This window comes from Loxodonta africana, chromosome 18, assembly GCF_030014295.1.
Source record: "Loxodonta africana isolate mLoxAfr1 chromosome 18, mLoxAfr1.hap2, whole genome shotgun sequence".
NCBI lineage: Eukaryota > Metazoa > Chordata > Mammalia > Proboscidea > Elephantidae > Loxodonta > Loxodonta africana.
This window is the reverse complement of record NC_087359.1, coordinates 15,589,068-15,866,994: the sequence shown is the minus strand read 5'-3', so window position 1 is coordinate 15,866,994 and position 277,927 is coordinate 15,589,068. Positions and strand designations below refer to the sequence as shown.

General features: G+C 51.6%; 1 protein-coding gene and 1 long non-coding RNA gene across 5 annotated transcripts; one reads left to right on the top strand and one right to left on the bottom strand.

The window, feature by feature from the left end:
• Positions 1-63,566: 63,566 nt before the first annotated feature.
• On the top strand, positions 63,567-228,158 carry SEPTIN9 (septin 9). 4 transcript variants are annotated; one of them, XM_010596924.3, is made up of 11 exons: positions 63,567-64,329; positions 134,525-135,157; positions 211,065-211,256; positions 216,688-216,816; positions 217,734-217,815; positions 218,288-218,425; positions 219,037-219,154; positions 220,453-220,548; positions 220,862-220,958; positions 226,771-226,822; positions 227,876-228,158. In XM_010596924.3, the coding sequence occupies exons 1-11, from the start codon at positions 64,308-64,310 to the stop codon at positions 228,009-228,011; spliced, it is 1,695 nt and encodes a 564-aa protein (XP_010595226.2). In that variant the 5' UTR covers positions 63,567-64,307; the 3' UTR covers positions 228,012-228,158. The 4 variants fall into 4 exon arrangements, with proteins under 4 accessions (XP_010595226.2, XP_064126745.1, XP_064126748.1 ...); XM_064270675.1 differs by lacking the exon at positions 63,567-64,329 and adding an exon at positions 105,644-105,776; XM_064270678.1 differs by lacking the exons at positions 63,567-64,329; positions 134,525-135,157 and adding an exon at positions 196,638-196,870.
• On the bottom strand, positions 179,190-184,463 carry LOC135228066 (uncharacterized). Its single transcript, XR_010318279.1, has 3 exons — positions 184,257-184,463; positions 183,132-183,370; positions 179,190-182,942 (listed from the first exon to the last, which is right to left on the bottom strand). It is a non-coding gene; the product is annotated as an uncharacterized LOC135228066 (long non-coding RNA).
• Positions 228,159-277,927: the final 49,769 nt, after the last annotated feature.

Here is a 277,927-nt window from a genome sequence, read left to right as displayed (position 1 = left end):
TCTGTAAATGCCTTCTGCAGGCTGCTGAGGAAGGGGGCGGGGAGGGTGCAAGGCTGACTCGAGGCCATTCCTGTCACCCGCTTGGCCCTCGGTTCTTCTCCCAGAGGTGATCAGAACTGATCCGAATCTTCTGGGCTCACTGGGACTCCCACTTCTAGCTCAGCTGGGTTTTGTAAGAGACTGTCTCTCATGCTTTTCTTCTCGCCCCAGCCCAGGAAGTCTTAGAGGGAGGACTGCTGGCAGCGAGGAGACTGTGGGCCTGGCCACGCTGCCTGGGGCTGGACCTCATCCCAACAGCTGGTAGTCACTGCACCCCGGCACCCCAAGACAACCACCTGGGACCTTGCGGGGCTGAGTACCAAGGCCCCTCCTCCTCTCATCCGGGGTTCATGACATCGCATTTCTCCCCATCACCCTCCATGGGGCAGAGCTTACCTCCCCCGTCACCCTCCGTGGGGCACAGCTTCCCTTTCCTCCCTCCTCCACAGGCAGCCTGCCTCTCTCCACTCTGCCCTATGTAGCCTCACAGCATGTCCTCCTTGTCCTGCCAACCCCACTCAGCCAAGCCCAAGCCTGGAGGTCAGCCAAGTTGTGACCACCTCTGGATCCCCAGCAGGCCTGGGGTGGGGTGAGGTGGGTGAGGGTGAGTCTCACCTCATTCCATCACACAGTAGAAAAGGTGTAGAACCATCTGGTGACTAGACTGGCAGGGACGTTAGAGGTCCTTCCGTGTTAGCAAATGTAAACCCACTTCCCACCTGCCCAAAGCTTGCCTGAGACTGCTGATATTGAAAGGCAAGTTAATGGACACAAGAATTAAGTTGGATCGTGAATTAAGTTAGATCATGAAAGATCAAAGACAAAAAATAATCAAAGCCCCCAGCCCTATGTCTTAGGCATCTAGGGCTGCTATAACAGAAATACCACAAGTCGATGGCTTTGATAAAGAAATTTATTCTCTCACTGTCTAGGAGGCGAGAAGTCCGAATCAGGGTGCCAGCTCCAAGGGAAGGCTTTCTCTCTGTGTGGGCTCTGGGGGAAAGTCCTTGTCATCAGTCTTTCCCTGGACTAGGAGCTTCTCAGTGCAAGGACCCCAGGTCTAAAGGACGCACTCCTCTCCCAGGTTTTCGTTCTTGGTGGTATGAGGTCCTCCTATCTCTCTGCTCCCTTCTCTCTTTTACATCTCAAAAGAGATTGACTCAAGATACAACCTAGTCTTGTAGATTGAGTCCTGCTTTATTAACAGGACTGCCTCTAATCCTGCCTCATTAACATCATAGAGGTAGGATTTACAACACATAGGAAAATCACCTCGGATGACAAAATGGTGGACAGTTACGCAATGCTGGGAATCATGGCCTAACCAAGTTGACACACATTTTTGAGGGGCACAACTCAATCCGTAACACCCCATTGGATCAGCACGCCTTCCTGGGCCCCTGTTCCATCAGCATTTGCAAAGGGCCAACCCCAGAACCACTCACCTGGCAGCGCGTCTAGCCTTGGATCCAGCCCCTAGGCAGCCAGTGCGCCAACACTCTCCCACATAACTTCTGCCCCTGGGTATGGTTTCGGGCAGATGACTTGGGGACAGGTTGGTGTGCCTCCTTTTGTGGATGAAGACTGCAGTGTAGACCATGGTTGAGTCGCCTGGAAGCACCCAGGGACCAGCCAGTGCTGCGTTCACCACCATCCCTAGGAAGTTCACAACCAGTGGCTTCTCCTGGGAATGAAAGCTTGTCCATACTTCTCCTGAGGAGAAACAGAGACCTCCAGGCCTTTGGGAACTCTGTTAGCTATCGAGTGCTGCTAAAACATATACCACAGGTAGGTGGCTTTAAAAACAAATTTATCTGGAAGTCCAAATTCAGGGTGCTGGCTCTAGGGGAAGGCTTTCTCTCTCTGTTGGCTCTGCAGGAAGGTCCTTGTTCCTTGGCTTCTTGGTGACCTTCACATGGTATGGCATCTATCGTCCCCCATCTCTGCTCTCTTCTCTGTCCTAATCTGCTCTTTTTATATCTCAAAGATGATTGGCTTAAAACAATCCCACACTTAACAAGGAAAACCCATTCCCAAATGGAATTAGAACCACGTTTGTTGTTGTGTGTCCTCGGGTCAATTACAGCTCATAGCAACCCTACAGGATAGAGTAGAACTGCCCCATAGGGTTTCATCTTAATCAAAAGATTAAGGCTGTAATCTTTCAGTTAGTAATTGTGTTCTGAAATGTTCACGCTACCAGGGCTTCTTACCACAGGAGCAGGGACAGGGATTTACAACACACAATATTGGGAGACACAATTCAGTCCCTAACAGGAACTAACAATCAGTCGCCATCACATCGATTCTGACTCGTGGTGACCCCATGTGTGTCAGAGTAGAACTGGCTGCATAGGGTTTCCAACGACTGTGACCATTCAGAAGTAGATCGCCAGGCCTTCCCCCTGAGGTGCTTGTGAGTAGACTTGAACCATCAAACTTTTGGCTAGCATCTGAGTGTGTAACCATTTTTGTCACCCAGGGACTAATGGGGAGTGTCAATAAACTCCGGGTCCACAGAAATGTCTCGGGGAGAGCCTGTAGTGCACACCAGAAAATCTTCGCGAGACTGGAGGTGAGCTAGGGTGTGACTGAATCCCCTGGCAGGACCCGGGCCTGCTCCGTAGCATCATGGGATTTTAAGAACACCTTAGCCTTGGCCAGAAACCAACTCCACAGGCAGCCTGACCCTGCAACAGCTGAGTGAAGAGGTTAAGGTGGCCATCCTGTTCCAGCCAGGGTCTCAGGATGAAAGGCTGTTGCCCAGGGAGCTCATTGGACCCCACCAGGGGCCTCCATGTCCTTCCAGAACCTTCTGGCATGCTTGGAAGGCCTGGGCCAGCCCAGAAAAAGTGGCCACCGGGGTCTTCGGGGGCATCTGTACTCTGACAAGGACATGTCCCCCCGACACCCACATGGAGATGAAAGCAGAGCCACTTCCCTTATGTAACTGTGACAAACGTGTCTTTTCAAGGCCGAGGTCCTCCCATGTGACGTCTACACGACTTCTATTAAAAGTTCCAAAAGCTCTTAACTGTGAACAATCTCAAATACACTGGCAAGGACCGAGAGCAGCGGTGTGGACACCTTTCTATTTGCTGTCTGCATTTGACAGTCGCTCGCGTTTGGTATACTGGCTTCATCTGTTCCTTTTGCTGAACTATTTTAAAGTAAATTACAGTCTTCCATGACATTTCCACCTAAATAGTTGAGTAGCATATCTTTAAAAGAGGATACTTTCCTACTTAACTACAATGCCATTGACATGGCTAACAAAATTAATGATAGTTTCCTGATGTCATTTAATGCTAACTCTGTATTTAATTTACCTGGTTATCCCTTGTGTGGTGGTATTAGCTGCCACCGTGTTGGCTTTTAGGGACCCCATGCTCTTGTTTTCATACAAGTTACTTCTAAGATGATGGTTGCAATAGCATTTCCTTCTAGAAATTTCTAGTCTTTAATCAACAGTGCAGTATAGTAGAAACACTGCCCAGTCCCACACCATCTCCGTGATTGGTTACGGATGGGACCATTGTGACTCATTCACTGGCTGATTTTCAGAGGTAGGCTGCTGGCCTTTCCTCCTAGTCCATCTTAGTCTGGAAGCTCTGCTGAGATCTGCTCAGGATCACAGGAACACATAAGCTGTCTTGGTCATCTAGTGCTGCTGTAACAGAAATAACACAAGTGGATGTCTTTTAGGAAAGAGAAGTTTATTCTCTCACAGTCCAGTGGGCTACAAGTCCAAATTCAGGGTGCCAGCTCCAGGAGAAGGCTTTCTCTCTTTGTCGGCTCTGGAGGAAAGTCCTTGTCATCAGTCTTCCCTTGGTCTGGGAACAACTCAGCGCAGGAACCTCAGGTCCAAAGGACTCACTCTGCTCCCGGCACTGCTTTCTTGGTGGTGCGAGGTCCCCACGTCTCTCTGCTTGCTTCTCTCTTTTATATCTCAAAAGAGATTGCCTTAAGACACTAATCTTGTAGACTTCATCAATATAACTGCCCCTAATCCATTTTATTACATCACAGTGGTAGGATTTACAACACATGGGGAAATCACATCAGATGACAAAATCATAGACAATCATACACTACTGGAAATCACGACTTAGCCAAGTTGACAGGTATTTTGGGGGGACACAATTCAGTCCATGACATAAGCCCTCCACTGATAGACTGTGCATGAGGCGCCTTGGCCAGGAATTGAACCCAGGTCTCCCAGGTGGAAGGTGCGCAATCTACCACTGAACCACCCCATGTGTTCCCTGTGTAATGAAGAATTAACTTGGCCCAAAGAGAGGTCTAACCTTTGGCCTTAGCTACTGGGAGTTGACTTTGAGGACCCTGGAGTGTCCTGTCTGATAGCATCTTTGTTGGTCTGGGAGCTTTGACCACTAGACAGTCTAACAACGTGATTTATGATGGGGGCTTGGGGCCATGCAGTCAGAGACTAAAGTCAGACACATAGGCAGTGTGCAATTGAGCCCCAGTAACACTCTGGACACTTAAGTCTCAGTGAGCTTCCTGGGTTGGCAATACCCTTGCGTGTGGTCACTTGTTGATTCCAGGGGGTAACCTGTCCTAACAACATGAACACTTCACGTCTGGAACCCCCCTAGTCTCTGCCCCATGCATATCTTTCTTTGGCTGGTTCTACCATATTTTTATGCAAATAATGTGCACCTTCTATGTTTGTTTGCCCCCGGAACCCTCTTCATGTGAAGTATTTTCATAACACCTCTATGCCAATGTTTTTTACGTGTTGCTGAAAAAGAACTAGCATAGCGCACTTATGAAAATACCTCACATCTTTCCCCCATGGCGCAGCTGGTGGGTTCAAACTGTCGACCTTTTGGTTAGCAGCCGAGCACTTAACCACTGTGCCTCCAGGGCACCTTCTGTAAAGATTACAACCTTAAAGCAGTTCTACTCTGTCCTATAGGATGGCTATGAGTTGGAGTCAACTTGATGGCAACAGGTTTGGTTTTAGGAGAGCCCTGGTGGCACAGTGGTTATGGGCTCAGCTGCTAACCAAAAGGTCAGGGGTTAGAACCCACCAGCTGCTTTGCAGAAAAAAGATGTGGCAGTTTGCTTTTGTAAAGATTATAAACCCCTTGCCATCAGGTCGATTCTGACTCATCGTGACCCTTTAGGACAGAGTAGAACTGGTTTCCAAGGAGCACCTGGTAGGTTTGAACTGCCCACCGTTTAGTTAGCAGCCACGGCGCTTTACCACTACACCACCAGGTTTCCTTGTAAAGATTACAACCTTGGAAACCCTATGGGGCAGTTCTACTCTGTCCTATAAGGTCGCTAAGAGTTGGAGTTGACTCGACAGCAATGGGAATTGTGAAAGAGACGGGACAGGATACTCGCAGGGTCAGCACGTTACTGGTCAAAACTAAGTTCTTACTACACAACAGGCAAACGTAGGCCTGCACCTTGGCCCGGGGAAGGAAGCGCTTTCTCGTTATACTTCAGGTAAGGGACAGACGTTCCGAGGGAGGAATGTCCCCCGGGCCTCCGGCTAGAAATCATGGCCTGGGATGGCCTGACTAGACACCCTTGCCCTCTGCCTCAGATGTGCTGTCTCCTAGCCGCCCCTCCACGTTCTCCCTGAGCTTGGTATTGACTAACTCGAGGCTGACTCCTGACTTCCCCAAGTTCCCTTCCCACTCTGACATCATGGAGTCACTGTCTGCACCATAGTTGTCCTGTTTCAGGAGAGAATCGTCCCACAGGGATTTCAAGGCTGTGATCTTTCCAAAGTAGATCTTCAAGACTTTCTTCCGAGGCACCTGTGGGGGGATTTGAACTGCCAACCTTTCGGTTAGTAACTGGGTGCTTAACTTTGTGCCCGCCAGGGACTCCAGTTCATTCCAAAAGCTCTGGATACTTCCTGTCTCCTTTTGTCAGACCCCTCCTCTCTCTCTCCCTCCCTGTCCTCCTGCCAGTCCCAGCTCTGGTTCTTGTCACTCTGCACACAGACAACCACCTCCCCCAACACTGCCCCCCCAGCCCATCCTGCACTGCCTGATCCAGTTATATCAAAATCTCCCAAATCCCATATTCAAATCCAAGATAGGTCACAAAGGTTTGGAATTTAAGAATTCAAGTTTACAGAATATCATATACCATGTGGTGGGGGGGGAGGGCAGGGTCCTTCTATTAAGAAAATGGATTCAAACGCTAGAGAAGTATTTATCACTTAGTGGAGTGCCCCCCAGCCCGGATGCGGCTAATCTGAGCCTAACCAAACCTAGGTCAGATCTAACTTCCAATTCACATTGGAAGTTAATATTCCAGCAGCAAATTAAGACACACCCCCTCCCCATGAAACCAGTCGACACTGGCTGTGTGGCCAGGGCCCCAGGTCTGGCGAGAAGGGGATGCTGGGGTTTGCCTGGCATGAGGAGGGGAGGAGGGTCACGCCCCACACCCGGAATGAGAGGGTGCAGGACCTTGGTTGCCACAGGCATGGGGCGGGGCGGGGGAGTGGGGGACGGGGGCGACTGTGGGGGTGGGCAATGAGAATCTCACAAAGAACAATGCCCGTCCCTGGGCTGGCGATGGCGGAGGCCGAGGCTGTGATGTGTGTGTGTGGTTTGTGGAGGCCTCACTTCCAGCTGGAACCTCACTGCCCACCCGGCCCTCCACGGGGTTCTGCCCCTTCGCCCTGGGTGCCCGGCGCCCCAGCCGAGCCTGCTCATCCCAGAGGGGAGCGGCCTCGGTACGAGAGGCGACGGCGCCACCTGCTGGAGCCCGGCTGTCTGTGCGCCAGGAAGTCCTGGAAGCTCCCCGAGTCGTGGTGGATTCGCGAGTCCCCGGGGTTCCCAGAGTCCTGGGGGCTGCGCCCAGAGCCCTCTACATGCTGTAGCCCCGTCCGTCTGCCCCTCTGAGTCCCCTGCAGCCTCGAAGGCATCTCCACGCATATGGGACGGTTGACCTGGTAGGAGCGGGCACTGGGCGCTTTCTTCAGAGTGACATTTGGTCTCAAAGAAAGGACCACCCGCTGTTCTCTTCCGCAGACTGAGGCCCGAGGGCTTGGTGGCATCAAGAAGGGGTCTCCTTCGCCTCACCCCAGGGCTGATGGCTCCCACCTGTCTGTCTCCACCCGTTCATCCAGGACCTGGGGCCTCTTGGGAGACCCTTCTTCCATGCCCCCTGAGGAAGCAGACTCTTTGCCATGGCAGGGCTGGGGGGCTGCTACCCTGTCATGGGGGTTGGGGGGAGGCTGAGGCTCAGGGTGGGCCTCACACATGGGGGCAGCAGGCCAGGCCTCTGGACTCTCAACTCAGCGATGGTGACCAGCGACCGTCTTTCTGAGATGAATTCTTCTCTTCCACCTGGTGGGTCCGGCCTGCCCTGTGCCCCTTCCCCACCTCCTGCTGGGGCCTGCCCCACGCCCTCCCACCTTCCTGTCCCCTCCCAGCCCTGCTCTTCTTCCCTGTACTTGGCCCTCGTGGGCTGCTCTGTGCCCTGTGGGCTCTAAGTGCACGGATCCCACCTGCGAGAGGCGCCCACTGTCTCCATGGAAACCTATAACTGAGAGCTGAGTCACCGACAGTAGCTGCAGCCAGATCTGTGAGCCACCTGGGGCCTGACGAAGTGACCAGCCTGTGCCCTGAGGTCAGAACCCAGAGACCAGGCCCCAGGAGGTCTGTGTGTGAATAAGCCTCTGACTGCAGAGTGTAGGCGGAGGCTAGCCCCTCCCTTGAACACTCCCACCAGTGCTCAGGAGCTGCTGTGGCTCCCTATGATCCTGTGCCAGGGTGTCAAATGGGACGTTCCCTGTGCCTTGGAGGAACACCCAAAGCAGAGAAGGAAGGCATTGCGCCCACGTGTTGCCGAGAGGGTGCTGGGCATACCATGCAGGACTTGCCAAAAGAGAGCAAAACGGTCCAGCGGAGACAGACCCTGGAGGCACACTGCCAAGGACTGAGTTTAGACTTGGCCTCTGAGCAGCTGTGTGACCTTAAGCAGGTGATTTAACTTCTCTGTGCTTCTGTTTACTCCTCTGTAAGATGTGGAGTCTCCCGGTACTGCAACCGGTGAATGCACTTGGCTGCCAACCAAAAGGCTGGAGGTTGCAGCCCATCCAGAGGCACCTCAGAAGAAACGCCTGGAGACCTACTTTCAGAAAATCAGCCACTGGGAACCCTGTGGAGCACAGTTCTAGTCTGACACGTGTGGGGCTGCCACGAGTCAGAGTCGACTCGATGGTAATTGGTTTACGGACTAGGGAATGTTCCGCCTTGGAGGGATGTTAAGGGATTCGGCCCACCCCCCACGTTGCCCAAGCTGGTCTCCTCTGGGCCCCTCAGCCTCTGGCAGAATCCCATGTTTGTAGGGGCTGCTCAAGGGGCTATATCTGGAAGTAGGGGAAAGGAGGCACGGAATAAACTTGGGAGATGACCTCTTGCCGTCACAGCTGTTAAGTGGACATTTATGAAAAAGAAACCACCACGGAGAACAGCTGCTGCGACCTTTCCTCTTTCTATTCGGGAGTGCCCGTCACCTGTGAGGTGCTGATGGCCAAGCCGTCACTATGAAGTACCTGTCTAAGGACAAATCGAAGCGTATCCTTAGGGCATTGCGTCTGAAGAGTCAAGTCTCTCTTTGGTTTTGACAGAATGTCAGCTGTTCTCTTTTAGAACACCATTTTTGTGCCGTTTCTTCTCTTCTCCCAGAATTCCCGTTGGCCATAGTCTGAGCCTCTCAGTCCATGTCTCTTAATCCTAACTTCTTATTTTCATCCATTTGTTTCTGTGTCGCACGCTCAGGATGGGTTCCTCAATCATACTGACGACAGCAAATTCTCTCTTCAATGTGTCCAGCTAAGTAGAGTCTGCCTGTTGGGTTTTTTAAATTTCAATAAACATTTTTTTTTTCACTCCCAGGATTTCTAATTGGGACTTTTTCATGACCACCCATTTTTATTTCATTTAACCGAGTTTTGGTTTCATAACTTCTTATTTTCTTTGACATCCTAAACGTTTTTTTAAAATAGTTTTTATTGTGCTTTAAGTGAAAGTTTACAAATCAAGTCAGTCTGTCACATATAAGCTTATATACACCTTACTCCGTACTCCCACTTACTCTCCCCCAGTGAGTCAGCCCACTCCCTCCTTCCAGTCTCTCCTTTCGTGACAATTTTGCCAGTTTCTAACCCTCTCTACCCTCCTATCTCCCCTCCAGACAGGAGATGCCAACACAGTCTCAAATGTCCACCTGATACAAGTAGCTCACTCTTCGTCAACATCTCTCTCCAACCCATTGTCCAGTCCCTTCCATGTCTGATGAGTTGTCTTTGGGAATGGTTCCTGTCCTGGGCCAACAGAAGGTTTGGGGAACATGACCACCAGGATTCTTCTAGTCTCAGTCAGACCATTAAGTCTGGTCTTTTTATGAGAATTTGGGGTCTGCATCCCACTGATCTCCTGCTCCCTCAGGGGTTCTCTGTTGTGCTTCCTGTCAGGGCAGTCATCGGTTGTGGCGGGGCACCATCTAGTTCTTCTGGTCTCAGGATGATGTAAGTCTCTGGTTCATGTGGCCCGTTCTGTCTCTTGGGCTCATAGTTATCGTGTGACCTTGATGTTCTTCATTCTCCTTTGATCCAGGTGGGTTGAGACAAATTGATGCATCTTAGATGGCCGCTTGTTAGCATTTAAGACCCCAGATGCCACATTTCAAAGTGGGGACATCCTAAACATTTTTGTGTGAGAATCCTTTTCAGAGTCCTCTATTATTTCAGTTTCATCTGGAATGGTTTCATATACCCATGGCTGATTTTCTTTTGTTTTTTAATTGTGCTTTAGGTGAAAGTTTACAGAGCAAATTAATTTCTCATTTGGTTGATTTTCTTGATTGTCTTATTAGCGTTAGATTTTTCCAATGTAATTGAGCTCTAGGCTTTCAGGTACATCTTGAGTAGGCGTTTCTCTCTCTTATTTTCCAGTGGCCTCCACATGGCCTCCTGATGACCATAGTCCAGAATGAGGTCATATGCTGTTGGCTCAGTGCTCCTATCACCTGGAGAGGGTCTTGGCGATATTATCATTGGCTCTGTTCCTGAGTCCCTGGGTGGCATGGCCCTCTCAGGTACATAGTGGGGGGCTCTGTCCCAGCCCCTGTTCGCAGAGAGAGCTTGGATCCATCCCTTGCCTCCTTCAGTTATCTTTTTTTTTTTTAATTGTGGCTGTATCTTTTTAATTTTTCTCTTTTTATACTTTCTCTCTTTGCTCTATGGGGTGTCTCAAATCATGAACTTAATAGGCCATCTTTTTTTTAAACTTTAAATATTTCTTTTCATTGGAAGTCCATTAAAAATCGAAAACCAGGGTAAATTTTAAGTTTCCTGGATGTAATGGCTTTAAAGGTTAATTTCAAAAAATAAAACCTCTTCAAACTGACCCACATGTGAGCTCAGCGGAACATTTCTTTCCTCAGTGGTGGGCCCTGCCGGCTGCACACAGGTGACAGATAATAAGTCATCATTCCCATTCATTAAAGTGGGTGGTAATAAAAGTTCCTACTCTATTGGAAGACTTTGCTAATTGAAGTTAATTGTTAAGTTAAAAAAAAAAATACCATAGAGTCGATTCTCACTCCCAGTGACACTATAGGACAGAGTGGAGCTGCCCATAGGGTTTCCAAGACTGTAATCTTTATGGAAGCAGACCACCACCAGAGTGGCTGGTGGGTTCAAACTGCCAACCTTTCAGTTAGCAGCCGAGTGCTTCACCACTGTGCCACCACAGCATCTGTTGAATTTTTATAAACTATCGTATTGAATTATAACATTGACCCAAGAAAGGCGCACCAATTGTAAGTCTTCAATGAGGTTCCATGTATGGATACTCCAGTCGATGTCTTAGTCATCTAGCACTGCCATAACAGAGATACCACAAGTGGATGGTCATCTAGCGCTGCCATAACACAGATACCACAATTGGATGGTCATCTGGCACTCCTATAACAGAGATACCACCAGTGGATGGTCATCTAGCACTGCTACAACAGAGATATCACAAGTGGATGGTCATCTAGTCCTGCTATAACAGAGATACAACAAGTAGATGGTCAGCAAGTGCTGCTATAACAGAGATACCAAAAGTGGATGGTCATCTACTGCTCCTATAACAGAGATTCCAAAAGAGGATGGTCATCGAGTGCTGCTATAACAGACACACCACAAGTGGATGATCATCTAGCAGTGCTATAACAGAGATACCACAAGTGGATGGCCATCTAATGCTGCCGTAACAGAGATACTGCAAGTGGACGGTCATCTAGCGCTGCCATAACAGAGATAGAAGAAGTGGATGGTCATCCAGTGCTGCCATAACAGAGATACCACAAATGGATGGTCATCTAGCACTGCGATAACAGATATACCACAAGTAGATGGTCATCTAGCGCTGCGATAACAGAGATACAACAAGTGGATGGTCATCTACTGGTGTTATAACAGAGATACCACAAGTGGGTGGTCATCTGGCGCTAGTATAACAGAGATACCACAAGTGGATGCTCATCTAGCGCTTCTACAACAGAGATACCACAAGTGGATGGTCATCTAGCACTGCTATAAAACAGACACTACAAGTGGATGGTCATCTAGTGTGCTATGACAGAGATACCACAAGTGGATGGTCATCTAGGGCTGGTATAACAGAGATAACACAAGTGGATGGTCATCTAGCACTGTGATAACAGAGATACCACAGTGGATGGTCATCTACCACTGTGATAACAGAGATACCACAGTGGATGGTCATCTACCACTGTGATAACAGAGATACCACAGTGGATGGTCATCTAGCGCTGCTATAACAGAGATACCACAAGGGGATGGTCGTGTAGCGGTGCTATAACACAGCATGAGTTGGTGGTCATCTAGCGGTGCTGTAACAGAGATACCGTGAGTGGATTGTCATCTAGTGTTGCCATAACAGACGTAGAAGAAGTGGATGGTCATCTGGTGCTGCTATAACAGAGATACCACAGTGGATGGTCATCTACCACTGTGATAACAGAGATACCACAGTGAATGGTCATCTAGTGCTGCTATAACAGAGATACCACAAGGGGATGGTCATCTAGCGCTGCTATAACAGAGATAGTACAAGTGGAATGTCTTTAACAAAGAGAAATTTATTCTGTCACAGTCTAGTAGGTTAGAAGTCCAAATTCAAGGTGTCAGCTATGTCGGTTTTGGAGGAAGGTCCTTGTCATTCATCTTTCCTTGATCTGGGAGAATCTCATTGTGGGAATCTCAGTTGCAAAGGAAGCGCTCTGCTCCTGGCACTGCTTTCTTGTTGGCATGAGGCCCCCCAACTCTCTGCTTACTCCCTTTTCCCTTTATCTCATGAGAGATAAAAGGTGGTGCAGGCCACACCCCAGGGAAACTCCCTTTATATTGGATCAGGGAGTTGACCTGAGTAAGGGTGGTGTTACAATCCCACCCTAATCCTCTCAACATAAAATTACAATCACAAAATGGAGGACAACCACAGAATACTGGGAATCATGGCCTAACCAAAATCATACACACATTTTTGGGGGGGACATTTGGTGTAGCCTCTGCCCGATCATGCCACCTTGGGGGACCACCACTTGGTGTCGCATGCTGGTGAGCAGCCTGGGGAAACAAAGAGGTCGGGGGTGAAGGCAGAGACATGACAGGGAGGTCACAGGCTCCATCTGGGAGTAACTCTGAGAGCCTGATGCAGCTGGGGAGGCCCTGGGAAGTGCCAGATGGGAGCAGAGGAATAAATGATTGAGAAACAGTCAAGTCAGATGGACAAGGACATGTCGGGGAGCAGAGAGGAGCTGAGGCAGAGGTAGTCGGTGAGCCCAGGGCTGGGCCCCAGCCCTGCCTGTGGTGTGGGATTGCCCTTTTACCTCCGCAGGCTTTGGGACTTTGACTCATGGTGACTCCGTGTGTCAGGGTAGAACTGTGCTCCACAGGGTTTTCTGTTCTTTCTCTCTTTTTTTTTTTTTTTAAAAATATCTTACTGTGTGTTAGGTGAAAGCTTACATAGCGAATTAGTTTCCCATCAGATAGTTTGTACACACAGTACTCCATGACATTGGTTCCATCCACGGGGTTTTCAATGACTGATTTTCTAGAAGTAGATCATCAGGCTTTTCTTCCTAGACACCTCTGGGTAGACTCAAACCTCCAATCTTCTGGTTAGTAGCCGAGTCTGTTAAATGAAGTCCCTGGGATTTCATACACCAGTATTTTTTTGTGCTTTAGATGAAGGTTTACAGAGCAAATTAGTTTCTCATTAAACTATTAATACATATATTGTTTTGTGACATTGGTTGCCAACACCACATGTCAACACGCTCCCCCTCTCAACCTTGGATTTTCTCTTACCCACTTTCCTGTCCCCTCCCGCCTTCTCATCCTTGCCCCTGGGCTGTTGTGCCCATTTAGTCTTGTTTTGTTTTGTGGTCTGTCTAATCTTTGGCTGAAGGGTGAACCTCAGGAGTGGCTTCAGTATTGAGTTAAAAGGGTGTCCCGGGTCCATACTCTCAGGGTTTCTCCAGTCTCTGTCAGACCAACAAGTCTGGTGTTTTTTAGTGAGTTAGAATTTCGTTCTACATTTTTTCTCCAGCTCAGTCCGTGACCCTCTATTGTGATCCCTGTCAGAGCAGTCGGTGGTGGTAGCCAGGCACCATCTAGTTGTGTTGGACTCAGTCTGGTGGAGGCTGTGGTAGTTGTGGTCCACTAGTCCTTTGAACTAATCTTTCCCTTGTCTTTGGTTTTCTTCATTCTCCCTTGCTCCATACGGGGTGGGACCAGTATTTTTTTTTTTTTTTAATTGGAGGCTTTGAAATGGGATTGCTGACTTTTATTTGGCCAGAATGATATATTTCAAAAGACGCACTACTTGCTATTGCCATCACTTTATTTTTATAAGTACACTTTCACACACACACACAAGCATACACACACACAAGTAGAAACAGCAAACCTCAGAGTAAAGACCAGTCCTTTGGACACCTTCAGCTTTACAAAGAGCTCTTTGCATTGTCCTTGTTTACATCTGACGGGTGAGAACTTGTCCCAGGCTGGCCCTGGTCCTCAGCCTAGTGCTTGGGAACCCTGAATAGGGTAATTGTCAAATTTCCCTCCCAGCCCTAGTAGTTTAGGGCTGGGAGGCCAAGCCCATCGGGTTTCTGGATTTGACAAATCAAAGTACAGGGCCTCCAGTTAGATTTGAATTTCAGGCAAACAATGAATTTTTTTTTTTTTTAGCATAATTATGACCTAAATATTGCATGGGATGTACTTATGCCACAAAATTATGCTTGCTTCTCTGACGCTCATCTGTAACTGGGCACCCGGGTTTTCTCTGACCACCCTAGCTCAGGGGCCCTTTTAGAACAGACAGGGCTGAGCAGAGTGTATTGAGGAGGGCCAGAACCGATGCCCACAGCTGTGCCTGCAGCCCCCCGAGTGGGGCCTTGACCTCCAGTCTCCCGACTTGGCTGGTGACCCTCAGCTACCCGCACACAGCTGTGGCCTCAGAGAGCGGCGAGCCAGTTTCCCAGCACTCCCACCGGTGCTGTTTGGCAGGCCCTGTATTTATTTATGTTTTTCATGAAAGCAAATTAAGATTCGCTCACTCACCCTCGAGAGCTGTGCCGTGATTACTCTTGTGATAAGAGCGGACAGCTGGCTTAGTGTGCGGCCTCTCGGGACTCTTGTTAGAGAGGCCTGTGTGGGGCTCGGCCTCCACAGCCCGGTTCCCACAAGCTTCAATCCCTCGTCAGATCCTCACCAAGCGTCTGTGGAGCACCCAGGCTCTGAGGGAGGCCCCGGGGGGTTGGCAGCTCAAATAACCGCCTGTCTGCTGGCAAGGCAAGAGAGCAGCAGTAAGACAATAGCTAAGCAGACAATACGTATCCCGTCCCCAAGCCCCACAACAACCCAGAGACTAGGGGAAACTGAGGCACAGAGCAGTTAAGGCATGCCTAGGACATAGGGCTCATATGCAGCTGAAGTGGGATTTCATCTCAGATCTCTGTGGGCTGCCCCTGGACTCAGGGCTCCACGCATTAGAGTCACCTGGGCTCCACCCCCCAGAGATGCTGATTTAATAGGCCGGGCGTGGGACCTGGGGTGGGTATTTTTAAAAGCTCCCTGGAGAATTCCGAAGTAGTGGTTGAAACCAGATGCTGTTGACTCCGACTCATGGCGACCCCATGTGTGTTAGAGTAGAACTGCGCTCCGTACAGTTTTCAATGGCTGATTTTTCAAAAGTGGATCACCACGCCTTTCTTCTGAGGTGCCTCTGGGTGGACTTGAGCCTCCAATCTTTATGGTTAGCAGCTGAGCATGATCACCTTTTGTACCACCCAGGGCCTAGCTTCCCCCCTGCAATTAAGAAATGTGTCAAACAGGCCGTGCTTGCTCTGTTTGGAGGAGGCAAAGCTCCACAGAGGAGGGGCAGGAAAGAAGGGGCAGGGAGAGGGAATTGTCATCAGGTGCCGTCAAGTCGGTTCCGACTCACTGACCCCACGCACAACAGAATGAAACACTGCCTGGTCCTGCACCATGCTCAAAATCACTGCTATGTTCGAGCCCATTGTTGCAGCCACTGTGTCAATCCATCTCTCATTGAGGGTCTTCCTCTTTATTGCTGACCCTCTATGGAGAAAAGATTGAAGTTGTCAAGGGTTTCATTTTACTTGGCTCCACAATCAGCACCCATGGAAGCAGCAGTCAAGAAATTAAAAGATGTATTGCACTGGGCAACTCTGCTGCAAAGGACCTCTTTAAAGTGTTGAAGAGCAACCATGTCACCTTGAAGGCTAAGGTGCACCTAACCCAAGCCATGGTGTTTTCAATTGCATCATATGCATACGAAAGCTGGACAATGAATAAGGAAGACAGAAGAATTATTGACGCCTTTGAATTGTGGTGTTGTCGAAGAATATTGAATGTACAGTGGACTGCCAAAAGAATGAACAGATCTGTCTGAGAAGAAGTACAACCAGAATGCTCCTTAGAAGCAAGGATGGGGAGACTGCATCTTACATACTTTGGACGTGCTGTCAGGAGGTATTAGCCCCTGGAGAAGGACATCATGCTTGGCAAAGTACAGGGTCAGCGGAAAAGAGGAAGACTCTCAACAAGATGGATTGACACAGTGGCTGCAACAATGGGCTCAAGCACAGGAATGATTGTAAGGCTGGCACAGGACTGGGCAGTGTTTCGTTCTGTTGTGCATAGGGTCGCTATGAGTCGGAACCAACTCGATGGCACCTAACAACAGCAACAACAGTGCTACATGATGTCCTTCTCCAGGGACTGATCCCTCCTGATAACATGTCCAAAATATGTGATACATAGTCTCGCCATCCTTGCTTCTAAGGAGCATTCTGGTTGTACTGGAGAGGGAGGGGGGAGGGAAAGGGGCAGGAGGAGGAAGGAGTAGGGGAGGAGGAAGAGGGGAAGAAGGGGAATGTCAGCCAGCTCCAAAGAGTGGGTGGAGCTAGTAGGGAGGGCATCGGGGTGGAGGGGATGGCTGGATAAAGGCCAGGAGGTAGGAATGCCTGCACCATGCTTAGGGACGATGACAGACTGGTCCTGCAGGTCCATAGGGTTCAAGGAGGTGAGTAACAGAGAACAGGCTGAGATTAAGATAAACTTCCAGAGCGTGGGCTTTTCTACCCGTTTTTCCTCTGGGGATCCCGTTGAGAGGAAAAAACCAAAAAACCAAACCTGTTGCCATCAAGTCGATTCTGACTCATAGTAGTTAAGAGCTACAGCTGTTAACCATAAGAGTAGGCAGTCAAATCCACCAGCAGCTCCTTGGAAACCTGATGGAGCAGTTGTGCTCTGTCCTGTAGAGGTACCATGAGCTGGAATCAACTCAAGAGCAAAGGGTTGAGGGGAAGGCACTAGTGAATGTCAGTGAGGACAAGGACCCTGCTCCACCTCACTGCACACAGCTCCTGTCCTGGCTTTTCCTTCTGGAGGGAGGGAAGCAGGAGTAGACGACTAATCATTGAGGCCAGTAGGAGGGACGGGACAAAGGCTCAGAGAAGTCCAATCACAGTGTGTACCCTGCAGTGGCTGATAAATGCCCCGGGCTGACTGCCCCTGTATAAGCAGCGTTTACCAAAGGGTGCCCCACGGAACCCACAAGGTGCCTCGTGATAAACTATGTTTGGGAAATGCTGCCTACTATAACCCTTTTTGGAGCCTTGATGCACAGCGGTTAAGAGCTTGGCTGCTAACCAAAAGGTCGGCAGTTTGAATCCAACAGCCGCTCCTTGGAAACCCAGTGGGGCAGTTCTACTCCATCCTATAAGGTCTCTATGAGTTGGAATCGGCTCGACGGCAATGGGTTTGGTTACGGGTTGTATAATACTTTTTGGAGACCCACAGCACCTATGAGCATATTAAAGACTCTGAGAAGTCCTGCAATCAAAAGGCCTATCAACGTCCATTTATGTAAGCCTTGTCTCTTTGTGACCTCAGAGTCCTCTTTCTGCACAACACTGACACCTATGAACATCTGTGGAATATGCCCTGGGAACAAATGTAGCAACACAAGGGTTGTGACTGTAGAGACTCCCACTGAATGATTCCCTAAAGGAAGGGTTTGTGGTGCCCACCTAAATCTTCCAGATGATCCTCCTTGATGGGCTGCTGGTGGGGGAAGGATGGTAGGCCAGAGCTGACCGTGCAGCCTGGGCAACACTGGGGGCACATGAGGAGGAGGCTGGAGGTGGGGCCCCTGTCCCCCCTGCTTCACACCTTCTCTGGGGAAGCACTTCGCTGGAATCCAGGGTGAGTCTCTCTCCAGGGAGGCCCAGCGCTGGTGGAGCCTGATCTAGGAGAACAGAGAGCTGAGTTCTGAGTCTCAGCATCCAGGGGTTAGCCTGGCCAGGTGGCCTCGGCAGATCTCCATGGTCTCGGTTAACAACAGATCCAGACCCAACTGGGTGGGGAGGGAGGGCACCGTGTGTGCCAGCTGGTAAAGCTGAGACCCTGGCATACATTCTATAGGACTCAGCCTTACACTTGTTGTTGTTAGGTGCCGTCGAGTCGGTTCTGACTCATAGCGACCCTATGCACAACAGAACGAAACACTTCCGGGTCCTGCACCATCCTCACAATTGTTGTTCCGCTTGAGCCCGTGGTTGCAGCCGCTGTGTCAATCCACCTCGTTGATGGTTTTCCTCTTTTCCGCTGACCCTGTACTTTGCCAAGCATGATGTCCTTCTCCAGAGACTGATCCCTCCTGACAACATGTCCAAAGTATGTAAGATGCAGTCCCCCCATCCTTGCTTCTAAGGAGCATTCTGGTTGTACTTCTTCTGAGACAGATCTGTTCGTTCTTTTGGCAGTCCATGGTATATTCAATATTCATTGCCAACACCGCAATTCAAAGGCATCAATCCTTCTTCGATCTTCCTTATGCGATTGAAAATACCATGGCTTGGGTCAGGCGCACCTTAGTCTTCAAGGTGACATCTTTGCTCTTCAACACTTTGAAGAGGACCTTTGCAGCAGATTTACCCAATGCAATGCGTCTTTTGATTTCTTGACTGCTGCTTCCATGGCTGTTGATTGTGGATCCAAGTAAAATGAAATCTTTGACAACCTCAATCTTTTCTCTGTTTATCACAATGTTACTCATTGGTCCAGTTGTGAGGATTTTTGTTTTCTTTATGTTGAGGTGCAATCCATACTGAAGGCTGTGGTCTTTGATCTTCATCAGTAAGTGCTTCAAGTCCTCTTCACTTTCAGCAAGCAAGGTTGTGTCATCTGCGTAACACAGGTTGTTAATGAGTCTTCCTGCAATCCTGATGGCCCGTTCTTCTTCATATAGTCCAGCTTCTTGGATTATTTGCTCAGCATACATATTGAATAGATATGGTGAAAGAATACAACCCTGGCACACACATTTCCTGAATTTAAACCAATCAGTACCCCCTTGTTCTGTCCGAACAAATGCCTCTTGATCTATGTAAAGGCTCCTCATGAGCACAATTAAGTGTTCTGGAATTCCCATTCTTCACAGTGTTATCCATAATTTGTTAAGATCCACACAGTCGAATGCCTTTGCATAGTCAATAAAACACAGGTAAACATCCTTCTGGTATTCTCTGCTTTCAGCCAGGATCCATCTGACATCAGCAATGATATCCCTGGTTCCACGTCCTCTTCTGAAACCAGCCTGAATTTCTGGCAGTTCCCTGTCGAGATACTGCTGCAGCCGTTTTTGAATGATCTTCAGCAAAATTTTGCTTGCGTGTGATATTAATGATATTGTTCTATAATTTCCACATTCAGTTGGATCACCTTTCTTGGGAATAGGCATAAATATAGATCTCTTCCAGTCAGTTGGCCGGGAAGCTGTCTTCCATATTTCTTCGCATAGACGAGTGAGCACCTCCAGCGCTGCATCCATTTGTTTAAACATCTCAATTGATATTCCATCGATTCCTGGAGCCTTGTTTTTCGCCAATGCCTTCAGAGCAGCTTGGACGTCTTCTTTCAGTACCATCGGTTCCGGATCATATGCCACCTCTTGAAATGGTTGAATATTGACTAATTCCTTTTGGTATAATGACTGTGTGTATTCCTTCCATCTTCTTTTGATGCTTCCTGCGTCATTTAATATTTTCCCCATGGAGTCCTTCACTGTTGCAACTCGAGGCTTAAATTTTTTCTTCAGTTCTTTCAGCTTGAGAAACACCGAGCGTGTTCTTCCCTTTTGGTTTTCCATCTCCAGCTCTTTGCACATGTCATTATAATACTTTACTTTGTCTTCTCGAGCCGCCCTTTGAAATCTTCTGTTCAGTTCTTTTACTTCATCAATTCTTCCTTTTGCTTTAGCTGCTCGATGTTCAAGAGGAAGTTTCAGAGTCTCCTCTGACATCCATCTTGGTCTTTTCTTTATTTACTGTTTTTTTCAATGACCTCTTGCTTTCTTCATGTATTATGTCCTTGATGTCATTCCACAACTCGTCTGGTCTTCAGTCACCAGTGTTCAATGCAACAAGTCTATTCTTCAGATGGTCTCTAAATTCAGGTGGGATATACTCAAGGTCGTATTTTGGCTCTTGTGGACTTGCTCTGATTTTCTTCAGTTTCAGCTTGAACTTGCATATGAGCAATTGATGGTATGTTCCACAGTCGGCCCCTGGCCTTGTTCTGACTGATGATATTGAGCTTTTCCATTATCTCTTTCCCCAGATGTAGTCAATTTGATTTCTGTGTGCTCTATCTGGCAAGGTCCATGTGTACAGTTGCCGTTTATGTTGGTGAAAGAAGGTTTTTGCAATGAAGAAGTTGTTGGTCTTGCAAAATTCTATCATTTGATCTCCATCGTTGTTTCTATCACCAAGGCCATGTTTTCCAACTACCAATCCTTCTCCTTTGTTTCGAACTTTTGCATTAAGATCACCAGTAATTATCAATGCATCTAATTGCATGTTCGATCAATTTCAGACTGCAGCAGCTGATAAAAATCTTCTATTTCTTCATCTTTGGTCCTAGTGGTTGGTGCATATATTTGAATAATAGTTATATTAACTGGTCTTCCTTGTAGGGGTGTGGATATTATCCTATCACTGACAGCATTGTTATTTTTGATGATGAATGCAACACCATTCCTCTTCAAGTTGTCATTCCCAGCATAGTAGACTATATGATTATCCGATTCAAAATGGCCAATACCAGTCCATTTCAGCTCACTGATGCCTAGGATATTGATGTTTATGTGTTCCATTTCATTTTTGACGATTTCCAATTTTCCTAGTTTCATACTTCGTACATTCCAGATTTTGATTATTAATGGATGTTTGCAGCTGTTTCTTCTCATTTTGAGTCGTACCACATCAGCAGATGAAGGTCCCAAAAGCTTTACTCCATCCACATCATTAAGGTCGACTCTGAGGAGGCAGCTCTTCCCCAGTTGTCTTTTTTTTTTTTTTATTAACTTTTATTGAGCTTCAAGTGAATGTTTACAAATCAAGTCAGACTGTCACATATAAGTTTATATACACCTTACTCCGTACTCCCACTTGCTTTCCCCCTAATGAGTCAGCCCTTCCAGTCTCTCCTTTCGTGACAATTTTGCCAGCTTCCAACTCACTCTATCCTCCCATCCCCCCTCCAGACAGGAGATGCCAACGCAGTCTCAAGTGTCCACCTGATATAATTAGCTCACTCTTCATCAGCATCTCTCTCCTACCCACTGTCCAGTCCCTTTCATGTCTGATGAGTTGTTTTCAGGAATGGTTCCTGTCCTGTGTCAACAGAAGGTTTGGGGACCATGACCGCCGGGATTCCTCTAGTCTCAGTCAGACCATTAAGTATGGTCTTTTTATGAGAATTTGGGGTCTGCATCCCACTGATCTCCTGCTCCCTCAGGGGTTCTCTGTTGTGCTCCCTGTCAGGGCAGTCATCGATCCCAGTTGTCTTTTGAGTGCCTTCCAACCTGGGGTCTCATCTTCCAGCACTATATCAGTCAATGTTCTGCTGCTATTCATAAGGTTTTCACTGGCTAATGCTTTTCAGAAGTAGACTGCCGGGTCCTTCTTCCTAGTCTGTCTTAGTCTGGAAGCTCAGCTGAAACCTGTCCTCCATGGGGGACCCTGCTGGTATCTGAATACCGGTGGCATAGTTTCCAGCACCACAGCAACATGCAAGCCCCCATCGAATGACTAACTGACAGACACGTGGGGGCCTTACGTTACCTGTTTAAAATGAACAGCTAACGACTCCTTGAAAGTCTGCAGGCCAAACTGCCAAAACCTAGAAAAAAAGCTTGCATTTGGTCCAAATAGTGAATTTAATTGTAAAAGATTTCATTAATTTAAGAAGGTTTTAAAATTTACCAAGATTGACTTCAAAGAAGGGTATACTATTCATGGATTAAAGATAATACTATTCATTAATAGGTTCCTGTCCATCTGCAAATACACAGCATGGATATCTAATTGTTTTTCAGATTATGAATGATATTCATAATAAAATATTAAAAAACAGTAATTCATGATAAACTAATCTGTGTCAAAAAAGAGAAACATAAAACGACTTGGAAAACAAAAAAAAGCATAACAAAACAAAAAGTCGTTTATAAGCCCACAGTGTCATGCATTGAATCGTGTCCGCCAAAAATATCTGTCAACTTGGCTAGTATTCCCAGTATTCTGTGATTGTCTACCGTTTTGTCATCTGATGTCATTTCCCTGTATAGTAAATCCTATTGCTATGATGCTAATGAGATTGGATCAATGGCAGTTACACTGGCAAGATCTACAAGATTAGATTGTGTCTTAAACCAATCCCTTTTGAGATATAAAAGAGAGAAGCAAGTAGAGAGACAGGGAACCTTATACCACCAAGAAGGCAGCATCAGGAGCAGAGCGCGTCCTTTGGACCTGAGGTTCCTGCGCTGAGATGCTCCTAGACCACGGGCAGACTGCTGAGCAGGACCTTCCTCCAGAGCCAACAGAGACAGAAGCCTTCCCCTGAATTCGGACTTGTAGCCTACTGGACTGTGAGAGAACAAACTTCTCTTTGTTAAAGCCATCCATTTGTGGTATTTCTGTTATAGCAGCACGGAGAGCCACTGTGAGTATTCGGTGTATTGCATTCCTGTAAGGTTTATGCTTTTGTTTCCGTTTTCAACCCGAATGAAATCCTTATGTAGTTATAGCCCTTGTAGGCTTCCTGTTTTCCTTATCACAGTAGTGTGTACTCTTCCACCAGATAAAGGAACTATTATTTATTTAACGCTCGACCTATTATTTTCCTGGTATTGTAAATAATACTGCTTCAAACATCCTTGTCACACCTTTGGCAGGCTTGTCTGATGACTTCCTTGTGGCAGGGCCCTGGGCGATCTTGCCCCTCCCACAGCTCGGTTCCCACCTCTCCCCAGATGACTCAGGGGCTATATTTCCAGCTGAGACGTGGCCTCTGCTCTCAAGCTCATACAGCTCACCACCCACCTGACAGCTCGCCTTGGATATACGGGAGCCTCCTCAACACGACCTGCCCAAACCCAGCCATCCTCTGGCTCGCTTCCCTCTCTCTGCTGAGGGGACCGACCACCACCCTGCCCTTCCACCAGAATCCTGAGCCATCCTGCCACCTCCCTCCCTCTCACCCTCCAAATTCAATGGATTTTACTTCCTGAATTTCTCTTGAGTACGTCCACATCTCATCACCCCCATGTTGCTCCAGCCCACGTGGACCCTGCGTCACCTCTGTTGCTTCACAAGCTCCTTACAGCAATGTTTTCAAAATGCAGATCTAATCTCAGCAGCCCCACCCCTCCCCTCGCAGAAACTTCCCAGAATTCCTATGACTCTTCGGATAAAGATCCCAGGCTTCAACATGCCTGCCTGCAAGGCCCTCGGGGATCAGTTCCTCCACCCTGCTCCAGCCGCTTTGGGCTCCAGCATCCCGGGTCCTCCTTCAGTTCCTTGTGGGCTCATATCCCTCCTACCACAGGGTCTTTGCACGGCTGCTCTCTGCCTACAATCTCTTTTCCCTCTGTGTCTCCCAGTGAATCCTGGTGCCCACAGATCTCAGCCCAAGCTCCCTTCTGTAGGGTCGCCTCCCTCACCCCCAGTCTGGGTGAGAGGCTTTTGTTTTGACACTCATTGCTCCTTAACTTTCACCACTGTTGTCATTGTGTCTGTTTTATACAACCATTTGATCAACGTCAGAGGACAGAGACTTCTCCACATCCAGTGCCCATAACAGGTAATCAGAGAGGAGATGTTGAATCAGCGAATGGAAAGAACGTAATCAGCGGAGCATTTTGTAGCTCTTGGTATATATTGCCAAATTGCTTTCCGGAAAGGTGGTGGTAGTGGCCACTCCTACAATGCATAGGAGATGTAGTGTAGCCACTACCACGCCTGACTGTAAGCCTTACACACAGTCAGGACTAAATCATCTAACACGTTCAACTGCCCGGGAAAGCCTTATGGTCAGAGCACAGTCGGGGCAGAGATACTGAGCTCACCAGAGATGCGAAGGTGGCCACAGACCTGGTGGGTTGGGCCCCTCTCGGGCCAGAAGACAGGCACAATGCCCCAGGTTGGCCAGAGCCTGTCGAAGCCAAGCCCGCCCGTCCAGGGGCCTGGAAATCTGCAGGGATCAGCAGGGGAACAGACTAGAAAGGACCAGGAAGATGGTGGCAGAAGATAGAGGAGGGAAACGAGCAGGGTAGCTGACCTAGGAGTAGAGACAGAGGGTAGAGGCAGGGGCTGGACCTGGAAGACCCACTGGTGACCATGTGGGAAGGGACTGAACGGGACTTACACGTGTGCTCATGTTTACATTGGTGACGCCTGCTTCTAAGATGCTGTTGTCGTTAGTTGCTGTTGAGTTGGCTTCAAGTCATGGTGGCCTTCTGTAAGAGCACAACAAACGTTGTCTGGTCCTGTGTCATCTTCGTCATCACTGGTATGTTTGAGTCCACTGTTGTGGTTATTATGTCAGTCGATCTCATGGAGGGTGTCCCTCATTTTCAATGACCCTCTGCTTTACCAAACATGATGTACTTTTCTAGAAATTGGTCTTTCCTGGTGACGTGTCCAAAGTAAGTGAGCCAAAGTCTCACCATCCTTGCTTCTGAGGAGCATCCTGGCTATATTTTTTTAAAGACAGATTTGTTTGTTTTTCTGGCAGTCCATGGTATATTCAGTATTCTTCACCAACACCACAGTTTAAACACATCGATTCTTAAAATACCTCTTTAAAGTGTTCAAAAGCAAAGACGTCACTTTGAGGACTAAGATGCACCTGACCAAGCTGTGGTATTTTCAATCATATGCCTTCGAAAGCTGGACAATGAATAAGGAAGACCGAAGAACAAAGCCTTTGAATTGTGGTGTTGGTGAAGAATATTAAATATACCATGGACTGCTAGAAGAATGAACAAATCTGTCTTGGAAGAAGCACAGCCAGATGCTCCTTAGAAGCAAAAATGGCAAGACTTTGTCTCAGGTACTTTGGACATGTTATCAGGAGTGCTCAGTCCCTGGAGAAGGACATCGTGCTTGGTAAAGCAGAGGGTCATTGAAAATGAGGAAGACCGTCAATGAGATGGACTGACCCAGTGGCTGCAACAACGGGCTCAAGCATAACAATTGTGAGGATGGCTCAGGACCAGGCAGTGTTTCATTCTGTTGTACATATAATCACTGTGATTTGGAACAAACTTGATGGCACATAATAACAACAACAAGATTGCCCCTAATAATCACAGCCTTGAGTAATCCCCTCCCTTTAAGAAACTTGCTTCTAACCAACAGAACACCTCAGCATGACAAAATGTCACTTCCCTGATTATCTCACAGAAGGTTGTAATTTCTGTCTTCCTAGCTGACTGCCTCCTTGGTGGCTTTGATGGAGCAAGGTGCCATGTTGGAGAGTTCCACGTGGCCAGGAACTCAGTTCATACCTTTTGTCTAGCTGGCTAGAAACTGAGGCCCTCAGTCTAAGAGCACTTGAGGAATGGAATTCCATCAACAATCACGTCCTACCCCAGTCAAGCCTTCAGATGAGACACCATCCCTGGCCCACACCTTGACAGCAACCTCATGAGAAACCCTGAGCCAGAGGACCCAGCTAAGCCACACCCAGATTCCTGAGCCACAGAAATTGTGAGTGTTGTTTTAAGCCACTAAGTTTGTGGTGACTTGTTATGCAGCATAGATAACTAATACCTTCTTCATATGAATCTGGCTTCCTCACAAGATGACGGTTTCAGATTAGTCAGACTCTGACATGGCCACCGAAGGCTCCAGGTGTGAGGGTCCTAGCGAACAAGGGAGAAGGTTCACTACCTCTCCTTGCCTTGGAAATCACTTCTGCCTTGTTCTCTTGGTTATAAGCACTCAACAAGCCCTTCCAGGTTCAATGGGGGGACCACGGGCCTTCCCACAGGAGGAGTGTCAAGGCCACATGGTGGAAAAGCTGTGGAATGGGAGAGAGTGTTGTAGCCATTTTGGAAAATACACTGACCACAGTCCACCCTCTGGTCACACCCATTCGCATCTGTCCCATGCACTTAATATGCTTACTTCTTCCTCAAGACTTCTAGAGTTGCACCCATTATCGTATTGGGTATATAGGCATTTAAATCAGGTCCAGCCACAGATGAGATGCCTCAGGAGGGTATCTTCAAGTCCTACTCCCTGGGAGTTGGTCTCTGTGCCTCTTGGCCCTGTTCTCTGAGTCATACTTCCTTTTTCATAAGAACACTGAATTTGCAACTGAAGAGCCTTCTCAGCCTGCTTCCTTCCCCTAAGAGACTAAGCGTCAAAAATTTTCTTTTCCAGTAGAGGGTCCTGGATAGAGTGGGAAAGAAATGTAGAACAAAATTCAAATTCACAAAAAAGAAGAAAAAAAAGAAGACCAGACTTGCTGGACTGACAGAAATCCCAGGAGTATGGCCCCCAGATGCCCTTTTAACTGAGCACTAAAGTAACTCCTGAGGTTCACCCTTCAGCCGAAGATTAATCAGGTCTGTTATAGGGGCAAAAAAAAAAAAAATTTTTTTTTTATAGGGGCAATGACACATGTGAGGGACGTGCTTCGTAGTGCAATCATGTATGCGAGACTAATGGACACACCAGCCTGAAAGCAAAGACAAGAAGGCAGGAAGGGACAGGAAGATTGGATGAATGGAAACAGGGAACCCAGGATGGGGAAGGGGAGAGTGTTGACGTATCATGGGGTTGGCAACCAGTATCACAAAATAATCTGTGTATTAACCGTTTAATGAAAAACTAATTTGCTCTGTAAACTTTCACCTAAAGCACACACACACACACACAAACCCCCAAATCCCCAAAAAACCCCTCTTTCCATTTTGTACTGTATCTGTCCCTTTGAATCCAAGGATCTAATTCCTTTAAAAACTAAGGGGCTGCCTATGTATCAATTTGTAATCCACCCCAGTAGACAAAAACCTCACCCACAGAACTGTTTGAGATCAGCCCTCTCTATCTTAGTTTCTCTGTAAGGCTGGTGTGTAATAGGACCCTTAAAGATTTTAGGAGAACTACTGCTTAACAGGAATCCTGGGGTGGTGAAAACGGTTAAGCGTTTGGCTGCTAACTAAGAGGCCGGACATTTGAGTCCACCCAGAGGTACCTTGGAAGAAAGGCCTGGCAATCTACTTCCAAAAAAACAGCCATTGAAAACCCTATGGAGCACAGTTCTACCCTGACACACATGGGGTCACCGTGATTCGGAGTCCACTTTGAAGGCAACTGGTTTTTGGTTTTACTGATGAACAGGGGATCTGCAGCTCTTATGCTCCTTAGGAGGACTTTGGTCTGTTTGAAAGGGTTAATGAACTACCTTTCAAAATCTCTGTGAGGTCTTAATAAAGAATCTTACAGTCCCATCCTGGATTTGATTTTTGTCACGATGCCCTTTGTTTCTTTGAGAATCCTTTGCTAGCTGAAAAGACTGTATTGACATGGCCTCCAAATTCCATCTCTGTCCTTTTCCATTTCTTCATGGGCAAAAAAGCCAGAAAACATTTTGCCTGGAAAAGGCCTTAGCTAGATGATCAAGTTTGCCGGGTACATCTCAGAGCCTCACTTCTCATGGGTGCAAGTTTCCCACACTCAGACAGGAAGTGAACACGCTTCTTGGATCCTCAAAGAGGGTAAAGGACAGGAAGAAGGGAAGAGACTTCTTGGTGGTGGTGCACTGATTCCTGTATGCCATGGGGAGACATTACTGAGAATTTCTGTGCTTCCTGAAGGCCTCCCCAGGCCCCCTCTTCATCTGAGGCCTCCACTGGCAGAAGCTAAAGGGACTGCTGTGAGCCTGTGTCTCTCCTTGAGCTTCCTAGGCTCGGCGTCGCCCTCGCCCTCTTCTCTACCTGGAACAACTTGCCTCCCCATCACCTTGGCTACCTGGCAAATGCTACTGATTCTTTAAAACCGTGTTCTGATATCGGCTCAAAAAAATTCTGACACCACCTTCCACAGAGAATTAATCACTTTCTCTTCTCTACATTAAAAAAAAGTTTATTACGGAATAATTTCATAAGGATCCAAAAGCAGAGGGTTCTTCTGTACAATTTCTGTCCGGGGACGCATATCCTCAACACTGCCTCTAGTACGCTTTCCTGAGACACTGAGGTGCGCACAGGCCCTCGCACAGAGGAGATCCTCTCTGTTTCTGAGATGGAACAGGAATGATCAGCTAATCCATCTCACCCATTTTACAGATAAGGAAGCTGAGGCCCCAGCTCATCAGAAGCGTCAGTGCAATCTGCTCTTTACATTACTAGGAAAGTAGCGGGACAGGTACTGTCCTCGCCTGCCCTGCTGCCCTGAACCGGCCTCCCAGGTCCCCACCCGCGGGCCATGCCGGGTGCGCGTCTGCCCCTCGCGGAAGCCAGCGCGTGGCCACTCCCCTCACCCTCTTCCCACTCCCACCTGGCCGGCCCCGCTCCGCCCCGCCCGGAGTCCCCACTGGACAGCTGCCTCCGGGGACGAACCTTTTGCGCCAGGGGGGTGTGGCACATGGCGCGGAGCCACGCAGGCGGCCTCTACCCTGGAACAGGTCCCAGGCGTGGCGGCTGCGCAGAGGCCGCGGGGGCGCGCCAGGGCTGGGCAGGAGGACCGGCGTGGGAGCGCGCACCCTCCCCGCAGGTGTCCGCATGCGTCCACCCGCCCGCCCGCCGGGCTCCGCAAGGTGCAGCGCGGCCCAGGGGCGAGGGCTCGGCGCGCACCTTGCCGGGACCCAGCTGGGGCGGTGCTGGGGCGGGGCCGCCTCCTGCTTCCCGCCCTCATCCCGCCCACCCCCGACCAGGGATTAGCGACCTAGGAGCCGGCGCCCCGCGGCCTGGCCGCCACACTTTCCTGGAAGCGGCGGCCACGGCGGCACCATGAAGAAGTCGTACTCAGGTGGGCGCTGCGGCCGGCGTGGGGAGGGGCCGGTGTACCGGGACAAGTGCTTCTTACCTGAGCAAAGGCGACCGGGGTGGAGGGGTCGAGGCGCCCCGGGAGCGGATCGCACCCGGCCGCGGGGACCCGGCAGGCCGCTTGACTCCAGGCAGAGCTTGGCGCGCGGCGTGTTCGAGCCCTTCCAAGCTGACTCCCCACCCGCCCCCCGCGGTCGGGACCGAGACCTCCGGGCGGTGAGCTCCGACGAACTTGGCGTTCTCGTTCGCTCCAGGTCGCGGCTCCCGGACCGACAGTGCGCGGGAGCCCAGGCGCCTGGGCGGGCTGATACCGCGCGTGCCTGGGCCTCGCTCCGACCCTGGCTGAGGGTCCGGCCGCTGCCCGCCAGCCCTGTCTTGCCTTGGAGGGCACTGTCCTGAGTTCCAGGTGGCGGTCTCTTCTCTGCTCTGTCCTCTCCCCCAGGAGCACATGGGGTGCCCTTGCACCCTCCTGGAATCTTTGACTTTCCAGGCACCAAGGCCGGAGTGCTTTGGGTCCTGGTGCGTACATGGGTGTGTGTGTGTGTGTTGGGGTGGGGGGTCTGGGTGGAGGGGTTTCTTCGGGCTCAGCCCCCAGGGCTGGTGGTGGTCCAGAGCGCAGCGTCTTTCTTGAGATGAACTGTTATTCCGTCTACCTAATCTTGTGTGGAAACCCTGGTGGTGTAGTGGTTAAGTGCTACAGCTGCTAACCAAGAGGCTGGCAGTTCAAATCCGCCAGGCAATCCTTGGAAACTCTATGGGGCAATTCTACTCTGTCCTATAGGGTCGCTGAGTCGGAATCGACTCCACGGCAGTGGGTTTGGTTTCTTTGCTTTATCTTGTGTAGGAAGTTGGCCAAATGGGACCACCCAACAGAGCCGAGCTTGTCAACTGGCATCCTAACCCACTCTAGCAGGTCCCCCCTCTAGGCGGAGAAGGCCTGACCTGGCTCTCATGATGTGCTCAGGGTCCTTTATAAGCATTTTTCCCTGATATTCTGAAGGACCATTTCACAGGTGGGCAAACTGAGGTCCTGAGGCCAGGAGACTGCAGGGCAGATTAAGGGTGACCCAGATTTCCACCCCCTTTCTTTGTGGTTTTTCCTAAAGGGTCCTGGCAGGATCTTTTGTTGCCAGCCCCACAAACCTTTTGTGTTCCTCCACTTAGTCTATTTAGACATGATGTCTCCTGCCAAGGACCCATGAATTAATTTTTATTGGTAGGAGGACAGTATTGTGAAACTGAGTTGTAGCTGAACAGGCCATTTGGGGCATCCCCCTGTCTGTGGGCCGTTTTCAGTCTGCTCCCACCTTCCACCTTCAGAAATAAAGAACGTCTCAAAGAGGATTGCCTGGGAACCTCTCACACAGCACCTGCCCATCGGGGTCAGTGACCGAGAATTCCAACTTTCACCCCTTGATTGGAGATTGCAAACCACAGGGCACCCTGTGGTTTGGACACCCTGAACCTGGCTTTCTCCCAACATCTGGCTGAGTTGAGATGATGGTGGGGGGGAGGGGGCATCCAGGTGGCATAGGCTGAGTTTGGTGCTGGCCTTCCTCCCTCCCCAGCGTGCTCCAAATACTTGAGATGGTTGTGGGCATCCTGCCCACTGACCGCGGCTCTGCCCCTGGGAGCCCCAGCCTGTCTGGGGACTGCTGAGCGCGCATGTCCTTGGCTCCTTGTGCTTCGCCTCTCGCTAGTAGGTGTGGACAGCAGGCCGGTTGGGGTCCACCAGGTCATAGATCTCTGGCTTTTTGCTGGGGAGACTTTGGGACCCTCTGAAGCAGTTTGGGAGCCCTGGTGGCACAGGGGTTAAGCACTCGGCTGCTGACTGAAATGTCGGGGTTTCAAACCCAACCAGCAACTCCACGGGAGAAAGACCTGGTGATCTGCTTCTATAAAGGCTACAGCCTATAAACCCCTTTGGGGAAGTTCTGTTCTGTCCGGTAGGGTCACTTGAGTCAGAGTCGACTCGACGGCAACAGGTTTGAAACAGCCTGATGAGTTCAGAGGAAAGAAGACCATTGTCTGCCCTTTGCTCTCCTCCAGCTATTTTTTTTTTTTTTTAATGCAATGAAACTTGTTGCAGTTGGTGGAAGTGGAGTTTATGGGGTGAGTAGGCACCAGCTCTTATAAAAGCAGCCTCCCTGCTTCCTGGTGTTTACCTAAAGGGGCGGGGCGAAAGGAGGACTTGGACCAGTCCCCTTTGTTCCGCTCCTGGCCGTGGGCCAGGGCTCACTGGGTCACTCAGCTGCAGTTGTGTAGGGTCAGGCTGGGGGTGCTGAGCTGGGAGGGTGCTGAGCTGGGAGTTGTCCTTGACTTATCTGGGGGCCAGCCCTATCGGTGCCAGGAAGTTAGGAGAGCAGCAGGGATGCCAAACATCGTCCGCATGTCTGCAACCCCAGGATGACCAGAAAGGTTTTCATTTTTACCTGGATGCAGTGCAGGTGTTACTTCTGGATCTCTTTATAGGCTTGGAAATAAGTTGAGTGGTTATAATGCTGTTCCCAGTAGAGCTGGTCTGAGCGCTCCTGAGCCTCTGCAAAGAAGAAATTTTAAAATATATAAGTTTTGAGGAGATCCAGAGTGCCTTGGGTCTATATCCATTCATGGAAGGCACGTTATATTTTGGGCACGTAGAGGCACTTTGCTGGTGCAAACAGTTAACACACTCAAGGCTAACCAAAAATTTGGAGGTTCAAGTCCACTTGGAGGCACTTCGGAAGAAAGGCCTGGCCATCTACCCCTGAAAAATCAGCCATCGAAAACCCTGTGGAGCACTGTTCTACCCTGACACACATGGGGGCGCTGTTAGTCAGAGATGACTTGCTGGTAACTGGTGGTAGTGGTTTTTACATAGAACCGGGGCTGTGAAGGGTGAAAATATGACAAGGGATATATAGCAGCCCCCGCTTATCCACCGTTTTGCTTTCCAAGGCTTCAGTTACCTGCGGTCAGCTATGGTTTGAAAATGTTAAAAGAGTACATAGTGTGATGAAATCTCGCACCATTTCGCTCTGTCATTCACATGACATTTATTACAGTATATCGTTATACTTGTTCTATTGTATTATTAGCTATTGTTAATCTCTTATTGTGCCTAATTTATAAATTAAACTTTGTCCTAGGTGTGTATGTATAGGACAAATCATAGTATATATAGGGTTCGGTACTATCCACGGGTTCAGGCATGAGAGGTCTTGGAATGTATCCCCCAAGGATAAGGACGTGGAAACCCCTGGTGGCGTAGTGGTTAAGCCTCGGCTGCTTCCCAAAAGGTTAGCAGTTCAAATCTACTAGGCGCTCCTTGAAAACTAAGGGGCAGTTCTACTCTGTCCCATAGGGTCTCTATGAACTCGGAATTGACCTAACAGCAATGGGTTTGGTTTGTTTTTTTTTATACTGTACATAGTCCTTGTTTGCAGAGAACTTATACTCTAATAGGGGAGGCAGGGTATGGGTGAGACCCCAGCTTCATTAAAGCCCCTCCCTCCTGGTGGTACCAGTTCCCAAAGGCGGCAGAAATGCCCCTGGAGGAGGGAACGTGGGCCTGAGGGGTGGTTTCAGGGAGGAGGTGAGTTGGGACTGGGCCCTGGAGGGAAAAAGGACCAAGAGAACCCAGCACAGAGCAGAAGCAGTACCTGCAGGACTCTGGAGGTACTTGGGGACAGACCCTACCTGGCAGCTCCGGTGGAGCAGAGTTCACAGCAGTTTGCAGGCAGTGTGGGTCAGTGGTCAGAGTGTGGGCCAGGCCCCTGGAATTCAATCCCAGTCGGCCACTCCCTTGCTGTGGGGACAAGATACTTACTCTGTGTCTCAGTTGCCTTATTTGTTAATCAGAGACAATGCTGAGTTGTTACAAGGACTAAATGAGTCCATACACGGAAAGGTCTAGAAATACCTGTCGTGTAAAAAAAAAATAATAATTTTTTTTTTTTTTAATGTGCTAGTGGATGTCCTCTTCATTGTTATCATCAACGGGGGGCAGGATGCGGGCTGTGTTACTGCCATCGTTGAGATGCCCTGTGAGCTTCTGGTGACCTCTGCTCACCCCGGCTGGCTTGGAGGCTAGGAGCGTGGCCCAGGCTTTCTCCCCAGCCTCCGCGCCCCCCCGGCTGTCTAGTGTTCTGAGACTCTGCGTACTCGTTCACTAGGTCACGTGGACCTTACCTTTAAGTGTCCCTGGCTCTCCCGGGGCCCATGAGTCACAGAATAGGGGGTCAAACTGTGTCTGTGTGTGCACTGGGCAATTATTCCGGGGATTCCTTGTGGTTTTGGAAGATTCCCAAAGGATACCTGGCCTACCAAAGGTTAAAAACCACTAGGGCACAGTGAGTTCTCCAAAGGCCTGGGGAGGGAGGTAGGCGCCCACCCCCAAGGCAGCTTCAAATGTGATGAAGTGTGTGTCTTGCCTGTGGTGACACATGGGCTCCCCCACCCCCAGCTCCCGAGGAGCTGACTTATGGGAAGGGAGAGGAAATGCACCCAGAGACCACTTCCCCATGAGTGAACCCCGGGGCAGCTGGGCGAGCCATGGGGAATGGCCTGGATGCAGCTCTTCCTCTTCTTCACCCTGCCTCTTGTCTCCTCCTGTCCAAGCCTGTTTGCTCTGGCTCATGTGGGGGCTGGGCAGGAGCAGCAGAGCCACCGTGTGCAGTGGCTCTGTGGGACTCATGCCTCGGCTGTGGCCGTTTTGGCCCCCGAGGCCCCCAGTCGTGGGTGACAGCAGGCTGGGCCTGGGTGCTGGCTTCGGCCGCCTGCCGCCCGCCTTCCCCACCCTGCTCTGCCCTTGCCGCTTACCCCACACCACAGTCACCTGCTGTCAGCATCTTCCCACCTGCCCAGAGGGGACTGAGAGCCAAGTGCAGCGCACCTGGCAGCACTTCAGAGTTTGAGACAGCCTCACCTTTCTCCTGGAACCCCCTCCACCCATTCAAGCCAGGATAGGTGCAGAGGGGACATTGGGGCTTCACTCCGGAGCATAGCTGGGATTCATTGTCCTGGGGGACGGTGGGAGGGATGGCCATGTGCTTGGAGGCCCCAGGTGGGTACCTGCAGAGCACTCACCTGAGGTCTCACCGACCCAATAGCGGGAAGGAGTCCCCACCCAACCAGGCTCCTCCGGTTGCCCTCCATTGAGACCCTCCTCCACACAGGCCCTGCCGTCCCACATCAATGGGACCTTGAGTTGGGTGGGACCCTGCTTCCGCTTCAGGTGTTTGCCCCTGGGCAGCCTTGCGTGGGTCCTGTCGTTTGCTTAAGATGCCGTCGATAAGGCAGGTCAGCACACCCCAGTTCAGGGGCCCAGCTGCCGATGAGCTACCATTCCTGGGCTGGGCTTGTTGAGGGGGTTCCAGAAAGAGGCCCCAGGCCTCAGGGTATGGGCACTGGGGTGAGGAGGGCGGTAACATGCTGGGTTTCCTCTGTTTGTTGGAGCTGTTACCTTGGAGACATTGTGGCTCCTGGCCACACGGGATTTACAGGGATCAGTGGGTACAGTAGAACCCCCAGGGATTGTACGGGCACACAGATTTCAGCTGTCCTGTCCTGAGTGACTCGGTCTCCTGGAAGGACCTGGGCCAGAGGTCACTGCCATCTGGAATCGCTGACCACACGGGGTCTGGTAGGGGGCAGTGCCCTGGAGGTCAGACATGGGGCTATGGGGGTGCCCAAGCCTGTGGGGGCTCCAGGTGTCCCTGGAGAAGAGAGGTGCACCCCGTGCCAGGGGTGGCCCCCCTTTCCCTGTTGGGACAGCTGAGCAGCAGTCTGGGCCCTGGGAACTGTGCCAGGGCTTGGCGTCAGCAGGCCTTGCCGAGCTGCGGGGTGCCTGTGCCCTAGCGTTCCTGGATTCAGTCATTCCTTCCAGAAACGTTTCCTGAGCACTGCGGGTGCCAGGCTCCGTGCTGCCCACCCAGCAGCCTTCAGCAGCAGTGCTGGGAGGCAGCCTGGCCCTGGGGCCCGGGGTGCAGTGTGACACTCTGTGCCAAGAGCCCCGTACCCCTCCACCTCATCTCCCTGTGCCCCGGGGTGGGGCTCACGTGCAGCCCACCCTGAAGGGGCCCGCGTGCCTGCTGCTGGAGAGGTGCTGGCTCCCGGGTGGGCGCTGTGCCCGTAAGGCCTCTGGGAAGCCTACACAAGTGCTCTTTGTTCTGCCGAATCTGACCTGGTTCTGCCGAGCTAGAGAGTGAGCGAGCGACTGTTGCAGCCCAGGGTGCCAAGGACAGGAAAGGGAGCCACGGCGGGAGTGTAAGCAGAGCCCAGCACCAGGTCCCAGGGCGCCAGGGACCCCACTGTGTCCCTGTCCCCCGGAGGTTTCAGCCAGGCCTACAGCACCTGTATATCAGGGCGAGATGAACCTCAGAATGGCCACTTTGGTGGAATGTGTGGCCCATGTCCCCAGGCCCCCCCGTTGAAAGTGCTGGTGGAGGTGCCAAGGTGGGTTGGGATACCTGCCTGTGTACTGACCCCCACCTGGAACTTAGGAGCCAGGGGCTGCAGAGGAGGCGCTGAGACAGGAGGGGCCGAGGCAGGAGACGCCAGCCTTCCTGACGTGAATCGGGCTTAGATCGGCTTCCATTCCTGCCACTCTGGACTTCATTGCCCCCTTTCTGGCCCCTGGAGAGGCCTCACCTCCAGCCAGGCTGCCGCAGGGACGTGCTGTGACCGGAACCCTGAGTCTGCATCTGCAAACCAGCGGGAGACGTCCTGAGGGCTGTACGCAGCCAAGCAGTGCCCCAAGTTCCTAGCCCTTTGGCCCAGTGGCTGGGCGTGTTGGGGCAGCAGCTGAAATGGGAGCAGCAGTGATTGTCTGCCCGGTGAGTGTGGCTTCCAGGAAGGGCCGGGCAGAGGCAGCTGGCAGGCCACCTCCGGGCTGGTACGCCATCAATCCGATCCCTGCATCCGGGGCCTTCACCGCTTTCCCGTAAATTATGGCTCCTGTTTCCATCCAGGGCGGGTCACTGCAGGGGATAACGCTTGGGTAACCCAAGCCACTTGGAAGTGGGTTAAACCCAGCCCCATCCTCCTTCAGCCTCTGCAAACCAGAGCCAAGCAAACGCGTTGCTGTCGATTTTGACTCATAGTGACCCCACACATTACAGACTAGAACTCTCCGGAGGTTGTCTTGGTTCTAACCTTTACAACATGTGCAGTCAAGTAGGTTACGACTCAGTGATGGAGGATCCCTTGAGGGTGCAACGGTCACATGCTCGGCTGCTAACCGAAAGGTCGGCGGTTCGTACCTACCCAGCGCCTCTGTGGGAGAAAGAGCTGCTCCGGTGAAGATTACAGTCTAGGAAACCCTGTGAGGCAGCTCTACTCTGTCACCTGGGGTTGCTGTGAGTCGGAAGTGACTCAGTGGCACACGACAACAATAATCTTTATGGAAGTAAATCGCCAGGCCTTTCTTTCACAGCACTGTGGGTGTGTTTGAACCAACAACTTTTAGGTTAGCAGCTGATCGCAACCACTTGCGCCCCCCAGGGACCTCCAGACAGGCTTGGGGGATGGTTTGCAAAACCTGGTAATATATGTGTGACTTTGGCTCTGTAGCCACAAGCACCAAAGTGTGTGTGTGTGTGGGGGTGGGCGGTGGGGGAGAGGTGTTGGATTATTATTAGAGGTGAGCCCTAATCCATCGTAGACAGTGTGGGGGAACCAGGCAGGGGAACAGCAGCCACGACCGTTCCCCACATGAAGCCAGTGCTCGCGGCGGCAGCTGGTGTCAGGGGCTGGGGAGGAGGAGGCAGGCTCTGGCCAAGGCTGGCATCGCACTGCTGTCAGCGATAGGGCCCTAGGTGTGGCCAAACCGCAGCCATTGGAATGAGTCATTCTGGATGGCAGAGCCTTCCTGGTAGCTGGGGGCGTTAACACTTTAACTGCCAGGCCTTTGCATTAAAGGAAAGCTTTTTGTTTCTTTTAAAGGAAAACTTTCTAAAATATGGTGTATATCTATTCTTTCTTTTCTGCTTTTTTGTTTTGTTTTGTTTTTTGGTAGTGATGGTTCATTTTCTTTATGACTTATGGCCCAAACACCGTGAACAGGAAATTAAAAGGAAAAGCTCTTAGTCGCGTGGGTAGTAACATTTCTATGTTCCCTTCAGAGTTTGTTCCTACACGTATCAGACGCGGCGTTTGATTTCATTATCAAAGGGATGTATCATACTTGCACAGAGTAGCAGGCTCCCCATACAAGCCATTTTTAATTCTGCTCTTTCTACTTAAAATCATGTCTCTGTGCATGGATTTCACAATTATAACTTGAAAGGTTTTTCATGGGGGTGTTCCATCATTTATTTAATCATCTCTTACCTTCTTAAGGAGCTCTGGTGATGCACTGGTTAAGTGCTTGGCTGCCAACCAAAAGGTCAGTGGTTCGAACCCACCAGCCACTCCTCAGGAGAAAGATGTGACAGTCTGCCTCCATACAGATTTATAGCCTTGTAAACACTGTGGGGCAGCTCTACATGGTCGTGTGGGTTCACTGTGAGTCGGAATCGACTCGACAGCACACGACAACGATTAGCTTTTCTCTTTTTTTGTAATTCTGCTTTAGGTGCAAGTTTACAGCTCAAGTGAGTTTCCCAAACAAAAATTTATATACATTTTGTTATGTGATCCTAGTTCCTCTTAATATAACAGTACACTCCCCCTTTCCACCCCGGGTTTCCCGTGTCCATTCAACCAGCTCCCATCCCTTTCTGCCTTCTCACCCCGCCTCTGGACAGGAGCTGCCCACTTAGTTTCCTGTATCTACTTGAATTGAGAAGCACACTCTTCAGGAGTATCATTTTATGTTTTATAGTTAAGTCTAATCTTTGTCTGAAGAGTTGGCTTCGGGAATGGTTTTAGTTCTGAGTTAACAGAGAGCCTGGGGGCCACGTCTTCTGGGGCTCCTCTAGTCTCAGTCAGGCTATTAAGTCTGATCTTTTTACTAGAATTTGAGTTCTGCACCCCACTTTTCTCCTGCTCTGTCAGGGACTCTGTTGTGTTCCCTGTCAGGGCGGTCATTGGTGGTAGCCAGGCACCATCTAGTTCTTCTGGCCTCAGGCTGATGGAGTCCCTGGTTTATGCAGTCCTTTTGTCTCTTGGGCTAATATTTTTCTTGTGTCTTTGGTGTTCTTCATTCTTCTTTGCTCCAGGTGGGTTGGGACCAATTGATGCTTCTTAGATGGCTACTCGCAAGCTTTAAAGACTCCAGATGCCACGCACTAAAGTGGGATGCAGAACATTTTCTTAATAAAATTTGTTATGCCAGTTAACCTGATGTCCCCTGAAACCATGGTCCCCAGACCCTCTCCCATGATACTCTGTCCCTCAAAGTGTTTGGTTGTGTTCAGGAAACTTTTTAGCTTTTGGTTTAGTCCAGCTGTGCTGACTCCCCCTGGATTGTGTGTTGTCCTTGCCTTTACCTAAAATAATTCTTATATACGATCTACTTAGTGAATTTCCCTCTCCCTCCATCCCCACCCTTGTAACCACCAAAGAAGGTTTTCTTCTGTGTTTAAATCTTTTCTTGAGTTCTTACAATAGCAGTCTCATACAATATTTGTCCTTTTGCGACTAATTTCACTCAGCATAATGCCTTCCAGATTCATCCACGTCGCGAGATATTTCTTGGATTTGTCATTGTTCTCTATCATTGCATAGTATTCCATTGTGTGAATATACCATAATTTGTTTATCCATTCGTCCGTTGATGAGTACCTAGGTTGTTTCCATCTTTTTGCTGTTGTGAACAGTGCTGCATTGAACACAGATGTGCATATATCTATTCGTGTGATGGCTCTTATTTCTCTAGGATATGTTCCAAGGAGTGGGATTGCTGGATTGTATGGTACTTCTATTTCTAGGCTTTTAAGGAAGCACCAAATCAATTTCCCCAGTGGTTGTACCATTTTACATTCTCACCAGCAGTATATAAGTGTCCCAGTTTCTCCACAACCTCTCCAACATTTACTATTATGTGTTTTTTGGAGTAATGCCAGCCTTGTTAGGGTGAGATGGTATTTCATTGTAGTTTTGATTTGCGTTTCTGTAATGGCTAATGATCGCGAGCATTTCCTCATGTATCTGTTCACTGCTTGAATGTCTTCTTTGTGAAGTGCCTGTTCACAGCCTTTGCCCATTTTTTATTTGGCTTATTTGTCTTTTTGTTGTTGAGGTGTTGCAGTATCTTGTAGATTTTAGAGATTAGACCCTGATCGGATATGTTGTAGCCCCAATTTTTTTCCCAGTCTGTAGGTTGTGTCTTTATCCTTTCGGTGAAGTCTTTTGATGAGCCTAAGTGTTTGATTTTTAGGAGCTCCTAGAATCTAGTTTCTCTTCGGGTGTTTGTACATTGTTAGTTATGGTTTGTATTCTGTTTATGCCATGTATTAGGGCTCCTAGCATTGTCCCTATTTTTTCTTCCATGATCTTTATTGTTTTAGATTTTCTACTTAGGTTTTCGATCCGTTTTGAGTTAGTTTTCATGCATGGCGTGAGGTATGAGTCTTGTTTCTTTTTTTGCAGGTGGATATCTGGTTATGCCAGCACTATTTGTTAAACAGAGTGTCTTTTCCCCATTTAACAGACTTTGGGCCTTTGTCAAATATCAGCTACTCATTGGTGGATGAATTTATGTCTGGATTCTCAGTTCCGTTCCGTTGGCCTATATATCTGTTGTTATACTGATACCAGACTGTTTTGACTATGGTGGTGGTATAATAGGTTCTAAAATCAGGTAGTGTGAGGCCTGCCACTTTGTTCTTCTTCAGTAATGCTTTACTTATCCAGGGCCTCTTTCCTTTCCATATGACGTTTGTGATTTGTTTCTCTGTCTCATTAAAAATGTCATTGGAATTTGGATCAGGATTGCATTGTATCTGTAGATCACTTTGGGTAGAATTGACATTTTCACAATTTTGAGTCTTCCTATCCATGAGCAAGGAACGTATTTCCACTTAGGCAGGTCTCTACTGGTTTCTTGCAGTAGTGTCTTGTAGTTTTCTTTGTATAGGTCTCTTATGTCTCTGGTTAGATTTATTCTTAAGTATTTTATTTTCTTTGGGGCCATTGTAAATGGCATTTGTTTGTTGATTTCCTCTTTGTTGGTGTAGAGGAATCTGACTGATTTTTGTATGTTTATCTTGTATCCTAATAATCTGCTGAAGTCTTCTGTTAGTTCCAATAGTTTTCTTTGGGGTTTCCTGTGTATAAGGTCATATTATCTGCAGATAGGGATACTTTTATTTCTTCTTTACCAGTTTGGATGCCCTTTATTTCTTTTTCTACCCTAATAGCTCTGGCTAGGACATCCAGCACGATGTTAAATAAGAATGGTGATAAAGGGCACCCTTGCCTGGTTCCCTTTCTCAAGAGGAATGCTTTCAGACTCTCTCCATGTAGGATGATGTTGGCTGTTGGCTTTGTATAAATGCCCTTTATTATGTTGAGGAATTTCCCTTCTATTCTTGTTTTGCTGAGAGCTTTTATCATGAATGGGTGTTGGACTTTGTCAAATGCTTTTTCTGCATCAATTGATAAGATCCTGTGGTTCTTATCTTTTGTCTTATTTATGTGATGGATTACATTGATTGTTTTTCTAATGTTGAACCATCCCTGCATACCTGGTATGAATTCCACTTGGTCATGGTGAATCATTTTTTTGATATGTTGTTGAATTCTATTGGCTAGAATTTTGTTGAGGATTTTTGCGTCTATGTTCATGATGGATATTGGTCTGTAGTTTTCTTTTCTGTGGTATCTTTACCTGGTTTTGGTATCAGGGTTATGCTGGCCTCATAGAATGAGTTCAGGAGTATTCCGTTGTTTTCTTTGCTCTGAAATACCTTTAGTAGTGCTGGTGTTAAGTCTTCTTGAAAATTTGGTAGGATTCTCCAGTGAAGCCGTCAGGGCCAGGGCTTTTTTGTTGTTATTGTTGAAAGTTTTTTAATTACCTCTTCAATCTCTTCTTTTGTTACAGGTTTATTTAGTTGTTCTACCTGTTTGTGTTAGTTAGTAGGTAGTGTGTTTCAAGAAATTAGTTCATTTCCTCTAGGCTTTCAAATTTGTTGGAATACAATTTTTCATAATATTCTCTTATGCTTCTTTTAATTTCAGTTGGGTCTGTTGTGATATCACTTATCTCATTTCTTATTTGGGTTATTTGCTTCCTCTCCTGTTTTTCATTTGTCAGTTTGGCCAATGGTTAATCAATTTTGTGGATCTTTTCCAAGAACCAGCTTTTGGTCTTGTTAACTCAATAGTTTTTCTATTCTCTATTTAATTTATTTCTGCTCTAATTTTTATTATTTCCTTTCTTCTGGTTGCCTTGGGCTCCCTTTGCTGCTCTCTTTCTATTTGTTCAAGTTGTAGGGTTAATGTTTTGATTTTGGCTCTTCTTTTTGGATGTGTACATTTATTGCTGTAAATTGACCTCTGAGCACTGCATTTGCTGTGTCCCAAAGGTTCAGGTAGGATGTATTTTCATTCTTATTTGAGTCTGTGAGTTCTTCCTTAATTTCTTCTATAACCCAGGAGCTTTTGAGCAAGGTGTTGTTCAGTTTCCATGTATTTGATTTTTTTTCCTTGCTTTTTCTGTTGTTGATTTCTACCTTTATGGCTTTATGGTGAGAAAAGATGCTTTGTAATATTTCAATGTTTTGGATTCTGTTAAGGCTTGCTTTGTGGCCTAATATGTGGTCTATTCTGGAGAATGTTCCATGTGCATTGGAAGAGAAAGTATGCTTGGCTGCTGTTGAGTGTAGTGTTCTGTATATGTCTATGAGATCAAGTTGGTTGATTATGGCATTTAGATCTTCTGTGTCTTTATTGAACTTCTTTCTGGATGTTCTATCCTTCACTGAAAGTGGTGTGTTGAAGTCTCCTACTATTACTGTGGAGCTGTCTTTTTCTCTTTTCAGTGCTGTTAGAGTTTGTTTTATGTATTTTAGAGCCCTATCCTTGGATGTGTAAATATTTATTATGGCTATGTCCTCATGGTGTATTGATCTTTTAACCATTATGTAGTGCCCTTCCTTATCCTTTGTGGTCGGTTTTGCTTTAAAGCCTATTTTAAGTCAGAGATTGTTATTGCCACTCCTGTTCTTTTTTGATTGTTGTTTGCCTGATATATATTTTTCCATCCTTTGAGTTTTGGTTTGTTTGTGTCTTTGAGTCTAAGGTATGTCTCTTGTAGGCAGAGTATAGATGGATCGTGTTTTTTTATCCATTCTGCCACTGTCTTTATTGGTGCATTTAGCCCATTTATATTCAGCATAATTATTGATAGGTACGAGTTTAGTGCTGTCATTTTGATGTCTTTTTTTTGTGCTGTTGACAATTTCTTTGTTCCACTTAATTTTCTGTGCTGAGTCGTTTTTGTTTATGTATTTTTTTCGTCTTCATTGTTGTTGATTTTATATTTGCTGAGTCTTTGTTTTTCTTTATATTTTGATGTGTAGGACTGTTAGTTTCCTTTGTGGTTACCTTAATATTTACCTCTATTTTCTAAGTCTAAACCAATCTTTTATTTCTTGATATCGCCTTGACTTCCTCTCCACATGAAAGTTCTATGACGACATTATTTAGCCCCTCTTTTTGTTTTAATGTTGTCATATTTTACATGTTGACGTCTCTGCTTCTGTGTTTTCAGTGTTTTATCTTTGATTTATTTTGCGACTTCTGGGTTGATATCTGGTTGTTCTGTCCTGTGTTCTAGTCTTGGGTTGTTACCTGATGTTACTGATTTTCTAATCAGATGACTCCCTTTAGTATTTCTTGTAATTTTGGTTTGATTTTTGCAAATTACCCTAACTTCTGTTTATCTGGATATGCCCTAATTTCACTCTCATATTTGAGAGAGAGTTTTGCTGGGTATGTAATTCTTGGCTGGCAATTTTTTCCTTCAAGGCTTTATATATGTCATCCCATTACCTTCTTGCCTGCATGGTTTCTTCTGAGAAATCAGAGCTGAATCTTATTGACTCTTCGTTGTAGATGACTTTTTGTTTATACCTAGCTGCTCTTAAAATTCTCTCTTTATCTTTCATTTTGGCAGGTTTGATTATAACATGTCTTGGTGACTTCCTTTTGGGATCTACCCTGTGTAGGGTTCTGTGAGCTTCTTGGATAGATATCTTCTCATCTTTCACAATATCAGGGGAGTTTTCTTCCAACAAATTGTCAACAATTCTCTCTGTATTTTCAGTTATCCCCTTTCCCCCTCCCCCCCCATCCTGGTACTTCAATCACTCACAGGTTAGTCCTCTTGCTAGAGTCCCGTGTAATTCTTAGGGTTTCTTCATTTTTAAAAAATTCTTTTATCTGATTTTTCCTCAAATAAATTGGTGTCAAGTGGTTTATCTTCAGTTTCACTGATTCCATTGCCTCAGGTCTGCTCCTGTGAGTTTCTATTAAATTCTCTTTCTGAAATTTTATTGTTCATCTTTTGGATATCTGTGTGCTGTCTTTGTGGATTTTTGCAGCCTGTTAAATTTGTCATCATGGTTTTGTATAACCTTCTTAAGTTCCTCTGTTGCTCTGTCTGTGTGTTCCTTGGCTTGGTCTGCGATTTGCCTGATCTCTTAAAGAGCTCTGTATATTTATCTTTTGAATTTTACCTCTGATAATTCCAAGAAGTTATCTTCCTCCAGGAGGTTCCTTGATTCTTTCTTTTGGTCACCCCCTTAAGCTTTCATGGTCTGCCTCTTTATGGGATTTGATATTGACTGTTGTCTCTGAGCCATCAATAAGTTATTATATGTTTTTTAATTTTATGTTTGCTTACTGTGTCCTAGCTTCTTGTTTTGTTTTGTTTTTATATCCCAAATAGGCTGGTGATGTGAGCTACTTTGATTATTTGTGTCTTTGAAGCTCTCACATCCTGTCACCAGGTGGTTAGAACTGCTACTAGGAGGCAGTTTACTTTTCTTGTGTGGATTCAGCTCAGGTGTCCAGGTTGTCAATTATCGAGTGTGTTGTGTAGTCTCTCACTTACAGTCCTAAATGGGCAGGGGTGATTGGAGTAGGCACAGGTATCTGGCTGCAGTAGGGGGTTATATGCTGAGCAAGGTAGGGGGCTGATGGCTGCCCCTGAGTGCCTGGGTAGAAGTGGTGTCCCTGTTTCCTAAAGCACATAGGTGAGTGGGTTTTGCAGCCAGACTTTGGGTACCCAATGCTGTTGGCTGTAAGGACCGGGAAAAAAAAAAAAAGACTGGGAGGCACCACTTATTCTCAGAACCCCGATGCAGGTGGCTAGGTGAAGTGGGTGTAGCCACCAGTCCTCAGGCCCCTGATGTGGGTAGGTGAGGACCCTGCTTAATGGGCAGGGTGGTGTCAGATGTCATGAATCTTCCACTCCTCCGTAGCTGTTGCAGTTGAAAATAGGCTTCAGGTATATACCCTGTTTTACTGTGCTAATGAGGGCCTATGCTGTTGAAATGGGCCCACACAGGTCTAGGCAGGGGTGAAAGGCATTCAAAGTCTGTGGACCCCTTATGCCTGTGCCTAGGCAAAGGGCTGTGCATACCCTGAGTTCCTGGCTTAGGGAAGCTGGCAGATTATTTTTTCCCATTTGCTAATTTGTTACCTTTCCAAAACCAGGAGAATGACTGGGGGTGTAGGACAGGTCCTACTTCTGGCCCAGGGGCCACAGCAATCGCTGAAGCCAGACTGAGACCTGGAGCAGAGCGGGGAGAGGTACTGGAGCGGAGGAGAGAGGTACTTCCCAGGGCGGTGGAGGGGGGGAGCATTTTTTAATCCCTTGCGGTAGGTTAGACTCTTGCTTAAGCATAACAACGTTTGTACGTACGTCTCAGGACCAGGCAGTGTTTCGTTCTGTTGTGCATAGGGTCGCTATGAGTCAGAACCAACTCGATGACACCTAACAAGAACAACAACTTACCTCTTGCCAGTTCAGCACCACTTCTCCCTGCTTCCAGAGGCTTGAGCGGATCCTCCACTGCTCAGTTTCTCCCGATGTGGAAAATGCGTCCTAAGCGCTACTGCTTGCCTCGGCCTGCGTGCGCCGGCTGATCCAGCCTGAAGCATTCAGGCCAGGTCAGGTCTGGAAAGTCCTCACTGCTTCTGAACTGTCGCTCTCTCCCTGCTGCTCAGTCTGACTCCTCAGCTTTGTCTTTGATGTTTAGGGCTCCTAGATTGTCATGTATAATCGATTTGCTTGTTTTTTCAGGTCTTTGTTGTAAGAGGGTCCACAGGAAGCATCTGACTACTCTGCCATCTTGGCCCTGCCTCCTCAACCAGCTTTCTTAACCTGTCTATAAACACTGGCCCTCTTCCTTGGTGGTGTGGGCCCATGACCCTAAGCAGAGGGTGCAGGGCTGAGCTGAAGCTGTTCTAGTAGCCCTGCTTATAGCTGGACAACAACTAGCAATAATGTTTTTTTTTATCCATGGTAGGAGCCCGGATGGCGCAGTGGTTAAGAGTTTGGCTGTTAACCAAAAGGTCGGCAGTTCAAATCCACCAGCCGCTCCTCGGAAACCCTGTGGGGCAGTTCTGCTCTGTCCTATAGGGTTGCTATGAGTCGGAATCGACTCGATGGCAATGGGTTTGGTTTTTTTTAATACATGGGAGGAGCCCTGGTGGTGCAGTGGTTAAGAGCTTGGCTGTTAACCAAAACGTTGGCAGTTCGAATCCACCAGCCGCTCCTTGGAAACTCTATGGGGCAGTTCTACTCTGACCTATAGGGTTGCTATGAGTTGGAACCGACTTGATTGCAGCTGGTATACGTGGAAGTAACTGTGAACTATATACACATGACCCAGCTAAATCCAAACTGAGTATCTTTGCAATTCAACTTTTCCGTAGCAGGAGCCCAGCACGGTGTATGTGAGGTAATACGTCCTCAACAGACGGTAGCTGCTGCTATCAGGATTACTCCACATTAAACACAAGGGGTAATGCAGTTACCATGCCTTGCATTTACCGCAGTTTGATGACATCAGTCTACTGCTCTGGGGGACCAATTCCCACGAGCCAAGTTTACAAGAACGTGACAACCAGAAAGTCAATGTCCCGAGCACTGAGCGGCTTAGCGGACTGGATTAGCTGTCCATGGGCCGGGGCACTTTTGTCCCAGGAGAAACGACTACTTGGGAAGCAAGTCAACAGCAGAAGGAGGCTTGTGGAGCACAGTGCTGGGTTATCCTAGGATGTCATCCCGACCACCTGGAATGCCTTCTCCACCACAGCTGCCCACAGGTAGTTCCGAGGTGCTGCGCCTCACGGTGCAGGCAGACATGGGCGGTTTCCTCTTAGGTTCTTGCAGCCGCACCCACCCACCTGGGCCACGTTGTCTTTCCTTAGAGCAGAGTTTTCTTCCTGGGGTCAGCAGGCCACTGGGGGTGTGTGGAGGAGTCTCAAGGAGCCTGGGACCCCAAGAGGGATACTGGTCACAGTAAGAAGCCCTGAGTGGGTGGGGCCGCCCTGATCTGTCTACTCTGGCTTATCAACTCCATGCTCTCCTTTCTAGATGTTTCTTCCTTTCATTCATCGCTGCCCCTTCCTCTTCCAGTTTGGGTGCTGTGGGGTGACGTGGAGTCCAACACACAGGCTGGGCTGAAAAGTTAGTCACCCAGCTCTGCACCAACTGCTGTGGAGGCGGCTCCAACTCATGGCAACCCCGCCCACAAGGATCAGAGTAGAACTGTGCTCCACAGGGTTTTCAAGGGCTGATTTTTCAGAAGTCAATCACCAGGCCTTTCTTCCAAGGTACCTCTGGGTGGACTCAAACCACCAACCTTTTGTTTAGAAGCCAAGTGCATGAACCCTTTGCACCAGCCAGGGATGCCCATCCTGTCCGAGCTTCCTGGTGATCCCCGTATCCTCCTGTTGTTGTGAGATTCTCAGACTGAGAGACTGAGAAGGTGTCAGCTCTGGGCTGACTCTTAGCACTTGGTTTTGGACTTTTTGTAGCTGTTGTTGGTCCCTCTTGGCATGTAAAGCCGAGGCTGGAGAACAGGGGGTGCCTGCCCAAGGCCACCAGCTCGTGAGCCTTTGTAGTTGGATGGGTCGCTGCTTCTTACAAGAGCTGGGTGGGCTAGAAGTGCCCCTTCACAGTACTGGGGGGTGGGGGGGTGCCGGTCAGGGCGAGGAGCCAGAGAAGGGAGTAGAAGCCCTGGCTTCAATATCAAAGGCTTTGCCGAAAACGAAACCTCCTGCAGGTTGTTATCTTCCAGGGCAAAAGGCTTTCTTCCCTTGCCGGTGAAGGTGGTGAGGTTGACACTGGCACGCAGGCCCCGGCCATCAGCCTCAGGGATGCGGAAGGTTGCCTGGTGCTGGGGACATGGGATGTGGCCAGGAAGGTCTCCTCTCACCTCCACACCTCACACACCTGACAGGTACACACCTCAAACTTGGTTTTCACTGTGGCCTCGCCCAGGGCAGAGGGCAGGAGAGGAGGGAGGCAACCCGCTATCTCCTTATCTCGGCTCCTCTGAAGATAAGCCACAAGTATTTTGGTTTTCAGAGATAAGCCTGGAATTTGACTCTTCACTCCCACCTGACACCCTTGACTTTGATCCAACCCTTCACAGCTTCTGTGAGCCAAGTGTGGAAGAAGGTGAGGTCAAGGCTGGGTCCTGAGCCCACCCTCCATGCCTGCACAGAGGAGGAAGGGGCCTCCAGGGGAAAGGCAAGGCTGCTCCTGGCCAAGGGTCACTGCGACCCTCCCCGTTCTTTACTGAGGGGCTCCCTCATGAGTTCTAAGGAAAAGTTGGGAACTGATTCTTTTCTCTAGGTAGGCTTTTACGATTATTCGAAATAGATCTTCACGCAGGGGGTTTTCACAGCACCTCTTCCTGCAAAGCCCCTTTAGAGGAAATGTGGCATTTTACCTGGAGGGAGGACTTCCGTGCCCCCATTCATTATTAGCCAAAACCAAATAAAAACCAAACCTTTTGCCCGTCAAGTTCATTCCCACTCACAGCGACCCTGTAGGACAGAGGAGAGCTGCCGTGTAGGTTTTCCAAGGCTGTAATCTTTATGGAAGCAGCCTGCCACATCTCTTTCCCATGGAGTGGCTGGTAGGTTCGAACCACTGACGTTTTGGTTAGCAGCTGACCGCTTAACTGTTTCGACACCAAGGTGCCTTCAAGCACTAAAATAAGATGGAGGGGAAGGTGTGTCGCCGTCCTGAGGGACAGCCCAGTTCCTACTCTGCTCCTGCCCCTCCACCCCAGGGGTTAAAGTGCCGGGGATGTTGGAGCCCTTCTGGGGTTGTGAGTGGGAACCGTGGCTCAGCCTTCCAGAAAGGGTCTGAAATGACCCAATGACGAGAGAGCAGGTGTGGTGCATGGCTCTGTGGTTGTAATAAGGATGATACTAATGACAGCGGTGAGACATAAAGTCAGAGATTCTGTTTTGATTCTCAGTGGCTGTTTAACCATTTCAACCTTGTAATTTACTGGGATCCGTGGGAAGAAAAAAATAAGAGGCCTCCATGCCGACTGTACTCTTACTCTCTCCTCTCCAGCTTACCCAAATTATATGCACAGGGAAAAACCCACTAGCTAGGTGTCTGGGCATCTGTCTGCAAGGCTGCTGTGTTCAGGTGGGGTTGCAGCTGGCAGACTTGTGGGGAAGACCCACCAGCTAGTTTACCTGGAAGGATTCCCCTGCCTGCTGGGAAGCGCTCCCACCAGGCCTGCAGCCATGGCTGCGTGATCCCAAAGCTCATCCTACCAGGAGACCACTTCACAGGTTATCTATCCCAGGTCCCTTCTCCAGCCTCGGTCATCCTCCTTCTCTTGAGGACCAGGGAGGCTCTTCTCTGGTCATCTTCCATCCTGTTTTTGAAATCTGCGCTCTCTTTCTGTTCCGGACGCTGGCCGACGGAAGCCCCCGGTTGGTCACCCTCTGCTGCCTTTTGCCCAGTCTCACTTAAAGCATGTTTTAATCTTGTGGCCTTGGCATATTACATCTTAATGATGTTTGGCACTGGCCTGAGGTCTGTTAATATTTACACAATGGCCTCTGCCCTGGCCTAGGTGAGCATGAATGCCAGGTGGGGAGGTTCTGGAGCAGCCAGGCTTGGGGATCACCAACATTCTGAGCTTCCCAAGTCCAGACTTCTTTATGGATCAAGGGAACCACCCAACTTCCTCTAATGTACACTTCCTCCCTGGAGGGCTTGGGCCATTTTTGACTCCCCTGATTTGGGAGATATGGAACCCTGTGGCATGGTGGTTAAGAGCTCGGCTGCTAAGCAAAAGGTCAGCAGTTCAAATCCACCAGGTACTCCTTGGAAACCCTATGGGGCAGTTGTCCTTTGTCCTATAGGGCTGCTAGGAGTCGGAGTGGACTCGATGGCGATGGGTTTGGTTTTTGACTTTCGATTTGGGAGGGAGCTGAGTAGAAGTCCTAGTGGCCTTTCTTGGGGGTTAGCAGTGTCCTTGTCTGGGTTTATAACTTACATTTTGTTAAAATGCATCAGCGCAGGGCAGCCAAGCTTTGTTCACTCCTAGTAGGCTGGTGTGCTCAGCTGCCGTGAGTAACACCAACATCAGTTATCGAGTGTTTACTTTACGCCGGACACCGTGCTACGCGCTTAAGGAAGTGTAACCTCACTGAATCACAGTAACCTGTGAGTCAACGCCACCTCTGTGCCCGCTCTGCAGACCAGGAAACAGAGGCTCAGACAGGGCAAGCTAGTGCTTGGCGGGTTCTAGGCTCCAAAGCCAGTCTGACTCTGGGCTTTCCTGCTGCCTCTGCCTTTGTGAACTCCAATGATTTGGTCTGGAATCACTCCAGACAGCTGAGTTTCAAATCGTCTCTCTTTCCGAATAGGTTTTATTTTAAACTGACATAAAAATAGCTCCATTCTTAACTGGAATGACTGAGTCACTAGATATCTTGGAGGCTTTTCTTGGCTGGGAATTAGCCCCGAGGATCCGAATGTGAGCTGCCTTTGGCCAGGGGTCTCTCCCTGGGGGTGGAGTGTCTGTGAGGGCACGGGGCATTCTCAGGGTATGGCTCCGCTCCTTCCCTTATTAACGGAGCAGGTTTGCCTCTTCTCTGTGCCAGGGGTTGCCTAGCACCAGACACGTGTTTTGGGAAATGCGCAAAATAAACAGTGTAAATAAAACAAAAACCCCACCCGAGAAATCCAAGACATGCTGTTTTGCTCGTTACCATGTCTCCACCCCCACCCTGGGGTTTGGGCAGAGAGCATCCCCTTTTTCCTCACCTTTGCCTGGAAGCCAGAGGGCGGGAGGCAGGAGCCGTGGCCAGCTGATCCAGGAGGAAGGCAGGGGTCCCGGCACCCCCTGCAGAGACATCAGTGTTGGGCGGAAGTGACTGAAGTCCCCAGGAATGTTTGGCCTGCTCCTTCTGGGATGGGCTGTCTGTCTGTCCCTCACCCCATTCTGTTTCCATACTGGGGGCACATTGGACTAATGGACGCAGATGTCTCCTACTGGTGCCACTCCTTCCCTGGACAGCTGGATGTCTGCATAGCTCACTGTGTGTGTGTGTGCGTGTGTGCCTGTGTGCCTGCCTTTGTGGCACAGATGATGGTAATCCTTATATGGTTGTCCTTGTGTGCTCACAGCGCCCCCATGTGTGTCAGAGTGGAACTGTGCTCCATAACTTTTTCAATGGCTGATTTTTTGGAAGTAGATAGCCAGGCCTTTCTTCCAAGGCACCATACTGAAGGCTGTGGTCTTTGATCTTCATCAGTAAGTGCTTTAGGTCCTCTTTGCTTTCAGCAAGTAAGGTGGTGCCATCTGCACAACGCAGGTTGTTAATGAATCTTCCTCCAATCCTGATGCCCCGTTCTTCACATACTCCAGCTTCTTGGATTATTTATTTGCTCAGCATACAGATTGAATAATTATGGTGAAAGGTTACAACCCTGATGCATACCTTTCCTGACTTTAAACCACACAGTATCCCCTTGTTCTGTTTGAATGACTGCCTCTTGGTCTGTGTACAGGTTCTGCATGAGCACAATGAAGTGTGCTGGAATTCCCATTCTTCACAATGTTATACATAATTTATTATGATCCACACAGTCAAATGCCTCAGCATAGTCAATAGAACACAGGTAAACGTCTTTCTGCTATTCTCTGCTTTCACCCAAGATCCACCTGCCATCAGCAATGATATCCCTCGTTCCACATCCTCTTCTGAATCCGGCATGAACTTCTGGCAGCTCCCTGTCGATGTACTGCTGCAACTGTTTTTGAATAATCTTCAGCAAAATTTTACTTGCGTGTGATATTAATGATATTGTTCGATAATTTCTGCATTCTGTGGGATCACCTGTCTTTGGAATGGGCACAAGTATGAGTCTCTTCCAGTTGGTTGGCCAGGCTGCTGTCTTCCAAATTTCCTGGCATGGATAAGCTAGTGCTTCCAACATTGCATCCATTTGTTGAAACATCTCAATTGGTATTCGGTCAATTCCTGGAGCCTTGTTTTGTGCCAATGCCTTCAGTGCAACTCGGACTTCTTCCCTCACTACCTTCGGTTCTTGATGATACTTGGTTGAACGTTGACCAAATATTTTTGGTACAGTGACTCCATGTTTTCCTTCCATCTTCTTTTGATGCTTCCTGTGTCATTCAATATTTTGTCTATAGAATCCTTCTGAATGGTGACCCCAAAAAGATATATCCATGCCCTAACACCTGGAAGCTGTTTGTGACCTTCTTTGAAAAAAGGAACTTTGCAGATGTAAATAAGGCAAGGATCCTGGATTCTCCAGTTGGCCCTTATCCAGTGGCAAGTGTCCTTGTAAGAGACAGAAGAAAAGGCACAGAGGAGAAGTTCACATGAAGACAGAGGCAGAGGTTGGAGTGATGCTGCCACAAGCCAAGGACCACCAGGAGTCACCAGAACCTGGAAGAAACAAGGAAGGACCCTCCCCTAGAGCCTTCAGAGGGAGGGTGATCCTGTCCACACCTTGATTTTGGACTTCTGGCCACCAGAACTGTGAGAGAATAGATTTCTGTTGTTTGAAGTCACCAGGTTTGTGGTCCTTTGTCAAAGCAGCCCTAGGAGACTCATACAGTCCCCAAGGATGAGGTTTTTGTCTCCAAGCAGTGAGCAGATGTTTCTTCTGCTATCTGGAGAGTCCCAGACCCGCCACTCAGCAGCTGGGTGGCCTTGGACAAGTAGCTTAACTCTCTGAGCCTCACTTTCCTCATCTGTGAAATGGTAGTAGTATCTGCCTTAGGAGTCAATGGGTGGTCCAAACGGTTAATGTGCTTGGCTGCTAACCATAAGATTATAAGGGTCGAGTCTAGGCAGAGGTCCCTTGGAAGAAAGGCCTGGCCATCTATGTCTGAAAAATCAGTCACTGAAAACCTCATGGAGCACAGTTACTCACATATATGTGGGGTTGCCATGAGTCAGAGTCGAGCTGACAGCAACTTTTTTTTTTTTAGTGGGGCTCAGCTACTAATCGAAAGGTTGTCAGCTGGAACCCACCAGCTACTCTGCTGGAGAAAGATGTGGCAGTCTGCTTCTGTAAGGATTTACAGCCTTGGAAACCCTATGGAGCAGTTCTTCTCTGTCCTGTGGGGTCGCTGTGCGGTTGATGGCAGTGGGTTTTGGGTTTTTGCTGGGCTGAGGAGGAGACTGTGTAGAAGGCTGTGGCCTGACCTAAGCACTGTGGTCAGTGGCCTCTCCTTCAAGGCTCAGCTCGGCCCCCGCCATCCCTAGAGTGCCATAAATGTTTCCAATTCTCTTACTTTCCACTGTGGGTCAGTCTCGGGGTCCTCCCTGGCACCTCGAGAGGTCCAGGTTTCTTGGCAGGTGCTCGGCTGATACCAGGTCCCTAAAGGATGAATTGCCCCATTCAGTTGACCGTTACCTGAGTCCTTTGCCAAATCCAGCATCCTGCAGTTGTGAAGAGAGTGGGCGTCCCCAGGGAGCTGGACCTGAAGGCCGACTCAGCTGGCCACCCTGCTTGGGGCTCCAGGTTCTTTAGAAAGGATGCTGGTGGCATTCAGCCCTGCTGGTCACTTGTGGAATGAACGAATGAATGCATGCATGCTGCAGTGGCCTCTCTGGGGGTGCAACACCTTTGACCCCAACAGCCTGGGGGCATCAGATAGAGGAGGCTGCAGGAAGGGGTCAGAGCCTAACCTGGGCCCCCCCAGGTGCAGGTCCTTCTCCAGCTCCTGCTGTCTGGGGGGTCTGACTCCTGCTGCACTGACTTGGGGTGCCCCTATAGCTCTCTGAAGGACAGGGGAGTGGCCTTGCCCAGCGGAGACACCCCAGAGTGCTGTGACCTGGCAGCTGTAGATGGTGCCTGCTATTGCCATGGCCGCCCCCGGTGGCCTGCTCGGCTTCACCCCCCAAAAGACCTCCCAGAGCTCAGACTCGCTTACAGACCCTCTCCAGAGAGCGAATTCCGCCAGGGCGTGTGCCGCTGAGGGAGCGTGCGCAGCATGGGGGTGGTTTAATCCTGGCCTCTGCTTGTACCTCTCCCACCCTTTCTGGGTCCAGTGGGCTCCACCAGTCCTGGGAGCAAGAGGCCAGGGCTGCCTGTATTACAGACCCCAGTGTAGGGAAACCCTGGTTCACAAATCAGGTGGGCTTGCAGTATCCGAGGGGAGCCTGCCTGTGCAGAGCGAGGTCGTGACCTCTCTCCTTCAGGCAGATAGTCTTGAGCAGAGCCCAGGCTTTGGGGTTTCATGGACATGGGGTCACCTCCTAGGAGCCTTGGGCAAGTTACCCCACCCCGGGGAGGTACAGCTCCCCAACCTGCACACTGGGCAGTGAGGATCGGGGGAGGGGACGCATGCGGAGGGTGTGGTCGGGGCCTGGCCGTGGCTGTCATCACTCCAGGTGCTGATGCCTGCTGGTCCTGATGCAGCTGTTCCCTGGGAGGATTCAGGCCTCTGGCCCCAGAAGGCCGAGATCTGGTTCTGGACCACCTGGCAGGAGCAGAGCCCACACCTGGCATTCACTGTCCCCCAGGAGGGGAAGCCCCAGTGGCCTCATGTGACCTTTGCCCTCTGCCTTCTTGTCTGCAGGAGTCACGCGGACCTCCAGTGGCCGTCTACGGAGGCTTGGTGACTCAACTGGTCCCGGTAAGTGACTTCATCTGCCTGGACCCCCTTTGCCCTTCGGGCCAGGATCTGAATCCTTACTGGCCTTCTTTGGTGAGTGGGGCCATCTGTCCATTGCCCAGGAGACGCTGCCTGTGATGGCTCTGGACGCGGTGGCTCCGACTTAGCTCTGGCCGAGATGGTCCCTGGGTGGGGGGTCGGGGGGAACCCAGGCTGTTTCTGCAGGTGGCCACTCCCAGGCCGAGGGAGAGGACCAGGTGGGCAGCACAGAGGGAAACTCAGAGAGACGGGTACCGAGGGGGTGATGTGAGTGCTGAGGGTGTGGGGGTGGCCTGGAAGGGCCGGGACTGCAGGCAGCTCTGTCTGGCCACCTCTGTGAGGGTTCAGTACCCACAGACGCCTGTGGCCGCTCCCTGAAACCCCAGAATTCCTTGCCCAGATGCTCCGAAGCCTACTTCTCCCTGGCGGGGGCTGCTGAGGGGCTGTTCTTTATAGGGTGGTGTGGATGGCATGTGCATAGCATGTGGGTGATGTGGGATGGCGTGTAGCCGTGCCGCCTGTGTGCAAGGCCCCTGGTGGTGCAGGCTGGAACCAGGATTGGCTCTGGGGTGGCTCCATGATTCCAGATCCTGGTTAAGCCAGAGCTCCGCCCACTGCGGCCATGCTGGCCCTAACCACTGGGGTGTAACTGCCATGGTGGGTTTCTGGGGACCTTTTCTTGGCGAACCAAAGCTCAGGGGGCCTGGCCCCTGAGGCTGGTCTGCCTCTCCCTCCCCTCCTTCTCATTGGTGGGCTAGGGCTTGGGGCAGCCCTCTGGGGTGGTGGGCTTGTGGAGCCTCATGCTGGGGGTGGGGTGTGTCTGGCAGTGGGCGACTCCGGCTTGGGTGCATGCAGCCTCCCTGGCTGTGGGCCCTGTGTGCACACAGGCCAGTTCTGTGCCGTCAGCACTTGGCGGCTGGGCCTCAGCTTGGCTTGGAAGCCTGAGGCATAATTTCCCGAAGCCCCAATGTGGGTTTTGTGATGGGACCGCCTGCTGACACACAAAACCCTCCCCCATGGGCCCCTGCGGGCTCTGAGACACCCTTTCCTGGTCTTCAGCTCTGCTCACTGGTACTTGGCCTCCCTGCTGCGAAGTCCAGGCAGGGGCCATTCCCTGGGTCCCCAGCCTCTCGGGCCCCAGTCCCTCTGACCTTGGTAGCATCCCGTCTGAAGCCCCTGCCCGTCCCCCTCTCAGCCCGCTCGGCCTCTCTGTTGCGCCCTCTGGCCAGTTGGCCCAGGACCCTGCTCCTGCCTCCCTCCCTGGAGGGCAAAGGGGCAGCCCCCTTTCCCCTCTATTTCAAGTTTCTAAGTCACGCCTTCATGAGGCTGGACTGGAGATGTTTCTAGCATCTCCTGACGTGAGTCCGAGAGAGCCACGGTCCATGCGCCCAAACCTACACCCACCCTTAACCCTGTGACGAGCTCACATGCCTTCTGTCCTTTTTTTAATCGGATTTTTAGACATGTAAAAAAAGTAGTGATAAAATAACAAAACACCAGTGCACCCGCCATCCAGCTTAAGAAATAAGGCATCACAAGCATAGCTCACTCCTCTGTATGACTTCCTGTGCCCCCTGCGCCCGTCACTGAGGTAACTACCCTGCTGAGCGTAGAAGCTGTCGTTGCCGGTGGTGTGTCTGTAGTGTGCCCTATGCCTCCGAACAATGTGTGTCATCTTGTCTATTGTCTGGTGACCCCACGTGTGTCAGAGTAGAACTGGGTTCCATGGGGTTTTTAATGGCTGATTTTTTGGGGAAGCAGGTCGCCAGGCTTTTCTTCTGAGGTGCCTCTGGTTGGACTTGAACCTCCGACCTTTCAGATGGAAGTGGAACATGGCAACTACTAGAATCACCCAGGCAGCATCATATAAATGGTGTCCTACTGGGAGTCAGCTTCTGCTCTTAGCTGTTTCACACAGTGTAATGGTTTTCAGGTTTATCTGAGCAGGTCCCCTTAACTTTGGTTTGTTTATTTTGACCGTGGAGATGCAGAGTCTCATTCTGTTGGCCTGTTGGTGGACATGGTGGACAAGTGTTCCCCGCTACAGAGCTACTGGGCAGTTCAGTTCTGTGTGTGGGTGTTTCCCTAGGTGGGTCGGCTGGGCTATGGGGATGCTGGCCCTCAGCCCTGAATGTTGCCATATCGCCCTCCCAAGTGGCCTTCTAGTTTATTGTCCTACACACGCCAACTTTCTGTGACCCAGGCAGCTCCCTGGGGCAGCCGCCTTCCAGACTGCAGTCTCCTGTGGACCTTTGCCTTGGTTCCCATGTAGCACACAGCTTTTCTCCTCAGTTGTGCCCGGGACTGAGATCCAAGCAGCGAGCTTCCCCTCCTCCCTGCAGCCCAGCTGGCCTGGGGGTCAGTCCCCTGGCTGGGATCCCTGGAGTCCACTCCTTCTGCCCCCGAACCAGGTGTATCGCTGAGTTCTGCTTTCCCTCCTTCAGTTACCTCTGGGGTTCATAGCCTCATCTCCAGTCCCAGCCTCCTCCCTCTGTAGTGAGCTGAATAGTGTCCCCCCAAAACTCAGGTCCACCTAGAACCTCAGAATGTGACCTTATTTGGAAATAGGGTCCTCTTACTTAAAGAACTTTGGTGTCCTTTTCTCTCAGAATAAAACCTAAACCCTGGGTAGGAGGGTCAAGATGCTTCCAGCCTGGCCCCGACCTGCCCTTCCAGGCTGCTTCTTCCCTCCTTACTCCCAGAATTCTGGACTCCCTGGAGGGCTACAGTTTTAGGACATTGTAGAACAAGCCCTAGCTGGACTCGACGGAAGCTTTGGCTCAACCTGTCACACCTCCTCTAGCAGGTTGGCCTCTGCACCTATAGACTGAAGCCGGGCAGGGGTGGTCTCACAGCACACGACAAACCAAAAACCAAGCCAGCTGCTGTCGAGCTGACTCCAGCTCATGGCAACCCCATGTGTGCAGAGTAGAACATGCTCCATAGGGTTTTTATGGCTGTGATCTTTCAGAAGCAGATCACCAGGCCTTTCTTCCAAGGCACCTCTGGGTGGGTTCAAACTGCGTACCTTTCGGTTAGTAGCCAGGCGTGTAACTGTTTGCACCACCCAGGGACTCAATGGCACCCAGCAGCTGTCAGTTAATATTGTTCAGTTGAACTCAGTGGTAGAAGCTTGGGGTGGATCTGCCAAAAACTAAAATAGGAACCTCAGCCTTTTTTGGGGGGCGGGGGGGGCCTTAGCTAAAGAGTGGCAAAGTGACTTTCTCCCTGTTCCCTGTTCTGGGTAAGAAATTCAAGGGAAATGCAGTCTCCTGGGAGGAGGAGGAGGAAAAGGAGCAGAAGATTTGGGTCTGCTGTGTCCAGTTTGATAGCCACCAGCCACCTGTGGCCATTTAAAGTTAAATCACTGAATGGTAAAAAAAAAAAAAAAAAAAGAAAACTAGAAATTCAGTTTTTCAGTAGGACTCATCACGTTTCGAGCACGCACTCACCACTTGTGGCTGCCAGTAATGAACACGGCAGATATAGAACATTACGTCATTGCAGAAAGTTCTGCTGGGCAGCGCTGGGCTGGTTAATCTACAGATCGGATCCCCAATTCGTTTGTTCATCCAGCAAACATTTATTGGGCGCCTACTGAGTGGACTTATAGTGACCCCAGGTGACAGAATAGAACTGCCCCATAGGGTTTCCTAGTCTGTAATCTTTATGGAAGCAGATCTCCAGGTCTTTCTCCCACCGAGCTGCTAGAGGGGTTCAAACTGCCACCAATCTTTCGGTTAGCAGCCGAGTGCTGAACCATTGCGCTACATGAGGTTGCTGTGAGTTGAAAATGGACTCAAAGGCACTGAACAACAACACCATTCAGTGGACAGAATGTTGGGCTCTGGTGGGTGGTAGAAAGTGAACAATACCAACTCTTCTGGAAGTTTCCAGTCTGCTCGGGCAAAGTTAAACTTCAGGGCTCTGCAGCAAAGTCTACCAAAGACCATGGCCTCTATCTACACCCCCAGGTCCCCCCTTACGCTCCGCAGATGGTTGGGGCCTCCTTTAGCAGGCAGCTGCCAGCTCTGGCTTTGGTCGGGCTGGAGTGGGATGGATGGCAGAGCTTGAGGCCGGTTAATGGTGGAGCCTCCCACTGGGCTGCTTCTCCCCGTTGTCTCTGTTCCCTCCACATTGACCTGGAAGACCTCCCAGAGCAACAAGCCCTCCGGCCGGCCAGCGTTTGTACCAGTAACCCTGCAGCAGCCCCCAGGGCACAGAGGAGCCTGATGGTGTTTATTCAGGAATATCGAACCTTGAGGCACAATAAAAAGTGGAGGGAAGGTTCGGGAGAGGAATACAGCAGGCCCTGATCCTTCTTGCCCCACAGGCTGCAGAAGCCCAGGCTGGGGCTGGCCCTGGAGGATCTTAGCCCGCTGCCCGCCCGCTGGCAGGTATGGCAGCAAACAGGCAAGGAACGGAAAAGGCATTTTTTAATGTGAGTATGGGCCCCAAAAAGAGCTCTGGTGATGCGGTGGTTACGCACTCTGCTAATAACCTAAAGGTTGTTGGCTCGAACCCACCAGCCATTTCAAGGGAGAAGGATGTGGCAGTCTCACAAAAAAAGACCAGACTTCCTGGTCTGACAGAGACTGGAGAAACCTCAAGAGTATGGCCCCTTGATACCGTTTTAACCCAGTACCGAAGGCACTCCTGAGGTTCACCCTTCAGTCAAAGATTAGACAGGCCCATAAAACAAATAATAGTACGTAGTTCAAGCACGTATACGAGACTAAATGGGCACACCACCCCAGGGGTAAGGATGAGAAGGCGGGACAGGATAGGAAAGCTGGATGAATGGAAATGGGGAACCCAAGGTCTAGAAGGGGAGAGTGTTGACCACGTCACAGGGTTGGATCCAATGTCATAGAACAGTATGGGTATTAATTGTTTAAAGAGAAACCAATTTGCTCCGTAAACTTCCACCTAAAGCACAATTTTAAAAAAGTGGCAGTCTGCTTCCATAGAGATTTACAGCCTTGGAAAGCCTATGAGGTGTTTCTACTCTGTCCTGCAGGGTTACTGTAAGTCAGAATCAACTCAACAGCAAAAGGTTTGGTTTAATGGGCTTTGTGTTAGGGAAGGGGGCGGTGGCAGATGGCCCAATATCTGAGCCCTAGCTGCGTCCCCTTCCTGGGTTCTGGGGCTCCTGGCCCAGGGCACGCTGGGAAACACCTCTTGCTTTTTTGCCCTCTCCCAGGTGGGTGCTGGGACACCACACGATTGTGCATCCTGGAGTGGGCAGAAGCGTGGGTGTCCAGGGTGGTCCTGGGGTCCGCCAGCCCCAGGCTATGTGCCCCCAGGGGTGGGACCGAACTCTTTACTCTGGGTAATTGCAAAAAAGCCTTCCCTGGGCCTTGGCCGAAGAGCCCAGGTGGCTGCTCTGCCTGAATCCGCTGGAGAGGTAGATGGCAAACCAGAAGTGGGCCCTCCCGCCCTCCCTTTTACTTTTGCTCCACGTGGGAGCTGGGGCTCGGTCTGTAGACATTTAAAGTTAGGGGTGCTATTTCCATTGAGGAGTGAAATAGGTAGCAAGAAGGCCCTGATGGCAGGCTGCGTCTGGAGCTGGAGAAGAGGGAGGGCAGTCAGGGAAGGCTTCCTGATGGAGGAGGTATTTGAGCTTGAGAACAGAGCCTTTTCCAAAAACTGCCCCTGAGCCGAGCAAAGCAGGGCTAACACCACATTTCCTGGGCAGCGCACTCACATTCCTGTCTTGGGACTCCAGCCTTCCCATGCTGCGATTTGGGCTAAGATTGGAAACTGGTGCTGGTGATGTCACAGGGAAGGGGTATGTGGGTCATGGGTGCGGGGCTGCAGGGTGAAGGGCTAGGAGGCGGCCCTGAGAACTCTCAGAGCGGGTGGTTGGGTACCAGTGCTCACCCTCAGGATGTGGGCAGGCTGGGGTGCTGGGGAATTGAGCTTGTGGACTGGCCCAAGCAGAGTTTCTGGAAGCTGTGGCCCTAGGAGTCCTGTCTCCCCCGGATGGGTGGGGGCAAGCATTGGTCCCATTTGGGAAATGCCGGGTTAAACAGAGCCAACAGCCCGCCTCACTGCAGGATGGCTCATGGAGTTTGTGGAGCTTTACAGAACCACAGAGTCCTTCTATCTTGCTCTTCTTGAGGGAGGAGCAAAGGGGAACCCACTTCCGGACACAGTCTGGACAGTCCTGGAGCTGAGGGGTGCTGCCCTGAGGCTGTGAGCAGCAAGGGATCAGCCTCCCACCCTGCCAACAAACAGCCCCAGCCTCACCCCTTCAGCCAGGCTCGTGACTCACTCAGGCCTGGTAGGAGCCAGCCGGTGCTGCCAGGTTTTCTGTTTCAAATTCTCCCCCGCCTGGACCAGAATGCGTGGAGTTTTCAGCACGGCTGGGGAAGCGGAGCTGGCGCTAGACTCTGCCGTGTAAAACCCAGGTCAGCTCAGCAGCTGCACCAGCCACAGCAACGCGGCCAGAGCTTAACAGTGAGGCTGCAGGGGTGATCAGCCCCTCGGCCCACCCCCTGGCCAGCCCAGGCCTTTGGCCTGGAGGCCTCGGGCTGGCCACAGTGGGAGTTGGTGCTGGAGAATCCCATGTAGGATTAAAATGTTCCTTCTTTAGCCTTTTCCTGTAGTTTCTAAATTCAATACCAGCAGGAAGTTCCTCAGAGGAGCCCTGGTGGCACAAACAATTAAGCACTCAGCTGCTAACCCAAAGGTTGGAGGTTTGAACCCACCCAGTGGCTCTGTGCGAGAAAGACCTGGTGATCTGCTCCAATAAAGGTTCAAAAAACCCGTTACTGCTGAGTTGCTTCTGACTCATAAGACCCTATAGGACACAGTAGGACTGGCCCATAGGATTTCCAAGGCTATAATTTTTACTGGTTTTTTTTTTTAATCTTTACGGAAGCAGGTGGCTGCATCTTTTTCCCACGGAGCAGCTGGTGGGTACCAACTTTCAACTTTTGGTTAGTGGCCGAGCACTTCAACTACTGTGCCACCAGAGCTCCTTCTGTAAAAATTGTTGTTGTATGCCGTCAAGTCGATTCCGACTCATAGGTATCCTATAGGTTACGGCGTAGAAAACCCTATGGAGCAGTCCTACTCGGTCGCATGTTGTTGTTGTTGCTAGGTGCCGTCGAGTCAGTTCCGACTCATAGCGACTCTGTGCACAACAGAACGAAACACTGCCCGGCCCTGCGCCATCCTTACAATCGTTGCTATGCTTGAGCTCACTGTTGCAGCCACTGCGTCAGTCCACCTCGCTGAGGATCTCCCATTTTTCCGCTGACCCTGTACTCTGCCAAGCATGATGTCCTTCTCCAGGAACTGATCCCTCCTGACAACATGTCCGAAGTATGTAAGACGCAGTCTCGCCGTCCTTGCTTCTAAGGAGCATTCTGGTTGCACTTCTTCCAAGACAGACTTGTTCCTTCTTCTGGCAGTCCGCGGTATATTCAACATTCTTCGCTGACACCACAATTCAAAGGCGTCAACTCTTCTTCGGCCTTCCTTATTCATTGTCCAGCTTTCACATGCCTATGATGTGATTGAAAATACCATGGCTTGCGTCAGGGGCACCTTAGTCTTCAAGGTGACATCTTTGCTCTTCAACACTTTAAAGAGGTCCTTTGCAGCAGATTTGCCCAATGCAATGCGTCTTTTGATTTCTTGACTGCTGCTTCCATGGCTGTCATATAGGGTCGCTATAATTCGGAACTAACTTGAAGGCACCCAACAGCAACAAGGAAATCCTGGGTGGTGCAAACGGTTGCTGTTAGGTGCCATCAAAGCCCATTTTACTCTTAACGATCCCGTGTTTGCAAAGTAGGACTGCCCCATAGGGTTTTCTTGGCTATAATCTTTACAGAAGCAGATTGCCACGTCTTTCTCCCACTGAGTGGCGGGTTCAAATCCAGCGCTTAACTGTTTGTGCCACCAGGGCTTCTTTTGCAAATGGTAAAGCACTGGACTAGTAGCCCAAAGTTTGACAGTTCAAGCCCACCAAGAGGTGCCTTGGAAGACAGGCCTGGTGATCTGCTTCTGAAAGGTCACAGCTGTGAAAACCCTGCGGTGCCGTTCTACTGTACACACAGGGCGTTCCATGAGTTGGGATCCGATAGGTTACAGCCTAGAAAACCTATGGAGCAGTTCCGCCCTGTCACATGGGGCCACTCTAAGTCAGAACCAACTTGAGGGCACCCAACAACAACATAGCAACAACAACAGCAACGATGGCGTTTAGGGCCCCCGCAGGTAATACAGAGTAATCACCCCATCTGGAGATCCTTAACGTGATCACGTGTGCAACCAACCTGTTTCCAAATAAGATCACATTGTAGGTTCCAGGGGTTAAGACCTGATATCTTTGGGGCATTATTCAGTGGGCAACAGTGCCCAGAGCCCTAAGGCCTCCTCTTGGCTGAGATGCTGCCATCATCCTCCCTTTGGGGTGCTCCTCTAGGCCCTGCTAGCAGGTGGTGGTTGCTGTTGGTTGTCTCCCAGAGGCTAGACATTGTCCCCACCCTGAGAAGATGGCCTTGCTGCCTAGAGGACGTGGGGTCCTGTCCTGGGCAGGCAGGGGCTGGGGACCCTGGTCTGAAGCAGCTCTCAGGTCCTTTGACTCTGTCATTTGTAAGGGAGCAAGGCTGTGCCTGATGACACACGGCTCATTTGGCTGCCTAGGGCAGGGATTATAGATTTAGCCCCCTCCACCCCACCCCATCAAATAATGGAAACGAGTAAAGAGACCATAAAAAACTCCCAGTTGCTGTTGAGTCGATTCTGACTCATGGTGACCCCATGTGTGTCAGAGTAGAACTGTGCTTCATAGGGTTTCCAATGGCTGAATTTTCAGAAATAGATTGCCAAGACTTTCTTCTGAGGCACCTCTTGGTGGACTGGAAACTTCCCTTTTGGTTAGCAGGCAAGCGTTAACCGTTTGAGCCGTGGGGATCAGAAAATGTGTGATTCATCTATGGAGCAATACTACTCAAGCCAGCCCATGCAGCCAGCAGGGCGGTGTCTCCAAGATTGCCATGTGCCCTGCCTTTTTCAACAGAGGCTGAAAATCTGGCCTTCTCAGCAAAATCCCCTGAGTATTAAAGATTGGTACGGAAAACTCGTTTTCATTAAACTGTCCAGCTAACAAAGCCCTTCTGTGTGTCCGGCGGAGGGCCACCAGTTGGACCCCAAAAGGTGAAGCTGAAAGGACAGAGGGTGCCCCCCAGGCCCAGAGGCATGCAGTGTCACCCCCCTGCCCATCGACCTGGCCTGACTCTGACCAGTTGCGGGTGGGGACCCCAGGTGAGCAGGTGGGACCAACGCCGAGCCCCCACCCCAACCCTGCTCCCAAGAGGCGCTGTGTCTGGGGCCAGTGGCCTTCAGGAGACTTCCCTTCCCAGGGGACAGCCGAGACTCACTGACTCATGAGCTTGTGGTCGGAATCTTCCAGGAAGTCTCCGTCCTCCTCGCCTCTCTGGTGGGGCGGGGACAGCCAGCTGCCTTTGTCACCGCAGGCTGATGGGACACTTGGGGCGTCCATCCGAAGGGGTGACTGCTCCGGGCAGGTGCTCTTGAGCCTCCTCGGGGGCTGGGGTGCGGCATCCTTCCCTCCCTCCCTCCCGTCTGGCCCTGGCGAACGGCGGCCAGCAGGCTCGCAGGAACTGGGCTTTTTAAACGCTTCCACCAAAGGATCGCCGGACCAGGAAAATGAAAGACTTTGAGAGTCGCCAGGAATTTGACTCTGGGAGTTGGTTTCCAAGAGGCTAAGTTAAGCATCTCCAAGTGGATATTAAAACGGAGCAGAGGCTCGGGGTGGAGGGGGCTGGAGGGGGTGGAGAGAAGAGGCTGCGCGGCCGGAAGCTGCACCTCTGAGGTCACCGCTCGCAAAGCCACCGCTCGCTGGCTAGCTCGGGAGCCAGCCGCCCAGCTCGTGCGTGGGGAGGACCGTGGACTCTTCCAGGGCCCGTGTCTGCTCTCTCTCCTCCTCTGCCTTTTTTCTTTCTCTCCTGCTCCCTTTTTCCTCCTGTTGCAAAGAGACAATGCTCCTTCAGTTTGGAGCACAAGCATATGATCAGCACATGGAAATGTGGTAATTTGGATACATCTGTGATTGCAACAGATTGAAGAAATTAGACCAGACAAAGGGTGTTTTTGGAGGAGGAGGAGTGGAGGAGGAGGCAGAAAGAGGGAGAGCCACGGGGGTGAGGAAGGGAGGACGCTCTGCAACGAAGGACGCCGGGACTCCCGCCTCCGGTTAAATTTATCCGTGGTAATGGAGAGAGACCGGATCACAGGTAGGCACCAACGCGCCTTTCCCATTTCCTCCTCTTCCGCCTCCGGCCCCTGAACTGGGCCCTTGGTTTGTGCTTCAGGACACCCAAGGGCCACTTTGGCTCATCTTTGTAGGAACACTTCTTTTCCCTGTGGCCATTCTGAGTTTGTTGGCCCGAACATTGTTCTGCAAGCTTGGCTCTGCTAAGCCTGGGTGTTATTTAAACTCTGCTGTCTGCTCCCCTGGTGATTTCTCGTTCCTTCTCCAGCGTGCCTTTCTGCATCTGAAGACAACTGTGAATGCCGAGACTGTCGGCGCCGAAATCCGGGAAGAGGGTGGGGGGACCTGCCTCTGGCGTGCGGGTTTGGGACGCCGGGTGGGTGGTTTGTTTGTCCACTGTGTGGTTTGTTTTTTTTGCTGCCAGCCGAAGTCTGTCTTCAAGGCCTCCTTGCCTCTCTCTGAAATAGCATTTCTGTGCCATCCTGGGAGTTGATTACAGAGGGGGAAGCTCCCGGTGCTTGGATGAGCTGGGCGTGTGTGCGTGTGTATGCGCGTGCGTGTACTCTCGCACGCACAGCAGAGAAAGCGTGTCCTGTTCTGCCGGAAACTTCTGGAATTAACCAAGACAAATTCACTTGGGGGTGGCCGTGTCTTTTGGGTCCTGTTGTTACCTGGGACCCCTGTGATGGAGGGTGACGGTCACCAACAGTTGCTGAGGGATATTATGAGATAAAGATGGGCTGTGCCCGGAGGCCCGTTTAAAGCATCTGATGTCACCTCAGGGCAGGGAGTGAGAATGGACAGGTGGTTCTTGGGCTGGGGGGACCTCACGGGTTTCTGACCAGCCCCCAGGTGTCTGTGGGGTCCCAGTCCTGGGCCCCAATCCTCAGAGACAGGCCAAGCGGCCTTTTATGTCAGCAGTCCCATGGCGGAACAGCTTCATGAATCGGGGGGGTGGGGGGGTGAACCAATAAACGAAGAGGAAGGGCCCCCCCCCAGTCACCGCAGTTAGAAAGTCCTGTTTTCTAGGGCAGAACTCATCAGACCCTCAATTATCCATGGTGCGCCACGGCCGCGGTCACCGTCATCTGACAGCATCGTCTTCAGTAATTACAGTTCATCACCAGCCCACGCTCCGTGCTTCTGCATCCTGGGCTGGGCCTGAGCCACACTCCGGCTCCCAGTCTTCTGAGATGACCAGTGGGTCATAATGGGGCTGCAGGTGTCCCTCCCACACAGGGCCTTTGGCCGCGGTCTGTTGTAGGGAAGGCATCCTAGACAGCATGGGAGAAGGAGCCTCAGCTCAGAGGCGCTTGGAAGGATGGGTCCCTTGCCTGCTGCTCCGGGGCCCAATCCAATTCCCTGATGTGATGCCAGGACTTGTGGGGCAGCCACAGAGAGGAGAGGGAACCCAATCCAAGTACTGCCGACGGGCTGTGTGTGGACATGTGCATGCGTGTTAGTGCGTGAGTGGATGTGTGCGTGTGAGCATGTGTGCACACACATAGTACATGGGTATGCATATGTGAGCATGTGTGCACACACAGTACATGTGTGTGCATGAGTGTATATGTGTGCATGTGTGCATATGTGCATATGTGTAGTGCACGTGCATGCATCTGTGTGTACGTGCATGTTTGTACATGTCTACATGTATGTATGTGCATGTCGGCATGTGTGGGTGCATGTCTGCATGTATGACTGTGTGTATGTGTGTGCATGTCTGCACGTCTGCGTGTGCATGTACAGGAATATGTGTATGTGTGTGTGAGTGTGCCAGTGGGCATGCACAAATGGGCCCAGCAGACTGATTGCAGGAGGAGGTGGGGCAGCATTGGAGACCAGTGGAGGGCAGCAGCCCACGAGAAACAGTCTGTGTTTGAGCTCGGTGATGTGGGCCGGCTGGGGGCAAGTGGGGGTACAGACAGGGTCCCCTGGCTTTGGCTGGGCTTTAGGGCAGGGGGCAACAAGGGACTATGCCAGGCCTGTTTTCATAATGGACCACCCCACAAGCACCTGGCCAGTGAGCGTGAGGCCTGCGCCTCCTCCTGGAGGGTGCCCACTCCCCTGGCCTGGCAGGGCTTCATTTTACTGATGTCCAAGCCCAGGGACAGGGCGATGACCTTGAGGGGACACGGGATCCAGGTCACACAGTTGGGGGTGCCTGCCCTCCAAGGGTGGGAAGGGACTGCAATCCTCTGGGACCTCATGGGCAAACCAACCCCGGGCACTTTCCATGAATGAAACAAACTCTTTGCAAAAGTCGATTCTGTGACTTGCCGACTGCCCTGAGCCCAGCCAGGAGTGAAGTGGGCCTTCTCTGGGGTGGGCCTTGATGCAAAAGTGGCATGTTTCCATTCAAAGAAAGTCTCCTTTTCAAAACTCAGGTACAGCTGGCTGCAGGTGTTATACCTGAGCCATTTCCCTGGCTCCACAGACTGGGTCACATCTTAACTGAGCCCCAAATGACAGCTTTCTGATCTGTCCTGTGAGGGAATTGGACCAGCATGGCCTCCAGGCGGCGTGTCCTCCCTCCCCACCCCCCTCCACCACCGCCAGCAGGAGTTCTAAGTGTTGGCCTCACTCTTCCACCGACCTTCCCTGGGCTCCCAGCTCACACCCTGCGGCCTCAGCATTGGGTGGGCGTATGTGACAGCTGTCCCAAACCCTACCCCCCACCTTGTGGGACTGGGGGAGCAGAGGCCAAGGGCCTGGGACAGGGGCCTGCCCCGGCCGGACTTCTCCACCCTAGGGTTTCCAGAGGGCTATCCATGCTGGCCATGCCCCTTGGGCTGGCGTTACAGGGTGTCCAGCCCAGGCTGGCAGCCGCTGTCCTGCAGCTGTTCAGAAAGGGTCGGTGGAGAGGAGCCGGTCCTGCCTGAGGGGCTAGGGGCCAGTGTCTGTGCCTTCAGGGGTCCTTAGATCTGCTCTCTCCTCTCTCTGTCCCTGGTTTGCAAATGTAGCTGTCTGGCACCCCTGGCCTGTGTGAGGCTGGCCTTCTCCAGAAAATGCCACAGGGTTCGAGGGTTTGTCAGCAGGCCCTGATGAGTCACGGGCAGTGACTGGCTGCCGAGGCACGGAAGGCCTCTCCCTCCAGCCAGGGTCGGCTCTTTTTTTTTTGGTTCTGCACTGGTTTGTGGCTTTTACAAATTAAGCAGTTTTATCTTGTTCCAAAATTTTGTATTTCAGGGAGAGAATCTTTAAGAAGGGAACTTTCCACTGGGGAGTCGTTAACCTAGCTCACTGAGGACAGCACACGGAGGGTGGGGGGTAGGGGAGTGGGGGGTGGGGGGGTGGGGTCGGGATCTGGACTTAATGGGGTTGTATGCAGAGAGGGGGACATTTCTGGCCGATGCGAGCCCTGGGGGGGGCACAGAGCGCTCATGGAGAGGTGGGAGAGAGTCATAGAATGCTCCCCGAGGGGTGGGAGTCACAGAATGCTGGGGGGGAGGAGGTCACAGTGCTGGGGGGAAGGGGTCACAGAGTGCTCACCCAGGGGGGAGGGGGCCACAAAGTGTTCACGCGAGGGGGAGTCACAGAGCACTTACCTGGGGGAAGGGGGTCAGAGAGTGCTCACCCAGGGTGGAGGGGGCACAGAGTGCTTATGGGGGGAGGGAGAGTCACAGAATGCTCCTAGGGGGTCACAGAGTGTTCACCCGGGGGGAGGGGGGTTACAGAGTGCTCAAGGGGAGAGGGGGAGTCACAGATTGTTCAGCCAGGGTGGTCACAGAGTGTTCATCCAGGCGGGAGGGGTCACAGAGTGCTCACGGGGGGGCAGGGCATCACAGAATGCTCAAGGTGGGGAGGGGGTCACAGAGTGCTCACCCAGGGAGGAGGGGGTCACAGAGTGCTTCGGTGGGGAGGGGGGTCACAGAGTACTCACCCAGGGGCGAGGAGGTCACAGTGCTCACAGGGGGAGGAGGTCACAAAGTGCTCACCCGGAGGGGGGGCAGGGGGTACAGAGTGCTCGTGGGAGAGGCAAGGAGCACTTACCCAAGGGGGCCAGTGGGGACAGAGAGCTCACCCAAGAGGGTAGAGGGACAGAGCACTCACCCAGGGGCAGGGTACCCAGAGCGCTCATGGGGCAGGGGGCGGGGGGGTCACAGAGCACTCACCTAGCGTGCTCGCTCCCCTTCTGCGGCCTGTGGGAAGTTACTTCATCCTCTGCAAGCTCTCCTGTGCCCCCTAGGCTGGTGCTCAGCTACAGGTGAGGGGTGGTAAGGCACAGGGGTGAGGCGAGGGGAGCGGGCAGGCCCTGGAGTGGAGAGGAACTAGGGACAGGCAGGAGGCCCTGAAGGGAGTGCAGACCAGAGGGGCCATACCTGGTCAGCTCTCCGAAGGCACCTGTGCCAGGTGCTTTGTAATTTTTCTGAGCCTCAGATTGGGTCTGTCCAAGATTTTCCTGGCTGGAGAACTTATTTCTATGTAAGTCCCGCTAAGGAGTGACATGGACATCAGGTTGTTATGCGTCAAGTGTGGCCTTAAATCACTGCATCACACGAGATTGAGACTGTCCCAAAACAGTGGCAGGTTCTGCCAGGGCTGGGGTGAGCGGGCTCCACCTCCCACCTGGACTGTGGGCTGGGGTGCCCGGGCTCTGCCCCTCACCTGGACTGTCATCTGGGGTGTCCGGGCTCCACCCCTCACCTGGACTATGGGCTGGGGTGCCCAGGCTCTGCCCCTCACCTAGACTGTGGGCTGGGGTGCCCAGGCTCCGCTCCTCACCTAGACTGTCATCTGGGGTGCCCAGGCTCCGCTCCTCACCTGGACTGTCATCTGGGGTGCCTGGGCTCCACGTCTCACCTGGACTGTGGGTTCACTCTTGTCTTCTCTCATGTCCCGCTGGCTCTGCTGGGCGGCAGGGAGGAGGGGCACTCCTTCCCCTCTCAGGCCAGCCAGGGAGCTCTGGTGGGCCCAGGTGTGCTCTCTTCCCAGAAGCCCATGTCTGAGCCTTTCTGGGCTGACAGCGGAGGCCACCAGGGTCTCCCGAGGCCCCCCATGCAGAAGCGTGTCTTGTTCTCAGTGGTCTGGCTGCCCTGTCTTGCCTCACTTGTCCAACTGTGCCTGCCCTAGGCCACTGATGGGGGAGTCACTTCTGGGCTGCCTTCGCTCAGGCCTAGCCTGGGTAGGGAGCCCCGGGGTTCCTTAGAGGAATTCTGAACCCCATCTTAGTATCCTGAGGCCTCCGTAACAACGCACCACAGAGTGGGTGGCTTGTAACAGAAATTTATTGTCTCACAGTCTGGGAGCTAGAAGTCCAAATTGAAGTGTTGGCCAGACCACGCTCCCTCTGAAGGCTCTAGGCGAGGGGGCTTACTTGTGTCTTCCAGCTTCTGGTGGCCCCAGGTGTTCCTTGACATAGATGCATCCGTACAGGGTCGTCTTCCTCTGTCCCTGTGTCTCTCTTTGTTTATAAGGACACCACTCAGATGGGATAGGACCCACCTTACCCTACACGACCTCAGGTTAACTGACAACGTCTTCAACAACACTGTTTCTCTTCTCAAACCAGTATTAGCATTACGTTTTATAGCTTCCAAATATCATGTATCATATATATTTATGCATTTTATAGTTAGAGACACAGAATTTTGGGGACCTGCTGATTTTTAAAGGAGCCCTGGTGGTGCAGAGGTTAAGTGCTCAGGTTGGCGAGTTCATACCCAACCAGCTGCTCCAGGGGAGAAAGATGTGGCAGTCTGCTTCCATGCAGACTACCAAACCCAACCCCGTGCTGTTTCCAATCACAGTGACCCTGTAGGACAGAGTAGAACTGCCCCGTAGGGTTTCCATGGAGCCAAGCTCTTAACCAGGATGCCACCAGGGCTTGGAAACCCCTAAGGGTTGATGGTAATACGTTTGGTTTTTTTGGTGGCTGATCTGTAACTGGGGCCCTGGTGGCACCGTTGTTAAGAGCTCAGCAGTTTGAATCCACCGGCCGCTCCTTGGAAACCCTATGGGGTAGTTCTACTCTATCCTATAGGGTTGCTATGTGTTGGGAAGGACTCGTTGGCAACGGGGACGGGGGGATATGTAACTTGTTTTTTCACTTAGCATTGTATATGATCATTTTCCTATGTTATTAAATATTCTCCTACAACGCCCTTCATGCTTCATCTCTTGGGTCTTAGCTTCTTTTGTGGTCACTATTTTCTTCTTCAACAGCTCTATTTCCAAACAAGGTCATGCTCACGGGTACCAGGGGTTAGGATTCCAACATATCTTTTGGGGAACACAGTTCAGTCCACAGCCCCAAGGTTGGCCTGGCCCTGTGCTCAGGATCGTGGTGGTCAGGTGCTGGGGGAGCGGGGAGGGAGGGACGAGGCCTGGGACAGGAGTGAGGGGGTGGAGCCTAAAGGACAACCTGGGGAGATTTTCTGTTAACAAGTGGACCAAGTTCTGGAGGCTGTTTTGGGCCCCAGACTGCACCCAAACTCAGGACAGACAGTCACGCAGACTGTGGGGCAGGGAGCTCCTCTCTCTTGTTGAAGCTGGCTTGTGGCTTTAGACCTTCTGACCCAACTCCCGCCCCCCTCTTTTTGTACAAATGAGGAAACTCTGACTTGAGCAAAGCTGAATAAACAAAGCAACACACCCCTCCAATAGTAATGAAGAGACATGGACTCTGGGAACAAGCTTTGCTGTGAAAACTTTAAAAGGCTTTTGGGCTGGCTGATCTGCCCTGGCTGATGGATGGGCTGTCAGGGCCGCAGGTGGCAGGAGCCACAAGCCCAGGGTGCCAGGGTGCCCAGTCTCTGACACCTCCCTAGCACCCTCTCCCAACAGCTATTCACTATCAGGCTGCCTTTGCATCCTTGGCTTTGGGTTAGTCAACGCCCCCCAGGGTCCTGTGTCTTGGATGAAAAGACGGGGTGTCCAATGAATTTGGCAAGTATTTATTGGGACCCCACTACGTGTAGGGCTCTTCCTGGTTGCCACAAATTTTTAATGCACTCGGCTACCAACCCATAGGTTGGCAGTTCATATTCACCTAGAGGCACCTCGGAAGAAAGGCCTGGAGATCTACTTCCCCAAAATCAGCCATTGAAAACCCTGTGGCGCCCAGCTCTGCTCTGACACACAGGTGGGTTCACCATGAGCTGGAGTTGACTCGACAGCACCCAGTGTGTGTGCTATGTGTAGACATTGCCCTGGGTTCTTGACCAGCAAGGAGGAGCCAGAGACACAGTCCCTGCTCCCTTGGGACTTGTAATCCGAACTAGATGCTAGGCAGCTAACAAGTAAACACATCAAGATATAATCTCAGATAAAAGCTGTGAAGAAACCGAGAACAGGGGTATGATTGTTACTAAGTGCGTGTGTGTGTTGTGGGGGGTGGCATTTAATGGAAGCCCTCCCTGCAGAGGGCACGTTGAGCTGGAATCTGCATGACCAGAAGGACCAGGGGGACAGTGCCCAGGCAAAGGCAACAGCACGTGCAAAGGCCCTGAGGCAGGAACTTCCCGAAGGTTTGAGGGGCTGGAGTGTGCCCTGGGAGGCGAGGGGCAGGCTTAAGACTGGCAGGCTGGTGCGACCAGGTGGAGCAGGGCCTTAGAGGCCCTGGGGAAGGCTTTGATTTTATTCTAGGTATGATGGGAGCCAGGAGCCCTGGTGGCGCAGTGGTTAAACCTCTTAGCCACTAACCGTAAGGTTGGCAGTTAGAACTCACCAGCTGCTCCTCAGGAGAAAGATGTGGCAGTCTGCTTCCGTAAAGATTACAACCTTGGAAATGCAATTCTACTCTATTATATAGGGTCACTATGAGTGAGAAGCCATTCGAAGGCAACAGAGTTTTGGGTTTATGACGGGAGCCACTTGGACCACGTGGCAGGAGCTGAGTGCCCTGTGGCTGCTGGAGAGCAGCCTGTATAAGGACAGAGAGCAAGCAGCTGAGAGGGCTTCTGATTACTGGGTAGGACTGGTGTTTGAAGAGGCTGGACAGACACACTGACGTGGCAGCCTGCCCTGCCCTACCCTGCCCTGCCCTGCCCTGCTGAGGCCTGCTGGCTGTGGCTTGGTGTGGGCTTGGCAGCGGGGGGGACCTGCAAGGCCAGGGCGGCCTGAGTCCTGAGCAGGCAGCCCCAGGCCCGCAGCAGCCCCGAGGAAGAAACTCAGCTTTATAGGAGGGATCTCCTCGCCCTTCAAGTGGGTGCCGAGTCCCCCAGCATGGCTGTTGTGGGGATCAGTGTGCCAACTCTGTGTGGTCAGGCTGTGTGCCTCATGCTCGTCTGAGGCCTGCTCCCCATTGGCCTCCTGAACCCCATGTTTCCCTCCAGCTTTGGGCCCCTGACTCTGGGGGAGGCTTGGAATGTTCTCTGCCAGCCCTTGGAGCTGGGACTGAGTCAGAATCTCCCTCCATGGTCAGCACTAGCCAAGACCTGAGGGGTTCTGGAACCTTCCCTGAGAGGGGCAAAGAGGATATGGGGTGCCCACAGCAAGTCGTGATCCACGAGGCCTCTCTCACACCGAACTCTGGGAGACCTTGCGTGCCCTCTGCTTCCTGCCCCCGTCTAGCCCGCAGGCCGGCCCCTCGTCTCAGCATGGCCTGGCCCTTCCAGGGCTGCCCTTCTCCTGTTGCTTCTCCTTCAGGCCAGACCCTGCTGCCCCGCTGGGGTTTGCTGTGTTTCCAGCTCCTCTGACCCCTCGGGGTTGCCGGCCACCAGGAGTGTTGGGAGCCAAGTGCCTCTGGGACCCAGTGCCCTCCTGAAGGGACTCCTCCATCTGAAGTGAGCAGGGTGCTAGGGGTGGGTGCAGAAGGAGGGAACCGGTGGGAGCCGGGTACCCACTCACAGGCCCGCCTCCCTTGTGCCCTGCTAGGGTGGTGAGACGAGGGGATGGAGGGGGTCAAGAGCCTCTCTAAGAACAAGGGGGGTCTGCACATCCTGCCGCGCACTCCGCAGAGGAGACATCTTGTAAAGCACCAGACTTCACATCGAGGGACGTGCCTCCTTCTCCGGGCTGCTTGGCCAGTCCACGCAGGGCATGGGGTGAGGGGCACAGGGCATTGTCACACAGCGGGAGGGCCGCTGGCCTCCCCTTTTGTGGCCTGCCGTTCTGTAGCCTGTCCTTCTGTGGCCTGCCCTTTAGTAGCCTCTCCTAACCTGGCCTGTACTTCCATGGCTTTACTTCTGTGGCCTGGCCTTCCATGGCCTCTCCTTCCCTAACCTCTGCTTTCGTCTTTCCTTCTGTGGCCTCTCCTTCCCTGGCCTCTCCTTTTGTGGCTTTGCTTCCAGCCCACCTGCCTGTCTGTCCTTCCACCCCAGATGTTCACGCTGGATGTCCCCCAGCCTGGACTGCATCCTGCTGTCTGCTGGTCATGCCCTGGCTCATCCCCCACCACCAGGCAGCAAACGGCCGAGGGCGGGACAGCATGTTTCACGCAGTGATGCAGGGCTCTCACCATCTCTGTGGCTGCTCGGTACACCCCTGGGTCCTACAGTGAACATACTGCTGTATTTGCAGTATCACAGGGCATGGCAGCCTGACGGCAGTGAGAGGACTGCAGCTCTAGAATGGGTGACCTCGAAATATTTACAGACTACAGGGGCTTCGAGTGTCCTTGTCCTGATGTCTCTGAGGGAGGGGAAGGGGCTGGGGGGCAGTGGGCCGGGGACTTGCCTCCACTGGGAGAGGACGCTTCCATTCGTCTGCCCTGTGGGTGTGAGGAGGTGGGCGGGAGTGTGAGCTGGGAATGGTAGTGTGTGCCTCAGGAACAGCCCCTCGGCTCCCCGCTCTCAGAGAGAGGCAGCGGAACCCGAAGGGGAGTGTGCACGTCTCTGGGAGGCCAGGTTTGGAGGACAGGCATCACCCTTGTATTTCGGCGCCCTCAGGTTTACTGCCATGAGGGGACCCAGGTGAGCCTGGGAAGGGAGAAGGGGGCTGCTGCAAAACACCCTTGAACTCCGAAGAAACCACCTGCCGTTGAACTGAACTCCAACTCATGGCGACCCCATGTGTGTCACAGTAGAACTGTGCTCCCTGGGGTTCTTAATGGCTGATTTTTTTGAATTAAATCTCCAGACCTTTCTCCCGAGGCACCTCTCTGGGTGTGCTTAACCTCCAGCCTTTAGGTTAGCAGCCCAGAGCATTAACCGTTTGCTCCACCCAGGGGCTTCCTGACCCCTGAAGGAGAGAGGAGTCTGGCTGCAGAAAGCTTGTCTTCCAGGAGATGGCGGTACAGGCTTTCAAGAGCTCTGCTCCCACTGGGTTTTTATTTTTACTTGTGGGAACGGAAGCAGGTGTGAGGCTGCCCCTGGGGGTTTCCCATCAACTGTGCCCGCAAGCAGCAGGCAGGGGTGGGGGCGGGTGGCAGGTGGTGAGAATGGACCTACAAAGGGGGAGAACCTCTTAGCCTGGGGTAGGGGCTTGGGAGCACTGGAGACAGAGTCTGGGGCTTGGTCCTCAGGGTTCCAGGCCTTGAACTGGGTGAGGCAAGTGAGGTAGGGAAGCTTCAGGGCATGGGGGAAGGCTGGGTCTCCACAGCCTGAATCGGGGGAGAGGGAGGGTCTGCTGTCACCTCTTTTTTCTTTCTTTTTTAAGCATATCTCAATATCTTAATTTTTCTAACTTTTTATTATGAAAAACTTTAAACATATGGAAGAGATGAAAGAATTCTACAGTGAACATCCACCCATATGCCCACCCCCTAGATCATATAATGAACATGTTACTGTATTTGTAACATCACATAACTAGCCCTCTGTCCGGAGCCCTGGTGGTGCAGTGGTTAAGATCTCAGCTGGTAATCAAAAGGTTGGCAGTTTGAATCCACCAGCCCCTCCTTGGAAACCCTATGGGGCAGTTGTACTTTGTCCTGTAGGGTCACTGTGAGTCAGAACCGACTGGATGGCAATGGCTTTTGAATCTCTCTGTCCATCGAGAATCCATGTTATTTTTTTATGTAATTCCAGATAGGCTGCAGGGACCAGTACACATCACCCTATAAACACTTCAGCTTGTATTTCGTTGTCTAGAGTTCAATATTTATTTATGGCATCTTTTTCTTTCTTTGAGGCAAAATTTATACACCATGAAATGCACAGATCCTAAGTGTGCCATTCTCTGAGTTTTGCCAAAATCATATACTCTGATCCCAAACCCTTGTGAGGATCTAGACTATCACCATCACCCCGGAAAGGTCCTCATGCCACTTCCCAGTCAATCTCATCCCCTCTTCCCTGGAAGCAACCACAGTTCTCATTTTTCCCACCACAGATTAATTTGGCCGATTTGAGAACTTCCTAAAAATCAAATCATATAGTGTGTACTCTTTTGTGTAAGACTTCTTTCAGCATAATGGTTTCTTAGCTCTATTCGTGTTGCTGCAGGTATCTGTCGTTTGATCCTTTTTTTTGCTGAGTAGTGATCACTGCATGAACATATCATGGTTTTTAAGTTATTTTCCTGTTGACGACAGAGGCATAGCGAGGGAGGCCAGAAGGGGACACTTGCCCCAGGTGCAAGTCCAAGGGGGCATCAGAAGAATGACATTCCAAGGTGACACAAATATGGAAGGTGCCTGACTGAGGCAGCTGGACAAGAAGGGGGAAGGCGATTCTCCTGAGGTGTTGCTGACAAGTTACCACCATGAACGTTTATTCATCTTGAAATTGGGGGGTGGGGTGTGAAACTTAAGAGATTGCCCTGGGTGTTTGTTACCCTCCTTATGCCCTTGGTTAATGGGCCCCTGGTTTTTCCATTTTGGGAATCTTATAAATAAAGCTGCTATGAGCATTCTTGTACAAGTCCTTCTGTGGACACATGCTTTGATTTCTCTTGGGTAAATGCCTCTAAGTAGAATTGCTGGGTAGGTATATGTTTAGTTTTATAAGAAACTGCCAGATCACTTCCCAAGGTGTCTGCACCATTTTAGACCCCCATCAACAATGTGTGAGCGTTCCAGTTGCTCCACATCCTTGCCAACATTTGGTGCTGTCAGTCTTTTTAATTTTAGTCATTCTGGTGGGTGTGTAGTGGTATCTCATTGTGGCTTTAATTTGCATTGCCTGATGACTAATGCTGTTGAGCACATTTTCATGTACTTACTAGCTATTCACATATTTTTCTTTGTGGATATTTTTGAATATTTTGTCCATTTTAAAATTTGAATTTCCTGACGTTGTCATATTGAGCTGTAAGATTCATTTATTCTAGATACTGGTCCTTTATCAGACATGTGTATTGCAAGTATTTTATCTTGTTCAGTGGCTTGCCAGTTCATTTTCTTGATGGTATATTTTGATAAACAGAAGTTTGTGACTTTAATTTGGATGAAGTCTAATTTAACAATTTTTTTTCTTTAAGGGTAATCAATGCTTTTTGTGTTCTTTCTAAGAAACTTTGCCCACCCCCAAGTCACAAAGCTATTTTCAATATTTTAATCTAGAAATTTTATAGTTATAGCATTTATGTATAGGTTTAAAAACCATCTTGAATTAGTTTTTGTGCATGGTGTGAGTTGGGGAGGTCAAGGTTCATTTTTTAAATATGTGTATCCAGTTGTCCCAGCTCAATTTTTGGAAAGACATTTCTTTCCCCTCATTGGATTGTTTTGGTGTGTTTGTTTCTGAAAATCAACTGACTGTTTAAGTGTGAGTCTATTTCCTTTTTTTTTTTTTAAACATTTTATTGTGGTATGAGTGAAAGTTTACAGAGCAAATTAGTTTGCGAGTCTATTTCTGAGTTATCTTCTCTGTTCCTTTAATTAATTTATCTATCTTGCCGGTATCATACTCCTTTTTTTTTCCCTTGGCGGTAGTCTTTTTTTTAATTGTGTTTTAGGTGAAAGTTTACAGCTCAAGTTAATTTCTCATACAAAAACTTATACACATATTGTTATGTGACCCTAGTTACAGTCCCTATAATGTGACAGCACACTCCCTATTTCCACACCGGGTTTCCCATGTCCACCCAACCAGCTCCTGTCCCTTCCAGCCTTCTCATCCTGCCTCCAGAGAGGAGCCACCCATTTGGTCTCATGTATCTGCTTGAACTAAGAAACACACTCTTTACGAGTATTATTTTATGTTTTATAGTCCAGTGTAATCTCTGTCTGAAGAGCGGGCTTCAGGAATGGTTTTTAGCTCTGGGTTAACGGAGTGTCCGGGGCCTATGGCCTCGAGGGTTCCTCCAGCCTCAGTCATACCATTAAATCTGGTCTTTTTATGTGAATTTGAGTTCCGCTCCACACTTTTCTCCTGCTCTGTCAGGGACTCTCTGTTGTGTTCCCTGTCAGGGTGCTCATTGATGGAAGCCAGGCACCATCTAGTTCTTCTGGTCTCAGGCTGATAGAATTTCTCATTTATGTGGCCCTTTCTGTCTCTTGGACTAATGTTTTCCTTGTGTCCTTGGTGTTCTTCATTCTCCTCTGCTCTAAGTGGGTTGGCACTAATGGATGCTCCTTAGACAGCCGCTCGCAAGCTTTTGAGACCCCAGATGCCACTCAACAAAGTGAGATGCAAAACATTTTCTTAATAAACTTTATTATGCCAGTTGACCTAGGTGTCCCCTGACACCATGGTCTGAAGACCCCAGCTCCTGCTACTCTGTCCCTTGAAGTGTTTAATTGTCTTTGGGAAACTTCTTAGCTTTTGGTTTAGTCCAGTTGTGCTGACTTCCCTGCATTGTGTGTTGTCCCTCCCTTCACCTAAGATGATTCTTGTCTACTATCTAGTTAGTGAATGCCCCTCCCCCGCCCTCCCCACCCTTATAACCATCAAAGAATGTTTTCTTCTATGTTTAAACCTTTTCTTGAGTTCTTATAATAGTGGTCTCATACAATATTTGTCCTTTTGCGACTAACTTCTCTCAGCATAATGCCTTCCAGGTTCATCTGTGTCGTGAGGTGTTTTCAGGATTCATCATTGTTCTGTATCACTGCGTAGTATTCTGTTGTGCGACTATACCATAATTTGTTTATCCATTCATCTGTTGATGAGCACCTAGGTTGTTTCCATCTTTTTGCCATTGTGAACAGTGCTGCAATGAACATAGGTGTGCATATATCTATTCCTGTGACGGCGCTTATTTCTCTAGGATGTATTCCAAGGAGTGGGATTACTGGATCGTATGGTAGTTCTATTTCTAGCTTTTTAAGGAAGCACCAAATCGATTTCCAAAGTGGTTTCACCATTTTACTTTCCCAGCAGCAGTGCATAAGTGTTCCAGTCTCTCCACAACCTCTCCAACATTTATTATTTTGTGTCTTTTAGATTAGTGATAGCCTTATTGAGGTGAGATGATATCTTATTGTAGTTTTGATTTGCATTTCTCTAATGGTTTTTAATGGCTAATGATCATAAGCATTTCCTCATGTATCTGTTAGCTGTCCGAGTGTCTTCTTTGGTGAAGTATCTGTTCAAATCCTTTGCCCATTTTTTAATTGGGTTATTTGTCTTTTTGTTGTTGAGGTTTTGCAGGATCTTGTAGATTTTAGAGATTAGACCCTGATCGGATATGTCGTAGGCAAAAATTTTTTCACAGTCTGTAAGTTACCTTTTTACTCTTTTGGTGAAGTTGTTTGATGAGCCTAAGTGTTTTATTTTTAGAAGCTCCCAGTTATCTAGTTTCTCTTTTGGTGTTTGTGCATTGTTACTTATAGTTTGTATTCTGTTTTTGCCATGTATTAGGGCTCCTAGCATTGTCCCTGTTTTTTCTTCCATTTTCTTTATCGTTTTAGATTTTGTATTTAGGTCTTTGATCCATTTTGAGTTAGTTTTTGTATATGGCGTGAGGTATGGGTCTTGTTTCATTTTTTTTTGCAGGCAGATATCCAGTTATGCCAGCACCATTTGTTAGAGACTGTCTTTTCCCCATTTAACAGACTTCGAGCATTTGTCAAATACCTGCCACTCATAGGTGGATGAATTTATGTCTGGATTCTCAATCCTGTTCCATTAGTCTATATATCTGTTGTTGTACCAATACTAGGCTGTTTTGACTATGGTTCTAATATCAGGTAGTGTGAGGCCTCCCACTTTGTTTTTCTTCTTCAGTAATGCTGTACTTATCCAAGGCCTCTTCCCTTTCCATGTGAGATTGGTGAGATTTGTTTCCCCATCTCATTAAAAAATGTCATTGGAATTTGGATCGTGATTGCATTGTACCTGTAGATTGCTTTGGGTAGAATTGACATTTCACAATGTTGAGTCTTCCTATCCAAGAGCAAGGTATGTTTTTCCACTTACGTAGCTCTCTTTTGGTTTATTGCAATAGTGTCATAGTTTTCTTTGTGTAGGTCTTTTACGTCTCTGGTTAGATTTATTCCTAAGTATTTTATCTTCTTGGGGGCTATTGTAAATCGGTACCATTCTCTCTTTTTTATATATATAATTTTTATTGTGCTTTAAGTGAAAGTTTACAAATCAAGTCAGTCTTTCACACACAAACCCATATATACCTTGCTACATACTCCCAATTACTCTCCCCCCAATGAGACAGCCCGCTCTCTCCCTCCACTCTCTCTTTTCGTGTCCATTTCGCCAGCTTCTAACCCCCTCTACCCTCTCATCTCCCCTCCAGGCAGGAGAAGCCAACATAGTCTCAAGTGTCCACCTGATCCAAGAAGCTCACTCCTCACCAGCATCCCTCTCCAACCCATTGTCCAGTCCAATCCATGGTACCATACTCTTGATGGCTTTAGCTTTACAGAAGTCTTTCTATCAGGTAGTGGCAGTCGCCCCCGTTTGTTCTTTTTCAGTGTTTTTGCTCTTCTAGCTCCTTTGCATTTCCACATATATTTTAGAATCAGGTGGTCACATTTATGAACCAGTCTACTGGGATTTCAAATGAGTTTGTGGAAACCTGGAGATCAGTTTGGGTAGAACTGACATTTAACAATATTGAGTCTTCAAGTTCATGAACACGGTGTCTAGTCATTTTGGGGGATCTTTAATTTCTCTAAGCAGACGTCTTGTGCATCCTTTGGTAAATGTTATAGTCAATGAAATGATTTTATTAACTTATCAAGGTGTGATTTATGTACAATGAACTGGATCCATTTCAAGCATACAATGGAATGAGTTTTGATAGTTGTAGCCATCTGCCAAACACCAGCACAGTCAAGAAAGTTCATGTCCCTTTTTTGTCCGTCCCTCACTCTACCCCCAGCTGCAGGCAACCCACATCACCCTGTGTCAGTTTGCATTTTTAAGAATTTTATGTAAATGGAATCTCTCTCCCCTCCTTCCTTCTTTTCCTTTCTCCCTTCCTTTCTGTAGTGTCTTTGTCAGGTTTTGGGATCGGCGTTATTCTGGCCTCAAAACATGGGTGTAGAAGTGTTCCCTCCTCTTAATTTTCTGTAAAATTTGCATATGATTGCTGTTATTTCCTTCTTAAATGTTTGATAGAATTCACCAAAGGAACCCATTAGAGCTGGAGTTTTGGGGGAGTTCGTTTGAAAGTTTTTCTTTCTTACAAATTGTAAAAATGGCTTGGGGGTGATGTCTGACCTCCTTTAACTTCACAAGGGAAAGGAGAACCAAGATCAACAGCGCAAGGTTGACTCCCACGTGGCGGAGGCCAGACAAGCCTTCTCTCTCCACTATCTGTACCAATTCTGACACCAACCGTCCCTTCCGTGGCAGTCTCTACTTCTCTGCTCTGTTCAATAATTCATTGCAATGACTACACGGAACTTACAGACAAATACTCATGATTATGGGGTTTATTAGGGAAATAACAGTTACAATTCAGGCTCAGGAACACTCAGGATACAGTTCTTTCATCAGCACTCCCTCTCCCCAGCTGTGCTTGCAGGCATGCCTCTCCTTGGCCCTTGGCCTCTACACAAAGTCACTCAGCTTTCTCTATCCATCGGCTGGGAAGCCTGCCACACCGTCTCCTGCTGCTGAGTCTCTGCTGTCGGGTCTCTTCCGTTACCACTTCTCACCGTTTTCAAGTTATAGCTTGCTCTCTGTCTCCTGGGTCCAGGAGCATCTCAGTGCAGAGATTCCAGGTCCAAAGGACACGCTCTCCACTCCTGGCTGTTCTTCCTTGGTGATGGTAGGATCCTCCCCTCTGCTCTGGAATTGGCTCTCTTTTAAGGCAAAACTGACCAATCCCCTTGGTGGGCCACAATTACCCTGTCATACAGTCCTGCTCAGTCGCCTGGGTGGAAGTTACAAGACCATGGCTAGAAAGGCCACACAAAAGTGATCCGTCGCACTGCACAAGTAAGATTTGTTTAATATAGAGAGTGCTATTTTTACTCCCTCTTGTGTCAAATATGTTAAGTTGTGTTTTGAAGGGATTTGCCCACTTCATGTAAATTGTTGAATTTCTTGGTATAAAGTTGTTCATAATATTCCATTATAATTTTAATTTCTATAGGATCTGTAGGGATACCCCTTTGTTTCTATTATTGGTAGTTTATTTTTTCCATCTGTCTCTCTTCTTCTCCTCTCTTCTCTCTTTAGTCTAACTAGGAGTTTATCAACTTGTAGATCTTTTCAAAGAATCAACTTCTGGCTGCCTTTTTGTCTGTTTTCCATTTCATTGATTTCTGCCGTTATCTTTGCAGCTTCCTCCCTTCTACTGGCTGTGGTGTATTAGTCAGGCCCCACCAGGAAACAGAAACCATGCCACTAACTGGCACAGCCAAGGCAATACAAAGAATTATTAAGTGGTAAAAGGTGGTTGCCTTAGCTTGGGTTCTGTGGAGGAACAAAACCAGTGAGATGTATATATAAATAGAGAGATTTACGTCAAGGAAGTGGCTCAGGCAATTATGGGGCTAGCAAGTCCCAAATCCGTGGGTCCAGTAGCAGGCTGGAGACCTCTACTGACTATGTCTCAAGAACAGGAAGTCAGGCAATGAGAAAAGTGCAGGGCCGAGAGAGAGTGAGCTTTGCCAGAATATCCATTTATATACTGGAGGCAGGCCACACCCCCAAGGAAACTCCCCTTTCAGCTGATTGGCTGATCACATGAGATTACACTGTGGAAGGTTGTTACATTATATTACAGTGTCTGCCACAACGACTGAGAGTCACAGCCTAGCCAAGTTGACACACAACATTAACCGTCACAGCGGTTGACTACTAAAAAGGGTAAAAAAGGCTCTGAGGAAGACAGAAATAGCAAATACAAGAAGCAGCTACTCCCTCTAGGGCTGATGAAAATTAGACAAGAAAGAAACGAAAAACTCTGGATGCCCTCCTCCTCCTGGGATTAGATTTCGACCTTGTGGGAGAAGGTGTGGCCACCCTGGAAACCTGCAGCCTCCTGGTTGGAGAAAAATCATGCCAGAGGGTGTGGATGGAGTTGTCTATAAGAGCATCCTGTTGGGTGGTAAGGAAACTCACTAGGGGGTCTGGGCAGTGTCTTAGGCTGGGTTTTCTAGAGGGGCAAAACCAGCGAAGAGTATATAGACATATATAGAGAGATTATTTCAAGGAAAGGACCCACGCAGTTGTGGAGGCTAGCAAGTCAGGCTGGAGGCTTCTCTGACTCACATGGTTGCAGGGGCTGACAACCCCCAAATCTGCAGGTCAGGCGGCAGGCTGGTGGCTCATGGGATTGCGGGAGCTGGTGGATCCAAAATCTGCAGGTCAAGCTGCTAGGTCATGTTCCACAAACCGGAGGTCAGGGATGACAAGACGGGTGCAGAATCGAGAGAGCAAACTAGCTTTGCCAGAAAATCCGTATGTATTGGATGCAGACCACACCTCCAAGGAAACTCCCCATCCAACTAATGGCTGCTCATATCAGATCACAAAATGGAGGATGATTTTACAATGTCTGCCAAACCACTGAGGATCATGGCCTAGCCAAGTTGACACATGACCTTAACCATCACAGGCAAGTTGGAGCTGATCCACAGGAACTGCCCACCAGGTGTCTGAGAAATTTCCTCAGTGCCCATGGCTCAGAGCTGGTCTGAGGGATGCTAGAGAAACTCAGTGAGGAGGGAGCACCCTGGGGCCTCCCACATGCCACTGGCAGCTGGGCCATAGGAGGAACCTTCTAGAACCTTCCTCTGATATGCCTCACAGTGTCTGTCTAACTGAACATAACTTCATCTAGCAAAGGAAAAATGGGTATAAAGCCCAGCTTCAGTTTTGCAAAGTAGGCAGAGAAGGGTGGATGTGGAGCTGAAAGGCAACACAGTGATAACAGGCACATTTTTCTGGCTTCCTAAAGCAGAAATGGAGACCTCATGGCATAGTGGTTAACAGCGCAGCTGCTAACCAAAAGGTGGGCAGCTTGAATCCACCAGCTGCTCCTTGGAAACCCCATGAGGCAGTGCTACTCTGTCCTATAGGGTCACTATGAGTCAGAATCGACTAGGTGGCAATGGGTTTCGTTTAACAGGTTTTAAGGCAGAACCTCTCTAACATCATTTATTTCAGAGCTTCTTTTCTAATCTGAACATTTAAAGCTCTGGATTTGCCTCTAGGAACTGCTTTAGCCATATCCTATGTATTTTGGTATGCCATATTTTCTTTGGAGTCCCTGGGTGGTGCAAATGGTTAATATGCTCAGCTGCTAACTAAAAGGTTGGAAATTCAAGTCTACACAGAGGCACCTTGAAAGATGGTGCCTGGCTATCTACTTCTGAAAAATCAGCCATTGAAAATCCTTTGGAGCACAGTTCTACTCTGACACACACGGGGTCATCATGAGTTGGAATTGATTGGACAGCAACTGGTACTGCTATTTTCATTATTATTCCCTTTGAAATACTTTAAAGTTTCCCTTGTGATTTCTTCTTTGACTCAGGGATAATTTAGGAGCATGTTGTTTAATTTCCAAATGTTTAAGATCTTCTAAATGTCTTATAAAACCAAAACCAAACCAGTTGCCATCTAGTCGATTTCAAGTCATAGCAACCCTATAGGACAGAGTTGAACTGCCCCATAGGGTTTCCAAGGTTGTACATTTTTATGGTTGGTTTGAACCGACATCCTTTTGTTTAATGACCAGCGCTGAACCACTGCCACCAAGGCACCTTTGTTGGGTATCAAAAACAAAAACAAACCAAACTCACTGCCACTGAGTTGATTCTGACTCATAGTGACCCTATAGGACAGAGTAGAACTGCCCCCAAGGGGTTTCCAAGTAGCAGCCGGTGAATTTGAACTGCCAGCCTTTTGGTTATCAGCTGAGCTCTTAATCACTCTCCACCAGGGCTCCTGTTTTGTTGGGTATAGTGCTCTATAATTGTTAACTAGATCAAGGTGGTTAGTGATGTTCTTCAGATCTTCTGATTTTGTTTTTGTGTTTGGAGCTCTGTTGGTTAGGTAAATACACACCAGTGATTCTTATCTTCCTGATATGTTATCTCGAGGAAATGTACTCCTTTATCTCTGGCAATAAATTTGTCCTGGAATCCAGGACTTTACTCTTATTTATATAGCTTCTCCAAGGTGGCACAGTGGTTAAGCAGTCGGCTGCTAAACAAAAAGCTGGCTGTTTGACCTACCCAGCAACTCTGAGAGAGAAAGACCTGGCAATCTGTTCCCATAAAGATTACAGCTAGAAAACCCTATAGGGTCTACTCTGTCACATGGGGTCTCTATGAGACAGAATTGACTTGATGGCATCTAACAACAACACATAGCCTTTCAGCCTTCTTATACTTACTGTTAGAATGTTATATCTTTTCCCAAACATAAAATTTCAATCTGTGTTTATAGTTAAAACGCATCTCTTGTAGGCAGGGTCTTGCTTTTAAATTCATCCTGACAGTCTCTGCCTTTTAACTGGAGTATTCAGGCCATTTACATTTAATATAGTTATGGGTATGACTGGATTTAGATTTACGACTTTACTCTTTGGTTTCCATTTATTCCCTCCTTTCTTGCTTCCTTTTAGGTTAATTAATAGCAATATTATGAATTTTGCTTTAAATAAAAAAAAGCAAAACCCAAACCTGTTGCTGTCTAGTCAATTCCAACTCATGTGACCCCATGTGTTACAGAGTAGGACTACTCCATATGGTTTTCTTGGCTGCCATGAGTCAGAATTGACTTGACAGCAACTGACAACAACAACAATCTTTACAGAAGCAGATCACGGTGCTGCTGAGTAGGTTCGAACTGCCAACGTTGTGGTTAGTGGATGAGCTAAACTGTGTCAACCCTGGAACTTGTTTTAAATAGTCTCATGCATTTTAAGAAATTAAGAGTAAAAGATATCCTTTAGTGTTTGCCCACGTATTAGGCATGTTAGTTGCTCCTTCCTGAGGATGCAGGCCAGGACCGGGACTAGTTCGGGTGGCCTGTTGACGATCCCGTCTTGTAGGTGTACCTCCTTGAGTGTGAAAGCTTGAGAATACGTTCCCGCTGCTGGGTAGCTGCCCCATGAGCTTGCCCCTGGAAGGTTCTTTCTGTGTGTGAAGGACACACACTTAGCCCAGCTCTTGCAGACTCGCTGGTGGGGACCCGGAGCTCTGGCCAAGGGCCACTGATCATGACCGGCTTCCCTGCTGTGGAACTGCAGCAAAAGCATTAAACCCCATGGCTTAAGCTTCCCTGTTAGTAGAGTTCAGGGAAGTAGAATCCCCTGCCTGGGAGGCAGGCGCTGGTAAGAGCGGGATAGTACCTCCAGCAGGTAGGGTGGCAGAGTGGACAGCTTCAGCCTCAGCGTGCTTGGATCCTCTGCCTCTCAGAGCTGGAGGTTCTCATAGCCTGGCTGCATGGTCCCCCCTTTTCCTCCTCCCTCCGGTTACACAGGCAGCATCGGACCACGCCAGCCTCTTCTGCAGACAAGGTGGTCAGCCCACGGAGGTCAGGGCCAGAGGGGAGCCTGCCCCCACCAAGCACCTGGGGCTCTGGGGTCAACACCTGGAAAGAGGGATCTGCAAAGGCTGAACCCCCACCTTCCCTCTGTCCTGTGCTTCCATGGGTGGAGAGGCACTGGCGGCTTACAGGAGACCTGAGTGACCAGTATCGGCTGAGGACCACTTCACTGTGTTTGGCCAGAAAGAGGGAATGTGTGTTAGAGTCTAGTGTCATGTTCCAGCAATGTGGCCCTGCACATGTGTTCTCGTCCAGGACAAATCCATCACCCACAGAGCTGCGGGCCCAAAAGACGCCCCCTCCTCCCACTTCCCCCCGCCTGTGCATCTGTGTGCGCACACACCCTCCTCTGGAGGAAATGATTCACGCTCCAGCTCAGAGGCAGGGGTCACAGCAGGCAGCACGGGGGTTAAAGAGGAGGAAACAGGGGTGGGGTGAGGGTGGGAAGACGGGATGGAGTGGATGTGGGGGGAAAGGCCTTCCACATCTAGAAGGCTGACGGAGGTACTGGTATACTTAAGACGGGCCCCTCCTCAGAGCTCCAAAGTCCAGGTTTGTTCCATGAAGCCTAGGCCCTCTGAGGTGAGAGAGAAGGAAGGGCTTCTCTCTGGTGTGCGTGTGTGTGTGTGCATGTGAACAGCTATGTGCACGTGTGCACCCACACATGTGTACATGTGCACATATGTGCGTGTGTAGACTGCATGTGTGTGCCTGTGTCCTTGTGCATGTGCACGCATGCGCACATAGCTCTCATTTTCCATTTTTCTATCTTCCTGACCACCAGAGGGATTTCCGTGACCCTCTCTACCCTTCCCCAGGCTGCACGTGGAGGGACAAACATGTGCGTGCGTGCACACACATGCACACACACACACATACATGCACGGGGAGTCAGGGTGAGCATGCCCACTGGTTGTACCTCGGCCTGGCAGGAAACCGGACTCTGGGAAACTTCCAGGCCCCACCTTTGGCTCAAAAGCGTGTTTTTGTTTCTGCTCATTCACGGGAAGAGAAGGTGGGGGCGGGGGTGGGAACAGTTCACGTTCAGAAAAGCACATTTTGCCTAAAGTGTCTCTGGGAGTTGAGTGCTGGTCCCCGCCGCTCACTTCTCAGGTTCCAGTGGGCTCAGGGGGACGCCTGTGCTCCTGGGACTTCTCCAGGGCTGTGCTCTCGTCCATGTGGGCTGCAGTCGTGGGAAGACTGGCCTGAGAGAGGACCCCTGGGAGCTGGAGGTCCTGGACTGAGGCCAGAAAGCTGAGGAAGTTGACACTGGAGGAACCTTGGCCCCATGGCCCTCCAAGCTGGCTGAGTGTAGGGGCTTATTATGTCACCTGGGACACCTGCTAAAAACACAGGTTCCTGGGCCTACCCCAAGGAGCCTGGGTGGAGCAAGTGGTTTGGGATCAGTGGCTAACCTAACGGTTGGCTGTTCGAACCCACCCAGCAGGTCCATGGAAGAAAGGCCTGGCCAGCTGCTTCTGTAAAGTTTAAACACCTGTTGCCATCAAGTCAGTTCTGACTCTTCGGAGGCCCCATATGTCACAGAGCAGAGCTGCCCCGTGGGGTTTACTTGGCTGTAATCTTCATGGCAGCAGATCGCCGGGACTTCTGTGGACCTGCTGAGTAGGGTCAAACTGCCAACCTTTAGGTTAGGAGTCGAGCACAAACCATTTATACCACTCAGGGACCTTTCTGTAAGGATGACAGCCAAGAAAATCCTATGGAGCAGCTCTACTCTGTCACGTGTGGGGTTGCCATGAGTCAGAATCGACTTGGCGACAGCGCTTTGGGGTTGTTTCAGGGGGCTTGCCCCAGAACCGTGGAGTCGGAGGAGGTACAGAGAGGGGAACTTGAGCTTTTGAAAGTGAGCGGGATGGTGGCAGGCAGGATGGTGTGAGGGCCCCCTGTAGGCGCTCTGTCAGCAGTAGCTGGTGCTGTTACGGTGTGATATAGGAAAACCCTTGTGGGTGTGTGTGTGCGTGTGTATATATGTGTGTGTATACGTGTGTACGTGCATATGAGTGCACGTGTATGAATATACATGTATACACGAGTGAGTGTGTTGTGCGTGTTCATGTGTGTATGAGTGTGTGCACACATGTATGCATCATTTGAGTGTGCACGTGTGTGAGTACGCATGTACGTGAGTGTGCAGGAATGTGTTGCATGTGTAAGCATGTGTGTGTGCATGCATGAGTGTAAATGTGCACAAGTGTGAGTATGATGGAGCATGTGTGTAAGCATGTGTGCACGTGCACGCATGAGTGAGTGTTGTATGTGTGTGAGTGTGCACACATGCATGTGTGTGCATGCGTTTGCACTAGTGTGAGTGTGTATGTTTTGTGTGAGAAATTTACTGGCCGAAGCCCCATGTGAGCAGCAGAGTGACCTTGCTGAGAAACAGAATGACAGACACCAATGTTGGCTGCAGTAGAGTGTCCCCGTCAGGGAGGGACGCCGGGCTGCTGGCTGCCCTTGCTCGGGCCCCATCACGTCAGAGAAGGGGCTGCGGGGGGCCTGGGGCTGGCTGTGCGGGCAGGAGGCGCAGCAGGGGGACAGGCTTCAGTCGTGATCTCTCAGTTGTTGGAGGGTCGCTGTGTAGAAGGGGAGAATTCTTTTTTCTTTTTTTAGTTCCTCAAAATATAAAAGTAGTACCAGATACTTGGAAGGCACTAGGAGGTGGAGTTTCACTTGTTACATAAAGAGGTGTTTTTTTCTCTCACAAGCTTCACTACGGTATAGTGGAACAGGCTATTTTGCAAAGTAGTGAGTTCTCCGTGCCTTGCATTCAAGCAGAGGCTATGTGGGGATTGTTCAGGGAGGCTGCAGAAGGGACTTCTAAGGTTTTTTGCCAATACCAGGAGCCTGTTATTTTATGAGAACTTGACTTTCAAAGTGTACTGTTACTGGGGGTGTGTCCATCACAGGGGACCCTCCACCATCAAGCCCCAGACACTGACTTGTCTTTAGGGCAGTGGCCCAGATGGGGCTTGACCCTACCACCTTTTCTCCCCTGCTCTTTCTTTTGGGCTGCCCTGGTGACTGAAAAGGAGCCCTGGTGGCGCAGTGATTAAGCACTCCATTGCTAACCATAAGGTTGTCAGTTCGAATCCACCAGCAGCTCCACAGGAGAAAGATGTGGCAGTCTGCTTCCATAAAGATCACAGTCCCTATGGGGAAGTTGTACTCTGTCCTATAGAGTCACTCTGAGTCGAATCGACTTGATGGCAGTGAGTGGTGACTGAAGATCTTGTTACACCTGGTTCCTATGGAAACAGAGCTTCAGCCTCACTCTGGCCTGCAAGCCTAGATGTCAGAGCTGAGCACTGGGTTGCACGGGGTCTTGGTGAGCATGCTCAGAGTCACACGTGTGTACAATCCTGCACATGTCAGTGTTGCGTCTGTGTGCATGCATACACAAACACAGACACAGAGTACTCAAGGCAGCTATAAGCAGAGAGGACCTGATCCCTCTAGGCTAAGAGACCCCCGCCCTGAAAGGCTTCCTAGAGCAGGGCTCCAGGCTCAGCTGCTCCTGGGAGTTACTGGGGGGACTCTCCGTAGAGAGGCGTAGAAAAGCCACACTGATCGAATGCTCACTGTGTGCCAAGCTCCGCTTTGAGCACTTTCCTTGTGTCTTATTTGTTACTGTTTACAAACATACAGCACTAGTTCTGTGCCAGGCTCTGTTCCACTGTTTTAAGCACTTTAGAAACAGTAACGCGTTTTAATTTCATGGCAGCCTTATGGAGTAGGTTATGCCCACTTCATAGATGAGGAAACCGAGGTCCAGAGGGGTTAAGCAACTTGTTCACAGTCTGTCTGTCCTTACAGACACTTACACACTCACATGTATACTTGTACACAGACACACACACGTTCAATAACATACTTACACAGATACACACATACTCACGTGTACACTTGTACACAGATGCACACACATACATGCTCAATAACACACACACATACACATGCACTCATATGTATACTTGTACACAGATGGACTCACACACACACTCACATGTACACTTGTATACAGACTTACACACATATACTCACACGTGCACACTCACATTCACACATGCACACTTGTTTATTCACACTCATGCTGACTCAAACACATGCACTCTTGCATACACACCCACTCTCAGCCACTCAAGGTGATGCTCTGATGTGAAGTGGCTCTCACCAGTCAGGCCCTGGTGGAGGCGCGTGCCCCTTGGCCCTGTCCTGTTATGGGCACCAGAGGGCTTTTCTTGCAGCCCCATCACTCTCGCCTGGCCCACTTGTGGGGACTGGACTTCCCCAGGTGCTCCTGCCTGGCCTGAAGCCTCTTTCCTAGAGGGAGGGCTGGACGACCCCTTACTCCATTTCTCGAGACCCCGTCCTGGCAGCCGGCTACCAGGCCAGCAGTAGGCTTTCTTGCGGGCAGAGTCACCAGCAGCTGTCTGTTGAGGACATGACACTCAAGCTGGTCAGCTCTCCCAGGAAAGCCTGGGGAAGCAGCTGAGGGGCCCGGCCTCCTGCTGCCATTCCCTGCCCCTCTGGTCAGCATGGATAATCATGGTTGGAGCACTTTCCATGGGGCATGGAGGGACACATGAGGACATGTGCTGGTGAAGCAACATGGTCCCAGCCACTGTCCAGGCGCCCCCAGCCCAGGCCCAGTGTGGATACTCTAGATGCCATCTGGCGGAAACCTGGTGCAGCGGCACCCTTGCTGCTCCCTTACAAGGCAACAGAGGCTTGGGGCATTGGCCGACTTGCCTGGGTTCCCCCAGCTAACAACAGCTCAGATTTGCATCCCGGTTCCAGTGTCTCCAACAGTGCAGATTCCTCCCAGGACATCAGGCACAGGAAAGGGTCACGTTGTATTTCCATGGGCTGACTCTTGGGATTGCCTGGGCTGCTTAGCTCATTGTGTTCTGAGCTGCCGTCGAGTCAGCCCTGACTCATGTGACCCTGTGCACAACGGAACAAAACAGCACTCGGGCCTGTGTCGTCCCCATGATCAGTTGCAGATTGGACCATTGTGATCCATAGGGTTTTCATTGGCTGACTTTCAAAAGTGATTGCCAGACCTTTCTTCCTAGTCCACCTTAGTCTGGAAGCTCCGCTGAAACCTGTTCAGCATCCCAACAACACACGAGCCTCCGCTGACGGATGAGTGGTGGCTGCACATGAGATGCGTTGGCCAGAACTGAACCTAGGTCTCCTACATGGGAGGCAGAATTCTACCACTGAGCCATCACTGCCTCAAAACTGCTTGCCGTTGAGTCAAGGCTGTCTCATGGAGACTCCATGTATGTCAGAGTAGAATTGTGCTCCATAGGGTTTTCATGGCTGATTTTTCAGAAGCAGATTGCCAGGCCTTTCTTTCACGGCACCTCTGGGTAGACTCCAACCTAGCTGCTCGATAAGAATGTCAGATAGATGGGTCTGTGCTCCTCCATCTCCCTGTGTGACTGGCAGCTGGTGATTTTGGCTCTGGCTGATCTGCCCATCTCTGTCCAGTGGCCCAGAGATCTTCTTTGGGGTGTGTGACCTTGACAACAAGGCTCTCTCGTTCTGCTTTGGGTGGCGTCTCTGTGTGGCGTCATCGGGAGAGCAGCTGGGGATTACCAGCGCTGGGTGCTGGTAGACGGTTGCCAGGCTCCCGGCCCCGAGTGTGTGGGTGACGTCGGCTGCGTGAGCCGAGCAGTGTGTGCAGCATTTGTGCGGATGCTGCCCATATCCCCAGCCTGTGGCAGCTGCCAAGGTTCTGCTTTGGGACACGGGCCAGTGAGTGGTCTTGCCTGTGTCCTCACTGTTGCTTTGTGTCACACGCTGCGTGGCGCGTGCACATTTAACACCTTTCCATTCCCGGTGGAAAGATTAGCATCCCAAGCGCAGCGGCTGCTGCATCCGAAATGCCTTCCACGTGAACGACTTAAATCCTATCTGTGTAATGCACTGTGCCGGGCCCTGTGTGTCTCCATCCTCAGAAAAAAATCAGCATCTGAAGCTGTGAGCAATTCCGTGCAACTCAGGGCATGCTGGCGAGGGCGTTCCTAGACCTATATGTTGTTGTTAGCTGCGACCCCATCCACAATGGAATGAAACACTGCCTGGTCCTGTGCCATCCCCGTGATCATTTGTGAATCGGACCCTTGTAGATCCATAGAGGTTTCACTGGCTGACTTTTTGGAAATAGACCACCAGGTTTTTCTTCCTAGTCTATCTTAGATTGGAAGCGCCACTGAAATCTGGCATCACAGCAACACAGAAGCTTGTCCTCCCTGCTGCCTTCCTCTCTGCTGCTCTCTATGTAGCACAGGGGCACAAAAGGGGGGGCCCCTGCCTGGTGGTCTTGGCAGGCCAGGCCTGAGCAGGGCTGTGGTCCTCAAGCTGCTGTCCCATCTGCCTTGGCCCTCTGTGGCCTGTGGGGCAGCCTCGGGAGACCCAGCACCAGGAAGGGGCTCGGGTACCCCTCAGCGTCCAGTGGGTCAGAACATTGGTGGGAAGGGGGAGGGCGCTGGGGTAAGGAAGCTGTTGAGATGTTCATTAGTGGCCTTGTTTATGACTTGGGCTGTTTGCGAGCTCACCAGGGCACAGCTAAAGAGGCTATTGGCGAGACGTCCAAAAGTGTCGGCTAGTGGCTGAGCAGGGCTGCTGGGGGGAGCTCTGGGCAGGCAGACCAGGTACGGGGGAAGGGCTGCCTCAACATCAGATGTGTGCCACGTACTGTGCCACACCACCTTCTAGAATCTTCCAGGATGGGCAGAGACCAGGGAGAAGCGAGGTTCTGGACCTTTAAGAGGCATGTGCTCAGTAAATGTCCTGCTTGGCATCTTAAGAAGGAGAAAGAGTAGGTGCAGCTGCACCCCAAGCTGTACTTCCAGAGCACACCCCACTGGGGCCTCTGCTCCAACAGTCACCCCGACAACCTTTCTCTGCTCTACATTTTATTGTGTAAATTTTCAAACACACTGTGAGGTTGAAAGAATTGTCCAATGAACATCCACAGATCTGTCACTTCAGTTCTACCATTAGTGTTGAACTATGCTCCCTTTAGGAGTCCCTGGGCAGTGCAAATGGTTTGCTGTCAGCCACTAACCTAAAGGATGGTGGTTCAAACCCACCCAGAGGCGCTGCAGAAGAAAGGCCTAGCAAGCTACTTTTGCAAAGATTACAGCCAAAAAAAAAAAAATCTCTATGGAACAGTTTTTCTGTCACATGGAGTGGCCATGAGTTGGAATCTACTCATTGGCAGTGGGTTTGGTTTTGGGTCTGGATAAAGCTGAATAAATGTTCTTGATTGTTCGTCATCGAGCTCATACACTTGATTGAAGCCCTGGTGGCACAGTGGTTAAAGCGCTTGGCTTCAAGCCAAAAGGTTGGCTGATCAAACCCACCAAGTCTACTTCCGTAAATATTTACTGCCTTGGAAGCCCTATGAGGCAATTCTACTCTGTCCTGTAGGGTCACTATGGGTCACAATCGACTCGACGGCAATAAGTCCTTTTAAACTTGATCGGTCACACGTCTGTCAATTGCTGGGTCTGCTGGCCAACAAGATGTCGGTTTCCCCCTCTCAGTGTTAGCAGAGGGACTGAGGACCAATCTGGGCATGCTGACGTTTGTTGATTCGCTGGCCTATGATGCCCATGTTGGCCTCCCTGAGAGGGATGCCTAAGTCTCCAGGCTCCAGTGGAGCTGTGTGTGAGCCTGCACCCCCAGCCAGATGCTGTGCCCCACCCCACCCTCCAGGCTGTGCCCTTCCCATGCCTGCTTTTGGGCAGAGGTGGTGGGCCCGGGGCCAGGTCTGTGGCCACACAGATGGGATGAGCCACGGAGACCAGGACTCTGTGGTCCCTGCTAGCCCCGTCTGGAACGTCCCCACCCTACTCCTGAAGGTGAGACATTTCTCTCCACTGAGGAACAGCTGTGCTGAGAAGTCACCCATCTGGCTGCAGAACGGCTGGTCAGGGGAGGACTGCTCATCTCCTCCTTCCTCCTCCGGCTGGCGCGCCCTTCCTGGTTCCCGGAGCAGAAAAGGCTGTCCTCTCTGAACCCGTGCTCCACGAAGCCCACCTCCCCTCCCAGCTGCCTAACTTCCACCTCCTGAAGGAGGAAGGCGTGGGGTGGGGAGTGAGGAGTTGGCGTCCAGGTTGCAGACCCACCTGTGTTTCCTTCAGCAGAGCTGATGGTGCCCCACGTGTTTGCAGACCTCCTGTGCCAGTTTAAAGGGCTCTCCTCCTGGCCTGTGCATCCCACAGCCACAGAGGGCCTCCTGGGTGCGGGTGGCAGTGAGGCCTGAGGTCGCAGCTGCCCCAGGGACGAGGAGAGCCTGAGGAGACTTGCTCCACCTAGGGCTCCAGGAAGACTTCTGAACAGAAAGGATGTCTAAGCTGAGACCTGCAGAAGAACCAAGACTGAGTCAGGCCCAGGAGGTGGGAAGGACCGGCCAGGCAAAGGAGACAATAAGACAGGCACAGAGGTGTGATACCTGGCTTGTCCGGGGAGCAGGTGGGTATGGGAGTAACCAGGAGCAGAAGCTCAGGGAGGGGCAGGAGGGCTGGCAGGAGACTGCGGGAGTCAGCAGATGAGGATGCCGCGAGGGCTGGGATGTGAGCAGGGAAAGGACAGGCTACACATGCATTTGAGAAAGTCCCCCCCAACAGCTTGGGGTTAAGTCGGGAGGAACCAAGGCACCCCTGGAGGAAGACCAGCAGCAGCCCCCTGCTTGCTACCTCCCCAGAGCCCAGAGCAGAGTGAGGGAAAGAGATGGAGTTTTTATCATTAATTAAAAACAAAAAGCAAAAAACCCACTTGCTGTTGAGTCACTCTGCCTCATGGTGACCCCATGTGTGTCAGAGTAGAACTGTGCTCCACAGGATTTTCAATGGCTGATATAGCTCACCAGGCATTTCTTCTGAGGTGCCTCCGTGGGGACTCGAACCTCCAAGTTCTAGTTAGTAGCTGAGTGTGTTAACCGTTTGCACCCCCCAGGAGCCCCTGACTTGGTTAGTTCTGGGATTCACTGCCCAGAGGTAGGAAGGCTATCATTGATCCTCAAGGCCCGAGCCCTGTCTTGACTCTGTTCTCCCTGGCCTGTTCCCATACTGGCCCACCCTCTCAGCCCCCTGTTTACCCTAAAAAAAAAAAAAAAAAATAGACTGCTCCAAATGGGTGGCGGGGGGCATGGCTGCCCCAGGTCCTGGGAACCAAGAAGCAGCTGGGGTCCCCATATGTAGACACTCAGATGCAGGGCTCTGGGCCTCTGCATTTGACCTGGTAGCACTGTCTTTGTGCTGGTCTCTCCCCTTCACACATCTCGGTGAGAACTGGCAAAGCCCTGGCAGGGGCCCTCCACCAGGCTGGGTCATCTGGGTGAGTGACTCATGCTGGGGGGAGGGGCTTGTTAGTAGCAAAGCCATGAGTCTCCTAGGTCACTTCACACAAGGGACAAATGGTTCATTTAGGTTGATGTGGCCTGCCGGCTGGCTGCCAGCAACACTCAGGGTGGAGAAGGTCTCATTATAAAGAGAAAGCAGTTCCAGACTGTTTGGGGGAGGGACCGGCCAACACGCCCAGCTCTTCCTGCCACCTCCCACGGGGAGCATGCTGTTCCCAGGCTCCCGGCCAGGGCAAGGCCAGGCCTCAGGTACAGGGTGGCCCAGCAGCCCCCTCTTCCGTGGGGTCACTGCGGGGCAGGGGTCAGCTTCACGGGCTCAGAGCCTCCTCTCAAACTCATGGTGGACGGGGAATGGGGGAGAGAAGTCCAGTCCACGGGACGCTTCACACGCATCTTAATGTGAATGTCAGCCCCCTTTCCCAACGGGGGTGCTCAGAGCCTCTTCTAAGCAAGCTGGGGCTGAATGAGTGGCCCCCCTCTTTGTCCTCCATCCCCTAGTGGAGGGGTAGAGACCAGGGACAGGCAGTGGAAGTGAGGAAGAAGAGGAGGGGGGACCAGCGTCAGTGCAGAAACTCTGCCCAAAGGCCCCTGGCTTCCCTATTGACTCATGGAAACCTGGCGCAGGAGGCAGGCAAAGGCCACTCAGGCCTCCCCTCCCCCAGCCCTGGATTTGCCCCCGGGAAGGTTCTAGAACACCCAAGCGTCATGGGGTTGCCAGCTGCCGTGGGGAACATCGCCCAGGAATGCCCAGGAGACGCTCGCGTCTCAGCGTCATCCTTCTGGAAAAAGTCTTTAGCTCTGCAGACCCAGGCTGCTCAGCAGGTTTCTGGAAATGTTTGGACCATTTGCCAACAAATTGTCTCCCAGGGCCTCAGAGCCAGTCTGTTCTGTGCTTTATAAGTTTCCGTGGCCCGGATTTCACGCCTGCCTGGGTAGGACCCTCCTTGCAGGCCTGCATAGGGGCTGATGTTTGCCCGGTATCCCTAACCGAGCCCTGTGGGGAAGCTGGATTTCCAGTGTGGACAGTGAGGGTCTTAGTCCGCTTCTCACAACTTAGGGGGCTGATGTTCCAAACTCTAGGCCCCCAGAAAGAGCTGCTAGTGATTCAAATCTCTGCATTTTCTCCCCACCTTTCTTTTCTGGAAAAAAAATAAAGTGGATACCTTCTTTCATGGGCAAAAGCTACAGTCAGGCAGCCTGTAATTCTCTCTGTCTCTGTTTCTGACTCTTTTTTAAACAGCCAAAGATAGAGTGGCGTCAGCAGTACTGAGCTCTCCATCACTGGAGGCGTTCAAGTGTAGGGTGGATGGTCATGTAACAGAGCTTGAAGAGGGATTCACGCAGCGATTACGGGTGGTGGGATAAGTTCTGCAGACCCTTCTGAGAGGATGTGGAGGAGGGAAGGGGCTTCCCTGCCCTTCCCGCTAGTCCCAGGTTTTCCATCTTTCCAGAAGCACTTCCTATCCCATGTTGACTGACCGCCCCTCTGCGTTGCAGCCCTCTTTCCTTCCACCTGCTGGTCCCTCTGGGCGGTGGGCAGGGGCATTGTTAGAGTCTGTAGCTGGCAGTGCACAGCGGGCAGGCGGGTAGGGAGCTCCCTGGAGACAAAGTTGCTCCGTCGCTGTGGCAACTTTAAAAATATGTGTGGCTACAGAGGCCCGAGTTTCCCTTCCCTCTCTGCTCTGATGCTTGCTGTTCTTGTTGACGTGGAACTGGGGCAGGCTGGTGACTCAGCCCTTGTCCCACACTGCAGTGGTGGTGAGCTGCCTGCAGTGCCCCGGGCGGGGGACTGGCCTGAGGAGGTGGTGGGGAGGCCAGGGCCCCAGGCTCCTGGGACAGCCTGTCCCTGCTGGGCATCTTGCCTAGCGAGGCTTCTGGCCACCCTGGATGAGGAGCCTGTGGCTAGCACAGCCGGTGACATCAGCAAGCTGTGTGCTTTAGTCACTCGAGTGACCTGAGGCTGGGTTGGTACCAGGCTGGCCACTCCTGAGAGGCCCGTTGTATGACTTCACCAAGCCCTGGAAGGACTAGGGGGAGTCTTTCATCAGCTGGTGTGAATAGGATGCTGTGTACCCCCCACGCCCTCCCTGTAGCCACAGCCTTTGATGGCTGGTTGCTCGGGGGCTGGGGAAGGGGCCCTGGTGGTGCAATGGTTAAGCACTCCTCTGCTAACCAAAAGGCCAGCCCACCAGAGGCTCTGAAGGAGAAAGACCTGGCAATCTGCTCCCATAAAGATTATGGCCTGGGAAGCCCTATGGGGCTGTTCTACTCCGTCATGTGGGGTCACTATGAGTCGAAATCAACTTGATGGCACCTAACAACAGCAACAGGAGGCTGGGGTCTTAAGCCCTGTCTTTGGGTCGGAAAGGAGGGTCCCCTGGGACTGTGTGAAATGGGAATCATTGGGAAGAATGAATGAGCCATCAAGAGAAGCACGTCTGGATGGTAACTCACCAAAGCTGGGGGTGGCCTTCCAGACATCTGAATTTGCCTGTCAAGAGCTCATTCGACAGATGTGGAAATAAACACATGACTCTCAGAAGCCCCAAGCCAGGCTCTGCTGCAGAGGGACCATCCCTGGAGGGGCCATAATTTCCACCCAGACCTTCTGTGCCCTCCTCCCAGGGTCCCGTCCAGCTTAGTATCATGTCAGTAAAATTTACAAGTGGAACAGAAGGACAGGAGGGTAGGGGTGGGCAGTGCTGCAGTCCTGGTCAGTTTGTCAGAGTGGGAGATAGGGAACCTCTGAGCTGATTCTGCCCGGAGCAGCTTTGTCATCCGAGTAGGGGGCTTGGGTGAGGTGGCAGCATATAGTGATGGAGGGAGCAAGGGTTTGCTGGGTCCTGAAGGCCAGAAGCCTCCCTCTGTGACTCCATGAATTTTGCAGGGTAATACTTTGTTTAAAAAGTCCCCTGTCTCAGATAAAGGCTCGGGCTGGTGCAGTCAGGGTTTACTGTAAATCTTTGGAGCGAAGCAGACCAGGGTGATAACTGGGATGTTGGGGGTACAGATTAATCTTGTGCTAAGAAAATGGCGTTTTCTGCTTTGAAATGGAACCGTATCATTGCATTTGAGCAGCTGGCAGATGGTGGGAAGGTGTTTACAGCCTGTGTACTGGTCAAATGTAAGCTGTACCCACAGAGGAGCTTCAGGGGAAAGCAAAATCCAGTGGCCTAAAAAACCGTTAAGTGCTTGACTACTAAACAAAAGTTAATGATTTGAACCTACCCAGAGGCGACTCAGAAGAAAATCCTGGCGACCTGCTTCCAAAGGATCCCAGCCATGAAAACCCCATGGAGCAGTTCTGCTCTGCACACATGGGGTCACCATAAATTGGAGTCGACTCGACGGCAGTGGGTTTTTTTTTTTTTTTAAAGACTTCATAGTATGAGACTAGGTTGCAGTTGATGTCACGGGGTGATGCAGAGGGAGAGGGGACCCAGGACTGCCTGGAATCGAGTGTACCCAAGGTCTGGGCCTGGCTTTGTGGTGGTCTGAACACCCTCTCTGTCCCTTTGGGTGGATTCCCTGTCAGGAGTTTCGGTGATCCTGCCTTTTGGAAAGGAAGTGCACAGGATTGAACAGAAGCTCACGGTGCTTGTTGTGGGTCTGAGGCAAGGAAGCAATGTGCTTCTGGGAGGCTCCCGGCGCAGGGGGAGATGTTTCAGATCTAAGTTACAGACAGGGCACAGGCAGTGATGTCTCAGTGATAGAATTCTCACCTCCCACCTGGGAGACCTGGGTTTGATTCTTGGCCAGTGCACTTCATGTGCAGCCACCACCATCTGTCACTGGAGGCTTTCATGTTGCTGTGATGCTGAACAGGCTTCAGTGGAGCTTTCAGACTAAGATAGACTAGGAAGAAAGGCCTGGCACTCTACTTCCAAAAATCAGCCAATTAGAACCCTATGGATCACAAGGGTTCAATTCACAACCTGTAATGGATCATGAGGATGGCTCAGGACTGGGCAGTGTTTCAATCTGCCGTGCGTGGGGTTGCCATGTGTCGGGAGCCGACTACAACACAGCCAACAAAAAGAGGGAGTCAGCAGGGGGAGACTTGGAGGAAGCTATCCAGGCAGAGGCAGTGGCCAGTGCAAATGTCCTGTGGCAGCAGAGAGTGTTAAGAACGCAAAGGTGGTGGGGCTGAGTGGTGAGTAGATAAGAGATGTGGGCAGAGCCAGGTCACAGTGGACCTGGGGAACCAAGTAAGGAGTCTGGGCTTCATTCCAAGTGTGAATGGGCAGGAGGTGAGATAATCCAACCTGACGTTTAAAATCTCACTCTGAGTGCCGATTAGCGTTCGGGTTAGGAAGGGGAGCTAGAGTGGAAGCAGGAAGGACAATTAGGAAACTCTGCAGTAACAGGGAGGACCACTGGCAAGAGCCAACTGTTAAGCTTTTTAGGAGTTTTGTGAGTCCATTGTTAAACCCAGCCAGAATTCGATATTAAATTATGTAAACTTACAAATAATTATATGAAAATCAAAGGTAGTAAATACACAAAACTCATCATCTCCCAAGTATTTTACTACGTTTTAGTATTATCTCTGCTCTTGATGTTATGCAAATCTGTGGTACCTGAATGGTAGAAACATTACAGAACTGCAGCTACTGGGATCTCATCCTGGCTCCACCTTCAATGATGTCACGCTGGTAGCTTGAGACTGGCTATGATGGGAGTATTTACAGCTCAGGAACGGGCAAACAAATCAGCTCCCCGCCCCCAGCCCAGAGCTGTGGTTTAACACTTAGCCAGCATACCCCTGGAGGAGGGTGGCTTCAGCTGGGACAGGGGCACTTGAGGTCAGATGTAGATGGATCAGTTGATACTTTGGAGGTAGAAACTTAGTGAAGGTTTGGATGTGGACGGCAGGGATGCAAGGATGATGCCGAGACCTCTGGCTTGATCGACTAGGTAGGTGGTGGCACCATTTACTGGGGCGGCTGGCTGTGGGAGCTTGATGTGGAGGTAGGAGGGCCACCGGCCCATGGATCCAAGGCTCTGGAGCTCAGTTAGGACCTACTGTGTGCCAGATTTGTGCAAAGATGAGACCTTATGATCCCTGCCCTTGGGGAGACCCCGTCTATGAGGAGATAGATCCGTTCACTAATAGGGCATCCTATCCAAAGGCTGGGAGTCCCTGGGTGGTGCAATTGGTTAAGTGCTTGACACTAACCTAAAGGTTGGTAGTTCGAACCTACCCAGAGGCACCTTGGAAGAAAGGCCTGGTGATCTGCTTCCGAAAGGCCACAACCATTGAAAACCTATGGAGCACAGTTCTACTGTGCACACATGGGGTCGCTGTGAGTTGGGCTCAGTGGCACTGGTTGCTGTTTGTTTTTTTGTCCACACGTTCAGTGTTGCCGGCAAGGAGCCATGGTCCTCCCTCTGTGCCCCAGCCCCCACTGACTGCTGTACCCGGCCCAGCTCTGAGCTTGGGTCACGGATACAGAGGGGCCCGCCAAACGGCTGTTTCCGCCCACCATTTCCTCCCTTCCCTCTTTTCCCACGTTTTGCAAGGTTCGGCCCACCAGAGCCTGACCCGTGGGGTCTCTCTTCAGGCCCACTCCTTCCCATTTCCAGAAAGGCCTGAGCTGGGCTTCATATCACACCTTTTCTCCCTACCCCCCTGCCACAGCTTTTCTTATTAAAACTTGCTGCTGGACACTGCCCCTCGCTCGTTCCCTCAGGCAGCATGTGCTACCTACGCCACGTGTCGTGACGTATTAGACGTCTTGGGAAGATGAAGCTTTGCTAAAGGAGTGGTTCAAACAGGAAACTAAGATCTGTAGGTCTGCATTCGTTTCCTGTGGCTGGTGTAACAAATTGCCACAAACTGGGTGTGTTAAAACAGCAGAGATTTGTTGTCTTAAATGTCTGTGGAGGCCTGAAGCCCAAAATGGAGTTGTGGGCAGGGTCACATTTCTCTGAAGGCTCTGGAGGGGAAGCGTGGTAACTCCAGGTGTCCTTGGCTTGTGGCAGCGTCGCTCAGTCTCTGCCTTCGTCTTCACATCGCCTTCTCTTCTGTGTTTCTGGGTCTCCTTTCCTGTCTCTTAGAAGGACGCTCATCACTGCGTTTAGGGTCCACCTGAGTAATCCAGGGTGCTCGACTCTCTAGATTCTTACCTTAATTACATCTGTATACTACCACCGGTTGCCATGGCTTCAGCTCCGACTCACAGCAGCCCCATGAGTGTCACTGTAGAACTGTGCTCCGTAGGATTTTCTGTGGCTGATTTTTCAGAAATAGATCGCCAGGCCTCTCTTTGGAGGCACCTCTGGGTAAACTCAAACCAACAACCTTTCAGTTAGCAGCTTTGTGCATTAACTGTTCGCACCCCCAGAGACTACAGTTATATCTGCAGAGACCCCTATACCAAATAAGGCCACATTTGTCCTTTTGGGGGCCACTGCTCAACCCACAACAGGTCTCACGGTGGACCTGTGAGTTGGGGGCCCCTGTGGTGTCCCTCAAATCACATTGTCCATCCCCTTTGGTTATCCTAGGACCAGATGTGGTGTTCCTTGGGAGAACACACAGTTACAGAATATAGAGGACTTGTTATTTCTTTCTTGCCAAAATGAAGCTCCTTCTTCCCTCCGTGAACTGCTACTCCTTTCCTCTGTTCCCTGCCTTGTCCAGCCTGTCTGCCCAGCCCCCAGCTGCGAAGGCTCACGCCCTGGGAAAGGGGGGCTGGGGAGGCTCCTACCACCCCCTACCGATCAGGCCCTTATTAAAATCCTGGAGCCCCCAAATAGGCACAGTCATCAGAAGAGATCAAACGAGAGCTGGGATGATTAAAGGGCTGGGGCAGGATGATTGGAGCTGAGAGAGAGGAGACTGAGGAACAACTGGACTGTCCTAGAGTCTGGAGAAAGTAATTATGACATGAAGGGTGGAGCCCAGCTGTTTCCCATCTCCTCTGAGGGCAGAGAAAAAAGGAGGAAATAAATGATGTACCATTAGAGCAGTTGGGTAGACACAAGGGGGAACTTCCTGGCTGGGAGCAAGGCCAAGCTCTGGGTTGGGTTTTCTGAGGCAGCCTGGGGAATCTCCTTACCTGAAGAGCCCTGGGCCTGGCACCCATTGCCATTGAGTCGCTCCTAACTAGCGACCCTGCACGACAGTAGAACTGCCCCATAGGATTTCCAAGGAACAGGTGGTGGATTCAAACTGCCGACCTTTTGGTTAGCAGCCGGACACTTAACCACCGGGGCTCCTAGGCCTGGCAACGCCTGCCCAAGTGGTTACAGGGAAGTGGGGCCAGAGGTAGGGGGTGGACTTGTTGGCCTTGGAGCACAGTCCTGCCAGCATGGGGCCGTTTCTGGCTAAGGAGATTGGCTCCCTCCTGCCATTGTCCCTTGGGCTCCCAGAGGGGAGCATTTCTGTGGGGCGTGCACCCTGGCTGGGCTCCCTGAGGAAATATGCCTAAGACTGTGAGCTGCACTGTGAATGTTGGTGAATGGTGCACAATAAAGTGGCCCTGTGCTAATCTGGAGGAACTCCATGCCAGCCCTCTGGGAGAACAATCATGTGGGTGTGTCTACACTCACCAGGTGCTTCTGATAAAAGTCCTGAGAATAATGCTGTGGCCCTGGCTGGATGCTGCCCGGAGGCCCCAGAACCAGGGGCGAATTATCCAATAGGCAAGAGATAAGCACAATGCTTACCTTGCTTACCAGATCATCTGTTGTGAACAATTTCACATTTTTTCACCACATCAAAGATTCTGCTTCTAGGTATGGCTGGCATCTGTCTCTCTCCCAACCCCACAGCACCTTCCTACCGAATCAAAGCCCCTTTTCACATTTACAATCCCTGACGGGGACGGATGACCCCGTAAGCAAGGCAAGCACGGGCTTACTTGTACTTACCAATCTGTAGTGACCAATTTCATGTGGGTTTCACCACATCTGTAAGCACAAGTAAGCCTGCTTACTGGGTCATCCACCCTGCCTGGAGTCTTCCGGGGGCCGTGTGGTTATGCTGAGTTTCTTAGGGACTATGGGCCACCGCTGGGACCCCAAGCCCCCAAGTGCTGAGTGGACAGATGGCTTAACAGGCCCAGCTGGTGGTTTTCAGACAAGAAGTGTTCGGGGCTGATGCGGAAGCCTCTGGGGGCTATTCCTGGCTCCTTTTCTGGAACCCGGGCTCCCAAGCAGACAAGGGCGTGCACGCATCTGACATGGCTGTGGTTTTGCAGTTCCTGTGTCCATAAACTCACTTGGTTGAAAATAATTCAAAATATCCGAAGCATGAGAGAGGGAGTGACTGCTTTCCCTAAACAGGCAGGCCCCGATCTCACCTACTTAGACGCACCCATCAAACCTAGTAGATTCTCCATGGTGCCCCCAGTAGCCCAGCTGCTGCCTCTGAGGCAGCGTGAGGTCTCAGCACCTCCTGCACATTTGGGATCATTCTGAAAGGATGGGGGAGGAGAGGGGCATGGTAGTGGATGAGCTCCCGGGTGCACACACGTCACACACTTGGGGACAGTACTGCAGAGTTGCCCAGGGGCTGGGGCGGGGAGGAGGGATCCTCATTACCTGTTGCTGTGTTGACTCCAACTCATAGTGAATCTGTAGGACAGAGGAGAACTGCCCCATAGGGTTCCAAGGCTCTAATATTTAGGGAAGCAGGCTGCACATCTTCCCCCCGTGGAGCAGCTAGTGGGTTTGAACCGCCAATGTTTCTGTTAGTAGCCAAGCCCTTAACCACTGCACCATCAGGGGTCCTTGGAATTCTCTAGGGCTCCCTGACTTTGTGCTAAAGGCAGAGCCTTGGGTGTCTGTGATAACAGGTGGGAGCAAGTACCACGTGCTGGGCTGGGATAGCACCTGCAGCAATGCCTCTCAGGGCCATCGCCACCTGCATCCGCCTCACTTGGTGGGGAGGGATGCTTGTAAAAATGCAGATTCCTGGGCTCCCCTCAGAACTGTAGGATCAGTTTCCAGGGATGGCTCTGGGCCACTTCTTTTAAGCAGCTCCCAGGCGACTGTTAGGCCTGGGCCGGGGTCAGCCAGGTGAGGTTAGGTGCGGACCCAGAGGACTCTTTCTGGGACTGAGCAATGGCCTGCTGCTTCTCAAATTCTGTGTCTAATGCACCATTTTGTCCCCAGCCCCTGGGACCCGCCTGCCTTGTAGGTAATAGAGTTTAATCAATGTTTGTGGAATGAATGGAGGCATTAAAGACTCCTGCCCTAGGTATGGAAACACTTGGCTATCTAAGCACCCTAAGCACCCTTGAGGCCCGGACAGATGGGCAGAGGGGCATCTCCCCTTCTCCTCATTCGCTCATTCCTTCGTTCAGGAGGTATGAAATATCTTCTTCCCAGGTGGAAGGCCAGGGTCCAGCTCTGCCCTCGAGAAGCCCCCTTATTGGGGGACACACACCTCCTTGGCTGTTGTGACAGGCGCTTCATCCTGCCTGATGCCTATCCACAGGTCCCAGCCCCGACTCCGGGGTGGCAGGGCGGGGGGGGGGGGGGGGGGGGCGGGGGGCTGCTGTAAGGGCGCACGCGGCGGGGGGGAATTCGGGTGCTTCCAGTCTCCGGCAACGTGACTCGCGCGCTCTCTGGTCCCCAGGCCCAGATTCTGCTCGCTGGCCTGGGCCCACGGGAGAATCGGGTCGAGGACCAGACCGAGGCCGGAGGAGAACACTGGGCCGAGAGTGCTGCCGCTTAACCCTTCCGAAGCGCCAAGCGCGGGAAGGGAGGCGGGCGAACTTTGTTTGCTGAGTAAATGAACCTCCCGCCAAAGGACCCCCGCGCCCCGGGAAGGGGAGGCCGCTCTTCCCCTCGGCGCCCGGCCCCGCGCGGCCGGCCTCCACATCCGCCCACATCTGGCCGCAGCGGGGAGTCCGGCCGCCCTGGGCCTGCGAGCGGGCGGGGGCTGGAGCCGGGGCCGCGGCGGTCCCCTGGGCGCGGGCCAGGCGGGAGGAGGGGGGCGCGGGGCGAGGGCCCGGGACTCGGCCTGCTGCTGCCACCCGCCCAGCCCAGCCCGGCCCAGCCCGGCGTGGTGACGGGCGGGCGCGGCAGCCAGTGCGCGGCGGGGGCCGGCGGGTGCGGGAACCCGATCCGCCGGCGGGGGCGGGGCGGGGGCGGGGGCGGGAGGGCCGCGCCGCACCGCCCCCATTCATTCGGCCGATCCGGGGGCCGCGGCTCCGCGCGAACTCTGCACGGAGGACGCGGCGCCCGAGCCAGTGCGCACGGCGGCCCGGCCGGGCTCTTCCTAGCCGCCGCCCCGGCGCATTCGCGGCCTTTGAGCCACCATGTCCGACCCGGCGGTCAACGCACAGCTGGACGGGATCATCTCGGACTTCGAAGGTGGGTGCCGGGCCGGCCTGGCAGGGGACCGGGGCGCGGGAGGTTGGCGGGCCCCCTATGGAGGCGTCCCCGCGCCTAGAGCGCCGCGCGCCTGTCCCCGCGTCGCCGACGTGGAGGACCTTGCTCCCGCGGCCCCTCGCTCGCCCCGCGCTGCCGGCCGGCTTCCTTCCTTTCTTGTTTGTGTTCACCGAGCAGCAGCGACCTCCTGGGTGGCGCGCAGGCTGCTGCGAAACCACTCGGGGCGCTCAGTTTCACTTGGAGCCGCCGACCGCCCTTTTCCTCCCTCTCGCTTCGGCGGCTTTCGGGCTGGGCGGTGCGGGCGGCGGAGAGGAGTCGGTTGCTCACCCGGCGGAGTGGGCGGCCGCGTCCGGCTCGGTGGCAGCCCTCCCATCCCCCACGCAGTTTCGGGCCGGGGCTCGGCCGAATCCGTCTGGGGACCGCCTCCGAGTGGGCACCCGCGGGCGGCGCTCCCCACCGGACTGGCGCAGGGCCCATCCAGGCCTGGGGACGCCCTACTCTGACCCCAGAGCTGGACGGCGGGGAAAGAAGGGGCCTGTGTGCGTCCTTCTCCCTCTTCTGGGTTTAACAGTGTGGGGAAACTTGGGGGGTTTCTCCCTCCGGGTGCGGGTGTGGGTCTAGCTTCCGTCCCTGCGCCTGTGTGTATTTTCTTGTGCCCTTCTGACTGCCTGTGGCCTTGCCCTGGCTCCCTGCGTCCCGGGGAGTAAATACAGCAGTCGGAAGGGAAGCGCACACAATAGTTTCCAGCACTCCTGGGGCCTGTATTGCGGAGGGGCGGGCCTGCCTCTGCCGGGCCTGGAGCCCCCGCCCTGCGGAGGGGCTCGCAGGCGCCCGCAGAGTAGGGCAGAGCTGTCTGGTGGGATGGGCCCGGGAGAGGCCGGGCTGAGAGGGTGCCAGGCCAAGCCGGGAGGTGACAAGCCCGGGGTCCTGGAGCCCCCAACGACCAGGACCTGGACCAGCATTTGGATACCCGAGCCCAGGGCACACATGCTCCATCTCAGGGCTGCCCCATCTGCAGGGGCGTCTCCTGGGGACCAGAGCCTTCCAAATCCTGTGCTGGGGGGCCATTGAAGAGCCAGTGCAGGCTGTCAAGCCCCAGTGGCTGTCACTCCATGCGAAGGGTGAAACAGTGCATCCGCTGTGTCCATTCGTGGGCCTTCTGTCCACACTGTCCCAGAACCAGGGGGTTGAGGTCTGAAAAGTTGGAATGACAGGGTACCCAGATCATCTTGGCATGGGAGGAGGCGCGAACTCTTACTGGGGTCTCCCCCAAATCTGCCCTCCCTGCAGCAGCTGCTGCCTGGAGACTCCTCTCGCCTTCTGCAGGGGCTTTCCTCCCCTAAGTGCCCGAGATGGGGTATTCGCTAACTGAGCCCAGTGGGCCTTGGGAACAGCTGCCCCTTTCAGGAAAGTTCCATGAGCACTTTCTCCTTGTGGCCTGTGGGGTGGAAGTTTCTGCCTTTATTTCCTGATCCCAAAACATCGTGTTGTGGGAATTTCTGAGGAAAAGGGGGCGGGGGGAGGTGGAAGCCTGTGCAGATGGGAGGGCAGTGACTTGGGGGTTGCACTAGTCTGGCAGCCCTGGAGCTTGTGCGTCCTGCCTTGCCCCGGTGCAGCTCTGTCCTGGACGTGATGTGCACTCGGCCAGAAACACTGGCGGCCTCTGTGGCTGCCTCCCAGGAGAGCTGCTGTTTTTTTTTTTTTTTGGACAAGATAGCTTCTTGACCCTCTAATTTAGCCAGAGACAATGGCCTCATTGAGACCGGCCTTGTGGAACGGCTGGCAGCCCTTTGACTGCAGGGAAGGATTTCATGCTTGCAGGGAGGAGCCCCGGAGGAGCCTCTGGAACACTGTGTGGATCAGAGTCCCCAGGGGTGCCAGGTAAACTCTGCCGTGCTCAGCCCATCCCAAATGGCTGCTCAGTATGTGCGTGTCTGTGTGCATGTGTGAGTGTGCATGCGTAAGTGTGTACTCACAAGTGCACGTGTGTGTGTGCACATGGGTGTGGGTGTGTGTTTGCATGAGTGTGTGCACGTAAATGTGTGTGTGTGCACAAGCGTGTGTACATATGTGAGTGTGCTTACAAGGTTGTGGATGAGCATTATGCCTGCGTGTGCATGTGTCCATGAGTGAGTGTGCACGAGTGGAAGCATGTGAGTATGCAAGTGCAGGAACAAGCATGTGTGCATGTGTGTGTGAGTGTGTATGCGTGACTGTGAATGTGTGAGGGGTGCTGGGTCGTTTGGCCCTCCTTGCACAGCTGACTTGGGGGCAGGAAGGCAGGTGGTCCCCCAGGACTCCAGGCACTTGCGGTGGAGTTGGTAGGGGGAAGGTGTGGGTGTGGAGGACAACTTCGGACATGGGGAAGAAATGGTTAGAGGAGCAGGGTGTGCGGTCCATCGAAACCATGGGTGATACACGTGTCAGAATTGAGACAGAGAAAGGTCACCGCGGGCTGACCAGAGAAGTCGGTGTGAAGGAGGCGGACAGTGGGCCTGGAGGTTGCAGGGGAAGGAGAGCAGCATTCCGGCCGGGGCAGCAGGAGCCAGGGAGGCCGCCTGAGCTGGGCTGTCGGGGCAGGGGCCAGAGGAGGAGCCAGCGTGTCCAGCTTGGATGGCCGGGCTGTGGAGGGTTAGGCATGCCTCCAGGAGAGTGGAGCTCGCTGTGAGCAGCTGGAGGGGGCGGGGTGAGGCGGCTGCTGCCTGGACTACTGGGCGCTTTCTCGCTTTCTGCAAGGTTCATCCGAAGAAAGCAGAAACTGTCAGCTCTTCGGCAGCGGCTGGGGTGGGGGGATGCAGTTGTCTTCTCAAGTTGGCTCTGAAAGGTGGAGGCCCAGGGGACAGCCCTGAGCAGGCTGAATTTTCTGGGGTGACATCCACCCTGGAACTCTGCAGCTGGCCCAAAAGGAGGTTTGGGGCTTGCGGCAGTGTCCAGGGCAGACAGGAAGCTACCTAGGGGTGGGAGGGTGGGGGTTAGGGGAGGTATTGTGGGGGTGTGGCAGGGTGGGTATGCAGCCCACACAGCCTCCCCTGCAGGCAGGAAGTTGCTCTGGCTGCCCCGAGTTAAAATCCTGCCAATGCCTCACATCCTGGGTGCATCCACCCCCGCCCTGGGGAGCACACTTCTCTTTTCATTTTTATTCCCTGCCTGTCCCCGCCCCCCATGAGGACTCAGGAGCCACAGCATGGAATCCGTAAGCACCGACCCGGAGATCTGGCCCATCCTCCCTTAAACCACGTTTTTTGAGTTCTGTTCTTCAAGAGCCTCAGGGTGCTGTGGAGACTGTCCATTTGGGGGCAGGATGAGGATTTTGTATTTTGCACTTCTAGAAAGTGTCCTTTTTTGTTTCTCTGCGGTACCAGTGCATGCCGAGTGGCAGGAGGGTGACCCTCTGCTCTGTCTTGCTCTCACTGGGCTGAGCCCTGGACAGCTGGATAGTACGTTCTTTAGCAGACACAGGCCAAATTGGTTATCACAAACACTGTTACAGACTCGGGTCTTCGCATACCAGGAGCCCTCCAAGTGCCAACTGTTGGCCTGCTTTCCCACACGGTGTTTGCTGGAGCCAGATTTGCATGTGGGGAGAGAATCCATGTTGATGTTGAAACAGAATCTGGCCCGGGACCCAGGTGCTCCGACTTCTAAGCCCTTCACTCTACCCGTGGAAGGATCTCCATGCTGTGTTCTGGACGCTTGGACTTGAAAGGACAGAGAACCAAGGGGCATGAGAGGGTCTCCTTGGCAGGATGAGCCCGCTTGTCTGAGAGCCCAGACACCTCTGGGACAGGGCGCTGGCTCTGGTGCTCCCAGAAGACCGGTTGCTTGGTGATGTGTCCCTGATTAATGCCAGGGGCTTTGCAGCCAAGACTCAAGGCCTCCCTTCAGTTCACACCTTTGTGGCAGGAGCAGGGGGCGTGATAGTTACTGGCTGGGCCTGAGCAGAGCTGGCCTTGCTGGGACTCTGTTGCGTGGCGTCCCCTAAAGCTAAGAAGGAGGTGGTCCATTATGGACCGACAGTTGTTCTCGTCGTTGATGTGGTGGTGCTCTTTGTGTGTGGGGCATGAGGCCAGGCAGGTTCATCAGTCTGGTTTTGATGCATGTAATTTTAGAGGCAGGTCAAGCCTCAGCGGAGACAGGTGCACCTGGGTGGACAGCTGGGCTGAGGGCTAGCCCTGGCCAGGCGTTTGGGGACAGGGAGGTGGGAGAAGCACCCTGTTTGGCAACATTAGTCTGGAAGGCCTTCTGGAAGGTGTAGGTCTCCAGAAAAGTTTTGAAAGATGCTAGTGGGCAGAGTTTGCATCAAAAGGGAAAGTGATGTCTGTGGCACCCCAGTGCCGTGTGGAGTGATGCTTAAGAGGCAGGGTTGGGCAGCAGGCCCACCTCGCTCTGCCGGTTCATAGCTACATGACCTTGGGCAAGTTTCTCAGCCCCTGAACCTCAGTTTGTGTATCTGTAAAATGGGGATATAGACATCTCTCTCAGGGTGTTGTGGGGAGTGAGACACAGCCTGAAATACCAACCCTGGCTCATGGGAGTGTGGTGAGTGGTGCTGCTGCCGTTGGAGCTTGGTGGCTGTTGTTAGTTGCCATTGACTCATGGTTACTTGTGTACAACAGAATGAAATGTTGCCCAGTCCTGCGCCATCTTCACGATCATTGACATGTTTGAGTTCGTCCTTGTGGCCACTGTGTATTTTGAGTGCCTTCCAACCTAGGGGGCTCATCTTCTAGCACTATACTGGACAATGTTCTGTTGTGATCCATAGGGTTTTTACTGGCTGATTTTTGGAAGTTGTTCTCCAAGCTTTTCTTCCTGGTCTTAGTCTGGAAAGTCTGCTGAAACCTGTCCACATGGGTGACCCTGCTGGTATTTGAAACACTGGTGTCATACCTTCAACGTTGTAGCAACACACAAGCCACCACAGTATGACAGACTGGAGCTTGGGGTGGTTATTTGCAAGGGACAGGTAGGTTTGGACATTTAAATGTATGGATCTAGGTGATGGAAGGTGTTCAGAGGCCACAGGCAAGGACCTGTCTGATCCCACCATGGGGTCCTCAGCCAGGAGGCATGGTGGGTACCCATGGTGGTAAGGACTGCAGACTCAGAGCCCGCCTGGGTCCCTCTGTACTGGCAGACACTGGGCTCCTGGCTGAGCAGTGTGACCCCTCTTTGCTGCCTGCTGTGTTGGCCCCTCTGAGTGTTGGAGCTGCTGCCCTGGTCAGAGCGCAGGTTGGGGCCGTGTGGGCTGCTGGCTCCTCTTACTGGGGAGGTCCACCTCTACCCCAGGCCAGCAGATGGGTGGCCCCAGTGCCCTGCCTACAGGGCCAGGTGCTGACAGTGACGTGGCCATGGCTGGGCGACCAGACTGTGAATACAGGGCCATGGGGTCACAGCCTGCAGCTCTGCCAACCAGCCTTTCTGGAAGCCCAGAACAGCAGGGCATCCTGGCTGCTGCCGCATGCTGGACAGCTATCCTCCTGGTTTGGGGCCCGAGACGTGAATGGCCCTGCTGGGCCAGTGCAGGGAGAGCAAGGGCCAACAAGGCCACAGCTGTGCGCCACTCACCGCAGGGCCAGTTCACTCTGCACCCCAGACCTGGCATAGCAGGGGAAGCCTCTATGGGGTGCGGCAGTGGGGACCCCGTGTCTGGAAACCTAGATCGCCCAGAGTGCGAGCCCTCTAGGGTCAGCAAGAGGCCCAGCTGATGACACAGTGCCAGGTCCAAAATGGGCACTTGCTAAACCCACGTCATGGGGGCAGCTATCCTGCTGGTGGACAGCAGTGGACTGCAGTGGCCTGGTGGCCTGATCATGATGGACGTCACCAAAAACCCACACCAGTTGCCACTGAATCGATTCTGACTCACAGCGACCCCATGTGACATTGTGGAAGTGCTCCATAGGGTTTTCTTGGCTGTAATCTCTATGGAAGCAGATTGCCAGGCCTTTCTGTCCTGGCACCGCTGGGTGGGTTTGAACTGCCACCCTTTTGGTTAGCAGCTGAGAGTAAACCATTGGTGCCACCCAGGGACCTTCAAGAGAAATTCACATATGCAGACTGTGCACATGCCCTGCAGGAGCTCGGAGTCTAACACCTGGCCAGGGACCTCTCACCTGTGGCTGTGACCTCTCCTGCCCCTGGGTGGTGAGCCAGCAGAGCCAGGACCCCCCCTCTCCCACCGTCACTAGAGTTCGGGGGAGGTCACATTTGAAGATCAAGCCTGACCACCTAGGTCAGCCCAGCCTCCCTGTTACTGGCCCCCCCTTCTGTTTACCAGCGAGAGCCTCTTATTTCTGTGCTGGGTGGTGGCTGGCCTTATGCTGGAAGATTCCCCTTGGGATGCAGACTGGAGTACAGGGCCAGTAGCAGGGACCTCGGGGTGAGGCCCAAGGACTCCATGTTGGCCCCAAGCCCAGGACGGAGTCTTGCCTTCCTGCCAGGCCAGACCAGGTGCCCTGCTGTGTCCCTGTTACTGTGTCAGTGCACAGCACAGTCGTGGGGCAGGGGGCAGGGGCTCTAATGCAGATTCCTCCAGAGGACAAGGCCCCAGGCAATGTCCCCATTCTGAGTCCCCGCAGAAACCCAGCCAGGAACGCCTTCCTGTGCATTCTTTTGACAAAGCCACTAAGGAAAAATGGTCCAACAGTGGCTCTTTCCAAAGCCTTCTCGGTTTTTCCCAAATTTGGAGGCTCTCTGAGTTGCTTACGAGGCCATCTAGTCCAGGACTCTCTGGAACACAGTCCCAGAAGCCCGAGGACTTGTAATCTCTTCAGCCAGACAGACTCCACAGCTGGCCTCCAGACACCCTGGGCGCCGGGGCACTTCTGGGCTCAGGCACTTAGTTCGAACAGAGCTGGAGGCTCTGTACGGACTGGACCAGGCGACAGGCTAGGAACTCCGCGTTTGTTGTCATTTTTAAAGTGCTGCCAAAACCAAAAAAAGAACCCCACTGCCATCGAGTCAATTCTGACTCATAGTGACCCAATTGGACAGAATAGAACTACCCCATAGGGTTTCCAAGGAGTGCCTGGTGGATTTGAACTGCCAGTCTCTTGGTTAGCAGCCGTAGCACTTAACCACTACGCCACCAGGGTATCCAAAGTGCTCCCGGTGCCTAGAATTTGGGCAGAAGGACAAGAGAATGGCCTGGATCTCAGCAGGGAATATAGACAATGTCTCCCCCCACCCCACCCACCCCATGCTCCACCCAGGCCCCCAGGCCGGGTGGGACAGTCCCTCCAGGGACTCGGGGATGGCCCAAGGCCTCTGGGGAGGCGGTTCTTTATTGTGTTTTTGTTTTCTCCCCTGCACACCCTGAACTCTTGGTCCCTCAGTCTCTAAGGGTCCTGCCCAGGAAGCTGAGCCCCCTGCTGTCTTTGACCTTTTATCACCTGAGGTCTCTGTCAATGGAGGAAGCTGTCCTTTGCCTCATGTTGCAAAATCCAGAAAGTCAAGGGCTCGGCCTTAAATACATTATAGCTGCACCCTCCCCACCCATACATTACTCCCACGGAGCGGAGTGGGTGGTGGCCTTAGGACTAGGGGATCAGACTCTACAAACAGGAGGAGCAGCCTTGCCTGGGGGCGGCAGGAGAGGCAGCAAGGCCACCCCCCTGTGATCCTCGTCCCCTGTCCCTCCACCTAACGTGGCCGAAGTCTCAGAGGGACCCTGTAATGGGAACCAGGATGCTTGTCCCGGCACAGGCCACAGAAGGGGGGCACTTGTCCTCCTAGCTTTGCTGACTGGCAGGGCACACCGAGGAACGTGGGTCTCATGCTGCCCGGGGACTTGCCAGGCTCTGGGTTTATCTTCTCCTGGCAGCCTCTGACCAGCCGTGTGCCCCCTGCACCCAGCGTCCCCGAGTGTATGAGGAGGAGCTCACTCGTCATGGAGGCCCTTTCCAGCCTTGTCAGGTCTTTCTGTGTTCTGTGCTCAGCTTCCTGCTCTCCCCCACAAACCCACAACCCTGGGGTAAAGGGCCTTCCGGCTCTTTCAGGAGCAGCTTGCTAGTGACTGTCTTTGCTCTGGGGCTGGTGGCTGGCTGTCACCTGGGGCAGGGCCTGGGGCTGGGCTGGTGGGGGAGCCATCTGGGCCACCACAGGCCACTCTGCCTCGGCCAGGTTAATGATGGCCCACGCTTCTCTCTCTTTCTGGAACAGAGCATTGAACCTGGGTCTGCGTCCTCCACCCCAGGCATGGAGGTGGAGATAGATGTTCCTGGCTCTGTCAGGGACCGGTGACCCGGTGGACCCCCGTGTCTCCTAGCAGGACTCATTCTGGACCCAGCTGCTCCCTGGCTGCAGAAAGCCTACCCTGATCCGGGATACGTGCCCTACTTTCCATGTGGGTGGGCAGCTTCCCCTGAGGGTAGGCCATGCCTCTGTGAGGTCCCCAGAGGCCGATATTATCTGCAGTCAAAGCACACAAGTTTTCCTGGCTCCAGACCAGACATAAAAGGGGCGGCCTTCTCCGCTGTCCCGTCTCCTGTCCCCCATGTAAGGTCAGGGAGTGGGAGTGCTCTGTAAGTTGGCTGGGTTTGGGCTTTTTCCTTCAGTTCAGAAGGAAATGTTGGAATCCCCCTGCCTCGCCCCAACCATTGCCCAGGTTGCACAGGGAGGAGGGACATCCTTGGTGTCCCCCTGAGGAAGCTATGCCTGCCAGATGCCCTGGTGGGCCAGGAAGAGACCACAGGGATGGAACAGACTCTCAGCGCATTCGCTTGTTTATTCAACAGGTATCTCCAGGCACCAGCTAAGCACCAGCTCTGTTCTAGGTGCTGGGAGTCCAGGTGTGAGTCTGGAGAGGTGAAGGTCGAAGAGAGCTTCCTGGAGGAAGGGGCACCTAACCAGAGGTGTGGGTAGGAGTTTATTAGGCAGGCAGCAGCATCCATGCAGGTGATGCTGGCTAGCTTCTCTTGGTTCAGCTTTGCAGTTTCTGCAGACTTGTAGTTTATGTAGATGGCCCTGTGTGCTCTCACCTGGCACAGATCACTTCACCTGGCACAGGTGCCCTCACCTGGCACAGGTGCCCTCAGTGCTGCCAGGTATCTGGCTTCTCCTGGGAGGTGGGAAGTGAGGGAGACAGGGCTGTGTATACAAGCCTAGGTGGGAGAGTGAAGCGAAGATTTGGGGACATCCATCTTGGGCTCCTCCAGCCAAACCAGGCTCCAGTTGGTGGGAGGGGCTCTCTGTGAGCAGGATCCAGGAGGCCAGGAGAGCCAGGAGGGATTTTGATGGGGAAATAAATAATCCAGGTGGGGCCAGGGGCCCTCGGATGTGTTAATTGAACAAGGGCAGAGCAGGCTGCAGGGTTGTGGTGGCAAGGGTTTATTTAAATCAGAAAAGCCTCAGAAAGGCTTCCTTCCTTTCTTGCTAAACTGCAAAATAAACCCTTGGCAGGCTGGGGCCCCTGGGGGAGGGGTCTTTCATTCTGGCCTTTGCAGGTCCAGAGGGTGGAGACAAAGTCCCTGTCCCTTCCCTGGCCCTCCTCTCTGGCCCCTGGAGAAGTGATGAGCTGGAGCAGCTGGGGGGGCGGGGGGCATTGGGGAGGGCAGAAATCTTCCACAACCCTGGCTGCAGCCCCGGCAGAGGCCTGGCTTGGGGGGGCCCATTCAAATATTTACATCTCTCCTAATATTTAAATGCTGCAGTGGTCTGTGCACACAGCTGCCTGGAGCCAGCTGTCTGCCCTGGCCTCCCTCCCTCCCGAATTCTTTGTCTCTGACCCAAGTCCCAGCCTTCCAGCTGGTCCCTCTTTGCTCAAGGCACTTCTGATGCCTGCGCTTATTCTTGGTAATTTCCATAACCCTTTCCTTTATTGGGAAACCCTGGTGGCGTTGTGGTTAAGTGCTACGGCTGCTAACCAGAGGGTGGGCAGTTCGAATCTACCAGGTGCACCTTGGAAACTCTATGGGGCAGTTCTACTCTGTCCTATAGGGTTGCTATGAGTCCGAATCGACTTTATGGCTTTGGGTTTGGTTCCTTTATTGAACACCTACTGTGTGTGAGGCCCTGGGCTGGGAGCTTTATATGCGAGGTCTCTTCTGAGCCCCCAGAGCCTAGCCAAGTAGACCAGTAGTTTGGGCTCAGGCAGGACACAGCGGTGTCCCTGGCTCACAGCTGGTCCGAGGCCTTGCTGGAAGGCAGATTCAGGGCCCCCAAACCCCATAGCTGCACTGATACCTGTCCATACCTGAACCCCTACCTACCTGTCGAGCCCTCCCTGCTGCTGAAACCTGCTCCCTGGCCCCTCCCTGGTCCCACCTCTCAGGGGAGGCTTGTGTCAGTGGTGGGTGGAGGCAGCCTGGGGGTCCAGATCCCCGGAGCTGGTGAGGGGCTGCCTCTGTTCTAATCCCAGCCACACTGCTCCCAGCGTCCTTGTCTGTGAAATGGAGTGACGGTGTCCACCTGCAGGGTGGCTGGGAGGCGCGGAAGAGATGATGCACTTTTAAGGGTTCAGCATGGTGCTGGTGCATAGGTGGCTTGCTTTTTTTTTAATGGCAAAATACATATAACATAGAATTTGCCATTCTAACCATTTAAAGTGTAAATCCAGTGACAGTTACATTCACGGTGTTGCACAACCATCACCATTCGTACCAAAACTTTTCGTCACTGCAAACGCAAACCCTGCACCCATGGAGCAGTAACTCCCCTCCCCCCACCCCAGGTCCTGGTAGCCATTGATAAACTCCGATTCCTATACATTCACCTCTTCTAGATATTTCCTGAAAGTGGAGTCATATAGTATCTGTCCTTTTGTGTCTGGCTTGTTTCACTCAGCATAATGTTTTCAGGGTTCATCCGTGTCGTAAAGTGTATCAGGACTTCATTTTTCTTTGCTGTGCCATGATAGGGAGGGACTGTGCAAATAGGGTAACTGTGGCCCACCAAGGGGTTTGGTCAGTTTTGCCTTAAAATGAAGCCAATTCCAGAGCAAAGAGAGGATCTCACCACTACCAAGGAGGAAACAGGCTGAGAAGCGGTGGCGGAGGAACGGCGGCAAGAGGGACGAAGCAGAGAAGCAGAGATGCTGCTGGTGTCAGAGTTGTTAAAGATGGTGGCGAGAGGAGGCATGTCTGACCTCCGCCTCATGGGAATCAGCCTTGGGCTGCTGATCTTGATTCTCCTTTACCTTGTGAAGTACTAGGAGGTCAGACACTGCCCCCATGCTGTTTTTATACTCTTTACGGCTGAATAATATTCTGTTGTGTGTCCATCCTACATTTTGTTTATCCATCATGTGTTGAGGGAACGCCTGGGTTGTTTCCACATTTTGGCCAGTGTGAATAGTGCTACAATGACCATTAGCGTACATAGGTCTGTTTGAGCCCCTGCTTTTCGGCTCTTTGTTTTTAGGGTTTAGGTTTCAGAGCGCCAGGGTGGGATTTTGGAGGCCTGAGTGGTTTAGCATGCTGGTCATATCCAACTTGCCCCTTGCCAGTGCTGTGATGGTGGGCAAGCTGCCTAACCTCCCCACTGTGTTCCTATTGCAGATGAGAATAAAATCACTCATCCCTTTGGTGACCATGCGAATCCAAGAACCTGATGCCCCTAGATCTCCTAGGACAGTGCCTGGTGTATAACCAGCTGCCTTCAGGTCAATTCCAATTCAGGGCAACCCCACGTTACAGAGCAGAAATGCTCCATAGGGTTTTCTTGCTGGAACCTTTATGGAAGCAGATCTCCAGCCCTTTCTTCCACGGCACCTCTGGGTGGGCTTGAATTGCCAGCCTTTTGGTTAGCAACCAATCGCAAACCACTTGTGCCACCTGCTCCTAAATTGCTTGTATTGTTGTTAGGTGCCATTGAGTTGGTTCCGGCTCATAGTGACCCTGTGTACAACAGAATGAAGCACTGCCCAGTCCTGCACCATCCTCACAATCGTTGTTGTGCTTGAGCCCATCGTTACAGCCACTGTGTGGATTCATCTCGTTGAGGGTCTTCTTCTTTTTCTCTGATCCTCAACTTTACCAAGCATGATGTCCTTCTCCAGGGACTGGTCCCTCCTGATAACATGTCCAAAGTATGCGAGACGGAGTCTCTTGCTTCTAAGGAGCGTTCTGGCTGTATTTCTTCCAGGGCAGATTTGTTCGTTCTTTTAGCAGTCCACGGTATGTTCAGTACTCTTCCCCAACACCATAATTCAAAGGTGTCAATTTTTCTTCAGTCTTCCTTATTCATTGTCCAGCTTTCGCATGCATATGAGGTGATTGAAAACACCATGTCTTGGGTCAGGAGCACCTTAGTCTTCAAGGTGATATCTTTGCTTTTTTAACATGTTAATAACGGGGTCTTTTGCAGTAGATTTGTCCAGTGCAGTGCATCATTTGGCTTCTTGATTGTTGCTTCCCTCAGTGTTGATTGTGGATCCAAGTAAAATGAAATCCCTTACAACTTCAGTCTTTTCTCTGTTTATCATGATGTTGCTTATTGGTCCAGTTGTGAGGATTTTTATTTTCTTTATGTTGAGATGTAATCCATACTGAAGACTGTAGTCTTTGACCTCCATCAGTAAGCGCTTCAAGTCCTCATCACCTTCAAAAAATGTTTGTATAGCTAGGAAAAAAGCAGTAGATATTATTTTTCAAAGTTCCTTGTCAAAAAGAAAAATAACTCACCCAACCTGATCCTCCACCACATTTAGAGACAAGGAAGCTGAGGCTGGGAAAGAGATGAGTCCCCTGGTCAGAGTGGTGGGGCCAGGGCTCCCAGGGCCCCAAGAGGGTCTTCCCAGCTCTGCATTGGGGTGTTGGGGTGTGGGGCGTGTGCCTCTGGGAACAAACGCCAGGCTTTTTTTGAGACCACTGCCAGCAGCTGCATTTTAGGCCCTGGAGGGCAAGGTGGGCAGGTCCTCTGTCCTTGTCCACTGCTCACCAGGGCCCCCAGCTCTGCTGAGTGTTTGGACTTGCTGGCCCCCAGCCTTCAGAAACGCATTGGCTCTAGTGGGCTCAGGAACACTGAGGGCACCTTCATGCTGGTGGCAGATCAGTCCTCGGGGGACCATGTGGCATCTGAGTTGGAAGGGGCCTCTCCGTCCCTCTCTACCTGTTCCAAACCAGTAAACTGAGGCCAGAGGGTCATCTGCTGCACAGGGAGGGGTATGTATAGCTCTTGAGACCCCCTCGTGCACACTTACACAGCCCCCAGTTCTGGGCCATCTACAGCCCCCCACCCCCACCCCCAGCACCATACAGCTTCTGCTAGGATGCCTTGTCTGGGAGAGTTGTTGTTTTACTTAAGAAGGGACTGATGCTGTCTGTAGCCCCGCTTCCTGTAGGCTCTTTCTCCCTCCTGCCCCACACACCCCCGAGAGGGGCTTCCAGCAGGGTAGGGGTCCCTGCTGACGCAGCCAATCCCGCACAGCCCCTGCCTGGTGTCCCCTGCTCCGGTGGAGGGGCCTGGCTGTCTTGGAGTTGGGCGGGGAGAGCTGGGGGACTTCCCAAGGTAGAAACTGGCAGGCCTGTGCCCCATGTGGCTGGCGGGCAGGTCAGAGGCTTTCAGGGTGAGAGGGCTGCTCTGAGCAGTGGGTGTGGGCCACCTGGGGTCTCCTAGCAAACTCACTGGCAGGGAGGTTTGAAGTTCTGTGAACAACTGTCTTTTTCCTTCTCCCATGGGCCCTAAGCGGCAGGCAGAATTGAGGGGTCATTAGCTTACAGGGTGTGCCCAGGGAGAGGTGGTTCTCCTGTCCACCTGCAGCCTGGCATTCGGGTCCCAGAAGGTCACCTCCACTGCCCAGGAGCCCCCTCTTGGAAAGAGAGCACAGGAAAAGGGCGGGCCTTTTACGGGGCTGCGTTTAAGGCTGGCTCCTTCTGAGGGAGCTGGGACAGTGCCTCCTGCCCAGAACAGGGGCCTGCCTGGAACTCCAGGAGGTGTTTCCCTGAGACCCTCTGGGTGGGAGATGAACACTCAGGGGCAGACATAAGAGAAAGGAATCAACGTTTGCTGCCCGGAGCCAGGACTGGAGGGCATTTGAAGGCGGACAGATGGACGGCACAGGTGTGTGACGTGTAGAAAGATCCGGGAAACAGCGGTCCGTCCAGGTCCAGGAAGACTTTGTGGTATGGATAGGTTTTTAGGGGCATTTGGTGGAAGACAGAAGTCTCAGCAGGGAGGGAATGGAGGTGGCTGATCTTGGGGGGAGGTGAGCGGAATGCTCCAGGGCTCAGGTGAGTGGGGTGAGTGCAGGGAAGGGGGGTCGGAGACCTGGTTTGGGCCTCGGGAATTGAGAGCAGGGGTTCCCTGGGGCCCCCTGGGGCCTGGGGCCTGCGCTCATCTGTACCGTGACAGGGCTGCAGGAGGGACCTGCTGATGGGAGTGGCCAGGTGGGCTGGCCATGTGTGAGACCTCTGTGCCTGCAACATCCCCATCTGCCCCAGGGTCCCCGTGCTGGGGGCACGGAGGTGTTGTCCCTGCTGCTGGTCCTTGTCCCTTCTGTGGATGGTCCAGCCAGTCCTGCGCCTGCATGGATGGCAGTGATCCAGGAACCCCTGGGCTCAGGACGGGGTTGGGGGGTCATCGTTGAATCCTGTGTCCCCAGCGCCTCCCTTCCCCTCAGGGCAGAGCCCCTCCCTTTTCAGCGGCTCTTCTCCTGCCCTGCCCCCTCTCCCAAGGCTCCTCCCTAGGAAGTTCCCTGCAGTCACCCCTCTGGCCTCCCAGGGTCTCCCTGCCTTCTGGGGGCTGTGGGCAGGGCATTGGGCTGGGAGAGTGGAGACCGCAGACTTTGTGTGATTCTCAGGATACGCAGCGACCCTGCCCTGCCCAGATGTCCCACCCAGCTTGCTCTGGTTTCCCAAGAGCTTCGAGGTCCCTGGTGCAAACAGTAGACCTTCTGATTATGCAGAGCCCTGGGAAGCCCTCACCTTAGCTGCTTCCCCGGGGGGTCTTTGAGACTGCTGGGTGGCCCCTTCTGGAATCTTCTCAGGGTCCCATCAAACAAACCCAACCCCTCCTTCTACTTTTCTGTGACTTGAGAAGCGTCAACCTCAGATCAGACAGAACCCAGCCCGGGAGACCCTTCCTGAGACTTCAGGGCTCTGTGGTCACTGAGGGTCCTGGCCATGATGCCTCAGCCCGAGCATGCTGGCCTCCTGGGTACTGCTCTGACCTGGCCTGAACTCTGCTGCCTGGGGTCGCCGCTCCCTGTAATTAGGCCGCAGCTCATATTGGTCCATCTGCTGCCGCCTCCAGCCACAGCACTGAGAGGCCCACCTGTCCCTCTGGAGTCCTTGGGCATGAGTAATGGAGGGCCACACCTGGGCCAAGTGGCCTCTGGCATTAGGTTTGGTTTTTTTAGTTACATTTTTTAAGCGCTTTTAACATTTTACCTGGAGTCAGTGGGGTGAGGAAGGAGGGGTGGTTTCTGTGCCTAGGAAGGTCAAGAATGACCAAGAAATGGGTCCCTCATGCCAACCAGGCACCTGACTGCTCAGTCCAGTGCCGACGAGAACAGACACTGACCAGCCTGCTCCTGAGGGCCTCCCGGGCCTGGTTCTCAGAGGGTTAAGTCACATAGGAACCGAGCTACAGGAAAGGCCTGTTTGTGGGTCTGCTTCGTGGAGGGAGCATTTGAATAACTGTTGCTACGTGGTCAAGGGAACCATGAGGCATTCCAAGGAATTCTGAGGCCTAGGCTGTGGTTGCGGGAAAGGGTGAGTCCCTGGGCGGTGCACATGGTTAACACACTTGGCTGCTAACCTATAGGTAGGAGGTTCAGTCCACCCAGAGGCACCTCTGAAGAAAGACCTGGCAATGTACTTCCAAAAAATCAGCCACAGAAAACCCTGCCTACTCTGACACACACGGGGTTGCCATGAGTTGGAATGGACTCCACCACAGCAGCTGGCATTTGGGGAAGCGGTGAGCCATTGAGCTGGAGGGCGGAGTAGAGAGGAGAAGCAGGGGATGGCTTGAGAAGGTGTTGGGGACCCTTTCTGAGGGAACAGGGAGCTTGAGCAGAACTGTGATCCCATTTCTAGCTGGCAGCTTCATTCTCTCTGCCCAGAAATGGTGGTGGTAAGCTGGTGGATTAGCTGGGACAGGACCACTGACTGGTGTCTCAGGCTGCTGACAAAACCAAAAAAACCAAACCCGTTGCCATCGAGTCAATTCTGACTCATAGCAACCCTATGAAACTCTATGGGGCAGTTCTACTCCGTCCTGTAGGGTCGCTATGAGTCGCGATGAGCTGACAAAAGGTGGGTGGATTAAAGCTCAGAAAGCCCTCTTCTGTGACTGTGGCTCAGTGACCTTTGAGACCCTGAAGCTGCAGCCTGTAGTTCCCTACTTTGAAGCCGGCCACCTCCCACCTACCTTCATCAGCCACCATTTATCAGGGAACCTTTGACCTGAGGAGACCCGAAACAAAAAACCAAAACCAAACCCAGTGCTGTCGAATCGATTCTGACTCATAGCGACCCTATAGTATAGGGTAGAACTGCCCCATAGAGTTTCCAAGGAGCACCTGGTGTATTCGAACTGCCGACCCTTTGGTTAGCAGCGGTAGCACTTAACCACTACGCCACCAGGGTTTCCAGGAGACCCGAAAGGTCGTTAAATCTCCTCACCTAGCTCCAGGCAGGCCACACCATGACAAGCTCACAGAGATCAGGTCCTGGGCACTTCTGCAGTACCTCCGAGTGGGTTTACCCTGGTGTCCTACCAGCACTCCAGGTCAGGAAGTTCTTCCTTTTATCTGCCCCACATCTCTCCACTTGAAGCTTAAGCCCATTTCCCCTCCTGTTCTCAGTGGAGATGGATATCCAACAGGTAGTTTAAAATGGGTACAAGGCCGTTCCATTTGCAACAGTGTCTGCAATGTGCTCACGCCCTCAGGACCTGAGTTTAGTAAGGAGGGAAAGGAAACCCCAATATCTTTAGAGCAACTTTTGAAGTCACAATGCTGGGGATGAGCTGGGGATGACCGGGCTCCCCAGAGCCAGAGGCAGAGGGGGGAGGTGGGTGGGGGGTGGCACGAAGGAGGCCTTCATCCCGAGCGAAATTTCCCTGGGGGAGCTAGGCTTTCCAGGAAGGGAAGGAGGTGTGTCCATTCCCTGTGAGTGGTGATTCCCTGGAGCATTTATTTTGTGCAGAGAAGACTTCTGGAAGGAGAGGCTGCAACATGGCTCTGCTGATGAAGTCTGGCCGGGAGTTGCACTGTGAGTGGGCACCCTGATTCTGAGAGCAGTCACCCCAAGACCTTTCTGTGGGGGAGGGGGAGGGGCACTTCCAATCTGGTCCCTGCCCTAGGGAGGGTGACGGTGGAATGTTTCGTCCCAGTTGGATACCGCTGGTTCCACTGGGCCAACAGGTGTGCACGGGCCACCCCAGGTGGACATATGGGCACTTGGCTATGGAGTGGGTAGACTTGGGGCCAGCCCTGAGCAATAGGGACATGCAGCGGAAAGGGGACCTTTGGGGGAAGGCGTTTTGCCAGCTGTGCAGGGGCGGGCAAGAGCTGGTGGGCTGACAGCCTGTGGGGAGAGGCGTCTTCCTGCCAAGCTAGACCAGCTGCTGGCGCCCTGGTCCTCTGCTCAGAATGGTGACTCAGCGGCGGGAAGTGGCATCTGAATCAACAGAGCCCTCAGAATTTGAACAGAATGGCCCGGGACGGTCTCAAGAGCTCCGCTTTCTTTTCCTTGTTCTGTTGGTGACTGCCGGAACAAAGTCCCACAAAGTGGGTTGCTTAAAGGAACACGAGTTTACTCTGTCACAGTTCTGGAGGCTGGGAGTCCAAAGGTATCAGCTCTCTCTGGAGGCTCTAGGGGAGAATCCACCCTTGTCTCTTCTAGCTTCCCGTGGCCCCCGGCGTTCATTGGCTTGTAGCTTCATCACTCTCACCTTTGTCTTTATCGTCACTGCGTCTTCTCCTCTAGTGTCTCTTATAAAGACAGTTGTCATTGGATTTGTTGTATCATGTGCTGTTGAGTTGCTTCCGACTCAATGTGATCCCGTGTGATGGAGTAGAACTGCCCCGTAGGGTTTCCTAGGCTGTAATCTTTATGGGGAGACCCTGGTGGTGTAGCAGTTAAGTGCTACAGCCGCTAACCAAAAGGTCGGCAGTTCGTACCCATCAGGTGCTCCTTGGAAACTCTATGGGGCAGTTCTACCCTGTCCTATAGGGTCACCGTGAGTCAGAATCAACTCAGTGGCAATGAGTTTGGTTTTTTTTTTTTTTTAATCTTTGTGGGAACAAATTGCCAGGTCTTTCTCGCCGGGACCTGTCATCATTGGTTTAGGGCCCACCTAATCCAGGAGGATCTTTACCTTTCGTACATCTGCAAAGACCCTTTTTCCAATCAAGGCCACATTCCCAAGTACCCAGGATTAGGACTTGGGCATGTCTCCTTAAAAAAAAAACCCAGTACCGTCGAGTCGATTCCGACTCATAACAACCCTGTAGGACAGAGTAGAACTGCCCCGTAAAGTTTCCAAGGAGCACCTGGTGGATTCGAACTGCCGAGAGAGGACATAATTTAACCCTGCACAGTTGACGAGCCCAGACTTGGCACCAGTGTCCCTTCCAGACACCATAGCAGATTCCTGAAGCCCATTGTAAAGGAATCTGATAGGATTTCTCCCATTCTGATGTAGCTGGATGGGGAAAGGCTCTGAGCTCGGCTTGCGACTCTCCATCAAGGCTCCACCCTCAGGCCTTTGCTTCGTCCTCCACTGGTACAGCCTGAACCCTCACCAGCCAGCCCGATGGAGAGCTTTGTCCAGGAAGAAATGAAAATAAAGGATTTGGGAAATGAGAGAAGATCTGGGGTCCTGAGGGCCAGCCGTTGACCATAGCTGCTACTGGGCTCCTCACCCGTAGTAGGGGGTTGGGTTCATGTCCCGTGTTGAGAGGACCAGAGTCGCTGGCCCCCCATTTCTGGCCTTGGCACTGAAAATATTTTCTCTGCTCTTAAAACTCCTGGGAAAGAAAGACAAGGGCCAGGAAGCGCTGCTGTCCCCACGGGCCGCTCATTGGTCCCATGGCAGTGTGTGGTGGCCCTGCAAATGTGTGTGGGAGGGCTTATTTCTCTTGGCCGCCCCTGGGAAGCCGAACCTCAGGGATTGTTAGCTCTGCTCATTCTCACATCACTGTGCCAGGGTGAGCTGGCCCGGGCCAGGCCTCCGGGTAGGGGCTGTGATGAGCAGGAAGGACCCCAAAGTGCCAGAGTCTCCCAGGCCCAGGGCATGAGAGCCAGAGTAGAAGAAGCGCTGTCCTAACACCCAACACAAAAGACGCTCATCAGACTCAGTCAGGGGCTGGCGGTCACTACGTTGTCCTCATGCTTCAGCTTCCCCAGGTGGCTTGGGCATTGAAGCATTGACATTTGGAGGGCAGTGGGCTGGGATGAGATAGGTCGCAGGGCCAAGTGCACCCTGCCCCAGGCCTCCTGCAAGAGGCCCAGGACAGCCAGCATGCTCGGGCACCAGGCTGGTGTCCAGCGCGGCCGGCCAGACACTGAGGTCTGAGGTGGGTGGCTTGGGGCCCGTGCCAGCTGGGACCATTGGCAGGATGGGGCCAGCCCAGAGACTGCTCAAGCACCCCTGCAAGCCTGCCCCTGGGGGAAGCCGAGGGTGAGGGGCTAGGGGAGGCTGTGAGCCAACGGCCTTTTTCTCTTCCTTCCCAAATCCTGGGGAGACTTGAAATGGGCCGTGGTGTACCTCTAAGGCTAGAGCCCTGTTGCTCTGCCTTTATTTGGACTTTGCCTCTGCCGTCATCGTCGTTAAACAACTGTGTTTGGCTGCAAGACCTGGGAGGCCCAGGAGGCCGGCCTCAGCTGATACGCTTTTATCGACTTCCCCTTGCAGGCTTGCTTAGCTCCACATGTATCTTTAAATCCTCCTTTTGGACAGTGTTGCTCCCTGAGAACCCCGCCCTCCCTACCTGTGTGGGGTCCTCCTCTGTGTGCTGACCCTGCCTCCCTCCACCCTGCTTCCTATCTGCCCCCTTCTCCATTCCCTGCCTCCATGCAGGTCCAGCCCTGGGGTGCTGTCTTAATTGGGCCCTCCTAAAAGTAGATCCTGGAAACCCTGGTGGTGTAGTGGTTAAGAGTTCGGCTACTAACCAAAAGGTCAGCAGTTCGAATCCACCGGGCACTCCTTGGAAACCCTATGGGGGCAGTTCTACTCTGTGCTATAAGGTCGCTATGAGTCAGAATCAACTTGATGGCATTTTTTTTTTTTAAGAAGCCGGTCCTGAGAGAAGGGTTCAAGGGGGAGGTGATCCTGGGTGACCCCGAGCTTGGGGATGAGACTGGGAAGAGAAGGCAGCCAATGAAAGGGATGTCATCAAGCAGTCGGAGCACAGGCCGCTGGGAACTGCGGGGAGCCTGTGTGGCACACCTCGGGGTTTCCCAGAGGGGAGAGTAGGCTGGGATGTTGATACTTCTGTACTGGCAGAGTGCAGACGGTGTCAGGGTGACTGCAGTCCCCTGTGCTTGAGCAGCCTTGGCTGCTGGCAGGGGGACCAGGCACCCATGAGCACACGCTCAGATGGTGGTCACACCACCAACAACAGTAGCAATTGATGCATGCCTGCAACGGGTGCTGCCATCCTCTTATCCCATCAGGGCCTCACAGCATGTGACAGATGGGAAACCGAGGCTCAGAGACTTTCCTTGTGGTCATGTCACTCTCCTTCTGAAGCCCCTGAAATGAAAAGCGCAGTCTCCATCAGCCACCAGGCTCCAACCTTGGGTGGTGACTCTCTAGCCAGGGACACCATCAGGCCTCTGCACTGCACTGCCTCCACCTGGAACTGCCCACCCCTGTGCCCTCCCACTCTTTACCGAGGTACTCAGCTCATCCTTCAGAGCCCAGGTCTACCTCCGCCAGGTCTACCACCTCCGCCAGGTCTACCACCCCGTTGCGTGGGTTTGGGGCACTGGGCTCCTTTCCTTTGAAGGTTTGTCCTGGTTTAGTGGACCCACCAATTGGGTCTTGAGACTCCATGAGGCAGGGAACTGGGCTCCCTGCTCCCTGCTGGCCTTGAAGTTCTGCATAAGGAGGAGAGTGAAAAGGAGGGACGGCCTCAGTGAGGTAGGCTGGCGCAGTGGCTGCAACGACGGACTCACACATACGAACAATCGTGGGGATGGCACAGGGTGGGGCAGCGTTTCCTTCTGTAGTACATGGGGTCGCTGTGAGTCGGGGCCACCTGGACAGCAGCTAACAGCAACAAGAGGAGGATAAAGGTGCCTTCCTGGGGCGCCGCAGGCCACAGCCAGCCCAGCTGTGTGACACTGAAGCCCTGCCTGACTCCGCCCCCCTGCACAGAGCAAGGCCTGACCCACAGAGGGGCAGGAGAACAGGGGACCACATGGAGATCGCTCGATAGAGGCTAAAGGCTGTGCCGAGGGGCCCGCTGCAGTGTTTTCCTATAGCCTGTCCCGTGGGGTTACAGCGGGGACAGGGAGGTGCCTACCCACGGTGCCGTCTTCCTGGCTCCCTGGGCCTGACCCTGGCTCTTTGGGAGCTGCCCTTTCCTGCAGCTGGAACCTGGCGTTCGAGCTTGTATTGGGCTCTGCCCTGCGTTTGCTGGGACCCTGGTCTCCAGCCCTTGTCTGCAGTGGCTTTAGCCCTAGGCTGGAGCAGGGCTTTGAGGCCCGCAGTCCCCACTGCCCAGCCCGGGGCTTGGTACACAAGGAAGTGCTCCATCTGGTTTCAGGAGCAGCGACAGGTTTGGCCAGCAGCCTCCGGTCAGGGCAGGGGCCTTAACAATGGCCCCTTGTGCAAGACGCATTCCTCCTTAACCAGGCCCAGATCCAGCGCCTGCTTCGACCCAGCCCCCCTGGGCAGGGATGGGAGGCCTGCATCTGGAGGGAGGCCCGGCAGCCTCGTGTACACGCTTAACGGACAGGAGAGGGCTGCAGGCAGGCTGGGCCTGGTAGAGTAAGATGGGTCAGAAGTGGGCTGTGGGGGTTAGTATGCAGAGATATTCACATGGGACTGACGGTTTTGTCTCCTGGTACTATTATGTGGCCTGAGTTTGTTGTTGCTCTTAGCTCCGGTCGAGTTGGCCCCTGACTCATGGTGACCCCATGCACAGCAAAACAAAATGCTGCCTGCTTGTCTTCCATCCGATGACTGGTTGTGGATCGGACCATTGTGACCCGTAGGGTTTCCATTGGCTGATTTTTGGAAGTAGATCATTAGGTCTTTCTTAGTGATCTATCTAGACAAGCCTGTCTTAGTCTTGAAGCTTTGCTGAAATCTGTTCAGCATCCTAGCCACATGCAAGCTTCCATTGACAGATGGCTGATGGCTGCATATGCCGTGCATGGGCCAGGAATCGAACCTGGGTCTCCCATATGGAAGGCAAGAATTCTACCACTGAACCACCCCTGCCCCCGACTCACATTTAGAGTAGACAAGTTGGAAAAAAGTGGGGAAGTCTAATGAAGAAAAACACCCCCCTTAAGTCCATCCAGAGAAGTTGTTTCTGCATGTGCACGTGTGCGTGTGAGTGCACGCTGCACATGGGTGCGTGTGCGTGTGTGAAATGAGATTAGCGTCTCGGTCAACATCTTGCATCCTGCTATTTTTATTTACCGTTAAATTCTGAGCATTTCTCATCTTACAAAAACGCAGTTTTGATGACTGCACAGGACTTCAGCATATGGGTTTAGCGGAATCCATGTAAGCCCGGACGCTTTCCAGTGTTTTGCTATTTTAATGCTGATGCAAATGTCTGTGATCATAAATCTTTTTGTGTTTCTGCTGATTTCCGTGGGATAAATTCCCGGAAGTGGATCAGAGTACAGGAACAGTGTTAAGGCTCACGGTGCACGGAGGGGCTGGGGTGGGTGGGAGTGGAGGAGGCTGAGGAAGGTTTTTGGGAGGAGAAGGTGAGTTTTGACCTTGCGGGCGCTTGCATTCACAGGGGAGGGAGGAGGAGGCAGGCGTTCTTGTTTGGGATGCATGTAAACAAAAGGGGCACTCCTGCCCTTTAGAGGGACACGGCTGTTTTGCCCTTCAGTGGCAACGTGGGGGCCCCCCATGCAGTCTGCTCCCGTTTTTGTCTGACATGCAGCAGCCCACACCTGGTGATATCTAGCCAGGGCCTCTGGCACTGCCTTCAGCCGTGTTTACCGAAAAGGAAGTAGCCCACCTCCTTGGTTCAGTGAAAGACCCCGTTTTCTGCCCATTCCCTCAAAGAGTGGCTGTAGCTCTTCTGTGCAGTCACGTTGTTGTTAGCTGTCAGTCAAGTTGGCCCCCAACCCATAGCGAACCCACATACAATGCGATCAGACTGTTGTGATCCATAGGGTTTTCACTGGCTGATTTTCAGAAGTAGATCACCAGCCCTTTCTTCCTAGTCCATCTTTCCTGGAAGCTCTGCCAAAACCTGTTCAGCATCATAGCAGCACACAGGCCTCCACTGACAGACGGGTGGTGGCTGCCGGGAGGTACATTGACTGGGAATCCAACTCAGGTCTTCGGCATGGAAGGCGAGGCTTCTGCTACTAAGCCAGCACTACCCCCCACCCTCCCACCCCGTGCAGTTGTGTCTTAAGCCTGATAGAGAAATGATAAACTGGTCAACATTCTTGGTGGCTCCTGTGCCCCCACATGGACACCTGTTACCTGCCCCTGCCTCCACAGCAAAGGGGAAGATGAGTAACGGGAGAGCTGCCTGCTCCCTCGGCAGGTTGCCCTGAGGTGGTGGAGGAGGGGTGCTTCCCAGAGAGATTGTCCCATTGGGAGGGCAAGGCTGTGCATGTGTGGAGGACCAGCATATTTTTAGGACTGGGTCAAGAGATGCTGAGGACCCTGTCCTGCATCCTGACAAGCCTTCTTCTAATTTTTCCCGGCTGATTCTACTCACGACATCTTTGCTGCACATGAGGTGCCCTGTGAAGCTTGCCGTGAAAGATCTTATTTCATCACCCTATATTCTGCTGTAAATCTAGAGCAACGTCACTCCTTGGCGACATCTCCCGCCATCTGAGGTCTTGTACGATTCCTGGAAAGGGAGAAGGAGGCAGAGCCCCGGGGAGAGCGGCTTCCCTCTCCTGGGGCAGACGCAGCCGTTCTGCAGCCGTGGGGCTGCGCTTCTCTTTGTCCACCTGTGGACCGTTTCTGAATGTGGTTGGGGGTGATCGCGGCTGGGGGTGGGAATGGGGTGACAGCCCCCAGCAGGAAGGGCCTTTGGTGAGCTCAGAGCCCAGAGGTCTCATCCTCCAGTAGAGCCTGTCTGGGCTTCCTGGGGCTGCTGTATCCAAGTCCCACAAACTGGGTGGCTTGAAACAACAAATTTATTCTCTCACTGTCTGGAGGCTGGAAGACCAAAATCAAGATATTAGCAGGGCTATGCTCCTTCTCGGGCTCTGGGGGAGACTCCTTGTCTCTTCCAGCTTCTGGTGGCTCCTGGCATTCCTTGGCTTGTGGCTCCATCACTCCCATCTCTGCCTCCATAATCACATGGACTTCTCTTCCACATCTCTGTCTCAAATCTCCCTCTCCTTTCTCTTATAAAGACACCAATAACAATTTAGGAATCCCTGGGTGGTGCAAAAGGAGTCCTGGTGGCACAGTGGTTAAAGTGCTCAGCTGCTAATCGAAAAGTCCGCGGTTCGAACTCACCCAGCAGCTTCATGGGAGAAAGATCTGGCAATCTGCTTCCTTAAAGATTTACAGCCTTGGCAGCCCTATGGGGCAGTTCTACTCTGTCCTATAGGGTCAGTGTGAGTCGGAATTGACTCAACGGCAGCAGGTTTTGGGTTGGGTGGTGCAAATGGTTAACATGCTTGACTACTAACCAAAGATTGGTGGTTTGAGTCCCCTCAGAGGTGCCTTAGAAGAAAGGCCTGGTGATCTACTTCATAAAGATCACAGCCTTGAAAACCCTGTGGAGCACAGTTCTATACTGACACACATGGGGTCGCCATGACTGCAGTTGACTAGATGGCAAACGGGTAATTGGATTTAGGGCCCACCCCAAATCTGGGATGACCTCAAGCTTAAGATCTTTCATGACATCTGCAAAGATCCTTTTTTCAAACGAGGTCACATTCCCAGGTTCCAGGGGTTAGGACTTGAACGTGTCTTTTTCCAAACGAGGTCACATTCCTGGGTTCTGGGCGTTAGGATTTGGACATGTCTTTTTTGGGACGACCATTGACCCACTGCAGACCTTAGAGGACAGTGGAGCTTCTCAGGGCAAGGGGGGTGAGGGCCCTGGGGGCTCCCTCTTCCTGAGGCCCCTTCTTGGGGGGCCCCAGGGTTCCATGAGCATGCCGCAAACCTATGATCTCCAGAGGACACTCTGTGATTCCACGCATATGACGTGTTTAGAGTAGGCAAGTGCCTAGTCAGGAAGTGGGTTAGTGGTCTCCTGGGGCTGGGAGGAAGAGGGAATGGGGAGCCATTGCTTACTGGGCACAGAGTTTCTGCTTGAAGGGATGAAAACGTTCTGGAAAGAGATAGTGGCAATGGTCACACAACGTGGTGAATGGAATTAATGTCACTGAGTCGTACACTTTAAAATGCAAAAAAAAAAAAGATTTAGCACAGTATCATTCTAGAATCAGGCTGACACTCTTTAACATGCACCCTGTGTGGAAAGCAAGGAGACCTGGTGGTGCAATGGTTAAGCACTTGGCTGCTAACTGAAAAGTTGGTGGTTCAAACCCACCCTCAGCACTGAGGGAGAAAAGACCTGGTGATCTTCTCTGGTGAAGATTACAGCCTTGGAAACCCTATGGGGCAGTTCTATTCTGTCCTATAGGATCTCAGTCAATCAGAATTGACTGAAAGCCACGCAGGAACAACAGCAATGAAAGTTTTGGCGATCCCAAGCGTGTCAGAGTAGGGCTGTGCACCCCAGGGTTTTTAGCGACTGATTTTTTTAGATTACCAGGCCTTTCTTCCACAGTGCCTTTGAGTGGGCTCAAACGTCTAACCTTTCAGTTAGCAGCTGTTCGCACCACCCAAGGACACATGGAGTTGCCATGAGTCAGACAGATAGACAGATGGACAGATGGGTAGTGGTCCTAACACTAAGACCTCAGTAGATGGTATTCCTCATCTTACAAAGACACAGAATAGCTAGCTCAGGTTGCTTGCACCTTTGTGCGATTGACAAGTTCCTGAAAGTTACCAGAAATGATCATGAGATTAAGGGTGGTCGAAGGGTATCTTTCATTTTGGTTCAGTTGTTAACCCTCCATGGTTAACAACTCAACCAGTTCAGTGGTTGGCAAACCATCCCCTGAGGACGAAATCTGGCCACCACGTGTTTTTATGTGGCCTGTGACCTGAGAATGGTTTTTACATTTTTTAATAGTTGTTTTGTTGTTGTTGTTGTTAGCTGCTATCGAGCCAATTCTGACTCCTGGCGACCCCATGTGTGGCAGAGTAGAACTGTGCTCTGTAGGGTTTTCCAGGCTGCGATCTTTCAGAAGTAGACGCCAGACCTTTCTTTCAAGGTGCCTCTGGGTGGACTCCAACCTCTAAATCTTTTGGTTAGCAGCCAAGCTCGTTAACCATTTGCATCACCCAGAGACTCTGAATACATCCTACAGATGTAATTTTGTTCTGCTGCACTGTGCTTTAAAAGGGTTTTGCTTTGTTTGTGCCAGCATTTAAAAATCAGGAGAGAACATATAGAACTCAGGTTTCCAGGCTCTCTCAAGAACACGCAGCTCTGGCCACACTGGACCCACACTCCTGCGAAGCAGCATGGGGCTAAGTAGCTGGTGCCTGCCCGAGACTGACTCACAGGGACCTGCCAGTCTGTGGCCCGCACTACTTCCCACCCTACCACGTCACTCTGCAGGCTTTTGCAACCCCTGCCACCTTTGGGTAGGGTGAGCTTTGTCCCTGGGACTGTCTTCCTCTGTGCCCACCAAGAAGGAGGGACGTCGCCAAGGAGCCCCGCACTGGGAGGTTGGTTTTTCAGCCTGCCGGTATCAGGGACTGGGCTTCTTCTGCTCCCTACTCCCCAGCCCTAAAAGCATAGCCGCCCTGCACTCAGCCTTCTGCACCCCTACATGCCTTCCCAAGGAAGCACCGTGCTGGAGTTTGGGGTGAAGAGGCTGGCTAGAGGGGCCCCTTAAACATGGCTGAGGCTGTTATTTGTGGTTGGGATCAGGCTCTGTCCCTTTTCTCTGCAGGCAGGGGGGAGTTGAGGGGTTCCCTGAAATCCTGGGCTCTGGGGGTTGGCACAGCGAGGAGAGGGCTGGAGAGGACTCTAGGTGCAGCCGCGGGAGAGGGCTGGAGGGGACTCTGGGTGCAGCCGCGGGGAAGAAGCCAGAGAATGTTCTGCCATGGGGCCCCTTCCTGGCCTGGCTTCAGAAGTGGGAGCAGCTGGTTCTGGTTTGAGTGCAGGCCACAGGGACTGTGAGGATGGAGGCTTCCCAGGCACGGTCCCTGCTGCCTGGGGGAACAGACCCTGGGGAGGCAATGGGGCCCCAAGACCGGAAATGCTAGGTCGAAGGGTGAGGGTCGGGGGGCCAGCGCTCCTGGGGCCAGGTCTACTAGGGCAGGTATTGTAGCAGAAGGGAACACGGAGGAGGGGCCGGGAAGGGTGGCGGGTGTGACGTCAGCCTCCACTTTTGGACAAAGCCAGGGGTCTCTGTCATCCCAACAGGAGCTGAACAGCAAAGTGGTTAGTGGTACCTTGGGCTCAGAGTCAAGCAGACAGACACGTTGTCCTACCTTGCCACTCACTGTCGGCACCATTGGGCACATTGCTTCAGCACTCTGTGCCTCAGTTTCCCTGTGGGATAATAATATTAGTTGTGTCCTAGGGTTATTATGCGAGTAAATGAGACTGTGCTGTAAGCATTCAGCCTGCAGTCAAGGTTCCAATGGCAGCTGTCCCTCCCTGTTGTCACCGACAGGCTGTGGTTCTTCCTCTCCTGATCCTGATTGGTTATGGTGGTGGTAGTGATTCCTGGGGACGTGTCCCCCCACTGGTGGTGGCCCTGTGTTTGCTGATGGCGTGTGCATTGGACGGAGGGGAGAATGGACAAAGGACAGCCACAATAAGAGAGAAACCAAAGGCTCTCCTCGATTAGGAAAGTTTTTACAGTAGAAGCAGCAACTGGAGAGGGGAGAGGCGGCCACCACACTGATGGCCGATGATGGCCGGAGAGGCCTGGGGAGGCCAGTGTCCTCCACGCTCCAGCCTTTCCGTCCCAGTCCTCACCACCGTAGGTGCCTCTAGAAGGCCCCTGGACTGGGGTTGTCTCTTTCTTTTCCTTTTTTGCCATCTCAGCCATTTTTACATGTACAATTCAGTGACGCTAATTGAGTTCACCTTGTTGTACAACTCTCACCACTGTTTCCAGACTTTTCCTTGCCCTTAACAGAAGCTCAGGGTCCCTTTGGCAACAATCCCCATTTCCCCTCCCCCCAGCCCCCGGTAACCTCTAGTATCCATTCTGTCTCTGCACTTGCCTGGCCTAGATAGCTCACGTAAGTGGACCATAGAGCATTTGACCGTTTGTGCCTGCCTTGTTTCACTGAGCACCAAGCTGTCAAGGTCCGTCCACATCATAGTGCATATCAGGACTGGTTTCTCCTCGTGGTGGAGTAACATGGAGAGACCTCGTTTTGTGGATCCGTTCACCTGCTAGTGGACACTTGGGTCGTTTCCACCTGTTTCTTGTCCCTTTTGAGATGTGGAGGGGGTTCTCTCCGGGTCCCCTAGCTACCATCCCATTGCTCCTCCTTAGCAGGAAACCCCAGCGGGAGTATTCACTGTGCCTCCTCTCTTTGTCTTCCAGCCTTGAAAAGGTCTTTTGAGGTCGAGGAGGTTGAGACGCCCAACTCCACACCACCCCGGAGGGTGCAGCCGCCCCTCCTGCGAACCACAGTGGCCAGCTCCACCCAGAAGTTCCAGGACCTGGGGGTGAAGGGTGTGGAGCCTGCCCGCCATGTAGACTCCTTCAGCCAGCGCTCCCCCAAGGCTACACTGCGGCGGGTCGAGCTTCCAGGGCCCAAGGCGGCAGAGCCCATGTCTCGGCGCACTGAGCTCTCCATTGACATCTCATCCAAGCAGGTGGAGGCCACCAGCACCCCCGGGCCTGGCCGCTTCGGGCTCAAGCGGGCTGAGGTGCTGGGCCACAAGACACCTGAGCCAACCCCTCGGAGGACGGAGATCACTCTAGTCAAGCCCCAGGAGGCGGCCCACCGGCGCATGGAGCCCCCCGCCTCCAAGGCCCCTGAGGTGCCCACCGCTGATGCTGCCCCCAAGAGGGTGGAGATCCAGGTGCCCAAGCCGGCGGAGGGGCCCACTGTCCCCACACTCCCCCAGACCCTGGAGAATTCGGAATCCAGCCCAGGCCCTCAGCTGCAGGGCCGCCTGGAGCCCAGACCCCAGCCCACCATGGCCGAAGGCCTGCCCCGGAGCCAGGACGGTGAGTAAGAAAACATTGGGGTCTTCGTGGGCGACATGGTGGAGGGAGAAAGTAGACAGGGAGCTGGGCTTGCTGGGGAGCCTGGAGAGAAAAGCTGAATATCGGGGGGACACAGCATGGAGACGGTGGAGACCTGAGAACACACCAGGGGAGGTGCGGAACATGGTGGGGTGACGGCTGCTTGTTCTGCCCACTGGGATAGGCCAAGATGCAGCAAGTTGGACTTCAGTTAGACTTGTGGTATAGAGGGCCTCTTTATTGGTCAGAGGGGCCATGGTGCAGACCCTTGGCTGCGTAAGCCCCAGGCAGCAAGGGTCTGGGAAGGCAGGGAAAATGTGGATTGGTGGCAGGAGCCGGGCTGGCTCGTGGGGGCACGTGTGGACGTGATGTGTTTGAGACCCTCGGAAGGTCTCTCATGGGTGGGAGATGACACTGTGAGGCTGCTAGACCAGCAGGTGGGCCTACTGGGAGACAGGTACCTGCTCAAGAAGAGCTGCAGGCTATCCTGCAAGTGTCCAGTAGTGGCAGAGGGCTTGGGGCACAAGGAAGGGATTCCTGCCTTCCTGAGGCTTTCCATGGAGGGAGCTTTCTCCTTCTGGTCCTGATGGCCTGTGCTTCCCTCTTCCTCCTCCTCCTAGAAGGACTGTTGTGCCCAATAGGGGTGGCTGTGGCCCAGGCAAGGCTACAAGCTCACCCTTAACCTCTGCATGCTCACCTTCTCAGGGCTGCTGGGGCCGGGGCGGGGGTGGGGGGGGTTCCTGGGGCCTGGCAGCCCTGACGCCTGCGCACAGCTCAAAGCCAGGGCTTGGGCAGTGTTCTGGGGGCCCAAACCTGAAACTGAATCGACTTGAAGGCAACAGGTTTGGTTTTTAGGTTTTTTTTGGAGCACTTTTGGGGAACTTGGTGCCCTGTGGGACACAGGGCCAGCTTGGGGGTGTGGGGGGTGTGGGCACGGCCCCTGCCCTTCCTCAGAAGCATGGACTCCACTGGGGTTGGATCGTGAACCCCTGTGCTGAGGATCTCTGTATATGTTTAATAAGTGTGTTTTGGGTTGGATAAATAGAACATTCTGGGTTTTTTTTTTTTTTTTTTTTTTCCGTTTGAATGAGAATTTTCCGGTGGCCAGTGGTCGGGGCAGAGGGAGGACTTGACTTTGTAATGGGGTGCAGATACAGAACGAGACCAGAGCCTCACACAGTAATGTGCACTTGGACGCCTGGGTCCTGCTCAGGTGCAGGTGAGTTGGGGCAGGTCTGGTACAGGGCCTGAGACTCTGCATTTCCTACCAGTGCTGGTCCTTGGAACACACTTTGGGTAGCGAGGGCCTAGAGGGCATTTTTTTTTTTAATTAAGTTCATTTTCTAGCACTGCAATATCTAGGTATTTTCTTGATATATTAATAGCCAAAAGAATAACCAGTTCCCTTCAAGTCTACCCTGACTCATGGCAATCCCATGTGTACCAGATAGAACTGTGCCCCATAGGGTTTTCAGTGACTGATTTTTCAGGGTAAATTGCCAGGTCTTTCTTCCAAGGTGCCTCTGGGTAGACTCGAACCTCCAACCTTTTGGTTAGCAGTCAAGTATGTTAACTGCACCATCCAGGGACTCCATCTGAAGGAATACTTCTCTGTAATTTTAGTATCGATGTACTTAAAGACTTAAAAACATACTGCATAAAACAAATGGATACTAAATGAGTATTTTTTCCCCTTCATTCTGCCCTCATCCCATCTCCTGGTAACCACTAACCTTTTGTCTCGATGGATTTACCTATCCTAGATATCTTGTATAGATAGGTGAGATCCTACAATATTTGTCCTTTCTGTCTGGCTTATTTCACTCACCATAATGTTTTTGCTGTTCATCTAGGTTGTATCATGTATCAGAGCTTTGTTCCTCTTTAAGGGTGAATGGTGCTCCATTGTGTGGGTGTGTATACCTCCTTTTGTGTGTCCATTCATCTGTGGACGGACACTTGAGTCATTTCTACCTTGTGGCCATCACTAGAGGATATTTTAAGGTCCCCACCACCACTGGGTATATATTATTTATATACCACCACTGGGTATGTGAGTCCGTCTGTCTAAACTTGACCCTGCAGAGCCGCTCCACATGCCCCAGACACAGTGATGGCAGCATGTCAGCGGAAGGCGCTGCCAGGGCTTTTGCGGAGTGGCCAGGCTGTTTCCTCTCTTCACAATTCTTCTGTTGGACCAGTGCCTTTGAAGTGCCACTGGAAACGGCTGCCTCCGGGAGCGAGTATTCCCCAGGATGTGGCTGGGAGACATCCTCCGCCTGTCCGCATCTCTTATGGCAGCTGGTGCTAGAGGAGGGGGTCAAGCTGGGCGGGGCACAGCCACGGGGAGGGGCCAGAACACCACCCGACAGCTGACAAATGCTGCTCAGCACCCACTTTACACCAGCAACCATGCTGGGGGCCGGGGCCACAGGGATGGGCCAGACCAAGGTCTCTGCTCTGGGAGTGGTCACGTGGGGTCAGGACGGGAGGGTAAATAGGCTGGTAAATTGTCGCCACAGATGGTGTGCGGGAGGCTTCTTGGGCCATGAGGCATCTTCAGCTGTTTTGAAGAGGGTAGGATTTAATCAAGGAGCCCTGGTAGTGCAGTGGTTAAGCATTTGGCTGCTAAGCGAAAGGTCGGAGGTTCAAACCTACCAGCCGCTGTGTGGGAGAAAGATGTGGCAGTGTGCATTCATAAAGATTATAGCCTTGGGAACCCTATGGGGCAGCTCTACTCTGTCCTACAGGGTCACTATGAATTGGGATCCCCTTGATGGCACACAGCAACAACAGGATTTAACCAGGTGAAGAAGGGGAGATAACAGCTTTCTAAGCTGAGGGAGCAACTGGGAGATGTTGGGGAGCCGGGACTCAGAGGGAACCGTGGGATTCCTCAGTGGGAAAGAATTTACGTGTCCAAGCCCTGGGTGCACCCTAGCTAGCCTCATGGCTCCTCAGACAGGAGCACCCTATGGAGTCAGGACCCAGTCCTGCAGGGACAGTCCTAGAGGCTGGTAGTGCTCGCTGACCTGCCCTGGAGCACCAGCTGGGCTTGGGGTTACATGCAGATCATGCGTGTATACGCATGTAACGTGTGTGTCCTCACACAGGTACCATACCCCTGTGCCTCTCCCCTCCGTCTGTACTGGCTGGCTCGGGAGGGGGTCCTCCGGAGACCAGTTCTCACCAGCTGAGGACACTGGAGGCACAGCTTGGACCAGGTCGGGGGTGGGAAAGACCCTCCCAAGATGAAGGGTGTGCTGGCTGGGGGCCCGCAGCCCTGGGTGTGACGGGGGTGCTGAGGAGAAGGCCTGGGATTTGAGGCCTCGGTTTCAGAAGGAGTCTGTTCACTTAAAACAGCGTGAAAGGTCTCTGGAGTCACCCTGGGTGAGGTGGGCTGGTGGGCCGGGCAAGCCCATCGATGGGGAGTGAAGGGCCGGGACAGACCAGGGGCTGGGCCCTCCCCATGGAGGGCTGTTCTGGAATCCGCCCCCCAGTTCTCAGCTCCTCCCTAACCTTCCCCCACGTCCACCCTACTCATCTGCCCACCCCCCAACCCCGTCCCTCTGGGCAGACCCGATTCTCCTTCAGCCTCACTTCCGGTCCATCCTTCCTGCAGACCTGGCGTTCCATCACTTCTGCCCCTTCGTGGGGGCGGGGTTGGGGGCTCCCAGCGCCCCCCTCAAGGCTTCCTCTGCTGTTCACTCTCTACGTGGGCTAACCACCCCTTGCCCCTGGGTCCAGTCGGCACAGAGCAGAGGGAAAGCATTGTGGGGGGAGCTCTGTGCCCTCCACCCAGACTCTCAGCCCTTCTGCTCTGCCTCCTGGGAAGCTCTCGGCTTGTCTCTGTTCCCAGAGCTGCTGGCCTAGGGTGGGGCCTCCTAGGGCCCCAGCAGAGCTGCTCCCAGACTGCTGTCTGCAAGGCTTGCTGTTGTTGCCTCCCAGTAGGCGCTGACTCATGGTGGCCTGCGCATAACAGAACTAAACGCTGATCCTGCCAGTAAGATGGATTGACACAAAAGCCACTCAGTGAATTCAGGCATACCCTAAGGCATGTTGTATGCTGCAGTCTATTCCAACTCATGGAGACCCTATAGGACAGAATAGAACTGCCCCACAGGGTCTCCTACTCTGTCATCTTTAGGGAAGCAGACTCCCACATTTTTCTCCTGTGGAGAGGCTGGTGGATTCTAACCTCTGACTTTCCAATTAGCAGCTGAGCACTTAAACATTGTGCCATCAATGTTTCACACTGCTGACCCTTCACTGGCTCCGTCAGTCTGGGGCTCCCTCCAGCCCCAGCTCCTCCTGCCCTGTCTTCTGATGGTCTCTTAGGGCCACCTTTCCTTGCCAGTGCCTCTGCCGGACCCTGTCACATCAGTACTCCGTGGAACTCCTACCCACTCAGATGGCACCTCCTCCATGAAGCCCTCCCACCAGCTGGAAGTAGCCCCCCCTCCTCTGATTTTCACACCTTTCTGCATCTTTCTCGTGGGCAAATACCTCGTGTTTGGCTTGGAATGTAAATTGTGTAGGAACCTTCTTTCCTCTGCTAGATTTTTTTCCAAGTGACAATAGTTTTCCAGATTACAAAAAGTACTACAGTAGACCTATAGAAAGTAGAGGAACCCCTGAGACAATCACCTAAGACACCCTTTGAGCTTGGAATTGAAGCTATTTCCACAGGTCACCTTTTAGCCAAATAATAGATTGGTTTATAAAATAAACACAGTATCACTCAGGAGTAATGTGTTTCCTTAAACAATTCACTGTATGAGACCAAACAGTCAACAGTGACCCAAAAGCAAAGCTGAGACAGCAGGGAGGGGAAGGGAAGCTAGATCAATGGAAAGAGGACAAACAGAATGGAAATAATGAGAATGCCGACACAACAACAATTTGTATAAAAATTGTTAAAGGGGAACCCACTTTGCTGTGTAAATGTTCACCTAAAACACAATAAAATATTATTTTAAAAAAAGAAATACTACTGTACACTTTTTTTTTTTTTTCAAATCAGAAAATGTAGAGATGACAGAGAAACTAAGATTCGCTCATAAGCCGGGATATCCGCTCTGAACATTTTGGCTATTTATTCTTCAGAATTCCTTCTATGCCCACACGAGGTTCTAGGTTACTTGCGGGTGGAGCTGTCCTCGCTTTTTTAAAGAGTTCCATCTGAAACGGATATTGCTGATGGTTGCGCAACACGATGGATGTGATTGGTGCCACTGACGTACACGTGAGGAATGTGGAACTGGCAAATGTTGTGTCATGTGTACTTTTGTCCTTGTTGGGTGCAGCAGAGTCGCTTCCGACTCATAGTGACCCCATGTGACAGAGTAGAACTGCCCGTAGACTGTTATCTTTATGGAAGCAGATCACCAGGTCTTTTCTCCCATGGAGCCACTGGGTGGGTTTGAACTACCAACCTTTCAGTTAGCAGCCAAGTGCTTAACAGTTGCACCACCAGGGCTCCTTATATATATTTTTACAATGGTAAAAATAAAGAAAGCAAGAATTCCACCTGAGTACAGTGACTGTGGAGTCCCTGAGTGGCACACACAGTTAAGTGCTCAACTACTAGCCAAAAGGTTGGCAGTGCAAATCCACGTAGTGGCCCCTCAGAAGACAGGCCTTGAAAACCCTACGGGGCAGTTCTACTGTGTACACGTGGAATCGCCAGGGTCAGACTCTTCTGGATGGCAGCTGACAACAATGACTCAGTGTCTTGCACATAATGGGTGCTCCATGAAAGATGTTGAAGGAGAGACCCCCCCACAGTGAGATGGGTGGCTTTCTGGTGGTTCCTCCAGATAGATGTAGGGACCCCAGGGGCCCCCATGGGGCCCCCCCAGGGACCAAGCAGATGCTTCCTGGGTCAACTTTACCAGCCCTTCTGCCCCCCCACTTAGTCTCTCCTGAGCTGAGAGGCTTGGCAGTGATATGCCAGCACTTGGTGGGCCACATACTGCTGAGGTCGCCCTGGGGGTCTCACCGGGCATAACAGGCAGACATTTGCTTCAGTGGGGGTGGAGGGGCTGGGAAGGGGTCAGTGTTTCAGGAAAGGGAATGGGCACTTTGGTGGGTGAAGAGGAAGAAAGGGAGGGGCACAGAGGCCTGGGCCTCGTTCCTGCCTACTCTTCCAGCCCGGGGTGAGCTCTGAGCCAACTATGCTGGCACCTTGGTTCCAGTTTCCACACCTGCTGACCCTGTCTCAGCCCTGGTGTTGGAATGGCCTTGCCCACTCTCCTGGGTTCCTGTTCTTCCCTACTCCTCCCTGCATGGGTGGCTCTGGGCGGGGCTGGGCGAGGGGGCCCAGGAATCTGGTCTGCTGGGACGGGCTTCAGTCTGCCTCTCCGGGGAATGCCCCCCCGCCCCCGGCTGCATGGCCAACACCAGCCAAGTTCCCTGAGGCTGCCTTATAAGGCGGCACTGCTCTCGCTCATGTGGGCCTGGTGATTGGCCGTCCCGGGTGCTTGCTGGAGGGGACAGTGGTGGGGCTAGGGGCTGACCTTGACCACATTCAGGCTGGCTTTTGGGAGACCCACCTCTCCAGCCTCAGTTTCTTGATCTATCAAAGAGGGAGGGGCTGGACTTGAGTGCATCTGGGCTCCCCTGCTGGGAGGTGGCATCCAAGGTGCTGTGGTGGAATTGCCCAAGTGCCAAGATGTCCCTCAAGGTGCCAAGTATGCACTGTCGACTGCAGGCAGGAGATTGGGTGAGGCAAGCTGTAAAACACATGGTTCCAGTTGAGTTTCCCTTCAGTGAAACATATCTAAATATTATTCAGCCATACAGAGAAGTGAAGCCCTGGCAAGTGCTATGACAGGACTGGACCTTGAAAACACCATGCTGAGTCAAAGAAACCAGACACAAAATGACAAATATTGTGTGATCTCCCTTATGTGAAATACCCAGAATATGCAAATGCTTAGAGACCAAAGGCTATTAGTGGTCACCTGGGGCCAGGGGGGTGGGGGCTAGGGAGGTATTACTTTAAAGGGTTCTGAGTTTCTGTTTGGGGTGATGAAAAAATGTGGAAATGGTTAGTGGTGACGGTTGCACAGCACGGTGGACATAATTACGTAACGCCACTAAGTTGTACACTTAAGAATGGCAGAAATGGCAGATGTTTTGTTATGTATATTTCATCACAATAAATCTTGTTTTTAAATTTAGAAATATTCTTGGTCATGGGGCGGAATGCTGGGAGGTGGACGTCAGGCCCTGGAGCCTCTAGTATAGAGTGGATTCTTCCTCAAGGACCTGAGGCCCGATCTGTGCTGGGCTGTGTTAGGGGCTGGGTTGAGGCTGGGTCTGCACCGGGCTGTGTTAGGGGCTGGGTTGAGGCTGGGTCTGCACCGGGCTGTGTTAGGGGCTGGGTTGAGGCTGGGTCTGCACCGGGCTGTGTTAGGGGCTGGGTTGAGGCTGGGTCTGCACCGGGCTGTGTTAGGGGCTGGGTTGAGGCTGGGTCTGCACCGGGCTGTGTTAGGGGCTGGGTTGAGGCTGGGTCTGCACCGGGCTGTGTTAGGGGCTGAGGCTCAGGCTGGGCCTGCACCAGGCTGTGTTAAGGGCTGGGTTGAGGCTGGGTCTGCACCGGGCTGTGTTAGGGGCTGGGTTGAGGCTGGGTCTGCACTGGGCTGTGTTAGAGGCTTGCTGGGCTGAGGTTGGGTCTGCACCAGGCTGTGTTAGGGACTGGGCTGGGCTGAGGCTGGGTCTGTACCTGCGGTTTAGGGGCTGGGCTGAGGCAGAATCTGCACTGGGCTGTGTTAGAGGCTGGGTTGAGGCGGGATCTGCACTGGGCTGTGTTAGGGGCTGGGTTGAGGCTGGGTCTGCACCGGCCTGTGTTAGGGGCTGGGTTGAGGCTGGGTCTGCACTGGGCTGTGTTAGGGGCTGGGTTGAGGCTGGGTCTGCACCAGGCTGTGTTAAGGGCTGGGTTGAGGCTGGGTCTGCACCGGGCTGTGTTAGGGGCTGGGTTGAGGCTGGGTCTGCACCGGGCTGTGTTAAGGGCTGGGTTGAGGCTGGGTCTGCACCGGGCTGTGTTGGGCTGAGGTTGGGTCTGCACCAGGCTGTGTTAGGGGCTGGGCTGGGCTGAGGCTGGGTCTGCACCTGCGGTTTAGGGGCTGGGCTGAGGCGGGATCTGCACTGGGCTGTGTTAGAGGCTGGGCTGAGGCAGGATCTGCACTGGGCTGTGTTAGAGGCTGGGCTGAGGCAGGGTCTGCACCGGGTTGGGGACATGATGGGGGCATTTTTGTTCCAGAGGAGCTGGAGGACACTGTGGTGATGAGTGGGCCGATTGATGGAAGCATGGGGTTCCCTGGGACCACCAAGCAGGGACAAAGGGGCCAGCTGAGTGCGGGATGGGTATGCCAGGCCCAAAGGTGGGGGGACATGGTGCATCCCAGACATTCTGAGTGTGCAGGGTGGAGTGGGTGACCCCATGTGGCTTAGGAAGGAAGGGTCACAGGCTCTGTGGCCTGCCCCTGGACTGTGAACTCCCCAAGGAGAGGGTCTGTGTCCTCCATCTTGTTATCCCAGTGCCTGGTGCATGTCGGAGCCCTCGTGTGTGTTGGCTAATGCAAATAGGGAGTCCCTGGGTGGGGCAAACGGTGGACATACTCAGCCGCTAGCCAAATGGTTGGCGGTTCAAGTCCACCCAGGAGCACCTTGGAAGAAAGGCATTGTGATCTACTTCCAAAAAATCAGCCATTGAAAACCCTATGGAACGCAGTTCTACTCTGATACATATGGGGTCCCTGTGACTTGGAGTCGACTCGATGGCAGCTGGGTTTTTGCTGATTTTTAAAGCAAAGGGAAACATGATGCCATCCTGCCAGCCTCAGCCCGGCTGCAGGATTTTCTGGGCGGGTCTGAAGTGTCGGCACTTGGTAGAGCAGGGGCAGTGTTTCCAGAAGGCACGTTGCCACTGGCAGCCCCACCTGGAAGAGTCCTCCCATTTTCCTGGCTGGCCCCTATGGCATCCAGGTGCCCCTGGCCCTTGGGGATTTGGTCTCCCTCTCAGAAGGGGCACACTCTGAGGCCCATCGCACCTGATTGGGTCTGGAGCAGGAAGCCCCACTTCCCAATGTGGGGTGGGACAGGAGTTACAGCCAGGCCAGGTGGGCCTCGCAGGAGGTGGGGTTGGGGGGTTGCTGAGGACAAATCCTGGCTCTGGGCCTCCCCCGCGGCCCCCAGCTGTCTGCCAAGCCCAGCGCAGTGGGTGCTAGAATGCGGGATGAGGGAAGGATCCCGGGAATGCAGCTCAGAGCAGCTGCGAAATACCTTAAATAGAGTCGGCGCAGCTGCGGGACCGGGTGGGGCACACGGGTCGGAGCTGGAGGCCTGCCTCGCCTGCAGCTTGTGGACCTGCAGCTTGTGGGCCGAGGCCCTGACCACCCAGCCTGGCCTGGATGGAGCCAGCCCCAGACACATGGCTCTGGGCGGGCCATCCAGTCCTGTCCCAGGAAGCAGGAGCAGCTGTCAGAGGGGCTGGGTCTGCACCCACAGCCTCCCGAGCCTGGGACAGCTGCTCAGAGTGGGATCTGTACACGGCCAGCTGTCCAGGGGCCGCCGGCCACACAGCCCCGCCCTGTGCCACGTGGATGGCAAGTGCGCCGGGCTCTGCAGGCCTGCACTCAGAACCCCGGCGCCCTGAACACTGGGCAGCCCAGCCCTGACCCCACTTCCCAGCAGGTGGGCCTGGGAGGACGCCACACGGTCCATGTTGGCTGATGTGTCAGGTATGTTGGAATGTCCAAGAGCCATGGAGAGGCGCTTCCCTGGGCTGGGCCGGGCTTCCCTTCTGGAACTTTCTCCGACTTGGCTTTTCCTGACCTGGAGCTTTCCATGGGTGTGATGCGTGCCTTTCCAGAGTCCCAGGGGTGCCCAGGGCTCTGGGTTGTGGCTGACAAGTAAGGACAGGTGGTGTCCAGCACTGAGCTTTCAGCTCTCCACAAACACAACCCTGGGAAGGGGGTAAAAGTGCAGATGAGCCAACTACAGGAAGGGCCATGGAGCTCCCACCCTTGGTCCCCCCCCCTTCCTCTGCTGGCAACCCTGTGGAACCCTAGGGCTCCAAGGAACCAGTTTTGGAAGCCCCTGGTCTGTCCAGTGGCCATTAAGAGAGGGGAAGCAACTTGTCCGAGACCACACAGCTACTAAGATCCCAGCCGGATTCTGCCTGGTGAGCTCTAGTGGGAAGCTCTCCTCCCATCCGCTGGTCCCAGCCCCAGTGCTGGCCCCAGACGTGGCCCTGGAGGTGACTGATTCCAGCTCCCTCCTTCCAAAACAGCCCAGAGAGGTGACGACTTGGAAGCATGGAGCATCACACCGCCCAGGTTCTTGTTCCTTCCTGACACAGGCTGAGTTCCTAATCTTCCCGGAGTCTGTTTTCTCATCATCAAAGAGTTGCTAGATTAAAAATGATAACATAATAGGAGAACAATCAGCAGGCCATAGGCCCTCTCTGTACTTTCTGCACAGCTTTTTTTAAACCTAAAACTGCTTGTCAAAATAAAATTTATTTTTGAAAAAAAGTGATAACATTAGAAGACTACTGTAAGTCCCTAGCACTGGTTGGTTTTTGTTGAACAAGCACAGAAGGAAAACTACACAGGTCACCTTCCAGAATGAACAAGCAAGGCTTGTCCACAGACCCGAGCAGCCTCACCCCACTCCTCACCCTGAGTCCTGGGGATCTCGTCACATGGCTCTGTGCTTCCTCCTCCCTCGAGCTTTTATTTGAATGCTTTGCTGACCTCCACCTTCCCCAGGACCTTTTCCCCTTTTAATTATAAAAAGCAATGTACAAAGATCTCTTCAAACCTGAGACCAGAAGAGCTAGATGGTGCCCAGCTATCACTACTGACCTACTGTTCTGACCAGGGACACAATAGAAGGTCCCATATAGAATGGGAGAAAATGTAGAACAAAACTCAAATCCTAAAAAAGGTCAGACTTACCGGACTGATAAAGACTGCAGAGAACCTCCAGACTATTGCCCTAAGATACCCTTTGAATCTGGAATTGAAGCTGTTTCTGCAGGTCACTTTTCAGCCAAATAATAGATTGGCTGAAAAAACAAAATCACCCTTGAGTAATGTGTTCCCTTAAACAATTAACTATATGAGATTAAAGGTCAACAGTTACCCAGAAGCGAAGATGAGAGGGCGCAGAAGGGAAGGGAAGCTAGATCAATGGAAATAGAACAAACAGAATGGATATAATGAGAATGCTGATACATTGTAAAAATTGTAACCAACGGCGTGGAACAATTTGTATAAAAATTGTTAAAGGGGAGCCTAATTTGCTGTGTAAACTTTCACCTAAAACACAATAAAATTAAAAAATAATAATAAACTCATTGAAAGTGAAGAATTTATAAATTTATAGTTCACATTTCCAAGGAATGCCAGATTGCTTTTATAGATTTTGATAGTTTTTTTATAGTGTCAACTAGAAGTGACGGTAACCAGTTTAGACCAGTCCCAGGTGCTTTCACCTAAAAGGATAAACCTGATTTCACTGAGACTTTCCAAACCACCTTCTGCTGACACTTCCTCATAATAAAGCCAAGAACCCTTGTGTTGTGGATTGAATTTTGTCCCCCAAAATGTGTTGTCGGTCCTCACCCCTATCCCTGTGGTTTTAATCCTATTTGAGAGTGGATTTTCTTGATTATGTTAATGTGGCACTGTTGCTGTAGGAGGAGGCCCTGGTGGCCTAGTGGTTAAGAGCTACAGCTGCTACCCCAAAGGTTGGCGGTTCGGATCCACTAGGCGCTCATTGGAAAATAAGGGGGAGATCTACCCTGTCCTATAGGGTCGCTATGAGTCAGAATCGACTCGACAACATCAAGTATTGCTGTGGGGTATGTTTTAAATCAATCTCTTTTGAGATATAAAAGAGCAAATTAAACAGGGAATAGAGGAAGCAGACAAACAAACTCGCTGCCCTCAGGGTGACTCCGACTCATCGTGACCCTGTAGGACAGAGTAGAACTGCCCCATAGGGTTTCCAAGGAGCACCTGGTGGATTCAAACTGCTGACCTTTTGGTTAGCAGCTGTAGCTCTTCACCCCTGCACCACAGGTTTTCTGGAGGAAGCAGAGACGGGGGGAAAATAGATGCCGTGCCACAGGACGATCACCAAGGAGCCAAGGAATAGAAGCTGAAGGGACAAGAACCTGCTCCCAGAGCCGACACAGAGAAAAAGAGCCTTTCCCTAGAGACTGCACCCTGAATTCGGACCTCTAGCCCCTTAAACTGTGAGAGAATAAATTTCCGTTTGTTAAAGCCAAAAAAAAAAATCAGTGCACAACCATTGCCAAGCCAAAACCAAATCCATTGCTGTCAAGTCGATTCCGACTTATAGTGACCCTATGACCGAGTAGAACTGCCCTCTAGGGTTTCCAAGGAGTGGCTGGTGGATTCAAACTGCCAACCTTTTGGTTAGCAGCCGAGCTCTTAACCACTGTGTCACTAAAAAAAAAAAAATGTGTCACTAGATAACAACAAATAGTCAAATAAGACTTAAAGGATGTCTTTCTCTCCTGTCCCCCTGAGCCTTTCTGGGAGGTCCTTCTAGATATTTCATATGTGCATACATTCCTTTAGAGCAGAGCCAAAAACCAGACTCGCTGTTGAGGAGTCAGTTCAGACTCATGGCAGCCCCCGTGTTATAAAGTAGAACTGCACCACAGGGTTTTCTTGGCTATAATCTTTATGGAAGCAGATCACCAGGCCTTTCTTCCTAGGTACAAGGGTAGCTTTAAACCCAACTTTTCAGTTGGTAGCCAAACACAAACTGTACCACCCAACGACTGCAGAGCTCTGCATGTAAATATCATATGCTCTTGTTAATTTTAAAAAATTTTATTGGGGTAAAATATGTGTAACAAAAAAAATGCCTTTTAAAAAAATTTTATTGTGCTTTAAGTGAAATCAAGTCAGTCTCTCATACAAAAACTTGTGTACACCTTGCTGTGTACCCCTAGTTGCTCCCCCCCACCATGAGACAGCACACTCTTTCCCTCCACTCTCTATTTTTATGTCCATTTGGCCGCCTTCTGACCCCCTCTGCCCTCTCATCTCCCCACCAGACAGGAGCTGCCCACATAGTCTCATGTGTCTACTTGATCCAAGAAGCTCACTCCCTACCAGTATCATTTTCTATCCCATAGTCCAGTCCAATCCCTGAAGAGTTGGCTTTGGGGATGGTTCCTGTCTTGGGCTAACAGAAGACCTGGGGACCATGACCTCCGGGATCATTCTAGTCTTAGACCATTAAGTCTGGTCTTTTTATGAGAAAAATTGCCATTTTTAGGTGTACACTTCAGTGGCGTTAATTACATTCACGATGTTGTGCAACCATCTCCACTGTCTATTTCCAGAACTTTCCATCACTCCAAACAGAAACCTGGTACCCCTTCAGCAATAACTCCCCGTTCCTCCTTCCCCCTGGCTCCTGGTAACCTCTGATCTACTTTCTGTCTGTGAATTTGCCTGTTCTAGATATTTTGTATTGGTGGCATCATACAGTATTTGTCCTTTTGTGTCTGGCTTATTTCACTTAGTATAATCTTTTCAAGGTTCATCTGTGTCGTAGCATGTATCGTTTTTATGACTATATATCGCAGTTTGTTTAGCCATTCACCTGGTGATGGACGCTTGGGTTGTTTCCACCTTTCAGCCATTGTGAATAGTGCTGCAATGAACATTTGTGTACAGGTACCTGCTTGAGTCCTTGCTTTTATTTCTCTTGGGTATGTATGTACCTAGGAATGGACTCGTTGGGTCATGTGGTAATTCTATGTTTAACATTTTGAGAAGCCACCAAACTGGCTTCCGCAGGGGCTGCACCATTTGGCAATCCCACCAGCAGTGCATGAGGGTTTCAGTCTCTCCACATCCTTGACAATACTTGTTATTTTCCCTTTTTTTGTGGTAATAGATCACATAGATTTTTCTGAGTTGTTGTTAGGTGCCATCGAGACAGCTCTGATTCATAGCGACCCCGTATACAACAGAACCAAACACTGCTCGTTCCTGCACCACGCTCACGATCATTGCTATGTTTGAGCCCATTGCTGTAGCCACTTTGTCAATCCAGCTCCTTGAGATCTTCCTCTTTTTTGCAGACCCTCTACCTTACGAAGCGAGGGTCCTTCTCCAGGGTCTGATCCCTTCTGATAACATGTCCAAAGTATGTGAGATGAAATCTCACCATCCTCACTTCCAAGGGGCACTCTGGCTGTACTTCTTCCAAGACAGACTTGTTTGTTCTTCTGGCAGTTCATGGTATAGTCAGTATTCTTCGCCAGAACCGTAATTCAAAGGTGTCAATTCTTCAGCCTTTCTTATTCATTATCCAGCTTTCCCATGCATACAAGGCAACTGAAAATATCATGGCTTGGGTCCGTTGCACCTTAGTCCTCAAAGTGACGTCTTTGCTTTTCAGCACTTTAAAGAGGTCCTTTGCAGCAGGTTTGCCCAGTGCAGTGTGTCTTTTGATTTCTTGACTGCTGCTTCCTTGGGTGTTGACTGTGGATCGAAGTAAAATGAAATCCTTGACAGCTTCCGTGTTTTCCCCATTTATCATGATGTTGCTTATTGGTCCAGTTGTGAGGATTTTTGTTTTCTTTATGTTGAGGTGTCATCCATACTGAAGGCTATGGTCTTTGATCTTCATCAGTAAGTGCTTCAAGTCCTCTTCACTTTCAGCAAGCAAGGTCCTGTCATCCGCATATCGCAGGTTGTTAATAATTCTTTTTCCAGCTGATGTCCTGTTCTTCATATAGTCCAGCTTCTCGTATTATTTGCTCAGCATACAGATTGAGTAAGTATAGTGAAAAGATACACTCCTGACACAGACTTTTCCTGATTTTAAACCACACAGTATCCTCTTGTCTGTTTGAACAACTGCATCTTGGTCTATGCAGGTTCCTCATGAGAACAATTAAGTGTTCTGGAATACCCATTCTTTGCACTATTACCCGTAATGATCCACACAGTCGAACGCCTTTGCATAGTCAAAACACACAGGTAAACACCTTTCTGGTATTCTCTGCTTCCATCCAGGATCCATCTGACATCAGCAATGATATCCCTGGTTCCACGTCCTCTTCTGAATCTGGCTTGAGTTTCTGGCAGCTCCCTGTCAGTATACTGCTGCAGCCATTTTGGAATTATCTTCAGCAGAATATTACTTGCATGTGATATTAATGACACTGTTCAATAATTTCCACATTCTGTTGGATCACTTTTCTTTGGAATGAGCACAGTATGAATCTCTTCCAGCCTGTTGGCCAGAGCACACACGTGAAATCAAACTTCTGCAACCAGCTTTCAATTTTTTTCATTTTATAACACTGTGCACATCTTTGCATTCAATGGTTGCAGACTTGGCATGTCCCTTTTACCAGCTTCATGGCCTGCCATTAGATGGCTGTACCATTCCTGTCCAACTTTTCGCTCTTATGGACGAAGCTGCAATGAACATCCGTCACGTATTTGTGCAGATGTGACTGTAGGATAGACCCTTTCTAGTGAAATCTTTGCATCAAAGGACATGTGCATTTTACATTTTGATCCATGTTGCCAAATTGCTTTCCAAAGATATTATACCAATTTGTAGTCCTAACAAGGTGGGGACCTTGTACCCTTCACCCCCCCTGAGAGGGGAGACCAATTGCCATGGAGTCGACCCCCATTCATGGCATCCCTGTGTGTGTCAGAGTAGACCTGTGCTCCATTGGGTTTTCAGTGGCTGATTTCTCAGAAGTAGAATGCCAGGTGCCTCTGGGTGGACTCAAACCTCAAACCTTTCAGTTAGCAGCTCAGTGAGTTAACCATTTGCACCACCCCAGGTCTCCAAGAAGGGAGAAATGCTATCCAATTGGCATTTGACTTTGTATGACTTTTATTAAGTGAGGGGGATTATCTTTCCATAAGTCTGTTGGCCAAGGGCACTAAGTTTTCACCCCATGAACCTCTTGTTCCTTTCCTTGGTTCCTTTTTTTATTTTTCTTTCAGTTGGATTGTTAATCCTTTTTCTTTTTTTTTTTAAGAGTTCTTTGTACATTGATTAGGTAGCTATTTGTCATAGCTAGCCCAAGTGCCTTTTCCCAGTTGTTGACTTTTAATTATATTTATAATGTGTTCTTCCTAACAGAAAAATTTAATGTTTATGTTGTCAACTTTATTCTTTTTCTTTTAGCTTTTGGAATTCACATCCCGTGCAGAGGCTTCTCTGCATTCCAAAATTATAGGAAAAAAAAAAAAAATTTGGTCATGTTTTCTTCTAGTACTTTTATGGTTCAATTTTTATGCATTGAAATCACGAATCCATTGGAACGTATTTCTGTTTCTACAGGGAGATAGGGATGTGTGGTTTTGGACTGCCACACACATGTGAGCTTGGTCTGTAGCGTGTGGAGATATGTGTGTGTGTGCTATTTTTATCAAGTTGTGGTGTGAGTGTTATGCTGGCTTAGCAAAAGTAATTTGGATGAGTTTCTTTTTTTCTTTATGTTCTGGAACATTTTAAACAGCAACACAATCATCTCTTTGTTAAAACGTGTAAAGAATTCACTATTGAAACCATCTGAGCCTGAGACTTTCATGGGAGATAGTACTTTAAAAACATTTAAAAAAAAATTGTTTTTCCTAAGGAAGTTTGAGTTTTTTTTTTTTTTCATACCTTTATAGTTTCTAGAATCATCTTTTAACCTCTTTAAAATCCCCCAGGTTGTTCAGAAGTAGTTGCTTCAGGAGCCCTGTTGGTGCAGTGGTTAAGTGCTGAGCTGCTAACCAAAAGATCGGAGGTTTAAACCCACCAGCTGCTTTGTGGGAGAAAGATGTGGCAGTCTGCTTCCCGAAAAATTACAGCCTTGGAAACCCTGTGGGGCAGCTCTTCTCTGTCCTGTAGGTTCACTGTGAGTCAGAATCAACCCAATGGAAATGGGCTTTTTCTTTTTTTTTTTTGAGGAGGGCAGTGTATGGAGGGGATGGGCCGAGGCACTAGCCCACAATGATTAGAACGACGTCGACAATAAGCGTACACCCAGCTGCTACCCTGGACCCGGCCCTGTCCTCAGAGGGAAAGGTACAGGGATGAACTGGACATGCCCATGTCCTAGGGACAGTCTGTCTAGAAACACAGGGTGCAGGCAGTGTGGCCAGTTTTCTGAGAGAGCCCAGAGGGCCACAGCATCCCTGCCTCACAGACGGGGCCTCCACAGAGGCGGTGCAAGTGGGCCGAGAGGTCCAGGTGGTGAAGGGCTGTTGGGTTTCAAGAATCATGAGCTGTTCGGTGTTGCCCAGAGAATGGCTTTCAGACTTCTTTTGGACCGTAGCCCCCAGTAAGAAATGCATTTTACACTACAGCCCTGGACACACCTGTGTGTGCACGACACATTTCCATAAAGTAATCCCTCCCCTCACTATGTGCTACGTGCTAATATTTTTTATTCTTTTTTTTTGAAGGGGCACTTTTCTTATTTTTTAACAGCTTTATTGAGATATAATTCACATACTGTACGATTCAGTGTTTTCTTAGTATATTCACAGATTTGTGTATATGCTAAAAATTGTTTTTTTTGTTGTTGGGCAATGGGACTTTTAAAAATCCAAATTACGCAAAATAGCTTCATGGTGAACACAAACCAAAAATGTGTAAGACAGGATCTGACCCTGTAGGCAGGACCTGACCTGTTTGTCTCACCCTGATCCCGATCCCGGCCCTGTTGGATTTTGTTCATCTTGGAACTTCTGGCTCCCTGGCTATGTAGGCTAGCAGCTGTGGGTCTCAGTTTCCTCATCTGTAAAACAGGAATAATCACTGGTAGCTGCTGCGGAGTGGACCCTGACTCATGGCAACGTATGTCCTCAGTTGCACCAGCCACTGGTGACCCCAGAGCGGTGTCTGAGCCTTCCAGGGTGGTGTGGGGCATGGAGAAGTTTCCTGGCACAGCCTAGTACCCAACAGTCACCTGCCATGCCCCGGAGACCCCCACCAGGTGACCTCAACAGGCTGGGGTGTCCAGGATGTGGGCAGATCCCCCCGTTGAATGTGTCCTCTTTGGGGTGTGGTTGAGAGGGTAGGATGGAGGAGGAGCAGGTCCTGAGGTTGGGGAGGAGGCTGGAGGGCCTCTAGCTGACCTTCCCCCAGTCCCCAGCCCCCTGCAAGGCAGACCACAGTGACCATCTGTAGGGGGTCCCTTCCACAGAGCACCCCATGCCATGCCCACAGCACTGCCTCCTTCCCTCGGCAGCTAGCCCAGGCCTCTCTGCATTCCTGTGACAGGCAGCTGGTCAGGCTGAGGGGCACTGTGCAGACCAAGCTGGGCTCAAATGAGGGCTCACTGGGGCCATTGCCCAGGGCGCTCTGTATGTGAGCTTCCTGTTCAGGAAGGGAGGAACAGGTGAGACGCCCAGGTCAGCATGCAATGTGTCATTCACCAGGAAGCCTCTGCTGCGGTCTTTGCTGACTGCGCTGCTGTTCCCGGCAGGTAAGGCTGGCCTCTTGCTTACTTCACTCAGCTCTCTGGGCTGGGCGTGGCACAGGACTGGGCCTCAGGCTCTGCCCCATATCAAGCAGACACCTGGTTGGTCCCCCTCATCTGTGCCTTCAAGCCTGTGGGACACTGGGCTTCATCCCGGTGGTTCCCACTGAGCCTGGGGGTCTGAGAATTTTCAGCTCAAGCATCCAGATGATTCTTCTCTGTGGGGGAGCATCCCTGCAGTCTCCACGCCAGGTGCTGGGGCCTGGATGGGCTTTAGCTGTTGGTGGTTCCCTTCTGCCTCCTGTGAGCCCCTGCCTCTCCCTTGTCCCCCACCCCAGGGCTGTCGCCCCAGCCTGCTCCTTCCCTCCCTGCCCAGCCAACCAGCTGGGACAGATTCCCTTCCTGATAGGATTCAGAATGGGATGGCTTTCCTGGGCAGACCTCTCTGGAAACAATTAATGAAACCCTGGTGGCATAGTGGTTAAGCGCTACAGCTGCTAACTAAAGGGTTGGCAGTTCAAATCCACCAGGCGCTCCTTGGAAACTCTATGGGGAGTTCTACTCTGTACTGTCGGGTTGCTATGAGTTGGAATCGACTTGATGGCACTGGGTTTGGGTTTTTTTTTTTTTTTTTTGGTATCTCAGGGGCTGGGAGGCTAGGTGATTGATAACTGTGGCTCCATGATGACATGGCGTGATAAAGTCCTCTTCCCCCTGCAGGCACACTCGGTCCTCTCAGTATCCCATTTTCCAGATGGGGAAATCAAGGCCCAGAGAGCCACAGCCACTGGCGTGACGCTTCCTAGTTGCTCAGGGTCCACACTTGAAGTCTGGCTGCAGAGTGTTCCACTGGTGCCCCCACCCAGGGCTGGTGCCTCCCCAACCCCCGCTTGGGCCTCCTGCTCCTCCCCTTACCCTCCTGGCCTGGTTCTTTCCCCAGGCACCATGAGATGATGAAATGAAAGAAAACCCTGGTTGGGAAGGAGATGCTGTGGTAGCCCTCTCTTGCTCCCCTCTTTGAGTTGCCCTGGATTTTTGAAATAAGACACTGCTCTGGGGCGGGGGGGGGGGGGGGCGGAGATGGGAGGGATAGGAAGGAACAGATGGGAACTCCCAGAAGTCTCTGTTAATCTCCCTAAGTCACAGCTGCAGGGAGCCTGCTAGCTGCTCCCTCACCCCCAGTCCCCCATCCCAGGCCCTTGTCTTCCACCCTCCCCTCCCCCCATCTCATCTTTCTCTGGTCCTTTCCCTTCCTCCTCCAGCCCCTCCTCACCAGACCAGGCCTGAGGGCTACTTGAAGGACAAACAGGAAAGATTTTGGCTTGAATAGAGTGCTTTCTTTGTTAGGGGGCAGGGTTGGGACAGCAGGGTGGGAGGGGGTTGAGTTAACACTTCTCCAGGCTGGCACTCCCAGCTGCCACGCCAGCCTGTCCCCTGCTGGCTGTGCCTTCCTGTCCCGCAGCTGGTTTCCAATCTTCAGAATAGCCCTCCTGTGTCCTGGGATGCTGGGGGGCCTCCTGTGCCTGCCTAGGAGATCGCTGGCCAAGCAAGGTGCCGAGGGGGCATGTGCCAGGGCCCTTGGCCTGGTGTCTTTCCCTGGGTACCTCTTCCAGCCACATGAGTCTTCCCCCAGGGATAGGCAGTTTCTACTTTATCTCACCGTCAGACATCCTGGTCCCAAAGGGCCCGCCAAATGCTTGGTGTTTTCTAATTTTAATCCTGTCTGAGCACTTCCTGAGTGGCTGAGCCCTCTACATGTGTTACCCCAAACCGCAGGGCTGTAGCTCTGCCCTGTGCTCCTGGACCCTGGGTCCCTGATGGCATTGGGAAGGACATCAGTGAAGGGAAGCTGGCGGAAACATGGTGACTTCACTCTGGTCAGCACCTACCCCTGGCCACCTTAGCCTCAGGGCTTCCTGGGAGGTCAGCCCGAAGCATGGCCCGGGATGGGGAGGGGAGCACCTCCTTGCTTCCCCTCATTTCTGGCCTCTGGGCCTCAGGGGGAGCCCTGGCGATGCAGTGGTTAAAGGTCTTGCTGCTAACCAAAAGGTCAGCGGTTTGAGCCCACTAGCTGCTCTACAGCAGAAAGATGTAGCAGCCTGCTTCTGTAGCTTTGGAAACCTTACGGGGCTGTTCCATTCTGTCTTATGGGGTCGCTATGAGTCAACTCAATGGCAGTGGGTTTGTTTTTTTTGTTTTTCCTTTTGGATCTCTAACCGCCCCACCCTGCCTTCCAGTCTTTACTCTTTTCCTTCTGGGAACTTGGCCAGGACGAAACTCCAAGGTCAAAGGACCAGGGGAGAGAGTGTGAACTATAGGGTTACATCTAGAGGGCAGTGATGGTTCAGCAGTAGAATTCATGCCTTCCGTGCGGGGGACCTGGGTTCAATTCCCGGCCAGTGCACAACGTGCGCAGCCACCACCCGTCTGTCATGGAGGCTTGTGTGTTGCTAGGATGCTGAACAGGTTTCAGCAGAGTTTCCAGACTAAGACAGACTAGGAAGAAAGGCCTGGTGACCTACTTCTGAAAACTAGCCAATGGAAACCCTATGGATCACTGCAGTCTGATCATGGGGATAGCACAGGACTGGGCAGTGTTTCTTTCTGCTGTGCATGGGGTCTCCAAGAGCTGGGGGCCAACTTAAGGCAGCTACCAAAACACAACAAGGTTACATCTGCATCTTGACCAAGCCATTGGTAGAAAATAGAAAAATTCAGACCCCAGTGATTGTTTTGACCCTACTGGTTGGCTCACCCCCTACCAAAATGGCGGACTCAGGCAACGTTTTTTGACCTTGAGATGGGATCAGTCTGTCTTGCCCAACAGATTTCAGAGATATTGCCGCCTAAACGTAGGGGTCACTGTCAGGGTAGGAGGCCAGGTCCTAATTGGGGTGGGGTGCCCCCCCAAGCCCCAGTGCCTCCCCTCCCCTGACTCCCTGCCTGAGAACGGTGAATCCGTGGTGAGTAATCCTTCCCAGCGGCCACTCGCCCAGCAAACTGCATCCCACGTTCCTGCTGCAGGGAAACGTGTCCAGGGAGCCAGCTGACACATTTGGCCTCGATTATTTGTTTTTTGAACAGGAATGAAAGGAGAGAGTGAGTAAGAAAGGGAGGCTTGCAGAGTAGGGGAAGGTCAGAGAGAGGGGAGGAAAAATCCAGAAAGTCCAAACATGTGCTTGTTAGGCAGGTGCCAGCTATGAGATAATCTGGAGGGTGACTGCCAGCCCTGAGCCCGCCCGGGAGGGGACATTCCACAGGGGGATTGTCCAGGCGCTGGAAAGGAGGTCTGGGAGCCTGCCCTTGGCTTGTTTCTGCTGCTTTGAGAACTGAGCGGATTTGTTTCCATTTTAGGGACAAGGTGGGGAGGCAGCCATTCGCTCGTCGCCTTTATTAATATTTCATTAATCATAGGTGACCACTTAGGGCGTGCGCACAAGATGTAGGCGTTGAGCTGAAAGCTTTGCTTGTTTCATTGGCTGTATGCACACAATAGCCCTAGAAAGCAGTTACAGTTATTACTGGCGCAACCCCGCGTGTTACAGAGTAGCACTGCTTCATAGGGTTTTTTTTTTTTTTTTTTTTGCTGGAAGTTTTATGGAAGCAGATCATCTGGCCTTTCTTCCGCAGCACTGCTGGGTGGGTTCGAACCTCCAACCTTTGGGTTAGTATATGAGTTCAAACTATGTGTGCCATCCTGGGACCTGGGTCGCGATGAGTCAGAATTGACTCGACAGCAGCGGGTTTTTTGTTTTTTAATTTTTTTATTGAACAGAAGCTACCAAGGCACAGTGAGGTTGAGTAACTTGCCCCAGGCCACACAGCACACTCTCTGTGTCCCACTGACAGCCTCTGATCTGGCTTCCTGCTGAGAATTTGCCTTTCCAACCCAGGTATACTGAATCGCCTGGGGATCTTGTTACATTTTAACAAGTTCCCCAGGTGATTCTTAGGGAATCTTGTTAAAATGTAGATTCTGATTCAGTATATCTGGAAATTATCTGCAGGGATTTGGACCGAAACTAACCAGTTTGAAGCCCTACCTTGAAGTTGCCCTAAGAGGGTAGAGTGAGATTGGTCACTGAGCTGTTAGAGCCTTCCATGGCTCTGTCTCTGTGAGTGTCCCCAGGTCCCACGCTTTGCTCTGTGGCCCCTTGCGCTGCCCCCGGCCTGCTGGTACCATGGGCCACAGCCACAGTGGGCCGACTTGGTGTATTGGCATCTTGGGGTCAAGATCACAGAGATCTCCCCGCTCTGTCCAGACAAGGTTTTGTGCTGGCATGTTCGTTGTTGACTTTGTGATGTTCATGAAAGAGCCTGGGTCTCTTTCTGCTTCTGTAGCCTTTGATGAAGTGCAACGTTTAAGCAGTCGGCTGCTAACCGAAAGGTCAGTGGTTCGAACCCACCAGCCGCTCCTCAGGAGAAAGACCTGGCGATCTGCTCTCATAGATTAAAAAAAAAAAAAAACCCACCACCGTCAAGTGATTCTGACTCATAACGACCTTGTAGGACAGAGTAGAACTGCCCCATAGGGTTTCCAAGGCTATAATCTTTTTTATTATTATTACTGTGCTTTAAGTAAAAGTTTACAAATCAAGTCAGACTCTCATACAAAAATTTATGTACACCTTGCTATATACTCCTAGTCGCTTTCCCCCTAATGAGACAGCACACTCCTTCCTCCACTCTCTATTTTCATGTCTATTCAGCCAGCTTCTGACCCCCTCTGCACTCTCAACTCCCCTCCAGACAGGAGATGCCCACATAGTCTCATGTGTCTACTTGATCCAAGAAGCTCACTCACCAGTATCGTTTTCTATCCCATAGTCCAGTCCAATCCCTGTCTGAAAAGTTGGCTTTGGGAATGGTTCCTGTCTTGGGCTAACAGAAGGTCTGGGGACCGTGACCTCTGGGATCCTTCCATTCTCAGTTGACCAGTAAATCTGCTCTTTTTACGAGAATTTGAGGTCTGCATCCCACTGCTCTCCTGCTCCCTCAGGGGTTCTCCGTTGTGTTCCCTGTCAGGGCAGTCATCGGTTGTAGCCGGGCACCATCTAGTTCTTCTGGTCTCAGGATGATGTAGTCTCTGGTTTATGTGGCCCCTTCTGTCTCTTGGGCTCATAATTACCTTGTGTCTTTGGTGTTCTTCATTCATCTTTGCTCCAGGTGGGTTGAGACCAAGTGATGTGTCTTAGGTGGCCGCTTGCTAGCATTTAAGACCCAAGACGCCACTCTCCAAAGTGGGATGCAGAATGTTTTCTTAATAGATTTTATTATGCCATTTGACTTAGATGTCCCCTGAAACCATGGTCCCCAAACCCCCGCCCCTGCTACGCTGGCCTTCAAAGCACTCGGTTTATTCAGGAAACTTCTTTGCTTTTGGTTTAGTCCAGTTGTGCTGACCTCTCCTATATCGTGTGTTGTTCCAAAGCTGTAATCTTTATGGAAGCAAACTGCCACATCTTTCTCCCCTCAGAGCAACTGGTGAGTTCCAACCACTGACCTTTTGGTTCGCAGCTGAGTGCTTAACCGCTGCACCACCACGGCCCCATATCTGTAAAGATTACAGCCCAGGAAACCATATGGGGCAGTTCTACTCTGTCCCGTAGGGGGTTGCTATGAGTCGGAACAACTTGACGGCAATGGATTAGCCTTTGGCAAGTCACTTTATGACTCATTTGCTTTGTCTGTAAAATGGGTTTGTTGGCATTAATCATCCTACCACAAAGGGTTTTGGGCAGAATCAGAAAAGAGGCATTGCACAAAACCCCTTCATGCAGCGTTATTGACTGGTGGGCTGTGGGATTCCCGAATGAATGGGCAGCCAGTCCCTTCTAGAGCCCAGGGTCTGAAGGCAGAGTTGTCCTGTGGACTCGGCACTCAGAAGGAGGAAACGGGGAAGCCTAGAGCTCTTGGTGGCTCCGTGCTTTCCTCCCCACTGGCCAGCTGTGAGTCACATCTGTAGAAGGACTTATGCAGAGTTGTACAAGGTTAAATGACAAGGACAGAGGGCTGGCAGGGTCCCTAAACAAAGTGGGTCTTGGCCAGAGTCAGCTTCCTCCACTCTCCAGGAAGTTCAAGCTATCCACCACTCCACCAGGATTCCTGGCGCCCTGCCCACCCCCCAGCGGGCTGACCTGCCCCTCGAGGCCGGGCATGGGAAGATGGGCCCAGTGGTGGGAGGTCGGGCTGGCGGGACCGATCGTGCAGGGGGATGGCCTCCCAGGAACATCCATCCAGCTGCACAGGAAGCTGGGCGAGCGGCCTCCCGGAAGTCTCGGCGCTCCACAGGCTGGACTCCTAGGATCTGTGGCTGCGGAGCCCTTGACCTGTACTTGGGAGCTCCAGAGGTGCAGTGGGGGAGGGGACATGTGACCACTTCCTTTAGGCTGCAGCCCCTGTCTCTGTCCAGCCCCCTTCCAGCTGCAAGGATGCTGGCCTGGGGCTGCCCACATATGGAAGGAGCCTCCACTGAGCTGGCCCTACTCACCCCAAGGCCAGCCTGACCTCAAGCCCCAAGTGGGGCTGCCTTTGCCCCTCAGGAACTGTAGCCTCTGCTTGAGGGATCCCTACTCTGCCTCCTAGTGTGTCTCTGGGGGAAGGCAGCATCCTCATGCCCCCTGTCCCCAAGGACCTGGGCAGACACACATTGGGAGGCCGAGAAAGGAGAAATTATCCATCCCTCTGTCCATCTATCCATACACCTATCCATCCATCCATTCACCCACCCACCTACCCACCCATCCATCCATCCATTCATCCTCAAAACCTACCACCCACCCATCCATCTGTCTATCCATCTAACCACCCATCCACCTACCCATCTACTCATTCTGTCTACTCATCCTTCAAACCAGCCACCCATCCACATCTATCCATCCACTCATCCACCTATCCATTCACCCATCCACACAACTCCCCAGCCACCCACCCACCCATCCATCCACCTACCTATCCACTCATCTTAGAGACCAACCACCCATCCACCCATCCATCCATCCACCCATCCATCTGTCCATCCATCCATCCACTCATCCATCTATCTATCCATCCATCCACCTGCCCACCCATCCATCCATTCACCCACCCCACACAACAGATATGTACCTATGTGCTTCAGGGCTGTGTGCAGAGCCCCGCACAGAGCTTGGAGCCAGAAGTTCCCACGTGCCTGGCTCTGCCGTTCACTGGCTGTGTGGTCCTGTGCAGACACCGACCTCCCTGAGCGTCATCCTAATCTGTAGAATGAGGACAGGCTAATGTGAGGGCTCAGCCGGGGTTGCTGTGAAGTGCTGGGAAAGTTCTCCACTGGAGAAGGGAAGACCCCGCCTTTAGACAGGAGGATGTAGATCAGACCCTGAGCCAGGACGGGAGAGGGCTCTGGCCCAGGGCGCTGAGTCCACAGGGACGTCCCAGGGTGTCAGCTTCTTCGGGGGAGCCTTCCCTGAGCTGCACTGGGCCCCCCCACATACCTCCCAGCCTCACTCTCCCTCCTGCCAGCCTGTGCCCCCCAGGACCCCAGCTCAGGAAACTGGCACTGGAGTCCCTCGGTGGTACAACTGGCTAATGTGCTCGGAATAAAGGCCTGGCTATCTACTTCTGAAAAATGAGCCAGTGACAACAGTATGGAGCACGGTTCTACTCTGACGCACGTGGGGCCGCCAGGAATCGCAGTCGATTCAACGATGACTGGTGTCCCCCAGTAGCTTGTGGCTAAAAAGTTAGGAATCTTCCCCCACACATATTTGCCAGTCCTGTGGGCAGCTGATTCCAAAATAGACCCGGAGTCTGAGCCCTCCACTCTGCCCAGCCCTGGTCCAGGCCTCCCCACGCTGTCCCTGCACTGTGCCTTCCCCCTCCTCCAGGAACCCAGCACTCAGTGATGGGTGGGGAGGGTGCCCCCTGGAGGTAGGTGGGGCTGGAAGCCATGACCTGGTAGCCGAGTGGTGTTCCCAATTGAGACTCAGTTCCTGTCACTCCGAGGCGGGGAGGGGGTGCTGCCATGCTCAGGAGGCTGACCAAGCCCTGACCTTGCCTCCTGGAGTTCAGCCCCCTTGGCCTGGATCAGATGATGAGCAACTCCAAACCAGCCAGCCCACCTAGGTGCCCTGGGAACACTGGGTGAGGTGTACCAGGGGACTAATTCGACCCAGGTAGCCAGGATGGCATGGAGGGGACGGGATAGAATCAGTTTGAAGCCTTCCCAGCCTGCAGTTCTCAGGGCCAAGTTAGGGTAGAGTCACAGGAATGCAGAGGGCTGGAGGAGTTCTGGAAGCCTTCAGAGGAAGTGGTGCTGGGCTTGCTCGCCCCCCCTGCCTGGCCTGGCTCCAGCTGTTGGCCAAGCATGGTGAAGGTGGTTCAGCTGCAGACCTAACTCCAGGCCCTTGGTAGTGGCTGCCTGAGCACCGTGTTAAGTAGGATCCTGAGGCCAGGAGGAAAAATTTCAACTTTTGATGAGCGGTATCTGAGCCTGAGAAAGACAGTGCTCTGTGCCTGCCTGCCGGGCTGGGAGTCTGTCTGCCTGTGGTCTACCCCAGGCCTGATAGGGACCGGGTGGCACCCGTCACTTCCCCAGGAGACAGCCCGTGCCAGGAACACAAGGAGACCAGGCAGACAGGGAGGGGGGCCTGGATTCCACCCAGGGGCTTGTCACCCCATCCTTGCCAAGCTGCTGTTTGGAGCTCTCCTGCCCCTTCATCGTGTCAGACAGCTCTGATCAGCTCAGCTTGTTTGATCAGCACCCCCCCCACCCTCCACCCTACCAGGCCCCGTTTGCCTGTTTACTTTGATTCATCTTTTGTTGTCATGGTCGCCCTAGTCACACAGCCGCCCCAGCCTTTTCCAGGCCCCGAGCCACGGTCAGGGCTCTCCATCTCCTCCTGTGACCCTCCCGCACCCCGGGAGGCACAGAGAGGCCTAGGTGCTGGCCCACAGTCACACAGCAGGTACATGGCAGCACCAGGATCCAGGCCAGGCCTCTGACCCCCGGGCCTTTGCAGGGCCCTGAGCGGAATGGTGGGAAGGGGGCAGAGGATGCAGGCTGGCCCTGCCTCAGGGCGAGCAGAGGGTGGACGACAGGCCCAGGGGCACAGCCACTCTGGTGCAGGCCAAACCTCTGAACAAGTGCCAGATGGCTGTCCCATGTGTGGTCTCATTTGGGTAGTGCAGGCTTCAAGCTACATGGCTGGAGCTGAGGCCTGGCTGAACCACTCACAAACTGGGTGACCTTGGGTAAGTGTGGAACCCTTCTGTTTCCTTATCTGGGAAAAGGAGAAGGAGCCGCCCCAAGACAGGGGAAGCTGGCGTGTCCGCACTCAGCTAATGTTAGCTATGCAAGCGGCCCTCAAGTGACCGTCTGGAATCGGCCATGTGGCTATGTCCTTGATGTGCAGATGCAGCCCAGAGAGGTTAGGGGCTAATCTCAGGTCACACAGGATGGAGGTCAAACTCCAGGCAGCAATGCTGGAAGGGAGAACGTTGAAGACACCCAAGCACAGGCTGTGGAGTACCATGGGGGTCACGGAAGGCAGAGTTCTTTCCAACTGGTTGGGGTGCAGTTGTTCAAGAATATCGGTGGTGCAAATGGTTAACATGCTTGGATGTTAACTAAAAGGTTGGTGGTTCAAGTCCACCCAGAGGTGCCTCGGAAGAAAGGCCTGGCAGACTATTTCTAAAAAATCAGCCATTGGAAGCGCAGTTCTACTCTGACATACACGGGGTCGCCATGAGTAGGAGCCAACCCAACAGCAACTGGTCTGTACGTGGCACTGGGCAGGCTTAAGGAAGAGGTAGGGAGGTAGGCTGGAGCTGGACCAGGGTTCAGATTTTGGTTCTGCCACTTACTCTTCTAGACAAGTTACTTCTCTGGTCTGTCTGTCTCGTGGGGCGAGATTTAATGCAACGACGTAAGAATCCGGCATGGCGCAGCTCTGCACACAGTTGGCGCTTAATGAATAGTACCAACTGTTGCTAACAATATCAGCGTGCTCATGGAGGGGGTGGCTGGGCGGGGAATGCTGCCCTTTAGACACTGCCCGCCCCCAGTGTGCCTGGAGATGGATGAACACATTGGCGACTATTGGTGTCTCTGCTACCTGTGTCCGCCGGCACACATGTGACTGGGATTGCCAGTCCCGGGCAGCGTCTGTGAGGCTAAGGCTGGGAACAGCGGGGATTGCAGGCCATGGAAGAAGGGGCTCACTGATGATGCCTGTCGACACCTCCAGGCTGCCTCTCCACTCAGCCAGCTGGCGCCTGCAGCTCACCTGGCGGGGTGTGAGCTGACACTCGTGCAGCCACTTGATGCTGAAGCCGCCAGACTCCTGGGCCGCAGTTTGCTCGTGGATTCCATTGGTGGAGGAAATAGAAGCTGATTGCATTAGGGGGTAGCGGCATAGAAGCAGAGGGGCACACAGATGGCATCTGTTCTCGCGGAAAAGAACGGAAGCTGTGTTTCTGTTTTCAGGGCTGCGATCAGAAAGGGAGGCCGTTTAGGGGACAGTCTCCCTCCTGGAGCAGGAAGGCTTAAGGGTGCCCAGTGTGGAGAATGAGGCGGCAGGGATGATAGGAAGTAGAATAAAGGACCAAAATGTGGCAGAAGGGCTGGCAGGAACTGGAGCTGGGGAGGAGCCATTGGGCTCATTCTCGTGAGTTAGCACCATGAGCAGGGAGTGCTGGAAGACCAGAGGCCATGACAGGTGACGAGACTGGGGTCCAGAGAGGGGTGGGGGCAGGCTGGGGGTTCAAGCTTCTGCCTCCCTGCCCCCCATGCTGCAGTACCTGGGACAGTGGCTTTGCCTGCTGATCAAATTTCCCTTCTAAACAGCCTGTGGCATCAGGACTGCTCCCATTCTGCAGAGGAGAGGGTAAGGCTGGGCAGCCAGGACACCTGCCCAGGTGCCGAGGACGTGGAGGGCCAGCACCATGCCTGGCATCTCGCCTCCTGGGGTTCACTACGGGGAGGCCTGGAACCTTTTGAAGGTGGGCAGGCCCCGAAAAGCGGTGGGTCCCATGGGTCCGGCCGATGGAGCTGCTGTGGAAAGGTGGTTCAGCAGGCTAAATCTTACTCTATCTGAAGGTGGGTATGTATGCCATGGAAGAGCCTGACAGGGCTCCATCAGAGGTGCCCCATGCCAGCTTGAGCAGGGGTCATCGGGAAGCCAACGAGAGCACCCTTTTCTCCTGCTGCAGAATCATGATACCCCTTCCCACTGTCTTTTCTGACATTCTTGAGAGTGGACACTGCTGGCTTCTCGGCCCACCAGGACCATGGCCACGTGAAGACAGTGGACCTGGGAGGCGGCTCAGCTGTGAGTGGGTATACAGTCCTGGTCGGCTGATTTCGGGGCCAAAAGGTGATTTTCAAGACAGGAGCTGGCCTGGGTCATCAGAAGCCCGCATTCTGCCCGCACAGCTGCAGCCTGACAGGCTTGTTCCCCGTTTCATTCTCCGGGCTGGGCCTTCAGTAGGGGGCAGCGGAGGTCTCGGAAGGCCTGGACTGAGCCTGTCCCTGGAAAGTCTCCCGGCACACCCCCAGCGGCTTCCCTCCTTGCTGACATTTTTCCTGGGGTTGTCATTCAGGATGGGGTGGGGGGCCTGGGCCTGGGTGGAGGAACCCCCCGAGGCTATGGATAAAGCAGGCCATGTTTACATAAACTCTGGCTGAACCTGCCTCCCCCTGCAGCTCTGCAGGCTGGGAAATTGGAACTGGGGAAGCGAGCAACCTCACAGTGGGCAGTGGAGCGCCCACCACGCACCCTGTGGGTCCTGACCAAGCTGTGGGTGCAGACAGAAGGCACCACATCCCCCTCCCCTTGGGGCAGCCCATAGAAGACCCCAGCCCAATGCCTGGCTGGTAACTCCTTGGCCAGGAGAGGTGAAAGAATACGTTTCTGTTGTTTTAAGCCACTCAGCTTGGGGTACCTTGTTATAGCAGCCCTGGGAAACTAATACAGTGCTCTTGTCATTGTCACTGTGAATGCCACTTTCATTATGGTCTTTTCTTATACCGGGAGTCCCTGGATGGTGCAAATGGTTAAGCCCTTGATTGCTAACCAAAAGGTTGGTGGTTCGAATCCACCCAGTGGCTCCTTGGAAGAAAGGCCTGGTGACCTGCTTCCGTAAAGATTATAGCCATTGAAAACTCTTTGGAGCAGTTCACCTGTGACACAGGTGGGGTTGCCATGACTTGGGATTGACTCGACGGGAATGGATTTGGTTTTGGTGTTCTTGTCCCTGTGCCCTGCTCCGTTGTTTCATCCATCTGTCCCTTCGTTTATTAACATGCCGGCCGAGGCCTCCTCGGTGCCAGGCCTACAGCTGTGACATGGGGGTAGAGACAGACAAGGATGACACCTTGCCCCCTGAACTCGGGGTTTCTGTTTGGAATCTGAGGTCCTTGGAGAGCTGGACCACCAGGCTGCCCCTCTCTCCCCCAGTGGGACACACAGAAGGCTAGCTCCTGTGTGACCTAGGGCAAGTTGCTCACCCTCTCTGTGCCCCTTTTCCTAGTCAGTAGAAGGAGAGCAATAGAAAGGATGGAATAGGTTTGCTGTGAGGACCTAAGGGGAAAGTGTGTGTGTGAGGCACTGGCAACAGTGCCTGGCCTTAGCACTTACTCAGGGCTGCTAGCTTTTGTTGCAGTTGCCATTCCAGAATATTCCTGGATCTGGGGACACCGAGACCACAGATGGAATGTTGTCTTGGAAGCCATCGAGAGGGGATGGCTGCAGGAACAGAGTTGCTGACTTGTGAGCCGCTGCCTACACAGTCACTGTTCTCACAAGGGAGGCCGACGCTCCTGGAGTTCCCCTTCCAGAAGCTTCTGTCTTCCTTGGCCCTGAGAAGAGGCAGCAGGGGGCTGAATGGCCTTTTGCAGGAGTCTAGCTCTTCAGGCTTGATAATCCCCTAGTTTATGTGGAGGGCCTCCGGTCCCTCCTCCTCTCTGGCCGATTGGGCTCTTGGCGGCACACACAGCAAGCTTTAGGCTCCGAGTAACAAAACCCACTGCACACACAGCAAGCTTTAGGCTCCGAGTAACAAAACCCACTAACAACGGCTTCTGCTCTAAGGAGGGTTTATTGTTGCACAAGGCTGGGCTGTGCTCGCACCAGGTAGCCAGCAGCTCCAGGAAGCCCTCGGGTTCCATCCTTGGTCCTGCCACCCTCAGCGCTTGGCTCTGGTCTCAGCTGACCCCCATGGTCGTGCTCCGCTTTGTCATGTGAGGACCTTCAGCCACTTGGGGAAGCACAGGCTCCTTTCCTGTGAGCCACTCCTTCCAGCTGGGAGACCCGCCCCCACCAGTTCGTCCAGCAGGATCGCCTCCTGGCCAGGGCATTGGCCCATGGCTCAAAGCCCAGGGTGGGCCTGGGCTGATCAGGGGGGAGGGTGACCCCTAAGCTGAATGAGGGTTTTGTTAGGAAAGTGGGCAGGCAGATGACACAGTGACCACCAGGGCCTGCCGCGGGGTAGGGGGGAGCTCCCTGACTCAGGCTGGCGTCTGACCAGATGAGGTGGCCAGTGCTGCACTCTTTCTCCTGCCCACGGCAGACAGGAAAAGCTAAGCGCCACTTCTTTCTGTGCCCAGCCCGAGAGTACCCCCCAGGGATGTGTGCCCTCGCCACCATCCCAGGCTGAGATTGCCACGGGGCGCATGTCCACGCTGGAAGCAGCAGCTGGTCCCAGGGCCCCCCTTCCTAGGGGAGGGACCAGGGCTCGGATGGCAATGGAGTCTGACCTCTGAGCGGAGCCCAGCTGTCCCGTGGGCAGGCTGCAGATAAAGAAACTCCAGAGCAAATCTCTCCAGTCGAGCCGAGGGAGAGGGGAGGGCTGGCTTTGCGCTCCCCTCCCCCACGTTTGGCTGGGAGGGCCCCCTCCTCTTTGTCGGACTCCTCAGCGTCCCCCCACCCTCCTGTGCTCTTTATGGTTCATGGTCGGCATCTCCCCCGCCCTCCCAGGCCCTTTGTGCTCTGTGCTTGCTTCATCTCCCCCTTCCCTCCGGCTGGCAGCGTCTGGTCCTAATTAAGTCCTTCCGCCCGCCCAACCAGAGCTGGGTAGGCAGCAGAGAGGGGCTCTTGCTATGGAGCCTCCCGCTGTGGGGGATTTCCCTGCACAGCCCTCGAATCTTGGCCCTCAAAAGCAGACATGTTGTGTGTGCTTGTGGTTTGGGGTCCATTAGAAAGACTACACTGCAGCCACTGTGTGTGTTTAACTTTCTCGCATTTCTAACTTGTTCTAGGACCCCTGGGTGCTTTGGGGGTGTGCTCCCTGGTACTCCAGGTGCTGGAAAGGGTTTGTTGGAATCTAGTCATGTAGGCATGCGGCGTGGTGGCTTTGAGCAAGACTGGCTCAGGCTGCCTGGACTCCAGGCAGGCTCCAGCACTGGTCAGCTTTGTGGCCTTGGGGAAATGACTTAACCTCTCTGTGCCTCACTGCATCCTGCCCACCTCCCTGGGGGAACAATGGGTAACGCACTCAGTTACTAACCAAAAGGTTGGGGGTTCGAGGCCACCCAGAGGTGCCTCAGAAGAAAGGCCTGGTGATCTACTTCTGAAAAATCAGCCACTGAGAGCCCCGTGGAGCACAGTTCTGCTCCAGCACACATGGGGTGGCCATGAGTCGGAGCTGACTCCACGGCAGCTGGTCCTGGCTACCTGGTAGGGCTGTCGCCAGGACTGCTGAGTGGCTGGCACCCCATGAGGGTTTGCAGAAGGTTTGATGGTGCCCATGTAGTTCTCTGTTGGGTGAAGGGGTTCCATCGTTTTACGCGTCCTGCAAGTCCTTCCCTTACTCCCTCAGATCCCCAGCACATGAACCCACTCTGGGTATGCTGTTGGATCTGAGTCTGTCATCCTCCTTCTGTGAGGAAGAGGGGTGGGGGACCTTCCACAGGCTGCAGGCAGCCCCACCCAGTCCCGGGGTGCCCCGGCTGCACCAGAAACGCCCCCCTCCCCATTCCCTCAAACCCTGAGAGCGAAGCCTCTCCTGGGCCCCTCCTCTGCATGGAGGTTTGGTATTTGCTCTTGCACGCAGAGCGTTTGGAGGAGGGAGGGAAGGTGTGGCCTTCTCGCCTCCGCAGGACGTAGTCCGGGTAGTCCGGGGACCTCTGCGTTAGCTAATCAGGAGGCAGGGCTCCTGCCAAGGCACCTCACCAGGGGGAAGAGAGCTAGCAGGGATGCTCACCATCAGGCTGCGGGGCGGGCTGCCAGGGCTGGATGTGGGGGGCCCTGATGACTGTGACAGAACGTGGGTGTCAGCTTACGTAGCTGGGACATCCTGTGGGCCCCCTGCACTGGAGTAGCTTGTGGAATTCTTCAACAACCCTGCACCTTTAATTCTGTTCTTTCTCAGTCCACAGATGAGGAACTCGAGGCTCAGAGAGGTTGAGTAACGTGTCCCAGGCCACACAGCTAGTGTAGGTATGAATTTGGATGCCTGGCCCCAGAGCCCCCTTCTCTAACCTCTGTGCCTTACATCCTCAGGCCTTCGATTTAGCTCCCTGGACTCAACAGCAACGGGTTTGGTTTGGTTTTGGTTTTATATGGTGGAACACCTGAGGCCCAGAGAGGGGGAGTGCCTTGGCCAGGGTCATGCAGTGGGTCATTGGCAGAGCTGGGGGTTGGTCACCTCCCCCAGGCTCTGGTTCTGTGGCTTTCCTCAAGGGGGTGACTCGGTGTTGTGCAGCCGCGAGACAGAAGCCGCATTTCCTCCTCTCTTTTCAGACCTGGGCGGCTCAGCCTGGGGCTGGGACAAGAGGAGCAGTCGCCAGGGCTGTAGTGGCCAGCACCCCTGCCCCTACCTCTATTTGGAAGAGAATGGCCTGTCTGGCGTCCTTAGGTGGGTTTGGAGGTGCTGGTGGGCGCTCGACAACACAGCCCAATCTCATGCATGTTGTTCCATAAAGAAGTTAACGCAATATCAGGCACCTGGGAAGAGGGAAAATACACATTATTGGTACTTTTTTCTCTTCTTTTTCTCTCTCGCCCCGTCCCTCCCTCCCTTCCTTCCTTTCTTCCTTTTTTGAGGGCAGTGGTGGTTCAGCGTAGAATTTTCCCCTTCCATATAGGAGACCCAGGTTCGATTCCTGGCCATTCCACCCATGTGCAGCCACCACCCGTCTATCAGTGGAGGCTTGCATGTTGCGGAGCTTCCAGACTGAGATGGACTAGGAAGAAAGACCTGGTGATCTCCTTCAGAAAACCAGCCAGTGGAAACCCTGTGGATCACAAGGGTCTGATCTGCAACTCATCACGGGGATGGCACAGGGCCAGGCAGCATTCTGTTCTGTCGCGCATGGATTGCCATGAGTTGGGGACCCACTCTATGACAGCTAATAACAACCTATTCGTTATAGCTGTATGTGCCCTCGGCTTCTCGAAGCTCTTTCACCCCGAGTCCGGCCACTTGCAGTCTCCTGAGCAGGTGGACGGTGCTGCCACATTTGTAGAGGAGAGCTGTGGCGTCGGAACCCGGCTGCCTCTGAGCCTGCCTTTGAGCAGCTGGTGGAGCGTGGTCTGCTCAGAGGCTCCGCTCTTCCGTCTGCAGAATCGTACACCATTTCCCTCCGCTGGGTTAGAGCTGGGAAAAGTGGCCAAAGTGCTGGGCGGCTTTAAGCTAAAGCATTTTACGAAGGAGCGCATATTCTCAGCCTTTGGCCAGTGTGTTTGTTGATGTACCCGTGTGTTCAGGGGCGGGGTGGGGGCTCCCTCTGCTGTCCCCCAGGTCCCTAAGCTCGGTAGGCATGGGCTCACCTTGTTCTCGTGCTCACCCAGGCAATCACCCCGCCTCCTCCAGTGCCCTGCTGCCCTGGGCTCAGAGGACTAGGTACCTGCAGGAAGCCGTTTATAAAAGGGTTAATCACAGTTCCCTTTCCATTCCTCCCTCTCCAGCTTTCCCAGGAAAAGGGATAGAGGAACAGAGAGGCCTTATCATCAGAGGAAGGGGGGAGGCGCCTGGAGCCACCCTGCCTGTTTAATTCCCGACTTCTGCAGCCCAGCTGTTCAGCGCAATTCCAAAAGGTGGAGGGAAAGGGAGTGTGCCTATCAGCCAGAGTGAATGTGGGATTCATTACTGGATCGGGCAATGCCAAGAGCCCACTTTCCTCCCTGATAGGGGTGGGGACGGGCCTCCTGGAGCCAGATCTATGCCCTGGGCTGGGGCCAGCGAGTGGGGTGTTGGGCAAGAACCCCTGTCCACCCCCACCAGCTTGCACCCCTGGGGCCCTGCTCCTCTTTGCCTGTAGCACCCCTTCCCCTGGGCACCAGCAGCCAAAGCCTCTGTTGGAGGGAAGGCCAGCCTCCTAACCCCACACCCATGGCCTGTTTGCTGCCCTGGCCTCTTGGCGGAGGCTGGGAGGGAGAGGTTAGGGGTGGATCCTGGGGACAAGGCTGGAGTGGGTGCTGGGGGTGGGCGCTTGGTCTTGGGTGCTCCTGTACAAGGGGCTTCCTTGCTTTGGAGAGGACACCAGGGCCAGGTGCCACTGGGCAGAGCAAAAGACACTTCCCAAATGTCCCTTTGGCAGGAGGGTGTAGCTGGTTCCTCAGCTCTGTTGAGTGCAGGTGGGTGTGTGCCCTGGTCACATAGCCCAGCCAGGGCCCCCAGCCCTGGGTCTGCCAGCGTGCAGTGCCTGTGTTCACCTCACTGTGGCGCTGTGATGGGGCCACTCCGGGCTCGGGCTGCTTAACACCAGCAAGGCCATGGGGTGGAGGGAGTGCCTTGTGAAGAAGTAGTTTCAAGCAAGAGCTCAGGAGAAAAGTGAGGCTGTGGTGTAGCCGGTTCCCATGGACAGCACTGACACCTCCGCCCCCATCACATGCCCCCTACCCATACGGCCTGCCTCACCCCATACCCCCCCTCGCCCCCGCACCCTACTCCGTGCCCTCTCTTACTCCACTTTCCTACCCTAGCCCCCACCCCACACCCTCTACCCCAAACTTCCTGCCCCACGCCCCCACCCTATGCCCTCCATCCCTATTCCCACCCCCTGCCCCCCACCCCACCCCATGCCCCCAGTCCCCATCCCTACCCTGCCCCCATGCCATCCCAGGGTCCTCTTCATGGGGGAAGCCAGAACGACTTGGGCTCAGCAATAGTAAATTCATCCTGCTGGGCAGTGGCTGTTTTTATAAACCCTATTCTCTTCTGCAAAGGCTGTCTGTATTCTTGGGGTCCCATGGTGAGGCGAGGGTCCTTAAATGTGGACAAGGGGGCAAAAGAGTTAAGAGACAGAGTGACTCAGTATGAGGAAGACTCAACCAGCTGCTACTGGCTTTGAAGGTGGAGGAGGGGGCCACGAGCCAAGGAATGTGGGCAGCCTCTAGAAGCTGGAAAAGACAAAGAATTGGATCCACCCCTAGAGCCTCCGGAGGCAGTGAGGTCCTGTCAACACCTTAATTTTAGCCCAGTGAGACCCATTTTGGACCTCTGACCTTCAAAACTGCAAGATAATAAATGTGTGTTGTTTTAAGTCACTAACAACGACTACAAAAAAACCCAAACCCATTGCCGTCGAGTTGATTCTGACTCATAGCGACCTTATAGAACAGAGTAGAACTGCCCCCATAGAGTTTCTCAGGCTATAATCTTTATAGGAGCAGACTGCCACATCTCTCTCCCAAGGAGCAGCTGGTGGGTGTGAACCACTGATGGGGCTCCCCTAGACTTTTCAGCTCTGGGGTCGGCAGGAAAGCTGCCCTGTGGCTGGCAGGAAAGAACTGGTAACAGAGCTGCTTCCGCTTCTCAGACGTGAAAGCAAGGGCGTGGGCAGGTGCTCACACTTCCTTTTGGCGGGTTTTTTTTTTCTCTCAGACTTAGGTGTCTGTAGCTGCAGGTGACTTTAGGGCTCATTTGCTGATTTACAGATGAGGAAACAGCCTCAGGAAGTTCAGTGGGCTGCCCAGCTGGTGTGCAGCGGTGTGAGTTCACACCTCCATGGTGCACAGTGGTGTGAGCTCTCAACCACACGTGGCGTTGGCTGGGGGCTGGAGGAGAGTCCGCTGCAGCAGAATGCCGGGCCTCTGGCCACCTACCCGCTGGCCCCAGGCGACCCGCCGTCTGCCTTGCAGCCCCTATAGCCCAGCACCTGAGGACACTGTAGCATGAGGGCTGGGGTGGAGATAAGAGCTGGGGAAGTGCTGGGTGCCTTGCTGCCCGCCTGCCTTCCACAGGTGCCCACCAGGCTGCCCAGTCCTGCCTGAGACCTCTGGTTGATGAGTTTGCACCCCCTGTCTTTCCTCAGTGGTGCCCTGTGGCCCGCAGCTCGCCAGGGTTGGTGCTCTTGCCTGTGGCTGTGGGACAGCGGAGCTCAGGAGTGAACCCCGCACCCAGCTGCTGCACAATCATCCTATCCTGGATTTGGACAGACAGTCTAGAACGGCACATCGTGACCATTTTATGGGTGTCCGGATCTCACCCCCTCCTGTTCAGACTTCCAGAACTGCTCCCCGTGGTTTCTTTCCAGGCCCGTGCCTATGCAGGACCCCTGAGGTCTAGAATGCCACTCCCACACGGCGTGGTCTTCTTCCTGTTTTGTTAGCAGCCATGGAGTCAGACCTGACTCATGGCGACCCCGTGCACCACAGAATGAAACACTGCCCAGTCCTGCGCCATCCCCATGATCGGTTGCGGATTGGACCATAGTAACCCATAAGGTTCTCATGGGCTGATTTTTAAGAGGTAGATTGCCAGGCCTTTCTTCCTAGTCTCAGTCTGAAAGCTCTGCTGAAACCTGTTCAGCATCCTAGCAACATGAAGACCTCCAGTGACAGACGGGTGGTGGCTGCGCATTAGGTGCGTCGGCTGAGAATTGAGCTCGGGTCTCTAGCATGAGGAAATCCTGGTGGCGTAGTGGTTAAGAGTTATGGCTGCTAACCGAAAGGTCAGCAGTTCGAATCCACCAGGCACTCCTTGGAAACCCTATGGGGAAGTTCTGCTCTGTCCTACAGGGTCGCTATGAGTCGGACGACGACAGCAGGTATTTTCTCCCATACGGAAGGCGAGAATTCTACCACTGAACCACCATTGCCCTTGGGCCTCTGGTAGGACTCTCGTTAGTAATGGCCTCAGTGGGCTGTTCTCAGATGTCGAATGCCCTTGCCAAATTGCCCTAGTGTGTCCCCAGATCACCACTGTATTGTAACTTCTGTGATCCCTCCCCAACTCAAAGGCCTGGCAGGCAAGGCCTGTGTCTATGAGGCCCACCCGTGTCCTTGCACCTGCACTCGGGCGACACCCAATATGCACTGCACGTTCAATGCACATTGAATGAATGAACGGATGAATAGACAGACAGGCAACTTGTGAAGCCATCTGGCTCCCGTTTCTGACTTGTGTATCATGATAAAACATTCACATTTTACATTTTTAATGTATTTTTGTTGTTGTTGCTGCTAAAACTTTTTTTCAACAAAGTAAATGGTGACTATACACGTGGACCTCACTGGATAGAAAATACAGGAATCAAATCGACCACATCTGTTAAAAGAGATGATGGAAAACTCAATATCATCAGTCAGAACAAGACCAGGGGTCGACTGTGGAGCAGAACATCAATTGTTCATATGCAAGTTCAAATTGAAGCTGAAGAAAATTAAATGCACGAGAACCAAAATACAAGCTCTAGTCTCTCCCACCTGAATTTGAAGACCACCTCAAGAGTAGATTTGACCCATTGAACACTAATGACCGAGGACCAGACGAGTTGTGGGATGGTATCAAGGATATCATACATGAAGAAAGCAAAAGCTCTTCAAAAAGACAGGAAAGAAAGAAGAGACCAAAATGGATGTCAGAAGAGACTCTGAAACTTGCTCTTGAATGTAAAGTAGCTAAAGTGAATGGAAGAAATGAGGAAGTAAAAGAGCTGAACAGAAGATTTCAAAGGGCGGCTTGAGAAGACAAAGTAAAGTATAATGACATGTGCAAAGACCTGGGGTTAGAAAACCAAAGGTGAAGAACACACTTGGCATTTCTCAAGCTGAAAGAACTGAAGAAAAAATTTAAGCCTCAAGTTGCAATATTGAAGGATTCTATGGGGAAAATATTAAATGATCCAGGAAACGTCAAAAGAAGATGGAAGGAATACACAGAGACATTATACCAAAAAGAATTAGTCAATGTTCAGCCATTTCAAGAGGCAGCATATGATCAGGAACTGATGGTACTGTAGGAAGAAGTCCAAGCTACACTGAAAGCCTTGGTGAAAAACAAGGCTCCAGGAATTGATGGAATACCAAGTGAGATGTTTCAACAACTGGATGCAGCATTGGAGGTGCTCACTTGTCTATGCCAAGAAATTTGGAAGACAGCTACCTGGCCAACCGACTGGAAGAGATCAATATTTATGCCTATTCCCAAGAAAGGTGATCCAACAGAATATGGCAATTATCAAGCAATATCATTAAATTTACACCCAAGTAAAATTTTGCTGAAGATCATTCAAAAGTGGTTGCAGCAGTACATGGACAGGGAACTGCCAGAAATTCAAGCCAGATTCAGAAGAGGATGTGGAAACCCTGGTGGCGTAGTGGTTAAGTGCTATGGCTGCTAACCAAAGGGTCGGCAGTTCGAATCCACCAGGTGCTCCTTGGAAACTCTATGGGGCAGTTCTGCTCTGTCCTATAGGGTTGCTATGAGTCGGAATCGACTGGAATGGCAATGTGTTTGGTTTTGACTAACTAAAAGTTGGCAGTTTGGATCCACCAGCCATTCCTTGGAATCCTCATGGGGCAGTTCTACTCTGTCCTTTTGCGTCACTATGAGCCAGAATCGACTCAAGGGCAATGGGTTTTTTAATTGTGCTCATGAGGAACCTGTACATATACCAGCAAGCAGCTTCAGACAGAACAAGGGGGTACTGCGTGGTTCAATCAGGAAAGGTGTGTGTCAGGGTTGAATTCTTTCACCATACTTATTCAGTATGTATACTGAACAAATAATCTCAGAAGCTGGGCTATATGAAGAAGAACGGGGCATCAGGATTAGAGGAAGACTCATTAACAGCCTACATCATGCAGATAACACGACCTTGCTTGCTGAAAGCGAAGAGGTCTTGAAGCACTTACTAATGAAGATCACCAACCACAGCCTTCAGTATGGATTACATGATAAATGGAGAAAAAAGGTTGACGTTGTCAAGGATTTCGTTTTACTTGAATCCACAACCAATGTTCCTGGAAGCAGCAGTCAAGAAATCAAACGACACATTGCATTGGGCAAATCTGCCGCAAAGGACCTCTTTAAAGTGTTGAAAATTCATCTTAAAGACTAAGATGCGCCTGACCCAAGCCATGATATTTTCAATTGCCTCATATGCATGCAAAAGCTGGACAATGAATAAGGAAGACCAGAAGAGACTGACGCATCTGAATTATGGTGTTGATGGAGAATATTGACCATACCATGGAATTCCAGAAGAACAAGCAAGTCTGTCTTGGAAGAAGTACAGCCAGAGAGCTCCTTGGAAGCAAGGATGGCAAGACTTTGTCTCACATACTTTGGACATGTTATCAGGAGGGACCAGTCCCTGGAGAAGGACATCATGCTTGGTAAAGTCGAGGGTCATCGAAAAAGAGGAAGACCCTCAACGAGATGGATTGACACATTGGCTGCAGCAATGGGCTCAAACAGCAACAATTGTGAGTACAGGACTCGGCAGTGTTCCGTTCTGTTGTACGCAGGGTCCCTATGAGTTAGAACGAACTAGATGACACCTAACAACAACAACATGAACCATACACGGGACATTTACTGTTTCAATCATTTTTTAACGTACCTGTAAAAAAGAAAGTGCCCCGAAAATGTTTTAGGGACACCATTGGGGTTTTAAAACACAGATGCATGATATCTACCAATAATCAAGGCTCTTCATGTCAGCCAACTGGTTCAGCTTTCTCGCTTTTTTCATGCACCCCAGACGCCCCTTCCTCTCGGGGCTTCCTGTCCACGCTCCCATGCGTGTACTGAGACGAGAAGGGAAGACAGCATCTGCCGATCGTCTGCTTGAGCCTGGGTGGTGCCAGCCAGCACACACGCTATCTCCTTTTTCATGCTTCTCACTTGCTGGAGAGCCAGGACTCATTCTCCCCTTTCAGCAAATGAGAAAACTACCTCCCAGAGGTCCAGCAGTTTGCCCAAAGTCACTCGGCTGAGTAAGTGCCAGAGCTGGATCTGCACCCCTGGCCTTCTGCCCTCCAAGCCTGCGTTTCCCAGTTGGAATGGACAGCTGGGTGGCAGACAGCAGGCTCATAAGTGGGATGGCTGCCCTGGATCGTGATGCCCCAGTTTGTGGTCCAAGCCAGGGGAGGAAGGGGTTTCAATGTCCGCTTAAACAGCGTGAGGGGGTGTTCCAGTGGCTTCCCAGCCTCGAATTTCCTGTGCTGCCGGCTCTGGGAGGAAAGAATGGGGAAGAGGAGATGGCTGGGCTGTTTGGTTTGGGCCCAAGTCAAACAAGTTTCATAGTTTTCTGTTAGTGATGGTTTTTACCTGCCCTGGTACTTTAGCTGAAGTGCCTGGGCAGTGCAAATGGTTAACTGGCTCAGCTGCTAACAGAAAGGCTGGAGGTTCGAGTCCACCCAGAGGCACCTCAGAAAAAAGTCTTGGTGATTGACACCGGAACGATCAGCCATTGAAAACGTTGCAGAGGACAGTTACACACACGGGGCCACCATGAGTCTGAGTCAATTTGATGGCAGCAAACAACAATCTTTACAGCAGCAGATTGCCAGGCCTGCCTTCAGTGGTGTCACTGGGTAGGTTCAAACCACCACCCTTTAAGTTAGCAGGTGAGGGCACACCATTCGTGCCACCCAGGGACCTAGAAGTTCTCCGTGGGGTCATAATGTGTCTCCAGGGTTGAGAACCACTGCTTTTACCAAACCCATTTCCAGGAGCCAAGCAAATACCTTGGCCCTTTCTGCTCACTACCCACCCTGAGTCTCACAGCCACAGTTTCCTCCCCGCCACCCCCACCAATACCGAACAGTTTATTGTTTGACTCAATCCCACCCGTCTTGGCTGTGGAGCCTTAGTTTGGGTCTTTGTTTCAATGGTGGCAACGGTTGGTAAGGTGGTTCAGAGCATTGCACCTGATAGCCGACCTGCAGCACCCCCACCTGGCGGTCCTCCCCTCTCGCCCTCATGGAGAGCACTGACAGCTAGACACCCCCGCAGGTGTAACAGGTGGATCCTCGTTCGCTGTTGGTATTGAAAGTAACGCAGGGCCTGATGGCTTTGCTGCTGTGTGTTTAAAAACCAAATCCATTGCCGTTGAGTCGATTCTGGCTCACAGCGATCCTGTAAGACAGAGAGGAACTGCCCCATAGGTTTGCAAGGCTGTACTCTTACGGGAGCAGGCTGCCACATCTTTCTCCTGTGGAGCGGCTGGTGGGTTTGAACTGCAAACCTTTTGGTTAGCAGCTGAACGCTTTAACTACTGCATTACTGGAGCTCTCTTGCTGGGTGTGTAGGCTCCTGGTTTTCTGAGAGGGAGTGTATGTAGCCCTGGGGCACACTGGTTGTTGATGGGAGGCTTGGTCTAGTGGAGGTAAGGGCTAGGGCGGAAGTGTGCCAGGGTTGCTGCTAATCTGCTCTGGCTGACCACCAAGGGGGCCATCACCTATGAATAGTCCACTTGGCTGCTGCTGAGTAGTACCACAAGTTTTAAAAGTTAAGATATCATCAAATCGTTTATGAGACATGCTCTTGGTATAAACGTAGCTTTTCTGGAGAAAAAAAGGATGTATTAAGGTACACGAACGAAGATGAAGCCTAGTTTCAGCAGCCTGAAAGCAGAGGTGGGGTGTGCTTCTTAGAAAGGAGGAAGTATGGCCATTCTGCCGGAGGGCTCTACAAGTATTTATTGAAGCAACAGTGAGCAAGAGTCAGCTGGGGCAAGTTCTCCAAGCCAGCCTGTGGACTCCAGTGACACTAGGGGGATAGGAACGGTATGTGTGGGAGGTCGTCACGTTTGATGGGAGAAGTCAAGAGGGGCTCCCTGGAGGCGGTGGCATTTATCAGAGGGAATTTTAGATGGGGTCTGAGAGATGTCTTATACTTGGCTACCAACTTAAAGGTTGGTTCTTCGAGTCCACCAAGAGGTGCCTCAGAAGAAAGGCCTGCTGATCTACTTCTGAAAAAGGAGCCAGTGAAAACCCTAGGGAGCACACTTCTACTCTGACACACATGACGCCAATGGGCTTATATTTTGTTTGTTTTGTTTAGGAGAACTGTAGGGTGATGTGGAGACTTTGAAGTTTGTTTGGAGTGTACGGTCCTTAGAAAACAGCAGAAATTCAAGCTTGAACGTGGGCTGGCCAGCTCTCAAAGATCCTTGAACGCAGCAAGGACTTTCCACTTTAACAGAGGAGCCCCTGAAGCTGTTTGGAAGAACGAGGGCCCTGGTGGAAGGTCTAAGCGGAAGGGCTGGGCAGCCTGGTGGGAGGGAGTGAAACAGGAAGTGGGTGGCCTTGAGGGACCATGGCTGTGGTCCAGGGGCGACCATAGGGCCTGGTTGACCTTAGGTGGCTGGACAGGAAGGGATCGATTTGAGACACACTGGGGAGAGGCCGCCAGTGGGCTGGAGGGGTGAGGCTGGGGAAAGGCCAGAGTGGAAACCTGACTGCAGAAAAACGAGTGGCTCTTGAGCAGAGGGCAAACTGAGGCTGTGAAGAGGGTGGATTGACCTGCCTGCCCTCTGTAGGGATGTGGGCTGAGCTGGGGAGTCACGACCAGAGATAGAGATGTCAGTTTGGGGGTGATGGCCGAAACGAGGGTGGAAGTGAGATGGTCCTAGGAGACTAAGTCAAGGGGAGAAGAAGGTCCTTGTGTGCTATCTAACCCCTGCCCTGGGGGGTGTGGAGAAGACATTGCCAGGAGGGGCCTGGGAGGAGGGGTGGGGAGAAGCTTCCAGAAGGAGGAGGTGGTTAATGCATGCCAAATGCCGCCCTAGAGGTCAAATAGGGTGGAACTGGGTTTTGATGATGAGGGTTTTTTTCCAAGAGCTCAGTTTTAGTAGCAGTGTGGGCAGAAGCCAGAGGGTAGGGGTGAGGAGGGAGTGGGCAGTGGGGAGCTGAGGGCCGGGTATAGACCAGCTTCTAAGAGGCTTGGCTATTCAGAGAGGGAGAAGTCCGTAGTGTGAAGAAGTAGCTCCACCAAAGGAAGGGGGTTTGCTTGTGTTTTAAGGGGCAGCCTGAACTGTTCCCTTTGCTGAGGGAGAAGGAACCAGAAGAAAGAGAAAGACAACAACCCAGTAACAAAACAGCAAGCACAATGCCTCAGAGAAGCTTTGCTGAGGGTTCTCCTCTCCCCGACTTTGCATTCCTGGGGCCTGGCCTTTGCCCTGGGGCAGCATAGGGGTCCTCCCAGCCTTCCCATCCCAGGACCCTGCCGCTCCTGGTGCCTTTTCTAGGGTATGCTGGTGTGAAGGCCTGGTGCCGGGTGTATCTGTGTGTCCCTGGTACCCACATCACCGCAGTTTTAACCTGACCAGCCCCCCGCCCCTCCAGCATGGGGAGCCCAGTGCCGGTCCACAGAGTTGAGGGAACGATATTTTACTTGGCATCTGACTGTAAGCATCTGCTCTGTCCCGTGTGGGGTGTTGCCCCGGGTGAGCTGGAAAGGAGCTGGCAGGAGGCTGAGCTTTCTGCTCTTGATCCGCAGAGCCTCGCCGGGGCCTGGCGGGAGGACAGTGCAAGCTGGGGGACTGCGGGTGAAGGGGTGGTATGTGCATTCAGGCGCGTGCGCGCGTGCGTGCGTGTGTGTGTGTGTGTGTGTGTGTGTGAGAAGGCCCCGTGGAAACCACATCCCCTGGTTTCTGCTGATGCTACTGTGTGCTAGCAGTGTTCTCAGGAAGCATGTGGGTGCCCCTGCTTTGCTGGGGGGCGGGTGACAGTCTCAGAGACAGCCCCGTTCTCCCAGTGGGCTCTGTTGGAGTCCAGGGACCTGACTGCATTTGTGGCTTCCAGAGTCAGGACCCCTGTGCAGGACAGAAGGGCTGGCCAATGCCATTGCCTACCTTGGCCACCCTTCTGTTGGAGGGTCACTAGGAAGGACAGTAGGCACCACTCACAGGCAGCTGGGCAAATGGCTTATGGGCATCCTCATCAAGGGTGCCACAGGACCCCTTGTCAACCACTACCTGTTGGCCTGGTGGCCCAGCAAGGGATGGGGGGCACTTCCTCAGCTTTGGGATGAGTCTTTATGGGCAGGAATCCCCGGGTAATGCAAATGGCTAATGCACTCAGCTGTCAACAGAAAGGTTGAAGGTTCGAGTCCGCCCAGTGGTGCCTTGGAAGAAAGTCCTGGCATTCTGCTTTTAAAATATGAGCCCTCAAAAACCCTATGGAGCACAGTTGCACTCTGACACGAGTCATGAGTCAGAGCCAACTCCAAGCACAGTTTACTGGTCAAGCTCAGAGAACCCCAAGGATTACAGCCTTGGACAGTCTGACTTACCCCAGGCTGGGGGCTGGGCACCATATCCCCACCCTGGCTTGAACTACGCAGCCTTGAGTAGGTTCCCTTCCCAGCTCTGACCCCGTGTTTCTTCATCTGCAAAACGAAGTTATTCCAGGTCGTGGTGAGGATTGAGAGGCTATGTTGGTTTCATATTGCCTCTGTAACAAGTTACCACAAATTTAGTGGCTTAAGACAACACCGATTTATTCTTCTACAGTCCTGGATGTCAGAAGTCCAAAAATCTGGCTCACTGGGCTAAAGTCAAGGTATTGGCAGGGCAGGCTGCTTCTGGAGGCTCCTGGGAGAATCTGTTCCTTGTCTCTTCCAGCTTCTAAAAGCTGCTGGTGTTCCTTGGCTTGTGGCCTCATCGTCCCCATCTCTGACTCTATCATCACGTTGCCATATTGCACTGTGTTCACAGCTCCTGCTGCCTCCCTCTTATGAGGACTCTCGTGATTACACTTAGGGCCCAGTTGGGTGACCTGGGATTATCTCCCCGTCTCAAGATCCTTACACACGTCTGCAAAGACCCTTTTTCTAAATAAGTTCACATTCACAGGTTCCGGGGATTAAGACTGGTGTCCCTGGGAGCATCGTTCAGCCGACTACGGGGGCTCATGGCTTGTCTTAGGGGTCTTCTGGTATTAAGGTAGGAAACCCACTCACAATGGTTCGAGGAAAAAAATGAGACATTAAATTCTTTTCTAATAAGTGCAATTCTGTGTGAGATTAAAATAAATAAACAACAGCCTGACGAGTCAGTTCTTGGAAGCCCTGCCGCAGGGACAGCCAGCCTGTGGGCTGCTGAGGCATTGGGAAGGGCAGGAATTGAAGTAGCGTGGGTGCTGGCTATCCTCTCCCTGCCTTCCTTTCTCAGGGGCCCCTGCTAGTGCACTCTGCTCTTCTTTCATCTCTCACATTGCATGTGGCCCCCCAGTATCTTACCCATCCCCCAAGTCTGCTTGACCTCCAAGCTTCAGGGCCCTCTACCAAACAGGTTCCTGGTTCCACATTCCTGGGCTGGCCCCAAACCAAAAACCAAACCCGTCGTTGACTGTATAGGGCAGAGTAGAACTGCCCCATAGTGTTTCCAAGGAGCACCTGGTGGATTCAAACTGCTGAGTTTTGATTAGCAGCCGATCGCTTAACCACTGCGCCACCAGGGATCCTTCAATGGCCCAGCTCACCCATTTGAGCCAGGTCTCACTAGTCAGCCTGGGGGTCCACCTGTGGCTGGCTACCTTTGAGTCAGGTGTTCATCTCAGCATGAGCATCCAGGAAAGACAGAGAGTGGGGGCGGCTCAGAAGCATGTGGCCCCTGAGGCCTGGGAGGACAAGCCCCTGCTGGGCAGCATTCTGGCCAATGGGGTCACCCCTGGGTTGTTTCTGGATTTCTTTTTAACTCTATGAGGAGGTGGGTCAGGCCTGGCTGTTTACCCCTCTTCCCCTCAAGATCAAGTGCCCAGGAGACCCGGCTGTAACCCTGCCTCCCTCTGTAGGGCTGATGGTCCCTGACTCCACTCCCCCGCCACCCTATACCTCGGTTTCTCTCTCACTTACTCTTACGGTTTAAAAAAAAAATTAGTGGAGATTAAATGAGAGGATCCACGATGGGGTCTGTCTTTGGGTAGCGGTTTGCTCATTTTCCTTGACCTCCAGTTCCCCGGGGGACTGTCATCCGGAACCTTCTTTCTCGCCCATCAAGACAAGCAGGAGAATCACTTGTAGTGTGGGAAAAGGAGGTGGAGGTGTGTAGGGCATCCAATGTTTGGTGTCACTTCTCGGCACTGTCTCCCTGTCCCAGCTGTGCTGTGGTAGAAATGAAAAGCAGAGTTGTAAAGGCCTTTTCCAGAGTTGAGGGCCAGCAGTGGGGTGGGGGCCAGAACCCTGTTCTCCTGTCTTGGTCCTTAGGCATCTGCCTCCTCCCAGATGAAGTACCAGGAGTGGCCCTGCTAGAGGGGGTTGGGGAGGCGAGACCGGGCCTCTCAAGCTCCGTACTTCTTCACCCTTTGGGAGATAACACGTGAGGCTGTGTTGGCTCCTCTAGAATTCTCGCCTTCCATGTAGGAGACCCGGGCTTGATTCCCAGCTGACACGCCTCAGGTGCAGCCACCACCCATTTGTCGGCTGAGGCTTGCCTGTTGCTATGATGCCGAACAGGTTTCAGTGGACTTCCAGACTAGGACGGACTAGGAAGAAAGGCCTGGCGAGTTCCTGAAAATCAGCTAAAGAAAACCCTATGGACGTAAAAAAATGAAAAAATAAAATAAGCCTTATGGATCACAGTGGTTCAATATGAAACCAATCATGTGGATGGCACAGGACCAGGCAGCGTTTTGTTCCATTGTACATAGGGTTGCCATGAGTCAGGGGCCAACTTGATGGCAGTTAACAACAACAACAGCAGGGGTAACTGTAGTTAGAAAACATGGTGTGCGTCCTGGAGCTGGCCCTCAGGGCGTGGTGGTGACCGTCTGGTGGGATGGGCAGGGGCCACAGACTTCCCACCCCACAGTCCCAGGGAATCTTCTTTTGGGGAGGAAAGGGAAGCTATGTTTCTTGAATGACTGCTCTTCCTGGTCCTGGACATACCAGGCCTTGCTTAATTCCTGAGACTAGAGCTGGTGTTCCCATTTTACTGACTGGGGCGGGAAAATTGCACAGATGTTGGGTCACGGAACAAAGCTAGCCTGGGTGGAGAGGGGTCTTGGGTTCAGGTGTGTGACTTCAAAGCCCAGGTCTTTGGGATCCACCATGGAAGTGGGACGAGAACTCGGATCTGCAGTCCCTTCCCCAGACGCTCCAGACTCTGGCTCGGCTTCCAGAGGCCAGTGCAGCAGCTCCGTTCAGCGCAGGGGCAGGGAGGGGAGGGACAGCAGGCCCCTAAAGCCTTTAGGTCAAGCCCACAGACCTTGGGAAGTGGCTGGCAGGAGTGGCCAGGGCTTCTGCTGGGAGAAGCCAGCTTCTGAGGAGTCTAGAGGGTAGATAGGTGGGCATGGTTGCCTGCCTGTGTGACCAGTGGGCCGGCCGGGTGCCCCAGGGCCTTGACGACCAGCCACAGGGAGGAGGGTGCGGGATCTTTGAATGATACACATGAGAGCAAGCAGTGTGGGGTCCACTCACCACTTCCTCTAGTGGAGCGCCTCTCCCAAGTTTGCAGAGCTTCCTCAGGGCGGAGCGGCCATGCATGTGAGGGCTGGGCAGTGACTCCTCCAGGCAGCAGGAGGGTGGACAGTTGTCTAAGACACCCCTTCCCAGATGTCACCAAGGGGCTCCTTTCTACTCAGCTCATTGTCCCCGACCCCAAGCAAACCCCTGAAGCTCCCCCAACCCCCCCCCCCGCCCCCCGCCCCGCCTCGAATGCTTTTCTGGTGTTCTTTCGGCCTGGCCTGCAGCCACTCCTGGCCTGGGAGCCATGACTCACTGGGGCCAGAGGTCATGGCACGCGCACACGGGATGGGCCCAGCTCCCTCCTACGGGACCACTGAGCCCATCCGCTGGGTCCCCTGCAGGCCAGCGGAGAAGGAAGAGCTAGAGACTCACTGCCAGGCCCTCGGGGCTGGAAAAGCAGGCAGGAATCAGAATCTGCAGCCGGAGGCTCCTGGGAGCTCGGGGTGACTGGCCGCCACCTCCACCTCCCCCAGCGCCAGCCCCAGCTTCTCTCTGCTCCTTCCGTCTGCTGGAACATTGTCAGCTTCACACACTCTGATAGTTGGGGTGCACACAGAGGTGGCTGCTCCCTGGCACCCAGATGCCTGGAGCAACGGCTCGGGGCTGTAGGTCTAGACCGTATGCTGCAGACACTAGTGGCCGAGGACCCTCTCTGGCACTGCCCAGAACTCGGCTGACCCACCTGCATCCTAGGTGTGGGTGTTGCTGCTAGCCCAGCTGAGTGGGTGGGGGTCAGGATGGGTGTGGGGGTATGCAGGGCAGGGCTGTGGGGAGTGAGGGCGCCCCGGGCAGTGCTGGATTCTTGGCAGTGTGCCGAACCCCAGCCTGGAGCAGGGCCGGGAGGAAGGGAACGGTGACCCTGCCTACCAGACAGACTTGTACAAGTGCAGGGGACAGCGCGGCAGGGTGACCAGCCAGCCAGGTGAGCTCTCCTTAGCTCTTCCCGGGGGGCCACGCCACTTGCCCTTGGGGTTTCTCCCCATGAGGTGACTCTGGAACCGGCTCCTTGGTTTTCCCTCAGCATGCACAATGCGCCCACGAGGACCTCAGTCTGATGCCAGGCCCCAGTCAGGGAGCCCCAGGCCCGGGAGGTGGCGCTGTGCCTCCTCCTCCCCTACTCCTCGCGCCCTGCCCCGTTGGAGGCAATTCCTTGCCGAGTTCCCTGTCCTCGCCATCCGCTCCCTACCTCTGCCCTGCGCTCTGGGAGGCTCCTTGTTCCGCGCGGCCACAAAGCCCCTTTGATCCTCGCCTGCTCGCTGCTCGGCTCTGAGCCATGTGACCGGTGGGCGGACCCAACGCCCGAGTCCCGTCCAGCGCAGCGGCCCGGGCTCAGCTGCTGGGTGAGTGCTCTCTCCCTTTGTTCTTCCCAGGCTCCCACCGGCCGCTCGGGGGGGCCTTCAGGTGGTGTGACCACCAGGCAGGCCCCTGCTGGCCGCCGAGAGTGGCTCTGGGGATGCGGTGGCCGTGGGACCCAGAGTGGTCATCGCTGCGCCTCCCGGGTCCCTGCTGGCTGGGCAGGACAGCTCCTGTCCCAGAGAAGGGCAACAGGACGCTAGGTCTCCACAAGGGGACCAGATTTTGGGCCGCTGAAGAGAAGAAAGGGGCTTTGTGCGGCCACAGCTATCTCTTTGTAAATATTTGGCCAGCTCAGCCGAATGGTTCAGTCCTCCTCCTTTTGGGAGTTTCTCGGAGAATATTGCTCCTTGCAAGGGGCTTCCCTGACTTCCAGGAGGTCTGGAAGACTTGCACATGAGCTGCTGCTTTCTCTTAGAATAATTACGCCCAGCCTGCCAATTGCTCGGAGCAGGGGACAGGTTGGGGATGCGTTTGGACAGACGTTGGGAGGCCGGAGTCAGCAATTCCGGGGCGGCCAGCCTCTTTGATCTCGGAGTTTCTGCTGCAACTTGTCTTTAGATTCCTGGGATATGTTTTGGATATGCAGGATGTTCCTGGAAAGGGAGGGTGGCTGTGGTAGGGTGGGAACTGGCTGGAGAATGGGGTGTGGGGGTGTCCACTAGCTGAGTCCACCCTAAGGGGCAGGGGTGAGGATGCAGCTTCTTGAAGAGGACAAGCCTCAGAAGGGGCTTTTCAGCTGAGCCAAGGTTCTGGGAGAACCCCGAGAAACAATCCCATGGCTGCCCGGAGCTCGTCTCCTGCCTGCCACAAAGCAGGGACAAGATGCTGCAGGGACAGTGCCATCTGCTCTGGAAACTCTGTCCCAAACATCCCCTGGGACTCCTTTCTGATGTGAGATCTGCTGGCATTTGTGTGCGAGGTTGGAGGGGCGGGGGGGGGCATCAGCCTGCTCACCAAAGAGAAGTTTGAAATTCCTTTCCTTCAGAAAAATGCACTGGCAGCAGGCCGGAGGGGTGGGTTTCTGGCAGATCTCCTGTGCTGGGTGGGCGCAGGGACAGCCCCAGCTGTGCTGAGTGGGAATTTGGTTTGGCTCCCCGCACAGAAAACTTGTTAAGTAGGCAAAGGCCCTGTGGCCCTGTAAGTGTGTGTGGTTCCCCCTTCATTCACCTTTACCTTGAAACTTAACGGGGCCTCTGTCAGGGTTTATTACATCGATGTCATTTTTCCCTTGGCAACCTAGCCCAGCCCATTGCCATCCAGTTGATTCTGATTCGTATCAGCCCAGGGGGCTCCTTTTCAGGAAATACAAGGAAGAACACACTCATTTAACCATTTGGCGGAGAAACCCGCGTCCTGGGCCCTCTTGAATGGGGCTGTCTTTGGAAAGGTAGGATCTTTGCTCTATCCCCTCCTGGAGTCATTTTTTTGGGGGGTTACAATGTGGCTGTAGAAAGAGGGGAGATGGTGCAAACAGTTAATGTGCTCAGCTGCTAGCCAAAAGGTTGCAGGTCCAAGTCCACCAGAGGTATCTTGGAAGAAAGGCCTGACCGTCTACTTCCAAAAAGTTAGCCATTGAAAACGCTGTGGAGCACACTTCTGCTCTGATACACCTGGGCGCGCCATGAGTCAGCGTTAACTGGGTGGCTACTGGCTGGTGGAAGGAGAACTCTTCTGTGGTTGACGTTTTTATTTCATCTCTGGGGACGGGAGTTGAGCTGACTGCTCCCCTCCCCTACTAAGTGTCCCCACTGAGTGTCATCATTATGTTCTGGCACCCACACATGATTGCACCTACTGGTTTATGGCTGCATTCCCACCTGACTCTGCGCCCTGTGAACTGGCCTTGTAGCTGCGTTTCGCTCCCAGGTCACACTCAGTGGTGACAGCCAAATCAGGTGGCATGTGTGGAGGACCTGCTGTGTGCCAGGGCCTCTGGGGATTCCGAGATGGAGGAGACAGGGTTTCTGGCCTCAAGGAGCCCGATTTTGATGGTTCCTCAGTCACCGGGCAGAATGTAGCAAGTGTGTCACTGGCCACACTCAACCCAAACAAAGTGGCCCTTCTTGGGGCCTGGGGTCACTTCCTGAGCTCCAGGCCCACTGCCCTGGGCTTCAAGGGCTTCGAGGACAGGGCTCAGAGCTGTCACCCCCCAAAACCCTCTGTTGTCTTGATAACAAGAGTCTCTGGGTTGACTCAACTCCCCTCCCCTCCCCATCCCTGAACTACCATATCCTCCCAGCTTCCTGTTGTCACTGGCTGGTCTGAACTGCTCCTGTCAGATAGATAGGGTTCTGACGCAGGGGTGAGGCTGTGAACGTCCTGGGGGCCGAGGTGCGCTGAGACAAAAGGGGACCCCCGCATGCTCACAGACCCACCAGTCTGCAGCCCCACAGGGCTCTCTTACAGAAGTGATTTCACTGAGCCTGAGCGCTGACTTATTTGAATACCTTGAAAACAGCAGTCTTGTGCTGGCTACCTGCCCTACCCGTGATGTTTCTGGGCCTCCTCCAGTGCTCATTGGGCAGGACAGCTTTATTTTAATGTGTGTGGGGGGGGACAGATGCTTGGTGACCCATGGGGGCCATCAAGCCTCCCACACGCATCCTGTAGCCCTGCTCTGCCTCGGTCCTCAGCACCCCCCCCCCCACCTTAGCATAAGTCACTGCTGCCACCTGGACTTTGGGAGTAAAGGTGTGGGGGTGATGATCCCCGAGGACCATAGCTTCCTGCACCTACCAGGTGTTTAGGGATGCCTCCTGCAGAATCATAGCCCTTGTCTGGGCTTCTGCACACAGACTCCCAAGCCTTCCAGCTCTAAGCTTTCATTTGTTTATTCAGCGTCAACCTGGTTGCTCCGACAGGTGGAGACCTGCATCCAGGAGCCCAGTGAATCTTCTGAAGCCTTCCCAGGAACGAGGGTGGCAGGCTGGGCACGACCAGCTCTCTGCAAGTCTGTTTGATAAGGAAGTCACAGGTCTAACTATGGGCTGTGAGGGTCTCTTGCCCCCCTCTGAAGGTGGGGAGGTGCTGGCATACCCCACACCCAAGACCCCCAGCCTGCCTGTCTCTCAGTGGCTCTTTAGGGCCATGGTCCAGGACTGGTAGAGCAGTGGGTAGAACGTCCTGCAGCCTGGGCTCCTCCCTGGGTGTGTGTGTGGGTGGGAGCTTCAAATCCATCCCTCGTCCTCTTTCTCTTCCCTTTTTTTCACCCCTGGGAACCACACACTGTCCTGCCAGGCTCAGAGAGGTTAATGCAGGGGGGGTGGGGGTGGTGTGTGGTTCCAAGCTCCGGTTCTGACTTCGTCCCATTTTCTGCGGGCCAAGCAGCCACTTCCTGAGTCTGTGCTCGCTGTTCCCACCCAAAGTGGGTTAACGGTCAGGTTGCAGGAGTTCCTTCACCCAGCTGATTCAGAGCTGGGTTCCAGGGAGAGCTCCCTGGGCCTTGGTTTTGCGGGAGTGGGTAGCTCTCGGGGCTAGGATTTCCAGCTCCTCCGAGCACAGAGCAGAGAGGACTGAAAGGTGACAGAGGAGGGACCCATTTTTCAGGACTCTCCCCAGCAGCCACGTCAATGCGATTTTTTAATTTGGCTTCACTAACTGGATCATGGACAAAGAGCCTCCAAACTTATTGCCACTCTCTGGAAGCTGGGGGTGAAGGACACCTTGGGTGAAATGCCCACTCCTGAGTCCCAGAGCTACACTGGAAACCTCATCTCCGGAGTTGGGGCTAGGGGGCTGACCTTGGTGGAGTCCCTGACGCTGACCCCAGTATAGCCTTGGAGAAGGGGGTTCACCAGCCACTGTTCGTCCATGTGCTCTGCTCCATCACGCCTGGTGTGCAGCCCCCCTTTCTGGGCCTGCACCCCAGATGGTTGCCTGCTTCTGCCCTGCCCTGCCCTGCCCTGCTGGCGCTGGGCACCAAGTGCCGGGTGTAGCGGTCATGCGAATGCTGAGCGTCCTTGGTGGTATTCGCCAGTGGAACATGTGGGGACCCCTCCTCCTCCGATATCTCAATCTCTTATCTCCAGGCCTCGTTCCAGGTGCCTGTCACAGGTCCTCCGACACTGGAGGACAAGATGAGTCTCCTGGGCCTGGGAGGCAGGAGCAGAAAATCCAGCTCCTAGTTGGAGCCACGCCCACTGAGCAGATCCAGCCCCAGGTGGCCGGCCCCCCTCCAGCTGCCTGCTCTCACTAGACTGTGAATGTGCACAGTGATTGTCTCATTTACCTGCTTGTCATGTGTCCTGTTCCGGGACCTCACAGGTGCTTGTGCAATTAATGTTGGAATGAATGAATGGTTTGCATTGTGCCACCACATTTTTTTCAAGTTTCATCCAAATATTTTGTGGTATTTTGAAGGCTCCGCTCAGGAGAACCTTGTAGAATAGCCATTCTTCCTGTTCTCTCTTTACACGTCTCTTTTGAGGGTTTTTAAGAAGAAAAAGTCAAAGACCAGCATTTCTTCGGTGATAAAGTACACCCTCCCCAAGGACAGGGGACTGGACGGAATGACTCCCCGCATGCCCCAGTGCCCAGGGAGGATTGGGGTCCCCATTGCTTGTTGTCCTTTGTTCCTGTCTGCCAAGGCGTCACTTGTGTGGCCCTAAAGACTGATAGGTTGGACAGTGGCCCCATTGAGTCAGAGCAAGAATCACTGTTTGTAGCTGGGGGGGGCTGGGGTGGGAGGAGCCAAGGGCAGGCAGGGCAGTAGGGCCCAGCACGTGGCCCAGCACATGACCGGAGGAGGGACAGGGAAGCTGGAGGAGGAACAGGGAACCCGGAGGAGGAACAGGGAAGCCAACAGTGGTAAGAGCAGGCGGGGCATTTCAGCCTCCCCCAACCCCGAGTTCTCAGCCCGCTGGCCCCTCACCTGTACCAGGCCATGTGGTGAGGAAGGGCAGGGAGCTAAGGGAGGTCAGTTTGCAGACCACACACTCTGCTGTGCCTTGCTGTCAACCCTCCCTCTCATGGCTCTGCTGTCAAGAGTCCCTCAGGGCTGGGCTCTAGTGGCCGGAATGGGGCTCCCATGGACACAGCTGGGCCCCCCACGGCCAGTGCTGGGCCCTCGCAACCATGGTTGAGCCCCCACAGCTAGCATCTGCCCCCAGGCAGCTCAGGGACCTGGTGGCCACAGCTGGGCCCCCATGGCCAGGCTGGCCTCTGTTGACTTAGTCAGAGGATGGCTGAAGGGACATGCCACGCAGCTGGCCTGATGCTGGCAGCTCTCAGCCTGGTTGCTCAGGTCTCACTGGGGCTCAGCCTCCCCTATTGTCAGAAGTCTGGAGTCACACCCTCAAACCCCAGGTGTCCTTGGCGAGTGACCTCAGCTCTCGGAGGCTCAGTGAAGCAGTGTGATGACATGGCCCAAAGGAGGACAGCGAGGAAGCAGGGTACTAGGCTGGTGCAGAGCCAGCACTGTGGCGCTCAGCCTCCTGCTCACTCCCTGCAGAGCAGTGGCCTCAGTCCAGGCTGCACCCTTGAGAACACCAACATTCAGGCTTGATTGATTAATTGATTGCCCATATGGTTGTTGTCCCTCCAGGCATGCTCCAAAGCCCCCAACCTAAATCACACGGTTGGTCTTTCTGGCCATAGCCAGGCTCGCCCTAAATAAAGACAGTGGTGACAGGAGTGGCTGGAAGACCCCCGTCTGCATCATCAGGACACCTGGGCTCAGGTAGCAGCCCGACCTCGGGGCGAACAACTAGGGCCAGTGCACTCGAGGCTCCTGACTGCCACCACCGGCTGTGCTCCCGGCTTCCTGCAGGGGCTGCAGAATTCAGTGTGTCAGTTGGTGTGCCAAGGGAGGTGGTTTCCATGTGGGTGAGTGAGGTGCCTGCCTTCAGGTGTGTCTCTCGCCCACCAGGAGGCCCTGGATATCTGATTTGCCCTTCTGTGTTGGAGTCCCTGGGGTGGTGCAAACGGTTAACACGCTTGGCTGCTAACTGAAAGGTTGGCAGTTTGAGTCCACCCAGAGGTGCCAAGGAAGAAAGGCCTGGTCATGTACTTCTGAAAAGTCAGCCTTGACAACCCTGAGGAGCACAGTTCTACTCTGACACACATGAGGTCGCTGTGAGAATTGACTCGATGGCAGCTTTTTTTTATTGGTTTCCGAGGACTGCTGTAACAAAGTGCCACTTCTAAGTGTCTTAAAATAGCAGAAATGTATCTTCTCACAGTTCTGGAGCCCAGAAATCTGGATTCAGGGTGATGGCAGGGCTAGTTCCTTCTGGGAGCTCTGAAGACGAATCTGCTCCTTGCCTCTCTCCTAGCTTCTGGTGGTGGCCAGCAACCCTGGGCTCCCACTAAACCTTAGTAGGGTGCGCCCAGGGAAGAGGGTCCCACCTCTCCACGGTTAACTTGGGTTCCGTGGGCCAAGCGCTCAGCCTCTGGGGCCTCCAGCTACAGCTGTGCTGTTCCCTCCAAGCCCCACCTCCCCCAGCCCCCTTCCTGGGACCCTTCCCACAGTGCATTTCTGCATCAGATGTAGGGACAGCAGGAGCAGGGCTGGGAAGGGAGAAAATGGCCGAGTCCAGGAAATGGCAGGAGGTGGGTGTGGGAAGTTCACTAATAGAGCTGCAGAGGAAAGGAGGGTTAGGCCCCTGGTGGGCAGCTGCCTGAGGCAGGCGAGGCAGCCCCCAGGGGTTTGAACAGAAAATCTGACCCATGGAGCCGAGCTGTGGAGACGGGGGACAGGAGGGGCTGGGGAAGGGGTGGTTGGTGCCTTTTGTCCTGAGGTGGAGGTGATGGGGGGGGTCAGATGTGGCTTCTGTCCACTTCCCCTACAACACAGCCCCCAGGAGTCCCTCATGGCGACCGCTCTCCACCCTGGGTGCCTGTCACCCACTCAGCACCCCCTCAGCAGACGTTTGCTTTCTGGTCGCCTGGACAGTTGCGGCAGAGCGTTCCTCAGCTCTCCTTTCCCCTCTGCCCAAATGTCTTGGCTGCTCCTCAGCCACCTCTTCTCATCTCCTGGGCTCCTGGGACCTTGCCTGTGGGCTAACAGCCACCCCGTCTTCATTCATGCACTTATTCACTCATGCATTCATTCAGTAATACCTTCTAGCATCTACTTGGTAATATTGAGGCGCTGAGATACCACTATGATTGAACGAGGCTGGTCAGCAAGGACCTCGTGGCCACCATGTCCCCAGAGCTCAGCATCGGCCGGGCCCATCGTAGGAAGGGATGTATGGACCAACAGATGGCCCTCTGCGCGCACCTCAGTTTCTACACCTGGCGAGTGGCAGCCACTCCTGTCTGCTGCCAGTTCATAAGGTTGTCAGGGAGACGTGATTCAGGGAACGAAGGTTGGTCCCGAGGGACCTGGGCATTTGTGGGTGGGCGGAAGGGGAGCCCCCCACCTGTGTGTGCTCTGAGGTTCTTACCCCCGCCCTCCTGGCTGACTGTAGGGCTCACCGAGGGCTGCTGGGAGTGAAGAGCTAATGAACACCAGTGGGGCATTTGGAAACAAAAGTGCTAAAGCTATAATTAAGCCTTGAGCAACCCAGAGGCCCCTCCCGCCGGTGCCTGTGTCCCCCTGTAAAAGTGAGGCTTAATGGAATTCTCTTGTTGTGGCTTGCTTTCACCCAGGCTCCAGCCAGCATGTCCTTAGGGTTTGGGATTAGGGGAGGGACAGGGCTTGGGCTTCTTTCAGGTTTGGGTGGGATCCTGCCAGGGATTTGTCATTCCTGGCATACTAGACCATATGATTGTCCGATTCACAATGGCCAGTCCATTTCAGCTCACTAATGCCTAGGATATCCATCTTTACGCCTTCCATTTCATTTTTGACGGCTTCCAATTTTCCTAGATTCATACTTCGTACATTCCATGTTCCGATTATTAATGGATGTTTGCAGCTGTTTCTTATTTTGAGTTGTGCCACATCAGCAAACAAAAGTCCCGAAAGTTTGACTCCATCCACGTCATTAAGGTAGATTCTACTTTGAGGAGGCACTATACCAGACTGGAAACCCTGGCAGCGTAGTGGTTAAGAGCTAGGGCTGAGGACCAAAAGTTCGGCAGTTCAGATCAACCAGGTGCTCCTTGGAAACCCTGTGGGGCAGTTCTACTCCGTCCTTTAGGGTCGCTATGAGTTGGAATCGACTCGACAGCAACAGGTTTATGTGAGACAATGTTTTGGTGCTATTCATAAGGTTTTCACTGGCCAGTTTTTTCAGAAGTAGGTCGCCAGGTCCTTCTTCCTAGCCTGTCTTAGTCGGGAAGCGCTGCTGAAGCCTGTCCACCATGGGTGACCCTGCTGGTATTTGAAATACTGGTGGCATAGCTCCAGCATCACAGCAACACGCAAGCCACCACAGTAGGACAAACTGACAGATGAGTGCCTTGGGGAGCGGGCTGTGTTTCCATCTGTTGTATGTGGGCTCGCTGTGAGTCAGAACTGACTCAACGGCACCTAACAACAACTGCCAGGGATGACCCAGGAAATCCAGAGGGCCACCCCCTGCAACTGCTGGCCCCTGGGATCATTTCCTGCTCCTCGGCCTGTGCAGAAGACCCTGGAGGCCCCTAAGTGCCCACTGGGTAGGCCGCCAGCAGCCACCTCCTCTCCAAGGTGCAATAGTAGCCAGGCCTGGGTCCTCACTGCTGCCTGTACTGTGCACAGCTGAGCCAAGCACTCAGGAGGGGACAGGCTTTCCCTTGTCACCTGCTCTGGGCCCTTCTCTCTGGCCCAGAGACCCTGGGGAGGGAGCTGAGTGAGCCCCTTGGAGTTTCTGATTGGCAGGTGTTTTTATGGCCATTTCCCCCTCCTTTCACTGGTGAAGTTTACAGTTTCCTTCGTTATTTAAAAGGGGCCTGCTTCTGGGTCCTTCTTAAACTTAATAGATTCGAGCCATGGAGCCAAGGGCCCTCTGTTGAAATGAAGGAGAGACCTTGTGACCCTTGGGTGGTATGAGGAAGGGGGTGGGGGGGTGCATGGGTACAGTATGGGCAAGAGGAACCCAGTCCCATGCCTGCTGGGGGAGGGCATGTGGCTCACAGGCTAGTTTTTGTTTTTGTTTTTTTTATGGTAGCTCTGTTGAGCTATAACTCACATGCCGTACAATTCACTCTTAAGCATACAATTTTGTGGTTTTAGTAAACTCCGTCACTACCATCTTGTATTAGAATATTCTCATCACCCCAAAGGGAAACCCTGTGCCCATTAGCAATCACGCCCTCCCTGCCCCCTGCCCCCTGCCCCCCAGCCCCCAGCGACCACTAATCTACTTTCTGTCTCTTTGGCTTTGCCTATTCTCTGTATTTCACATAAATGGAATCATACAATATGTAGCTTTTTGTGTCTGGCTTATTTCACTCAGCATGTCTTCAAAAGGAGCCCTGGTTGCTAAGTGGTTAGGCGCTCGCCTGCTAACCTAAAGGTCAGCAGTTTGAGCCCACCAGCCGCTCCTTGGGAGAAAGACATGGCAGTCTGCTTCCGTAAAGATTACAGCCTTGTAAACCCGATGGAGCAGTTGTACTCTGTCCTACAGGAACAGTAAGAGTCGGAATTGACTCGAAGGCAACAGGTTTTTAATGCCTTCAGGGTCGATCCATGTTGTTGCATGTATCAATACTTCACTCCTTTTAGGGCTGAATTAATATTCCATTGTGGGGACAGACCATATCTGGTTATCCGTGTATCCGTTGAAGGACATGTGGGTTGTTTCCACTTTTTAGCTATTGGGAATAATACTGCCATGACATGTGTTTCCATTTCTCTTGGGCGTAGACCCAGGCATGGAATGGCTGGGTCATTGGGTGACTCTATTTCGCACCCCAGCTTTAAGCCCTGGGTCCTAGGATGCACCCAGGCCGGGGGGTGCACTGTTGATGCAATGGTGGGACCCGGGCAGTGCCGGGAGCCCTCCCACTCTTACCCATAACAGCACGAGTTGTATCTATTTCTGTCTGCAGTTGTCTGAGGACTGCTTTCTGTAAGGCTCCTGGGGCCGAGGGTCCTTTGTTTTGGGCCCAGCTTGGTGGAATATGCTAGGGTCAACAAACCGGATGGGTTGGGTTTGGGAGTGGGGGGCACTGAGTGGCCATTTGGGTCTGCAGGCTGGTCCTGGCTGCTGACCTCGAGTTTCCTTTGCCTGCACGGGGCCAGGAACGGCTCAGAAAGGGGAAATGTAAGGTTTGGAGGTCGGTTGTTTCTCCAGGAGACGGGGAAGGCCGGCTGATCCTTAGCAGTGAGAGAGGAAGTGGGTGGGTGGGCTAAGGTGGTAGGGGAGAGGACGGACGGGGGTGGGGCTAGCAGCGGGAGTGGGGGAGTTACTTCTTCATCTGGGAAAGTCCCTCCCAACCCGGCCAGCCTCAGCCCAGAAGTGAAGCTCTGTTACCCTCCTGGGGAGGGAAGGTGGGGTGCAGGAGGGGGACCTGTGCAGTGTCTCAGTCTCACTGAGGTGTTTCTGGACTGTTCTGTGCATCTCACAAGGGAAAGTTAAAACTATCAAACAAATCCTGCTGTTGTCACTGTAAACCACCACACGAGTGTGTACTGTGCGGTCCCACTGCCCCTGCCCGAAGCTGTCCCCCTCCTCGCCCATGGGGACAGTTTGGAATTTGGCCCCACAGGTCTTCCCACTGTGGGCACTCTCTGGGGGCAGTCTGAGCTGCCAGCAAAGCTGAGCGGTCAGGCAAGGCCCAACCACCGGGCTGCCCTCCTCTTTCTTCCCCTTCCTTCTCCCCCTTCACCGACCTTCTCCCCTATCTTTCTCCTCCCCCTCCTTTTCCCCCTCCCTCCTCCCCTCCCCCTCCTCCTTCCTCTCCTCCTCCTCCTTCTTCCCCTCCCCCTTCCACTACCCTCCTTCCCCTCCTCCTCTTCCTCCTTCATCTCTTCCCCCTCCCGCATCCTCCTCCCCCTTCTCCCCCTCCCTCCTTCTCTTCCTCCTTCAAGTTCCTCCCCCTTCTCCTCCTCCCCCTCCTTCACCCTCCTCTTCCTCCTTCATCCTCCTCCCCCTCCTCCCTCCTCTCCCAGCCTGTCAGCTGGAGAGGGCCTCTCTCCTGCCCTGGAGGCCTCCCTTGTTCCCCTCTGGGAAGGGATAAATTACCATATGAATGACCTCCTTCCCAGAGCCTTGGTGCTGGAGGGGCCTGGGAGGGGACAGGCTCCGGGGCTCTCCAGGCTCCTTGCTGGCTTCCAGAACGGCCTCGGAGCTATTGGGAAGACCTGGGCATTTTCCCCAAGAGCAGAGCCGGCCACAGTAGGTCCAACCCCAGACCTGGGGCCCCTCGGGTGCTAGGGTGGGCCGGTGGGGGAGGGGAGGCCTGCAGGATCCCAGGAAGTGCTGGAGACTCCGGTGCCTTCCCTCCCAATTACTAGTCCCTTTCATGGAACGTCAGTGAGAACACTCGGGCTTAGAGTAGTTCTTGTGATTTTCGTCCGCTTTCGAAAGTCACAAGCAGTGACTACAGGAGACGTAGGACAAGAAGGACGCAGAAGAATAGGCGCAGCCGAGACACAGCTTGTAAACCGTAAAGTGCTATGCGAAGGTCGGCCCTGGAGTCCGAGCTCCGCTGATCGCCCGGCTCGGCTTTCCTGTGTCCAGTTCCAGCCAAGCCCTGCAGGGTCACCACTGGGTCTTGTTCCTTTTGGGCTTCTGCACAGCCCCTGGTTGTGTCTCAGTTAACCTGTTCCGCTCTGAACTTGGGGCTAGTGATGGGTCCCACATTATGTTTTTCATGCTGGATCGCAACTTAACAGATGTGGGGACAAGTTCCTCAAACTTGTGGACGAGTCATAACTGCCTTGCATTGGACTCCAGAAACAAGCCCAGTTCATGGCCTTGCTCTCGGTTGCTGTTTTTGCCTCCATTCGTGTGCCCAGCCTCGTCCCTGTAGGAAACAGCTAACACACATACGAGCTTAGCTCTTGGCCTTTTTTCCAGGGAGCACCTGGTGGTCGGCCCTATGTTTGCTTCATATAAAGGGGGCCCCACTCCTGTCCCTTCGGCACAGGCCAGGCCAGCCCAGCACAGGGAGAGCCTTGTTCAGTGCTCAGAGTCAGGAGGGGGCCAGGCGAGGTCCCCTGCCTGGCTCAGCCTCCAGTTTCCCTAGTCTGCCTCCTGGGAGAGACCCCCAGAGCTCTGAGCCCAGTACAGTGTCCGCCGCCTCCCCTCCCCCTCCACTGACCATTTCCTGAGCAAAGTTTCCTGAATGGGCTTAGCTGTCCCGGGAAGACGGTCCATCCTTCCGGCCTCAGCTCTTTGGCTGCAGAAGGAAGATGGAAACCGGAAATTGTTACCAGCTCATTCACAGCCGCCGCACATGGAGCTGCGGGAAAGCGCGTGGGAAAGGACGCGGCCAGTACAGTGGGCGGGTCACGGGAGGCTAGGCAAGGGCAGTTCCATCTGGGAGACTGGGAGGGCAGTGGCCAGCCCCTGACTCTGCTCTGGGAAAGAGGAGGGGTGGCAGGAAAGGGCGGGGACCTGACCCTCTGTCCATCTGACCATCCATCCATCCATCCGTCTGTTTGTCCATCCATCCATCCACCTATCTACCCATTCACCCGTCTGCATCCATCCATTCATTCAACAGCATTTTGCTGGGTGTTTGCACGCGTCAAGGTCTTGTGCACAGGGAGCAAGATAGACTGGAGCTTGCTGTCCAAATGGGGGAGGCAGGAATGACACAGAGGAAGACAGAAATCTGTGCTCACGCATCATGAGGAGGCTGTGCAGGAAAAGAACAGAGGGACCCGAGGCAAATTAGCAGTGCTGGGAAGCCAGGGGAGTCACCAGAGCAGAGAAGGGAGAGAACATTCTGGGCAGTGTGGGACCTCTCTGCAGGGCTTGTGTGGGAGCTGAAAGGGAGCCAGGGGAAGGTTGTGCATCGAATCCGTACAGTGAGGGTGCTTGTGTTTTATTAGCAAATCCTTGGAGCATCTACTGTGTCGGGCACGATTCCATGTACTTGACAATTATCTAATCCTTGTAGCACGCCTGTTCTTGTTAGTTGCCATCGAGTCGATTCCAACTCATGGCGACCCTATGTGTGCAGAGTAGAAATGTGTTCCGTAGGGTTTTCATGGCTATGACCTTTCAGAAACAGATCGCCAGGACGTTCTTCCCAGGCGCCATTGTTTGTACTGCCAACTTTTTGGCTAGTAGTCAAGCATCTAATCGTTTGCACCACCCAGGGACTCTTTACAGAGCACCTAGGAGGTAACTATTCTTGTCATTCCATCATCAAGGCACCGAGGGGCTAAGTGACATGCTCAGGGTCACGTAGCGAGTCAGTGGTACAGCAGGATTCCATCCCAGGCCATGGGCCTCAGGAGTCATGTGTGATTTCAGTCGTAGGTTTTGAGCATGGGAACAAGCTGATTAATTTTATATCTTAAACAGACTTTCCTGGGGCTTAGAAGAGGAGAATGGGTTGAGGAGGGGAGCGAGATGGTGGTGGCTTGGACTGGAGGGCACCAGTGGAGATGGAGCGGAAGAGGACTACCTGGAGATGTATTGGAGTTAGAACTGACAGGGCTTTGGGATGGTGCAGCTCTTAGGAGCTCAGCTGTTAACCAAAAGGTCGGCAGTTTGAATCCACCAGCCACCCCTTGGAAACCCTGTGGGGCAGTTCTGCCGTGTCCTGTGGGGTCACTATGACTCAGAATCGACTCAGGTGGCAATAGGTTTTGGGATGATTGGATTTGGATAATTGCAAAGGGAGGAATCAAGATGGCCCTGGTCCTGGTGTCAAAGTGGTTAAAGGACTCAGCTAAGCTTCTAACCAAAAAGGTCAGTGGCTGGAACCCACCAGCGGCTCTGTGGGAGAAATGACCTGGCGATCTGCTCCCATAAAGATTACAGCCTAGGGAAACCCTGTGAGCAGCTCTACTCTGTCCTGTATGGTTACTGTGAGTTGGAATCGGCACACAACTGGATGGTTGGAGACACCGTGTACTCAGTGGGAAGCTGAGGTGGGTAGGAGATCCAGAGTTCAGTTTCAGCCAGTTTTGAGGCATCCGGGGTACTGGGAGATCACCAGGGCAGGGTTGCGAATACCCAGCACCCAGCAAAGGGCCTGGCACAGGTGGGTCTGGGCACGTGTTTGTCGAGTCATTATCGAATTCTAGGGGGCTGTCAGGTGGGCAAGGGCTGTGCGGTGGCAGGCAGAGCCAGGTGATGGTGGGCATGGGTGTCCCAGCTCAGTCCAGAGTGACAAGATTCAGAATGGTCCAGGCCTGCTGACCCCTCCCCCACCATCCCTTCTAGAACCTCCTTATGTGGTTGACAGTTGTGTAAGATGTCTCTCCCTCCGTAAGGGATCATTTGGTCAGTCTTCCACGCCTGGCCCAGGACCACGACCTCCCTGTCTGGCCCCTCCAAGCCCCTGCCTGCCTTCAGGCCCCTGCCCCTCTGCTTTCTGAAGCTACCTGGGGCATTAGGAAGCCAGAAGCTGTATCCCCAGGACCTGAGCTAATCCACACAGGAGAAGGAATTATTTGCTATCTTTGGGGGAAGGCTCTTTTTCTCCAGCCCTGGCAAGGGATGCCCTGCTGCGGCCAGCGACTCTTGTCTACTTTTTGTTATTTCAGATGATTTCATAAGTTGGGGGAGGAGGAGCCCCCAAGCCTTTACCCACAGCTCTGGTGTGTATCTGCTGACAGCTAGGCTGATAGGAGAGGGGCTGGTGGGGGGGCGGCTGCCTAGGGGGATATCCCTGATAAGAGGAAATTCCTCCCACTGACAAATGGCCCTTTCCACCCATCCGTGGGGGCAGGACTTTTCTTGTTCTTTTTAACTTTGCAAGCATTTGCCTAGATCCAGTGAATTTCTGCGGCCAGCCAGTCACTTTGGATTTGTGGGGAGGACGCTGGGGGCTGGATTTGCTTTGGGTTGGGGCTGCTTGTTCTGGAAAGTTCCCTCTGGTGGTGGGGGGCGTCACCGGGGCATGTTGCCTTTGTGGTAGACTGGCTCCAGGTAGCCAGGTGAGGCGAGTAAGTGGTGGAAAAAGAAATAAAGAATAAACCGCCTGACACAGGAAGTCCGAGGCCTTGTCTGTGGCTGAGGCGTTGATTCTGCGAGCAGCTATTTAGGAAGTGAAGAAGCACGTCCTGCAGGTTGGGGCTTGCTCTGGCCAAAGACTGATGTCTCAATAGGCCTCCCAGACCGTCGGCTGATGGAGGAGGCGGGCTGCAAATGAAAAAACTGCAAACTGACTCTTCCAGAGAGGGGGTGGGATGGTGGGGAGAGTTGGACTTGGTCCAATTTGACTTCACAGACTGGAGCCAACTGAAACCCGCTGGCAGCATCAAGGAGCCTCTTGAGATTCCGTCCTAAACGATGGAGAACAGGCTTACTCTAAAAGGGGTTGGCAGGGGAGACACTGGAGGGGTCTTGGCTGGTGGTAAAGTGGGGACTCCCCCCACCACCTTGGGACGCCCAGGCCTCTGAATGAGGGCGTGTAGGTGGGGACTGGCCACTGGCCCACACCGCTATCACCCCTCCTAAGCCCTACAAAGGCCAAGGGGTCGTGGGAGGATTTCCGCCTTCCACCCTGTCACTCCCCCTGCCAAAAAGGAGAAACCGCTCCTACATAAACTGTAAAGCTGCAGTTTTGTTTAAGTTCCGTCTTGGAAACAGGCAAGAGCTCCAACTGGGAGCAAAATGCCTCACTTCACGACTGCAAATCCTTCTTTGTGCTTGGTTTCTGAGCAGAGTGTCAGGCTGCAGGGTGAAGTTGCCAGGGCACAGTCCCTGGTTCTACAATGCCTGCCTGCTCCTCTCTGGTCAATGATGAAGCGCTTCCTGCCCCCAGACAAAGTGTGAAGTGTAAATTTAAATCACTTATCATATTCAACGGCAATTTGCAAAATTTAGTCATTTATATTCAGCATTTTGGTCTTTAGAAGAGAGCAGGAAGCCCCCCCTGTGACACTTATGGAGAGTGTGAAGAGGCTTGGGGAGGTTAACGGAGACACAGAAAAAGTGGATTTGAGAAAATGGGAACAGATCCTGTTTTGAACCACCTCCAGAAAGTGGCATTCCCCGTCTTCTCCACCTGCCCGCCCCTAGGCATCCCGGTGGTGAACAGCTCCGTTCTCACTTTAATGCTCACTGCTCACACAGACCCCTTGCGGGTGCAGAGATGGCAACCAGCTGACCCCACGCGCTGGAGCTTCCACTGGAGGTGAGAAAAGCACCGTCAACCCTCTCCTCCAATTGGGTTAATCTCGAGTCTTCTCATTTCTCGCCTCTAGTAATTTTTCACTTTCCCTCACCTTTGTCTAGCATGGAACCCAGAGCTTCTTTATGTGTGTTGGTGAAAGTTCCATGGGTGTAAAAGGTAACTCAGGTGAGACCAGTAACTAGTCGCCATCAAGTCGATTCCGACTCACTGCGACCCCATGTGTGTCAGAGCAGAACTGCACTCCATAGGGTTTTCAATGGTTGATTTTTCCAAAGTAGACCGCCAGGCCTGTCTTCTGAGGTGCATCTGGTTGGATTCGAACCTCCAACCTTTCAATTACCAGCCAAGTGCACCACCCAGAACCCAAAATCAAACCCGTTGCTGTCTAGTCGGTTCCCACTCGAAACAGTAGAACTGTTCCATATGGTTTTCTTGGCTAGTAATCTTTATGGAAGCAGATTGCCAGGCCTTTCTTCTGTGGTGTGACACCACTAGATGGATTTGAACTGCCAACCTTTAGGTTAGTAAAAAAAAAAATAGTAGCAGAGGGTAAACTGTTTGTGCCACCCAGGGACTCCAAATTCAGAGACAGCCTGATTAAATTGCAAATTCCCATTAGACCAGGAGCTCTGGTGGCTTAGTGGTTAAGAGTTCAACTGCTAACCAGAAAAGGTCAGCAGTTCAAATTCACCAGCCGCTCCTTGGAAACCCTGTGGGGCAGCTCTTTTCTGTCCTATAGGGTCACTATCAGTTGGAATTGACTCAGCGGCACACACCACCACCAAGTAGGTGCTCAGTAAATATTTGTTGAGTGAGTTGATGCTGTAGAATGTACGTCTCCTTGTCTGTCGGGACACCTGGATCTTCTTCTACCATTACTGTTTATAGCCATTTCTTTTCTCCAAGGTCTCCCCACTCTGCATGCATGTCTGGTTTCCAGCTTCATTGCCTCCCATTCTTTCTGTAACTCGCGGTTCCCGAGTTCCAACGGCATCTCCCTCTACCTGGTCACTCACACCAAAATTAAGGAGACCTCTCTGAGGTCTTCCCGGGATTTTGTCAGCTCAGTCTGGGGTGGCATTTGGAGGTGGAATGTTAGAATGGGGACCTGTGTTTCCATACCACCCGTGCATGGATCCCTTTCCCAGCACTGCCAGGGGCACTGGAGATGCTTTGCCTCCTTGTTCTGGGCATGGAACCTCAGGTGCACTGGGGCTGGCCCACACCAGTGCCCTGCAAGAGCTGCTGTTGTTTTTGGGTGACATCAAATCGATTCCAACTCATACCGACCCCATGTGACAGACTGGAACTGCCCCATAGCGTTTTCTAGGCTGTAATATTTACAGGTGGGAGCCCTGGTGGTTGAAGCACACTGCCGCCAACGAAAAGGTTGGTTCGAACCCACCAGCTGCTCCTTGGGAGAAAGGTGTTGACAGTCTGTTTCCATAAAGATTACAGTCTTGGACACATGAGACTATGTGGGCAGCTCCTGTCCGGAGATGAGATGAGAAGGCAGAAGGGGACAGAAGCTGGTTGAATGGACACGGGAATACAGGGTGGAGAGGAAGAGTGTGCTGTCATATTGTAGGGAGAGCAGCTAGGGTCATATAACAATGTGTGTATAAGTTTTTGTATGAGAAACTGAATTGAATTGTAAACTTTCACTTAAAGCACAATTAAAAAAAAAAAGATTACAGTCCTGGAAACCCTATGGGGCAGCTCTACTCTGTCCTATATGGTTGCTAAGGGTTGGAGTTGACAAAAATGAGGAAGACGCTAACAAGATGGATTGACATAGTAGCTGCCATGATAGACTCCGACAGCAGTGATTGTGAGAATGGCACAGGACCAGGTGGTGTTTCATTCTGTCGTTCACAGGGTAGCTATGAGTTGGAACCAAATCGTCAGCACCAAACAACTATCTTTACGGGAATGGGTTACCAGGTCTTTCTCCCACAGAGCTGCTGGGTGGGTTCGAACTGCCAACCTTTCAGTTAGCAGCCAAGTTCTCTACTGTTGTGCCCTGAAAGGGCCCCTGGAATAGAGGACCCCCATGTTGAGCCAGGCAGCTGCTGTTGAACAGCAGCCCAACCAGGCTGGATATTCAGGCCTCTTCTGAAAGAGGTTCAGGAGATGAAAGACCTAATGGTTCTAGATGGACCTGGGCTTCCTAATCCTGGGAGGAGCCTTCCCAGCTGGCTGCACAGGATCTCCTGCTGGCAGCCCGGCTCTGCCTTCAAGTCCCCAGAGTTCTCACTGGCATGCGCGATGGAGGGACGAGCTCCTTGTCAGGGTCCAGTACCCTCTGGTTATGCGCAGGTAACCTTCACTCTCTGCAACCTTTCCCCGGTGCTTCAGGACCTGGCCTGTGGAGTCACCCTGTTGTTAGATGCTGTTGAGTTGATTTCAGTTCACAATGGCCCTATGTACAACAGAATGAAACGTTGTCCGGTCCTGCACCATCCTCACAATCGCCGTTATGTTTGAGCCCATTGTTGCAGCCACTGTGTCAATCCATCTTGTTGAGAGTCTTCCTCTTTTTCGCTGACCTTCTGCTTTACCAAGTATGATGTCCTTCCCAGGGCCTTTTCCCTCCTGATAACATGTCCAAAGTATGTGAGACGAAGTCTTGACATCTTCACTTCTAAGGAGCGTTCTGGCTGTACTTCTTCTAAGACAGATTTATTCCTTCTTCTGGTAGTCCATGGTATATTCAATATTCTTCACCAGCACCACAATTCAAAGGCGTCAGTTCTTTGGTCTTCCTTATTCATCATCCAGCTTTCACATGCATATGAGGCCATTGAAAAAACCATGGCTTGGGTCTGGCGCACCTTAGTCCTCAAAGTGACATCTTTGCTTTTCAACGCTTTAAAGAGGTCTTTTGCAGCAAATTTGCCCAATGCAATACACCTGGGTTCAAATGTCAGCTCTGTGACCCTAAAAAAAAAAAAAAAGTAAGAGACAAATCCACTGTGTGCCTCAGTTTCTCAACTGTGAAATGGGGACAAGTGTCTGCTTCCTAGGGAGTTGTGACGTTCCATGAGTTTGTTCACGTGTAGTGTTTAGAATAGCGCCTGCCATCTCGTGAGCCCCAGGAGAGGCTGGCCAATGCAATTAGACTCATCCGTTCATTTGTGCGTTCCTTCATTCCGCAGGTCCTGGGCTTGCCCTGTGCCAGGTGCTGCTCCAAACATGGCAGCCCAGGGTGTGCATCCATAGTGGGCCAGGGGTCTGTCTTCATGGGGGAGACTCGTTAACGAAACCACGTGTGTCATTGTTTAGGGACTGTGGGGGACTGCAGTGAAGCCAAGCACATGCTCTGCACGGCGTGGTGAGGGCAGCTGCTGTGGTTATGAGGTGGGACCCCAGGGCAAGCTGGGACCCGAAGGAAGGGGCAGCTCGGTCACTCTTTCTGCACTGCCTGTGCTGGGTACACACCTACCTTTAAGAAGCCCCCTCTGCAGGGGACAGTGAGCATCAGGTGATTACGGGACCTCATGTCCGTACCAGCAGTGGTGCTTCAGTGGCAGAATTCTTGCCTTCCGTGTGGGAGACCCGAGTTCAATTCCAGCCCAGTGCATCTCATGTACAGCTGCGACCCATCTGTCAGCGGAAGCTTGCGTGTTGCTGTGGTGCTGAACAGGTTTCAGCGGAGCTTCCAGACTGCGTAGTGTCTCGCTCCGTTGCTCATGGGGTCACCATGAGTCAGGATGACTGGATGTCCCTGCCACCAACTCAAGGTGCCCTGCTCTGGTGGAGCCCACAGGTGGCTTTGAGGAGCTGCAGGGATGTTGTCCCTACAGGGTGCAGCCTCAACTCCTCGCCTTCAGGCAGCCTTGCTGGGGTCCCAGGTCTAGGCACTGCTCATAGGCAGCTCCAGCAAGCTCCATGGACTCCAGAAGCAGTGGCCACAGGCCCCTCCGTGATGCCTGGTGGGCTTTGTGCTCGGTGAGCCAGGAGTCTGACTGCTGGACCCACGCTGGGCTCTGGCGGAAGGGAGTGGACAGGGAGAAGGGCTCACTGAGGAGATGTGCTGGCTGGAGACTAGTTTCCTCCAGGAGAGAGGCCCGGAAGGCTGGCAGGGATGGAAGGGTGCCCCAACATCTACCTGCCCCAAAGGGGGCCACCTGGACCTCCTCGCTGACTCCCCGGGTCCCCTGGACACCAGCATCCTGTGAACAGCTTAACATTGCTCTATGCTTGGCCACTGTGCGAGTGATGGACGGGGCAGTGGCTAGGTAAACGTTGGCATTGGTGCCCTGGGTTTTAAAAGCTGGGCCTGGGGAGGCCTGGGTGAGGTCAGGTAGATGGCTTTGGTTTTATCCTGAGAGCTTGGTCCTGGAGGGTGCTCGGCCCGGCTGTGACACAGCGCCACGTGGCTACTCCTGAGCTGGGAACGGAGTGGGGCCATGGCTCTGGGTCAGTGCCCACAGAGCCACCTCTGCCTTTTGCCAACAAGGCCAATTTCCAGTGAGATCGGGACTTACCCTGGCATTTCAGGGAACAGGGTGGGGCAGAGGAGGGAGTTGTTCCTGAATCAGGACTTATAAGCCGCTGTGGTGAGCCCTCCCCATGGTGGCAGGGCCAGGTCGGCTCTAGGGCTATAATGGGGTGTGAGTCCCTGAAATGCATCACCCCAGGGGCTGACCCCTCCTGTGTCTCCGGCCACATGGGTGCCCACAGTCCCCATCCCAGTGAGCCAAGAAAGGCCATTAGGTTCCATCGTCCTCAGCAGACCCGGGCTGGCTGAGATATGAGTTACGTGGTGCGAAAGTCCCCAGATGGCAGCTTGGTGACAGCTTCTACCGTGGACACACAGGGGATGAGGCAGGCAGTGGGGGCCGAACAGAGCCTCGCCCTTTCCTCCTCCTTCAGACTCACTGGCAACTCCCAAGGCAGGCTCCTCCAAGGAGGGCGGGCAGGGGCCAGCAATGTCACAGTCCTATGGGGGCCAGGGCTCACCCATCAGGTGTGGCAGGAGTTGGAACCCCCTGCCCAGCCGGCAGCAGTTGGGCCCAGACTGAAGAAGGGCTTGGGTTTGAACCTGGGGCCTGCAGGGCAGAACTTGTTGTGTGCCCTCCTACAAACTCCTGGTGGTGCCTGGGGACTCTCAGTGGAAAGCAGGGGTTGCCCAGAAAGCATCTCAGGGTCAGGGTTTACTGATGGGCCTGATTTCCCCATGCAGGGGTCCTGAAGGCAGACCCCAGGGCTTGTCTCCCAGCTGGGCCTTTTGCTGGTGGAGCAGAGGTAGGGGCCCTGTACTGCTTTCTGTGCAGAATGAAAGTTTCTGGAAGGGTGCCTTTCTTGCTGTTTGGGGGCCACCGGGCCTAAGTCCACCTGGAGACCTGGCCCTGGGTTTTTGTGGCTGATTCTCAGGCCCGGCCCAGGGCACCCAGGAAGCTTGGTTTGATTGGTATCTGCAGTGAGCGTTGCTGCCTGTGAAGAGGACAGCTGGGGCTGCGGCCTGGTCCCCCACAGGCTGGGGGTCACCTACCAGGAGCTGTGGCCAGGAGCCACCCCCTCCGTACCTCCCCCCCGAAAGGAGAGGGGGAGTTCAGGGGCAGTGCCTGTCCCGGGTACTGCTCAGAAGGGGTGAGGGTCACAGTGGGCAGATGGGGCTTGGGGGCCCCGGCCCATCCTGGGGAAAATGGCTCCAGGCCCACCAACAGATGGAAGTGATTTTGGGTCACGTGGGTGAGGTGGAACTGCTGTCCCACCAGACCAGGCCCCACATTGGTCTCCAGGAAGCAGCTCCGAGCCACATGTTCTGAGGCCAGCTGCAACACTGAGTCTTTGTTTATTTAAAGAAGCTGGAACCTGGGGAGAGGGTCTCTGAAGAGGGAGCTAGCTGCAGCCAGGGCCTGGAAGCCTTCAGGCCAAGCAGGGAAGGGGGCTCAATGGCTTCCCCTACCCCTCCTGATCCCCTTGCCCTGCCCTGGCCTGAGAAGAGGGGGCAGGGAGCCTGGTGCTAATGAAAGAAAGCCATGGCCTCAAATAGCTGCCTGGTTTTGCTAGGAGTGAATTTTGCTGGGCCCTTGGCAATCGCTGGCGTTTTTCCATGCATTGTGTTGTTTCATCTTTCCCCCAATCTTGTGAAGCAGGAATTACTATCCCCTGTCAAGATGTCGGTGCAAATGGTTGGTGACAGACTACAAACCTAAAGGTTGGCAGCTCGAGCCCACCTCGAAACACTGTGGAAGAAAGTCCTGGCAATCTGCTTCTGTAAAGATCATAGCCAAGAAAAGCCTTTTGAGCAGTTGTGCTTCATAACACATGGGATCGCTATGAGTCAAAGTCGACTCGATGGCAATGGGTTTGTGTTTTGTTTTTGTTGAGGCCAAAAAAAGGGAGTAGTATAGTAACATACTCAGGAATCAAGCTACTGGTGAGGATAAAGCCCTCACCTGCCCTCCCCCCACCAGGCTCTGGGACTGCGCACGGTGAGCCCAGCACCCTTCTACCTCCAGCCCCCCTGAAAACCATCTGCTGTAGAGTCGACTCAGACTCATATTGACCCCATGTGTGTCAGAGTAGAACTGGGCTCCACAGGGTTTTCAATGGCTGTGGCCTTGCGGAGGCAGACCGCCAGGCCTTTCTTGCGAGGTGCCTCTGGGTGGACTCAAGCCTCCAACCGTTTGGTTAGCAGCCAGGTGCGTTAATAACCATTTGCACTACCCAGGGACTCCAGCCCGGCCTTAGGCCTGGGGGTGGGGAGGGCTAAGAAGATGAGAGAGTGATGGTGATGGCCCGTTTCGGGGGGGAGGCATCTCAGCTCCCCAAAGACGCCAGTGAGATAGGAGGCCCAAGTCAGCTGGGGGCGTGGGGCGTGCCTGGGTAGGTAAGTCGGCCCGTACTTCCTGTGTCGGGTTATTTCCCCAGGAAGTGGAAAAGCCCCATATCTGAGGCCCCCAAAGTGGCCCTTCTGGCCTGAAGCCTGTCATCCAGCTGCTTCCCACGTGGCCAGGGGCAGCGTGTTTGGGAAGGCCACCCACAGCACCGAGATCAGTGGGGATACGCCCCCCCTTCTCCCCAGTACCCACATCCGGGAGCACCGGGCACCCTGCTGACGCCCCCAGCTCTGCTAGGGCTGTGTTTGCAGACGCCCAGGCGGTGCCCTGCTGGAGGAAGACACCTCCTGCCTCCTGCGCCCCCCTGGCCAGAGGTCCAAGGTCCCCGCCACCCAGGAGTTGGCAGGAGGGGGTGTCAGCACACCTGGGTAGTCCCTTCCTTTGAGCTTGGAGTGCACCAGGGAGATAGAACGGTAAGGCTGGTCCTCCCTGGGGGTAGAAGGGGCAGAAAGTCCTTCTTAGTGGGTGGGGCTAGGATAAGGTGAGACCCTGGAAATCAGTCGGGTTGAGCCAGCCTCAGGGTGGTGAGCTGCCCCCCCTCTGAGTGCAGGTGTTGGGATGTCCACCTCTATGAGTGTGTGTGTGTGTCCTGGGCATTGGAGTGTGGGGTCAGCTGTGCCCGCCAGTCAGACCCTGGTGGGGAGCAGACCCCCTCCTGACTGTGAGTTTAGCAGCCCTCACTGGCAGGGGCACCTTCTGGGCATCCTCCCGTAGGCCTGTGTCTCAGGGTTGTGGATTTTTAAGCACAGTGGGACGGGGGCCGTAGAAAGGAAGACTCTGGCTTCCGACCTGCACACCACAGAAGCTTGAGCTATTTCCAGACATTCAGTACCACCTGCCTGTCCCCAGATCCAAAAACACATGCAAAAACCTCCCCCCACCCTGACTTGGGGTGGCGGCACATGTGTGCTGGACAATCAAAGAGAAGTGGTTACCCAGGCCTGGTGGGTGTGCCACAGCATCCCTCAGTCTCTGTCCAGGTCCCGGGTCCGTGGGTTGTGGCTGAGGCACCAGGAAGCAGGACTCATCCCAGCCCAGCACTCTCCAGTCCCCGTTCCCCGGGCAGCTGGGGTGGGAGAAGGGGTGGGGGCTGTGTGTCCACTCCTGCTTCTGGAGAGTTCCACCCGAGTGCACCTGTGCCCCCTGAGGGCTGTTGGTTGGTTGGGTGGGACTTAACAAGACAAGTCGCATAGATGCCGTAGGAACGAGCCAATCCCTGTTCTGTCTGTCCACCCTTCCTTTGAGACACAAATACAAGACTGATCCTGCCCTTTGTCCTGGCACAGGGGATACCTGGCCACTTGCTCATTTGGCTTCCAGTGGCTTCAAGGCCTTTGGGCTGCAGCAAGAGTTGCTGCTGATTGAGTCGAGGTGGACGAGGGAGAGAGGGCGGGGGCACCTGGTGACTTGGGGCAGGCGGAGGCCAGGACCAAGAGTCCTGACTGTCCTTGGTCTGAGGGGGCCCCCAGGGTGCAGGGCCAGCTCAGTGCCAAAGGAGAGGAGACTGCAGGGTGGGCCTGCCTTGGAGCTGAGGGAGGGGCACAGGTTGGCATGGCTGGTAGAGAGAGAGGGAGATTAGAATGCGTGCAAGACAACGTAATTCATGTTGAATTGTGCACATGAAAATGATCAGAATGGTGAATGCTTTGTTATTTATATTCTACCACGGTTTAAACAATCACACACACACAAGTGCATGAGCGCTTGTGAGTCTGGGGGTGGGCTAAGGGGGTTTGCAGGCCAGAGGACGGTGGCTTTTGATGGGGCACCATGCCAAGGGGCTTCAGCTCAGTGGGCATCCCGCAGGGCCCCTTCACTGAATTGGTTAAGTTTTAGTCGTCTAGTGCTACCATAACAGAAGTAACACAAGTGGATGGCTTTAGCAAAGAAATTTATTTTCTCACAGTCTAGTAGGTTACAAGTCCAAATTCAGGGTGTCAGCTCCAGGGCAAGACTTTCTCTCTCTGTTGGCTCTGGAGGAAGGTCCTTGTCCTCCATCTTCTGCTGGTCGAGGAGCTTCCAGGCACAGGGACTCCGTGTCCAAAGGACACGCTCTGCTCCTGCCGCTGCTTTCTTGGTGGTATGAGGTCCCCAACTCTCTGGTTGCTTCCCTTTCCTTTTATCTCCTGAGGGATAAAATGTGGTGCAGGCCACACCCCAGGGAAACTCCCTTTACTTTGGATCAGGGAGGTGACCTGAGTAAGGGTGGTGTTACAATCCCACCCTAATCCTCTTGACATAAAATTAAAATTACAAAATGGGGGACATAATTCAATCCATGACAGTTAACCTCTCTGAACCTCAGTTTCCCCATCTGAGAAATGGGGATGATGGTCAGACACGCCGACAATATCCTGGCTTGGCAGGCGCTCTGCGTGTGCACACCATCCATTTAACGCCCGCTCTGCCCCCACAGCCTCCGAGGCAGCTCCCGGCAGCACTGGTGACATGGCCGACACCCCCAGGGACGTGGGGCTCAAGCAGGCCCCTGCACCAAGGAACGAGAAGGCGCCCGTGGACTTCGGCTATGTGGGCATTGACTCGATCCTGGAGCAGATGCGGAGGAAGGCTATGAAGCAGGGCTTCGAGTTCAACATCATGGTGGTCGGTGAGTCCCCACCCCCCAGGGAAGCCAGCACCCCTTGGGCAAGGCCTCGTAGCTGCATGGCCATGCTCTTGGGCTCAGTCTTCCCTTCTGTAAAATGGGTGATAGCCTGGCCTGCAGATGCATTACCTGTGACATTGTGTGTGCACATATGTGTGCCTGGGAGGGGGTCCACAGCTTCCATCAGCTCCTCAGAGGGCCTCTGTTCCTATATCAAGAAGCCCTGAGAACATTCCGGGAAGCACAGTGCAGGCCCAGAGCGGCACTTAGTAAAAGTGGTGTGTGGGTCGGAAGCAGTGATGTCCACCATCCTCTTCGGTTTCTGTGAAAGCAGCCCCCTCACTCTCACTTGAGCCCTGGTGGGGCTGACCCTACCCTGCCGGCCTGACTGGAGGCTCCCCAGCAGCTGGGCCGCCCACCCGTGAATAAGAGCCTGTGGTTTCACCCCCCAGAGACCCCTGGCCCCGAGAGGTGGCCTGTAGTGCAGCAGTGCCAGGGTGCCTGTGGCTGGTCACCAGGGAGGCCAGTGGCCAGCCCGACCCCTGCAGGGTACAGGGCTGGGCTGGGGGAGCAATGGAGTGCTCTCGTTTGCAAAGCCCTTTGGGGCCCATTTGGTCCTTGCTGTGACCCTGTGAGGAGGCACCCCATTTTGTGCAGGAAGATGAGGCCCAGAGGGGGAGTGGCCTCAGAGAGGTCACTCAAGTCAAAGGGGACTCCTCGTTCTCCTGGTTCAGATTCCCAGAACAATGCTCTGTCCATGCCACTGGGGCGGCCAGAGGCCTGGGAACACCCCACCTGCAGGATCCAATCTGAGTGAAGGCAGGCTGGGGGGCTCCCCTTCCAGGGTGTGGAGGGACTTGCGTTCAGGGCCGTCCCCTTCCTGCCTCTGTGACACGACACCTGTTTGCTCCGACCCGCTGGAGGCCATGTACTTCCTTCCTGTGCCACTCCAGTGACATCCTGGCCCCAACCCATCTGGGGACTTCCATTTGTCCTCTGCTCTGAGCCTCAGCTCTGGCTGCTGGGGGTCTTGGGTCCCCTCCTGGCTTCTTGTGGCCTCATTGGTCCCAAACCTGAGCGTCTGCTCCCAGCCCAGACTGTGCCCCAGGGTCCTTCTGGAGGACGGCTTGCTTTCAGGAAGAGTAGGGGTGTGGGTCTTCTCTGAGGTTTGCATTGTAAGGGGAGATGTTACCCTTTTCTGCCTTCTCCGGAGCAGGGCTTTTTCCCAAGCAAGTGGCTGGAGGATGGGGTGGGAGGGAGCAGACCGTGGCCAGGGGTAAGTCACCCTTGTGAGCTGTGGGGAGGGGCTGCCCTGTTTCCGCCCAGCTCAGGCTCAGGTGGGCTCAGCAGGAGTGTCCCACAAGGCTCTGCAACTTTGGCCAAGAGGGAGAGGCAGGGCCCCTCCATTGCCTCGTGGTGACTTGCCTTGTCCACTGGGATGAGTGTGGGTCCCTGGGAGACAGGAGAGCTGGTCACATCCCCTGGGGCCCTGGAGGCCTCTCCACCTGTCTAGGGCTCTCTTTTCCCTCCACATCTGTCTTAGTTAGCTAGTGCTGTTGTAACAGAAATACTACAAGTGGGTGGTTTTAATTTATTTTTTCACAGTTCAGGAGCCAGAAGTCTGAATTCAGAGCACCAGCTATAGGGAGAGGTCCTTTCTTGCCTCTTTCAGCTTCTAGCAGCCGGCCATCCTTGGAGTTCTGGGCCTGTGGATGCACCTGCCTCTCTCTGACTTCTTCCAGGGTCTGCTTGCTGGCCTCTGGGTCTCTGCCGTTGTTGTTGGGTGCTGTGGAGTCAATTCTCACTCATGGCAACCCCATGTGACAAAGTAGAACTGCCCCATATGGTTTCCTAGGCTGTAATTTTTTTTTTTTTTTTAAGAATATTTTATGTTTTCTGTGAAAGTTTACACACATTTTAGGTTCCCATTCAACAGTTTCTACACAAATTGTTCACTGGCCTTGGTTACATTCATCATAATATGGAAACAGTCTCAATATTTCCATTCTGGTTATTCTATTTCCATTCATCTAGTTTCCCTGCCCCCTTACGTTCTCATCTTTGTTTTAAAGTATTTGTTGACTGTTTGGTCTCATAGACCTGTACCCATTGCTGATGAGTTGATTCCAACTCATAGCGACCCTATAGGACAGAGTAGAACTGCCCCATAGGGTTTCCAAGGAGCAACTCGTAGATTCGAACTGCCGACCTTTTGGTTAACAGCCGTAGCTCTTAACCACTGCACCACCAGGGCTCTTTACAGATGATTTTTTAAAGGAGTGCAGTACTTACGGGTAACAGTCTTTATTTTGTGAACCAATCTGTTATTTAGCTAAAAGGTGACTAAGAGTCTAGTTTTGGTTCAAAGTTTAAAGAGTATCTCAGGGCAATAGTCTCTGGGAGTCCTCCAGTCTCAACTGGTCCAGTAAGTCCTTTTTTTCCTTTTTTTTTTTTTTAAGGAGCTTGAGGTTCTGTTCTACCTTTTTCTCCCTTTCTATCAGGGCCCGTCTGTTGTGGCCCTGATTAGAACAGTTGGCAGTGGTAGCTGGGCACCATCTAGTTCTTCTGGTCTCAGGGTAGATGAGGCCATGGTTGGTATAGACTATCAGTTTCTTGGCTATAACCTTTACGGAAGCAAATTGCCAGGTCTTTCTCTTACAGAGCCACTGGGTAGATTTGAACCACCAGTCTTTCAGTTAGCAGCTAAGTGCTTAACTGTTCTGCTACCAGGCCTCCTTCCTTATATCACTCAGCAGTGATTAGGCTTAGGGCACACCCTATACTGATAGGACCTCAGGAACCTAACAAAGAAAGCCCTATTTCCAAAAAGGATCACATCCACAGGTGTAGGGGTTAGGATTCCAACACGTATCTGGGGGACACGTATCTGGGGGACACGGTTTAGTCCATAACAGGACCTGATAAGAACGGTGTTCCTCTTCTCGCTCAAACTCTTTGCCTCTCAGGGAGGCCGAGCTGAGGAACACGACAATCTGGTAAAATTGTGGGGCTCTTGAAAAGAGCCAAGAAGGCCACAGGCTCAGGGTGCTAGCCCCAAATAGGCACTATCATTTCCCTTCCGCCCCACAGTAGAGGCGAGCCTGCTTGGGGATCCACAAATTCCAGGTGGAATGCCAGCTTGTTCCCCGCTAAGCTGGTGACACTTGTCCTGTCCCTCCCCCTCTGCCAGTCTCAGTTTTCTCATCCATAAAATGGAATACTCCTGACCTCAAAGGGCCAGGAGGGGTGGTAACATGTATGAGCCCCTGGTATGGCCCCTGACCCATTGTGGACACTCAAAAACACTTCCTTGAGGAAAATGAAGAAAAGTAAAGATACAAGGGAAGGATTAGTCCAAAGGACTAATAGACCACATCTACCACGGCCTCAACAAGACGGAGTCCAGTACAACTAGATGGTGCCCAGCTACCATCACCAACTGCTCTGACAGGGATCACAATAGAGGGCCCCAGACAGAGCTGGAGGAAAATGTAGAACAAAATTCTAACTCACAAAAAAGACCAGACTTACTGGTCTGATAGAGACTGGAGAAACTACAAGAGTATGGCCCCCAGACACCCTTTTCGCTCAGTAATAAAGTCACACCCGAGGTTCAGCCTACAGCCAAAGATTAGACAGGCTTATAAAACAAAACAAGACTAAAGGGGATATACCAGCCCAGGGGCAAGGACTAGAAGCCAGAAGGGGACAGGAAGGCTGGTAATAGGGGACAGGAAGGCTGGTAATAGGGAACCCTAGGTTGAGAAGGGAGAGTCTTGACGATGTAGTGGCATTGTTAATCAGTGTCATAAAACAATATGTGTAGTGTTTATTGAGAAACTAGTTTGTTCTATAAACCATCATCTAAAGTACAATAAAAATAAAAACAAAAACAAAAAACACTTCCTTGAAATGGAATGTAAGGCTAATTGCCTCCAAGAAAAAGTATCTCCTGTGTCATCAAGACCAGAAATAACTAGATGGTGCCTGGCTTCTGAACATTTTGATTAAAAACTTCTGTAGAAGAATCGTGTTCAAAAGGGGCAAAATGTGGAACCAAATTTTAAATTCTCATGGACTCCAGACTTTCTGGAGCTATTGAGGCTGTGTGGACTCCTAAAACTGTTGCCCTGAGATAATCTTTAAACTTTACACCAAAAATATTTTCTGAAGTCTTCTTTAAAACAAGCAATATTTAAAAACAAAGCAAAACTGTGAATTAATTCCAGCTCATAGTTACCCTATAGGACAGAGTAGAACTGCCCCGTAGGGCTTACCAGGCCGTAATCTTTACAAAAGCAGACTGCCACATCTATCTATCTCCCTTGGAGTGGCTGGTGGGTTCGAACTGCTGACTTGTTAGTTAGCAGCTGAGTGCTTAATCACTGTGCCACCAGGGCTGCTCCAAACCAAACAAGTGTTGTGTGCCATCAAGTCGATTCCAACTCTATAGGACAGAGTAGAACTGCCAGGTGGATCTGAACTGCCCACCTTTTGGTTAGCAGCCTGAGCTTTTAACCCCTGTGCCATCAAAGCTCCATAACCAAAAAATAGATTATCTTGTTATTAAAGAATATTGCCTTAAGCACTGTGCTCTTTTAAGATCTGTCTATGTGAGACCAAAATGACAACGGCAACTTGAAAAATTAGGAAACTTAGAGGGCAGTGAGTTGATGTTAATGGGGGAGGAACAACTCAGAAAAGGAGGGTGAGAATGGCTGCACGACTCAAAGGATGTAATCAATGTCACTGAATTACTGTACATGTAGAAATTGTTGAATTGGTGCATGTTCGGCTCTGTGTACTTTCAACAACAATTAATGAACGGTGAATTTTGGGGGGGGATTTTTCACAAGCGGATCACATTGGTCCCATGTTCCATGAAGCACATCACACACGCAGTACCTGTTGGTACCATGGCCCAGGAAGTGTATCACAAGCTGTTTTCACCCCAAAAACAACTTATTTACACAAAGGAAATAGTAACCATACTTGCAAGCCTTATCTCGCTGTACAGAAGCCAGAAGACAGAGAAATTTCACACAATTTCTTCTCCGGGAAGCATCCCCTCACACAAATGGCTCTCAACACTCAAATGTGGCACAGACCAACCTCCTTGTTTTTTAGGCAGTTGCACCAGTATCCACCAGGACCTACTAAAGTGGTTCACATGCCTGCCAGTAAACCTCTAGGGGTGGAAAACGTAGCTGGAACATACATGCACCATTGCCTGTTAAAGGGTTTAAAAAAAGACATGCCTCCTGGCCTGTCCTGAGGTTGGCCAGGACCCAGGACGGTGGGCAGAGGAGACAGACTAGGATTTGAGTCCAGTGTTTCTGACCAGGCCTCAGCCGCGGACCAGGACCAGGACCCTGAATCATACCCAAAACACCCTCTCCAGAGAGCCCCGCTGAACCCTTTCTGTCTCCCCCAGGACAAAGTGGCTTGGGGAAATCCACCCTAATCAACACCCTCTTCAAATCCAAAATCAGTCGGAAGTCAGTGCAGCCCACTTCAGAAGAGCGCATCCCGAAAACCATTGAGATCAAGTCCATCACACACGGTGAGCTTCAGGGAGGGGACCGAGAGGCCTCTCCTTCTGGGAGCATGGGTCCGGCAAACTCAGATCCCTGTCAGCTGGGACTCACCAGGACATCCCTGGGCATGTTGGAGACGCTGCGTAGGAATCTGTGCAGTGTTGGGGCTGCTCTCCAGGACCCCTGAGCGCTTGTCAGACTGAGCACCCTGGGAACTACTAAGCTTCCACCAAATACATGAGGGGTGGGATGCTCAGAATACTCCTAGGGCCAGGCTGCTGGAGGCCGTCCCTTCTAGAGTCAGGTCTCTGGAGGCCATCCCTTCTGGGGTGAGGCCACCGGAGGCCATCCCTTCTAGAGTCGGGTCCCTGGAGGCTGTCGAATCTAGAGATGGGTTCCTGAAGGCCGTCCCTTCTAGCGTCAGGCTGATGGAGGTTGTCCCTTCTAGAGTCAGGCTACTGGAGACCTTCGCTTCTACACTCAGGTCCCTGGAGGCTGCCCCTTCTAGAGATGGATTCCTGGAGGCCATCCTTTCTAGACTCTGGTCCCTGGAGGCCATCCCTTCTAGAGCTGGGTCCCTGGAGGCCATCCCTTCTAGAGTCAGGCCATGGAGGCTGTCCCTTCTAGACTTGGGTCCCTGGAGGCTGTTGCTTCTAGGGATGGGTCCCTGGAGGCTGTCCCTTCTAGAGACAGGTACCTAGAGGCCATCACTTCTAGTCAGAACCCTGGAGGCCATTCCTTCTAGGGTCAGGTCACTGGAGGCCCTCATCTTCCTGGCATCCCCTTGGGCGTTGTCACTGTCCACCCTGAGGTGCCCCTAATGGACCTACTTGGGACTGGGCCAGTCAGTTGGCCTGAGGGCCTCATGCTACCAGGCAGAATCCGCCCTCCCTGTGAAGGTTGGTCTCCCCTCTGAGCTTGGTGGATGCTGTTTTCCATGCAGATATTGAGGAGAAGGGTGTCCGAATGAAGCTGACGGTGATTGACACGCCGGGGTTCGGGGACCATATCAACAATGAGAACTGGTGAGGGTCCCGCGGGCTGTGGGCACCATTCCTCCAGGGGAAAGAGCTGCAGCAGGGGATTTCAGATCCCCAGAGTCTCACCAGCATGAGAGCCAGGGAGGGCTCTGTGGCCGGCCACTGGGAGAGGGGGCAGAGCCTGCCATAGGTCCCACGTGCCCTTAACACCTCGTGTCCAGTAGGTCCAGAAATTTCTGGACCAAAGCCTGGTTGCCCGGAGAATCTTGTTCTCCCTCCACCCTCCCTGAGGTCAAAGGTCAGCATGAGAGGCAGGTTTGGACTCTGGGCTGAACCTGTATACTGAGGGAGGTCTCCCAGGTTGGATGTGGGTTTGGGGAAGCTGGGAACTGGTGGCATTTGGACGAGGACCAGAGGGAAGTTGTCCCTGACTGTGCGGTCCTCGCCCCTGGGGACGGCTCCTGGGCTGGCAGGGAGGAGGTGCTGTGTGGCTCAGTGGCTCCCCCTCCCCATGCAGCTGGCAGCCCATCATGAAGTTCATCAACGACCAGTACGAGAAGTACCTGCAGGAGGAGATCAACATCAACCGGAAGAAGCGGATCCCGGACACGCGTGTGCACTGCTGTCTCTACTTCATCCCTGCCACCGGCCACGCGTACGTGCGGGCCCTGGGGTGGGCTGCTGGGGGCCATTGCCGGCAGGAGGGCCAGGGCCGCCTCCACGGTGCTGTCCACCTGCCCCCATGGTCTGTCCACCTGCTCCCATAGTGCTATCCCCCTGCCCCCACAGTCCTGTCCCCCTGCCCCCATGGTGCTGTCCTCCCTGCCCCCACAGTGCTGTCCACCTGCCCCCATGGCACTGTCCACCTTCCCCCACGGTGCTGTCCCCCCTGCCCCCATGGTGCTGTCCTCCTGCCTCTCTGGTGCTGTCCACCTGCCCCCATGGCACTGTCCACCTGCCTCCATGGTGCTGTCCCCCCGCCCCCATGGTCTGCCCACCTTGCAGCTGGGCCGAGTGGCTGAGTCAAGGCTATGGTCAGCAGCTGTTAAGTAGCTGACGTATGCTTTCACTGCTGTATTCCTCCTCCCCACCAACGGCCTGGCTGACCCCATGCCCATGGCCTTGCTCTTGTGTGCATTGGAGCCATCTTTGAGCCTCCCGTGGCATCCACCAAGGGACCCCCACAGCTCCATCCTCGGCCCTGAGCTGTGACCCCATTTCCTGCCTCCCCCTAAGCCGCATCTGACTCAGGTGGTTCTGTTCCAGCCTCAGGCCGCTGGACATCGAGTTCATGAAACGCCTGAGCAAAGTGGTCAACATTGTCCCGGTCATTGCCAAGGCCGACACGCTGACCCTAGAGGAGAGAGTCTACTTCAAACAGCGGGTAGGACCCCCAGCCTCTGCCCTGCCCCCACCCCTCTGAGGCAGCCTGGATAACCCTGGCACAGCCAGCCCACCCCGGGGAACCACACAGCCATGGAAGCAGCCCTCAGGGGCTTTCTGGCTATCCCAAACTCTCAGTAGCAGCTCCACATGGTAGGGGGCTCCCAAAGGCTTTGGAGCAGATGCAGACCAGGCAGATGGCATGCCTCCCAGGACCAGAGTGGACGAAGGGCCCGTCCCCCACAGGTTTTCATTAGAAGTGCTTGGTTTTCATCAGGTAGAAGGGCGAATGCACAGAGACGTCCCCGCCTTGGGGAACAAGTGGCTGCCTCCTTCTCTCCCATGACCCAGAGGCCACTGCTGGCTGGGGAGGGGGTGCCAGGGCAGGAGGGTAAGCCCTGGGTTGGTTCTTCCTAATGGGGTACATGTCAGAACCCCTAGGGAACCTTAAAAACTCAGGTGCCTGGGCTCTCTGGAGCCTCTGCCTTGGGGGGGGGGCGACCTTCAAATCTCATTCTGAAAGCCCCATAGGTCCTGCCAACCCTTTGTCCCCAACCCTTTGTCAGGGGTCTTCCCAGCATGCTTAGGGAAGGGCGGTTCACCTTGAAGTCTGTATTTGCTGGAGAAAGAGAACCCAGCAAGTTCCAGAAGCTGTCCTAGAACCATTTGCCATTGAGTCGACTCTGACTTATGGCAACCCCACGTGTGTCAGTAGAACTGTGCTCCACAGGGTTTTCAGTGGCTGATTTTTCAGAAGTAGATTGCCAGGCCTTTCTTCTGAGGTGCCTCTGGATGGACTAGAACCTCCAGCCTTGCAGTTAGCAGCTGAGCACATTCACTGTTTGCACCACTCAAGGGGCAGTAATGACGTCTCCTCATGGGGACGTTCTGCCTTGGACATCACCCAAGTTGGGGTGCAGCTGTCCCTGAAAAAGGCGGTGCTGGTTTAACGCAGGCTGGTGCACGCTGGCCCGGGGGGCACTATGTGGGCCCTCGGGGAACTGAAATGTGAAAGCCTTTCTCAGTGGAGTTTCTGGGGGTTGGGATGAGCTAGAGAGGCAGAACAAGGGGGCCCTTGGGATGATGACCAGGGCCCCCAGAGCTGCAACGACTCCTTGGCCAGCAGCTTCCAGCCTCCTGAGCTCACCTCAGGGAGCACGGGAAGTGGGGATTATCGGGGTCACCAGCCCGTAGTCTGGGGCAGCACACAGCATGGTGGCCTTGGTGATGGGAGGATGCCTGGTGGGTGGTGACCTGACTACAAGGGTGGTGCCCCCATCGCCCCTTCCCGCCCCCCAGATCACAGCGGACCTGCTATCGAACGGCATTGATGTGTACCCCCAGAAGGAGTTCGATGAGGATTCAGAGGACCGGCTGGTGAATGAGAAGTTCCGTGTGAGTGCCTCAGGCAGGGTCCCACTCCCTGGGCACCTCATGACCCCGTTCCTGTTGGGGGGTGCGTGGGGGAGGGTCCTCCTGCCCCGTCCAGGTCAGCTGCTTGGGGGAGGCAGAGGAGATGGCCTTGGGCCAGGAGCCTGTCCTCTGGCTGGGGTGGGACACAGCCCAGGTGTCCACCCACCCCTCTCTTTCCAGGGCCCCTGGCTTCCAGACCTCAGTTCTGGGGCCCCAGGCTAGAGCTGCCCCCAGGAGCCCCGGGGAATGGACTGGCCTTTCCGTGTTGAGTGACCCACGCCCTGCCCCTTCCCAGGAGATGATTCCATTTGCTGTGGTGGGCAGTGACCACGAGTACCAGGTCAACGGGAAGAGGATCCTGGGGAGGAAGACCAAGTGGGGCACCATCGAAGGTACTCGGGCTGGCTTATGGGCCACACAGGGAATCACACACCTGAGATGGCACCTGCTGTCTGGGAGCACATGCCAGGCCCTTCGGCTGCTCTCGGGGCACCATCTTCTTTTTCTATATAGTAATATTCTATTTTATTTTTGGTAAAAATATACACAGCAAAAGCCACTCCCACTCAGCACGGTCTAGACATACTGATCAGTGACATTGGTGGATTCTTCACATTGTGTCAGCGTTCTTGTTATTTCACTCCCACTGGCTTCAACTCCCTGCCCCCAACCTCCTTATTTATGCTTTAGAATAGCTGTTGTCCATTTGGTCTTATATAGGTGGTTTTTTAAAAGAGGTCAATACTCAATGGTAACAATCTTTACTCTTTACGTTAACCTGTTGCTTAGTTTAAAGATGACTTCCGGAGATAGTTTCATTTCCAGGTTTGAAGAGTAAGTCAGGGCAATAGTGTCAGGGATTCCTCTGAACTCAATAAGTCCAATCTTGGGGCACCCCCATCTTGTTGCACTGCCCTAGCAACCAGGGAGGTGGTCTCCCACGGGCAGGGAAATGCTGAGGAAGGAGAGCCAGGACGGGGCCCTCATTCACCTAGGCTCTCTGAGCTAGAAATGTGGCTTACAGCTCTATCCAGCTCTAGAACCGGGCAGCCCTCCCCCCGAGAAGTTCCTGGTGCCCCTATACTTTAGGGATTGGACGGTGTGTTAGTATCTTGGCTTCTGTAATGAATTACCACTACTGGGTGGCTTAAAAGAAGAAAAACTTACTCTCTCGCAGTTCTGGAGGCCAGAAGCCCAGAAATCAAGGTGTCAGCAGGGCTGGTTCCCTCGAGAGGCTCTGGGGGGGATCTGTTCTCTGCCTCTCTCCCAGCTTCTGGTGGCTGCCAGCAGTCCTTGGCTTGTGGCTGCATCACTCCAGTCTCTGCCTTCAGCTCCACATGTCCATCCCCTCCATGTTCCCCCTCTTATAAGGACATCTATAATTGGGTTTGGAGCCCTGCTGGTGCAGTGGTTGAGAGCTACATAGCAACTACGGCTGCTAACCAAAAGGTCAGCAGTACAAATCCACCAGCCACTCCTTGGAAACTCTATGGGATTGTTGTACTCTGTGTTGTAGGGTTGCTATGAGTCTCAATCGACTCCACGGCAACAGGTTTGGTTTTTTTGGCATAATTGGATTTAAGGATCTCTGCTGGCACAACGGTTAAGCGCTCAGCTGCTAACAGAAAGATTGGTGGCTTCTACCCATCTGGTGGCTCCTCAGGAGAAAGACCTGGCAATTTGCTCCTATAAAGATTAAAAGAAAAAAAAATAGAGCCTAGAAAATCCTATGGGGCAGTTCTACCCTGTCACATAGGGTAGCTTTGTGCCAAAAAGCTACTCTGCACACAACAACATAATTGGATTTAAGGATGATCTCATCTGCAAAGGCCATTTTCCCAAACAAGGTCCCAGGCACAGGTACTGGGGGGAGGCTGTGGACATGTCTTTTTGGAGGACACAGTTCAACCCTCTACTGACAGTAACACCCCAAGTGGAATGGACCTGAGCATGTCTGTTCACTTCCTCTCTCTGTTCCTCCCCGCTCTTTTGTGTAAACAACAATAACCACAAAGAACTCTTAGCCCTCAAGTCAATTCAGACTCTAGCTACCCTGTAGGACAGAGTAGAACTGCCCAAAAGTGTTTCTAAGGGTGTAACCCTTAGGGCAGCAGACTGCCACATCTTTCTCCCGTGGACTGGCTGGTGCGTTCAAACCGCCAACCTTTTGGTTAGTGGCCGAGCACTTAACCTCTGTACCACCAGGGCTGCTTCTCTTTAGCATGGAGGAGGGAAAGCAGGATGGGCCACTTTGTTCCTTGAGAGTGGGTGGCTGAAAGGCCAGGGGAGAAGGAAGCAGAAAGTCACGGCAAGGGTGAGTCTGGGGCAGACAAGTGGCGGTGGGAGGCCCTGCCTCCTCCCCCACCCCCACCCCAGCTCTGTGAGCTCAAGCAAGCCCCTTACTCCTCTAGAGCCTCAGTGTCACCATCCATAAAGTGGGTACAACGTGTCAAGACTTTAGTAAAATAAGAACACATGACAAAGGCTATCGAGGGCTTTGGGGGGAGAAATTCCTCCAAGAAACTGGTCATAAGGAAAACCACCACGTACTGAGCCCTCAGGACACACCAGCACATTCCACATGCCTCACCTCCTGTCATCCTGAAAGCTCCCTGTAGCAGAGGTACCGGTACCCACCCTGTACAGAAAGGAGGTCCAGAGAAGCAGGTGGCCCAGCCAGGCACCAGAATACTCTAGAATGTATGTGCCCAGCCCTGCACTGGATTCCCAAGTAGGGAATTCATTCCCCAAGCCCCAGCCTCTCGGGAGGAGGGGAGGATTGCCATGCTGACCTTTCTCGCGGGCCCTGAATCTCCCTGCCTGCTGGCCCAGGCCCTCTCATGCCGGCAAGAGGCAGGTGCCTCTCCCTGCCCTCCCACCACTGCGGGGCTGGTGGCCTGGGTGCGGCCTCATCTGGGGGTTTTCCAGTGTCGGCTGCTCCCTCTGGTTCTGCCTTCCTGCCTCACTGTCCCCTTGGCAGGGGTCTTGGTCCTAGAAGTATCTCTTTAGGGGCTGTTAGCCTCACTGACCAATCCAGTCCATTGGGCTCATCGCTGGTCCCAATGGTTAATGCACTCAGCTGCTAACCAAAAGGTTGGCGGTTCAAGTCCACCCAGAGATGCCTTTGAGAAAGGCCTGGAGATCTCCTTCCGAAAGGTCACAACCTTGAAAACCCCATGGAGCAGTTCTACTCAGACACACATGAGGTCGCCATGAGTTGGGGTTGACTCGATAGCAACTGGGTTTTTTTTGGCCCCTTTTCTTCCATTTCCTCTGTTCACCTCTGCCCGAAGAACTCTTTCTGTTTTGGAACCTTTTTGTGAAAGGTATGTTTGGAGGATGGAGAAGTTTGTGGTAAGAATAGGCTGGTGGGGACCGGGAGAGGAGGGCAACCCATAATGGACATGTCTCTGCTGCCCCTGGGTGGCGAACTCCAGACATCGCAGGCAGCCAGTGAGAAGGGAGACAGGGAAATGAACAAAGCTGCTTTTTGATCCTTCTTACGGTCTCTGCAGCCTCACTGCCTTGTGTGTTGTTTTGAGGCCCCATGGAACTTGTAAGGGCACCTGCGAGGTGGTGGTTCCTACACCCCAGCAGCCTTTTATGGGGACCCTGGTGGACATGTCAAGGAGCCCTAGTGGCACAGTGGTTAAAGCACTCAGCTGTTAACTGATAGGTGGACAGTTCAAACCCACCAACTGCTCCACGAAAGGAAGATGTGGCAATCTGCTTCTGTAAAGATTGATAGCCTTGGACACCCTGTGGGGCAGTTCTACTCTGTCCTATATGGTTGCTGTAAGTTGGAGTCAACTCCACGGCAATGGTTTGGTTTTTTTTTGTTCTGTTTTGCGGGGACATGTCAGCCTGAACTTAGCTCCAGGCAGAGTTGAGCTTCCCCAGAAAGCTTGACTTGCCTTGCTCTTGGGGCCTCATGAGTTAACAGCCACTTTAGGTACCCTTAAAAAAAAAAAAAAATTTTTTTTTTTTTTTTTTTTTTTAAGGAACCCTGTTCACACAGTGGTTATAAGCTCAGCTTCTAACCAAAAGATTGGCAGTTCGAACCCACTAGCTGCTCCTTGGAAACCCTAGGGGGCAGTTCTCCTCTGTCCTATAAGGTCGCTATGAGTCGAAATCGACTCGATGGCACCAGGTTTTGGTTTGGTTTTTGTGCTCCCCTAAGGGGCCCTGGAAACCCTGGTGGCGTAGTGGTTAAGAGCTACAGCTGCTAACCAAAAGGTCAGCAGTTGGAATCCACCAGGCACTCCTTGGAAACTATGGGGCAGTTCTTGTCAGTCCTGTAGGGTTGGTGTGAGTCAGAATCGACTTGACGGCAATGGGCTTGGGCTTGGTCATGCAACAATTAAGTGCTCGGCTGCTAACCAAAAGGTTGATGGTTCGAACCCATCAACCACTGTGCAGGAGAAAAATGTGGCAGTCTCCTTCCGTGAAGATTATGGCCTTGGAAACCCTATGGGGCAGTTCTACTCTGTCCTATACAGTGGTTATGAGGGAATTGACTCAATGGCAATGGGTTTGGTTTTTGTTTTCTTTTTTGCTCCCTGGCAAGCATGTCATTAAGTGGTTGTGCTGGGTTCTTGCCCCCCTCACCCCATTCTCTCTCTTCCTTCTCTTTTTTCTCTGAGTCTCCCCATCTAGAGGTATTTCACACACCCTTGGAAACCACCTGAAATGTCTTCAGCAGGAAGGTGGGGGGTGGCAAATCACAGTTGTCTCATTTAATCCTCTCATGCCCCTGTGAGGTGGGTAACGTTATTATCCCCATTTTACAGATGAGGAAACTGAGGGTCGGAGAGGCCAGAATAATTTGCCCAAGGAAGGAAGCAGTGACCACACACTCAAACCCCAGCTTCAGGGCTGTACTCTTTCCCCCAGCTCTCTCCAAGTTAGATAAAAATGAGGTGGTAGGAGTTGATAGTGGGTGGGGGCTGGCTCAGGAGCAGGAGACAAATAAAATCCAGAGCAATTGCAGGCTTGCTGTGGCTGCAAGAGCTTGGATCCTTACACCCCTGTACCAGCCTCTCCCCTGTCCGCCAGCTTGTGGAACAAAAATCAGACCCATGGACTTTGAGAAAAGCCACCTTTTTCTGTAATGGAGGCCGCCTGGACTGTGGAGCCAGTTGGAGTTCGAATCCTGCTTCTGGCTTTACAAGCTGGGGAATTGGATAGGTCTCCAAGTCCCGTCTTCCTAAGAGGACAAAAGAGGAACAATGGGACATGCCTTGTAGGGCATGGCGATTGAGTTAAATCTTGCACAGAAAGCACCTGGCTCAGGTAGCAATCACACCTTTTCCTTCCACTTCTCTATTAAACTAGTGCCCAGCCCCCCCAGCCCAGGTGATGCCACTTGCCCCTCCCTAAAAAATGTCCTGTAGTAATTGAGGCACACAAGGCAATGTGTGTGTGTAAGTTATGAAATATAGCAATAAAGCCACCACTTTGAAGCCATCACTGGCACAGCCCCCAAACGCTACCAGTGGGCGCCTCCCTCCTGCGTCCTCCTGTACCCCTCACGCCTAGAGTAACCGCTGTCCTGAAGCTTGTGTTTCTCATCCCTCCGGGCTCTTTGTTGGTTTATAACATACCTGTCTCCCTAAGCAACAGAGCTTTGCTTGTCCTTGAGCTTTGTGGAAATGGGAGCCTGCCGCAGGAGAGCTACATGTGTGTACACGTGTGCCCTGAGCACGTGTGTGGTGGGCGGGGACTGTCAGGGAGGTGTGTATATGGGGGTAACTCTCCAGGTTGTAGATTTTCTTGAATTGCCCCAGCTTTCTCTGGTTCTTGTCTCATTCTGCCCCAGCATCCCACCCGTGGTGTCTGCTGGGACATCCTGCCCCCAGTGTCCACCAGTACATCCTGCTCTGCCAGAGCCCCCCTCCCCATCACCCCAGTGGAGGTGTGCCCCCCCCCCCCGGCTTTCCTTCGTGTGGCTCTTTCCCCACTGTTGTCTTGGCCTGGTTATTGTCCCACCTCCCACTAGACCAGAACCTTCCTGAGACCAGGAGCCAGGCCACCGTCACCCATGCCTGTGAGGTACCCGTCACCCATGCCTGTGAGGTACCCGGTTCACAGCTCACAGACTCCTTCCTCTTGCGCGACCCCTGGGTACATGCTCAGCATGGGGGAGGGGAGAGTCAGGGAGGGGCCTGTCTGCTGGGATGCTAATGCCCCTGTCTCCCTCCTCAGTTGAGAATACCACACATTGTGAATTTGCCTACCTGCGAGACCTCCTCATCAGGTGAGAGGGCTGGCGCCTGTAGTGGGGTGGGTGGCCTTTGCCCCCTGAAGGCCCCGAGGGGACTAAGTCAGGGGTGTGGGCAGTGGAAGGTCCAGGGCCACAGCAGCCTGCCCTACCCTGGAAGTCCTCAGAAGCTTGTTTTCTAAAACACCCTTTTGGAACTGAAGGAAGAAGAAGCAAAAACCTTTTTAACCCCATGAGGTCACCTGGATGGGAGGACCTGGTTCTGGTCCACCATGGCCCACCAGGTTCCCTGGGGGTTATGGAAGCCCTGAGGAGTCTCGTATGCAGGCCCTGGTCGGGTTCCCCATCCCAGCATGCTCAGACCCCCACCCTCTGGGCCTGGCTAGGGCTTCTTGGCTTCCCTTGAGCACAGCCAGGTAAACCTGTCCCTCAAGGGAGCCAGGTGGGGGTCCTGGGAGCAGCAACCCTGGGCCTGCACTGGTGGATGGAGGGAGCCAGGGAGGAGGGGGGCTCCTGCATAGGCCCCAGGGAACTCCAGCTTGTTCCCCAGCCTACAGGTAGGTGGAAGCTTGGGATAAAGCCAAGAGGGGGTGGGAGAATCCAGATGGAGGGCTTCCAGGGGCTTCCTGGCTGAGGAAGGAACCCCCACCTCAGACCCTCGTGGCCACCCTTCCAAATTCATCCTGGAGCCACAAAGGAGCCTGAGCCTAAGGGCTGGTGGCCACCCCCTGCCTCATACCTGCCAGCACCCGGGTGCCAGCCTGGCCCTTTCAGACTGGAGCAGAGACACTCCAGCCCTGACCACTGCTGGACGCACTGGCCCTCCCCTGGAGGCTGTTCAACAGCAGCAGTACCCACCTAGCTCAGCCTCCCACCAGGCTGTGGACTAGCCAAGAGCCTGACCCAGAGAAAAGGAAGGCGTGTACAGTAGAATCCCTGTGTCCTGGGAGAGCCTGGAGTCACCAGGAGGATGGCCCCCCGTGCCCAGGCCTGATCTAACACAGTGCTGGGGGACTCTGCAGGGGCTGGGGTGGAGAGAGGCCCCTGGCCACGCCCCACAGCCCAGCCCACTGGCACCTTGTCCCCCAGGACACACATGCAGAACATCAAGGATATCACCAGCAGCATCCACTTCGAAGCCTACCGGGTGAAACGCCTCAACGAGGGCAACAGCGTCATGTCCAACGGCGTCGAGGAGAAGGAGCCGGAAGCCCAAGAAATATAGACACCTGCCTGCCCCCGGACCCTGCCCCCAAGTCTCTTCCGTCCCCCAGGCCCGCCCACTTGCCCCATTTTATTTTATAAAATTTTCTCCATGTGTCATGGTCCTCTGCCCCATACACGCTGCCCAGTAACAAGATCACATGTCTCATCTTGCGTGTGTTAATTCTTAGCCCACAGACTGGGGCTGTGGTGGGTGGGGCCTCGGCTGGGGGACCGGGCCTCTGGCCTCTCCTGGCAGGCTGGGTTATAGCCAGAGAAAGGTGGAGAGGACCCGCTGACCCCAGGCCCAGCCCTGAGGGGCTGGAAGAGCCAGTCTCCTGCCTGTGCTGACCAGGTGGACCTCTCTGCCAGGCAGCCTGGGCGGGGGCCCCCTTCATGTGTGGGGGTACCCCGGGTTCCTGCATTGGGCCGCACGTTCCCCTGCCCCCACCTCCCTGTTTGACCTGGGTGAGACCACGGTCACTCAGAGCCCCCACCCGACCCTTCTCCTAGGGAGAGTAGTTAATTCCATGAAATGAAAGTTGCCGGTTGCTTAGACGCAGGAGGCTGGTTTGCTGCCACCCTGGCTACTGCCCACAAGCCTGTCCTGGAGCAGAAAGTGCCTTTAACTTCCATCCAATGAGCCAGCACCACCTCAGCTGACTGTCCCTTGTCCCCTCAGGCAGGACCTGGGACCGGCTGGAGAGAGGGAGGTGTGTCTTCATCTCCCGATCGTTCTCCCCTCTCCCCTACCTCTGATGAGACCTTAGGTGTGGCTGAGCTGCTGGGATTTTTTTGTGATTGAAAGGAAGGAAAAAAGGTCCCCCCACCCCGATTTTTGGGAAGGTTCAGCAAGTGAATGTGGTCAGGAGCTGAGGGGGGAACGTGGCAGGTGCTGTAAGGAGGGAGGTGCAGTAGGGACAGGACGGGCAAGGTGGGCTGAGCTGCGTTGGTCCTAGACCTGCCTCTCGTAAGTGGGGAAGTACGTCTGTGTGTGTGTGTGTGTGTCTGTTTACTTTCTGGATTGACCCAAGATGAAGTCCCTGGGTGGCACAAACAATTAAGCACATGGCTGCTAACTGAAAAGTTGGAGGTTCAAGTTTACCCAGAAGCACCTCAGAAGAAAGCCCGGGCAATCTGCTTCCAAAACTCAGCCACTGAAAACCCTACAGAGCACAGACCTCTGACACATATAGGGTCGCCATGAACGGGACTCAACAGCAACTGGTTTTTTGTTTTTTTGTTTTTTTTTTGACTCAAGATGTCCTAGTTAAATGAATGCCCAGGATACACACTGGTCCCTCCTGCCTCAGCCTTGCCGCCTGTGAGACCCGGGGAGGCAGGAGGCCAGGCAAACCTGGAAGACCTTTTGTTGCCCCAAATGTGCCTGGGTCTCCTACACCTCAGAGCCAGTGAGGGTGAGACAAGGGAGGCTGGGAGTCAGTGTGTGTGGCCCGCGGCAAGACTTCAGAGCTAGACCTGGGATAGCACAGCTCCCTCACCCTCTGTCCTTGCCAGGGGACCAGAAGGACAACCCAAATTGCTCCCTTCCTGGATCCTGTTCCTGAGACCTGGGAGGTTAAGGGGCCTGGCCTGGCCTGATGAGATCAGACACGTGGTACAAGCTGTGTCTGCAGACCCCAGGCTTGCTGCTCCCCGCCAGTGAAGAAACGGGGTGCAGATGGGCCTGGGGGGTACAGGTTGTGTGCACGTGCACACGAATGTCATCTGCATTTAATTTTTGCTCCCACCTAGAGCGGTAAGACTCCTTACCAAACTTTTTAGGGAAACAGTTTACTTGCTGTCTTGCCATGTTTTTGCCAAAACCACCGTGATTTTGAAGGAAATGTCCATTTCCAGGGCCCAGGGCTTGGGGCAGCCTTCCTTGCTGGGGGAACATGAGCCTGGCTTAGTGCTGGGGCATTGGGGTGTCACGGCACCCCAGCCCAGCGAGGGAATGGCTGAACTTTTCTTCCTTGTAATCAGACTTTGAAAGAATGTTCGTTTCATCACGATCTTTTCCACAATGGCCTTTTGCTATGTGCCTCCTGAGAAATTAGTCTCTTTTTGTATAAATAACAAAGTGTTGAAAATGTATTTCCTGAAATAAATGTTTCAAACGCAAATCCAGAAGGCTCCCGAGTGGGAATTTCTTCTCCGTTCTGATTGCGGAAATGCAGTCCTCCTTCTGGTCTGAGGATGGGCTTGGTCAGTTGTGGGTGGACAAGAGGGTCAGACAAGGAGAGGTCAGGCCAGGTTTGATGCTGAATTCAAGCTCCAAGAATGCAAAAAAAAAAAAAAGAAGAAGAAGAAGTTTGTGGGAATTTGAGATCCCAGAGCAGGTCCTCAACAGGATTTGCTAAGCGTGGAAATAATTTAAGAGTCCCCTGGGAGGCGCAGATGGTTTACACTCAGCTACTGACCTAAAGATGGGCAGCTCAAACCCACCCAGTGGTACGGCAGAAGAAAGGGCTGGCGATCTGCTTCCATAAAGACCACATCCAAGGAAACCCCACGGAGCACCGTCCTGCTTTGTGACACGTGGAGTTGCCGTGAGTCAGAATCGACTCACAGCAGCAGGTTTGTTTTTTTGTTTGTTTGTTTAAAGGTAACATAGGTGTGATCACAGGGGAACTGTTTAATCTACTTGAGGTTTCAGAAACTTCAGAGGCAGTCGTTCGTGGAGAGGATTGGAAAACCAAGAGCAAATCTTCCACCATGTATTCTGGAAAGGGATGTTATGAAGAGTTTCCACTGGGAGGTGCTGTGAGCTGCTTCGAGTTAGTGTAGTTTTGTTTTTTTGATCTGTTAGGTTGAACAGGACAACTGGTTAAAGGTTGACCTCCGAAATTGTCAGCACTTGACAGCAATTGCATATCAACTTAATTTGATCAGAGAGAACCTGGCCTCCAGTGGCCTAGAATTCAAGAGGTTTGGCTTTCTGAGCTTGATTTTCATTGCATCCCACCCTGGGAAGTGGGGTGCAGGAGATTCCAGTCTGGAAGTCCTTTGCTGTGTTCAGAGGGCTGTTCCCCCACCCGTCCGCCACTATTGGACTGGGGCTGCCTTAACAAGTTACCTTAAACTTAATAAACTCGGCCTCTCCAAGTACTGGTCTTCTCTCAGACCCTAGGCTTCTACCTGCGCTCCACGTGGGGCCTCACTAACCCCCCCCCCCCGCCGCTGTAACACCTAGCACCCCTGGGCCATCATTACCTGGCTAGCCCACCTGCACCTCCCACGCAAGGGCAGCTTCGAGAAAGAAAGCACAGTGTTGGGGCCGCCTCCGTCCCTAACCGAGCAAGTCCTCTGCTGTAGAACCAGGGTGACCAGCAGGCTGGGTTGCCCTAAATGAGGGGTCCCGTGAATGTGGGAGGGTCGGTGCTACAGCCAAGAAAGCACTGGCTGACCTGAAGAGCTGGGCACCTTGTAGGGCCTCCCACCACCCTGAGCCTTCTCCCCTCTCCAAGTGTTGGACCCAGGCCCGTGCAGCCCAAGGGGCTCCTCAGGGAGGCCAGGCTGTCACCAAGCTCTGGAGGGGCCTAGGAAGAGCCAGAAGGCTCCAGCAGGCGCAGTGTGGGGCTGGCCCTGGAGCACCTGCTGGAGCTGATGAAAGTCCCCAGGGGGCTGCAGAGAAGGGAGTCTTCCAGCCCCATCTCCTTCCCTGCTCTTGGCCATAGGGCGTGAAGCCAGAAAAATAGCAGAAAAAAGGGCAGCCTCCAGGCCTTCCCAGACCCAACTCCTGAAGCTCTGGGCCAGGGTGAGGGTCCACAGTGGTGGGATCCGCTGGGCTCGCGGGAGGAAGCCCAGTGACCACATGAGCCACCTGAGGCCATTCTGGGGGCTCCTTCTGCATCTTTCTGGATCCCCCCCATTTTTAAACATTATTTTCTGACTACAAAAGCAGCATGCACAATGGAGAGAATATGGAAAATTCCAGAAAACAAATACACCACAAAGAAAGTGAAAGCTCCTGTAACCGCCCACCTGGCGCCAACCGGGGGGCATGGGCCCCATTCTCCCTCCTGTGTGGTGGGCTGATCGTTTTCCTAGAGGGGTAAAGGGGCCCCTGCGCCTTGCTTTGCATCCCGTTTGGTTTGGTTTTGGGGGGACTGGAGGCTGCCTAGGAGGCTGGGCAGTGAGGAAGGTGCAGGACATGGAGATGTTCAGTGTTTTAGACTAGACCCAGTGTTCGTACCTGTGGAGACAGGTGAGGTCTCGGGGACCACCTATCCTGCCTTGAAGCCTCAGCCCCACCTCTCAGGGCACCTGGGGTTCTAGAATGTTTCACACTTACCCCCAGCAGGTGTCCAGCCCCTTCCTGCTCCAGAAGGGAGCTGAGGTGAGGCTGCCTTCTCCAGGTGGGCTCCCCATTTAAGGTTGAGCCAAGCAAACCCCTTCCTTCCCTGCCCCCATACCCTGCCTCTGTGGAAGGAGGGAGGGAGAGGCTTCCCCAAGGGGTGGGTCCAGCCCAGTCCCCTGGGTGGTAGGAATCACTGGCCAGGGACTGAGTGCAGTTTTCTGAGTTGGAGCAGGAACCTCATCCAGATGTGTAGCTGGTGGGGGTGCCTGGAAGAGCACAGCCAGCTGTAGGGGCACTGGCCTAACTTGAGCACCTGGGTCAGTGGGATTAAAACATCACTTGTGAGGAGCCAAAAGCCACAGGTCCCTCTGGGAGAGCACCAGGGGCTGTGGGCTTATGTGGCTTCCAGTCTGGAGACTCTCAACCTGCTCCACGCCCCCATGGGCCTTCACCGTTTTCTGAAAATAAACTGATCTGGTTTTTTCTTGGTAATGCAAGCCACACCTGCTGATCACAGAGAAATAGAGAAAGACTAACGGCTACAACCCCAACAGCAACAAACAAGGTAATATCACCAGTCTGCAAATGTGTGGGGATTAAGAAAACCTGGGACCGCGGTTACTAACTTTTGTTATGGTTTGTTTTTTCTACAACGACACTCCTACAGTACACACAGTGATGGGACCTACATTGTCACATACCGTCAGGGATAACTTTTCCACGTCATTAAGGCTTGGTAGGAAAACATGGTTTTAATTGCTGTCCTCAGGCAAGCGTATCTCATTTACTAGAATGATGACATCTAAGTTTTTGCCCTCGTCAACACGGCTACCACCAGAAGCCTCGTGGGTACCTGTCTAGTGACCGGCTGGGCCATCCCTGTCCCTCCTTGAAGGTGAGAAAGGTGGCTGGTGCTGGGCGAACTTGCTTAGACACAACAGGAAGCAACTAGAAATTGCTAAGAGGTCACAGGTGGGAGAATGTCTTATAGATCAAGAGATAGAAGAGGTTCCTGCCATTGAGCCTTTCTCCTGGGCTGGTTTCCCTCCTGTCTCTCTCCCCGTCCCTCCTCTCTGGTCTCTGGCTTTGGGCTTGTGGATGGGCAAACCAAAAAAAGAAAAACCAAACTGAACGCCGTCGAGTTGATTCCTTAGGGTTTCCAAGGAGCACCCAGTGAATTCAAACTGCTGACCTTTTGGTTAGCAGCTGATCTGTTAACCACAGTGCCACTAGGCCTCCATGACACCCTTTTTTAAGGTCTTGCAGGGTCAGACACCCACAGTGTCTTACCCACATGAAGGTCTCGTGGAGTTCGGCAGGGTCATGACACCAAATAATCTTACTTGCAATCTAGAATTCAAGTGCTCTAGAATTCAACCTGGAGTCTTTTGAATTTGGGTCCACAGTGCAGACCCCAGATCACCCAGGTAGATTACATACACAGGCCAAAGTGGGGCTGGAAGGAGACGGGCGCAGCTGGGTCACTCCCTACTGCCAGTGGGCACTGTGCCATGCGGAGCTGTAGGACCAGCCCTGGGCTTCTCTCTGCCAGTATCCTGGGCCCAGGGCAGCTGCTGGAGCCTCAGGAGTCTTGCCTGACAGTGGGGGTGAGGGCCAGGGCTTACTCATCACTTGACGTTGAGGGGAGACAGGAAGGAACGGGTGGGCTATACAGTATGTGTCTCGCCTTGTGGTAAGTGCCAGATGGGGAAGCCGGGGTGCTATCAGTCGTGTAACGGAGAACCCAATCCATTCGGGGGGAGGCGAGCATCAGGAAGAGCCTCCTTGGTGCGAAGGCTTCCAGCCGGAAGGGAGCACAGGCAGCTGGAGGAACCACCAGGAGCCAGAGGCTAGGGGGCAGAGAGCACAGGGCAGGGTATGAACAGTGAGTACAGACCAGGCCGAGGAGAGGATCGATTCCATCCCAAGCCAAGAGCCACCGTGCAGCAAGCAACCACCCACGCCAGGTCCTGCATCCATCACCCCGTTCACATCCCTACCACCCTGATGGGTGGGCCAGGCAGCACGGAGCCGGGGTGGTGTGTGTCCACAACAGCTGCACCCTCTGCCTCATGCCCCCATGGGGCCCCAGCAGATATTCGTCCGGTGCAGCAGGGAGAGGATGGGGCAGTGGGGGCTCAGTAGTAAAGTCTCACCTTCCATGCTGGAGACAGACCCGAGTTCAATCCCTGCCCAATGCACCTCATACTCAGCCGCCACCCATCTGTCAGTTTCAGCAGAGCTTCCAGACTAAGACTGACTAGGAAGAAAGGCCTGGCAATCTATTTCCAAAAATCAGTCAATGAAAACCCTATAGGTCGCAATGGTCCGATCCCCAACCAATCATGGGGATGGTGCAGGACCGGGCAGAATTTCTTTCCACTGTGCACGGGGTCACCATGAGTCGGGGGCACTCCACGGCACCTAACAATAACGGCAAGGAGGGGCTCCAGGGGACGTCTGGAGCCCCAGATGCAGAAAGACCTCATTGCCACTTGCCCTGGCTGCCCTGGTGGGTCCTACCAAGCAGGAGCCCTGCCCAGCTGCTCTGGCCGCTGAAGGCCCAGCAAGAAACATCTTCCTTCCCTTTCAGAGAGGATGGCTAGAAACAATCAGAATGAAAAGAAGTATAAATAATTAAAGCTGCCCAGGGCCAGTGGTACTTGAACCATCTGCCCAATTTAAAAACTAATTACTCGGCAAGTTGTCACTGCCAGGGGGCTGCCTGTTACCCACAATGCTCACCACCCCATCCTCTTCCCTCTCTCCTCCTCTGTCTCCTTCTCCTCCTGCTTCCCCCTCCTCTCCCCTGCAGGTACCAGGCGCAGGAGGTTGCATCTCATCACCCCATCCTGGCACCCAGATAGCTGCCATGGCCCCTTCTGTCTTCCTGATTAATAACCTCATCAGCGTCTGTTCAAGGAAGAAACATAAGTCCCCGGAAGGAAATGGCCACATGGAGGGCCTGCGAGGGAGAGACTCCAAAGGTATGGACTAGGAAGAAAGGCCTGGCAATCTACTTCCAAAAATCGATCAATGAATAAAACCCTATGGATCACAACAGTCTAGTCTCCAACAGGTCTGGGCACCTGGGGAAACCAGCCAAGGTGGGTACTGTCTTTGGGTCTCATCCACGGCCCCACAACGCGGGCTTGGGGGATGCGCCCTCCAAGGGGCTTCCATCTCAGCCTCTCCCCAGCATCTGGCTGGGGGTCTCTAAGACACCTTCCCTCAGAACGTCCTGGGCTCAGTCCCACTCAGGCTGGATTCAGTACCTCTTGGCAGAGGACCTGTGAGCTCCAGGGACCTGCTGCAGAAGGGCAGAGAGCAGGAGGTTGCCCATATTTCGAGATGCTTCCTGTGGCCCTGACTGAGAGGAGCTCAGGGCTGGCCCTGTGTGGTGACTGCTCCCCTAGGCAGCTGTGGGAGCAGAGGAACCCACCCATTTATTCAGAATAGGTGTGGAGCCCCAACTCATGGAGCAGCACCACACTGGGCCACAGGGCAGGGGATGAGACAAGTGGGGAGCAAGGCAAGGTCTTCGAGGTCCTGACCTGGGGGGATGCCCAGGTGAGTGGGCCAGACAGACATACCCGGAGCATCCCAGCACCAGACAGGTGCAATGACAGAGGCATCAGTGGAGGACCCCAGAGAAGGGCACTGACCCTCACTGTCAGGGCAGGGGCTGAGGGCTGAGGAGGGCCCCCTGAACGAGTGACTGCTGGGCTGAGTCCTAAAGGCTAGCTAGAAGTTGCCAGGAGCAGTGCAGACAGGGCAGCTTCCAATGGAGGGACAGTGTGAGTATAGCATAGTTTATGCAGGGGAGACTCAACGGTTCACTATTTCTGGAGCAGAAACCAGAGGCAGGGCGTGGCAGGGGATGAGGCTGTGGTGGGGGGGGGGGGAGGCGGCCAGGAAGGGGCTGGGACCCAGAGAAGGGCAGTTTAAGCCAGACAGAGGTGAGACATGAGACCCTAGCACCTGTGTGGTCCTGGGCTCTTGTCTGTAAATAAAGAAACTAGCATTTGCACTAAGCCTCATTTATGCTATTACCACTCCTGTGTTACAGATGAGGAAACTGAGTCTTAGAGAGGTTATTTTACACAGCTAGGATTTGAAAATCCATAGTCTGACTCCATAATCCTGTTCTTAAAACCCCAGCCCCATGGCATCACCACTCAGCAGGGAAATTCTGACACTTCAGGCACAAATTTTCCTGTTTTCCAAGCCACCTCCTATGCCTACCACCTACGCCCCCCCAGCAACGGGGAACCTGTGAAGCTGGAAAGCCAGGCGTTCTGGAAAATAACTGAAATCTCACCGACCCACAGAGAAATCTGTTCCTGAAATTCGTAGCACGGTGTTTCCAGATCCTTATCAGAAACGCCTGGGACTCAAGTACAGCAACTACCTCACCTGTTTCAGGTAAGGAGCTTGCTTCTGCTATGGGGCTGTGTACTCTCTCACATCTATGGGTAGTTATTCCCTTCTTTATTTTGGTAAATATCTCCTGGCTCTTGAGAGCTCTATAATCTGGAAAGCGTCAGCTCTTTTCAAAACTCAACGTTTGCTTTTAAAAGTGAGTTTTGCTCTCCATACTTTTGTTCTTCTTGCCTTCTGGGCTGGTTCTAGGGTCTAGGGATTTCTTTTGGGTCATGAAGCAGGTTTTATTTGGCCCCAAAGAAGGACACAGAGGATGGTGGAACAGGAGGATGCTGTTCTCATATTTTGAGGTTTCTGTGCTTTGATAGGAACCTTCATGTGAACCTTCAAATGGACTTGTGTGTACCTGACTTTGGTCTATAGACAGGGGGGAGTGTAACCTCCAGCAACCAGGACTGTGACAGATTGAGACCAACTGCTGGGAGTTGGGAACTTGGGTCACTGGGTGTCTTAGGCTGGGTTCTCTAGAGAAGAAAAACGAGTAAAGCGTGTAAATACATCTATAGAGAGATTTATATCAAGGAAATGGTTTACAGGGTTATAGAGGCTGGAATGTCCCAAGCCCATGGGTCGGGTTGGTGGCTTCTCCTGACTCACGTACCTGCAGGTGTTGGCAAATCCAAGATCAGAAGTTCAGACGGCAGGTTAGCTGCTGGCTCAAGTCCCAAGAACCAGAAGTCAGATGGACAGGGGCCAGCTGCAGGATCCAGAGCGAGCAAAAGCCAGCAAGCCTTGCCAGAATGTCCACCTATATTGGATGAAGGCCACACCCCCAAGGAAACTCTCTTTCCACTGATTGGCTACTCACAGCAGATCAAATCATGGAGGTGATGATATTATATCAAATCTGATCATGGAGGTGATCACATCGTTATACAACTGCCAAACTACGTCATAACTGCCAAAGCACTGAGAATCATGGCTCAGCCAAGTTGACATGACACACAACCTTAACTACCACACTGCAGTAGACCCGGAGTAGCTTCACAACAAACAGTTGTGAATGAAAAATTATTCCCTAAAGAATCTTGACATGATGTGTTATCAACTATGAAAAGCACAGGGAGAAAATGTTAACACATACGTGTTGTAGAGTGTATGTGTATGCGTGTGTGTGTGTGTGCTCTCATGCACACATGTGCATGTGCTTATGTGCGTGGACGCCAGACTTTGTGGAAGGAAGAAACAGCGCCTCCCCCAAGCTAGAGTAGATTAAAAAAAAAAAAAAAAATTTTTTTTTTATATGTAGATGGGATTTATTTTGAGAGCACAGCTGGGGATGGAAGCAACAGAATTCCCAGGACCAGCTCTGCAGCTGAGCCTCACAGAGCAGGAATCAGGATGGCCCCAGAGCCTGACTTATCCTGCCACTTTTTCAGTCCATCCTTGGCCACCATGGTGAGTCAGTTTCTCTGGCTCAGGCTGATGCACCTACCCTGCCACAAAACCAATGTTCATCTTCTACGCTGTATATCTTCTCTACCTCATGTTTTATGTACACTACTAGTTTCAAATTTTATCTCTGTTTTAGTTAGGCCCCTGTTCTCTTGGGTACATGCATGCTTGTGCGTAAGTGCACGTGCGTGTGCAAGTGTGTGTGTATGTAAATTCAGCTTCTGCCCCTTCTGCTAACTCAATTCTCTCCTAACTGACTCCTGTATTGCATGGTAGCCAAAAAACCAAACCTGTTGCTGTCGAGTCGATTCTGACTCATAGCAACCCTATAGGACAGAGAAGAACTGCCCCATAGAGTTTCCAAGAGGCAGTTGGTGGATCCAAACTGCCGACCTTTTAGTTAGCAGCTGAGCTGTTAACCACTTTGCCACCACAGCTCCATATTGCATGATACACGGCATCTAATTGGTTAAACTCAGTTACTTATTAGTCGTGTATCTATTTCCAAGCCTTTGCCCAGTCTATGGCTTGGCTTCGTGAGCCTGGGGTTCTATCTTGGTCTATGTGGAACTAGCATAGCAACATATGATCGGCACCATCTAGGGCTTCATCTTTCATCCTGGAGGACAGCAAGTGGCAGGGTTTTGATGCTTGGCTTGCCTACTACAACATGGACATGTATTAGCTCTGATGAGAAGGTGGAATTATGCATTCACTGGGCTCCTTGGATTTGTGGGTTGATGTCTTCATTGGAAAACCCTAGTGGTGTGGTGGTTAAGTGCTACAGCTGCTAACCAAAGGTCGGCAGTTCAAATCCTCCAGCTGCTCCTTGGAAACTCTATGGGGCAGTTCTACTCTGTCCTATAGGGTCACTATGAGTCAGAATCAACTCGATGTCACTGGGTTTGGTTTTTGGGTTTTGGTCTTTCATTGACTTTGGCAATCTCTTGGCAATTATCTCTTCAAATATTTCTTCTTCCCTATTCTCTCTCTCTCTTCTCCTTCTTGGGCTCTAATTCCATGTATGTTAGACCATTTGATATTGACCCACAGTTCTTAAACATGCTGTTTTGTTTTTTCTTTTAATTTGGGCTTTGGTTTGGATAATTTTATGGACAAGTCTTCAAGATCCTTTTAGTCTTACTGATCCTTTCTTCCATTATGTCTTGTCTGTTTCTAAGCCTACCAAACATGTTCTTCATTTCTGATATTGTAGTTTTCATCTCTAGAGTAGACATTTGGTTCTTTTTATGGTTTCCATTCTTTGCTGAAATTTCCTACCTGTTCACATGTTATCTACCTTTTCCACTAGATCTCTTAACATCTGTATCATAGTTACTTTAAAGTCCTTACCTAAATAATCCCCAAATCTTGGCCCTCTGTGAATATACTTCTACTGACTATTTTTCTCCTGATTATGGGTGTGACGGTTAGGATCATGTGTCAGCTTGGCTGGGCCATGATTCTCAATGTTTTGGCAATTGTATAATATTGTGAACACTTCCCTGTTGAAATTTGATATGTGATCACCTCCATGATGGAATCCGCTGAGTGTTACCAACAGGGGTGGGGCCTGTGGTAGCTCACTGCCCTCTCAGCCTCATCTCTCTGCCGTCCTCCACCTACTTCCTTCCTGCTCACCTTGCCAAGGTTGTTGGTTTATTCTGGATCCAACTGCTGTCTCTTGTCTAACCTCTGGTTCTTGTTCTTGGGACTTGAGCTAGAAGCTTACCTGTCCATCTTCGGATTTGTTGATCTTCACAGCCTGCAAGCAAGAGTTCTGCTCCCTGACCTGCCAATTTGGGGTTCTCTAGCCCCTGCAGCTACATGAATCAGAAACCTTGCAGTCTTGCCTGCCAACCTCGGGAATTCCTCGACCTTCACAGCCTGTGAGCAGGAACCCTGTTCTCCAACCTGTTCATCTTGGGTTCATCAGCTTCTGTGGTTCTGTGACTTGGGAAAGGCCTCTATCCTGATCCAAGGACTTGGGACTTTTCAACTTCTACAATCACCTGAGCTGTTTCCTTGATATAAATCTCTATACATTTATACACTTTATTGGTTTTACTTCTCTAGAGAACCCAGCCTAAGACAATGGGTCACAGTTTTATGCTTCTTTGCATGTCTTACAGTTTTTTACTGTACCTCAAAGTTTGTATGTAAAAACCAGTAGTACACAAAGTAAATACATTTCTCCCAGAAAAAGATCATGTCCTTTTCTTTGCCAGGTCATTAGTGTGAGTGGTTGAGTCAATCCAATATGAAGTTGAATTGGGTATGGACTTTGATGAAGCTTCAGTTCGATTAATTTAACCACTTCCTTCAAGTGTTTTGAAGGTAGGGTCAGAACTTTCCCTTAAGTCATGCATAGGATGGAAGAGGACAATATGAATAGCTTAATGTGTGTCTACATGAAAAAGGTAGGTGGTATATACCTGTATGTATATAGTGTGTCATGGGGCATTGAGGATGATAACAATGTTATGGAAGGTGTGTGCTAATGAACAGGAGATTATCTGTGTGCAGAGAATGAGATCATTTATCCTTGAAGCTTTAGACGTTACAACTGGGAATGGAGCAAATAACAGTGGATATGATCCTGGTGAAGGGCATTCTCTGCCTGGACTCAATCACTTGAAAGACTTTGGGAAAATTCTCAGGACTCCAGATCAGTTGACTATATCATAGGCCACTGCTGTATCCACCTGTTCTGAAAAATGTCAACATTCCAGCCCTAGCACATGCTGCGCTGTCCCCCAGGGGAACTCAGCCTTTGAAAACAGAAACTTCACTGATCCTCACCCAGATCTCTATGTCCTAGCCTCACCCACGAGGGGGGCTTCCCTTAACCCCACTCAGTTCCCTGCCAGACTTCCCACAGAGCTTTCTGGCTCTTGTCAGCTCAAGACAGCCCTTGAAAACTATAAAAGCTGAGGGGGTGTGTGTCTAACAAAGTTGGAGCTCTATAATTTAGCAATTACTGTAACCCACACTTGTAATTTAGGGGGTTTCTTGTAATTCTTCTTTGGATTTTCTCTCTCTTTTTAAAAAATACGCAGCTTTAATAGCTTCCTCTTTAATGTTCCAAAGGCTGGTATTTGCCACCTCCTGCCCCCAGGCAGCTGAGGAGTACACAAAAGTGTGCAAACTGCATTTGTGCTGCATTTCAGGGATTAAAGAGGTTGATGTAAGTTCAGCAGCTCCCAATGAAACTGAACTTGCTTTTGCAACCGTGCGTGCCTTTAGCCTCTGAATCCATCTGCTGGTTTGGTCATCAGTGTGGACCAGTGCCTGCTGAAAAGTGTGCTCTTCCCACCCTCCCAAGTCCTACCATTAGGCCAGGCTACTTACTTTCCCGTAACTGTGCTATTGTCATTTTTGCTCCTGTGTCTTCATTCATGTTACCTGTTGATTCATTTAAGAAATGTTTTTTGAGTCCCTTCATATCCAGTCAGTACGCTCACTGGTAGAAGTCTAAGTCACAAAAGACAGACCTTCTGTCACAAGGAATCTGGAGTCTGTGGGGAAGGCAGGTAAATGCATCACAGCTCTCGCTCACAGTGTGATGTGTTAGAGCAGAGCTGGCACAGAGGTCTATGGGAGCCAGGAGTGGTGCCCACGTCAGACCGAGATGTGAGAAGAAGAAACGTGGGAGCCAGGTTGTGAAGAATGAAGAAGAGTTAGAGGCACAAGGCGTGGGAAGAAGCAATACTCTACTGAGGGAATGGCTAGTGGTAGGGCATGAAGGCAAGAAGCAGCACTGTGTGGTCAAAGACAAGTGAGGGATTCCGCGTAGATCGAGAGAAGATTTACAAGAGGTGGGAGGTGGGGCTAGAAAATGAGGCAGGCACCATATTGTGAAGTACGTTGAGTGCTAAAATAAGGAGTGCTTTTTAAGCCATAGGGAGCTACTGGGGACTTTTCTGAAAGGAAATGACACAATTAGACTTTCATTTAAAACAGTGCCATCCAAAAGAACTTTCTGCAATGGTGGGAATGTTCTGTAGTGAACTGTCCAATACCGTAGCCATTTATTCAGCCACATACGGCTATTAAGCAGTTGAAATGTGACTGTTGGAACTAGGGGGCTGAATTTTTTGTTTTATTTACAGTAAGATTGGCTACCATATTGGAAAGTGTAGTTTTAGAAAGTGTACACTAGCAGCTGCGTGAAGACTATATTGACGTGGGCTGAGAGCAGGCTAGGAGGCAGTCAGGATAACATGTTATAATCCAGGTGAGATACACGGAGGACTTAGCATAACACAGGGCCACTGCAACTGAAGAGAGGTCAGACTTGAGAGATGCGTAGGAAGGAATAAAGTCGGGAATTGGTTACTGATTGGATTCACGAGGAACCTAAGGCAAATTAAGAGTTTTTGGCTTGGGTGTCTGGGTGGATGGTAATACTATTATTAAAAAGAAAAACAGACACACACATATATATATGCAACAAAACAATTATAGACCATAGAGTCGGAGGTAGAAAACAAAAGAAACATTGAAAACAGTAAGCTAATACAATATGTAATAATAGAATTAGGACTATATAATTTAGTCACATAAATACATGTAAATGAAACAAACTCAATGTTAAAAGAAAAAGACTCTAAAATAAGATTAGAAAACAAACCCAATTATGTGGTATTGATAAGGAACACATATTAAAGTCATTCAGAAAAGTTGAACATAGAAGAAGGAGCAAAAAATACCAGGCCAACAAACAAAAACAGAACTACCGAGGTCATAGTATTAATATGAGACAAAGCCAAATTCAAGGCCAAAAGTACTAAGTGAAGCAAAGCAGAGCATCTTATAATGATAGAGGCTCCAACCCAAATAATGTATCCTGAAACACATAGAGCAAAAACCAAAGGGTAAGAATAAATAGGCAGAATAGTGAAATGAGACTTCAGCTCACCTCTCTCAACACATAATGGAAAAGTAGAATAAAAATAAGTAAGGACATGGAGATGCTAAATGTCGTAATCGACAAGGTAGATCTAACACATGTACGTTAAAAGTACATCCTGGAAACAGGGAATATATTTTCTTTTCAAGTGGTCACAGACATTTACAAAAACTGCTCATCTACGTTGCCACAAAGAAAACCTCAGTAAGATACCCAAAGAAGACACATCACTACCACATCTGAGTAGAGTGTGATAAAACTAAAAATTAATAATAAAAATACACATTTAAAAACTTATAGTTAAATGTGGCTTTTCTCCTTCTGAATCCCTGTAAGTGACAGTAAGCAAATTAAAGGTTATAAACAAAGATAACCCAAAAGATAAGGAAAGAGAAAAGAGCGGAAGAGGGAGGTCAACCAAAGTTTGGACGCTGGAAAGCAAACGAATGAGAACTGACCTAGCCAATCAGAGAAACTTGCAGCTGAAAGCCTGGAAGGGGTGGCTGTGGGGGAACACCAGCAAGATGCAGGCCGAATCATGCCTCAGACCCTGAAATTCAGGAATTGGTAGCTCCAAATACTTTGGAAGGCTGGGGTGTAAGGCCCAGCTAGAAACCAGAGATTAATCAACAGTCTACATAAGACTGTGAATAAGGAAGACTGAAGAAGAATGGATGCCTTTGAATTATGATGTTGGGGAAGAATATTGGGCATACCATGGACTGCCAGAAGAGTGAACAAGTCTGTCTTGGAAGAAGTACAGGCAGAGTGCTCCTTGGAAGCAAGGTTCGGGAGACTTTGTCTCACGCACTTTGTCCCCAGAGAAGGACATCGTGTTTAGTAGAGGGTCAACGAAAAAGAGGAGAACCCTCAACAAGATGGATTGACACAGTGGCTGCAACAATGGGCTCAAATATAAGGACTGTGAGGATGGCACAGGGCTGGGCAGTGTTTCGTTCCGTTGTACATGGGGTCGCTATGAGTTGGAACTGACTTGATGGCAACTGACAACAACAACTATTACATAAGAAGCAGAGATCCTCTCCCATACAAACAATAAAAAAAGGAACTACTAATACATGTAACAGCATGCTTAATTCTTACAAACTTTATGTTGAACAAGAAGAGCCAATCACAAAGGGTACATAGTTTTTTTTTTTTTTATTGTGGTGAAAATATACATGATAAAACATATGCCAACAATTTCTACCGTACAACTCAGTGACACTGATTACATTCTTCAAGTTGTGCAACCGTTCTCGCTACCCTTTTCCAGATTGTCCCACCACTGTTAACACAAACCGAATGCCCCTAAGCAAAAACTCCCCCTTCCCTCCTCCCTCCCACCTATAGTAACCACGAATAATTTTTGTTTCCATACATTGCTTATTTCATATATAGGGTAGCTATGAGTCGGAATTGACTCGACAGCCACAGGTTTTAGTATTATACAACGTTTGTCATGTTGCAACTGACGTTATTTCCCTGAGCACGATGTTTTCAAGGTTCATCCATGTTGTGGCATGCATCAAGATGTCATTTCTCTTGGTGACTGAGTAGTGTTCCGTTGTGTATATATACGTATTGCTTATCCATTCATCTGTTGAGGGACACTTGGGCGGCTTCCACCTTTTGAGTATTGTGAAAAGTGCTGCAATGAACATTGGTGCACAGGTTTCTGTTTGTGTCCCTGCCTTCCCCTCTTCTGGGTATATACCTAAAATTGGGATTGCTGGGTCACATGGAGTTCTATGTTCAACTTTTTGACGGGGGGCACATACTTTTGATTCCATTTAAATGAGATTCAAGAAGAAGCAGAGCTAATCTATAAAAATTAGAATGCTGGTTATCCATGGCGAGGTGGGGACTCTATGAAGGGGCATGAGAACTCTCTGGGGTGATGGGAATACTCTACTGGGTTGGCAGTTGCATAGGTTTGTGCATAATATTGCCTCAAGAAAAACTACTTGTTATGGATTGAATTGTGTTCCCCCAAAATGTGGGTCAACTTGGCTAGGCCACGATTCCCAGTATTGTGTGATTGTTCTTTTTTTGTGTGTCTGTGTGCTTTAGATGAAGGTTTACAGAATAAACTAGCATCTCATTAAACAATTAATATACATATTGTTTTGTGACGTTGGTTGCCAACCCCATGATGTGTCGACACTCTCCCCTTCTCCACCTTGGGTTCCCTATTACCAGCTTTCCTGTCCCCTCCTGCCTTCTAGTCTTTGCCCCTGGGCTGGTGTGCCCTTTAGTCCCATTTTGTTTTATGCACCTGTCTAATCTTTGGCTGAAGGATGAACCTCAGGAGTGACTTCAGTACTGAGCTAAAAGGGTGTCTGGGGGCCATGCTCTCGGGGTTTCTCCAGTCTCTGTCAGACCAGTGAGTCTGGTCATTTTTTTAATTTTTTTTGTGAGTTCAAATTTTGTTCTACAATTTTCTCCAGCTCTGTCCGGGATCCTCTATTGTGACCCCTGTCAGAACACTTGGTGGCGGAAGCCGGCACCATCTAGTTGTTCTGGACTCAGTCCCATGGAGGCTGTAGTACTTGTGGTCCATCAGACTTTTGGACTAATCTTTCCCTTGTATCTTTGGTTTTCTTCATTCTGCCTGGCTCCCAATGAACCGAGACCAGTGGAGTATCTTAGATGGCTGCCTGCAAGCTTTTAAGACCCCAGACTATACTCACGAAGTAGAATATAGAACATTTTCTTTATAAACTACGTTATGCCACTTGAGCTAGATGTTCCCCAAGTTGATTGTCCACCATTTTGTCATCTGATGTGATTTTCCTATGTGTTGTAAATCCTACCTCTATGACATTAATAAGGCAGGATTAGAGGAAGTTATCTTAATGAGGTAGGACTCAATCTACAAGATTAGTTTTTGTCTTAAGTCAATCTCTAATGAAATATAGAAGAGAGAAGTGAGCAGAGAGAAAGAGAAAGCTCATATCACCAAGAAGGCAGTGCTGGGAGCAGAGCGCATCCTTTGGACCTGGGTTCCTGCATGAAGAAGCTCCTAGACCAGGGGAAGATTGATGACAAGGACCTTGCCCCAGAACCGGCAGAGAGAGAAAGGCTTCCCCAAGAGCTGGCACTCTGAATTTAGACTAATAGCCTCCTAAACTGCAGGAGAATAAATTTCTCTTTGTTGAAGCCATCCACTTGTGGTATTTCTGTTATAGCAGCCCTAGATGACTAAGAAACTACCCGATAAAAGAACCAAAAATGTCTGGTTTTTTATAGGAGATTTTAATCCATTCACATTATTTGTGAGTATTGGTATTGATGTGTTTGATCTATTTGTCCTATCTTGTTTAATTTTAACAATATAGTTAATATATTTGTTATTTCTTACTATCCTTAATGAGAATATTGAACACTTTGAATTCATATCTAAGTTCAACTTTAGTTATATCCCATTATTTTCTAAATAGTCTGTAAGAGGTTTTGATTTCCTTTTTGACCTCATCGTTATTTAGGAGATGGCTTAGATTTTTCCAAACCATTGGTGTTTGTTTTTTGTTTTTGTTTAAACTTGACTATTAGTTTCTGTTATTTTACATTGTAGTTAGGAAATGTAGCTTGTGTGCTTTTTGCTTCATGGAATAAGGCAGAAAACAGACTGCACTCAAATTTGTAGACATGTTGCTTTGGTTTACTCAGAATGGCCAGGAATATTCTCCATTGGTGAAAGGATTTTTAAAAAATTGTTACGCTTGTGAACCTTTTATTCCTTTTTAAAATTTTTATCTGTTGTTGTTGCTGAAAATGTACACAGCAAAGCATACACCACGTTAACAATTTCTACATGTACAATTCGGACATCGACTGCGTTCTTCAGGTTGTACAACCCTTCTCGCCCTCCTTTTCTCAATTGTTCCTCCCCTATTAACGTAAAGTCACTGCCTCCTAAGCTTCCTACCTGAACTTCTGAAGGACTGTTGTCAATTGGATCCCATATAGATAGTTTTTAAAAAGAGCACAATGCTCAAGGTAGACATTGTTAACCAATTAATTCCACCAGGTGCTTCTTGGAAACTCTATGGGGCAGTTCTACTCTGTCCTATAGGGTCGCTATGAGTCTAATCAACTTGATGTCAATTGGTTTGGTTTTTTTTGGTTTATTGTTTGGTTTCTCAGGAGAAAGACCTGGCTATCTGCTTTGGTAAAGATTACAGCCTAGGAAACCTTATGGGGCAGTTCTCCTGTCATATGGGGTCGCTATTACTTGGAATTGACTCAACGGTACCTAATAACAACATTATTTGTTTTAAAGAAGACTTCATGGGATATTTTGGTTTAAGTAAACCTTTTATTCTTAATATTGAGGATCCCACCTAAGTGTAGTATTTATTTATGGGTCAAAAATTCATATAGCCAAAAAACATTTGCTGAGTTTCATGCTGAGCTTGGCTATGTACTATATTCCTGGATTTAGCTATCTCTAAAAAAAAATTTTTTTTTTTTTTGTCTCCACAAGGGGAAGCCCTGGTGGCGTAGTGGTTAAGAATTTGGCTGCTAACCAAAAGGTTGGCAGCTCAAATTCACCAGGTGCTCCTTGGAAACCCTATGGGGCAGAGCCCTGGTGGTGCAATGGTTAAGCACTTGGCTGCTAACCAAAAGGTCGGCAGTTTGAACCCACCAAGTGGCTCCATGGAAGAAAGACCTAGTGATCTACTGCTGTAAAGATTACAGCCTAGAAAACACTATGGGCAGTTCTACTCTGTCACACGGGGTCACTATGAGTCGAAATTGACCTGATGGCACCTAACAACAACAACACCTCCACATGAGCAGCGTATACCTTCTTCTCTGCAGCACCCAGCATACCGATACTGACAGACAGAGGTAAACATAATAATCTCTTTTTAAAAAAAGTAATATTTTATTGCGTTTTTGGTGAAAGTCTAAAACAAAAAACCCAAATGTGTTGCCAGTGAGTTGATTCCGACTCATAGTGACCCTATAGGACAGAGCAGAACTGTCCCATAGGGTCTCCAAGGAGCAGCTGGTGGATTGGAATGGCTGACCTTTTGGTTAGCAGCTGAGCTCTTAATCATTGTACCACCAGGGCTCCAATGAAGGTATACACAGCAGTTTAGGTTCCCATTCAATAGTTTCTACACAAATTGTTCAGTGACGTGGGTTACATTCTTTACAATGCATGAACATTCTCATTATTTCTGTTCTGGTTGTTCTGTTTTCATTAATCTAGTTTCCCTGCCCCCTTACAGTCTCATCTTTGTTTTAAAGTAATTGTTGGCCATTTGGTCTCATACAGGTGATTTTTTAAAGGAACACAGTACTCACAGGTGATATTCTGAATAATAATCTCATGTTGTGTCCTTGGGTGTACTTGTCTGGAAAACCTGAACGCAGCAAGAATGGAAAGAGTTAAAGGATTTGATGTACATATTCAAAACACTTAGGCTATGTCAGCAGTAATGTGAAGCCAAGCCATATATCTTTTTTAAAAAAATAAAGATATTTAATGAGGGGAAAAAAACCCATATAATCACTACCAGATATTAGAGCCAGATGTTATGGTTTTGACTTTTAGACAGATCTTGAGGCTCGCATTTCCTGTCCTGCCCAGTAATTTTCGTTTTTAATCTGGGTGTAGACATTATCAGATTTTACCTCTATGTGGATAAAAAGAAAGCAGTTGGAAAGATCCACACTGTGACCCAACGTATAATCAATTTTGTAACTCTTCCACTGATGTTTGAAAAGAAGGCTTATTATGATTGTAGGATACGTGTTTAAAACCTATCTTTTTAGCCATCTATCTCTGTATCCATCAGTTATCTATTGCTCCATAACAAATTACCCCAAATCATAGTTGCTTAAAACAGCAAGCAAGTATAATCTCATAGTTTTTGTGGGTCAGGAGCTCAGGAGCAGCTTAGCTGGTTGGTTCTGGCTCAGAGTCTTTCATGGGTTGCAGTCAAACTGCCAGCCAGGGCTGCAATCATCTGAAGGCTTGACTGGGGCTGGAGGATCCATTTCCAAGATGGCGCACTCATGTGGCTCTTGGCAAGAGGCCTCAGTTCCTTGCCATGTCATCCTCTCCTCACAACATGACAATCTGCTTACCTAAGAGAGGGAGTGATGAGAGACAGAGAGACAGTAAAAAAGAAGCTTCAATGTCTTTCCTAATCTAATCTCCTGACATACCATCATCCCGGCTTATTTTATTGGTCACAGGGACCAGCCCTGCTACAAGGTGGGAGGGGGACTGTACAAGGGTGTGAATACTAAAAGACGGTGGTCACTGGGGAGGGGTCGCCTTGGAGGCTTCCTATTACCATGTAGCTCTTTATCTATTTATAGACATAAGAAGAAATTTATTTAATCTTATGAACTATATTCTTTAAATATTTTGTCTGCTTTTTGCCCAGCTGACTATCAAAGACTGAGAGTGATATTAATATCTACTACTGCATGTTTAATTCTGTTAATTTTCTTTGTGATTTGACCATATATTTTAATTCCATATTAATTGGCAGTAACACAGTTCACACGGCTGGTGTGGTTTCACTGTGGACTGTGCCTCGTTTCAATAACAATGAGTGAATTCATTTTGATATCTTTTGCTTTTGATACATTGATGCCTAATAGAAATATTTCTACCTCTGTTTTCTGCTTGTTTGCATTTACCTTATAATTTTTGCCCATTCTTTTAATTTTTAATCTCACTTTAATATTTAATCTATTTTGTTTTGGGTGTGCCTCTTGTGAATGACATATACTTGTAGATTTGTTTTTTAATTGGGAAATTTAAATCACTTCTATTGTTATGACAAATATGTTTGGTTTTAATGCTGTTATCTTCTTTTTGGCTCTCTGTTCTTTGTGGTTTCTAAGCTTTCTGGATTTTGCTATCTACAGATCATATTTTACTTCCTTTTATAGTCTCCAGATATTTGCAAGATATATACCTGTTTTAAATTCTGCACTTAACTTTCAATTTAGGAACATTATTAAATACACACAGAAAAAGATATTGTGTGTGTGTTTTAAAATAATATTTTATCACATTTTCGGTGAAAGTTTACACAGCAAATTCGTTTCCCATTTGACAATTACTACAGAAATTGTTCAGTGACATTGCCTACATTTTTCACAACGTGTCAACATTCTCATTCATTCCATTCTGGATGTCTTGCTTCCAGTACCCTGCCCCCTTACCCTTCTATCTTTGCATTAAAGTAACTGTTGACCATATACCTATATATTTTAAAATTTATTTTTCAATCATGCTGACACACGTACAATGTTTTAAAAGTTAAGTACTATTAAAAGGAAAATAACTAAAACCCAACATTTTCATACTTCTTCCCTTTCCACCCCACCTCTAAGATTCTTTTCTCAAATATTTTATTTTATTGTTTCTTCCTTTGCTTTGTGCCTCCACGTTTATAAGTAGTTTATTTACATGCTACTCCATAACATTATTGACTTCACATTACGGAAGATGAAGCCCGGGCAGCCCTAACGGCAAGTGAGCTGACTCCCCCCATCATGCCCCCCTTAGAATTAAAACTTGGTCAGCTGGTACATACATGATCTTACCCTAAATCCACTGAGACATTTCAGAGTAAAATGTGCAAGGATGAAACAATAAAAGCGAGAGCAGCCATTCATGAAATATAAAACAAGGAAACAAAGGAAGAGCGACAAAGCCAAACCTGGTTCTCTGCAAAGATTTATAAATAGATAAACTTTTGGCAAAATGGATCAATAAAGAAAGGGAATAGGCATATAGTGAATATTAGGAATGAAATATCTATAGGTAGGTATTTTTAAAACACAAAAATGGATAAAAAGAGTTTCCGAAAAACAAATATATATGATTTTCTAAATATGTCGTCAGCAGGGATCAGTCCTTGGAGAAGGACATCATGCTTGGTAAAGTCCAGGGTCAGTGGAAAAGGGGAAGACCCTCAACGAGAAGGATTGACACAGTGGCTGCAACAATGGGGTCAAGCATAACAATCATTGTAAGGATGGCACAGGACTGGGCAGTGTTTGGTTCCCTGGTACATAGGGTCACTGTGAGTCAGAACCCACTCGACGGCACGTGACTGACTAACCATAAAAAGCCAAAAAACTTGTTGCCATTCAGTCAATTCCGACTCATAGTGACCCTTTGGACAGATTAGAACTGCCTCATAGGGTTTGCAAGGAGTGGCTGGTGGATTCAAACTGCTGACCATTTGGTTAGCAGCTGAGCTCTTAACTACTGTGCCACCAGGGTTCCCAAATATATTTATCTTAAATAAATGTAAAAGATATATCCCACCACCTGTCAGTTTGTTGTACTGTGGCTGCACCAGCGGACTCGATTGTGAAGACGGACTGGGCAATGCTTTGTTCTGTTGTGCATGGGGTTGCCATGAGCTGGAGCTGACTGGACAGCAACTAACAATAACATCCTGTAAAAACAAGGCAGTATGGGAAACGTAGATCTTAGCCTTCCGTCTCCTGTGGTATAGGACAGCAGAAGTGGATTCTGAATGCCAATATCTAGCACACATGTAGGACAGTTCTCACTGGCCTTTGGAGACAACAGAACCTACTTTAGTTCCAAACCAGTCTAAGTTTTTCTGGGTTTCCAGCCAAGGGAAAATCGCTTTGGGGCATTCATGAAATAGCTGACATTTTATGGATGACACTTTGGGCCTTTTAATACTTGGCTAGATTTCGCAGAAAGAATCAAACAAAAACCTGTAGCTAGGTGTCATGGGTTGAATTGTGTCCCCCCGAAATATGTGTGGGAACTCTAACCCCTGTACCTGTGGAAAGGAGCCCTTGTGGCACAGTGGCTAAGCACTCGGCCAGTAACTGAAAGGTCTGCAGTTCGTATCACCAGACGCTCTGCTGGAGAAAGATGTGGCAGTCTGCTTCTATAACGATTACAGCCTTGGAAACCCTATGGGGCAGTTCTACTCTGTCCTACATGGTGCTGTGAGTCGGAATTGACTCGCTGGCAACAGGTTATAATTGGATATAATCCATTTGGGAGTAAGGTTTTTTTGTTGTTGTTATGTTAATAAGGCCATATCAATGTAGAGTGTACCTTAAACCTAATCATTTTCAAGACATAAAAAGAGCAAGTTAGTCACAGAGAGAAGCAAGCACAGAAGGGGAAAGAGAGACACCATGTGGAGAGGGCCAAGAACCCAAGGAACAGAAGATTTCCCCCCAGAGTGGACAGACAGTGAGCCTACCATTACAGCTGGTGCCGTGAATTCCAATTTCTAGCCTCCTAAACTGTGAGAAAATAAATTTCTGGTCTTTAAAGCCACCCACTTGCGGTATTTTTTGTTACAGCAGCACCAGGTAACTAAGACTTGTAGATCACACCTTTGGTAACCTTGAGACTGATCCCAGCCTCACCTCGCTGTACTTGCCAGTTACCTTCCCATTGGACCCAGAGCCTGCCCAGTAACTGGACACCAGAGGGTCTGCTCAGCCTCCTGGGGACAAGTCTCCCAGTCCTGAGGGACAGGGGCTTGCCAGCTACTGTGGAGTTGACCCCAACTCATGGCAACCCCATGTGTGCAGCACAGAACTGTGCTCCAGAGGGTTTTCAATGGCTTGTTTTTCAGAAGTAGATCACTATGACTTTCTTCCAAGGAGCCTCTGGGTGGATTCGAACCTACAACCTTTCGGCTAGCAGCTGAGGGTGTTCACGTTCACACCACCCAGGGACTCTGAGCCCCCGGCTTATCCCACTTGAAGCTGGAAGCACCTGTGGTCTTAACCGCATCAAGAGCAACCTGGGAAATGGTCACTGAACAATTTGAAGCTCAGGCTAAAGGTCCACCCTCTGGATTTTCAAGCTCAGACTTGTTCTTCTTAGAAGCATCGCGTTTGTTTTGCCAGGTTTCTGTGGCATGGCTCCCTATCTCTGGGGCTCAGCCATGGAGAGCAAAGGAGTGTAGCTCCTGAAAAGAGGATTCTAAAGCCGCGCAGAACAGTCTGGACCAGAGCAAACCGCCTTTAGCTGACAAGGGCTCTTCTTGCAAAGCTCCTGTTCAACTTGAAGGACAGAGTGAATCCAGGAGGCCCTCTGAGCCATTCAAGGGGTTCCCCAGGGCTGGGGCTGGGAGCAGCCATTTGGAAGGAGGGAAATTGATTTCAAATCCACTCCTGCCCTCGATAGCGGCCTGGGCCTTCCTCCTTCCCGCCTCCCAGGCCCAGCTCCTCCCTTGTAGTGATTCCGGAGGGGGTGCGCCTCCTAGGGACATGTGAGCCTCCGCGCGCCCCCTGTGAGCCCCCTGCCCGCCCCTCCACCTTCTGAAGGGAGAAACCATGAGAAATGCACTTACAGCAGCATCCTCCCTCCCCAGCGTGACCCCTCCCTGCACGCTCCCCCCCCCACCCACGTGGATCTTCATGCAATTAATTAATATGGCTTTCGTCAGCACCTAATGCATGTTCTTGTAATATCCAAGGGTTAAAAACAAGCCTGGCGAGAGAGCAGTCGTGGGCTCAGGCTCTCTGTCTGGGAGGGAGTGTAATGAGCCCCAGGATAACACTGTGTCACTCCCGGCAGTCTCCCCGTCCTGGGACCAGGGTGTGTCCGTGGCGAGCTGCCCTGGCTGGAGCCCCCCGCGTCCCGTTGGGTGGCGGTTTCCGGCCAAGTCAAGCCCTACCTGGGTGCTCTCAGCGCTGGCAGTGAGCCACCCGGCAGGGGCTCCGGGCTCCTTTCTTCTGCGCCAGGGCGCAAGGGATGCTGCGCGCGGCGGTGGAGGCGCTGGAGGGCTCAGCTCACGCGCCGCTGGAGGCGGATCCATGCAGAAAGCCATGAATGGCAGTGTGCGCTGCGGGTTCATCTTTTAACTACCATTTGCCTTCCGTGGTCCTGTGAGTACTCTGTTTCCCCCAACAACCCTATACCAAAACAAACAAACAAACCCACTGCCAAGGAGTCTATTCTGACTCATGGCGACCCCATGTGTTACAGAGTAGAATTGCTCCATAGGTTTTCTTAACTAATCTTTATGGAGGAAACCCTGGTGGTGTAGTGGTTAAGTGCTACGGCTGCTAATCAAGAGGTTGGCAGTTCGAATCTGCCAGGTGCTCCTTGGAAACCCTATGGGGCAGTTTTACTCCGTCCTATAGGGTCACCATGAGTCGGAATCGACTTGATGGCAGTGGGTTTGGTTTTTTTGGTTAATCTTTATGGAATCAGATTGCCTGGCCTTTCTTCCATGGTGCTACTGGGTAAGTTCGAACCGCCAATCCTTAATAGTCCAGCGCAAGCCCTTTGCACCACCCAGGGACCTAACAACCCTGGAAACTCCATAGCTGTGGAGTCAATTCCGACTCATAGTGACCCTACAGGATGGAGAAGAACTGCCTCATAGGGTTTCCAAGGAGCGGCTGGTGGATTCGAACTGCTGACCACTTAGCTAGTAGCGGAGCTCTTAACCACTGCGCCAACAGGGCTCCAACAACCCTGTAAGAGGGAAAAAAGAGAGGCAGTAACTGCAGGGTGTTCATTTTGCTCCTTGTTTGGAGGGACATGGACTCAGACAACCAGCCTGGTGGGCTGGGCTGTTGAGGGCAGTTGTGCCCAGGGTCTGTCCAGAGGTGAGTCCCACTGTGTGCCATGGCGGCATATCTGACCTTGGAGCTGACCATTCCTTCTCCTCTGCTTACCCTGGACAGTGCATGGGGGTAGGCAGGGTCTGGTGAGAGGCCCCAGGGGCTGTCGTTAACACGGTCAGGAGTGGGTCAGCCAAGCTTCCCCTTGGTGTTCTCCACGCAGAAGCCCCTCTTGTCCTGGGCATGGTCCTTGGTCCCTAACCCCACTTTAGAACAAAGCAGAACTGTTCTGGAAAGGGAAGAACAAAAAGCCAGGGGTAGGGGGGCATCCAGGGAGGCAACGGCCAGGCATCATGCCCTATACCCCCCAGGCGAGGGTGCCAGGTAGTTGCAAGTGGCTGGTGGTGACGGTGCACAGGGAGGTGCCTGGGGGTGGGGACAGAGCAGGTGGGATGCATCACCCAGGCCCAGCCCTTGTCTGCCCCCTCGGATGCTGCTGCTCTGGATCCAGTACTGCTGGGGGCTTCCCTCCCTTCTCTCCAGCCCTCCTCCGTGCGCTCCTGCTTCCATGCTCTTTCTGTCCTTCCCTGTACACGGGCCAGGGGTGTTGGGGTGTTAGCGGTCTAGTTATTGATGGCCTGCTGGCAGCCATCACTTCCTCTCCGTTCAGCCACCTTGGTGCCTCCTCCGGCGGTGGGAAGTAGACTAATCTGTCAGCCAGCCTGGGTGCTGCTGGGGGTGAGCACCTACCTTCCTGCTGCCATCTCTGCAGATGCCACACAGCACACTTGGTGGTGGTGTGTGACAATACCAGGTGCCATCATTTATTTCCCTCCTGCAGCCCTCTCCCCCCTTGACTTGTGGCATGGGGCAGTCCCTCCTGTCCTTAGAGTGGGTGGTGGAGGATGGGGGTGGGACATGAGGGACAGGGGCAGTAACGGGGGAGAGCAACTGTGCTCGGGGCAGGAGGATGGCTACCTGGGCAATGGCAGCTGCCAGGAGGCAGAGCAATGCTGGACTGGTGTCCCTCCACCTACCAGAGGAGTGGCCCAGGGACCGTGCTTGCAGCTGATTAATCTTCTGGTTGCAAGGCCAGGCTCCGAGACCCACAGAGAGCACTTCCGGGAGCTGGTAGGGGGCACAGGAGGAAGCTGGGAAGGACTTCTTGCTGCCCGCCTGCCCCTCAGTGCCCAAGCCACACCCATGGCATCCATGCCCCCCCACGCTGAGGGACATGAAGGAGCCACTGCACACAGGTGTGGACGCACAGCGCACAGTCTTCTTGGAGATAGGTCCCTCCTTTTCTCTCTGATGCCTGGAGGGGTGGGCTGGGCAAGAAAGCTGGGTATGTTGTCGCCGCGGCAGCAGGACACAGAGGGAGATGTTTCCCGCTTCGGTGATTTGACCTGACGTGTGTCAGACAGGACTGGCCTCCAGCCTGCGTCCCCTGGGGGAGCTGCTGCTGCTCCTGGGGGAGACATCCCCTCATGCTGAGGCTGGCTGTTAATGAGCCCTAGGAGGGGCTGCCATGGGGAGGGGTGGGCGGGAGCAGTAGGTGCCACCCCTGCCTGCCTGGGATCTTCGCAGGGCTGCCCTTTCCCCTTGCTCCGGCCACCTCAGGGTGCCCTGATGTTGACCCCAGAAACCACGTTTTTGCATCGCTTACCAGGACAGTCGTTCATGTCTGGAACTTTCTGGGCAGTTTCTCCCTGCCTTTCAAGTGTTGATTTTATTTATTATTATTATTTTAAAATCACTCTCCGGTGTAGCCACATGGTGATTATCCTCAAAGATAAAAGCCAGCTGCCACTGGCTCTGACTCCTGGTGACCCCACGTGTATCAGTGTAGAACTGTGCTCCACGGCATTCTCAATGCTGATTTTTTGGAAGTAGATGCCAAGACTTCCTGCTAAGCTACCTCTGGGTGGACTCGAACCTCCAACTTTTCAGTTAGCAGCCGAGTGCCTTCACCATTTGTACCTCCCAGGGAAAAGACAAATAAAGTCAATAGCTGGAACCAAGTGCCCTTCCAGGAGCACTCTGGGCCAGCCTGACACCTTTATTCCTGGGGAGCCCTTTCCTTCCGCTTCTGTGGAAGGAATCTGCTGGAAAAAACAAATCCAAAATGAATTCCTGAAGATACAGCCTCCCCTCCGCAAACCAGACACAACCTAATCCATTGCCGTCGAGTCGATTCTGACTCAGCCATCCCATGTGTTAAGAGTAGAACAGCCCCATAGGGTTTCCTTGGCTATAATCTTTTTGGAAGCAGATGGTCAGGCCTTTCTTCCGAGGAGCCACCGGTGGGTTCGAACCGCCAACCTTTAGCTTAGTAAAAAAAATTGAGTGCAAATGTTTTCGCCACCCAAAACCAAACCCACTGACGCTGAGTTGATTTTGACTCATAGTGACCCTATGGAACAGAGTAGAGCTGCCCCATAGGGTTTCCAAGACGTGGATCTTTTTTTTCTTAAGCAAAAAGAAAGGTTTTATCTGGCATATGTTCAAAGAGGCAAAAGTAGGAAACAGACAAGCATGCTGCCACAGCCACGTGTGTCTGAGTCCGAGGAACATTACGGAATCATCAGTTACCTTAACGTTACAAATGAGTAAGATCACTGAAAGCGTCACCTTTTCAGATTGTCTACAAACGGTTAAATCACTGTAATTCTACATTGTGAATTGTCTTTCTTAACAATCATTGGTACAGGTTTCAGTAATAACAGTCTGAAGGGTCTTCCCTGGTCCAACAAATCTTACTATTCACTAAATGCTAATAGAAAAAGATAAGAGTGGAAAGTATATGGGTCTTTTGTGCTGTTTATAATTTGTTTATGTGAAAAAAAAAAAAAAGGTTCCCTCAAAGATGTTTCCCGAGATCATCTTAGCTCTTGTCTTCATACCTCAGGGCCCAGTTAATGTGTCCTTGTGAGTCCTCGTGGGTCCTTGTGAGTCCAGCTCCAGCTGAGTCACATTCTCTATGTTCAAGGACAGGGAATAATGGCTCCAATTTGAACTCCTAAATCATTCCCTCCTTTTGATCGGAGATTGGCGATAACACATCAATGACAAATACCTGGACTTTGTCAGGTTCCTAGATGGCAGCCATGGCAGGCTCTTTAAACTCACGGTGCTGGTTTTCCACCGGATACCATCTGGTTCTTCACCAGGATCCTTAGTAAGTGCGACGATCTCATCAATCCCGTTAAGGCTGTAAATCTTTATGGAAGCAGACTGCCACATCTTGCTCCCACAGCGTAGCTGGTGAACTGCCTTATGGTTAGCAGCAGAGCACTTTAACCACTGCGCCACCCAGGGACCTTAAAGACATATTCCAAGTCCCTACAGACATCTCCTCTGATTATAGGGAAACACTTCACAGATGTATGTGCTGGGATGCTCCAAGAGATTGTCTTCATTGTAAGTATCCATGTCCAAACCCCTGGCGCAACACCACAGCCCACAGTTACTTTTCCTTAAGCCACGCCCTTTTAGAAATGTGTTTACACAACAGATCAACGTTTAAATACATGTTGAACTAGCAATTAGGGGCAGGCTCACCTGTGAGAGAAGGGTGGGTTTGCTCGTGTTTTTCCCTTTGGCTGGATAAATGATCTGCTTGCCTATTTTTTCCTTTAAACCCACCCCCTACTGCAATTATGTATTTACCTTTATGATAAGGTCACATCGCTCCCATTTTAGCTGCTAATGGGGGTTAAGTTATTCCAATAAGAGACGGAGGAATGAATTTGAGACCCCGCTTCCTGCCCGCCCACCCCCCTCCCCCACCACTGAAAGACTTGGAGACTTCCTGAAATCTCAGGAAGCAGCTGTGAGAATTAGAAGCAGAGACGCCCTCGCTGCCTTTGGCTTTTCACATTTGTGGACACATTTGCTGGTAGGGCCTCCTGGCGTGGACACACGACGCCGCCCCTGCAGTCTGTGTGACCACCTACAAGGGGGCAGGGCCTGTGTGCAGGGCCCAAGGTAACTGCTCTGGGGGGCCCGGCAGCAGCGCTGGCACTGAGTCCTGCTTCTGATCCACTTGGCCACGTTGATAGTATCTCCGGGGGAACAGTGACACCCCGGTGGCCTCAGGAGCATTTGTCCTTTGCGCTTGGCACATGCTGGAGGCCCCTGGCCAGAGTTCCTCCCATTTCTGAGTTTGGAGCCTAACCAAAGGGTCGGCAGTTCGAATCCGCCAGGCGCTCCTTGGAAACTTTATGGGGCAGCTCTACTCTGTCCTATAGGGTCACTATGGGTCAGAATTGACTCAACGGCACTGGGTTAGGGCTGAAGCCTCATAGTGTCCATCAGGGAGGTTCTCCTGCTGAGGCCACGCAGGTCGCCTGCCTTATGCAGTAGATCAGGATTCTCCATCGGCCACGAGGTCTAAGTACCCCAACCAGGAGCCCGCTTAGCTAACTCAGATGAGCACAAGGTCTTCTTTTGTGCTACACTGTTGTTGTTAGGTGCAGTTGAGTCGGTTCCAACTCATAGTGACCCCACGTACCACAGAACGAAACACTGCCCAGTCCTGCGCCATGCTCACAATTGTTATGCTTGAGCCCATTGTTCCAGCCACTGTCTCAATCCATCCCGTTGAGGGTCTTCCTCTTTTCTGTTGACCCTGTACTTTACCAAGCATGATGTCTTTCTCTAGGGACTGGTCTCTCCTGACAACATGTTCAAAGCATGTGAGACAAAGTCTCGCCACCCTTGCTTCTAAGGAGCATTCTGGCTGTACTTCTTCCAAGACAGACTTATTCCTTCTTCTGATAGTCCACAGTATATTCAATATTCTTCGCCAACACCATAATTCAAAGGTGTCAATTCATTGTCCAGCTTTCACATACATATGAAGTGATTGAAAATACCATGGCTAGGGTCAGGCGCACCTTAGTCTTCAAGGTGACATCTTTGCTTTTCAGCACTTTAAAGAGGTCCTTTGAAACAGATTTGCCCAATGCAATGCATCATTTGATTTCTTAACTGCTGCTTCCATGGGTGTTGATTGTGGATCCAATTAAAATGAAATCCTTGACAACTTCAATCTTTTCTCCATTTATCGTGATGTTGCTTATTGGTCTGGTTGTGAGGATTTTTGTTTTCTTTATGTTGAGGTGTAATCCATACTGAAGGCTGTGGTCTTTGATGTTCATCAGTAAGTGCTTCAAGTCCTCTTCTCTTTCAGCAAGCAAGGTTGTGTCATCGGCATAACACAGGTTGTTAATTAGTCTTCCTCCAATCCTGACGCCCCGTTCTTCATATAGTCCAGCTTCTTGGATTATTTGCTTGGCATGTGGATTGAATAGGTATGGTGAAAGGATATAACCCTGCCACACACCTTTCCTGACATTAAACCAGGCAGTATCCCCTTGTTCTGTTTGAAAGACTGCCTCTTGATCTATGTAAAGTTTCCTCATGAGCACAATTAAGTGTTCTGGAATTCCCATTCTTCGCAATATTATCCATAATTTGTTATGATCCACACAGTCGAATGCCGTTGCATTGTCAATAAAACACAGGTAAACATCCTTCTGGTATTCTCTGCTTTCAGCCAGGATCCATCTGACATCAGCACTGATACCCTTGGTTCCATGTCCTCTTCTGAAACCGGCCTGAATTTCTGGCAGTTCCCTGTTGATGTACTGCTGCAGCCACTTTTGAATGATCTTCAGCAAAATTTTGCTTGCGTGTGATATTGATGATATTGTTCTATAATTTCCATGTCCAGTTGGATCACCTTTTTTGGGACTAGGCATAAATATGGATTTCTTCCAGTCAGTTGGCCAGGTAGCTGTCTTCCAAATTTCTTGCCATAGACGAGTGAGCTCCTTCAGTGCTGCATCCGTCTGTTGAAACATCTCAGTTGATATCCCATCAAGTCCTGAAACCTTGTTTTTCGTCAATGCCTTCAGTACAGCTTGGACTTCTTCCTTCAGCACCATCAATTCCTGATCAGATGCTACCTCTCCAAATGGCTGAACGTCGACCAATTCTTTCTGGTACAATGACTCTGTGTGTTCTTTCCATCTTCTTTTGATGCTTCCTGTGTCGTTTAATATTTTCCCCATTGAATACTTCGCTATCGCAACTCAAGGCTTGAATGTTTTTCTTCAGTTCTTTCAGCTTGAAAACCCCGAGCTACATTGTTGTTATTGTCATTGAGTTGGCCTCTGACTCATAGCAACCCCATGCACAGCAGAACAAAATGCTGCCCAGTCCTGTGCCATCTCCATGATCAGTTGGGTATTAGACTGTTGTGATCCACAGGGTTTTCCCTGGCTGATTTTTGGAAGTAGATGGCCAGGCCATTCTTCCTAGTCTGTCTTAGTCTAGAAGCTCTGCTGAGACCTGTTGAGCAACACAGCAACACGCAAGCTTCCACTGGCAGATGGGCGGTGGGTGTGCATGAGGAGCATCAGTCAAGAATCAAACTCGGGTCTCCCTCGTGAAATGTGAAAATCCTACCACTGAACCACCACTGTCCCAGCGCTACGTTAGCTAGACACAAAGGACCGCTACGTTGGGCCAAAAAGACCTGCTGCGTCACCAAGGTACAAACACTGTCCTTTTTCGAAGCTGAGATGTGGCCGCACTAACATCCTCCTCCTCTCCACAAACTACCCCTTGAGAGCTCAAGGGGAAACCCGGACACTCGCAGTGACCTTGGCACACCCACAAGGTCACAGCAGCAGCAATGATGATACAATGGTTTAGATGGTAACTTGACCTCACGGCTGTGTCATGTTCCATGTCTTGCAAAATCATATTGTCTTGCTTGGTCCTCACAGGTCACCTTCCTTTGCCCACAGAGGCATTTCTTTTTTTCTTTTTTTTAAAAATTAATTAATTTATTTTTGGTGACTATATACACAGCCAATTCAACAATTTCTACACGTGCAATTCAGTGACATTGATTACATTCTACAAGTTGTGCAACCATTCTCACCTTCCTTTTCCAAATTCCTCCACCATTGTTAACATAAACTCACTGCCCCCTAAGCTTCTCATCTAACCTTTCAAGTTGCCGTTGTCAGTTTGATCATACATAGATAATTTTTTAAATGAGCACACTGCTCAAGGCAGACATTCTTTACTGGTTAAGCTAAACTATTGTTTGGTTTAAAGATGACTTCAGGGGATAGTTTTATCTCAGGGCAATAGTTTTGGGGGGGGTCATCCAGCTTCAATGGCTCCAGAAAATCCAGATTCCTTGAGCTTTTGAAATTCTGTTCCACATTATCCCCCCTCCCCCCCGTCTGATCAGGATTCTTCAATAGAATCTTTGATTAAAATATTTTGCAAAAGTATTTCCAACCAGAGATGCCCTTGTTTTTCTTCAGTCTCCAAAACACTTGGGAATCTTATGCCTGTCCCACTTATCTTCTACCCTCGACTCCAGAGCTCCTGGTCAGCTTGTCTGACCCTCCTCTGCAGCCTGGCATGTCCAGCACAGCAGCCCTCCATTGATACAATAAGTCAAGCAGATCTTATGGTCCCATTTTACAGATGAGGAAATGGGCACAGGGAAGTTCAATAACTTGGCCGAGGTCAAGAGCTAGTGACTTTTACATCTCCTATACTGTCTGGTGCTATTTTCAAACAATGCACATTGAAATTTTGGGGGACATGAAGGCATTTAACAATGGGGTGATGCATCTAGGGAGACACTGTTGCTGTAGGTGTCAAGAAATTCTGCTTTCAGAAAATGTCCAGTCTAAATCTATTTACCAAGTAGGTCAAGGATGCCTGCTTTCATGAAGCAAGCTTCCCTGTAAGACACCTGGGAATGATGAATACCTGAACACATTTTAAATGGCTGGGGTCACATGCAGCTCACCTGATAGGATGCTTCCTCACTGGCTGAGCTTGGGGGTATATGGGTAGCGGTGCAGATGAGATGCTCTCGGATCTTATTATCTGGACAGAGTGATCATGAGAGGACCCAGGGAAGCTAAACTCAGAGAAAATGGAAAGAAAAAAAATTCTGTAACAGCAGAAGCAGGCAGAAAAGAAAATCCAAAGTCTTACTTGTCCTTAGCTAGACTTTTTCAGGTAAAGAAGAAAAAAAAGAAATCCATTGCTGTCAAGTCAATTCCGACTCATAGTGACCCTAATTGCCCCGTAGGGTTTCCAAGGAGAGCCTGGTGGATTCAAACTGCCCACCTTTTGGTTAACAGCCATTGTTTTTAACCACTACACCACCAGGGGTTCCAAAAAAAAAAAAAGATTAGATGGGCAAATTTTATGTTAAGTATATTTTACCACAATAAAATAAAAAACAAAACAAAACTAGGTCAGTCATATATGGGATTTTTGAGAGGGAGGCAAGATGGGTGGATGGGGCAAGTGTGAGATCAGACAGGAGCCAGGATCCTCTGGGAACACTGAAGACTCCAGCCACATGAGTCACAACACCCCAGCATGTGTGAGATGCCACCCTGCAAGGTAAGAGCTCAGAATCCAGCCCACAGGACCTGCCTCGGGTCCAGTGACTCAGTTCTTCTGCTTCCATGTCCAAATTAGGAGCTGCGCCCAAACAAATCCTGGGGGAAGGGGAGGCTGTCCTATGGGAAAAGCAGCTCACCAACAGGCTATAGACAGAGTCCAGCTTTTTTCAAGTGTCTTCCCTGTAGGTCACTAGGGCAAATGAGAGGCATAACCTATTGCCATCGACTCGATTCCGACCTATTGCAGCCCCACAGGGTTTCCAAGGAGTGGCTGGTGAATTCGAACTGCTGACCTTTCAGTTAGCAGTTGTAGCTCTGTCGTGAGGAAGGGGTCGTAATGACTACTCCAAATGATTTGTGTCTTTTCACAATGTCTTTATTAATTATTAATATTATTGGCACACAGGTTCTTGGCTACCCTGGACGCCAGAGATCTCAACTCACCAGGGGAAAGGAGAGGGAAAGCAAGCCAGCTTACGGCAAATGAGGGCAGTGTTTGAGCATTGTTGTTTTCTGGTCCAGGCCAACTCTTGACCACACCATCATCAATGGCTTGGATGTCAAATTGGCCTCGATCCTTGAGAATCTCTTGTGGATCTCTATCACGTCTCTTGAGCACAGGGGCTTATTATCCCTTGGCTTTCAACATATGGCCAAAGCAAAGTGTATCGGGTCTGGAGTGAACTAAGAGTAAGCCCAGGCGAGCTGTCGTAACCCACTGCTTCCTAGCTCACTGAGTCTTGACCCTCAATGTATGACCGAGATAGCAGAGCAACAAGAAACATGTGTTAGACTAGGAGGAGGGTCGAGAGTAAGCCCAGGCGAGCTGCCGCAGCCCAGTGTTTCTCAACCTCCTGGGCCCTAGTCCTCAACGTATGACTGAGATAGACAACATCTCTAGGACCTGGGAGTAAGCCCAGGCGAGCTGCTGCAGCCCACTGCATCCCAGTCTGCAGCATATGACTGAGTTGGCTCTGGTTGTGACTCAGGGCAAAGTTGAGTCTTAGTGTTCCTTCCTTTATACACGTTGGAGCTCTTTGAGCCCATTTGGTTGGTGTTGATAAGTCCTTGTTTACAACATAGTTGGTCTCAGTGCCTTCTGTTGATAAGGTTGTTTTTCTTCTCTAGGTTGCATCATTTTCTTTATCTCCTTTCTTCACATGTTGCTTACTTCTGCATTTGCTTTCAGCGAGCCTACTCTCCACAAGCTCTTAACCACTGAGCCACCAGGGCCCCCAAAAAGGGCGATAGTGTGAAGTTTTGCTGAGTGTGTTTTCTCATGATGCCCTAGTTAACCTGTTGCTGTGTAACAAGTTAGCCCAAAGCTTAGCAGCTTAAATTGACAAACATCATCTCAGTGTCCGGGGGTCAGGAACCTGGGCATGGCTTAACTGGGCCCTTTGTGAGCTGCAATCCAGGTGTAGGCTGTGTTCTCATCTGAAGACTTGCCTGGGGAAGAATCACGTCCAAGGTCACCCCCAGCACCTCTTAGAGCTGCAGTAGCAAATATGCATGTTACCTGATTAGGGTCTGTGCCCTGGAGCAGTCGAGCCAATGAAACATACTTCAAGTCAGAAAGAGTGAGAAGGTTTATTAAGGAAATGTATACATCACCGGGGACCTGACAGCAACACAGGCTGTCTCTATGGAGTCCCAAAGAGCAATTTTACATTCGAGTTTAGGCAGTGGGTAGAATCTTACAAAGGTTAAAAGTGTCCTTGTAGTCTGCAGATGGCTTGGAGTTATTCATTACAAGATAGTGACAAAAGACTCTTTATCAGGCTAAAGATACACATATCAGACACCTGGGTGGAGTTGTAAGTCACAGGTGGTTGGACAGATCAAAACAAAGTTATTTGCATCAGATTAAAACAAAGAACAAAGTCATTAACATTAGGTCAAAACAAAGTCATTAACAGAGGTATGCAAAGGAGGAGGCAGAGGAAGGAGAAAAACTTAAGGGTTCATCATGGTGTTAGTTATGTCAAGCTCTCAGTCGCACATTTTGGAAAAGGAGAAAACATGCTGGGGAGTATTGGGGTCACAAGCATGCTCTGGGTGGCTTCAAACAACAGATGTTTATTCGCTGTCCGCCCTGGAGGCCAGAAGTCTGACCTCAGGGTGTCTGTGGGTTGGCTCCTCGTCGAGGGTCTCAGGGAAAATCTGTTTCATGCCTCTCTCTCAGCTTCTGGTGGTTGCTGGCAATCCGTGGCGTGTGGCTGCATCCCTCCAATTTCAGCCTCCGTCACCACATGGCCTTCTCCCCATATCTTTCTCTGTGTCTCATATTCCCCTTTCTTATAAGGATGCCAGTCATGTTGTACTTACAGCCCACCCTACTCCAGTATGACATCTTGATGACATTTGCAAAGACCTTATTCTCAAATAAGGTCACATTCACAGGTTCTAGGTGAACATGAATTTTGGGGGACACTATTCAGCCCAGCATAGTCCCTTAAAGAGTCTCCCTGCTTCCCCCTCCTCTCTGACAAGGGGCAGTGCTGGCTCAGTGGTAGAATTCTGACCTTCCATGCAGGGGACCTGGGTTCAATTCTGGACCAGTGTACCTCCTGCACAGCCATCACCTGTCCGTCAGCGGAGGTTTGCATGTTGCTATGATGCTGAATATCATGATAAATGGAGAAAAGACTGAAGTTTTCAAGGATTTTGTTTTACTTGGACCCACAATCAATGCCCAGAGAAGCAGCAGTGAAGAAATCGAACAAAGCATTTGAACAAAGCATTCATCATACTGGACAAATCTGTTGCAAGAGCTCTGTTTAACATGTTAAAAAAAGGTGTCACTTTAAGGACTAAGGTGTACCTGACCCAAACCATGGTGTTTTCAATGGCCTCGTATGCATGTGAATGCTGGATAATGAATAAAGAAGACAGAAGAATTGATGCCTTTTGAATTATGGTGTTGGCCAAGAATATTGGATATACCATAGACTGCCAAAAGGATGAACAGATCTGTCTGGGAAGAAGTACAACCAGAATGGCCCTTAGAAGCAAGGATGGTGAGAGTTCGTCTCACATACTTTGGACATGTCATCAGGAGGAATCATTCCCTGGAGAAGGACATCATGCTTGGTAAAGTACAGGGTCATTGGAAAAGAGGAAGACTCTCAAAGAGGTGGATTAATACAGTGGCTGCAACAATGGGCTCAAGCATAACAAGGATTGTGAAGATGGCGCAGGACTGGGCAGTGCTTCGTTCTGTTGTACACGGGGTCGCTATGAGTCGGAACCGGCTCCACGGTGAAACAGACTGCTCAGCCATGTTGAAAACCCCAATCAACACCCCTTTCCCCCTCTCTTTGTCTTACTAACTTAACCACGAGCTTGTTTTGAGCAGGAAGTCACAGCAGGTAGTAGCTCCCTCCACTGACTAGCCCTAGTTACACCTTGAAACATGCACAGATTGAAATCACATCCTTCAACTGACCCCCCACCCGCCCACCCCCAAATATAGGCATGGGAGAGCTAAAGGCAGAAAATTCCAGGTACCAAACCCAACCCCCTGACGCCACTGGAAACAAAAAGCTCCCCAGCCCCCTTAGTCAGGGAGCACGTGGCCTTAAGGTCACAAGACCCCATGTGCTCCTTGTATGCGCAGACAATAAACTTGCCACTTTCTGTTTCCGTTGCAATCAGTGTCCATCTTATTTCAATCAGCTAATAAGACAGGACAAGAACCCGAGTGGCGTTCGGTTACAACGGCACCTACGAATACGATGCCGAACAGGTTTCAGCAGAGCTACCTGACCATCTACTTCTGAAAATCAGCCAGTGAAAACCATATGGATCACAAGGGTCTGATCTGCCGCTGATTATGGGATGGTACAGGACTGGGCAGCGTTCCATTCCATTGTGCATGGGGTCACTGTGAGTTGGGAGCTGACTCGACAGCAGGTAACAACAACCCACTTGACAATGGTGAGCCTAAAAAGGCATAGCCAAGAGTAAACCCAAATTTATTCTCTGAATACAAAACTCCTTGGGTCAAGAGCACAAGGCCAAGGGTCGGAGTATTTGGAATCATGAGCTCGGGGAGTCATGCTGCCCCACCGCTCCTTCTCCAGGGTCTGGACCAGGCCAGCCAGGAACGGCAGCTCCAAGCACTGGGCCTTCAAGGTGCCCTTGGTCTCCTGGGTGGAGAGCAAGGACATGAAGTCTCCCCACCACCCCCCGCCCCCGCCCAGCAGGAGCGAATGAGGCTGAGCTGAGCCCCGTGTCCCCAGGGAGTGTGGGTAGGTGGGGGTGATAGCCCCCAAACACCCACTCCGGGGGAGAGTACACCCAGGGGTCCTTTCCTCAGTACATGGCAGCATCTTTACGTTAACCACTTGAGGGGAAAATTTAATTTCTCATAAATCTACATTACAGTGGCCATTTGACTGCCCCAGTGGCTATAAAAATTAATTCCTTATCCTAAACATTATTATATAGCTTTTAAAATTAATCGACTTGAGGTTGGGTTACCGGTTCGGACCATTATTAGTAATTAGTGTAATCAAACAGCCTCATTGTAAGATCTCCTTCCTACCTCCAGCCTGCACCGGCCCCGCCCCCATCTCCTGTCTGGAACTGGTTTCTATTAAGTAATCAGAATTGTAAATGTGATCGGAGGGGCTGGGGACTGCCTGCTGACTTCCCAGGCTAACAGAGATGTTTTCTTTGTATTCCTGAAAGGTCAATTTCCCTCACTGTTTTTTTCTTTTTCTTCCAAATTACTGTATGTTCTTTAGAACTTGACGATGATTTTCCTGTTGAAGGAAACTTCTAGGTGTGTAAGGAAGGACTCTGACATGTATTTAATAGGGGGGTGGTCTTAACCTGGGATTCAGGGGGAGCTTATGAGGGTCTTGATTGTCAAGAAAATCTTGTGTCCATGCACATGGATGTGCATTTTCTTTTTTTTTTTCTCTTGAGGAAGAGGGTTAGTAGGTTTTTTAGCACAGGTGCAAAGGGGATCCACGTCCCAAATGATACTAGCTGTAGTGCCATGGTAGAATTCCTGCCTTCCTTGTGGGAGACCCAGGTTTGATTCCCGGCCAAGGCAGCTCACGCGCAGCCACCGCCTGTCTGTAGTGGAGACTTGCGTGTTGCTAGGAGGCTGAACAGGTTTCGGTGGAGCTTCCAGACTAAGATGGACTAGGAAGAAAGGCCTGGCAAGCTACTTCCAAAGATCAGCCAGTGAAAGCTCTATGGATCACAACTGTTTGATCCGCAGCTGATCATGGGAATGGTGCAGGACGGGGCAGCATTTCATTCAGTGGTGCATGGAGTCCCCATGAGTTGAGGGCCACTTGACTGCAGCCAACAACAGCTACAACATTTATTGACAAACCATATAGACTAGCCTGGCAGAGTTTTCTAATCTGGGGTTCATAGACCTATTGGGATCTGGGGAGAGAATTCAAAAAATGTGGGAGCTTGTAGGAGACAAATTTACACCTTCATTTTCAGGAACATTTTGCTGAAATTTAGCATTTTCTTCAATTATGAACAGAAGCAACACACCACGGTACTATGCACAGCCATTTCTTTACTACATTACAGTTGTTGTGTTACCAAGTGGAAACCCCAGGTTCTTACTGGGCTTGACTCATATTGGCCAATAACGAGAGACCGAGGTGGGAGAACAAAAAGGCATCTTTATCTCATTGTACAAGGAAATGGAGTTAGTCGGTGCTTACTGCTGCTGTAACTGAATGCCACTCGGGTTCTTGTCCTGTCTTATTAGCCGACTGAAATAAGACGGACAGTGACTGCAACGGAAACAAAGTGGCAAGTCTATTGTCTGCGCATACAAGGAGCGCGTGGGGTCTTGTGACCTTCAGGCCACGTGCTTGCTGACTAAGGGGGCTGGGGAGCTTTTTGTTTCCAATGGCATCAGGGGGTTGGGTTTGGCACCTGGAATTTTCTGCCTTTAGCCCTCCCATGCCTATATTTGGGGGTGGGCAGGTGGGGGGTCAGTTGAAGGATGTGATTTCAATCTGTGCATGCTTCAAGGTGTAACTAGGGCTAGTCAGTGGAGGGAGCCACTACCTGCTGTGACTTCCTGCTCAAAACAAGCTCGTGCTTAAGTTAGTAAGACAAAGAGAGGGGGAAAAGGGTGTTGATTGGAGTTTTCAAAATGGCTGAGAACCCTGTCTCACTGCCAAAATAGCTCGCCAAGGGCGGGCAGGCAGGTTACTTTTAAAGGGGTTTACAAGTAGAGAGGTCATACAATGTTATATCAGGAACATTCTTAATCACAGGGGTTTATGGATAACCTCCAAGTGAAAGCAGGATTCAAATGCAAAGCTGAGAGGTGGTGAGCCCAGGAAGGGAAATGACTTTCAATACAGCTCTGTAGGGGAGGAAGCCAGGTAAAGAAGGCAGCACCGTGGGGGTTCTGTCTGACTCCTCCCATTTCTTTTTGGACATTGGTCATTGAAACCAGTGTCCATTTTGAAGTATAGCCCAACTTGGAATTGTTTGGCACATTTTTGGGGAAAGGCAAATATTAGACCTAGGCCTTTCATTGTGGGTACTGACCTCCTGCTGGTTTTTTAACCATTTAGTAAATATTAAAAGAGTGAAAGAGTGGCTTTTATGCCCTGTTTATGTGCATGTCTCCTTAAAAAATTCTTTTTTTTCCTCAGATTGTCTTAGCTATTGTCTTTTATACTTCAGGGCCCAGTTGATGTGTCCATATGAGTCTTTGTGAGTCCAGCTCCAGCTGGGTCACATTCTCGGTGCTCAAGGACAGGGAATAATGATTACAATATTGTTTTCTAAATCATTCCCTCTTGTTGATCAGAGATTGGAGATAACACATTGATGATCGATACCTGGACTTGGTCGAGCTCCTAAATGGCAGCCATTGCAGGCTCTGTTAACTCACGGTGCTGGTTTCCCACTGGATACCCTTTGGTTCTTCACCAGTATTAGATAAGAATGATGTTCTCAGTCACAATGCCGGACTAAGCAGACTCAGTGTACGTCAACATTTTAGCCCGAGGCCTTCTTTTGCCCTTTTAGGTGTGTAAGGCAATAGAAGATAAGTTTTATTCTGCCTAATACTATCAGGATGCAGGCTAAGAAGATTACTACCCCTTGCAGTAGTGATCTAGCCCATGTACTTACTCCTGAGGGTAACCAGCCAATTAAATCTGGTGTTTGTAAGGGTGTGACAGTGTGTACCCACGAATTCTATGCATATCCTGTGCCCCTCCTGTGTTAGTTGCAGATATCCTGAAATATTCTTCATGTTCATCATTCCTTAGGAATTATGTTGGTTATTAAACCACCAACTATGCTTTATTTAATGCATTAATAATGAAGCACATGTATTATTATATCTCAATTAAAATGCATATTTCAAGAACTGTGTTTCACTGGAAGGGTTTTTCTTTGTAATCCCAAGGATTTTATTTTATGCATTTGAAAATATTAGTCAGAGAAGGGGGTCCATGGGCTTCACCAGATGTCCAGGGGGTCTGTGGGCTTCACCAGATGTCCAGGGAGTCCACAGGCTTCACCAGATGTCCAGGGGGGTCCACGGGCTTCACCAGATATCCAGGGGGTCCATGGGCTTCACCAGATGTCCAGGGGGTCTATGGGCTTCACCAGATGTCCAGGGAGTCCACGGGCTTCACCAGATGTCCAGGGAGTCCACAGGCTTCACCAGATGTCCAGGGGTCCATGGGCTTCACCAGATGTCCAGGGAGTCCACGGGCTTCACCAGATGTCCAGGGGGGTCCACGGGCTTCACCAGATATCCAGGGGGTCCACGGGCTTCACCAGATGTCCAGGGGTCCATGGGCTTCACCAGATGTCCAGGGAGTCCACAGGCTTCACCAGATGTCCAGGGGTCCATGGGCTTCACCAGATGTCCAGGGGATCCATGGGCTTCACCAGATGTCCAGGGGGTCCGTGGCAGAGCCAAGATTTAGAACCACTGGTGTAGACGAGAGCAAGCATTGCATCCGGGGTTAGGATGTGCACTGTCTGGTATGAGTCCCACTCTCCCGCTTCATGGCTACGTGGTCTGTGCTCTGATCCCTCATCTGGGGAAGAGGAGTAATGGCTACCACACAAGGGTGTTGGGATGATCTGAAGAGCTGGTACAGGTGAAGAAGCCTTTAATGAAGCACCGAGTGCTGCAGCATGCTGTTTACATGGCTTATCTCATTGAACCTTCCACAAACCCTATGCGTTCAGTCCTGGAATTATTCCCATTTTACAGGTAAGGAAACTGAGGTTTATATTAAGTAAATGCCCAAGCTCACATAGGTAGAAGTGGTAGAACTGGGATTTAAGCTCAGGTTGTGGGACAACAAATCCCATGTGTAACATTATTGTTCTTGTTGTTAGGTGCTATCGAGTCAGTTTCAAATCACAGTGACCCCATGTACAACGAACAAAACACTGCCTGGTCCCGTGCCATCCTCACAATCATTGCTATGTTTGAATCCATCATTGCAGCCACTGTGTCAATCCATGTCATTGAGGGTCTTCCTCTTTTTGGTTGACCCTCTACTCTACCAAGCATCATGTCCTTCTCTGGGGACTGGTCCCTCCTGATAACATGTCCAAAGTAAATGGAAAAAAGGGAAGCCTCTCTGAGCCAGGAGAAGTTGTAATCTGGGTCACACAGAGTCTATAGAAGACCAATCTCCAATTTCTAAGCTCTGGAACCCTCCTCTGACCTTGGGCTCTAAGATGATGCTCCCGAACATGTAGTAGTGATTTTCCCCACAGTGAAGTACAGATGTGTATGTCAGTAGTGGGAGATGAGCTGCTTGCTTTCTACAAGTGCGAAAATAGAGCTTAGGGGCACTGGACCTGTGTATTTTAGGATGCGTGTGTATACCTTAGGACAGGTGTGGCTCACCCTGGTTCAGTCACTGGGGTACCAAGTAATTGGTACAAAACGTAAAATTCCATTTCTCCCTTCTATCCTCTATGCTATTGTTGTCCTATTGTTGATCATATTTGTTATACAATGTTATTATCTTTTCTTGAAAGTCAGTTATCTTTCAGAGAAACTAACAGAATAAAAAGGCATTCTTGTTATATATATCCACATATTTACCAATTCCAGCGCTCTTTATTCCTTTGTATATGTCCAGGTTTCAATACGGTATTAATTCCTTTCAACCTGAAAAACTTCCTTAAACATTTCTTGTCATGCTGGCCTGCTGGAGATTAATTCTCTTATATCTGCAAATGTCTTTAATTCAGTCTCATTTTTTGAAAGATTTCACTTGATACAGATTTGTGGGTCAGCAGTCTTCCCCTCACCCCAGCACTTTAAAAATATTGTTCCTTTGTCTTCTGGCTTCTGTGGTTTCTGTTGAGAAGTCAGCTGTAATTCTTTTTGTTGTTTTCCTTTATGTAATGTGTTTTTTTCTCCATGGCTGCTTTCAAGATCTTCTCTTTTTCTTTGGTTTTCAGCACTTTGACTATGTTGTGCCTAGGTATTTATCCTGCTTAAAGTTTACTGAGATTCTTAGATCTGTATATTAATATTTTTTCACCAAGTTTGTGAAATTTCAGCCTTTATTTTCTTAACCTTCCCCCACCCCACCCCCCGCCACCGCTCATTCTCTGTATATTCTCCCTCTGGAACTCCACTTCCATATATGTTACATCACATAATTTTGTCTCCCAGGTCACCAAAGCTCTTCATTTTTATTAAATATGTTTCTCTCTATCCTTCAGATTGAATAATTTGTTTTCAGATTCACTAATTCATTCTTCCATAATTCCCGATTTCTGGCAAAGCCCATCCAGTGAATTCTATTTCAGATATTTTACTTTTAAACTCTAGAATTTTCATTTTGTTCTTTTTTATAGTTTCCATTTCTTTGCTGAGATTCCTCATATTTTGTTCATTATGACTAATTTTCTTTTTAAGTTTTTTAATATATTCATAATAGGTACTTTAAAGTACCTTTTCTGCTAATTCCAACAGATGAGTCATCTCAGGTCTTTTTCTATTAACTTTTTTTTTCTTGATATGGACCACATTTTTCTATTTCTTCACATGTCTAGTAATTTTTGACTGTATGCTGGACATTTGAAAAGATCTGTTATAGAGAGTCAGAATTATGCCATTTTACTTTAAGGAATGTTGAACTTTATTCTGGCAACAGTGCTTTTGGTCCTCAGGCTTCATTTTATTCTTTGTAATGGTAGATCTCTTTTGATTTTGAACATAGTTCTAGAGTGTGACCCTTACTCTAGGGCATGGTCTTTACTCCTAAGGCCTGGACTTTCTGAGGTCTCAGCTGAATGCTGAGTTGAGTTAAAATATAGATTATATGTTGATATAAAATTTCCTTTTGGGCCCTTGTTGGTGCATCTCAAAAAGAAAGTTAGTTACCTTCAGTGATCAGGGGAGGCAAAGGCATGAGCAGATGTCGGCTTGCCTGTTATTGGGAGAGATCTGCTATGCATATTAAGATGCTGAGGACAGAAAAAATACACAGTAGTTATAGATATAAGTCCCAAATGGAAACTCACAAGAACAGACACATGAATTGCAGGTGTACATTTGTGAGAGAGCTGTTTCTCACCAGGGCAACTCTATACAGCAAGTTCAAGAATTTACTTACTTAAAATTTGGTTCATAGTCTTTGGACTTCTATCTGGTCCTTCATGTCCTTCAGTCTGAAGAACAGAGAGAAAAAGATCTAATAATGCTAGGGAGGCCAGCTGAAAATTTGAAAAGAAACACTGTTGAATTATTTTCAAGTACTTACAGTGACTACTAAATATGCTAAAATGTCTTAAAGTTGCTGGATAAGGTCTTAAACAAACAGGTGTTTACTTTGTGGTTGGAATGTTACTTCTTTGTGCGTAAATAGATGCTATAATACATGTAATTAAAGACTATTTCAAGTCAAAGCGGATTTACCCTGTCACCTTGGGTATACTATTAAGTTGCTTATTAAAAAAAACAAAAAAACCCAAACCCGTTGCTGTAGAGTTTATTCTGACTCATACATAGCAACCCTACAGGACAGAATAGAACTACCCCATAAGGTTTCCAGGGAGTACCTGGTGGATTTGACCTGCCAACCTTTTGGTTAGCAGCCATAGTTCTTAACCCCTACACCACCAGGATTTCCAAGTTGCTTATATAATTCCTTAATTCAGATAAAGAAAAGATAAATTTCATTTATTATGGGAATTTAGGAATAAAAAAATATCTAAATTAATAATCTAATGAATAAATTCTGAAGGTACAAATGGTAATATCCTTTGCTATTAGAGAGGACAAGGTTGAGATTGATCAGGTTACATATTGTCCTGGTTATCTAGTGCTATGGAACACCTCCAGACTTCATGGCTTTAACAATGACAATATTGATTTTGCTCATGGGCCCAGTGGGGACAGTTTTTCTCAAGTCCACTTAGCATCAGCTGGGGTGGCTCAAAGGCTGGAGGTTGTGATCATCTAAAAGCTTGTTCACTCACAAGTCTGGTCATTGATGCTGGCTATCATCTGGGGCTTTAACTGGGGCTGTTGGCCAGAATGCCTATGTCAATGTCACCTCTCCATGTGGCTTGGGCTTCCTCACAATATGGAGGCTTGGTTCCAAGGGTGAATTTCCTAAGAAGAGAGAGAGAGAGGGAGAGAGAGTCAGGCAAAATTTGCCTCACCTTTGTGTCCTAGCCTCAGAAGTCACATTCTATTTGTCAAGCCAGTCACAAAGACCCACCTAGACTTACAGGGAGGACACTGGACTCCACTTCTTGATGGAGGAGTGGAAGGTACTGGAAGAGCCTGTGGGACCAGGAATATTGCTGTGACCATTTTTGGGAAATACAATCTGTCACATTTATGTAACATCCTGAGATGAAAATACTGATCAGTAACTAATACTGTCTTCTATTTTAGGCATGGAAAATTTAGATTGTGCTAGAAGGTACGGGGAAGAACAAACTTCTCCCAAGCAGCCTGGCCTCACATCCTGTGTCTAACACAAGTGAGGCGCTCAGTACTCGTTCCTTGCTGCTACTGCTGCTGCCTCTTTCAGCTGGGTTTAATGAGCACCTACTTGGTGCTCACGCTTAGTGGAACGTTCTGCAATGGCTTTCCCTTGCCCTTAGGATTCAGTTCAGCTCCTTGGTCTGCTTTTCTGCGCCCATCCAGATCTGCCCTGGGTGTGGCTCCTCTCTTGCGTTTTCCCGCCATGTACCCTATACTCTTGTTTCCCCAAAGTACCAGGCTGGCTTCTACCTCTGAGCTTTGCCACATGGTGTTCCCTCATCCCTGAATGGCTCCCTCCACACTGTTTCTACCTGGCCAATTTTCCCTCTGATCCACTACTGCCCTAAATGCACCCCCTGTCCTTCAGGCAATCTCTCCTGCCCCTAAGCCATAGCCTCCTGTGCCTTGTCCTGTCTGTGACAGTCATGGCTCCTCGAGGCAAGAATCAAACCCTAATTCCTGTTACACACAAGCTCTGATGGGCTCTGATAAGGATTTAGCAAATGAATGTACTACCATAGAAGCGCCTTTGCCTTTTAGAGGAACCATGAGAGGTAGGTCGCCATCTTGGAAGGGATCCCAAGGTTCCTGAATGAATTCACTACCATAGAAGTGCCTTTGCCTTTTAGAAGAACCAGAAGAACTAGGCCACCATCTTGGAAGGGATTCCAAGGTTCCTGAATGAATCCACTACAGTAGAAGCACCTTTGCGTTTTAGAGGAACCATGAGAGGTAGGCTGCCATCTTGGAAGGGACTCCAAGGTTCCCGAGTTTCCCTGATGTGGCCTCGCTTAGAGGCTGGATCCACTTTGCTGTGCTCTCTTCTGTCTCTCACTGTCCTGGTTTTTCAGTTGCCCTTGGCCAGGCTTGGAAGCCTTGTTGCTTTCTCTGAGGACTTGTCTGTCAAGGGGGATTAGTCTGAGAGGAAAGGGGGTTGAAGCCTCCCTGTGAACTTAAGGTAGAAGTCTCGGGATCTGAAAAGAGTGGATCTGACAGCCAGTGCCGGCCTCAGGGACCCTGCTGGAGATGTTCACACAGGTGCTGACCGGTGTGCTGACCCCTAACATGGGCCAGCCTGCTGGGACCAATTAGCATGCCTCTTTCTGGGGTGGGTTCATCTGCATAAAATCTAGCCCCCCCGCCCTGGAAAATTTTTCCAAAAGGCCTCCTCCTCTTCTTTGTTAACTGAAAAATGCTCCTTTTCTTCTTTCAGTAGTCAGCTCAGACAGGGCTCCCTCCGGCAAGCTTCATCAACTCCTCAGAACAAGTCAGGCCCTCACATGGTTTCACCCCTGTGGGCTCTGCCCTTTTCTGCCCACCTTGGCTCCCTCACAATTATTCCTGAGTGTGCTTCTTCTTGTCAGGGTCCAGCACCACAAGGACAGGGGTTGTGTGTATGTGTGTCTGTGTGTGTGTGTAAAAGTGTATATGTGTATAAGTCTGTGTGTCTGTGTATATGTGTGTCTGTATGTATGCACATATACGTGTGTATAAGAGTGTGTATATGGGTGAGTGTGTTTGAGTGTGAGTGTGTATGCATAAGTGTGTATTTGTGGGTATGTGTGTGTGTCTATGTATGTGAGTGTGTACGTGTACTTGTATGTATGTGTGTGTATGAGATTGTGTGTGTAGTGAGTGTGTGCATGTGTGTGTGTGAGTGCATATGTGAGTGTGTGTGTGAGTGCATATGTGAGTGTGTGTGAGTGCATATGTGAGTGTGTGTGTGAGTGCATATGTGAGTGTGTGTGTGTGTGTGTGTGAGTCACCATTGAATATCCTCTACCTAGTGCTAAGGTCCCTGGGTGGTGGAAAGGTTTTACACTCTACTACTAGCCTAAAGTTTGGTGGTTTGAACTCACTCGTGGTGCCATGGAAGAAAGGCCTGGCGATCTGCTTCCATAAAGAGCACAGCCAAGAAAACCCTATGGAGCAGCTCTACTGTGTAACACATGGGGTCGCCATGAGTTGAAATTGAGTCCATGGCAACTATTTTTATGTGTGTGTGCTAGGTGTTAAATAACTATTTGCTCTACTGATGAATGGGTTTCCTTGAAGGATGCCCTCCCACCCCCTTGTGGCCCAGGCTCTATACAAGGGCCCCTCATGGGCTGTTGAGCTGATAGCTAGCCATTTTTTTTGGTCTTACCATGGTTAAGTTTCTCTGCTTGTTCCCAGGGCCCTCCCCTTAAGGAGCTTACAGCTGAGCCAGGGAGATAAGAGGTAAGTCCATGAAAAGATTATTTTTATTTTTGGCAAGTTGAACATTTTAAGCCAACACCCCATGAGGCAGTGGGGTAGGACATCCTTATGTCACTTAGAATTCCTCACGTTTTCCAGGAAGGGCTTAATTCGTCATCGTTTTTTAAATTTTGAAATCCTGCAGTGATTCTGAGATGCTGCAGTTATGCTTGGGAGGAAAGCAAAGGATGACGCCAGAGGGGCTGGCTTTGGGGGCACCATGGGCTGTTTGGGGGGGCTGGCTGATGTATTTGATCATTGGCCATCATGGACTGATCACCATTCATGATCCAGTGTTCCTGTGTTCTGGCTCCCATTTCAATTTGCTGGAATTGGTAACATAAATGGCACACAGTTGACATGTTCCCGGGTACTGCCTTTGTTCCCCGAGCTTGGCAGAAGGTGCCAGAACCCCTAGCCAGGAGCAAAGGCCCTTCAGACTGGAGGAGCCAGAAGACAGTGCCTCCACAGTGAGGAGGACGCAGGGGCTGGAACTTACAGACTCTTGCTCACAGGACCCCAGGAATGCTCCTTCCCAGTCTCCTTCCCAGGAATCCTAAGCCTCCGAAGGAACTTACGGGTAATTGCGCTGAGTGGCCACGGGGTGGCAGTATGGAATTAAAAGCCC

Coding starts and splice junctions, on each gene's coding strand:
- SEPTIN9 (XM_064270675.1), top strand. CDS start 105,722: ATGTCCGACCCGGCGGTCAACGCACAGCTGGACGGGATCATCTCGGAC. Junction 218,426..219,036: donor ATCCCTGCCACCGGCCACGC/GTACGTGCGGGC, acceptor GTTCTGTTCCAG/CCTCAGGCCGCTGGACATCG. Junction 219,155..220,452: donor GAGTCTACTTCAAACAGCGG/GTAGGACCCCCA, acceptor CCCGCCCCCCAG/ATCACAGCGGACCTGCTATC.